The 288,358-nt window shown below is 38.1% G+C and overlaps 5 protein-coding genes across 5 annotated transcripts in view; 3 read left to right on the top strand and 2 right to left on the bottom strand.

Moving 5' to 3' along the window:
* Nucleotides 1-81,463: 81,463 nt before the first annotated feature.
* On the top strand, nucleotides 81,464-164,385 carry MARCHF1 (membrane associated ring-CH-type finger 1; the record flags this gene model as incomplete). Its single annotated transcript, XM_084204229.1, has 6 exons — nucleotides 81,464-81,565; nucleotides 121,420-121,470; nucleotides 133,575-133,654; nucleotides 146,302-146,482; nucleotides 161,695-161,842; nucleotides 164,087-164,385. The coding sequence occupies 6 exons, from the start codon at nucleotides 81,464-81,466 to the stop codon at nucleotides 164,383-164,385; spliced, it is 861 nt and encodes a 286-aa protein (XP_084060355.1).
* An 8,095-nt stretch (nucleotides 164,386-172,480) lies between these two features.
* TMA16 (translation machinery associated 16 homolog) lies at nucleotides 172,481-190,115 on the bottom strand. Its single transcript, XM_084203813.1, has 7 exons — nucleotides 190,097-190,115; nucleotides 188,672-188,784; nucleotides 181,917-181,954; nucleotides 181,042-181,126; nucleotides 180,431-180,579; nucleotides 175,752-175,794; nucleotides 172,481-174,317 (listed from the first exon to the last, which is right to left on the bottom strand). The coding sequence occupies exons 1-7, from the start codon at nucleotides 190,097-190,099 to the stop codon at nucleotides 174,146-174,148; spliced, it is 603 nt and encodes a 200-aa protein (XP_084059939.1). The 5' UTR covers nucleotides 190,100-190,115; the 3' UTR covers nucleotides 172,481-174,145.
* Nucleotides 190,116-215,172: 25,057 nt separating this feature from the next.
* Nucleotides 215,173-216,510, bottom strand: NPY5R (neuropeptide Y receptor Y5; the record flags this gene model as incomplete). Its single annotated transcript, XM_084204358.1, has 1 exon — nucleotides 215,173-216,510. The coding sequence occupies exon 1, from the start codon at nucleotides 216,502-216,504 to the stop codon at nucleotides 215,173-215,175; it is 1,332 nt and encodes a 443-aa protein (XP_084060484.1). The 5' UTR covers nucleotides 216,505-216,510.
* A 15,028-nt stretch (nucleotides 216,511-231,538) lies between these two features.
* On the top strand, nucleotides 231,539-232,825 carry NPY1R (neuropeptide Y receptor Y1; the record flags this gene model as incomplete). Its single annotated transcript, XM_084204347.1, has 2 exons — nucleotides 231,539-232,246; nucleotides 232,367-232,825. The coding sequence occupies exons 1-2, from the start codon at nucleotides 231,548-231,550 to the stop codon at nucleotides 232,823-232,825; spliced, it is 1,158 nt and encodes a 385-aa protein (XP_084060473.1). The 5' UTR covers nucleotides 231,539-231,547.
* A 40,658-nt stretch (nucleotides 232,826-273,483) lies between these two features.
* The window catches only part of NAF1 (nuclear assembly factor 1 ribonucleoprotein), a gene marked incomplete at its 5' end in the record, with an annotated part of 19,917 nt that continues 5,042 nt past the window's right edge, over nucleotides 273,484-288,358 (top strand). The window contains 6 exons of the mRNA XM_084204961.1: nucleotides 273,484-274,163; nucleotides 275,803-275,941; nucleotides 277,830-277,923; nucleotides 280,977-281,059; nucleotides 281,996-282,156; nucleotides 285,756-285,807. Of these exons, the coding sequence (XP_084061087.1) occupies nucleotides 273,484-274,163; nucleotides 275,803-275,941; nucleotides 277,830-277,923; nucleotides 280,977-281,059; nucleotides 281,996-282,156; nucleotides 285,756-285,807 (1,209 nt within the window). The remainder of the gene's footprint in view (nucleotides 274,164-275,802; nucleotides 275,942-277,829; nucleotides 277,924-280,976; nucleotides 281,060-281,995; nucleotides 282,157-285,755; nucleotides 285,808-288,358) is intronic.

The following is a 288,358-nucleotide window of genomic DNA, read 5'->3' on the forward strand; positions in this document are numbered from 1 at the left end:
AAGTGAATAAAATAAAATACTGCTGTGAAGAAGTCTCTTCATCACAAAGGGAGGTCCTTGACTGCAAATAGAAGCAGTAGAAGGATGTAAACTCGGACTGTGCCATAAAATCCAAGCTACCTGCTGGACTAGTGTGCATCAAATTTAATTTTTTGTTGGGTGAGGGAGTTCTCAAGGTACACTAGGTCAAGCATCAGAGGTTTTGGTTTTGTCATGGCACATCAGTCTGTCTAGATTAAAAGAGGAAAATAAGTATTGTCTCTATCCATTCACGTCCTTGGATTTGTCTTGTTTCTTATTGACAGATGTGTTAAGGATTTGCCATTAATGTTCCTTTGTGCATTAAGTGATTTGTAGTGAAAACACCTAGAAACAGTAGTTAGGTTCAACATTACCCAGACTTGTTATTTCTTCCATTTGGTTTTTCATTAGCTTAATTGTTCATTCACCATCTATTTGGTACTCCCAAGATTTTGAGCCCCATGCTTGCTATTCCAGCTGTGTTGGCAATTGGATGGTGACTTGTATTCTGCCAACACCTCGCTACAGTAGTTGGGGATGTTAGCCTGCCTGGTGGCTAGCATCTGTCTGGGGTTTAATTATTGCCTTTTCTTTCCTTAGGGAAGAGGTTTGTGCATGGATTTTTTCTTGTCCTTGATACAGAAGACTTGGGTTTTGGTTTTGCACTGTGGTTACGTGGAAAGGTTTAAGTTCATTAAATGCCTGTGAGAGAGGCATTCTGATGAGCCTAGGTACGTCTGGAGCAAGAGGCTTTTACAACTAGAAAACTTGGGGTTTGCACAAGTAAATATATCCCATGGGGCAGGCAGTTCTACTTCACTTATGGAATGCAGTAGTTCTGTTTTTTTATTCCAGCCTCTTTTACAGCCTTGTAGCTCTCTTTAAGCTAGACAACTCGCTGGTTGCCCAAAGCTGTGGACTGAAACCTGGCACTCAGTAGTATTCTGGAGGGTACAGAGCAGAAGAGACAGAATGTACATTCTTATAGACATCATTTGCCTTAGCGTAAATAGCCATAACATAACCCATCTATGAATCTTGCCTTTGAGTGGTTTTCAATTTTTATATATATATGTATATATAAATTACTCATAAATCAGTAGAAAGTAGAGCAGTAGGAATTTATGTCAGAAGGCCACCTGGGGCTTTCGAATGTGAAGGTATTTATTACTTTTTTCCCTGGTTTATATCTTCTGGTTTCTCTTTAGCAGTGATTTTTGTCAGGGGCTATTGGCAGTAGTGGGGCAGGGGCCCACCAAACTCACTGGGCTTTTTGGGAAGGGCCCACCAGGACATCAGTTGTTGTTATATTAAACTCTTTAAAGCTGTTTAATAGTTACATGCTGTCATTCTTTTTCTGGATTATATGAAAAGAATTTGAGTAATATAAGGATTTTCCTCCTAACAGTCAGAGAGAGACTTTAGAGTTTAAAACAAGATAGCTGGTTGCTGTGAGCAAAAGTGTTTAGGGTTAACTAAAAGACACCTGATGGCAGCTCTGAGATTTAGAAATATTATGATTTGACAAGATCTACCAATCTGATGTTAGGCAAGATGCAGCTGCAGGATCATGAAAGCTATATCGATAAGGACATGACTCCCTGCCATGTTTGCTCATGCTTGCTCTTGTTGATTGGACTCTGTCTTGGAGGGCAGAAGCATGTTTTTGCACACAGACTGCAGAGGCCTTTCTGATTGGCCTTCTGGGTAGCTTTGCTTTAGTGCTAGCTATATTGGTAGGTAGGGGGGTTTTTTGTTGTTTGTTTGCTGGTGGTTTTGTTTGTTTGTTGGTTTTGTTTTCCTTTTCTGGAGGATCTAATTTGTTTTTTCTCTGAGGTTTTACATCTCAGCAGGGACCTGGAAGATGATAGTTTTCTTCTTCAATTTGGTTCCATTTCAAGGGAACTGTAATAGAAGGATGATTTTCAGCCTCTACAGATGACGTGGAAAATGTGCTTGATGATGTATCTTGGGGATATTTACTTATGTGCAGTAAAGTGATTGAGTTTTGAGATGATGAGCTTTGAGTTGCAGAACTTGATGTCTGAAGTAATTAATGACAAAAAAATGGGATCCTGAAGTGTATTTTAGCCAGCATGTAGTGCTTCAGTGAGGCAGGGTGTATTGGAAAAAGATGCGTAAGCAGCAGAGAACAAATGCTGTTTTGATGGCAAAAAGGAATCTACATAAAAATACGTTTCTCATATGAATTTTCCTTCACATCATTCCAAATCTGCACATCTGTAGAGATGTTATCTACCTGATCACTTTAGAATCTGCATAGGTGTGTGATGGTTGCTCTGTGTAGTGTGTTTGCAGTTTATTACCTGCTCTGTATCTGCTTCTACTGAAAGGGACATAGCTAGAGCATGGTAAAAGGGGGCTGCCATCCTTCAGATGCTAAGAGATCTTTTTTGGAAGAAATCATGGTGATGAAGGGGTGACTGTTCCTTGCCAGCAAGCAGCTCCCCATTTTTGCATGGAGAATGGCTCTGTTAGGCTGGGTGGAGCAGGTAGGTTCACTCAGCTGCTGGAAAGGCTAAAAAAAGGCAGTAAGATGGGCTTTGGAGAAGCAGTCTGGCTTCTGCAAATTCAGTTTTTAAAGATGGTTAGAAAGATTATGAAAGACTGAAAAAGAACTGCCTGGAGTTTGTTACAAACCAGACTCTTGCTGGAATTTCAGGCTTGATCTGAGACCAGTACACAGAAACTTGCAGTGCAGGGATGGGGAAGATGACTATGTGCAAAACTTCATGCTGGTTACCCTTTAGAACCAAATTCCTTACTCCAAGATTTCATTTTTCATTCAAACTTATTTGCAAGAAAAAGGTGCTGCAACAATTTATCAGAATTTGCTGTAATTGATGACTTCAGCTGATGGCTAAAGTAGTAGTGCAGATAAATCCACTGAATGGATTTTGGTAAATTTGAGTGACCATTGCAGTGTGCAGAAACTCAGAGAAGAAGCAGAAGCAAATGCCAGCCATTGTTTAAATTACAGAGCTTGCCTTTCTTCTCCTTTTTTCCCCCCCTTAAGATCTTAACACCCTTTTTCAATTCTAGTGAAGCTCCCTTGATCTTCAAAAGTCAGGCACTGGAAAAATTGAGGAACAAACTGATGATGGCATTTTCGTGTTTTCAGTAACTAAATAGTATCTTGAGTTGATGAATTGTAGAATACATCAATTGTAGCAGTGATTGAAATGATGGTATTCTTTGAGTATTTACTAGGAAAAAAGTCTGAGATGATGTACCTTGCTTGTGCATATGTAAAATGGAGCTGGATTTAGTTTGGTTGGTTGGTTTGATTTTGGTTTTGTTTTTTTCCTAAGAAAAGCGAAAATAAAAGTTCTAGCTAAAAAAGCTTTTGGTCCTCTGGCAATTTTTTTAAATAAGATTTTTCTTAACACTCCCAATTCACTTCAGAAATTTGAGGTATACGTGTTGTCTGGAAAAGTATGTTGCACAATTTTTCTAGACCAATTATAGTATTGTGGTTTGGTTTAATTAACGTCAAGGCATAATACTGCACCCTCCCTAGCAGAGAAGAAGTTATGCAGTGGAGAGTTTGTGAATATAGTGTCCAGAATTGTGGATAGAAAGTATTAAGTGAGTGAGGCTGGTACTGGTCAGACAGTGCCTTGAATGTTTCTCCTGTTCCAGAAATTGGATTGCCTGAAGCATGAACTTCAATGTTTTGCTCCAACTTTAGGGCAGCATTTTCATTATATTGCATCTTAGATATGCAGGAGCTGGGGTTGTACTTGCTTTAGCTGTTAAGCAAGACTTTGTTAATTTAGCAGAGAGGCAGTCACCTAAATGCTGCTTCAGGGTGGCACCATCAAGGATAGCAAATCTTATTTTCTCTTTGCAGAAATCATAGTGCAGAAGCAAAAGGCTCTGTTATGACACCTCTCTTACTTCTAAGTCATCCCCAGTGTATTTTATTGTCATGAGGAAGCAAGTACCAGATTCTCTGTGACCTAATGAAGCTTATGCACCCTGTCATGGTTATGTATCCTTCACCTTGTGTTATACTTTCTTTTGGTTTCTGCAGATGTAGATTCATAAACCGTTGCTACTCAGTAATACCTCAAAAATCTGTTTTTTCTTCTGCTTTTACTTCCTTGATTTTAGGAAAAGAGTCATCTTAGCAGCATCCTATTAACTAAGCTTGGAAGACACCTAGGTTTAAATGAACTCAGCATAAAAAAAATAAACTAGTGGTAATTTTAATTGAGGAAAAAATTCTAGCTGGATATGTTGGTGTGAAAAATGGTTTCAGGGAGAAGTAGAATGACTCCCTGTTGCTGTGTTAGCAATGAAGATCTGTAATAGGAGCCAGCATTTGGGGACAGGAAAGTATGTGTAGTACTTCTTCCTCATGACAGCTTGCTGGATATCACTTGACAGCTAAGTACTATAAATTCTGCAATTCATGAACTGAGAGAACTCGGTTTTCTTCAATTAAATATTAATTTAAATGATAGATTAATATTCTATTCACAAAGTGTTGAAACAGGACATAAAAGAAGGTTATGGATGAGTTGACATAACATTTAAATTGTAAAACAGTTGTCTGATAAGTAGGAAATGCAAAATGAGAGATACAGCTCGCTTCATAGAGAATTTCAAACTTTGAGAATTTTTTTCGTATTTTGAGTGATATGCAATGCCTTTTGTATAGTGAATGAGGATGGCAGGGATTTAGATTTATTAATGGCAAAATCCATGAGGACTTGAAAAACAGATGGTACTTTGAAAAATCTACACCATCAAATCCAAGTGTTCACATTATGAAAAAATTATAGTGTAAAGCAATTGAAAAAAATCACAGAACACTCATTCCTGTAAATACTTTTTCCTAGTTTAAGATTTTCTGTTCACAAATAATCAAGCACTAATGTTGCTGATCAATATGAGAATAATTACTTCCAAAGCAAGAGACAGACATAATGTGACTGTAGTGGTTCAGTTCATCATGAAGTTGGCTCTAGACAAGAACACAGCGTGGATCATAACAAAACACTGTGTAGACACTCAGATTCTCAGTGTGGGTGAGAAGCCTCACCTGGGTCCCCTATTTTAAAACCAGACATGTTCATTCTTAATAGACTCAGAATAGTTGAGGTTAGAAGGGACTGCAGGGCTGTATCAAGTCATATTTTGAGCTTATACAAGAATGAAGAATCTGCAATCCACCTTGGAGACATTTTCCAGGCTTTGCCCAGTCTGACAATAAGAAAGGCTTTCCTGATGTTTCACTGCAGTTTCCTGTGTTTCAGTTTGTGTCCTGTTCCCTTTGTCCTGTGACTGGTCACCACTGGCCAATGCCAGTCTCTCTCTTTCTTCTCTTTGTCCCATCCCTGAGATTTCTCTTCACCGTGCTGAGTGCCTTTATCTGTCTCAGCTTCTCGTAAAAAAAAAAGATGATTTTGTCCCTTAATCATCTTTGTTGCCCTTCACTCAACTTCACTGTGCTCTCTTGTACTGGGGAGCTTGAGGCTGGAGTTAGCCCTCCAGATGTTTCTCACTAGTACTGATCAAGGGAAAGAAGCCCCAGTTTTGACCTCCTGGAGAGGCCAAGTTGCTCTGAGCTGTCTTTGATGGGAGGGCACACTGCTGGCTCACGGTCAGCTTGTCTGCCAGGACTGCCAGGTCCCACTTGGCAAAGGTGCTTCCCTGTGATTTGGCCCCCAGCCCACACTGGTGCCTGGTGTTCCTCCTCAGGAACAGGACTTTGCACTTCCTCCTGGTTGCATTTCATGTCTTTTGCTCTTTTCTCAGCCTGTCAAGTTTCCTCTTCATAGCAGCACAGCCCTCTGATGTATCCACTATCTCTGCTTTTGCACTGTCTGTGAACTTGCTGAAGGGGCATTCTGTCTCACCTTGCACGTTACTGATGGAGATAGTAATGATGAAGGGTAGTGGCTCTCCTGTTGACTCCTGAGGTGTGTCCTTGATGACTGGCCTGCAGCTGGACTTGGTGCTTCTGATCCATGGAGCTCTGAGCTCAGCACTGTGGGCAGTTTTCATTGTTGATCACTCTTGATTTTAGATGGAAAATTCGATTAATACTAGCTGTGGATGTGAGCAAGGATTTTCAAATACACATGGAAATGCAGTAGTCTGTGCATAGACACCAAAATATTTTGCAGAAGGTAATCATGTGTTAACATAATTCATCTGAAAAGCCAGTCAATAAGTACAGAAATATATTTTCCTTATTTCTGAGGCTTATGGGAAGCACTGACATCTGCTTCATCTGACTCTAGGTAATCCACTGATCTTCCAGTGTCCTCTCATTTTCATGTCAGGACAGGGTGAAAAGGCAAGAACCCTTCAAGTTGCTCTGTCTGCATGGGGAAACCTGAGATCAGTGGGGTTAGTGTCAGCAGAAGAGAAACTTAAAAAAATTTGGCGACATTATAAGTGAGAAAAATGCCAAATGTACCAAGTGTGGAAATAAATGCATCTATGGCAAGGTGCTGGGCTGTCACAGATGGCTTTTAGTCATTGTTATTCTAAGGTTACAACCAATGCAGAATCTTCAAGTATGTTCATAGAGGAGTGGAGTTCTGAGAGATAAGGAGCAGGGTGATGCTGCTTTGCATATGAAAGATCACAGGATGAATATGGAAATAACCTTCTCTCACATTTGATCCTTAGTGTTAACTGTTGAGCTAGAGATGCTCTGTTGCAGAAAATTCTGATTTACAAGTTTTATGTATGCTAATAAGTGGATGGGTATGATGTTTTCATAATTCCATTTGGTCCCTTTCCCTGTTAGCATCATATTCTTGTAATCCAGATGGGTTCTTTTCATCTCATCGTGTTCTTTTGATTTGGGATGTAGGAAACACACAAGTTGAGTGGCATGTAAGGCATCTGATCTAACAGAATAGAACAAACTGAATGGGATGTAGTTTATTATAATTTATTAAAAGAAAGTATTGCAAGTTATTAAATCTTTACCTTATATTCATTGTGACAGTCACATATTTGGCAGGTAGGACAGTTTCCATAATCATGTGTGTGCTTTTCATCTGCAGGAAAAGGAGGGAGAAGAGTTTTCCTTTGGAAGCTTCTAGCAGGGTCCAAGGTCCAGCACTGCATTTAGTAAGTGTAGATTCATTTCTAGAAATTCTGCTTCTTGGAGAGATGTAATGTGTACCTGAATTTTATTCATTAGTCAGTAGTAATCTCTATCACGTTAAAGGTTTCAAACACAGCACAGAATTCCTCTAAGCAGAGTTCTTTATATTCCCTATTCCTTAAGGGCAAAGCTGTGGAACCTCATGTAGAAATCCAATATATCTGCTTTAGTTTATTATGAGATGCTAGTTAAGTGACTGATCTGTTATGGTCATGACATGGTTTGTTTTTGCCATCTGTCAAGCTCAGGAGAAAGGTTTCTGACTGTGTCTTTTGTGTTCATGATAGCTGTGATGAAAGCATCTATGGAAGGTGAATCCATAAATGCTCTAACTCAGGTCCTGTTTACTAACTTGTGGTTTAGGAATTTTTAAGAATTTTTCTTTGTCATTTTTGGAATTTGGGAAGAGGAAACCTGATTTCACGTGGGTCACCTTCCTTATTTAAAACTGTTTGAATCATAATGAAAATTGCATGTTGAAATTCTTAGAATATATTTAATGACTTTTGCTGTGATTCTGGTTCCTATACCTTCATTCACTTCCTATATTCTTATTGTGGCTGAAAGTTTGCAAGTGAAATATACAGTCTTCTAAAAGAGACATTTTTTTTTTTGTATGTGCCTTGGCACCTGCCAGTGTTTTAGTGAAAATTCATGGCAAAATTTCTGCACAAACCTTGAAATATTTTGCAAACTTTGAGACTTCGGGGATTTATTGAATGTGAGGTCACCACTCACAGTGTGGTCATGCAAAATGGTAACTGTGGCAACAGCAGATACTGGATTGGAGAGTGAGTAGGGAGGTTTATGTGAAAGAAGTTATATCCTTAGAGCGCCTCCTCAGATGAAGATGACGTATGGGCATTTTTATGGTGTCAAGTTCCTTTGTTTTCTAATGCCAAACAAAACTTCCAATGACCAGTTCTCTTCCAAGTTTATTTTAATTGGTGCTTCAGGTTTTAAAGATAGTTTTAGCTTGTATTTCCTCATAACTTAAAACTTGTGGATTATTCTTAGGTCTTGAAAGTTAACTGACTTGAAAGTTAATTAACTCCTTAATTAAATCTAGGAAAAACCAAACTTATGAAAATATGCACCCTAAAATTTTGGTGTCTCTCTTAGTTTAATGAGAAAAAGAAGGAAAAATGGCTTATAAGTTTTGACAAAAAATTTTATGGAGTAATTGTGGGTGAATGTTAAAGTTACCTAAACAGGCATGTACATAGACAATGCTGTGCAGTATTTTGATTTAAAGCCTGTGGGAACAGAAAGTTATTGGTGTTTTTCAAGGCATTCTAAGCTGTGTTACAAAAGCTCTCATTGGATTCTGCAACACTTGCAAGTCTGCTTGGAGCACCTACACCTCATTACACTCTATGAAATCTCCAGCTTTTCTGATTTGTTGTGGTTGCAGTTTTTGTTTGGTTGGGTTTTGGTTTTGTTTTCAGGCTTTTTTGGTAATTTTTTTTTTCTGAATACTATTCAGGGCTGAATTTGATTTCCTATGATTTTTACCATTGGTGCTGCTTCCTGTTACAAATTTTTGCATCAGGAAGACTGGGTGGAAAGGGGAAAGGACCTGTATGTCTTCTAATATTTCAGTTCATAGAGTATTCTGTCAATATATACAGAAATACCTTGTTCTGTAGCTGATTGGATGAAATTGTGCAGTCACTGCTAATGACAGAGGGTCTCTTGTCAAAATGTTCTGTTAAGGACATCCCTGCCTTTCTCAGTATGCTCATAGTGTTTTGAAGTGAAGGTGAGCCTCTGTCTATTCTTCTTTGAAAGGCAGAACCAAGAGTACTTGGAGAGAAGCATTTTGTGCATCTTTCTTTGAGAGTTGTACTCTTAAAAACTGTCAGTGTTGCTTTCTGCTGTGACTTCTGGAAAGTGCTGTTGTTCTGATGTAGATCAGGGCCAAGCTGATGATCACAGAATTGTTGGACAGGCTAGGTGTAGGAGCCATGATGATGTGACTTTGTCCTCTGCTGTAGTGACAGAGAAAACGTGACCTTTAATCCTCTCTGGTGTCATCCTTGTCATTAAATATACATGGGGTGAGATCTTTGTTCTATTTAAATGGCACTTGTGCTGTTAACTTCAGTGAAGTCAGGGCTTTACAAGTTGTGTGTTATAGGGAAAAAGGAGAAAGTTTAGATTCAGGTAACTCATGAAGTTTATTTTTTTTTTTAAATTCTATTGAATGCTAAGAGTTAATTTTGCAATTTTTGTGGTCTCTTAAAAGTAATCCTGCAGTCTTTCTTTACCCTATACAACCACAGTATTGCCATTCTTGTTGCTTGTTACAAGAAGGGCTATGGCAGGATATGGAGCTAGAATGCAGAAATGCAATGCCAGTATGGACAATTTTCTCTTCTTAGGGCATATCCTCCCCTTCCCCAGCCCAAATATGCACTCTTGCCATGGCAGCTATTTTATCTTGGAATCATGTTTGATTCTAACATAATGCAGAAGCAAATGGAATTTGATCAGCAGAGGATGAACTAACAGTAAAAGAGCTGAGGAGGCAATGACAATTTTCAGTTAAGGAGTACAGTATTCAGTACAAGGACTCAAGGAATTTATTTTTAAATTAATGGTTAGTGGAATATATTCCTATACTTTCAAAATCCAGCTGTGGAATATATACCAATTGCTTGCAAAAAATGTGCCTCCTCCTGGCTACCTAGTTTGAGGTAGTAGTTTGTAATTCCTGATGGTAACCTAGTTTTAAAATTAATTTTGAATTTATCTTTTGATGTCCTTTTAATATTTTGGTTTCTTTTGCTGTTACGTATAAAGCATAGATATGCAGAAATTGCTTTTAAAAGAAATGCTTGTCACCAACAATCTTCTTAATCACAATTTTTTTTAATCTTTGGCTTTGATTATGGTAGTATTGAATCCCAGATTGAAACCAGCTAATGGATTTTGCAGAGAAAAAGCATAGTTACTATGGCTACACAGCACCCTGAAAGCTTAAAAGGACAAAGCATAAATGAACACAGTCCCGGCTGCTTAGCCATTTGCAGAATAGATTGTAATAACTAAAGTCTTTATTATAGCCTTCCAGATTTTCTGAAAAAGCAGGATGTTAGTCCTCTAAGAATTTCTATTTTATTTTTAGATTAAATCGTAACTTTTGAAGTAGCATATTTGAAAAATATTTTTCAAAACATGCTCTTCTTGTAGCCAGTTCATCCCAGGCTGTATCCTGTGATGAAATTTACTGTTACAAGTCATTTCATCACTGATGTTTTTACTGTGGCATTTTAAAATGAGTCAAAATTGAATCCTCCTATGGACAGGTAAACACAAAGTATGTGTGGTTTGATGAAAACTTAAAGTAATGTTCTTTTTATACCTTTCACTGTAATTTTGGCTGAAATATTTTTAACTTTGGTTTTCTTACAAACCAAGAAAACCAACCTACATATTTAAGAGAAACACTTTGTATACAGTAAAGAATAATAAAACACATTTATGGTTAGGCTTATACAATTAAGGATTGAATTAGCAGTTTTCAGGATGACACTAGTGAGTGATGGAATCAGTGCTACTACCTGCCTTTGCTTAGAAAATAAAATGCATTAGAACCATAAATGTGGAACTCATAAATCCAAAGGCTTGTTCCAATGGCCTATTAAAAATGCAGAATAAAAGTTTTTAGAGTGGAATGATAAAATGCATCTCTTGTTCGTGTCTGTACACAGATAATTATAGGCAGTGTACTTTGGCTGATGGGTAGTAAACCACAGGAAAGGTAGCAGCTGAGCATACAGGTGGTTTTGTAAAGGCATGTTTACCTGCTCTTATTTGCAGGCAGAGGGCTCTTGTATTTGTATTTTGGTTTATCCCTCCAGCAGTATTTGTGTATATTCACGAAGTGGGCTGACTTGCTGCATACACAACGACCAGCTGAGTTGTACTCCTGTTGTAGATTTGCCCTGTCCTCTGTAGAAATGCCACATTTTTGCTTCCTTAGTCCATGGTGTCATTTATGTCTAAAACATGTAAAGAAGCCTTTCTAACTAAAAATTGCAGAACCATTGTACAGAATTTCACCATAGAGACCAGAAATCTAGGCTAATCTGCAAAACATGTTTGGGCCAAATTCCAAGGTGAGCAGATGAGTGTGCCTGGGAAAACCCAAGAATAACCCAAGGAACTTATAGGGAAACATAGGGTGGTTTCATTCCAGTTGGCAACTGAGTGCCAGGCAGCCACTCACCCACTCCCTACCTCTACCCTCCAGTGGGGAGGAGAATCAGAAAAAAAGTAGTGTTTATGGATTAAGGGTTTGTGGGTTTAATAATTGAAAGAAAACAAAAAATAAATATTCCTAATTATACTATTAGTAATTAAAAGGAGGGAGAGGACTGATTTTATGTTTAAACCCAAGAGAAAGAAGTAATGCACAATACAACTTCTCACCCCCTGCTCATGGATGCCCAGCCCTTCTGAAAATGTAGTGATCATCCCCTTCCAGCCAGCTTCCCCCAGTTTATATACTGGGTGTGGCATTCTGGGGTATGGAATTTCCCTTTGGCCATTTGGGGTCAGCTGTCCCAGCTGTGCTCCCTCACAGGTTCATGTGCACCTCCTCACTGGCAGAGCCCCAGGCAGGGAGAAGTCCTTGATTTGAGCAGCAACCAAAACCAGGAGCGTGTCAGAAACATCATCCCTGTATTGAATCCAAAACACAGTGCTGTGTCAGCTACTAAGGACACTACTAACTTTATCCCAGCCATAACCAGGACAGGAGGGGATGCTGATGGAAGATTATTGTGGGAATTCAATCCTGTTGTTTACTGTGGGTCTGAAATTGCTCGATTGCAGTAGTTCTTGAAGTAGCTCGAGGCTATAAACCACCATAAACTGAAGTGCTGGGGTGTAGGAATGGCCCATAAGGTCTGATTATTTTTCAGATCTCCGCAGGGTTTACTCCTAGCTGATCTTGGTTTTGGTCAGACAAATCTAAAAGAAAAGATACCAGACTTAGACATTCAGAAGGCTAATTTTCCTAAGTCTGAACATTTCTTTCATGTACAGCTTGAACAACACTTTTGTTGCAATTTCACACAGAATCAGTGTGCTCAGGACTAGGGTGATATTTACTGAAGAGTTTGGGATTTTTTGATGCTTACTTTAAGAGAGTTTTTCAGAAGAACTTCACTGTCAAGGGTTGACCCTGGCACAGTGCCAGCGCCCCCATGAAAGGTGGATATCCAAGATGGTTACCGTGAGATGTGACCCAGGAACAGAACAAAACAGGCTCCAACTTGGGAATGGAGGGAAAAAAAACAACATTTTATTAATCTACATAGACACAAAAGGGAAAAGGAAAAAAACTACACACAACAATCCACAATAGAACATCTTCAAAAACACTTCTCCTCCCCCCACCTCTCCAACAAACAAATCCCCTCTAACACATCAATTCTCAATCCAATACCCTCCTTCACACACACTCTCCCCAGTTCATCAGGAGAGAGGAGTCTTCCTCTCACACCATGGGCCTCCCCAGGAAAACACTGCAAAGTCCCCCGTGCTTCCATGTCACACACTGCAGCCGCCCGAAGAAAATCTGTAGCGGTGACCATTCTTCCTTCCATGTCCAGCGCTCTCACCACTGTCCATGGATCCAAACTGCTCCTTAGGTCCTTTTAAGAATGCTTTGCCTAGTTCCAAGAAGTGGCCGCCTCTCACCATTTGGGACACCTGTCCCCCCCATATTATTTCCCCTGGGGCCTGGGGCTCTCAGGAACAGAGATCCTTCCCTGGAGGCAGAGGGCTCCACCACACCCTCCCCCTCAGTCTCTGTTCTCTCCGCTTCTCCTCGCGGCCTTGTCACTCCTGGCTTCTAGCCAACGCCTCCCCCAAGGAGCAGTCTCTGTATTATCAGAAGAACTTGGTTTCGCCCGTGGCTGTGTAAGAGAAAAGTCCAGCCAAAGCCACTCCACTCATCTCCTCCACCTAGGGCACTCTCATCTACAAGCATTTCTTCACCTAATCAAACTTCTTCTTCTTTCCCATCCTCTTTCTCCTCTCACTCCTCAGCTGGGGAGGATCAGTGTTTTTAAAGCTTCCAAAGGTTCAAAAAGGTTACAAGCTCGGCCTGGTCTGCTGACGGCTGGGCACCTTGCCCCCCCCACTTTCTCCTCCTGGCTGTGCTCCCGGCACAAGATAACAAATGTCCAGCCTGCACAGTCTCTATCATCCTCTCTCCCAGGGGGCTGCCCAAACCATCCCAGGACTCCTCCACCCCTGCACCTTGCCGGGGTTCCGGCCTTCCTCCTCAGGCTGCATGGCCTCCCCTCCCCCGCCCAGACGCCGCTGGGCAGGGGAGAGGTCAGAGCAACTCACCGGCCGGACTCCAAAGAGGAAGGTCTTCTCTAAATCCTCTGCTTTTTAACCCACTGAGTGTGTTCTCGGAGGCGTACCCAAATCCTCAGTGGCCACACCAAATGCCAATTTCACATCTGGCCACTGATTGGTTTGACCATAACTTTCCAAAAAAAAACTCTCTTCCGGGTCAAACCATGACAATCCACCTCTCGCCTCCGAGAACACACATTTCACTCCAACATATTAACAAAACTACATCCAAGACATTTCTGCTTACAACAGTGACATACACCAAACCTCCATCCCTACATTTTATAATCAATCTATTTACATGCTTTGCTCTTATTCCTTTTGATCCATCTCACAGTTTCCATCTTCTCCATTCGATTCCCGGTCAGGGAACCAAAAATGTCAAGGGTTGACCCTGGCACAGTGCCAGCGCCCCCATGAAAGGTGGATATCCAAGATGGTTACCGTGAGATGTGACCCAGGAACAGAACAAAACAGGCTCCAACTTGGGAATGGAGGGAAAAAAAACAACATTTTATTAATCTACATAGACACAAAAGGGAAAAGGAAAAAAACTACACACAACAATCCACAATAGAACATCTTCAAAAACACTTCTCCTCCCCCCACCTCTCCAACAAACAAATCCCCTCTAACACATCAATTCTCAATCCAATACCCTCCTTCACACACACTCTCCCCAGTTCATCAGGAGAGAGGAGTCTTCCTCTCACACCATGGGCCTCCCCAGGAAAACACTGCAAAGTCCCCCGTGCTTCCATGTCACACACTGCAGCCGCCCGAAGAAAATCTGTAGCGGTGACCATTCTTCCTTCCATGTCCAGCGCTCTCACCACTGTCCATGGATCCAAACTGCTCCTTAGGTCCTTTTAAGAATGCTTTGCCTAGTTCCAAGAAGTGGCCGCCTCTCACCATTTGGGACACCTGTCCCCCCCATATTATTTCCCCTGGGGCCTGGGGCTCTCAGGAACAGAGATCCTTCCCTGGAGGCAGAGGGCTCCACCACACCCTCCCCCTCAGTCTCTGTTCTCTCCGCTTCTCCTCGCGGCCTTGTCACTCCTGGCTTCTAGCCAACGCCTCCCCCAAGGAGCAGTCTCTGTATTATCAGAAGAACTTGGTTTCGCCCGTGGCTGTGTAAGAGAAAAGTCCAGCCAAAGCCACTCCACTCATCTCCTCCACCTAGGGCACTCTCATCTACAAGCATTTCTTCACCTAATCAAACTTCTTCTTCTTTCCCATCCTCTTTCTCCTCTCACTCCTCAGCTGGGGAGGATCAGTGTTTTTAAAGCTTCCAAAGGTTCAAAAAGGTTACAAGCTCGGCCTGGTCTGCTGACGGCTGGGCACCTTGCCCCCCCCACTTTCTCCTCCTGGCTGTGCTCCCGGCACAAGATAACAAATGTCCAGCCTGCACAGTCTCTATCATCCTCTCTCCCAGGGGGCTGCCCAAACCATCCCAGGACTCCTCCACCCCTGCACCTTGCCGGGGTTCCGGCCTTCCTCCTCAGGCTGCATGGCCTCCCCTCCCCCGCCCAGACGCCGCTGGGCAGGGGAGAGGTCAGAGCAACTCACCGGCCGGACTCCAAAGAGGAAGGTCTTCTCTAAATCCTCTGCTTTTTAACCCACTGAGTGTGTTCTCGGAGGCGTACCCAAATCCTCAGTGGCCACACCAAATGCCAATTTCACATCTGGCCACTGATTGGTTTGACCATAACTTTCCAAAAAAAAACTCTCTTCCGGGTCAAACCATGACATTCACTTAAAATGTATGTTTCTTCCATGTCTTAATTCAGGGAGAGTAAGCTCTCAAGATAGGATCTCGGGTAAAATAGGAGTTACTTTCATGAAATCACTGTTATCGGTTTATCTTGAATGAAAATGTATTGAGAAATTTTTCTCTTATTTACTTTCTTATAAATAGGAGACTGTAAAAATTAGAGGGGCTGATTAGTAATAATTTGTAGTGATGATTGTCTATCAGAAGTTGTCCTGCAGTCAGCAGCCGTTGTGGTCTTTTAGTTCCAAAAATTGCATTTCAACATATTATTTCTTTATTCTTTAAAAATTTTGCACAATTTGTTTCGCTACATGCAACATAATGATTTTGAATTTTTAATCAAGTAAAGACTACCATCATATTGGCAGGGTTTTAAATAACCTGTGTTCTCCCACCTTGCTTTAGATGATTTAAATGCAATGCTCTTGAAACATGAAATTATTAAAACAGTAAAATAAAAAACGCCTGAAGAGAGGAGCTTATTCATGGGTGTTTGTTTCATTCATGTGGATTTTTTTTTTTTTCTTGAAGAAATACTCCATTTATTGTTTACTTAAATACTGCAGAAGAAGATTCTGTTTGAAATTCAGGAGTGGATCAGTTAGAAGGGCTCTGACAGAACACTGAGACTGTGATATTTGGTGTTGCCATGGGAAACTGCTTTGCAAGAACATTTGCAGAGCAGATGGACCAAGATAAATAAAACAGATACAGGTATTGAATAGAGATTGTTTAATGCTCTGTGAAAAAAATAGGAAAACAGGAACTTAAATCTATATAACATTGTTCTTTGATTTGCCCTTTTTTTAGTGGATATGCTGTTTGATGTGAGTAGTTCCACAGTGAAAGTTTCCTATAAATTTTGTTTCCAAGAAATCAAAGAAAATGCCAGGTTTATCTGCCTCATCTTCTGTATAATGCAAAATCCGTGGTGTCCTTACTTTATGCCATAATCTACTGCCGTTTTGGGCTAGTCTCTGAAGTTCCATTTAAGTACACAAACACTATGAAATGAAAAATCTTTGTATTTAAGATGTTATAATTTTGTTAGCTTCACATGCTCTTGGCTACTGGCAGCTCTTCTATAACATTATAACCCAGCTTTTATCCTTGATTTAAGAAATAAAAAAAAGATAAGACTCATACTCTGTTTAAGAGCTAGAATGTCTCTGTAATCATGTTTGATTGCACACAAGTTTGTTTCCATAGCAACATGAACACAAAAGATGCCCATGTGACTGTCTACATATAGCCTGCCTTTGTATGAGTACCTGGCTGCAGAAATACACTGTATTTCTGTTTAACTTGTATTCTTTGTTTTGCCTGGCAACAAATAAAATAGGCACATGCTGTTTACTTTTTCTCTAAGGAAATAGGTCATTAGAAAATTATAATTTGTAGTCATATCTTTTCAACAACTCAAATTCAAACTTGCAGAAAGAAAAAGCTTATGGAAAAAGAAAAGCCTTATCTGATCCTCTGAAGATGTATGATTTCAACTGCTGAAGGTGTTTTTTTTCCTCTAAGTAATATGTTGATTATAAAATATTTCTTCAGCTTTTCTACGGTCTAATTGTTCTTCTGTTCTTTGTGACTTATAAAACTTATTCCACAGGTTGATGTCTTCATATGAGTGGAACAATTCTATGGGAGGTGCTGTCATAAACCTATTAATGCTTACATAAGCATTGGTGTTTGCATTTAGTATAAAATGCCATGAAATTCTATTCCACTGAACACCATGCAGGTGATTCACATTGTTAGAGGGCATGTTAGCCAACTGTTTTGAGTGGTCAGAGCAAAGTTGGTTTGCTTTTCTGTTGATCTTTCCATTAGGAAAGGAAATGCATTTGATGCATTTGTTATTAATCAATTTTAAATATCAGGTGTGGATACCTACCTGAAGTTCTATGTTTATTTATGTTATGCTTTCTTATGGGAAACTAGGAGTGTTAGCAGCAGGAAATATTGGGGAAAATTTTTCTCTTTCACAATGACAGAATCACAGAATTGTTAGGGTTGAAAGCAACCTCTGGAGATCATCTGGTCCAACCCCTGTGCCAGGCAGAGTCATTTAGAGCAGCTTACACAGGAACATGTTCAGCTGGGCTTTGAATATCTGCAGAGAGAGAGAGAGAATTAATTGGATCAGAGTATCTGAATTTCTCCTGTTGCTTTTAATCTATGGTTTTAAAATCCTGCCATCAACATCCAGGAGTCCAGAAGACATGTTGACATTCATTAGTGTCAGGGTTCCTATATATTTCTGGCTTTCAGCTATAACCTTTTTAAGCCTTTTATGCTAGCTGTACTGTACTAGTATTGTAGCACAGCTAGTGTATTTACACTAGCTGATTGTACATTTTTGTCCCCCATGCATTGTGGAGAAGAGATTTCATGGGTGATTAATTTAACCTCTTTGCAATTTATTTTAAGCAGAGACCAGTTCAATAAATCGCTTTCCAGAATCACAGAATTGTTGTGTTTGGAAGAGACCTCTGGAGGCTGGCTAGCCCTTGGGTCAGAGCAGGGTCATGGGGTCACCTAGCACACATTGCCCAGGACTGTGCCCAGTGGGGTTTTGAATATCTGCAAGGATGGAGATGCATCTTGGGCCACCTGTGCCATTGGTTGACCACCCCCACAGAAAAAAAAAAATCATTATATTTAAATGGGATATCTTGTGTTCAGTTTGTGCCTGTTGCCTCTTGTCCTTTCATTTGATACCACTGAGAAAAGTTCTGCCTTCCTTATTCTGCCACAGATGTCTGTAAGCACGGGACAGATCCCATAGAGCCTTCTCTTCTCAGGGCTGCCACTTCTCACAGCCTCTCCTCATACAAAAAGTGCTCCAATCCTTTACTTACCTCCATAAACTTTAGCTGTCCTTGCTGCAGTTATTCTGTCTCCCTTGGGCCCACTGCAGCATTCAGGATGGCTCGCAGTGCTGTGCAGAGAGGAGGGATGACCTGGTGATGCTCCTCCTCGTGCAGCGAGCATTGCTGTGGAGCTTCTTTGCTGCAAGGGCACACTGCTGGCTCACAGCCAGCTTGTTGTCCCTCGGGTCCTTTTCTGCCAACATGCGTGGGGGTATTCCTGCCCAGTGCAGCTCCTCACCTTTTCCCTGTATTGAACTTCATGAGTTCTACTGTTGGCCCATTTCTCAGCCTGTCAAGGTTTTTCTGAATACCAGGGCAACCCTCTGACATATCAACTACTCCTAGTTTTGTAGGATCTGTGCATTCTCTCTCAACTTGTGAGCTGTTGATGAGTTGCTGAGCAACTCATGAGTTAGTGGGCAGTATTGGCTTTTGTATTGATGCTTGGTGTGTGCCTTTGATGACTACTCTCTAGTGAACTTGGTGCTGCTGATCCACAACCTTTTCTTTGGCCAGCAGTTTTGTCACTTTTCTGTTTGCCTTACTCTCCATGCATTTGTTTTGTGTTTCATCAGTTTTTCAGGGGGAAGACAATGCAAGGCTGTGACAGAAACATTATTAAAGTCAAGATAAGCAATGCTCAGTGTTTTGTTCTTGTCCACTGGTTCAGCCTGCTCATTGTGAAAGGCTATCAAGTTGGTCAGGCACAATTTCCCCTCCATGTATTCCTGGTTACTATGTCCAAATACTTTCTTATCCCTCCTCTGTTTGGCATTGGCTTTCAGGTTTATTTTCTCCATTCCTTTCCTACAAGTTGAGGTGAGGCTGGGACTGAATTTCTTAAAAGTAGAGGTGATATTTATTCTCTTTCAGTCCTCAGAGTTTCCTCCCCTCACCTTGATCTCTGTTATCTGTTTTGATCTTTTAATGACTGAGTGCTCTCATCAGCCAACCCTCGATATGTGTGGTGCATCTCATTATGGCCTATGGATCTGTGTGTATCCAGTTTGCTTAAATGCTTCCTAACCTGTCTCTCCTCCACTGAGAGGAAGTCTGCCTTGCTCCTGTGGTTTTCAGGGACCAGAGATAGCTGGGATGGCTTTATCAGTGAAGAGTTGAAGAGGGCATTCAGTGTATTGGCATTCTTCATATCTTTTGTGACAGGTCTCCATTAGGAGATATTTTTTTGTTCATATCTTGTGACAGGGATACCATTTTCCATAGCCTTCCTTATGCTGCACAGCACCAGCAGAAACTTTTCATGTTTATATGAGCTGTCTGCCCTTGTCTGTGATCCCAGTGAAGCTGAAATTCTCCAACTGCATGCAGACCTCTTAATTTGTCCTGTTTCCTCTGCTGTGTGCATTAGCAAACAGGCTGCTTGAGGAGGCACAAAAGCATGCTTTTTTCCCAGAAAAGACAGAATACCTTTACCATAATTCTGCCTGGAAAGCGTTTCCCTATCTACATGTACACAGTTGGGGTGGAACCCCTACAGCCCTGGTTTTTTGCTTACCAATTTCTTCCTGTTGATATTAAACCATACTCTTTGCTTGCCAGCCTGGTCCTTTACTTCCTCTCTTGATTACTGGTCGTGCTCTCCTACTCATGTTACTTCTAGTTTGAATTCTCATTACTGGATTGGCCAGCCTGTTGACAAAATGTTTTTCTCCACTTATGTGGACAGCATCTCTGCTAAACCATCCTCTGTCCTCGTAGACTGTCCTGTGATCATTTAAAATCCAAAACCCTGTAGCCCACACCAACTGTGAAACCCTTTCTGGAAGAATTGAGGTGTTGGGAAGGATGAAGGTTTGACAAGAAAGTCTCACAGATATGTATGCTTAGCAGAAAGATTTTTGAATGTAGAGTCTGATGAAGGAATAGAGATGGAAGCAAGTTTTGTTATAGAAGAAAAGAATTGTTGAGCCAGTCTTACTGGATAACCAAGGAGGCAAAGGGTGTGTTAGTTAGAAGGGGTTTTTATGACTTAGAGCAAAGGATAAACCCACCTCAAACAAGATGATGTTTTTACCAAGCAGAAAAATATCACAGGCAAACAAGTCGGCAAATGTTGCAAGTAAAAGAAAGGTCTCAGAACTTTCCACTGCAAGAAAACTGAAAAACGACTTGTAGCTTAAACTGTAATGTGCTTAACTTTTAGTGATTGGAGATTAGTAACAGGAATATGGTAATTATAGTAGTTATGATAGGCTATAGATAAAAGTTAAAGCACAGTTGGGTTCTACTGTATTAAGATGCTCAGCAAAGAAAAGTATATTATGCAATGTAACCAAAACCAAAGGGTCTCCAGGCCTGCCTGCAGCTGGAGCTGACAGCTGCAGGCACAGCTCTGTCACCCTGGACTGCTGTGATGTCTGGGATACAATAAAACTGCACTTTGGAGAGCCACCTGGAGTCCCTCATCCCGCATTTCGGCTCTTAAATTGAGGAGAAAACTGCCTGGGGTCTCCGTGGACTTCACCCCTAACCCTGCATAATCAGCAGCATCATCAATGCTCTGTGCTGTCTTCATTGCCTCTGGAGTCATCTTTGGTGCTGGAATGGAAGAGCAGCAGAGGGTCATAGTCTGCAGCTGCCTTTTGCTATGGCCTGACCTGAGTCTCCAGCAGGCTGCAGACATCCCCAGGCAGCAGCTGTGGGATTCTCTGCCCCCAGCACAGAGCTTCCTGCTGCCAGTGCCCACCACAGCTGCCTGTGCACCTCATTCTTTTGATGGCTCTAGTCCCTTGCAGAGCTTAAATTTGCTATTCTTATGGGACAACTATTTCAGTTAAGTGTTTTATGTATTATGCTCTGTTTTGTGAACAAATATGTATAAAAACATTGCTGGAGAACTAATTACATATTTTGGTGGGGGTTTTTTGTTTGTTTGTTTTATTAAGCTTTGTTTATTTTTGAATGTTATCCTGCCAATGCCATATGGGTTAGCTGGCTATGCAAAGGCTTTTTGTACCAGTGTGATTAACAGAGGGAAGATCATGTATGGCTTTCTTGTGCTCAGGAAGGTCAAGGAGTAATCTCAAATCAGACTGCAAGTCTACAGAAAGACAATGGTACAGGATTTGATGAAAATTACTTAAGATTACCTTTCAAGTCCAGAATTTTTGCTTTAGGTTATGCCTTTTGGAAGACACCAGCCTAAAAAGTTTTCCTAAACCTTGCTTTGCAACCTGCTTTAAGGCAATGAAATAGATGCTATTTTAGCATTGCAACTGGTTTCACGTGTGTCTTGTTTCTGTTTTTTCTAGGAAATGACCCTAGGAAATAATGTGGAAAGTCATGTGAAGCTCTGTCATAGAAGAAATTTTCTAAAAGATTGCTTTACCTGTAAGTTGTTCTTCTCTGTTTCTAAATGTTATACTGTGGTGGGGAAAAAAGACCTTATTTTGGCATTTTGACTTGCAGCTTAATTGTGAAGAAAACCTTTCCTAGTGCATTATGTGGTAACATGTGCTATTATTCACTTTGTGTATTTTAGTAAAGCCCAAACAAACATTTTTCCTCTAAGTAAATAACTAAATCTCACATTTTCCATAAAATCTGTTAAGGTTTTGAATCCAATGAGCAAGATTTTCATGCTGTTTTGTTAGAGATTATACATCCACTGTGATGCATTCTAAATTGACAATTATTTGTTTTTCAGAAATTATTTTTAAAGTAAAGGATAAAAATTATTCAAACCTGTATGAGAGTGTGAAACTACCACTAAAAGCTCTTTGCAACGATTTCATGTGTGGGTGCCTGCTGTGACTGAGACATCTTTGGGATTCAGAGTTATTAAATTATATGATAGTGCCCTTTACATTTGTGTCACTTGTGGCAAAGAATTTTCTTCAAGCTAAAATGAACTCATTTAATTTTGTATATATCTCACAATAAACTCCACCTACGAATTTCAACTGTGGCTTTCATCTTGAGTCTAATTGTCTACATCAAAATACTTAAATTGGGAGATATGAACTTGCTCTCTTAGCAAAATTGTAAGAAAAATCTTAAAAGATCCATTTTACACAAGGAGCCAAAGCCATTGCGCTTGATTTTGGCAGATTCACGTGGGTGGTGGCAGAGCTTAGAACAGAATACAGAAGTTCTTAGTCCCTGTCAAAAGATACAATTTGAAAATATGTAAATATGCCAAAAAAGTGTACCCTGAAGGAGATTGGGAGTTTGCAAGCTACAATTTCAGCAATATGTTAATTTTTTCCCTTTTGTATGTAATTATCATAGTTGAACTATGCATCACCTAGATAGCAAGTTCTTGAAAATTGGAAGGGGGAAAGCACTACTGAAAAATGTTTTAAAACTGATAGTAGGTGTTTAATCCTTTAAAAATAAAATAATAATTTCAGAGTTTTCTGTTAGTTAGCACTCTATTTTAAAGTAGCAGCAACGCCAGTACATGGGCAGCATAGGTAATTTAGTTTGACATAAAATCTTCAACCAAATAAAAACTTGCAGACAATAGCCCTCCACATTTCAAGCTCCTTATGAAGGCTCAGAAAACCTGCTGATGTTTGATTTTCTTCGAAATGGGCTTCTTTGTCTCAGTATTTCTTTACTGCTCTGGTGTAACTTGAGACAGCCATAAAGTAAATACCAATACAAGCAAATCTGTTAGAAATTAAAATCTTAATTCTGCACTTTGAGTTGTGAAGTAGAAGCAGAATGTTATTGTCTTTATTAGATAAATACTCTCAAAGTACTGGTGCAGCTTCAGTGTTATCCTAAGTGCATTAAATTATTCCAACATTGGAGCACTTCTTTAGGTTTTGTCCGGGAATTCGGATGGGCTATTTCAGGATAATTGAAGGAGGCTTTTATAATTAGTCAAGGAAGAGAGAAGAAAAAGTGCTCCTCTGATAATGCTGTCTTAATAACTGAATTGGTCAGATTTTCAGTATTATTTGAGAGGTTTAATTACTGAGCAGTAGTCAGGTGGATTTCCAGTATCATAACAGTAGCCTTAAAAGGACACAACTAATAAGAGGTAAGACTGAGGTAGAATAGGCTAATTTATTTCAATTTTGTCTTCTCTTTTAATTGATTTATCTTATTTTCTTCATATCTCCCTGAGAAATCCTAGGGGTTTTTTTGTGTGCACATGTATTTGTATGCACGTGGGTGGGTGTTTATCCATTAGAGATATTTATGTTCAGTGAAAATAAGACAGCAGTTGGGACAAAAGTACTTGGAAGTGACTTGGAAAAATCATAGGTGAGAACATGGAGAAAAGTCCCTGACAGGATGCAAATGCTGAGTGTTATATTGCACACTGAACAATAAAGTGCATTTTTACAGCTTCCCAGACAACAAATTCATTGTTTGGAATCCTGCAAACATGCTGATTTTAATAGTGTGACTGCATTTGAGGACAAAATAGCAGAAAAATATTGGTTTTCCTGACCTAAAATATTTGAAACATTGTCTCTTGCTATATATAGACAATTCTGAAGTCTGGTTAAAGAGCTGGCAATATCCAATAATATTTCTTACTGTAGACTGTAATTGATTTTTTAAATTCACATACTCAACCGTTGTGTTGGTGTAAACAGAAAAAACAGCATAGGGAGGAAAAGGATGTTGTTCTTATTATAATTGTTTTATAAGTACAGGTTGCTACAAGAGAGAGAAAGCTAGCATTTTTAACCATTACATAGTTCTAACTTATTTGTCTTTTTGCTTGAAATAATTCCATACTGCTAATTTTTATATTGATTAAAAGCATTTCTGTTATACATTTAATGAACCTGCCACTATTCTGAATTAATTAGTAAGTATTATGAGACTGGCTGTCATGATACACAGACAAGCAACAGCACAACCCATTGAGATTTGTAGATTTTGACAGAAATTAATTATGATCAGTTTTGTAATTGTTATATTTTTCTTCCCAAAGGAGTTTCCATGTATTATTTCTTTTAATATTAGCTGGCTTAATGAATCATAGCATCATAAAATAGTTCGGGTTGGAAGAGACCATAAAGATTATCTCATTCCAGCTTCCCTGCCAGGGACAGCTTCCACTGCTCCAGGTTTCTCAGTCCCACCCAACCTGGGCTTGAACACCTCCAGGGATGGGGCATCCACAGCTTCTCTATGCAACCTGTTCCAGTGCCTTCCTAGCTCTGAATCAAGAATTTCTTCCTAACATCCAATCTACATCTCCCCTCTTTCAGTTTAGAACTCTTCCCACTTGTCTTATCATTGCCCACTTGTGTAAAAAGTTACTCTCACTGTCTTCTATAAGTACTGAAAACCCTTTAAGTACTGAAAAGCCACAAATAAGAAAATAAGAATATTTTTCTACCTCCCCCCCGCCCCCCACAGTTGGTTGTTCTATGTTCAGCTAGTCACTATCAAAGTATTTCATTCCTGTGCTTATAAAAGATCAAAATTATGCCCATCATAATATGTTCTATGTAAAATAAGGAGTAGCACGAAGTCTACTGCCATATGTTTATAAAAGAACCAGTTTTATAAAAGTTCTTAATATGATAGCCATTCACCTTGACAGAATTTTAAGAGTAGAAATGTTCTGTTTGCACAATGAATTATTGCCATTTAGGAAAGGCATGTTTGTTGATGCACAGCAATGAGTATTCCTCATTTTCTTTGAGTAATTCCCTTTCTGGATCTTCAAGAACTTAGCTTTTTCTCCTATTCTTCTCATGCCCTCTGGGAAAAAAAATATATTTGGAATACCTTCTCTTGATTCACAGCTACAGGGTTGGGTCAATTTGGAGATTTGGTGAGAGTCCAGTGGAAGTGCAGCAAAAGGAAAGACTAAAAAAAACCCCAAAGCACACTACCAAAATCAGTAGTAAGAATTGATGTACTATCTATGGAGGCTGGTGAACACTAACACAGACTCTTTTGCTGTAGAAAATTGCAATACCCTAAGAGCACATTAATTTTCAAGGAGTGTCATGCACAGCTCTAATTAAGGTTTCACTGATCACCAGGGAGTGAATCTTCCACTGCTCTCCCCATGCCTGCCTCTTGTCTTTCTGAACTGAACTTAGATTTGAAATTTAATATCAGGTGTTACCTGGCATATGTTCTTGTGTCAGCTTCTGCAACTATATTCAGGGAAATACAAGTTTTAATTGTAGCATTTCTGCATTTTCTAAGCATCTTCCTAGCGATAAGCCTGTACAAACCTAAAGTGCAGAGTAAGGAAAATAGAATTATTGCAAAGGTCTTTCATGTTTTGCTTCATTACTTATTATGTAGATTTTTTTTTAATAAGGGTTATACTGAGGAATATAAATAGATATATCTGAAATGATGGCAACAAGAAATACAACAGCTGTCCCTGTTGTTGCTTGTTAATTTGCTGTGCTGAGGTGTAATTTCATGCTTTGTTAAAATCAGACCCATTAACTATGATTTGCTGAAGGTGAAATAAGGGGACAGGCTCCATGAAATTTCTTTATTTTAAAAAGTATGTGGTACCTAATATTCACTGAAAGTAGTGGTCGGGGAAAAGTGTCCTGTAAATTAAATATGTTGACACAGTAAAGAGCATCAATTAAACTAAACCAGATTATATTCTTTACAGCCAGTATGCAGTTAATATATTCTCTAGGCATAAACGTCCTAAATCTCAGGTCACAATGCATAGATATCAAGATGGTGCTGTAGATATCAACTGTAGGTGCACAGACAGCATTCAGAGTCCACCAGGCATGGCTTCGTTAGCTGCTGAACTTAAGGAAAGCTGGAGAATTCTGTGAGATGCCTTAAAAATTAAGAGTTTAATGGCTCCTCATGACCAAAGTAGTGCTAAAGTTGAAAAAGAGATGATGGGGAAAAAAAGACACAAGCAAAAGATAAGTATTGGAAAGAATTCTCAGGGACAGAAGGTAAGATGCTCTGTTTCAATGAATGAAAATAAAAAATTGAGGTCTAGTGCATGAGAAGAAAGAGAATGATACAAGATGTGAGTACCTCTGAGCAATAGTTATTTTTGATTGGTCTGAAGTTTTTCAAATTCACTAGAAGAAACGTCTTAGTTTATTTGCAGTGTTGTGAAAATGTACATTAATTCTATATATTTTATCATTAATAAGTCTCTGGTTAATTATGTGTCTGTTTAGAGAATGTATGGGTAAAGTTACAAATGTTTTGATTCCCTCATTTGGCACAGTGTGGGTGCAGTCTATGTTTCCAAATAGTGCAACAAGATTTGGCTTCACAGCCTCTCTCAAGACTGAATTTGCATCTGTTCCTCTTGACTGACTTGACCATGCCACAGAAGTAGCTTGGGAGGGAAGGAATGAGCTTTGGTGTGTAGTCTGTCAGTTTTACTTCACCTGCTTTTTGCACTCATTAGATATTACTCCACAGTTAGTCCATTGACAGGAAAGGTTACCTGGGATTAAGAGGCAGTGATTTTTTTTTTTCCTGAGTCTCTTTGCACATAATTGTTTGTTCTTCAAAGAATAATTCGCAGTGAGATTCATAATGATACTAGAAAAAGAACAAAGAAAATTCTTTATGGTCTAATTCAAACCCTTCAAGAAATACACCAATTGCTGGTGAGGTGTGATATTGTGTTGTATGTCTACATCTCATATTATCTGGCTTCAAGCAGAAAACTTTGTTTCGGCTTCCCAGCAGACAAAAGGTTTGGCTCCAGTGCTGATAATTTACAGTGTGGAAGGATTGTGTTGTCATAGAGGTGCAAGGGGGCCCACACAAGCATACTTCTCTCTAGGGAGCTCCTGAGAGCTCCTTTGGACCCACTGAAAGCACAGCACTCCTGAGAAACCTCACATTGGCAGAGAAGCAACTCCCTTTTTTTTCCTTTGTGTTGCCTAGAAGTTGATGGCAACAACACTGAGTGTTGTCTCCCTCCTCTGAAGGCAGGTTTTAGGTGACTGTCTCAGGAAATGTCATTCTGCAGGATTATTCTTGTTTTAGTCTACTGATAGAGTTGGAAGGGCTGTCATGATTGTGGCCTTCTTGTGCCTTCCACAGAGCTGAAGAGGATGATTATTGATTAATGTATTGAACCAAAGACAGCACTGTTTTTATGGGCTGATTCATGTGAGAATGGTTTAAGGATTCACCTTTTCCTGGGAAAAAATGTGTAAGCTCTTGCCTCTAAACTTGAATGGGAGAGGCAAATTCATACTTCTGTAATTACTTTGATTGCAGTTTCTTGTTGTAGTCTATTTCAGGTAAACCTACGCTGCATGAATCATAAGAAATTGCTAGCTAGAAAACAGTTAGAATGTCAAGAGGTGCTTTTGCTCCTCAATTAACTAGTTTAGCATTAATGTCAGGTCTGTGTAGCTGCAAGATTGAGGTTGTTTTTATTTCCTTTTTAAAATCATGTGTGCATTGTGAGAGCATTGACTTTCAGCTGTGCAGTAATCTCTGATAGCTTGTTTGTATTTTTTAGGTTTTATGACTTTTATACCCCTCACACTTCAAGATACCCTCTTTGTACAACTCTTGGTTTGTGGCTGTGACTATTAGCAGAAAGTTTATTTAACAGAAGGCAACCTGAAGAGTGACATTAGAAACTCCTGTCAAACAGACAGGAAGGCAGTAGGAATACTGATGTGTTTCTGCTTTTGTGATCAATCAGTGAAAGAAGTCTATATTCTAAAAGTAAATAAACAAGCAAAACTTGTCTGCTTGTGCTGCTGTGTGCAGCTTTCTGTTAGCTAGGAGCTGGGAGGTATCAGCAGCTTGTGGGGTTTTTGGTTGAATAGCCCAGCAGTGTACATAGTTTACATCATACAGAGCTGGGCAGAAGATCTTGAGAAAACAAGGTTTTGTGCACTATTGCCACCTCTCATGACTAGCGTTGCAGAAGTGTTGCAATCCTTGGCCTCTCCATGTTCAATTGTCTTGTTATTAGTGGTAAAATTGGAAGAATAGTCCTGATAGGTGGTAGTTTTTGTGTTTTACAAACCATAGTTGTAACTGTAGTTACAGCTAGAATTTCTTAGCAGGTACACTGCAACATGTCCTGGTCCCCTTGTTAGAGGTTGGAGACATGGCTGGGCTAGAGGTGTGTGTTGATTCCTTGTGATTTCCTGCTGAGCCACCTGGCACTGCACGGGTCAGAGAGGAAAGATGAGTATTAATGTTGTATTCATTTGGAAGATATCGTTCCTGGAATGTTTTGCAGAAATCATTTAAGAATTCCTGCTAAAGTGAAAACTTCCTTTGATAAACTCATTTTGTCAAGTGTTCAGAAAGTTAATTCCTGAGGCTGTTAGCACTGACAGCACTGATTTTCTCTGTTGATTTCAGAGCATGAAATTCATCCAGACATCTGGCTTTGCAGAGGAGAGTTGTTGCTTTGGAAGGCAGACTGTACACACTTGATGTGGCTAAGGGTTAAATTGTGTATATACACTGTTTCCCCAGCGTATATCCATCAAAGAAACAGGATAGCAACAACTTCCATTTTGAAATAAACTCGGCTCTCATGTTGAAGTGACCTCTGGAAGAGGTGAGAGCAGTGTGCATGTTAAAGAAGTAGATTAATTATCTATAATGACTCACTTTGGCTGGGTTGACAGCAGGCAGGAAGATCCTGGAGTGACCCTTGCAGCCTGGGTTTCCTGGGTGCTCCCAGCCGGAGTGTCTCCTGGTTCCACCAGCTCAGTAACGGGCTGGCTTCCACCTGCTCACACCTGGAGAGCTGAGCCTTCTCCTGGGGGGGAGAAGGAGCCTGCCTGAGGCTGAGGAGGGCTCTGCCCTCACCTGTACTGACCTGGCAGTGGCAGCATTCCTGTGTCAGGCTGGAGCTGCCTTTGTGCGAGGTGATATAATGAAGACATTTCCTGAGAGCTGACAAAATGTGACTGCATTGCTCACAAAGGGAGATGGAAAGCTGATGCTCAGATCTCGGGAAAGCAAAATCACAGCAATTCTTTTCGGAGCAGAGACTGAGATTTTTTGTTTTGGAAGAGATTGAGTGTCTTTTCAATTACATTGCCTTTTTTTTTTCCCCCCTAAGTAAATCACACTGTATTTTAATGGAGCTAAATATACAAAATAGAGAAGACCTATGTTGCAGAATCATAAGACAAAAAGATATAAAAGGAAACAATTATTCTTTTTTACCTGGAAGATATCTCTAAATTGCAATGTTTTTGATAGTGCACATAAATAAATTTTCAAAGATGTCACCATTAATAAAATTTGTTATATTTGATAAATGCATTTAAGTACAGCTATGCTACTACTACTACTATTGTTATTATTAAGTGAATGATAGTCTGTTGAACACTTTGAAGCAGGCAGATGTGAACTCACCTGGAGAGATGTATTCTTAACAAATAACTAAAAATTACCTTATTAGCTCTTATAAATCAAATCTGAGACCTAAATTTGGATTTTACTAATTTATACTTTAAACAATTCCATGAACAGTGTCTAAGCATCTTTTGATTCTTAATGTAATTATGACTTTAACTAAAGCTTGTAAATGAATTATTTAGGTTGATTTTAGGCTATGAGAATGCCAGCCTTTTACGTTTTATGAAATTTATTCCTTACAATTTCATTTCATAGGCTCTTGCTTCCTGTTTCTGACCTACATCTTCTGTGCATCTTTCATTACTTTATTCACTTTGTTTTTCATCATTCATCTCCTCCAGCTGGATGATCTGTCCTCTTCATCAGTATTTCTGCAGGTGGAAGTTTTGTAGATTTCATACTGTTTAAGTGAACCTGATGGGGTGGGAGTGTCACAGCACTGTTAGGCTGCCCCTATATAAGCACGTATTTCTTCTTACTTGATGTTAGAATAATTCAGAGCAGTAGTCTCCTTTGTTTGTTGCAAGAAAAGTACCCCAATACCCATGCTTAGGTGTTTTCAGAATTGTAGTCCCTGCATTGAAGAAAAGATGGTGTTTACAGACATAGGTTGAGCGCTGTTAATATTGCAAGGAGTGTGAGGTGGGAAGGGTTGCAATCATTCTTTGAAATGGGAGAGTTTTTATCCTTTCTGTTGTTTTTAACAAATGTAATTTTATGTTAATATATATTGAAAGTTCTAATTTTAGTTAGGCTGGGTTTCACATGGCACACATATAAAGAAATATTTTTTTCCTGTGGGAGTGCCTAACATCTAAATATACAAAACATGTGGGTTGAAAATAGAGATTTACACTAGTAGCTTTTTTCTTCAAACATAGCTGAGTAGTTCCGTCCTTTATTCCCTATTTTCTGGTTGAGAGAAAGTTGCTTGTCAAGAAGCTTACAATGAAAGTCACTTAAAGCAAACAAACAAAAACAAACAAAAGAGGAGTGTGTGTGAAATGGAGAAGTTGCCCCCATAGCTGAGCAGACAGCGTGGAAGGCAGATGCTCCTCCTGTGTGCGTCATGCTCGTAGTCATCCTCTGCCTTGAGCAAACTGGGCTCTGCAATTCAGAGGAGGGCAGCTCTCAGCTTTTTGTTACTCATGTCCTACCAGGGGCTCGTGCTCAGGCAACAGTGGGAAATTTCAACACTTTTCTAAAGCAAACAGTTCCAAAAATTGCAACTGTAGGGCACTTGATCTAAAAACGGATTTGTACCTGCTATTAATTGGAGCCAGGGTGGGCTGCACAGCGTGCAGCAGCAAGGGAAAATTTTTCCTTTGCGTCACAAATGCAATGAAACTCTTGACCCAGTGCCACTAATAGCTGTGGCTTAGTTGACACAATCTTGTAGCTTTTTTTAAGCTAGTGGGACTGCAACAGCTCAGGGCTGTGGGAAGTATTTCATTCTTAGCTGAGTAATAGGAGAGAACAAAACTGCTTCATTCATTGCTTTGTGTCTTACAGACAGCAGCCTTTTAGTCTTTCTGGTAAATGCATGTTGCAGTATTGTAATTATAGGTCTTATTCTGTTTTGTGTCACTTCAGTTTTCCTTACTGCCAGCGAGGGAAAATCATCTAGCAAGGGGTCATTTTTAACTGCGTTTTCTATCTGAAATGAGAATTTCGCTGAGATAAGAAAGCTCTGGTTTTTCGATTAAGTTGGTTTAAGTTTACTGCTTAAGCTGGAAAAGTCCAGTGGGATGAGATTTAGGTGATAAAATACCTTGTCAGACAGCTGAAGAATATTGGAGGGAGGGGGCAAGAGCCAAGTAGGAAGAAATTCTACACTCTGTTTATGAGATAGAATATTGTTATAAGGTAAATTATTCTTAAAATACTAGTATCTACAAATGATTGATGTTAGAATAGAGTGCCTCAATAGTTTGTGTGAATATTTTCATGTTCAGACTTTGTTTGAGGTGCTTTGAGACTCATCCTTCTGGGAAACATGGAAATGTTACCTTTGCAAGCTTTCCTAAAGGAATTTTTTAAAATCTCCCCCCAGATTTGTTTGGTTGAAATGGAGATTTTGCTAACTTCAGAAAATACTCAGTTTCTGCTTCAAAAATATTTTCTGTTTCTAGTCTTCTCTTATTTTAATCTGAACTAGTTCATTAATGTCATGAAGAATGTTTGATATCCAGTGTGTCTTTTTTCTGGTGAGACTCACATTTCACTAAATTCTCTGTGAAGAAAACAAAGGACAGATCAAGAAAATTTTCCAGAGATATTCAGTGCAGATTAAATTGCTCACTAGAGTGAAAAGGATAGTTTTTTATTCTGATCATAGTAGATTTTCTGGCTGTGATTTTGCTCCTGTTTTTAATGGCTGCTTTTAAATCCCAGAAGCAGATTGGGGGAGTGGTTTCACATCTTGGAGGTGTTACAGTGTAATGCTGATTTTCAGACCTGGGATATTTTTGCTGCTTAGAGAATAGGAGATGAAGACTTACTTTCATAAAGCTTAGCTTTGTGAAATTGGGTTTTCCCAATTATATGGGAAATAAATGGCATGGGAACTGTTGCTAGTGTTTGGAAGTCATGTCTAGAGAGTCTTAACCTCTTGTGCTACAAAAACATGGGTGACAATTGATAATGTAATGGTAATCAGTAAGATGCTCAAGAGTACAAAGTAAACTTCTAATCAGTATGTGATGTGAAGAAACTGCATCTATTTGTAGCGCAAGGGGGATGTGTAGTAAATCTTATTCCAATCCTGAAAATGAATTTATTAGCTGTTTTAAGTCAGGAGATTGACAAATCTGACCCTTTGTTAATTTAGACTGTTATTAACTACTTCTGACTCTTTTAAAAAATGCAGCTTTTCAGTGAGAAAAGCAAGAAAAAACTTACTTGTATCTGAAATTATTCCTGGAAAAGGTGACTTCAGAAGGTGTACTAGAGAGCAATTGTAATTTTTTCCCTGATTGTTTTTGATTGCTATGGGCAAATGATGAAAAATCATGCTCACCAAAGGTGAAATAGCTGTGTGGAGGAGGTGGGCACTCTGAAGTGCTTAGTGGAACTTAAAAGAACTGTAACTGGTAACGGGTCTTCTTAGGCTGGATTTTCTTCCAGTGGTTAAGCAGGAGTGTGATTACAGAACAAGTGCTTTCTGTGGAAGCCTCACATTGCTTGGGAGTTAACTCCAAAAAGTGCTACTTTTATGTGGTATTGGTAAAAATTCAGTTTTTTATTGAAGCCTGAAAGAAGAGATAAATGAAATAGCACATTACATTTAATCTTATCTTCCAAAGCCAAGCATGCAGGCAGAGGTAAGATAAAAGTACGATCAAATTAATCTTGCGGTGTTTAGGAAGCATGTAATGGGGGTAACACAAAGATATAATTAAATATGTGGAAGAGGTGTGTTTATTTGGAATGAATATTTGAGACCCATAGTCTTCAGGAATGCATAGGGAGAGTTGCAATGATAAGCCTGGGATTTTGAGTTGGAGGGTGCATTTCCTTTAGGAAATAATTTTATTGTCCTTTTTCCCCTGCGTGTGCTCTGCCAAATTACCAGTTAGATGTTAAGTTCCATGGAAAAGTAACAGACAAAATAACCTTCTGCCAGACTCTTGATTCCTTGATCAGGAAGCAACATGCAAAAATCTGAATAAGTTTTATTTCAGTATTGCTTTTCAAAAAATGTTCACAAATTTGAAAGTAGCCATTGGATCCTTCAGAACAGGAGCTCGAGGGATTTGTTTTCTCAACTGCTACAATTTAAAATGAGAGACCTGTATTGTGATGATAAACTCTAAGATAATATGGCAGTGTCCATCTAAGTGTAATAACTGATTACTGAAGTAGGCAAGCATCATAATGCCAAACTGTATTTGATTAGAAATTAATATCTTTCAACTAGTTATGGGACTCTGCTTTTGGTATGCTTTCACAATTTTAAGATTCAATTACAAAGTTAATCCTTTTTTTTTTTTTGTCTTTAGTTTAATAAGACTTTGTAGTTCTTATCTGGATAAAACAAAGATGGATGAATAAAAGTCTTGGCTTGTTTAGAAGAATGCTGTATCACAGATTTCTAAACTTAATTACCTTCATTTAATCTGAAATGCATTCCATGTCTGTTAAAGAAATAACTTTTTCTGATTTCATTAGCTTCTCAGGCATGCAGAGTCTCAGCCAGGGGATGTGCTTTGTTTTGAACTCAGCCAGTGACCCCTGTAAAAATGTTTAATTAACTTTTGCCAATGTCGATATAGTTCTGTTGTACTCAGCAGGCTGGATGAGCTCCCTCTGGTGGCTCATTTACATTGAGGTTCTGTTCTTCACATCCGTTTGCTCAGGCAAACAAAGCTGCTGACCCCAGGTATCAGTCAGGCATCAGTTCCTTCTGGGCTTGCACTTTAATTGAAAAACATCAATAATTTCCTTACAGAATGAAATAAAAGCATTTAAATGCACAGGAGGCTCAATTCATTAGCAAAATAAATAAAGAGCTACTGGGTAGCAAAATAAGCAAATGCAACCAAGTTACTTCCTTCTAAGTCAAAATCACACAATAGGTGGATGGCAGTTATTTAGCAGTGTCACCCACTTAAAATAGTGCTTATACTTAAACTTAGGAAATATTTGCATATTAAAGCAAAATATTTGGACCTTGGCCATGGAATTGTGGAGTTTAATACGAGCAAAGAGGAACTAGGGTGGAAAGCAAGATTGCAAATTTTGGCCTCTCAAAGGATATTCTTGGAAGAACCCCATGGGAACAGGCTCTGCAGGGAAGAGTCTGGCAGAGTTGGTTGAATTCAAAGATCACTTCTTCTAGGCTCAAGAATGATGCATCCCAGTGAGCTGTAAATTGGGCATAGACAGCAAGAGATCTGTATGGATGGATAAGTCCTGTTATTCAACTGGAGGTAAATAAACAGAGATGGTGAAGGGACTGGAGCATCTCTCTTAAGAGGAAAAGCTGAGGGAGCTGGGCCTGTAAAGCCTCAAAAAGAGACAGCTGAGAGGGGATCTCATCAATGTCTGTCAGTATCTGCAGGGAGGGTGCCAAGAGAGCGGAGCCAGCCTCTGCTCAGTGGTGCTGAACCACAGGACAAGAGGCAACGGGCAGAAACTGAGGCACAGAAAGTTCCATCTGAACACAGGGAAGAACTTCTTTACTGTGTGAGTGACCAGAACACATTGCCCAGAGAAGGTGTAGAGTCTCTCTCACTGAAGATACTCAAGAACTGTCTGGACTCATGTTGATGAGCCTGCTTGAGCAGAGAGGTTGGGCCAGATGACCCACCGTGGTTCCTTCCAACCTTCCCATTCTGTGACACTGTAAAGAAAAGGATCCAAGAATGTCAAATCTGTGGTTTTAAAGTGAGTTAATCCTGTAGATGAACTATGAGATAAAAGGAATCTGGGTATCAGAATTCATTAAAGCTATGTCATAGCATTAAAGAGAAGCATAATCTCACTTTTTATAGTCTTTTTAAAATTAAGAAGCCAGGGGAATTTCTGGGTCAAAACCACCAGCAAATTTAAAATGAATTTTCCACCTCTGTAACGTTAGTTTCTACAGATACTTTCTAATTTCATGCTGTTGTAATTTAATGACATCCTTATACTGGCATTGATACCTCCTCCTCTCTATGAAGCAGTGAGAGAAGTTTTGAAGCCAGACAAGGTGCAAATTGGACATAAGGTTAAATATTTGTTCAATATAGAAGTTTTTAAAAATTAAGTTATTATCAATAAAGCAGGTTGCAGAATAAAATACTCAAAAATCAAGAGAAATTATAGTTTGTGAAATATGAGTATTTAGACAAAGGTAAAATTTTGCTTGGAGAAGGAGAAGGGGGTCACAGCAAATGAGATTAGGAGAGAAATAGCAGTGTTTAGGAGATCAGATAGTCGTGTGAAATAAAGGGAAAAATAGAGTATAATCAACAACAGACACCTTTAGGAAGTTGAGAAGAAATATCTTTTAAAAAGTGGTTTGAACTAATATTCATTTGCATGTTTAAATTATGTCTTAACATTTTTTTTATATGCCTTAAACATTCTAGCAGCTGAGGTTCACAAAACAAATAACCAAGCATGGCTTATCAGGCATGGCAAACCTCTCAATTGAAAGTCTGTACACTTTCAATATTGGCACAAATGGACTTCTTATTTTTTGATTGCAAATTGTTCATCTGTCTTCATCAAATAACAACTGAGAACACAGTTCATAGCATAATACTGTGTACCTGAATATCTGCATTAAAACAAACAATCCTGGACTTACAGTATAATTATATGTGACTAGTAACAGAAGCAGGTGGGTTAGCAAATAATTTTCTTTTATGCAGGTTTTTTAGAGCAGTTTCCCACTGTGTTCAAGTTCAGGATCTCTTTGATGTTGGTAATGAGACTATGAGAAAAAAGAAAAAGTCTATTATTTGAGTTCTGTACTTTTTCAGGACTAAGAAGAATTGGCAATAATTTAGTTGGTGCACCCTGGGACAATGTTTGTTTTTGCTGATGCTAACTAGCATTTTTCAGTCATCCTTTCTTAAAGGAATACGCTGATCCAGACTGATCTTTAAATCAGTTTGTGCTCCTGGCTGCTGCCCAATTTGTTTTTCCTGTTCTACCAGTGCTGTAACTGGGTTGCTTGTGCTATTGAACTTCATCCCGTTTCTCATGCTCTCATCTAGAAGGTTGTCCAAGTCTTCCAGGATTGTGCCCCCATCCTCCTGTGTTGACTGGCAGCTTTGAAAGCTGGCCAAGACCTTGAGTCCGTTCTTACTAAGCAGTGCTGGAACTCTTTAAGATTAATGTATTCAAGTTTGTTGCATTTAACCCAAAACTGAGCAGGTGGATTCCACTGCTTGCTAAATTTTGATGCCTCTGTCATAAAGCTGTTTAAATACCTTTTTTGTGTATGTCTTTTAGAAGTGGGAAATAATACTTTGTGGTAGTATTTTTGTTTACCTTTTACTCAGAAGAGACATTTGGCCAACACCATTTAAATTTTCTGTGCTGGTAGAAATGAGCAGCTAGGCAGCCTGGCGTGCAGATTACTTCCACTGCTATGAATGCAGGAACATCATTTTATGTATTATAAATACATATATCGACATATATTGTTATGAAATGATACTGCCTTTACATTGCTAAAGGTCAGCAACATTTGTAAGCAGAGGGGTGCGTGAAAGTTCATTTTGAAGGTAGATGTTCCTCACACCTGAACTACAGAGGTAATAGGGCCTCCTAGTACATGTGGGCATTCACACAGTTTGGGTATTGAAAATTAGAATAAGCATAATAGAAGTCCTGTCTGTGTAGTGAGTAGCTAAGTGTCACTATACAATAAATAATTTCTTCAGTGGACATTTTAACAACATAATTTCAGTTCTTTTTTGTGTAAATTGGTTAAATACATAGTCCGGCTGTTCTGCCTAAAAGTTGGTAATTTACTTTTTCTGATTGTTTTTATAAGCTTTAGTTACATTTAAACAAAAATTCTAAATTCTAAATGAGCTGTTCAAGTTACTGGCAGGTTCTAGAACTTTACAAGTCTTCCCTTGTTCCCTATTTCATGGGGACACTAGTGTGATGAGGGAATAGTATGCTTGGTTTAATGTAAATAAAGTAAGCTTAATGCAAACACTACACTGATGGTATCCATGAAGGTCTTTGTGTTTGGCAGTGAATATCAGCTGGTTTTAATTCTCTTTGCTCAGAGATAACGAAGATAATTGGTTTTAATAGCAGGGGGCAGCATTTTATCTGATTTATCACCATTCTGTTGTTTCATATCTCACTTTCATCAATCTAAGTTTTGGCTGGGTAAACTTTTATTTGAGGTACCAGTCATATTTTAATCCAGTCTCAGCTATTAGTTTTTGATTTTTTACTTGCTTTTTGACTTGTATCATTCCATGACCTTGGATTTTCAGATGTTCTAGAAACGTTCTAAGATGTTCCACGTAGGTAATATAGGTGCACTGAATATACAAGTGGCAAAAAGATTCCTCTGTGTTTGAGTTCTGTTAGTCTCTCAGTGGAGGGGAAGATTACCTGTGCTTAGTGATGCTGTTGATGAAGTGATGTGTAATAACGTACAATATCCTGTGAATGGCAACGTAGGAAAAATATTCAAAGACATTAGTTTGAAATTTTCAGTTGATTGCCTCCTTAATACCTTTAATACACCTCTATTGCTCTAATGCCCCATATTACATTACGTGGTACTTCTCAGCAGTTAAGTCAATCGCAAAGCTGAAGGAGGGAAGGAAAAAAGCTGCCAAAACCTCCCCAAGGATCTAGTAACGTGATGGCTGCATTCCAGTCTATACCAACTTCATGGGGCATTTAAAAGGCAACTTCTAATATGGTATCTCACAGCCATTCATTCTTATTTGTGAAGAATGCAAATTCTATTCAAGTTTTTAAAATAACTTTTAAATTTTGCTTCTGCTGAGGACTTACTTGAGCATGAGTTCTGCTGAGAACTTGCATTCCTGGTGCTCCTCCATTTGAAGCCAGCCCACAGTGCAGGACGGTATTTAGGACATACTCATTCAGATAGCAGAGAACAACAAGTTTTCCCAGTCCCATCTGGAATTTGCTGCTTTGGAATATTTGTGTGAGGCTAAAGGTGTCTCTCATATTTGCCCTAATTACATGGCTAATTTTGTGCTCCTGTAGGCTTAAGGCTTGGGAGAAAATCTAAAGGAATTTTTCATTTTTATCTTTATTTGGTTCTAGTGTCAGCTTCAGGATGCTGTGGAAGCCCAAAGGATTTGTTTACAACAGTCCTGTTTGGTCTGCATTAGACTACTGCTCGTTGCACTTTTAATTTAGGTGTTAGAAGCTTCTGCTAGGTAAAGTGACTGTACTCATGCCAGTTGATTGCCTAGTAGTATCCATCTGCTTCCACAGCTGCTGTAGAGTTCAGACTTTTGTCTCTGTACCTAAGTTGTGATTACAGGAGAAGCAATCCCTGTTGGTAAAGGGAGCATACCCTGCACGGTGTTGGTAACTCTTCTGTTTAATTTTTGGGGAAGGTGAAAGTAATTTTTAAATCTCAGGACTATGAACTGTATGTCTATACCTTTTTGTATATTGTGTATTCATAGTCAGTGTGTCTTTTTGACAAATAATGTGGAGTCCAAACAACCAACTTGTGTTTTATGTCCACAATTATTTTTTTTAAACTTCAATATAGCTTTTTGCTGAAATATCATATAAAAGCTGCAGTACATCTTATCTAAAGATGATTTTGTGTGAATAAAAAGGAGCTAGAATTACCTGTTTCTGATAGTGTTATTTATGCAGGTAAATTTATTATGTTTTTTTTCAATTCAAGAGTCTGGTACAAATTTTTCTGGAAGTGATGGCAGGGCTATTATATACAAGCAGAGCTATTATATATAAGCAGCCAGTGACCTGCCAGTACGCTGTACATTGTTTCCTTGCAATTGTGTTACAAAAGAATTGTATTGCTGTCTTTCATTCTCTCGTTGGCCCTTGCATCACCATGGCTGGACCATTAACCATAGCTGATCAGATGTCTTCGTAGTTCAAAGCAGTAGTCTTGTGGAAATGGGTGTGCTGAGAAGATGATGTGCTCCTTGTTAAATTAAACTAAGAACATAGTGTGTGTGTGTATGTAGGGTTATAATTCTGGTCCCTTTTTGCTGTTAGATTCTTATGGAAGTGGCTCTAGGGATGTTTTGTGTAGGGAAGCTATGGGGCCTGAGTACCAAGGGGAATGTTTTGGGCGACCGAAAATCAAGATTTGGATTCCTTGGGTTATCTGAGTTGGGATTAGTTGGGTTTTGAGCACTAAGCAAGAGGAGGGAGGGGTGGTACTTCTCTTTGCTGTAGTTACTTGCTTCAAGACCCATGAATTATATTAATGAAAATCAATTACCAATGCACACCCAAGATGTGCTCCTTTTCTCTGCCAATGTCATTTTCACCTGCTTCAGGTGCTTTCACCTGCTTTTGTTATTGTTGCCCTCCTGAGATTGAAACCCTATCATGCTGCTTTGCACAGCAGCTTCATACTTCACTGAGCAGCTGTCACACTGTCCTTCAGGTGAGGCATGGCTCTGAAATTACGACTCTTTGGGTGGTACATTTGGCAAAATTAGCGTTCTTTAAATAGGACACCACAGCCTGTTCACCGTGCAGGATGAGTGGGAGTAAATACATTTTCTAACAAGAAGGGTTGTCTGTGTATATATAAAATTACTTTGTTTATAACTTAGGGGCTCTGGGAGCTAAAAACACACTGTAAATTGAAATCAATAGTTTTGTTTAAGATGTGCTCTGGTGTTCTGAGATCATAGGTGTATTAACGCCTGTGCAAAAGTTTTGTTTTATAATTCTATCATAGTAAACTTGAAAAAGCAAAGAAGGAAAACTAAACCTAATTCTAATGAAAAATGATCCCAGCCACACCTCTGTCACTGACTTGTACAATATGCATCTGGATACATCCTGTATTTTCTAACAGCTTCCTTACCATGGAGCTGTGATGATCTCTGTATTTCTAGGTATAGCAGCGTGAGGCTTGGTTTTTCTGCCACTTGTTTTAGCACTTAGGCTGAGAGGAGCCATGTTCAGCATATGCACAGGGAAGGCAGTTGCACATGAATTTGAAGTCTCCACATGATGAAGAAATGTAATTAGTGAAATAGTTAAGCAGAATGCAAGCATGGCCCTACCTAATGTTAAAATACAGCCCTTGTTTGGAACCAGGGGGTTTTGTTATATATGGATTGATGTCATAGGTTCGGGGGGGGGGGGGGGGGGGGAAGGGGCAGTGCATCATTTTAGAAAGAACTAAGTACATCACGCCCTGTAAGGTCTTTATTCTGGCTAAAACAGACATAGATGGGATTAAAGAGATTACTGGTTAACCCAGAGATCTCAATTTAAATCTCAAGTTCATATGATTTCAAATGCAGAATTATTGGCGCAGTATCAAAAGGCAGGTTGACTTTTTTAAGCTTTACTAGACATGAAAGCACATTCACTGGAAGGTTCCATTATAATACCACAAACCCTCTGCTTTTCTATCCATATTTTTATCAAAGAGGTGAGTGATTATCATGACAAAACAGAGTCAGGTTTAGGAATTCTTAATCTGGTTGTGCCTCAGAGGAAGGAAAAGATTTTTTTCTATAGCTTTAAAACATTCATTGGACTAAAAAGGAATTACCTTTACATTATAATCAAGTTTAATCTTAAAGTTAAACTTTACTAGCCTGGTATATAACATTTCTTGTCTTCGAATATTTTTGGAATAAATTTTTGATTTACCGCTGTCTTGGTGGAGCTAGAGCTTGTCTTTTTTTCCTTTATTTATATTCAAAATCTCCCAGTGTACCTTAGAAGTTATTTAAACTTACATTCAGACTGATTTTGGAATATTGGAAATTAAAAATGGAATTAGCATGTAAAACATAACTAAAAACATCTGAAAGGAACCGTGTAAATTGCAATAGACTTAATTTTATTCTTTGTAAATCTTTTCCATGACTTTAGATATGTAGAATATCTATGTTATCAAGCTGTGCACATATACTCCAGTCTTGCAGCATCTCTAAACTCCTAGCCCAGATTATGTTTCTTTAATGCATTGATAAACTCTTCTCTTAGAGCCAGTCAATATACCTTGGTTCAAATCAGTGATGTAAAACCAGGATGGCAGCCTGAACCAGATCTCAATTTATCTTAGGCTAGTCCCTTGTAAGCTCTATTAACTCAGACTGAGAAATAGTAACTAAAGTAGTGGAGTAGTGAATCAACAGTATTTTAAATCCTCCCCACTGGCTTTGTAAGAGAATCCAAGCTGTTTATAATGCTATTATTTCTTGTCAGAATTCTAAGTGCTGTTCTGTACAGCTGGAAATAAAGATGATGTATTTCAGGGCTTGGGTAATATTTTTTTCTTTAATTGACAGCATATTAAAACATTGTTGGTGCCTGGTGGGGGATTTTTTTTTCTTTTATTCCTGCATTATTTATACAGAATAATTTATATAGCTAAGAACCTGGCTTCTGATCTAATAATTTCTTTACTATTTCTAATCAAAACCAGTTTTGCTGCCATTCCTAATACTTATGAAGAATAACGATTTTTTTAGAGAAGTAGAAATGATATGAGTTTCCTTTCTTCATATCCATTTTTGTAATACAACATACAACACCTGGGACTTTGTTGTGTTGTTTTGCATTTTAAGGGGAGGGGAAGTGCTGAAACATTTTTCCTGGGTGTTTTGCTCTGTGGTGACTGAGAGCAGTGAAGCTGTTGGGAGGGAGAAGCTCACCCCAGTGACATTCTCGGGGTGTGTGTGACTGCTGTAAAGGCACGTGTGTGTCTGCCTCTGGCTCATCCTGCTGAGCTGGCTTCTGGGCAAGTCTCGGGAAGAGAGGAGCTCGGCAAAGGGTTAACTTTTTACTATCAACCTCAGAAAGGCACATTTGCAATCCCTCCCAGTCTTGTCTTCGTTTTTACACCTCGCTTGCTCGCCGCTACTCCTCACTTCAAGGCAGATCCCTTGACCTAAGCAGATTATTGTAGACGCATGAAGGACACAGCAAGCTCTCCTGTGCTTTTAAAGGAGGAGATTTTGCCTCCAAAATAGGACACTAAGCTTTTCAGCCTTCTGCTGCCGCACCTAGCGGGCGCCAGGCGGTGTCTGGGGGTGCTGGGTGGGCTCCAGTGGAATCGGATGGGAGACAAAAGCACAAGTGGCAGCTGCTGCAGATGTGGGAGCCGGTGCCGTGAGCGGGAAGCGATTGCTAATAAGGGCCTGTGAGACCTGGGTTTCCTTGGTTTCCATGACAGTTATTAGGTAACACAGAAATTGAATTGTCTCCCACAGTGCTCTTGGGGGATAGGGGTATGGCAGGGTGCTCCAGGGACACAGACTTGCAGCAACTCATCACTCCAAGCATGTGAAACTCCCTGGATTGTTGTGCCTTACTTCTTTGTTTGCTGTCTCTCGCCTGTGTTTGCAATTTGCTCTGCTTTGTTGATTTTTTCTTTTTCTTTTGATGGAAGACCCTGGCTACACCGTTTCTCAAATAATATTTTCCCCTTTTTATTTAGAGCTGAGCTTGGCAAAGAGAGGATATGAACAATTATACAGGTGGGCTACTCGGGGGGAGTGAAGATATAAGGCATCCAAACAGGTACTGGCAACCTGCAGCTCTGTAAGAATGCCACTCCAGCAGATTTCTGTAGTGCCAGCGCGGGAGACTGCCAGCAATGGGAGAAGTTCCATGGGCACAAACAAAGAGAAGAGCAAGGAGGTGGAGGTAAGAGGAAGGTTTCAGTTTGCTGGGACAGGGTGATGTGCCTGTGGTAGGCAGTGGGTTTGGCTGCAGAGTGGCTGTAGCACACTGCAGGGGATGCTGTGAGAGCAGCACCTCAGCCTGGCAGGGAGCCTGCTGCAAAAGTCAAATAAATAACTGAAGGAAGTTGCAAACTGTATCAGGGGGTTTTAAGGTGTTCATTTAAATGAGTGCAGCCTGCTCGTACAGGCATTGTTCCCTGTAAGCTGTCAAGCAGCAGTTTCCTTACAATAGGTTGAATGGAAAAGTAGTTTTAGTAAAATTCCTGTCTTTGTTTAAAACCAACAAAAATACCATACTAAAGCCTGTCTTTCTAATGTGAGTGTCCTATAGGCATAAGCTTAGTCTTTTTACCATTTAAAAGGCATCAGTGTTTATCTCTTGACTTTCTTTGATTTATAAACATACAGAAGTGTTTCATCAGTAAAAACTGTATCCTGTCTCCTAGTTAAGAAGAAATTGTAGGTTCATATTACATTAATGGTTATTGTAAAAAGAAATACAGAAAATCTGTGCAATTTTAATGGTATTTTTACCTGTAGGAATCTCTTTTGCAATGTATAGATTAAATATGTATTGTGCAAGACCAAAAAAAAAAAAAATACACGTTCCTTACAAACCCAAAACATAAAGAGTCTGTTGATAGACATAGCAGTAAATGTATGTAACATAGACATCTGCTTTTTACAGACATGTTTCTTGTCTCTGTGCTTTTCTTTTCCTCTTGCTGTGTGGAAACCAAGGAACTATTGGGAAAACAAACATGATGTCTTTTAAGTATTGTCTGAGAGACTGTGACAAACTGTATCCCTGAAAGCAGTCTTTCTTCTGGTGGGTTGTGTGACATAGTTTTCCAGGAATTGTTAAGTTCAACAGATGGTTGATATTTGTAAGAGGTCTTTGTGACTGTGGAAGAGTATTGTTTGCAGGGGTTTTTTTAATTTTAAAATTTAAGATCATATTTTTGCTCAATATTTGGCTATGACAAGTTCACTGAAAATGATTATTCTGTTTTCTGTTTGAACACTTTGGTATAAGTAGCATCCTTCCCTGGAAGTAGTCTCCAGTTGTTAACTGGTAGCACAGTCATAAGAATCATAATATTTTGGGATTTCTGTCCTGAAGTGGACAACTTTGGTTTGGTTTTATTCTTCCATTAATTGTTTAAAGGTGAAGGTTCATGTGAAAACCATTCCTTGTGTTAAGGCTCAAGGTGTGAAAAGCAAAAAGATATCATGTTACTTGGCTGAAATTGTCCTCTGACATTCTTGCTTTAATTTGATCATTAGAGTTAACTGAAGAATGTGTGCAGTATTCACACAGGAGTCAGATAAATATGAGACTTAACTCTAGAGGGGAGGGGGAATTGTGAAGGTTCTGAGTTGTGAGAATCATCTCATGCACTGTTCTGTTTTGTTGTTTGTTTTTTTTTTCCTGTGAGGGCTGGGTTGAGTCGTTTCAGCAAGACTCCAGTGTCTCAGAAAACAGTTTCTTCTTGAATGTTGTGGAAGTTTTGTATCAGAAAAGAGCAAAATGACACGTATAACTAAGTTCAATAAAGTTCTCTTCTAAATTTAATATAAAAAGTACCAAACACCAACCCTACAAAACTCCAAACAAACTTAAATACACGGTACTCACTGAAATGTATTTGCCCAACTCCTCTCTGCTGGTCAGAGCCTAATCATTCTGCTTGAACTTCTGCTTATGGCAGGAATTCATACAGTGTAAAAACTCCCTGGTGCTATTAATGGAGATAGTCACCCAAGCCCTGAAGACTGCTTTCCCCATAATATCTACTTATGTAAATTATGATGATGTTCAGGTTTGTTCTGTGGATGTAATTTGGGAGTAGTGAACCAGCTTTTTTATTGTCTAGACAGAACTCAGGCTTATGCAGATGGTGGTCTACCCCTGCATGGTAGGGTTCTCACAATGGGAAACTCAACCTAGCTGGTCCTCAGTGTTTGTGTTGGTGAGGGTCTTCTGGGTTCATGGTATTCTGGTATTGTTTCTGCAAGTACCTGCTTCCTCTGCCTTTCCATTAGCAGGCTTTTTCAGATGGAAGCTAAGTAAAGTAGTTCAATGGGCTTCTAGCTGAGAGCATCAAGCTTGTTCAGGTTCAGAGAGAGATGGAAAAAAGAAATGTCCAAAAGGTCTTCCAGTTGCTAGGGTTAACTACTGTTAGGATTGTATGTCAGATCCTGTTATTGCTGAAGAATTTTATGTTATGTTCATACAACAGCATTAAAATTTATTAAGAAGAATTCATCTTCTGTCTAATTGCAGAGCTGGATACAGTGGCCTGTTTCCAAGTTTATGGTGAATTCGTAAATCTGCCTTAGTCATACACACCTGAGGTTCTTAATGATATGACTCATTCTAGAATGCTTTTCTGTGATTTTCAGATGCTCATACACATGCTGTATCTGAAGGTTTTAATATATGTCTTAACACTTAGAGGTGATTGCCTAACACTGATCTATCATTACGGATGTTGACTGCAGTATCACTTTAGTGCCCATAGTGGACCTCTGGCCAATACTGGGAGTAGAGGTGTGATAGCAATGGCTACAGGGAGTGTTTATAGGCAATTCTTCTGTGTAGTGTCCTTTGTGGGAGTAAAAACTTAGTGCAGGCCATTCCTGCAATCCTTCAGTGATTTGCCTCGATAATTAGCAGAAATTGCTGCTAACAGTCGAATTTACATCAAATTTAGCTATAGAGCCTCTTTGAATGTCGCCTAGAAATGAAGTAGGTTTTTTCCATAATGAAGAAGTGAAGATGCTTAGAAGTTGAATAGCCTGTTGCAGCAGCTGTACACTACATTTCCATACACAGTTGTAATCTTCTGCTAGTTTGTTTCTCTGATTTTAGGAAAGCTCACCAGTCATTAATGCTGCTGGCTTTGCCCTAAACATTTAGGTGTACAAGCTGTCTTTCTTACTTTTTTAGTAATGCAGTTGGAAAAGTTTGTTGCAGAAATGAAGACTGAAGTATAAAGTGCATTCACAACATCATGTGGGCTTTTTTTTTTGTTTTGTTTTTTATTAAATAGTTAATTCAGATTTCTTTGATATTTGAGAAATATCTTAAGTTTATAGTGAAGTGTGGAACTGGGCTTCTGTGACAGAGAAAAACCCTGGGGTGTCTGTTTTCAGAAGAGTTTACTAATAGAACTGTTCAAAGTGAATTAAGTCAGTAACCTAAAGATCAAATTATGCCATTAGGACTCCAAATTTACCTAGGTTTTTTTTTTTAATACATAGGCTTCAGTGCCTTGGGACCAATGTCATGGTAACCTATGACCCCCATTTTATATGTATATAATATTTCAACAGGTACTTTGAACTTCTGGTTGGTCTTCTCTGCTGTAATAAAAAATGCAAAAGAAATGTGTATGATTCTTGAAGAACATGGTTGAGGAAATGCCTGCTCTGGCTCATAATTTTATTGCTTAGTCGTGAACATACACTGTGAGGTTCATAAAGTAGCCTCAGTTTACATTGGCTTTTGTACAGGCATGAATTATTCTAAAATAAGTACAGAAAGAAAACTTCATCCAGTGAGAGAATTGGAAAGGCCAAGTGAGTGAAAACACCCACACTAACAAGGAGTTTGCAAGGGTCATTGGATAAACTTCCATGAGTACTGTGGAAAGCCAGACTTGAATGCTGTACACTTAGAGTGGTAGGAGCAGGTTTGTAAGAGTCAAAAATTGTCATGGTATGGTAGAGATGACACTCCCTGATGCCAAGCTAAATGTGTAGATACTGCACCTCTTCAGCCTAAGCAGTTTTCAATACATGGTACTGGAAAATTTGTGTTACCTGCAGGTAAAAATTTCAGAGTAGAAAATAACCTTAATGAAGAAAGCAGTGGCAGATATCAGTCAGTTTTGGTTTGGTTACTTTGCAGGACTTTGATTTAAAGAAAAGAACCCCGGCCAAATACCCTTTGTAATATGGTTTTTGGACACATTCATATGCTAGTATAACTTTCTTGATAGATCAAGATAGAGAGATGAGTTTTACTCTGTTGCCCCAAAACATAACCCAATATCCTAAAGATGTTACAAAATTTGATATTCTGTGGTTAACAAGTAACAAATTAGCCACGTTATTGTTGCTTCATTTTTAGTTTTGCTTCTTTGCTCATAACTGGTAAATGGTTTTCTTCTTATGCCTACTGTGTTTCTCAGATTGTAATATTCTGGCAGATGTGATGATGACTACTAGTTTCCTTCACAGAAGTTGACAGAATGCAATAAATTGCAGGGAGTCCTCACTCTACTGTGTGTTGTACTTTGGTATGAAGTTTAGTTCTGCACCCTGCACAGTTCTGTGCTGTGAAGGAAATTTGGGACCTCTCTGCTCTTCAGCAGTTTTCAAGTTCTGCCTTCTCAGAAGCAATAAGACAGAACGAGACCTGTTACTTTGGAGGCTTTAAATGCTACCTGGGAAATACTTGGCATTTACGAAGGAGTACAGTAATTGAATTTGAACTTGGTTTTTCTGTACAGTTTATATCTTAAAGGGAAAAAAAAATATTTTGCTTGAAATTATCTACGCTCATTTATGTTCTAGAGCACACATTTTTTGGCAGGGAGATCTTCAAGTCAGAATTGAGACCGAAACCTAAGGGATCTTGTGAATGGCACTTCTGAGTAACTGCTAATGTTTATTTTAAGCACTAGACTAGAGTAACTGCTAATGTTTGCCTTAAAGCTTGTAAGTAGTTTAGCAGAAATTGACATGTTTTTTAAAGGAGGAAGCAGTAGCTAAATGTTATTGATGGGAATTAATTGTTTTACTTTTATCTGTGTTACCTCACTTATTACCCACTTGATTTTAAATAGATGTAATGATAGATGAAATGTTTTAAAGGTTTAGACTTCCTATATGCTACAAAGAAAGTGCTTTTACGTTTCTGTTAAATGATTTTCATGGCAGCTGTGAAGTACATAGAGAGATTTTTGATACTTGAAACATGTCTGTAATTAAGGAAAAAGGGAAAAGGCTTTACATGTTGATGTTGTTTTATTGCCTTACAACCTTAAGTCAAACGATGTATTGGGTTTTGTTGTGGGTTTTTTTTGGTCTGGTTGTTCTGTTTTTGGGATTGTGTGTGTGTTTTGTTTGGGTTTGGTTTTTGCTTTTACATAGGGAAGCATAGTGTTTAGTGTTGTTAAATTTGTTGGTGGCTTTGGTCACTTTGGCTGAGAATAGTGCAACTCCTAATATGTGACAATTTCACTTATACCAGTGCAAATAAAATAGCTTAAGGCATGTAATGCAAGGAATAAAAGTCTTAGAATGGGAGGATATTGGTGAATAATTCATAAGCCAGATAGATGGTTTTGGTTTTGTGGCTGATTATGTCACATTCTAAAAATTTCCTAGGTATAACTTAACAGATAAATAGAGATGGTCATTCATTACCTAAAATACACCGTGATTTTTTTTCTATGGGAAGGGTAGGGATGTTTTTTTTCAATGACAGCTGCCTGGGAGGAGTCATGTAATTACAGTCTTTTTAGGAGGTAGGATTTTTTATTCAGCAGGAGATGTGGGGGTGGGAGAATGGGGAGGGGAAGCTCTAGCATATGAGTCAGATTACTGATGTGTTCTGACATGTATTGCTTTCCTTCCCAGTTCTTCTTAATGTAAAGCTTATGTTGAATATGATGTCATACACAGTTTATGACAAAATCTCTAATCCTGTTTATCATCAATATTATATGGTATTTCTTCTTTTCTTGACATGACCATTGTTTGGACTTCAATGCTATGTTTGCATGGAAATCCAACTGCATCTGTAGTTGAAGACACTTCCTAGTGAAATTTTTCTGTATTTTTGTGGTGATAGATTGCTCCTGTGATCAATGGTTGAAGTCTCCCAAAGTACACCCATAAATCAGCCTGTGGCATGCTTAGTTATCTTTAGGATGCTTTAGAAAATTAAGTTCTTTATCAGTAAGTCTTCTGGTCCCTGTTTGGGAACTGTTTTTCTTTTCGTCTGCCACGTGACGCTTATGACAAGCAATTTCATGATAGTGAGAGAAATGGGAAATGTTAACATGCTGGGTTTGTTATAATTATTTTGAGACATGGTTTCTTTTTGATATTTCTGTGACTAAAAAACATTTCTGTGCTACCAGTAAGAAAATAAGAGATTCCTTGCTGTGCTTTTATTAGCATGCTTTGGGATAATGCAATTCTTTATAGGCTGCTTTTCCTGATAAGATTATGCAAAGGCTACTGGCTGCACGGTAATTTTTCTTTTTGATCAGGCTTGTTATGAAAAGTCCATAAAAGCATATTTCTCCAAGTTGCTGGGTATTGGCTAAGCATCCAATACTAGTATTGATTTTAAAATTGATCTTTTCACTGATAAAGGATTTGAAGCTCAAGATTCCATATTGGAGTAGCCTTCTGCCTCTTTATGTTTGCAGTCTGTGCTTACAATCTGCTGGCACGTGTCTTTTGTTGCTGCTGAAGTCTGACTACAAGTCTCATGAATTCCCTGTTCAAATAAATTGAATTGGGCTTGTGTGTCTAGTTTCTCCACCCTAATCTAAAATGCCTCTGAGTATAAAATATTAGGCTTCAGATTTAATTTATTTGGTTTTCTCTCAAAATTAATCTGATGTTTTACAGAGGAAGAGTTTCCATATTAAAATTCATTGTAGAATTTTCCTGCTAAATGGTGTTTTTTAAAAATAAATGCAAAACCCCAACAATCCAAAACCATGAACACAAAAGTTTTCCATTTTTAATTGATGGCTGTTTTGTCTTTAGCTGTAAGCTTCTATACTTTATTTTAATGACTGTATTGGGTCCTGATTTATATTGAAGCAATGTCTGTAATTGAGACAGTTTGCAGAATGTGTTGTAGTGTCTCAACCTGGTAGCTGAATAGGGTACTAGGAACTGGATACAGTTCAGGAAGCTGGAAAGCAGATTATTTTCTCTAGATACCTTTCACACACAGTTCTGTGAGCTGTTTGCCCTGGTGGAGGTGCTTTTCTTCTGGAGGGTTGGCATGTTGAAAATTAAGTTCAAGTACAAGTTACTGAAGGCAGAGCTTTGTTGTCAGCAGAGTCTGTGTCCCAAGAATCCTTTTAGAGAACTTTTTTTGAATGTAGTCAGCATTTTCAAAAATAGCTTCCATGGTCACATATACCTCAGCATATTTTGTTCTGTTTAAAGATGACTCTCAGGCATTGAAATGTGGTTGTTGGCAACTATTTGATTAGTTAACAAACAATATAATAGAGGCTCAAATTGCTTGAATATATTGCTGGCATTGCAAAACTGATGCTAGCCTGATAGGTTTCTCCAGTTTCGTCTGAATTTAGCTGTCTGAACAAGAAATTTTAAAATTCTGTGTGTTCAGACATATAGAAGTCTATAAAATTATTACTATTAATAGTAAAATCATTATTATTGACAGTAATATTTAGGTCTTCCTAACCATGAACAAAATAATGCTGAGTTTGGTATGACTTTTTTTTCTAAGGCAGAGAACACTGGCCCAACTTGAGGGTCTTTCTCAAATACACAGCAAATGTTCCTCAGTCTTGCCATCAAAGGGAAAGAATATTTTCTGTCTAGTGGGGACGACGCTTTCAGCTCCTATCATCAGCTCTGGAAGCTTCCTGGCTTCAGAGAAGAGTCATAAGCATATTAGAAATACTATTCTAGTTTCTGCAGTGTGCACGTGTGTAAACCACTCAAATTGCATGAGGCTTGTTGATTCTTGTCCTTTCAAGTGAGGTGGTTATTGCAGATCTGCTGAATTCTGTACTTAGCGATGAGGGCATTGTTCCACCGCAGCAGAGATCACCCAGGGTCTGTCACAGCCCCTGGCCTTCCCTCTGCTGCAAAGGCTTTTCTTGTGTCTAGAAACAATTTTCATAAAACACTCACATCTCTTAGCTCCTATTTATGTGTGCATTTGTAACTTTATGATTTTGAGGTTTTATTCTTTGTCTTTTTTTCCTGTTTTGGTTTTGTTTTCAATAAAAAGGCAAAATTTTGTATTGGAGAGTGTAATTTGACAGTGTAACCTTGCTTTTAATGGGAATACCAACATCAGCTGTTTTACATTTCAGGGTGGAATAATTTGACTTTAATAAGAATGTGGAGGATGGCTCTCAGCCTACTTTGGAGTATCAGTAGATCTTTCAACCCTTGTCGTGGACTTTGAATATGTGAGATTCAGGACTTCATTTCTGTATCACTGCTGCCTTTTAAAATTGTGGCAGCAGGAACAGTGTGTGTAGACAGTGGAAGCATTTCCTTCTTCAGAGTGTTTTTTAGGATTATCCGTGTTGTGGAATGAAATTTCTCAGTAGTTAGCATGCCTATACCTTAATTTATCTCAGTTATTAGCCAAGTGGGTCCAGCTATGCAGTCATAGGCTTATGTGAATATTAAAGGTTGAATTATTCTAGCGTCAATAATAAGAAAATCCTGGAGCAATTAGGTGTATGCCTTAACCCCCTGACATGTGATCCTAAAGAAACCCTTTTAGTTTACTCACTAGATATATTTGAGATTACAGCTGGTTTTACACTACCATCATGCTGAAAATGTTCAGAGTAGTTACAGAGATGTCTCACAGACAGAGTACAACAGACTTACAACTACAACAGAGTAGTTACAGAGTTTTTAAGGGATCGCTTGTCTTATTAGAGAGATTTTTTGTCTTATGGCAGCCCAAACACAAAACCTCTACACTGTAATTTCTCTTAAAATAATCATGCTTGTAGATGCTTGAAGGGAGGCTTTTCCATCCCGTGCTCTACCATTACTGCAGCAGCCTGTTGCAATGGCTTTGTTGTCTTGAGGGATATAGATGCAGCAAGCACTTCACCCTCTTAGTACTCCCTGTGCTTCTGGGCAAGAAATCAGGAACCTTAATTTCAGTATAGGATGCAAATGTCAAGTATTCAGCACAAGAGCAAAATGAAGTGAGGGTAAGAGTCAGACAGCAGTGCTGTGTTAGTATTTCTAAGTTTTAGCCATTCCTTCCCTTTACTTCAGACCCTCTTTCTTTGAGAGGAGAACAAAATCCTTCTGATCACTTGACTTTTCCAGGGGTAGGCAAGACATTGCCACAGGGCAAACGGCTCGTTGGTCAAACCCTGTGAAAGCAGTGTGCTGTGTTGGGGAAATACACGTTTGCCTTTTTGGCAGTGACCCCTGCAATGCTGGTGAGTGGGCACCAGGCTGAGTGTGCTGTGTCACATGCTGGGTGCAGCCAGAGTGCTGTGGTTTGGCAGTGTGCATGGCCCAGAGAGGAGTCAGGTTGGTGACTGTGAACACTGTGTGCATGGAGTGACACTGAATCTGCAATTTTCTAACCACTGCCAGACTTCTGCTCTGAGTACAAGAGCTCAGACACAGGTGGGAATGGGAATTGGTTTTCCTGAACTGTCTGGCAGTGCTGTCTCACTGTCACAGGTGGGCAGTGACAGGGATGCCTGTTAAGACCCTCTAATGCTGCTGCAGTCTCCTCCAGTGAGGAAAGGAGGTCACAGCATGCACAGGGCAGTGTGCTGTCAGCTCAGCCTATCCACATGCTGTGCCTGAAATCTGTCTCAAGTCTCATTAGTGAGGAATGGCTGCTGTAGCCCCTGTCTGCAGGTAGTGTGCAGGTTTGGCCCTCCTGAGCCACTGAATGCTGGTTTGCTGACGGTCCTCTGCACAGGATCCATGGGCAGCCATTCAGTGCATGAAAATAGTGTGATTTTTGATGGAAGTTTTTCTTCTGTATTTCTTCCTTTATCATCTATGAATGCTGTTCTTTGACAATTTGATGGACTACATTTGATGGACACCTTACAGTGCTCTGACTTCGGTTCTAATTCCAGATGTAATTTTCTGTGCTTTCATTTTTCTCCTCTGAAGTAAGTGTGGCACTGCTCCTTCTGCTTTCACAGAAATTATGAAATCCCCCAGTGAAGTCCATTTTCTCAGGGATGTGGATGTGTTGTGTTGTTTCCTGTGGGTGGATCCTGTAGGTAAAAAGTTTCCATGGAAACAATAAGCCCTTACACTTTTACTGTTCCCACGTAATCATGGAAGTCCTGTGCATACAGTACAGTTTGGATCAATCTATTTCTTATGTGGAGGCTCCATGGTTTTTTACATTTTAAGCTTTGTTTTAAAACACAAATGTTAGTCACTTATCTCTTGTGCATGTGTTGACTGTGGTTGAGAATTTGGACTACTTGTTTCACTGTCTATTTAAAATTTCTGAATATTAACACATACGAACAAAAATCATAAATTATAAAAAAATGGAAGACTAATAGTAGATAAAGACAAAGTTAAAAGGTGATACCAAATGTGCAAGGAGCTAAAAAGAATCACCTTTTAAAAAGTTGATGGGCTGAAAGATCATCATTCAGAATTGCCTGCTTCAGAACATTTCAAACGAAAGAAAAAGCCAAACCATTCAGAATGCATTTTGCATATTTTCACAAATTGTATTATCAAACTTTTTCTCTGCAATCTTAAATGCAAGGCAATGGCTTGGAAGAGAGATTAGGCATTCTTGCTTAATAATACAACTCTAAGAATGTGCATTGCTTTTTTTACTTCCAGAGGTTTCATGGTTTCAGCATCTGCCGCCAGCTAACCTGGGCAGAACTTGAGTTCATTTAAGATCTTAATATAGAACTCTCTGCTTTGGAATTGCTGCTGTCCAGATGTTTTAGGAGAAATATGCCAGAATCAGTTTTCTCTCTGAAGCTAATGTAACCTTTATTGTCAAACAGCTAAGCTTAAACAAATAGATGATGGCATGGCTGGGAATAGCTGCTCTGCTGCCACACTTCACAGTGCTGCCGTAGCACAAGTGACCAACCTGCTCTTTAAAACTTTGAGGTATCACTTTTGTGTCTGTTCTAAAAAAATGGTTAGCCTCCAGCATTTTGCTAAACTCAATTTATCCTGAATTGGGGAAAAATTTAAACATCTCATGATTGGGTTGTTGATCCATATAATGTTTTTTGCTGAAATGATTACTCCAATTAATATAGATGTCTCTGTGGGGTAACTTAATGTACAGATAGGATGAGTGCAGGTGAAGTGTGTCTGACTGATGTTAAACTAAGCTCTTCAATGTGACATCTGCTTTGTTTGTGTTTTTTTTCCCTTTGAAAACCTACATTAAGACTTGATAGTTTCTGGTGTGCAGAAGCATATTCTGTTTGCCATTCACTTTCTGACAGAACAGTGTTTGGCACTGAGTAGAATCAGAAGGGTGGAAGGTTTAAGATACAAATGCTGTACCTCTACTACTAGTGGACTCTGTTCAAAATAAAAGCGACCAAAGCCCACTGATGTTCTAGCTCTTCTATTGAGTAATTCATCGAAGTAGACCTAGCCTTGAAATCCAACATTTTGGTTGCAAAATAGGTTTTATGTCTCCTTACATTACTGATAATGAAAATTTTACTGAAAATAATAATGTAATATTATGTGTCACATAAGTTTAAGTGGTATTCTAAGACATAATAGCGTGTCTGAGTTCTCACATCTGCAGTGCAAATCCTAATTTTATGCTACTTCAGTTTAATGAGAGAAAAACTAAATGGTATTTCTTTGGTCTTTACTCTGCCTGAATTACTGCTAAAATATTTAATGGTGAACTACCATTCAGATGTAATTTGTAGAAGCAGATTCACTTACTGTCCTTCCCATGAAGAAGAAGAAGAAAACGACTTTTATCACTATTCATCTGTGTATTTTCTTTCATTGTTTGCTTTGCCTGTTGGTCTGTGTGCTGGGGGCTTCTCACTTGTTAATTGTGCTGTCTTTTATGGTCTAGGTTGGCTGCTGAAGCTATGTTCAATATATTATCTCAATAATTAGCCATTTTTAAACCAAGATTTTTTGGGGGAGGGTCGTGTGGTATTTGGGGTTTTTTGTTTGTTTTGGTTGGTTTGGTTTTAATTTTTTTTTTCTTTTTCACATAATGGGCTTTGGCCGTTTTACGTCATTGGCAACTTTGCTTTATCTAATGGGCTTGTTTATTTCTGCTTATCAATTACTGTATGTAGGAGTCATTTGGGTTAAAAAACTGGTTCTATAAGGAATGTTAAATCTGTTCCATGCCAGGGGTTCTACGCCAGTGTATGGATTGTTTTTGTCTCTTCCAGCAATTTGTAGGGTGTTGTTTTTCATGGCAGTTCCAAAGAGGGTTTTTTATGCCTCATGTGGTATAATTTCTCTAAAATTGTAACAAATTGAGGCCGTCAGATATGGGCTAAAAGTGTCCTTAAGATAATCGTGAAAAGTATTTACTTGTGATTGACAGGGAATTAAGTTTTGAAAAACTTGAACCTTGGGCAAAGACTTGCCCAAATTTACTCCTTTTTTGATGAAAAAAGTTGGTTTTGGAAAACGTGGAGGGAGGGTGGCAGTTTCAGGGTAAAGAACACATCTGTTTTATGCACAAAGCAACAGGGAACCTTTAGCAGGTGTCCTCATAAAGTCAGTTACACTTGGTATGATGTTAGAGCCACCAAAAACCAAGTTATAAAACATTGGCATTCACTTCTGCGCCTGAAAATACATGTGTGAATAGCAATTATTTGTCATGCATGTAAAATTGTGGATATAAAAACAGCAGAGCATGTCACTAGGAAAATCAGTTCTGAACACTTTGCACACTGAGGAGATGCTCCATAAAACTTATCTTACACAAAAAGAAATAAATGCATGGGCTGTAAAGAAACTGTGCAGCACAAATACCAACTGTAATTGTGTGGATTTTTTTTCTGTGTAAGAACTAAAGGTTTAAAGGAAAAAAGCTATCCAAAAATCCCCACTTCACTGGGCTGAGCAGCTGGTAGAAGGTGCCTCTTGACAAAGCTAGCCACACTGATCCTGTTATTACTATGAATTTGTACAATTCTCATGACTGCTGGAGAGCAGCAGTCTGCAACTGGAAGATGCCAGGTGGATGTGCCTGCAAGTCTGTGGTCTGACTTCTGTGTGCAGGAGTCTGGCATGCTTCAGAGGATGTAGTAGTTCTCTGACAAAATTACTTTTCCCCAGTGCAAAGGGCATCTGAAACTATTTCTGTAATTACATTTGAACTTTTTCTGGGTTTTGTTTGTTTTAGTAGGAAACTTTATTGAAGAAAGGCTGAAATTATGCATAAAAGAAGCAGCAATAACTCATTAAATAATTATAGATGGATTGAAAACTCCAATTTCAAACAGAAAAAAATGTTGAAGCTCGTGATCAAGCATTTATAATACCTGTATTATTTTTACCTAGTGTTTGTGGAATTGATGAGTGGGAAATTGTTTTCAAATATTTCTGAACATCAATAATTAATCTTTGTGCTTTCTCCTTAAGTATTGTTTGTGACTGCATAAAGTCAATACCTCTTTTCCTATATGACATTTAGAAATAAAGCCTAATGATACATATTGTTTTCTTAGCTTTCAAATTTTGGACTAGTTGTTAAATACAGAGTTGTATTACAGCATGAGGTGTTTGCAGTATTTTCAGTTAATACTACATACCACCTAATCAGTGTTAGATATGTTTTAATCTGCACAACTTTAAATATGAAACATATTTTTTTAATTTATTAAAACATGTTGTAATATTTGATGATCCAGTAGTTCCCACCTCTCATTAATATATTTAAAATGTGGTGATGGCAAAATGATTTAACCTGAGTGATTTTTGAAGTACGTGTTATTGTATTTTGAGGTTGCCCAGAGTGCAAATTCAATTGTTATTTTTTAGTGGTATTATTGTGGATTTAATGTGAGAAAGTTCTTCACATAAAATAGAAGCTTCTAGAGGGAAAAAAAGTGTTTTCCTAGAGGAATATAGGTTGGTACCTGCAAGGACAGGAGTGTAGCATAGCATAGAAGTATTTGGTAAAAAAATACAGACTAAATTGCGAACCAGAATGATAGAGTGGGTTGGCAGCAATTTCTGTTGTAAGACTTGTTTTCTGTGAAATTGGCAGGTGCTGTAAGGACGCACACTCTGACCAAGTCTCCTGCCCCTTGGTCCAGCTGAGGTTGGGGGCAGAGGGCAGTTGCTCCAAAGGGCCCATGTGCTCCATCCTGGCTTGCAGCTGGCTTTTTTGAGTAGCCAGCTGTTCCACATCAGACTCAGCCTTCTACATGGTTTGTGGCACCCAGACAGGGCATCTCATTGTCAGGCACCTTTCTCCATTTTTTGTTAGTTCCTGACGTGGGTGCTCACATTGATGCCAATTCTTTCATTGCTGTATGGCCCAGCTAATCTTTGATTTTTTTTTTTTCCCATGCCTCTGAGGGCAATTCGTGGTTGCCTCCTGGGTTTCTGTGACTCTCTGGCCTGATAAGACATGAAGACATTAAATGGCATGAAGGCATTAAAACAACATGAAGTTGTGTGTCTGCCTCATTTTCTTTCTTTGCATAGCTGGGAAACAAGATAGAACTTCTCATTTGGAAGAGATTTGGGTCAGCCTTCCCCATGACATTTGCCTGTCTTTTCAGGGAGAACTATCATTATTTTTCAAATTATCTGGTTAGTGGGCACAACCTATGGTTCAGACCCTTTTTTATCTGAGTGATGCCTTCAAGTAAGCTTTACCTCATGACACACTCATATGTGTGTGTATGTACGAGTGTTTTTTCAGACAGCTTGCTAAGATAACAAATTGGCAGAATTCAGTTCACGTTGTTCAACATTTTTCATTGTGGAGGTGTTTTTTTGTGCTAAAAGTCTTGCTGAACTTGAACTCTTTGGCCCAAATGCTCTGTGCTGTCTCTCAGTTGAAAAGGTTCAGAAGAGATGGAGCAGGTATGTCCGTGAATAAAACTAGGAAAATTACTTGCTTTGATGATGTTTAAGATGTAAAATGAAAGCATAATTGAAGTTCCTAATCTTTGCTTACCTTTTGTTGATAGTATTTGCTAAGTAAACCTGCTAAAACAACAACAAAAAATTGCTGCAATAAAAAAAAAGTTACTGGCTCCCCCTCTGAAAGTGTTAATTTAAAAAACCCCCACAATTCAGAATACCTTAAGAATACACTCTAATTATGGCTTAACTTTGAATTTTTTTTTTCGTTTCATCATACAGTGGCAAAAAAATTCATTTTGAAATTAATTATAATGTGATTTTTCTTGTGGTTTGAAGTTTCCTAAATAGGAAATAGGCAGGATGAATTTACATAGTAAGCAGCTCAAGGTGTATTTTCTTAACTTTTTTTTTTTCAGTATGATTCCTGCAACTTTTGATGTTGTTCGTCTTTTTGATTCTTTTGTCAAACATTCAACTTTGGTAATTGTATTTTTGCCATAATTTAACACTGAAATAAGTTGGGTTTGACATTTGACATGTAGTGACTGACAGCTGTTAGGATAATACTGTTGTTTAAATTGTTGCATGAGCTACAAACTGTTGAGTGATTTATGTGCTGTCCCTTTACTCCCTTCCATTTAACTGTAATAAGTCATGTACCAAAATTTGGTCTCTGAAAGTTTGTGTCTCTTCAGTTCCTGCTTTAATTTCAGTGTATTGGCTGTTCTGATCGTGCAGGTAGTGCTGCTAAGTCAAAATGATATTTACTGTGTGAAGTATATATTACTGGTTCATACAGCAACATCTATCTACCTGTAATTGGTTTATGGAAAGATATTATTTGTGTAAACTTGCTGGCATAGGTCTCTCATTTGAAGTGCTCTTCTACCCATCTGTAGTTTCACAGCTTTTGTTTCTGCAGTGAGGCCCTTCATTCTCTGGTTTGTCTAATGATACAGTTTAATGCTGATTGCTAACACAGAGCAGATTTAGAATTTGTCTGACCAAATAACACAAGAGCATTAGTTTAATTGAATTTTGGGGGTTGGTACTTCAAACTTCCATCATCTGGGAGATGTAAAAGATATTGAACTAGCATAAATTGTATCTAATTCCCCTATCCTTTCTCTTCTTTCTCCTTTTAGAAGAGGCTGTAACAGAAGGCTAAAAGCCAGCTAACATTTGGTGTTATACACATTTTATTTCTTTTTTTTTTCCTAAGGAAAATAAGATGAAGATGTAGTACATCCAGCCCATTAAAATTCCAAGTGTGCAGATCATTGCACAGGTTTTGTTTTTGCTTCAGCAGACACCGTGTTGTTTTACACAAAAGTGTACAGTATTTTATATTCTTGGATAGTCATGTGGAAATACTGTACGAGTTTAAATTTGAGCAGACTCCTGTCTTGCTCTCTGCAGTTTATTTGAAGACTTTCAACATCATCTGCTTCCAAAATGCAACAGACCATGATGCCATTTAAGAGGGAACAATAAAAGTATAGTTGGGCTGGTAAACCAGCAAAATTTACAGCCCTAATAAACCACGACACATTTGAGAAGCTGATACAGATTTTTATTGTTGTGCACTAGTAATCTAATGCTGTAATCCTTACAGCAGTTCCTTACCATGAATCAGAATTGCAGTAAATGAAGACAGAATACAGTTTGGGTAGTTTTGAGTGCGTTTGAATATTATTTGAAAAAAACCAAAACTAGTTCTCTAGAAAGCTTTAAGTCTTTAAACTAGACAGTAATAAACTTTCTGCTCATCTGCACAAAGAGTATGATTTCTGAGATCCCTTGAGTCCTTTTTCCATATATCCAGTAACAAATATGGTAATGTTGATCCTACGAACATTTTCACTGTATTCCTTTTTTCTTAATCACTTTTCATAACTGCAGTGGCACAAAGATAAATATAAACAGGTCTTGCTCAGAAACAGAGAGAAAATTAATGAAGAATTAGGGAAAAGAAGTACAGCAACTATAAAAAAAAAATTTGGAGACAGTGGATCCATTACTGCAGGCCAATTTTGCAATTTCATATATCTTCATTTTAGAAAGATCTGTTATTTCTTCTTACATGTGAATGTGTATTTATATGACGACAATCCAAAGTCTCTGTACTAAGCAGAAGCTTAGTGAGTTTGTTTCTTGTACCTCCTCTTTATAAGGAGTTTTATTTTCTATTAAAAATTCAAGTGCTCTTCTGCATCAAGGTGTAAGTCAAGCCATGTTGCTACTAAAACATTCAGTTACTTACTTACTGTCTTAATTAAAAGGATTAAAACCATACAAGTTCACTGTTTGTTAAAATAATGTTTCAGCTGAGAAAAGCAACGGTTTCAAGTTCAAGAATATTGTGTTTCTTCACAAAAGGTTGAAGTCCTGTTGCGAAATAATTGTTAAAAAAGGGATATCATAATCAGCGCTTTTAAAAAGTGGCAAATCCTGAAATAATTTGCAAGATTCCTTTCTTTTCCCCTGCACATGAAGGAGTAAGTTTATTGATCAATGTCCTTGGGAAGCAGATGAAGGGAATATTCGCTAATTCCTGAAGTATCAGTGTAAGCAATCAGCAGAAATCAGGAAAAAAACATTTCTTAATTTTTGTTGTTGCTGCTGTTCGGGTTTAGTTAGTTTTCATTTTGAGTTGGTAGTTTTAATACACAGTAATTTCTTTTCTCGTTAATATCTTCAGTAAATACTGATTAAAACATAGCAATTGCTATGTTACTGTTACATTAAATATAGCAAGTATGACAGATTTTTAACAGCTCTGTTATTGTGCCTTGAGCATTCCTGCTTATAAAGTGCACTTTTACCCATGTTTCATCCTTCATGGGACTGTACTCGTGATTTGTTGTTGCTTCTAATGTGCCTGTGAAAGCAGCTCATTTTTTCCACTCAAAATGAAGTGTGTGGCTCTTTATGATGGTGTGAACGTGGAGCCCACATGGAATGAAGTAACAGAGAAGAAAAATGCTTGCCCAACCAGTACAGAATGAGAATGCAACTTCTATGGCCTCACCAGGATCACCCAAGTCCAGGCCTGGAAAATCTGAAGTTTGGGCCAGAGTTGTGACAGTTCTTTTGCCATTTTGTATCCAGGATGTGATGTGATCCCAAAATCTAGAACCAGGTTAAGGTAATATAATGACACAAAAATAAGAGGAGTAAATAGGACCTGCACTAGTGTAGATGAAAGGGTGTAATGTGAATGTGCACTGCTAAGTTAAGTCAATGCACCTAATTGTCAGGAGCTGATGAGGGTTAAGCTCAAATGAGCCAAATATTTTTGGTGCCAAAATTATTTAGGTACTAAATTATTTAGGTAGTAAATCCCTTTCAAAATCTGAGGTTTTGGCATAGTGAGAATTATTTTGAGATTTTAAAATTATTAATTATTATTTAAATTTTAAAATTATTTTTACATTATTATTTTAATAATTATTATTGTTTCATGAAGGCATGAATTGTAGTTTTGTTTTCTTTCCCTTTTTAGAAAGTAATGAACTGAATTCAGCAGATAAATTCTCCAAGCCTAACAGCGCTCAAGATATACTTCTTTTCCTTTTTGCTAGAATTTAACAACCAGAAAGTGTTAACAGAGTGAATAATTAAGGAAAGAGTAATACTTAAAAGGATATTAAGTTCTCCATTTCTACGTTACTCTGAAATACATTTGCTTCTTTGTTGAAGAAGTAGTTAAGAGTGTGGATTGTATATTAAAGGGATTTTTTGTGTAAGCAGGAAAACCAGCAAAAATCTACTCTAATTGGTCTGTGGTAGTATATTTCCAAGAAACTAGATTAGATATAATTATCTTGGGAGGTTAGGCAACCCTCTTATCCCCATTAGTGTACTTACATAATGTATGTTTTAATACCATCTCACATTAAGGCTACTGGTAAACCATAGGAGATATGCAGATTTGCTTTTCTTTCTCAAAGGCACAGAACAGATTCCTGGAGATATGGTTTTCTTTCTTGTCCCCTTTTGGATATAGCTCATTGTGGGCATTTTTCATTTTCCAGCAAGCTTGGCCATGAGTGTGTTTGTTCTAAAGGAAAGAAAAAGGTGATTGTGAACAGCTGAGTGTTTCTCCCTTCCTTGGAAGGGGATGTGCAGCTGATGACACCTGGTTGATTTGATGGTAGAAATCAGCAGTAGGAGAAGAATCCTGATTTTCTACGCTTTTTTCTGCTTGTGAAGGAAGGGGAACTGCTGTGCAAAACCTGATGTACCTGGGAGTGGTATTGAATGTGTCATGTTCCATGCTAATTGCAAAATTTTTGTGTGACATTACCATTGTAAGGGCATAAATATTGTTATTGATGTAAACATATTAGTAAAAGAGCCCATTAAGTTTTAGGATTCAAGAAACCCCTCCTTAAATCCTATAAGTGCAGGTCTTACTAGTTGTTTTAAAAAGGAAAACATTTTCTCCATGCCCCTGTGCATGGAGAAACACTGTCAGAAATGTGTGAACTTCTTGAAATAGCTTTCAGTGGCTCAGTGGAAGATTTTTCTTCTATTTTTATTTCTCTGTGGTTGAACACTGTCAGTTTTAGTGATTTGACAAACACGAGGGCTTTGCGAGTGCTGTCTCCCTTTGTTTCAGCTTTCTTGCTAGGATATAACCTATTTAGAAGCTTCTGTTTCAGTTTTTGTTTGCTTTTTTTGTCTTGGCTTTTGGTTTATTTTCATGTTCGAATAATGAATTAAATTTCTTGTATAAAATAAAAGTATAAAAACCGATACCCACCATTGGCATTCAGGTTTAGAATGTCTTTGTTTCTTGTATGCATTTGAGATTGAATATTTTCCTGTAAGGTATACACTTACTGATATGGCCAATGGCCAAAATAGTGATAAAGAGGCCATTAGGATGTTGCTCTGATGAGGGCTGGCTAAGAAAATCAGTTTTGATTTAAAAAACAGCAGCAACAACACCCACAACAACAACAACAAAAACAAACAAGCATTAACAAAAAAAAGCTATGCTTTCTGTTGACACATTTTGCACTAAATTTGCACTAAATTTCTGTTGATACATTTTGCACTAATTCAACACCACTTTTGGGCATCTATTTGAAAAGCAATTGTTGGACATGCAGCCTTCTGTGACGGGTACTTCCAGTAGGTTCTTACTCATCTTAGAGAAGGTTTTCTCCCCTACCGAGCTCTGTGTGAGCTGAAGTTATTTTGAGCAGTCTGGATTGGCACAAGGTAAATCATTAATATTAATGCCTTTACAACTTTTGCATTTACAACTTCATGGATCCTTCTGGGGAGAAGGGCTGAAATCCAAGATGTTGATTTTACCATGATAATCTTGAGCTTTGCATTCATTACAGATTGTGTGTGCTTATTTAGGAAGTAGGAAAATTCTTGCAGAGTTGGACTGAACTTTTAAAACCATCTTGCTTTCTGAACTTCTCTGATAGGTCATAGGATAGACATATTCTAGTGATAGCAACAGCTGTTGGCGGTACTAGAAATTACAGGAGGATTGTTTCACATCACTAACTTTTCCAAGAAGGATTGCCCTCTTTAGATGCACAGAACTGTGCCAGAGTTAACCAAAGATGCTGCAAATCAACAAAAATAATCCTCAAAGGGGATTGCATATTTTCTCAGTTTGTCTAATGTCAGTCTAAGGCCTGTGGAACCTTTTGTTCCACAAACCCCTGGATTTTGCATTGAATTCCAAGTTGTGGCTTTATAAAATAACACTTTCTTTTTTTTAAAACCAGATATCCAGGTATTAGTGGAGCAAGTGTTCTGTGTTTGGAGCTATTGCATTCAGTGCTTCAGAATACAGTTGTGTTTCTGTGTGTATAGTTGCAGCTCTCAGAGGACCTTCCAAATAAAACATTTGGTGCACTGCTGCAAAGGTCTTACGTGAACATTGCTTCCCTTGGCTTCAGTACTTGCTTTGTTTTTAAAACATTAAAAAAAAAATCATTAACAGTGTAGGATGTGATCTTAAGGAAATAAATCATTCACCAATGCATCTGTTTTTTGAAGGTTTGGCGTTTTATAAAGGGCAGGATGGAGTTAAAAAAATGTGTTAGGTGATTTAAGTAGTACTTTTGGTAGTTTTCAATAATGGTGAGATGATTAGAATAAGCATAGAATCACAGAGTAGCCTGGGTTGGACGGGATCGTAGAGATCATCTTGTTCCAACCCCCCTGCCATGGCAGGGACACCTTCCACTAAACCAGGTTGTCCAGAGCCCCCTCCAACCTGGGCTTGAGCACCTCCAGGGATGAGGAGTCCACAGCTTCCTTGGGTTACCTGTGCCAGTGCTTCACCCTTCTCACAGGAAATAATTTCTTCCTAATACCTGATCTAAACCCACTCCTTTTCACTCCCCCTTGTCCTGTCACAGCAAACAATCTCTCTCCATCTCTTCTGTAGACTGCAGGTACTGGAAGGCTGCAGTTAGGTCACCCTGAAGCCTTCTTTTTGCCTGAACAATCCCAATTGTCCTAGACTTTCACCCTACAATTTCTAGTGGACTAGATTTTGAGAAGAGGGGGAAGATACTATGTGAAAGGCTAATATGATCCAAAGAATTTTGGAATAACTTTATGAAGAATTTATTTGCAGCTGTAGGTTTTGCTTTTTGTTTGGATGAATAAGCTGTAGGGCAGTTGTGATGGTGATAATTTTATCTCTGTGTTTTCGTCACCTTTAATTGGTGTTCATCCCTTCATTGGTATTCATCACTGTGGGGAAGGAATGTAGAATCATCCTTTTGTAAATAGAGAACATACAAAAGAACCTACACAAATATGTGATTATTTGACTCTAAATAGTTAAAGTACTGTAGTACTTTTAGTAAAGTAAAACAGTTCACAGTACTTGCTGTGCCTCTCAGCCAATTGCTTATCTTTCCCTGTGAGGCCAGTATGGATAGGAGCAGCTTTGCAGGTGCACAGGTCAGCTGCACAGCTCACCTACAGTCGTTCCTACATGTATAGGGATGACTGCATTTGTAGGTTTTCCAGGCTGTACTTGACTTCACCCTTACCTGTTACCCCTGATGCAACCATCTATCACACAATCATTTATTGTTATTCACAGATCTCTCATTTCAGCCCCAATTGTTGTTTATTGGACTGAGTTTTGCACTTAGACCCAAGTTACTTAATTTTTATTCATGTCTAATTACTTTCAATTGCACAGTAAAAAGGAGATGGTGCAAACGAGTAGGCTGGATTCTGGTTTTAGTGTGCAATTAATGTTTCTTTATTAAGTTCCAAACACTTTTATCTGTGGGGAAAAGAGTGGAATTGCAAAGATACGAAGAGAGAGCATTCTGTAATGTGCTGTGTATTTTTGGATAAGGCATGAAATGGCAGGAGTTTCTCTTCAAAGCTTAGACTGACTTGTCAACATCTGCATTTGGAAAATGTATGTAGTATTCAACACTTCACAGCAAACACTGAAAAAGAAGTGCTTTACCTGCAGCACCATTTCTATTGCCTCTAATCAGAGACAAGTTGCAGTATAACTGAACTTTGTGCTGTGTTTGTTTAGTCATATGTAACTACCAACTTGCCATCTGAATGCTTTCAGTAGTGAACTGTCTCGAGGGGAGGGTTCAATAGTGAGCTATCTCAAGTATGAGATTTTTAAAAAGTCAGTTTTGCTATGGGATGGGCTTGCTGCTGTCAGCATGCCAAATGTGAAGCCAGATTGAAAGTTGTGAGTGTGTTACAGATCCTATTTTCAGCAATCTTCATCTACTGCTGAGAAAACATGAAATAAATCCTGTATACAAAGTGATAGAGGAACACCATGGAAGGCATCCACTAAATTGAACACCTGGTGGAAAAGTACACACCTCTACATTTTTGGACAAGTTTTGTCACTTCCCTCCTCAGTTTAATCTGACTCTATTCTCTACAAAATGCTTGCTAACACTTGATTCATTTGTAAATCCCTGAAGTACTAAACTGTATTTATAATTCCAGTATTTATAAAAATTTTCCTCACAGAAGTGAGTATCTTATTGCTAAATGTGCTTGGGAAACAGGGTTCTCTTTTAGCCCCAGTTATTTTTTTCTTACTTCAAACTCTTACCTGTCACGGTGCACCCACAGAAATGTTACATTTTTTTTCCCCTTTGCCACTGTGATGTGCCCACCCAGAAAACTTAGTTTCTTCCTTCCTACCATATATGTGGACATAGTCATGACTTAAAGGAAGGACATAGCTTATGCAAAAGGGAGAAATAGGTCTGATCATACATACTATTCTTGACTGTTCTTTGTTCTTTTACAGCTAGGCCAGCTGGCAAAGTATTTATTTTCCAGGCCAGATTTCAACTTGTTTTTCATTTCTAACCTAAGTTTGCCCTCACCAAAGATGTGCTTTCCTGCAGAATTGCACCCTCCCTCCACTGGTTTTGAATTTAAAAAATAGACCTCAAGGAGCTGTATTTCATTACTTTAGGGGTTTAAAACTTGAGTTAAAGGATTTCAAGAGAATGATGGGTAGGTGTTGAGTATCAGCACAAAAGCTACATGTTTCAAAATAACCAACACTGCCTTAAAAAAGAGAGACATTTACAATTAATTGCTGTCTGAATTACAGCTTTAGCTAATAATTTTGTTATGATCTTGTCTGCATTATTCCACAAGAAGTGTTGTATTTTAGGTAGTTTGTTGATTTCCCATCTTTCACGTTTCAGAGACTTTGTGTCCACAGTAGTGTGGCCAGCAGGACCAGGGCAGCCACTGCCCCTCCTCAAATCCTCTGTTCAGTTCTGGGCCAGTCACTACAGCAAAGACACTGAGGTGTGCTGGAGCCTGTGATGGGGCTGGAGCACAAATTTTGGGAGGAGGGAGTGGGGGGTGTCTCATCTGGAGTAAAGGAGGCTCGGGGGCAGCCTGGGAAGAAGTTGTAATGAGGTGAAGGTCGGTCTCCTCTCCCAGGTAACTCGTGACAGAACCAGTGGAAATGGCCTCAAGCTGCTCCAGGGGATGTTTAGATTGGATATTAGGAAAAAACTTCTTTTCTGAAAGGCTGATCAAACACAGGAACAGGCTGCCCAACAGAGGGGCTGAGTCACCCTCCCTGCAGGTGTTTAAAGGAGGGACGTGCAGATGTGGTGCTCGGGGATCTGATTTAGTGCTGGACTTCACAGTGCTGGGTTAATGGCTGGACTTGATGATCTCAGAGGGTTTTCCAACCTAAACAATTCTGTTATTCTGTCAAGCAACATCACAGCTCATGAGACTGATGATTCTTCTAATATTTAGAATGCTATGCCTTCTACTGCATGTTTGCTTCCAGTCCTTTTATAGAGAGAGGTTTAACGTGCATCAGGCAAACTGGTCTTGCTGAGTCCTGTGGTTATAGCAAATAGAATATCAAATTGCTTGCTCAAAAGTGTGATCAGGCAAGAAATTTAGTGATCCCTTGTGATACAAGCTCCTTCCCATTCTTTAACATACATTATATAAATTCAATTATTTATTCTGTTAAAATTTGTGATTCGTCAAATGTCATTGAAATGAGGCAAGGGAGCTCTCAATTGCCATTATGGCAGAGAGGCCAAGTGACTTTTAAAAATCAGCATTAGCTATTTTTGATATTTGAAATAAAGAAGGTAAGTCAAATGCGAGGCTATCAAGCTGACCCATTCATGGCTAAAAGATGAGTAGAAATACCAATTCACACAAAATTATGAATGCAATCCTTTGCCCCTAAAAAGATTTAGTGACTGAAAATATTTTTTTAAATGAGCTGAAATTGAGTGTAATGACAGGAGAAGGTTTATATGGGTGTTTTAGTCAGCTTATGATAAAGTGATGGTCTCAGAAGATTATAATATGTATATATTGTCTTGGAAACCAGTGTTTCTTTGAGTCTTCTGTGGGATTTTTTTTTTAATTTCAATACAGAACAGTAAACTTTCTTAAAAATTACTGGATATTGCTTGTCTTTAAAATTACTGATGCTAAAGATTATTCAGATTTGTTACTGTCTTCATTTCTCCTGCTAAACTGAGAAAAATCTTGATCTACTCTACTGTGGGGATTTTTTTCCTTTCTTTCTTTTTTAATTTCTGGAGCAGATGTTTGTCTTCTATGTGAGACATAAATTGTAGAATGTGGTAAAGGTGATGAAGTTTACACTTTTCATTGCCTTCAAAAGTTGCTGTAAAATCACCAGCTGTGTTCCCATGGGTTTTTCAGTCAATTGCCCTACTCATGCAATCCTTGAAATATAGGGAATGACAGATTTCACTGAGTCAGTTCTTGAAACAAATAATTTATTTTTGCTTAATTAGGTGAAAACTAATTGTGAAATATGCGATGACTGTTTTTTCCAAACTCTTAGAAATCCTTAAATAATTAAGCCCATATGTTCCTTACTCTGTGCAAAACTGTTAAGGTAGAACAAAGCCAGTTAAAAATTCAGGGATCTAGGCAACTAGATAGCTGAGGAAGATACATAATGTTAAGGGTTTTCACCAAGTTTTCCACTTAGAATTAGGGATTAACAGGATTTGAAAGCCACAAAACCTTAGATTGTTACTGGTGAATGAAGGATTCCTGACAGCTTGGGTCAGATCTTCTAATGGCACATTGTACATTGGCAAGGGCAAAGCTGTTGGCACATAGAACTTCATGTCTATCAGCCCTCTTAAGATCTGTAAATTATGTACAGCACTGCCTTAGCCTCTGGTTATGGTAGGATTGGGAAGATATGAATGGTTATTGTGAGACAGGTTTTATTCTCCTTCCTTGTAATGTAAAATACCATGTGTTGCAGAGGTGAAAAACAAAGCCACATATCTATGAAAGACCTCACAAATTAAGTTTATGGATGTCACAAGTTTAAAATGAGTGCTTAACATTAATGAAAAAGTCATAAAAGAATAAATGTCAGTATATTTTTTTTCCAGTAAAAGAGCCAAAGAGGGAGAATACTTCAGGGAGGAAATCTTCCCTCCTAATTCTCATTCCATCCAGTCCCAGTAAAGGTTGCTCATAGCATAAATCCTGAAGAAGTAATTATTAGGAGCATTTCTCCTTAAAAGGTGTACAGGTAGGCACCTGTATTTCATGAGAATCAGAACAATAGGAGAAGCTTAATTCTGAGTTGTCACCTAAATGATTTCTGTGAAGTTTTACAACTAATGTATGCGAACTTGGACAGGAAGCAATCAGTTTTTCATTGGAATAAAAACACAGATACAGGACTGTTTGGGCATCCTTTGACAAAATCTTCTGGTGCCTTAAGTTTCAGATATGTTTTGCTCAGGTGCAGTGTGGCCCCAGCTGTCTTCACATGTTCTTGCTGTGGCTTTGCTGACAGCCTTCACAGGCTGTGGCTCCTGAGCAGGGCAATGCTCCTGTGGCTTTCCAGAAACCAGCTTGTGTGTGGTGTTAGTTAATAACCACTTCACACCTAAACTGCTTCCAGCCTTGAAATTATGTCTGCAGTCCTATCAGACCAGGCTGTCTGTCTGTGACTGTGTCAGAGGCACACGTAATATGCAACTTGTATGGTGGGGCACATGTGGGTAAAGGAGACTTTTCTGGGTGTTTATTAATGCCATACTAAAACCTGTGAGGAAATCATCTTTTGAAGAAGAACCTGGACAGTGTAGTAAACATGGTTTCATGTTATGGGTTCTTTTCCTGCTCTCTGTGAAGTGATTATTTTCCATTTGAGTACGAAGTAATGCAAGGAAAAGCGGCATGTGATCCTGTCAATGAAGTTATGGTGCGTGTATAATAATCTAATTTTGATCTTTTTCTCTACTTATTTGCTTTGTCTGCTTCAGCAACTTTCCTCAAGCAAGAATTCCTAATGCTTAAAACAGGAAAACCCTGGAGTAAAACCTTGAACACCTCTTCTCTTCACAACAGAAATAGCTCGTATATTCCTGTTTCAGCCTATTGTTGCTCAACAGACAGACATTTTTGTCTGACACAGACCTTTGCATAATGCCTATGATTACTTACTTAAATATCTTTTTCAGGAAGGTATGACCTGAAGTTCTTTGAGAGTCCAGGTAAATAGTAATTTCTGTTCCTGTTTCATTATACTGTTGACTTTCCACCAAGAACTGGAAGGGATCAAAGAAGCAGGATTTACCTTATTAGTATTCTGCCCATACATTCCTATTACCTTATGGTTATCTGTTTCATTTTAGATTTAGCTCATTCAGAAGGTGCCTGGCTTAATTATTCTGAAGACCATTAATGCTGTTTTTTCTAAAGGTAGTGACAGCACGAATTGCTTAGGCCACCTTCATTTCTTGTGTGAAGCCAAAGAGTCGAGGCCAGGTTTCATCTCTGTGTGAGTTCTAACTGATCAAACCCCTGTGATGCAATAGGCCAGAATAAATTAAAATTTACTTGTAGCTTTTGTTCATGGTGATTATAGTTATGCCTCACTATTAGCAAGCAGTACTGTCAAGCAAAACTACTTTAAATGTTCAAAGTGAAACCAATCTTCTGTTAATCTGAGATTCCCCATTATAAACAGTCAGCAGAGTTTATTGATAATATCAATAAACCTGTTAAAAACTAGAATTTTGCAACATAAATATTTAGATATACAGTATATCTTCAGATATGTTTGAAATACAAATCTGTGACAACAATAGGTCTGTGATGACTCATTATGCAATATTTTTATTTTAATTACTTTGTTAGAATTATGTAGTTGAGGAATTCTTGATATGAAGTTCAAGAAGCGTTTGGTCAATACTCTCAGGCACATGGTGTGAGTTGGGGATGTTCCTGTGCAGGGCTGGAGTTGAACTCAGTGATCCTTGTGGGTCCCTTCCAACTCAGCAGATTCTGTGATATGATCAGTGCAAAACCTACTGGACAGGTTTTTAGTGATAACAATGTATTACTGCTGTAATTAGCTCAGAAATGTCTAAAAGATTCTGTTTGATCTCTCTCCAATAACTATTGTTTTTAGCCAAACAGTCACAAAAAAGTAGAACAGAGAAATGGCAAAAAAAAGTCAGTGGGGCTGAGAATAAGGATCCTAGTATTGTGCTTGTCACCTAGCAGGCAGTCTTAGTTTGGTTTTACCAGTCTATAAATATGAAAAGTGTATATTCTGGTAGTCCAGCATGGGAGCACTTCAGTGGCAAATGAAAAAAGAGAGTGTATTTTTCACACTTTTGATACCATGCCTCTTGACAGCTGTACTGAGCTTACATGAAGTAAAATGTGTTTTAATTCCCAGTATTGTTTCTGTTCCAGGACTTCTTTGGTACTCTTGTAAATTTAAGGACTGTGGGGTTCTTTCTGTAAAACTGTATGGAAATTCTTCTGTAGTAAAACTTCTGCTCTGCTGAAAAGCAATATTGATCTGGCACCATCATTCTGTATTCTATACTGCAGTCATGGGCTTTTACTGGCTGGGAAAAATTCTTTTTGGGATGAAATTTTACCTAGATGATAACAGAAAGATGTATTTCTTTCTGTCTAATGATAGAACTTATATGTAAATGTCCTTTTTAAAGAGAAGCAAAAAATTGAAACTGTATGTTTTACTTGCTAGTGTGATCTTAGACACCAGCTAGAGGTAAATTTTTTGTGAAAATATATTTTTTGTTACAGTGCAGGAAACATAAGGCATTAAAACGCATGATGTTTGTACTAGCAACAACTGATAATTCTCTATGCAAACTGGAGTCCCATGGGTTGCCAGTAAAGACTTAAGTAAATACTTGTGCAGGGAATTAATATATTTTGTGTCTGAGAATAGCCTGCCCCACCCTGACCACACCATATCGTAGTGCTTTGTGCTGGCACAGAGAAATGGATTGTCATTGTGAACATGCCAGTGCCTCTCCTCTGATGGTCTGGGGACATCCTGATGCTTCAAAATGTGGCATAGCTTCAGCATGGGCTTGAGATGAGCAAGACTGTCCTTCACCAACTGCGTGCTGGGCTGCAAGATTCCTGAGGTGCTTTGCTTTATTGCATGCTCGGTGCATGTTTTGTTTTCCCAGTTTTCACATCACACATGGGTGTGTCTGACCCCACTGTTTGAGTATCTTGTTGGCACTTTTCTATTTATCTTTTGCTTCTTCCCACTGACTTCTACCCAATTATGAGGGGCCTGACCTGGATTTTTTATATCCCAGATATTGCCTAAGGGAGAGGGAGGTTGGGCTCTTCCTTTTGTGCTTGGAGACTCTTAAAATGAGTACTTCAGTAGCAACAACAGTAGTCTGTATGTAATAATTTTCACCAGTACATTTCTTTTCCCCTTAAGAACTTCTTGAAATGCTCCCTGGTTTGTGAGTGGCTGGCCTGTGGTTAAATACAGTTTTTACTTTAAAAGTTAGTTTTTCTCTGCTTAGCTTTCTAATTAAGTGTTCAAGTTGAATGTAGGCCACCTACCTGCATGTGCTTTTGCATTCATCTCTCTTTACCATTATTTTGTGTTTCCTGAAGCATGCTTATTTTCTGTAGAGCTGTATATAGGGAAAGGGTCCTTAATAAAATCTTATCCACTGAGTTAGTGCTTGCTAAGTGTGTGTTCTCAATCTCAAGAGAGTGGAATGGCTTTGGGAACTCCAGCTAGCTTGTTGAGCTTTTCAGCATGGCATCTATTTCAAAATTGTAAACAAGTCCTGTGATAATGTGGTGAAAATTATTTGTTCAAGATGTATGATTTTGTAGATGTGCTTTTCTAAATGCTTAATTACTTGCGTAAGTGTGTTGGTTCTACTACCTTGTTAGAAGTTTATTGGTGAAATTTTTATTTATTAACTCTTTAAAAAAATATTTCTAGTTTATTTATTTTTCTGAAGATAATAAAAAACCAAGCACTAGAATGGAAGGTTACTTGCTTGTTCAAATGAGAAAGATTAATATAAAAACACTGATTAGAGACACAGATATATATGAAAATGAATGGTAAAACAGAGAGCTAAGTGTCAAAATAACAAAAACTTTAATAGAACCTTAAAGAAAAAAAAATCTGAATTCAGTGTAAGACATCTAAATTTCTAAATAAATAAAATTTGAAATTCAAAGAACTGAGAAGCCAAAGAAAGAAGGTATAGGCTATGTACCAGCTCAATAAGCTATTTTATATTGGAGAAATGCTATATATTCAAATGATTTAAACAAAACGTACACATTGATAAGTGCCAAAGGCAGAACAAGCCAGAGTTGGTAAATGAAAAGAGAAATTTTCAGAAAACAGGGAGAATAATTGTGCACTGGGAGGGGTGAGAAAGTTGAAAAAACAACCAAAACAGCCAGCCAGGGCAAATACTTATGCACAAGGTAGATTCTGTGTCAGTGAATTACATCCAGGCCATGGAAGGCTTTGATTCCAGATCTTGTTAATTCAAAAACATGGTTACCCTTGAGGAGGCATTTAGTACAAGTCACAGAATCCCAGAATGCTCTGGGTTGGAAGGGACCTTAAAGATCACCTACTGCCAGCCTCCCTGCCACAGGCAGGAAATATTCCTCTGGACCAGGTTACTCAGAGCCTCATCCAGGCTGGCCTTCAGCACTCCCAGAGACAGAACATCACAACCTCTCTGGACATCACAACCTCTCTGGACAGCTGGTTCCTGTGCCTCACCATCCCCACAGCAGTGAATTTTTTTTCCAATGTCTAATCTAAACCTTCCTTCCTTCAGCTTAATTCCATTACTGTTTGTCATATCTTTTAAAAAAAGTTCCTTTCCGGGAACTCTTTTAGAAAGTTCCTTTCCAGCTCTCTGGTAGGCTCCCATTAGGTTCTGGAAGGTTGCTCCAAGATCTCCTTTGAGGCTTCTCCAGGCTGAACTGCCCCAGCTCTCTCAGCCTGTCTTCATGGGAGAGGTGCTCCAGCCCTATGAGTTTGTTCTAGCAGGCGCACATCTTTCCTGTCTGGGAGCCCCCGAGCTGGGTGCAGCCCTCCAGGTGGGTCTCACCAGGGCAGAGCAGAGGGGCAGAATCCCCTCCCATGGCCTGCTGGCCATGCTGATCCAGATACAGCCCAGGATGGGGTTGCTTTCTGGGCTACCAGTGCGTTTTACCAGGTTGTGTTAAGCTTTTTGTCCACCAGCATCCCCAAGCCCTTTTCTCTAGGGCTTCTCTCAATCCATTCTCTGCCCAGCCTGTGTTTTTGCTTGGGATTGTCCCAGCAGAGGTGCAGGACCTTGCACTTGGCCGTGTTGGACGTGAGGTTTCCATACCTCAAGCCTGACGAGGTCCCTCTGGATGGCATCCCTTCCCAGCAGGGTGTTGCCAGAACAACCTTGGTGGGGTTGGCAAACTCGCTGAGGTCGCCCTCAATCCCAGTGTCCATGTCTGGGCTACGTGTTGGAATTGCATTGTCATCAGTGCTGTAAGGTATCTTAGGAAAACTAAAGCTTGTTGCTGTTCTACCCCAGCTGTAGAAGGGACAGTTAATTGGAAGGTGTCATGGCTTAGCCATGGAGCTGCTCTTCAGTACAGCAGCTGGACAGGTTTTGGAGCAGGGCCCTTGCACGGGACTGCATGAACAGCTGCTGCACAGCTGTGCCAGGCCACGCTGCACATCTGCATGGGCACCTCTGTGCCGTGCTGTGCTGCCTGCTCTTGGCTCAGTGACAGCACCAGGGTTCAGTGTAGCCTGGTAGGAAGCAGTGTGAGTGGTAGCAAAGTCAGGGGAGGGCTGTCAGGGGTAGAGATCAAATCTTCAGGATGAGACTCGGCTGCCTGAGCTGCTGCACCACAGCCACCCCAGAGTTAGGAATCTTTGTGTTCACCCAGTCTCTAAAGGGAGCCAGGGAGCAATGCTCTGCCATCGAGCATTGTGTTTGTTTTCTGCTCTGCACTCAAGGTTTCTGTTTTATAACTTTTTATGTTGTCAGTAATCTTGCCAATGCCGTCTTCCTTCGAGGTTCTTTGGAAAGACTTGTGAGAGGGTGAATACTTACAGTGTGCTTAGAGAAACTGATGCCGTGTCTAGTTTTACACTTTAATTAGCAAGCACAACAAATTCAACATCTTTAATATTTTAAAATTTGTTTGTGAGGAGTGGCATATTATAGCTGTGATGTGCATATGGGCTGTGTGAATTTTAGCTCGCTGACAGCTGTGTGAGTTATGATTTGAACTGCATGTACTGCATTGTTTTCATCTTACAAAGAGGCACACCCCAATTTTCTCTATGGAAAATAAATAGTAAACCATTATGGTCTGGCATTGTAATAAATTAGGTTCAGGCTTAATTTGAAACTATTGGAAGACACTTTTGAGAATCCCACTAATTTAAGTTTAGAGGGCCATACTGGTATTCATCCAATCTTCTTGCACCTCTCCAGATTTATTAGCTCTTCAGCAAAACTTTTCTGTGTATTTCCCAACTACAAACATAAAAACTAGAAGGACTGCATAATTCTTCAACTTTTTTTTTCCCTACTCAATTTCTCCAGGTTATTTTTTGGCAGCAACCAGAGCAACAAGAATAATTGCTTACAATAATTATGCCACCATTATTATTGTCTAATGAGAAGCCCATTTAAAAAAGAAGTCATCTCTTTGAGTCATACTTTTGTTTCCATGCATTCTTTTCTAAGTCCTACGTCTGTATTTGTTTTCTGGAAATTTTGGTCCAAAATTATCGAAGTAATATGTTATTCAAATGCTTATTCACATAATTATTAGCTTTTAGGTTACTGTAATCTTTACTTATGTAAGGAACTAGTTATTTAAGCTGTTACCAGTAACTGCAGTATTAGGCCAGTAGGCCAGTAATTATTTATAACTTAAATCTGTTTATCCTGAAGAAACCCTGAATAGGCCATCTGTCATGGCTTTCTACTAGCAGAGGTCAGATCATAAGTCATGGTCACAATATCCACTAGAAGGGGGTGGTGTATTTCAGTATATTTCAGTTAGTTTAGGGGTGAACAGTTACTTAATGGCCTTATTTAATCTTTATTAAAAAGGATTCCTAATCTTCTCCTTTAGTAAATCTGTCACAAATTTTCCTAACACATGTGGCTCTTCTGTCAGCTTATAAGGTGGTATACCCTTGATGGCAACAAAAGTCTTCTTCAAGATATTTAGCAGAATATTCTTGATTATAATGCATACAACTTAACTTCAGTAAGTGTTCTAAATACCTTCCAACAGAATATCAATTTTTACCTTCTAACTAATTACAATTCAGGTCTTTAGTTTTTAGAAGAAAATAGCAGCACTTCAGTTTACAGAGGTGACCCTGAATTTTCTACCAGCTAGCATTCAGATTAGCTATTTCATGATATTGATCAGTCAGAGAACACCTCGTATTGGTGGATATGTCTGCAATGCTCACTAGTTACAGAATGTTTTTTTATAAAATGGTGTTTTATAAAATTATATAGTAGAGTATGAGAGCAAATGACTGATGCTAATGATGGCTGAAGTTACCCTAAAAGAGATTCTGAAAACAATCTGAGGTGAGGTAAGAAAAATTGAGGAGACCAGCAAAGATAAAGTAGCACGGGCATGTCCTGCCCTGGAATTCTTACGGATTGTGTTACAAAGGGCCATGATACCTAAACCAGAGGATAAGCCCTTCTTTCCAGCAGTGATTACCACTGTCTAGTGTGGGTTCTGTGTCACTGACCTCTCACAGGAGCAGTATCTGGACTGCTCACAAGCAAGAGCTTTCTGTGTTTAGTATTGTCAGAAGATTGTTTATAGCTGCCAAGAATTTTCTATTTGACACAAAAGCTTCTGTTAAAAATGCTTCTCTGTCAAAAAGGGGAGATACTTGTTCTGTTTGACCAAGCACGGCCTTAAGAACTTTTTGGTGTGTATACTTCTGGTATTGCAATGAAATCTGATTTTCTCTTTTTTCTTAAAAGTTAACTTAAATTCAGCATTAATGATCTGTCCTTTGATGCAGTGGTGTTTAATGGTTAAATGATGTCTTTCAGGTATTTAACCTTTATTGGGCTTTTTTTAAAAAAAAAGTTCTCTCTTTGTCTTCTTCTTGTACTTCATTAGTGAGCTCTGCCTGATGCAAAGTGGATTTGATTTTACAGCGTAAATATACCCTTCTTCTTCTGTAAATAAATCATATAAGAATGGGAAGAAACCTTGAGAAATAACTTCTAATTTTTCATAAGCAGAACAAAGTCCATTAAAGACTTAATGTAACTTCTTATGCCCTGTTCATTTGGGTAATTGCATGGATAACTGCATGAGATAGTTAATGCTTTAGCTTCATGTGGATTTTTGCATTTTAACATTTTCTCCTATTTCTGTATCTTCCCTGAAGAGTTTTCATCTGCCAAGTGCTGGGTATGGTTTATCAGGTGTATTTACCAGTCATGTCTTTACTGTTGGTTGAAGCTTTGATTTAAGCTGCTTGGCAGTCATGTATGGCTAAATATTTGCAAACTCACAAAGCAAAAACATGTCCTTTGATCTTGTTCTCAACTCTTTGTTCATATCAAGGCTGTTGTCCTTCCTACTTGGGAGTTTGATGCATTTAAAATTTACATGGAAGGTCCTGAGGGGGGTTAGGCACCCTTTCACTGCTCACCTGTAGCAGTAGCACATGCAGTTGCACTGCTTTTTGAAGGTCTAAGGAAAATTCAAGAGAGATGTTTAACCTTGGGTGAGCAAAGCATTCCCATGAAGAGTAGCTGTGATATTGACAGCAAGAACCTTTTAGACAGCAAAGTCACACTTGAGGATGGAATAGATGTTGCTTATGAAAGTAGTTCAAAAACTGCATCAGCAAATAGAGATGTTTATGCAGAATCTAAATGTATAAAAGGTGGGGGTTTCTTAAACATTAAATCAATTGCCATAACATATACATTTTTCAACATTTTCTTCTTGAAGTCTGCACAAAATGGCAAAATTACAATGCAAAATTTTATAATGGGGAAAAAACCCTTTTGGGGTTTTTCTAAAGAGCTGTGAGTGATTTAAAATTGCTTTCTGCTTTACAAAAGAGATACTCTTCCTTGTGGGGGGAAAAAGCGAGTATGACTATGAAGGCAAATATACCCACAAAATTTAAATCAGTAGTAGTCCAAAAGACTATTTTCTTTGAAAACATTTAGAGCTTTCTTGTCATGCTTTGAGCATAGTAGTTATGGAGTGGTAAAACAAAGCAGCAGGTGCAATAATTTTTGTACCAGTCATCTTAAATTTATTTCTTTTCAGTGATGGAATTGTTTGAATTAATAAGTGAAATTTGCATCCTTAGTTGGAACAGAAAAGAATCAAAGTCTTAAAGGACTAAGGACAACTTAAAAAAAATATTTGGAGTATAAGAGAAAAGAACAAATCAACGAAGGCTGGATTTAGTTAGAAGTAATTATGGTACATGGATAATTATGGTACATGACCATAAAAGTAATTTCTGAAAATTGATTAGATAATATAGGTATTAATTTAAGAATATGCTGTAGTTGGCAGTTTGCAAACTTAAACCAACTATAAGTTCTAGAAAACTTGGTTGTAATATAATGTCTAATACTCTGGAGAGGGGTGCTGATTCTGCAGCAATGTTTTGAAAGAGCTGCATAGCTAAGTTAAATGACAACTCTATTTTGCCTTAACAGGTAGGGAAAGGCATTTAGATGTGCATAATTGGGTTTACTCTTCCAGTAGTGCCCTAGAAGCACTTCTGAAAACAGTCATTAATAAACATGACATGTTTGAATTTAGAATCTCGCACACACTTAATGTAGAGGTGTCTGATTGTGTGTATCCAGTAGCTATTCAAGAAAGCTGGTACCATTATAGTCTTGATTGGTGCCATCACTCTAGGTGTCAACTTAATGATTCTTGTGCATGTGTACTTGTTTTCTGTTGGTTTCTGCATTGTTTGTAATGAGGCTAGAACATTAGGCATTTTATTGGGTATTATAGAGGTACTTTAGGGTTGCTGCAGATATCAGTCAGGAAGATAAGACTTCTCTAGCCTGGTGGCCTTTGGTGCTATTTTAATTCGATGCTGGACTCAAAAAATTACTACTCTGTTTGGAGGGGCAGAAGGTCCTCAGCACTTCTGATTATATAAATTTTTACAGGTAATTATCACGTTTGTACGTGGAAAGTAATTTTTTCCCCCCCCTGAATTAAAAGAACCACTGGTGAATCACCACAGCACTGAGGTATTACACTGAAAATAAAAACCAGTACTTTTACAGCTGTTGACACAATCACTTATATTATAATATGAATTTATTTATTTTTTAATATAGAAGCAATTTTAAAACCTGAGGTTGAGCTTCTTATTGGTAGAAAGTTTAAGTGTCATTATGTTGTTATGCTGTAGCTGCACTGAATTGTCCCTGTGAAACACAGCAGTCATAGGATAATAACTGGCTGGTTAAGAGAAGCCAGTGGCTTCCTTGTGACACAGAAATAGCAGAAGCTGTCAGAGATTTCTATTGCATCCAGCCCTTCAATTAATAGTTTTATTCAAATTAGAATAATTGATTAGAAGTCACAGCTTGGTAAGACTCAGACGAGCAATGCATAATGAATACCAGTGACTGTATTTACCTTAGCAGAGCTCAGCAGTGGAGGCTGTTTGTATTTCTGTACTCCTGTAGCTCTGCTCCTGGAATATTTGATGGTCTGCCAAATCATGCAGCTGGACAAATACCATCACTTTGATTACTGTTGGGAATCCTTGAACACAGAGAATAAAACTTAGCTTAGATAAAGAACAGTGTGTTTTGTGTTCAATTTCCTGCTGTTCTGTGATAGCGGTTAGATTCTGGTAAGGACTGAAAATCATAACTTTTGTTACCTGAATCTGACTGTGCTCCTGAATTAAGCATGTAATTTCTTTTCTCTTGCTAGATTTGTGACTGTCTTAGCAATATTATGCTTTTATTTCAAACAAGTAGCTAATTTTTAATACATCATCCTTAACCCCCCCCCTTTTTTTTAGCACTGATGTTGTAAAAGATGAACAATAATTGTGTGTCTCTTTGCTTGGCTAACTTGAAAGTAAAAATTTTCTCACCTTAAAAATATGAATAAAGTAATTATTCTACTTTTTTCACAAATCTAGAGATGATGAATTTAGACTGTTTTCAGGAGATTTGTGATGGTTCTTCAGGTGTGTGAGCAAGAGCAAAATCCTTCTTTCAGTTATGATCTAGACAGTGGCAGTCATTTTGATTGCTCAGGGCAAAAAAAGGAAGAATTGCAAATCTTCCAAAGGGTTCTGCACACCAAGGAGGCCAGAATAGAAGTGTACTTATATTCAAATGATTTCTTGTCTTCATGGGTACAGGCAGTATAGAAAGGATTGATTGATCTCTTACTGAGCATGATTTTGTATCTCACATTTAGATTCCAAGGAACCAAAAAATTGAAAAAAAAAAATCATTTAATCTGTTGTCCCACTCACCTAGTCATCTCCAGTGCAATAAAGCTAAGGCTGATTTCTACTTATTTCTTTCAGTTCCATGAGGTTGTGTGGGGAATACAGCTTTGTGCATTTCATACTTTGAAAACTATATATTAATGGTTAAGTGTGGAAATGGTAGAGCTGTCATTATTCAGAAAGGGGTTGTAGTTTGTCAGACTCAGAACCTGGAAAGATAAAATCTGCTGTAAATATATGCATAATTTATGTCCTGCATGGAGATATATTGCTGAAAAAATAAACTTAAGTTACAAGTGCATAGTATTCTATGATGCTGCATAGTGCCATGGTAGGTCTTCAGCATTATTGTATTTATTTTTCCATTATTTTCCAGTTTTATTCAGTCTAGTGCTACCCTTATTTGGAGTACTAGGCACTCAGTCTGGTAGGTTAATCTTCCTGTTTATTATGTTTCATGTTTCAGAAATAACAGAATAGCACATTTTAAATTGCAATATGTTATAAACAACCAGATTAGAAATTGCTTCAGATGTTGAGAATAAAATTGTTCAAAGTTGTTTTTTGTAATTAATTAGCAAAGTTTTGTACTGAATACCTCCATTGCCAACTTCAGTTGGGAAGAAACAGATTGTGAGATTTTACACATACTTATGAAGGTTGCTTACACTTAATAGCATGCTGTACTAGAATGTGGTAGTGTTACTTACATGGTATTTTGTTATTGTTTCAAACTAAAAGTAAATTCAGAGGCAATTTGGGTTTGGCACAGAGCATTTATTTCTGGTGTGCCTGCATTAGTTTTTGCTATTTACAACACATCCTAGCATAGCACTTCAAGATGAGCCAGGTATTCTGGAGTGTCTGAGCATGGGTACACAGAGGTTTGTGTCATTTCACACTGTTTATTTGTGTCTAGTATCTGCTACTGCTTTAGGGCTGTTTCTCCTTGTGTCACTGAATGTGGGGTTTGTATCCAAATGCTCTATAGTTTTTGGGATGGTGCTAGTCTCGGAGGTATTCCGTAATAAAATCCCTTTAAAATAATACTTTTTAATTTAAGTTACAACTTGAGGAAGATTTAACATGGAGAGAAGGCTCTGTATTTGCTGACACTAAAATAGTATTAATGCATGTAAGGTGCTCTGAAAATGCATGACTCTTTTCTAACCTTTATGGCTTAGCACTTTGGAATAATTTAGAAAAACATGTTATTTCAAAAATATGTTTATTAGCTTGTTCAGATATAACTTAAAAAGCTATTTTTAAAGGCATGCATCCAGAGACATGCACACAATGAATTCCAAGTGTCAATGTTTCAGGGAATCTAAATTATTTTCAGAATTTCAGAAATTGAGAAGGGATAAGTGGAAGGAGAAAATGTTGGGCTGGTGCCAAGCGATAGCTCGTAACCCTCACAGACTTCCAAACAGCACAAGAACACCCGAGGTCTCAGGTGATGCTTCACATAACTCTACTTTGGTGAGTGAAAAGTTGCATTTCGTGACGGTGGCATGCTCAGAACTTGAGAGGTGTTAAATTTATTTTTTAAATTGTGCTGTTTGCCATTGCTTGCATTTCTTCTGTGCGTGAAACCCTTTGATATAACACCTGTTTGCTCTTTCAGTTTGCTTTTTTTTGTCTCTTATGTTATGCATGGTTTGTTCTGACTTGCATGCTGTGTCCATAAATCAGTATTGATGTTTTGTGAATGGTGAAGTCTTTAAGCAGGAGGTGACCGAGTATGGATCACTCACATTCTTGTGATCCTAATCAGTGCAATGGCGTCTGGTCTCTGAAGAATACAGCTGGACATTATCTAAAGGCACATCTTTGTTCCTGTTCCATGAAGTATCATGTGTCTAAACTTGTGTCAGACAGCTGGATTTTAAAATTATCTCATATATTAAACGTGCTGTTGCAAGAGATGGTTGAGTTTCTGCATGCAAAGCTATTGATAGTAGATGTTCAGGCAATGTAAAGTTGACAGTTTACATGGTGGAGTTAAAATGTATTATGTGAAACTGAATCAAGTTACTCATTGATAAGAATTTTAATCCTGCAGTTTTTGTTCATTGAAATAAAGCCCCTTTCATCAGTAGACCTGGCCAGGTGAGTAAGAACTGGTAGTTGTATGCAAAGGTTTCCAACTGCCCTGTCTCTAAGAACAAAAATTGTCTGCTTGTTTTAATTCAACTGACACTTTCAGGCTACAGCAAGACTGAATATTTGAAATATATCCAGTTCAATATGCCTTTCATTGATGAGGGTTAAATAGGCACTGTATTTCCCTATCCTAAGAAACAGGAGTGATCAGGAAATTCTGCCCTGCAGTTCTTGAAACATGGACAGGGTGACATCTAAGCTAAAAGGTGGATAATTGTTCCTAACCACTGAAGACATGTGGTAGTCCAAATGAAGAGACAATGGTCTGCTTGAAAGCTGTTGAAGCTTTGGTGACATAAAGTCCCTAATTAACGTGGCAAAAATATCGTGTTCAGTGGTAAATTATATGGAATGTAAGTTTCCCTATAGAAGAGAACACAAAAAGACAGCATTAAAAGCTGCAAATTTAATAGTTTCTAATGTATATCATAGAATATTGTTATATCTCACTTTCCTCTAGAATACTGTACTTTCAGAGAAATAAAAGGAAATGAAAAACCATTGATTCTATGAAAAGAGATGCCAAGTATATTATCCCCACATTTAATTACTGTTGCTATTTTATTTTTAAACTTTATTTAATTGCTTTTACTCTTTAGCTATTAATAGTAATAGGAGGTAGCTATTAAGGAATTGGGATATGTAGAAATTTGCATGTTTTGATTTCTGCTTGACTGCTATTCAACATTTAATTTGGTTTGATATTCATGAGATAAGCATTCCAATCTACCAGATGGGATTTAGAAATTATGAACTGAAAATACAGTTCAGAACTGGTGAGTCCATAGACTTAGCATCTTTTAGCCCTATTAATATTAAAACTTGCTCAAAAATAAGTTTGCATCGAGACTGCTGCTCTAGTTGATGAAGTGTGTAAGAAAGCCAGAAAAATAAACTACTGGGGATGATACTGTGTGTCATTTAATATCGTGATTGGCTGTAGAACAATAATCTTCACAACAGGAAATAAAGCAGTAATGTCTCTTGAGGGCTGCCAAGCTTTCCTTTTCATTTTCTTTGCTTCCCACTCTCTTAACCATGATGTTTTCTATCCCTCACATCTGAAGAAAATTATATTCAGTATAAGCTTTTGCTAGCAAAGTCTTTCCAACTTGCTAGATGTTGACTGAAAATTGTTATTTCACTTGTGAACATTTTTAATCTGAAATGTTTGAAATTAATTTTGGTTTTGTTTAGTAGTTGTTGCCTTTTCAATACTGAAAAATTTTCTGTCTGGTCTTGAGTGAAGATACAGAGTTTAGCACTGGAAACTGAAAAATGAAACAGCAGAAAAAGAACAATTTGCTATATTCTTCAAAGTGTACAAAGCCACTTCCAACGAGCTATTCAAGCCCCTTTCTGAATCAAACTTCATTTTTCAGTGCATTGCAGCTCCTGTGTGGAGCTGATTCCCTCAGTATGGGTTTATTTGGTGAGTCTTGTGCTGATGTGAGTCTGTGTCATGAAGACCCAGCTCTTTGCTTCCTTATTCTGTAGGTGACCCATCTGGGTTTGGAAGGAAGCCAAGTGGAATGTAGACTGGATCTTTTTTTTTAACCTCTGCCATATGTTTTTTGTACACTTCTGATTCAGCAGAATGTCATCTTTATGTCAGAGCTTCAGCCAAGGCATTGAAAAATATTTTCCATTTAAAACTAAACCCCAAAGTGGCCATTTCACAATGCCACTTTTCCGAAGGAAATTGATCTGAAAATGGCAAGCAACTCTCATTAATTTTTTCACAGAATCATAGAATACCAGGATGGAAGGAATCTCAAGGATCATCTGGTCCTTTCTTGTCATAAGCACCATGTAGACAAGATGGCACAGCACCCTGTCCTGCTCAGTCTTAAAAATATCCAGAGTTGTGGAATCCAGCACCTTTCCTTTGGGGATTATTATTTTCCTCATGTGTCTAGTCAGAGTGTGCCCAACTTGTACCCGTTACTTGTCTTCTGCTTCTAACTCCTTCTAAAAGGGAGTCTTCATCTTCTTTGTAGCCACCCTTGAAATCCTGGAATGTGATGATAATGTTTATCTCCCCTGAGTTTTCCTTTCTCAAGGCTGAACAAACCCAGCTTTCTCAGCCTTTCCTCATGTGGCTGGCTTCCCAGTCCATTTTTATGGAAAGAAATATTTTTCTCTCTGTGAAAAACAGAAGGGAGCTTGCAGGGCAGGAAGCAGGTTATGATCATTAAGAAATTGCTTTTTTCATTAAGCAAGTAAATGGAACACTGAACAGCAGTGGAGAAAAATACAGAAGAATTAAGCTCATGAAAACACTGGAATGTATTTAAAGAGTTTAATAAAAGCAGTTGCACCATTTCATTTTATTTGATGTTAAGATGTTCTAGCTTCATCCAAATCAAATAAATTCTGAAATATTTTAGCAGAATTCAACTAAGGAGTCTTGGAAACATTTTTTCTGATATTGTTGTCAATTTAATTATAATAACATCCCCAAGCTTTGTCATCTTAGTCTACTTCATTTGAAGATTAAAACCTTGTGTTCAGTTTTAGATGGCACTCTAGCTTCTTGGTTCTGAGCATGCCTTGAAAATTTTGAATCATTCTGCCATCAAAGGAGGCGTAAGTTCTCAGAAAATACTGTTTAATATTGTAGTTTATTGGATTTGGGGGTTTGTATTGATAGTTGTAGATTCATAGTGACTAAATATTTTTTTTTAAACTTAAAACAGTTTCATATAGTCAGTTAACTTGGTGTAGTAGAACATAAACCTGGAATTGTCTTTGCTTCTCTGATAGCTAGAGATCATCTCTTTATCAAGCTGAATTTATCAGTTTGTTTCTGTATTCATCGTTTCTAAACTTAGAAGATCCATCCTTTCTAATGTTCATCACATTTTGAGAGACCTGTAATACAACTTTCCCTTTTTGTCATAGTTTCCATATTCCCATGAGTATCTTAAAAGGTCTTGTCTATTCCTGCTCCAGTTTGAACAGGAATGACCAGTTTTGCACAGTATTCCAGATCAAGCTTTCTGTTCCTAATAATTTTAGTATTCTTGCCTGTCCAGTAGCACATTTATCATACTGCATAGATTTAGCAATCACTTTATTGATACTTTTTTGTAGCTGCTATTTTAGTTTTGAGACCAAACCTCTAGGCTATGTTGGCTTTTAATACAGGAAGACTGTATCAATTCAAATTATTAATGCTTTTCTGTCCTTTTCCTATTCACCAGGCAATATGCAAATTCATCTCTTTTTCATTTTTCCCTTTCTTATTTTTCCCTTTATCTGATATTTTCCAGAACTGGGGAGAGAATAATAATGTTTTTTTCCTTTACTTGATAAGAATCTTGATCTTGAAAGCTCATAATTTTATGCAATAGTATTTGCAGGGTTTTTGTCTTCTGGAAAGATAATGGATATAATTGAAAATAAGAAATTTAAAATTATTTCATCAGTCTGTGCTGACAGAATCTATTTGTACTGTGATTCTGTAAGCATATGTATATGTGGTGGGTTCAAATGATTTTGATGGGAATACGTAAATATGTATTAACATTGATTAAGCAATTTGTCTAGAAGCAGTTCTGTGTCTGACTATTTTGCAGAGTGTTTAGTGTTTCTCTGGGTCCTAGTTCATAACCTGAGTATTATTGTAATCTGTGTTCCCAGTTGTTATTTGCAGCCTTTTCTGCATAGAGCATGGGCTGGTCCTTAATTCAGTACATCATGTGAAACACATGGAGCTAATGGCACAGGAGCACGTACTTAGTGCTGAATTGTAGCCATTAGTATGAACCACTTTTCCTTGTTGTATTCCCAACCAGAATTACAGGTGAAAAAATGTGGAGCTATAGTCAGGTGAGTAACTGGGTAATTTGTGTTTCTATATGCAAATGAAACTTAGAAGTCATGACAAATGATCAAATGTCTGATTTAACTCTATGGAAGGATTTCTTTTTAGGTGAGCAAATGATGCCATCTGCTTCTCCAAGAGAAAGTAAAATATGATTGTAAATGATCTGTTTGACATAGGTAGATCCCATGTTGCCACATCTGATTGTGACTGAGCAGGCTAGTAGTAGTCAAAAGTCATTCTGATATATAATTAAACAAGGAAAAGTGGGGGTTTTTTTGGTTTTTTTTTTTTTTTTTTGCTGTTCACCCTGACAGCTCAGCTCCCCACAGTTGCTTTCTCACTTGATTAGTGGGATGGGGAAGAGAAGCAGAGGGGATAGGTGAGAAAGATAAGAGGGTTGAGATAAAGACAGTTTAATAGGCAAGGCAAAAGCCACACATGAAAGCAAAGTAAGGAATTTATCTATTCCCTGCTTCCCATGGGCAGTCAGGTGTTCAGCCATCTCTGGGAAAGCTGGGCTCTGTCATGTGTAACAGTTATTTGGGAAGAAAAATGCCAATCTGAATGTTTCTGCTTCCTCCTCCTTTCAGATTTATGTGCTGAGCATGACACCACAGAACATGATTTGTCCCTTTGGTCAGTTGGGATCAGCTCACCTGGCTGTGTCCCCTCCCAACTCCTTGTGCAGCCGCAGTCTCCTCGCTGGTGGGGTGAGGAGCAGAAATGTTCTTGGGTGTAAGCCTTGCTTAGCAAAAACTGCAACAACCCGGAGTTATTAACACTGTTTTCTGCAAAACTTGAAAACATAGCCACATGCAAGCTGTGATGATGAAATTTAACTCCATTCTAGCCAAAACCAGTACAGGCTTTCCTCCAGTGATGACAAAATGAGTATCTGGGATTTAACTGTAATATTTGTTAACTGTGTGAGATTCTAATAGTGTAAGAATGATTTATCACTGGATGATCTTTAAAGGTCCCATCTAACCCTAACTATTCTTTAAATCTGGGATCTTTATCTAAACACCCAAACTTAATTTCAGAATAAGAAAGAGTTCTTCATCTGAGTTTGAAGTGTTTAGCTGCCTGATTTTCATCACGATAATGTAATTCATTGAAAATCTTTGAAATAGGGTACATCTACATTTCCTTTTATACTGCAAGCCTTGAACTGTTAATCTGACAGGGAGTGATGGGATATTTAAGATCTGTATTTTAATTTACTTTAAGAAAACCACATAATTTAAAACTCAAAAACTAGATGTGAGAAAAGAGTAATTATCTAAGAATAGGGAGTTGCTTTCTTCTGAATTATCATCTTATTTCTGTAATTATTAAGTAGATTTTATGAATAAGACTGCAGAACCAGCTAGGAAATCTGCAATACCATACCTACAAAGGTCTCTGTAAACTGATTTAAAAAATATAGTAGTAACATTAATAGCCAAACAATGTGTACATGTCAGTAAAGCTATGGAAGAGAGATTATGCAGAGAAATGTAATTTTAAAAGGTTCACCAGTAAATGTAATTTTAAAAGAATTGTTCACCAGTATAATAAATGATATGATTTTCCCTAAGTATCTGTTCATGGGAAATTTATGAAAACTCCTTGTACTGTAGGTGTTGCACATCCTTCTGCACAGTGCAGCACGCTGCCCAACAGGGCAATTGTTTTAACAATGCATTGCTTTACAATTTACAGGATCAGCCTAAGCTGGCAGTGGCCTCAGGAGCCATGCCACCCCAGGCCAATCTTGTTGATTTTCCTTCTATTTAAAGCCAATTAGCAGTTGTAACCTTGGTTACCATCACCCTCTACGTTCTCACCATGAATGTGATAGTGAGCATGTAAAGTTGTTAAGAGCTCATTTATGCTCCTTTTCTATGCATACATAAACAATTAGAGCAGGGTACGTGTAGGCAAAAGCTTTTTGGGTAAGTCTCCCCCAGTGTCACCTAGTTATGAGTGACAAAGATATGGTCAAGTTTTTACATATTTGACCAGTGATTTCAGTTAGACTTCCCCTATGGCAGGCTTAAAATGACAATCTTCACTTTAAGAGTTTTCATTTTGCTTTTTCTAACAAAAAAAATCGAGGCTACATAGAAAATTAATAGTACTTTGGATTTGTATGCACAAAAATAACTTTCATATGGGAGGAAAAAAGAAGAGCTTATCTGAATGCTGGATTCAGTAAGGCAGTAAGGTTGTAATATTGTCATTATCATTTTTAATATTATTGTTATTCTACTGCTATGTTTTATTTAGCTTTATAACTCAAATTATATTTCAGGTTTTTTAGCTGTTAGGTTTCTGCATTTATTATCAGTGAAATTTGCAATAGAATATTTTTCTCTAGATAAAATTACTATAAAAAGACATTGACACAAAATGTGTTAAATGCCTGTGTAACTGTTTGAATGGGTTGTATTCAACTCTTTATTTTCCCCAGAATATTTTGTGCATCTAGTGTCTCACAGCAACATGTGCTCACAAAATTGCTTCAAATCTATTTCATATAAATTATTCATAGTTTGTTTCCTTTTTGTATAATTAAATCTGTCATTAATCTTTCACTTAGGGAAAAGGAGCATAATCTCAATGTAGGATTTAACACCTATTAATTTTTTAGCTTTGAGGATGAGAACTATGACTGCATTAGACTGTTTCACATAACTTTTAAATGAAAGTTCAGTAAATTATTTTTTTAGAAATTTTTCATATGTTCATAAAAATCTTATATTTTAAAGTATGTAAAACTCCAGGTTATGTGATGTAGCGTTACAGATCCTGAAATAAGAGGGAATTGCCACATCACCATTTAGTTTCTATCTGGTGAATGAGTTCTTGAAAATGAGAAAATCAGACTGGGCCAAGTAATTAACCTAAGCTTTTTATAAGGTGAAATTGAGTTATTCTCATTCTAGCTCAGTGAAGCCTTCAGTCCCATCATTAAGTGAACACATACACCGTAGTGGGGAAGTCAAGATGATGGGAAGCATCAGAGTTATTGCCATTATTGCCAGAGTAATACCAGCAAGGAAAGCTATGAAAGCATATCATGTTAGGAAAAAAAATGAAAAAAGGTGGTGGTGGAAGATGATGATGCACTATATCTTGTTAAAAATCTCAAGGTAATACTAAATGTTCAAGTTAAATTGCAAGTTTATTTATATTCCCATTCCTCAGATTCCCTAGTATTTGTATGGTATTTTGCTGTCCCATACCACTTGAATTACAAGATTCAGCAGCAGCTTAAGGATAAGCTCTCTACTGTGCTGACAACTGCAGTTTGTGTAACTCGGTACTTTAAACAGAAATATGTATGCATAATTTGTTTAAATAGTCTATACTGATGCCATTTGCATGCTTGCAAATATGTGAATATGTGCAATGTAAGTTTGTGTAGTGTCTATATGTATGTGTGTGCATTTCAACCCTGCTTGTTGAAATTTTACCTAATCATCTAAGTTTCTGCAATAGGATTCATTCCCACTCTGAAGTGGTTTGCAAAGTAATGATTGCTGCAAAAAATATTCCCAAGTATTTCTTAAGAGGAAAATAGGGTTGTATGTGCACACCTAGAAGCCATTTCATGCATCTATATCAGTACATAAGTTTTGTTACAGACAGGGGTGGAAGAAGAAGAAAGTTGCACAGCTACAGGGAGCTGTGTATCTCCCTAGATGCATCCCTGATGTGTTCTTCTGCTTTGCTCTCCTCAGTAAAAGTCCTCCCAGCACTGAATTGGCTTGGTGCTGGTTTTGTGTCCCAGAGGCTACGCAGTGCAGCACGTCTCTGCAGCTGTGCTTCCCCTGCACTGCTGTGCCAGAGCATCCTGGATCCATTTCAGCACACATCCAGCTCCGTGTTCCAGCCAGGCTGGGGGCTGGCTCTCCTACAGATCATGAGCCTGCACATATCAGGGCTGTCATGTGAGTGCCTAGCCTGGGTAGGGACAGCCTGAGTACTCATGGCAGCTCTCTGTCGTTCTTCCTTTTATCCCATAGAGGCATCCGTAGCGTAGAAGATTAAGTAGGGCCCCTTGAAATCTGCAACATGTGTGATTTCCCTTTCTTTGGGATTTTGATGGAGAACTGAGGTGTGGAATAGGGTCTGGGGAGATATCATACCTTCAAATAAAATATAACCATTATATGCAGATTCTTCCAAAAATATGGTCTGGGAAGTCTCTGAAATCGAAATGTCCCTGTTTTGTATTGCCATTGTCATGGAACGCTTGCTGTTGCAGATGGAATTGTGGTGTTCCCAAAAAACGGCAACAGAAAGTGCAGGAGCGGAAAAGGAATCATCATCATTGTGTTGTTAAAGCACTGATTTTTTTTGTATGTAACTTCCATGTAACTTTGTGAAAGTAATTTCTACTATATTATTTCAGCCTCATTAATATGAACTAATGAACATTTCACTTAAAATAGTAAGGTGCTTCAGTCCTCTAGAGACAAAGGTGTTAGACTTATCCTGGTCGATAGTGGAAGGATTTAATAACTTTGGATAATTAATACAAGGAAGGAGGAAAGGATATCGCAAAGACTTAGCTTTTTTTCCTCAAGATGAATGAACAGACAGGCTGCAGTTTAGTGTTTGATCCACAGGCGATGGAGATGACTGGATGAACCAGGCACCCTGCTGCAATTTCAGAGGTGTTCAAATATTTGTCTTAGAAATGCCAGTCCTATCAATTTCATAACATGGGTGTGTGGTCAGAGACAGCCACATGTGGATGCTGACCGTAATCGCTTGTGTTGACTCTGCTGACTGAGAAAGAAAACTGCTTGTGACCTTGTTAGGCTAATTACCTCTGGGGTTAATCTGTTATTCCCTCCCCCTGGCCCTTGCATAAAGTATGAGATGGGAGTAATAGGATAAGGTTAAGAAGGGGAAATTTAAACTGAAGGTGAAGAGCGTAGTCTTGCCAATAACGTGACTTAGGCTACTGTGTGATTTTATGTTGGGGGTTACATAAATCCCATGTCTGTGGTACCTGATATGTGGAATGGAAATGGAAATATTTGCTATGATATTTTTGTTAGCTTTTTTCTGTCTCTGATTTTCTGTCCATGTAGGGTTTTTTTCCTCTTTCTAAAGGAAATATTTACTAGGATACTAAACAGGAGTCCTGAAAAGACTTTGGTTTTGTTTGTTTTAAGATTAGGATTCTAAACTGTGTGTGAAAAAAACACATTAAAATGTCTTTCTTGAAAAGTTAATTTGCTATAAAATATCTGAATTGAAAATGAAAGATTGTCTCTTTTATATGAACTTTTATTCCTTTCACAGAAATTATTTTGGTAGCTTGTAGAACTTTTGCCTCCCTTTCTTTCCTGTGTTAAAGAAAGGAAAAAAAAAAATCAAAAATTTGAAGGAAAAAATACTGAGAGAAAAAATAAAATTGAAGGACTTAGAAGATTGCATTAATTCCATGCAATCCCATTTTACTCTTCCTGGATACTATGTGGCTCCTCACATTGGATTAAGTCCCGGAGAAGAATCTGTTGTAGGGCTGTCTCTACTGTCAGTCAGTCCATAATTGGCATTTTCAGTATAGCCATTGGAATAAATATGTAATAGAAATATGTAAATAAGGGGGAAAGGTGTATTGTGGGATAAAAAGTGCTTGTAGATAAAGTTCATTTCCTGTACAAGCCATTAATTTGGACTTGTGTTCTCCTTAGACAAAGAACCTCCCAAACAAGCAAACAAAAGGAAAACCCCCCAAAACTGAGATATCTGCAGGCTTGTTACCTTTTGTAGTTCATAGAGAAGCTCCTGAGTACAGGCTCTGTCTTGAGTAAATTTGAAGGCAGGCAGAATGAACTTATATGTAGTGAAATTTAGAGGTCATTGAGCAGAGGTGCATTGATGCTGCTCCATTTAATTACAAACTCACAGTAGAGGAGGACAACAGCCCCAGTGCAGGTGCTTCTGAGAGCTCCCAGGGTGCACTGTCAGTAGTGGGGTGCATCAAAACTGTATCTATATTATATATATATAAAATATATTACCTATTTGATGCTGAAATAATTGAATTAATTTTTGTATTATGGAAACTTGTGTTTATTGAATTTTGTTTGATGTTTGTTTTCTCTGGGTAATAATATTCCAGAATATGTTAATTGCTTCATGTAATCTTTGTAATCTATAAATATTAATGCTTATGAAATGTTAATAACAGCTGATAAAAACAAAATGCAGAAAAATGAGCTATTCAATTAATCAATTTAAATTATAATTGCATGAATAATTGCTAAATTGTCAAAACATCAATAATTATGTGTTGAACTACAGGAGTATGGGATAGGTTGAGTATTTTATCTAGACTAAGTATGATTTCCCTTCAGTTTTGTTGCTGTTGTGGGTTAAGCTCGTTTTGTTTAGAACTGAGATTATAAAATGCTGAAGGTCTCATCTTATGAATAGCCAGTTCAAGATACTCATGTGATTTTTAAAGAAATGCTTATGTCCCAGTAGCATGATTGACTAATGGTGCTCCCTATCTGAAAATCCTGGTCTGTAACCTAAAGGGGTGTTTTCAAAGGGGTGAATATAAATTCTGGGTTTAAGTCATTGTTTTGGGATTTCAATAAAAATGGTCGTCCTTGCAGGAAAGCAACAGAAGTTATATGTTTAGAATATGTGAAGTGATGCATCTCAGAGTTGATGTTACTGATATCAAGGTCCTACAATGGAATTTTTTAAAATAATGAATGGATGATTTAGACAGGATTTTAAATTATTATTATGTAATGAGAGAGGAAATGGAATGAGGAAGATAATGGAGGAAAAAAAGGGAAAAAAGTGAATCCTGTATTGTGGATACTGACAGATGCCAACTCCATTTTGATAAGTATCTTGTACAACTCTGACTTCACTTGTTCTCTAAAAGAAGTTTGCTTTCTTCCAAATGCTTTATTCTTCATATTCACAGTTCACCTTGGCTTCTGTAGTAAGCAGTATCAATTAGCTGAATATTCACTGTGTTGACACTTCCAGCTAAGTGCAATTTTAATGTTCTGTGGGTGCCTACACTCTTGGCATGCAAATATGTTTAAAATACAGTGTAAAAATTTTTTTGAGATGTTTATCACTAATCTGTTGTGTTTGAAGGTCTGTTCCAAGGAAACAGAGTTTTTATGTGCACCATCATTGACATGAATCACAAACAGTCATCTTGCTGTACTTTAGTCATTGGAACATTAATTGTTCCTGCTGAATCTTATATGTTGATCATGTTTCTCAAAATAGACTTACAGAACATACAGGATGACATAATGAATGTAAATGTGCTTTTTGGAAACTTTTTCCCATGGATGCAAAAAGTGATTAAAATACAAAGAATTCTGCCAAGTGGAACATTAAAGCTTTCTTTTAATTCTGTAAGTGACCTAAAGGTTTTTTGTTTAACATAGACAAAAAGTTTTCAAGTAATAAATCTTCATTTATAGGGTTGAATCAAGACATTTTAACTACACTATCATTGTGAAAGTATGGTCTCTTTTTCTTTAAAAGAAAAAAAAATCATCTTTTTATATGAGTTTTTTAGTGAGGTCAGATATGAAAGATTTTTCAACTCAGTGTTCAGAGTTTGAGGGACCATTTGCAAAGAGATAGGTTTTTAACAATGTGGGTTACAGTAACACAAGTTAATGCTTTAGTCAGTCAGTGCCTGACATGGAAAATGCACTGCTCATCAGATGCATAAGGTATGCAATTTCTGTAGAAATTTTTCATATTTATTCTCAATTCAACGTGGTTGGTAAGGCAGTTTGTTTCTTTCAGGTAAAAATAAATAACTGAAAGCAAGTTAGCTTTGTTAAATGTGAAAATTGTACATGGTTTTTGGCTGTGTGTGTATTTTTGGGAGGCAATTAACTACATAAAGGCAAGCCAGAATGGGGTCTGTGCATACCTGTGCATCCATGCATTCCAGAGTGACTAGCAAATTGTCTGCATTCAAATGTGGTTTGGAGTCCAGCATGTACCTTAATTAAAGAGCAACCAGAAAAAATTCCCTACAAGGAAAGAGCCTCTTTCATTTTTCGGATCTTTTATTTTTTTGTCATCTAGAGATCATATCATTAGGAATTATGTTTCTAGGGGCCATTGTCTGGAGGTTTTGTGTTCCATTTTTAATTTTTTTTAATCGCGCAGCACAGATAAACCCTTCCTTTATCAAAATACATAAAAAAGGTAGATGGATATCTGAGAATTTTGTTTTTCCTTAGCTCATAGGGAATCAGACCAAGTCCACTAGTGACTTTTTCACATTTGAAACAATGTAGTGGTTGTAGTGAGACCTGACCTGTGTGCTCTTTGTTCTAAATTGAGAGGTTGAATTTTTCTGATTGCAAGTTTTTATTTTGCTTTAATACAGATTGCCTCCTGCAGAGAAATAAGCTAAAAAGCATTCTGACATGCTTGCAGACTTGCAGCAATAACTCTCTGGTAAAGTAAATATAATTTTTAACTTCAACTGTTAGAACTTCTCTTAAAAACCTTATGTATTTACTTGAATTACTTGAATTTACTTGAATGAGGTAATGCACCTTTGAATATTATTATGCATTATTTTATTAGATTCAGTTTAAAGGCAAAGATCAATGGAATAGACTTCATGGGATAAACTCTATTGGAGCTGTATAAAATAATTAGCAAAATATATTTATTTTAATTCATTATTGCTATAAACAAAGCAAGGCAGCTCTCCACTGCAGCTTAGTAGCTTCTGGTTTTCACTGCAGGTAGGAGAGTGTCTACTTTGATTCGCAGTATTTATTTTTTTTTTTTTTATTACTACTGCTAGTATTACTGTTGTTATTGCTATTGTAATTATTTACTTGAAGCAAGAAATCAGAACATTCACATTATTTTATCAATAATATAAAATTTATAAATACTTTGGGAAAGGATGAATATTTCCATATCAGACATGAGAATTAAATTACTGCTAAGTTTTGTGTGCCATGAAAAAGAATGAGGAGGAAAAAATACGTTTTACTGGGTTTTTTTCCTAAATGGGGTGTGTGAGGAGAATTACATATGTGATAGTGCAAACCAGGGGGTTTACATGTTCATTCCTTTCCCCTTCAGACCCAATATTAAATGAAGCCCAAGACTAAGAAATGACAGCTTTTAAAATACATTATTTAGAAAGCCGAGAGTGAAAATTTAATCTATTCCCATGCATTTGACCTGTAGGTTATCTTTAAAACAATATTAAAAAATTAGATTCAGCAGGATGTCTGTGAATAACATGTCTGCTCAAGAAAGCTTATTAGTTTTCTCTAATAGCCTTCCAGTCTCTGCCTCTGGATTTGGATGTCCTGAGATTGTTATATTAATGGAAACAGTGTAGTTGAAACTGCTTTATAATCCTCACTAAAACCTACGCCATCAAGAGATATCTGTGGTGAAACTTTCCATAATCATGAAGCTGTTTTTGACATTCATGCAAATGCTTTTTTCTTGAAACATATATTTTTGTATTGTGTTCTGTAAAGCTCACCTTTTGAACAAAACCATGACTTTTGCTTTATGTTGTAAGGAGTAAATTTATTTTTAATAGAAGACGAGTCATTGTTGAGTTCCTTTGCTTAGATAAGTTTTAAAAACATTAGTTGAAGTCCAGGTTTAATTTGAGTTTTCAGAATTGTTCTAAGTTCTTCTTTGAAATAGTAAAAAATAAAACCTTTCCAACACTTTGAACTTGAAAATCACATTCAGGATATTCTACATTGCCGTTCTTGATTTCCCGTTGTTCCCCATCCCATAATTTCCCACCCACTCTCAGCTGTGCACCTCTGTCTTCCCCAGATCTCAAGGTCTTTTCAGTTAGGAGGGAATTATTGTCGGATTTGCTTTTTCAAATTTCAAAGCCTCAGTAATGGACAGCACAGATATCTTTGAGGGAAGAGGGGAAGATTTTGAGTACAATTTTTTACCATTTTATCTTTTATTTTTCAATAAATTTAAAGTCAAAGCTTAAACACTAATCATAAGAAATATTTTTGTTCTGATTTGAAAAATCTTGTCTAATTTTTAGATTAGAATAGATTTGGGCAAAACCAGTTTCGTGCCTGAAAATCCACTGTAGAAGGTTCAGTAATTAAAGATATATGACTGATTTTGATAGAACACCCAGCTCTTTCTGCCTGAGTAGCCTCTTGGTTGCAAGATGGTAATCATATTAGTACTTGGTGAGCTGCAATAAGAAATCTAACCAAATGTTCATTTTATTGCTGTAGAAGGGCACCTTTTTCTATGGATAACATATGTATACATGTTCATAACAATACTCCTTAGCCATGTTTTGTTTAAAGTGTGTCTCTAAAATATATATGTGCATGTGAACTGAGGGATGAGAAAAGCTAAATACACTTGGACTTGCTGGAAGTACTTTAATCCTATTTTTTTTTTAATTCCTTTTCCATTTGTCTCGCTCCATGCAGTAGCAATGAGCACATTAACAAAGGAAATTAACCTTTCATACTGCCATGAGCTGTGATCTTGTCAGATCTTGTGGAATAAGCCAACCTGGGACTAATCAGTATTTTAGAAATCTGCAAGAAGCAAAAATGTAGGTTTGCAAAATGGATTGCTCCTCTGTTGTTAAAATTTCTTTTTTCCTAGGAAAATTTTATTCTTGTGTAGTTTTTAATTTATCTTTTTCAGGTGCCTTGTTTTGAGAATGCAAATCATGAGACTTCACCATTCATCACTTGATTCCTGGACAGCAGTGACTTTGCTTTACCTCTTGTTATACTGAGTAGTTTATAGAGCTTTCAAATGAACACATCAGAGTATAAAATATGAAGTAGCATACAAATATGTTTGCAATTCATAATAAGTTAAATTCTTGCTGTAGCTACAAGTGTAATAATTTCATAGGAGGCTGAGTAGGATACAAAATAAGGCATACATTGTATTTTGATTTTAAAAGATGCTTCAATATCTCAGAGGTTGTTGACATTATTCCCTGTGCTCCTAAAAGTGAAATATTGTGCTGCTATTGGAATTGTTGTGTGTTGTTCTGTTTTGTCCAGGTGTTGAACAATGAGAAGGCAATAATGAAACTCCTTTACATCTTGCTCCATATAAAAAAGGTGGACATAAAAATAGTCATGTCTCCTTCAAAAGGATCTGATGTCTTTAGAGGAATACAAATCTCAGCATTTCGGTGACATGCTTCCCAAAACTGAAGAGGGGATAACACAGGGCATTTAACAGCCCATGATAAAAGTAATTAATTTCATTAGTTGCATTCCTTTTAATATCTATAGAACATTAAATTTTAAAATTTACCAATTTCTTTGGCAGAATTCCAGGTTTAATTACTGGATGGTGTGAAGAACTACTGCTTGTTATTGTTAATGAAATCCCTGAGCTCCTACTGAGATGCATATTGAAATAAATTGTCAAATCTTACATGGATTTAGAAAGAGTGCCCTTTGTGCCTCTTTCATAGGCCATATGCAAGAGTCCCTGATGCCTAGCATGTCTTTGCTGTTTCTGTACAATTTTGAGAGTGCTGTGTAATTTTTTCAAAGGAAAACTTCATTGTCACTTACTGATACTATCTCCAAAGTTATGCATTCTACCCCTTTGACAGTAAAAATTAAAGAAATTAAACTCAGAGTCTTTGAAACACCTAGGTTGGGGTTTTTTTTGGAAAGAATGTGAAATACCTTCAAAAGAATTTCAAGCAGAGTGCTGCTCCTAATTTCAGGTTTCCCTGCAGTGGATTCCCAAATAACCAGAGCAGGTTGAAATCTGTCAGCAAATTCATGGGTGCTGAAAATCCAGTTGAATGGAAGGGTAGAAGGTGACATGAACTGGTCCATTTCAACAGATCCCACTGTTCACTGCAGCCTTCGTGCCGTGCCTGGTCACTTCAGGAATGAGAGGCCAGGACATGATGAATAGATAGCTCATCTGGGATTCCCACCCAGATGTGTGTGTTTGACCTGCTCAGAGGTCGTGCTTGTGTCACTTCCACCATTCTTTGCAAAAGGGAAGAGAACAGCAGCTTTTCCTGGGCTTCTGACTTGATGGTTGCAGGATTTGAGGAAGGAGATGGAAGTTCAGTGTAAATAAAAACTGCTGACTTGTTTTTTTCCCCTTTAATTTTTTTAGTATCAAAGTACTGAATGAGTTTGGGGGATGATTTTGGATTAAAATTTAACCAAAAATTTTTGGTTTTGAAAATGCTTACGCAGAAAGGTTCTTGGAATTAAGATCTCTGGAAGGGAGCCTTTGTCCTTGATTATCACTTCTTGTAAACCTTTCTCTGAACACATGCAGGAAGAAGTCAAATTAATAATTTTGTTCCTAGGCTTGTTCTTGGTACTTCGGCAGTAGAGTCTCACATCAGGCATAATCAAAGGTGAAGCTAAAAGGTTCATGATTCTATTTGAAGGCACCACGAAAAGCATCACTAAAAGACTTATCCTGTCATCTTGTATCTGTAAATTCAGCAGGGCAGAATAGTCATATGTGTTTCCAAAGTAATTGATGTGCCTCACATAACCTGATTTTGAGATGCATGAGCATTGTGTATTGCTTACAGAGTGCTAGATTCTTTGGCATTGCCTGGAACACTTAGCTAGAAATCAGATTTTTAGTTTGGTATGGAACAGAATAATTTATGCAGACTCTTTGCAATATCTGTGTACTGTAACACTGTAAGTTGCTGGGAATTTAACTTCCCTAAGTCTGATCTAAATCTTAGGTTGATTTCAAAGTAGTTATTTTTATACCTTACATATTTATATGGGAAGTAGTCTTTCAATTTTCTTCATGATTTAGGCAAACAGGTGATTTAGCATGCAAACATGGAAAAGGTTTTATATTCAACAGCTTTACTGGAGTCACGTGTTGTCATTGAAAGCTCTCTCACTGGAAAACAATAATTAACATTTTTTATGTGATTTTAATGTGATGAAAAGCTGAAAGTGTGGTGATCATGATGTGCAGCTGTGCAAGGAGAAAGGACTGAATGCAGGCTCTATGTGAAAGCAGCAGAGTATTGTCAGACTTCTTCTGAATTCAGGGCTGCAGGTGACCTCTTTAGTCTACATACTTTTTAACTAATAGAGGCATGACTTTTTTTTCTTGTTTGCTAAACTTGCATAGGCAATTAATATAATATCACAGGGAAGAGTTTTTCTATGATTCCATGTTTTATGTTGGTTTTTTTTTCCTGCCTCTTCTTACTTGTGGAGTCCATTAATTAGTACTTGCACTTAAAAGTGCATTTTTCATTTATGCCTTCCATAAGTTATACGAATATTATTTTGATGTCTTTTAGTAGCAGCCTCAGAATATTTTAAAGCTAAGGGTTTTAATTGGTATAATAGCAATGAGATGCTCAGGTTTTGTGATCAAGCACTTTTGAAACAATCAAACTCTTTTTGGAATATCTTGGGACTTGATAGATTAGGAGGAACATTAAATGTGCTTTCTGCTGTTCTCTGTCACACAGCCACTAGGATGTATAAATGCAAGTACTTAATTTAACAAAATTGTTTTTCAATAATTTTATACTTCTGTGATAAATTCTTGTTTTGTTTAATGTTTCCTATGCCAAAGTATGTTAGGTTTCATAAATTTCAAGTTAAGATGTCAAGGTTCTTGTTAAGCATAATTAACTTCTTTCAGGTATGCACTAAGAGTTTATAAAAACCCTATTAATTCCAGTAATTTAGTGAGCTAAAAAAAGACTTTAAGTTCCTGATAGATTGCTAAATATGAACATATGCTGTGTTGTTTGTGTATGTTAAAATGTCAGCACTGAATTACAAGTAATACCACATCCAGCCATATGATCAAATACTTGAAGTTAATGTGACACTTTAAAGGTTTAAAAATAACACTGTAAATAAACTACTTAGGTATACATTGCTTCTCTTTTGCCCTACTCAAGTAGTTGAAAACAAGCTAAGATGCAAATTTTACATTGCTTACATGTAGTGGGAAATTTGCAATTCTCCCGTGGCACTAGCAAGATTATCTATCCCAAATTCCCAGATTTATCCATGAATATAAGAAATAATTTTGCCATTTTTGCCTGCTTTTTACAGTTCAGTCAGCACAGAAATTCAAGTGCAGAGTGATTTAAGTGCATTTTTGAAAAAAGGAAATTTTGAAAAAGAAAAATTATGGTTTTGCATGAAGGTAGACAAAACCTTATAGGAAAAAAAAACCCAGGAAAAGATAAAGATTCAATTTTCTAGGGAAATGAAAACTGACTTTTAATAACTTTAGTTTAATAACTTTAGTTTAGTAGCTCTAAGCATTCTTAGACTGTTAAGGTAGGGGTTAGGGTATGTTCAGTGTCACTATTTTTTTTTTTTTTTTCTTAAAAAGAGATCTCAGAGTTTTCAGGTTGTGTTCCAGCCTTCTGACAGTGGGCTGGTACAGGACTCACTATGAGCACTGGTAGCAGCATTCACCAGGAGCATGAGTGTATCATCAGGCACTCTCTATTATTTTGTGTCTTTCCAGTATTCCAATGGCTTCATAACAATTTTGTAGCTGTCTAGCCCTGCCCACATCCCAGGGTTCAGTTTACTAGTGAAATAAAAGAAACCAGCGATAAGCAATTCACATCATTGAAGCTGAAGCTTTACACTCCACGTGTAGATTTGCATTAAAGCCTTTGATGTTGTTACCAAATTGAGTGGAAATTTTAGATGTTATTTTCTGTATTGTAAATCAAGCCTGAATGAATCACCGGTGGCACCGTTGCATTTGGTTGATAAGATAAGCAGAATGCTGAGCACAGAGAGGAGATAATGCACTAATGGACGAATCTTCACGTGTCCTGCATTGCAATCTGCACCATAGCAAGGCAGTGTGTATCAGCAGAGTCAATTCCAGAGCTGCAGATGTGTAACCAAGAGCCTCTTAAAAGAGACAAAAAATGTCAGCCTTTCTGGATCCCCTTCATTTAGGGAAGAACAAAATAGTTGGTTTTTTGGGTTTTTTTCAATTTCTTACCTCATCACATATTGCAGAGTCATTGCAACCTCACATCAGCTGCAGCTATTGAAACACATGTCATTAGCTGAACTTGTTTATTTGTCAAAGACTGTGATTTTGGAATTCTGCTGGATTAAAGGAGTGCTGTGATGTGTTGGCCACTGGACATGGTTTGGAAAGCAAAATTAAGTTTGATGCCTGTAACATTGCGCTGGTGTCACAAGTTAAGCGAGTTTCTCATTTCATTTCTGTCTTAGGTTGGGGGCAATCAGACTTCTAACAGCGTGGCAGATTTCAGTTTTTTTAATTGAGTGCTCAACATTGAACCCAAATCAAATGGGGAAATCCAATGTTATATACTATTACCAGAGCTGAATAGAATAAGCAGAGGTGAGAGTTTAGATGTTCACCAGTACCCTAAGGTACAGGGTTTATGGTATAGCTTGCCACTTAGTATGTTTTATATCAATATGCTAGTGAAATACATGGTGTTACAAAATCAAAGCTGATGTGTTTTGATGTTTGCCTTGTTTATGAAATTTGAATATGAAGTGGTGCAGACTTTGGAACAGTTTGTGTTTATAATTTCATGTCAACTGAGCTGACAGTTGAGGAATCATCTTTGAAGTACAGAAATGCTGCAGGGGAAGAAGAAACTTTTTCCCATAAATAAAATACATATTTTTTTATTAATGAATGAATGTGCTCTAGTGAAGTCTCCTTTTCAGTTTTTCTGCCTAATTTCTCCTATGGGTTGAATAGAAAATTGTGCACCTTCAAAGTATCAAAGCAAGATGCCCAATTCACTACAAAAAATTGGTAGTCAGTCCGCTTGGCTATATTTGCTCAAATGGTGGTATTTTAAAAAGAGCAGGCCAGAATTTAGCTTATTTTTATACCTTTTAATAATAGCTTCTGAAAGTAAGATTTAAATAATGGAATTAGCTGTCACTTTCAAAAGAAGAGAGAATCAAGGATTCATAGAGTTATAAAATTTTAATGGAAACGTCTTGCATGGTTGTATCATTGCTGGGGATAATAGTTGGTTGGCATAGAAAATATTTTGGATAAAAATGTTTATCTGTATAAGAATAGTTTTGCTGGCATTTATTCTAAAGAAAAAATGACAAAATGTGTATTTATTACAAATACTAGTAATTAGTTTTAAAATTTAACAGGAAATTGCTGTACAAGGCAATAAATATTTAGCTAGCTAAAGTAGCTAAACTCTCAATGTTCATTTGAGTAGATATTCAGAAATACAATAGTTTGTTGGAGTGTTTAGTGTGTGAAAGGCAGAATGAAAGTCACAAATGTGTTTGAGAAAGAAAAGGTAACAATGAATGGAAAAAACCTTTGGATGAACAAAGGGAAATGCCAGATTAGAGAAACCCAAATCCTTTCTGTGGCTAATAAGGTTCTTGAGTGGTTTTGAAAACACCGAGGAGATGCAGAGTCAAGGATTATGTGTTTGTTAATTATTTGGAAACGGGCTAACTAAAAAAAGGGCTAAGTTCTGTTGATCCTAAAGGATTATTCAGTGGAGAGGAAATCATAAATTATGAAAGAATTGACTATTAATCTTAGGTTTGATTTAGTACTAGATTTCCAACTTGAATACAGTATGTAGTTTTGCATCATGTTCCTGAAGAATGCTCTTAGCAAAATACCTAGGGTTAAAAAATGTGTGTTTCTTGCTGAAAATTGAGCTCTTCTGCCCAGTTAAACAAAAAAACAGGTATCTAAGCTTTCAGTTGAAAATTGAGCTGTGTTTGAAACAGGGGAATGTAGAGCCAAGTTTTTGATACTCATGTTAGCTACCACAACTGCCTTACTTGTACTGTATTTTGCATGTTACAGCCACAAAATCTTTAATAAGCTGTCCTTTTAAATCCTGTCGTTTGAGCTCTGAGAGGTCATACTTACACAGCTGCTTGAGGGCAGTAAAGTGCTTGTGCCATTTTGTGCTTCATATGAATTTCAAACCCAAAACCTGGGTCATTTCTGCATTGGAAGCATTGCTCAGGCCATTCATTGTTCTACATATTGGCCAAGTTTTAAACAAAAATTTATGTTTTGTGGATGTTAATAATTTGAAGTTTTAAAAAATTGTATTTCTAGTGGAAAGCAGATTGTTAGAATAATTTCCTACTAAGCAGCAGTTGTGGTGAAAATGAATCGCTCTCTCTAATGAAAGATACAAAACATTCTTTCCAAAATAAAATATATGTTTAGGGGTGACTTACTCCATCATGGATTCCAGTTGTGTGCTGTTATAATTTTCATGTTATTCTTTAATTTATTGTTAACAGTTGTATTTTTTGGTCCTTTTACTGGAAAATTGTGCTTCTAGCAATTAAAATTATTCTGTGTCCTACCTAAATTTACTCTGTGAATATTTTAAAATCATTTATTTTGTGCAAACTGTGGCTTACGTTAAATTGTCCTACCCCCAGTTACCTGTTGCAGCTATACCTTTGTACGTGTCAGCTGTCTCATTTTGGACACAATTTTGGTATCTAAACCAGTCAAACCCTTTAAGCCTTTCTAGGAGTGTTGGCCTTCTCTAGTGATGATACTGCATTTATACCCCCAGTCCAGTTTCAATTAATCTTTCTTATGTTTATGTCCTTGCATGTGCTATTATAGATGTGATCCCTTCAATGCCTAGCACAATGATAACGTTTCCCTGATAGTTTTCAGAAATTTCTTTTAGTGTCAGTTAATGAAAGGCTTATAAAGGAACCTGTTATTGAAGAATTTGGATTCAAAATTGTTATATATGAAATATTGTGCTAAACCAAATGTGTCATGTTATAAGAATAGCAATTACCATTTTAATTTTTGAAAAGAAGGAATTGTTCAAACAAGTAAAGAACTTAAGTTTTCAGCTAGAAATTAGTTGCTTTTGAAGATACTGAACTTGAAAATTCAGGAAGGACCTTTTATGAGCATTACACGATATAAAAAACTTTACATGATACAAAAAATAAAAAGAAAACTAGTACAGAGCTAGTTAGGTTTTTGTTTGTTTCTTTATTTTGTTTTACCACTGCAAATATTGAAAGTTAGATATGGTAATTTAAAATAGGTTTTATAGCATCCAAAATAAACACTTTCAGAAAAATGGTTGGTGTGCTGTTATGTATTCCTTAGGAGAATCTTCTGCAGGAAAGAATCTATATTCTTCAAAACTGTAAGTGTGAGAACTGATAAATATGAGAGTAAATCACAGGAATGAGGCCATGTAAATCAGTATTAAGGCCTGGACAAAAGTTCTGGAACAGTGTACATTTGTCTAGATTTCAGAAATTCCAACTCAGAAAGATTTAGATTATATCTTGAGGCATGAGCCTAAGTGTCAAGGCCTGGGGGAAAAAAAAAAGAAAAAGTAGCAAAATGGGAAATAGCATTCAGCTGAAGGAAAGATAAGTTTGGATTGCTGAGCAGCAAGGGAGGACCATGCACATACTGGATGTCACAGCAAACTGGTTTAGGAATATTATAACTTTCTCATAATGCAGGATTTTCTGTTATGATCTGATAACCAATGTCAAGATATTACTCAGCTGGGGTAAGGATGGAAAAACTTAAGAGTTCTAGAAAGGAAAAGTTGATTAATGAGCTATAATTCAGTTCCCAGAAGAACAAGTTGTGAGGTACTGTATGCAGTGCATGGTTTAATTTTATGGTTGGGTTGAATTATCATTTTGTCAGTATCAAAATGTGAAGATCTTTCCTTGCTTTATGTGGAGTTAATCTTCTCTTTCTTTCCCACAAACAAAGTTAAACTTGGGGGCAAGAGGCTGAAAAGACAATTAATACTGTCCATATTGTTGATAGTTTCCTTTCTTTTCCCAAAGCCCCTGAGACTGTATATCCTTCCTTAAATGTTTCCTCTGAAATCTCTTTTCATCTTAAGGGCTTGTGGGGCTATGAATTAAGTTTCTAGGACCAAGAGAGGTCTTTAGGATTAATAAATATCAGCTTTTTCTTTTATTTGCATTTTATCTTGTTCTTCTTGCTCATTCATTCCGTTCCTTCCAGTTTTCTGTACAATACTGAGTGTAGTGTCTAATGAAATTTTATAGCACCAATCTTCTCATCAGGGTTTTCAGCATAATTATTCTCTGGAGTCACAATATGAGGCATGCACAGCATAACTATTCTCCCTTTCCCCTCCATCCCTCTTTGCTGGCATCATGTAAAATTATATTCCCACATTGCTATTTAGCATCTGGCTTCATTTATCAAAGTGTATCTGGAAATCTTTACTAAGTTTACCAAGTTGTTTTTATTTTTTTTTTTTTTAAGAAGCTGAAGTATTTAAAAAAACTTTCCTGAAACTTTTGTAAGGTGAGTTAAGGACATGAAGAAAGGAAGGAGTTACTAGTGTGCTACACAATACTTTTCTCTATGGCCTATTAAATGAGAATGAGAAGGAGAACTACTATTCTTGATTATCCTGCCAATTAGCAAGGTACTCACTAAGTGGATATAGTTTCTGATGATGATTCTCCTTAATCTCATGCAGAAGTGATTTCTAAATTCAGGTTTGTTCAGAACTATATTGGAGTGTTCAGCAAAATTTTTCAAAGCATACAATGATGAGAAAAACTTGCTCACCTCCAACGACAACAAAAATAAATCTGTTCAGAATGGGATGAAACTAGAATTTTTAAAATTAGCTTAATTGATAAACTATTTCACAGGAAGCTTACAGCATAATAGAGAAAAAGGCAATGGATGGTTAATGGTAAGCAAGAAAATAGTTTTTCATGGTGGCTAGGATGAATTTGTGAAGGTAAGACTAAGGGAAAGGCAAAGAAGGTGCTTTTCCTTTGAGGGGAAAGCACCTTTTTTGCTTTTTTTAAATTTTTGTCTAAGTAAAAGATATGTTGTATTGTGGAATTTCTGTACAGCAGTTGTTACAGCAGAGCTGACAGATTACAGTACCTTTTAAGTGTATATTTAATAAATATGAATTTTTTAATAATTAATTCATTGAATTAACTGAAAAACATTTTAATGGCAGTTTTGTGTTGTTTTCATCACTAAAAATATAATTATTTGTGATTATTTACTCTTTATGCTTTTTTAAAGCATTACCTAGGAGTAAGAGAGGAGGGTGAGTTGACCTTAATTTACCTGAGTTTTTTTAGTTGCCAAATATACAATTTGTTGTCATGGAGATCAGTGCACAGCTCAGATGCCTGATTCAGTGCCAGGAAAAGGGGCACCTCAGTGGATGATCAGGTCAATGTTTGGCTCCATTAAATAGGAAAATAAGTTGCAGGTATTGGAACACATTTATTTTAGGATGCAGGGGAAGTTGCTAATATCCCAATATCTAGTCTCAAATTCCAGTGAGTATTTGTAGAAACACAGCTTAGCATTCACTGCTCCAGTTCTGTGTCACAGATTCTTAGCACCATGAAAGAACTTGTACCACCTGTAGCCCTTGGAGAAGTGCACAGTAAAACCTGAACTGAGAGGCTGATGTAAATATGAGCTAAAAGCTGCATCCAGAGGGCACTCAGAGAGCAGGAGTGCATTGCAGAAGTGATCTGGAGTGGTATAAAAGTATCTGTTCTTTATATGTCTGAAGTGGAACAATAGATTCTTGGTGCTGACTGAGCATCTCAGGGCAGGATGAGGATTTCTTCCTTGGGTCTTTCACATCCTGTAGCTGATTCAGGCTCCTGTGCTAATTTTTGCCATGACAGCACTGAGGGACTGACAACAAGGCCATGTTAAGTGGTTTTTTTTTTACTGGAAGTATTCCCTAACATTTCTGCAGTTAGGAGCCAAACTCACTTGCTCTGTCCTTACACTGTGGAGATTCTTACTGAGCAGCTCAAGTACAGGCTTGAGAAGGGAAGCAGATCCAGCTGCACTATTTCTTCTTTCCAGTCACTTGCAGAGGCAGTTGAACCATGTGAACATACCATAGTCAGAGAGTGACCCCCAGGAGATGGTGTTACCTGCTCTTTGAGAAGAGCTGGGGCATTTACACAACTTCTCTCCCACATGGATCTCCTTACACAAAGAGCTGTTATTCTTTCCCTTATAGATCCTTTACATCACAGGGGCTTAACATATTTTACCTGTGTAGCACTTAATCTTCTGCTTTTATCTGAGCCTTCTGAGCACATTTTAATCCAATTTCCCTGAAGCATAATGCAGGGAAGGAAGTGATCTCACTTCATGCTCGCTGTGAGTAGTGCAGGCTGAGAGAATTTAGTTCATATTCACAGGGACTGTCCTTGTGACTGTCTTTTTGCAAATAATGGGAAGGGGCTTCCACTGTCCTGGCCAACTAAATCATGTGTGCATTACTTTTATATCAGAGCTGTTATTGGGGATTATATATTCATCTTTTATCACTAGTGAAGTTTCTCCATGTAATCACAGTGTGAGGTTATATTCATCATCCTGCTAATTGGCACCATTTTCAGAAGTCCTGTCAGTTTGTCCTTATCTTTCCTCCTTAGTTTGTCTCTAATATGGATGAGTAAGCTGAGTTATGTGCTGTAGTGCTTGCATGTATCACAGTTCAGTGGTTTTAGCACATCTATTTTCTTTGAATGCAAAAGGTTAATTTCATTTCAGTGTAGGTTCAATCTGGATACTGACCTTTACAACTGGAAAAACAGATAGAATCATAGTTTAATTAACCTTCCAACTAGGACACATATTTGAAGCATACTAAAGAAGCTCTATGTTTTAAATACTACTGGGAGTCACATTGGAGGAGTGGATCATTGGTATCCAGAAACATTATCACTGTCCTGAGTTAGACAAAAGGAGAAGTTTATTACTGAAGTGGTGGAGCACACAGCTGAGCTTGGAAAGAACTAAGGTAAACTGAAAACAGACTATTGAAAGTATGCCTTCATACTTTATTGTGAAATAGGAACAGCAAAGAAGATACTGAAACTGTCTGATTGTCTATTGATAGTTTCTGTAACCTGTCCTCTTTTCCAGCTCATTATTGTAGTTTTCCATGGCCCTTCTAAGTTAAAAGACAAACATGTTTTTTGGAATTAGGTTTTGTTGCTATTTTTAAAGAAACTGAACTCTGGAAGCAAGTAAAGAAAAAGAGATATAGGTTTAATCCTTTTACTTTGTTTTCTGGTTGATCATTTCTAATCAGTTAAGTGCTTAATAAAAATATCAGGACCTAAAACTAAATCCTTAATCCTTCCTCTGAGGTTCTTCTCTTATAATACTTTCTTCTCTAGAATCTCACATTGTGAAAGCCTTGTTTTGCTTGTTTGTAGTAATAATTGGCAAGATTACTCCTTCCATATAAGGAAAAAAGTTTATTTGGAGCTAAAGATGGTTTTTTTAGACCTAAAAGAGAATCACCTGAATGCCATCTACATTTTTATATTTGTATAAGCCGATGTTTGCCAGCGTTGGGAGGTGAGGTTTCCAACCATCTGAAAGGTTACACAGTGCTGAGGTCGTTGTATGAGCATCAGATTGCAGATTGTGGACCACTACCTGAGATGAATGAGCCACATCTTCAGTGGAGAAGTCTCCACTTGACCCTGAGTAAGTCAGCAGTTAAATATCTGCTTCAGATACACGTGGCAGAATATTGTACATTTTCTTAAAATGGTATAACTGGGCTTGAGCACAGACTGCTGGAAATCTGTACTGAAGATTGAAAATGTATTACAGCGAGAGCTATTGAAATGTGAGAAAATATGGTATTTTATTATTATTATTATTATATTTAGAAAATTATGCTAGAGATCTGGCTGTAATGTTATTTCATTTAGTAGTGACTAAGCAAGGCAGGATTCTTTGGTGAGAAAGCACTGAAAAGAATAGAATGAAATCACACATGCTTCGTTATTGCTTGCAGTAATGGAAAAAATGAAGAGCATAAGGTAGTAATTAAAATGTTTCATGAATAAGAGACTGGATAATTTCAGTTGCGGTTTTAGCAGCTACAGCCCTGAAGACAAACACACATAAATGCATAGAATATTGTGGGCAAATACTCAAGTCAATTACAGTGTCAGGATGTTACTCCCAACACATTAGTCTAAATTCTGTGTGGTAATTAACAGATATTAATAAAATAAATGTAGTCTATTCCATATTCTGGTAAGTAGTTATTCATAGCCGCCCTGGGAAAGTTTGAATTATTGTCTGTCCTAATTGTGCCAGGGACTTTTTCATTAGGCATGAAGGTCTGACTGGGAGGGATTAATAACTGCCTGCAAAGTCTCTGTATTGCAGTTTATCAGATATCTTAGAAGCAGAGCTGCTTCTTATATTTTGGTCTTATTTTTCTGTTTGTTCATTTGTCACATCTAGAATCAGAAATTGTGCTCTCAACAGTAAAATCTTTTGCTAGTGTAACATTTTGTCTACACCAGAACAGTGTCATTATCATCTGTTTTCCCCAACCTTCCTCCTCCTTATCCCCTTGGTGTTCCTCTTTATATCTGAGAGATTTCTGTTTATAACACAAAATGTGCTAAGAAGGAGCAATCAGTAAATGCTGTGCTCTACGTGCCCATCTCTCAGCACATCTTTGAGTCTGAATGTAGGTCACGTCTGTCTGTAGAAACCTCCTCTCATGAATATGTATCACTTGCTTGGCAAGTTTGCTAACAACAGGTGGGTTCTGTGTTTCTCACTTTTTTTTTTTTACTTGCATTATTTTATGTGGAAAATAGAACCAACTTTTTCAGCCTTTTAATTAAACATTAAGGTGGCTATAAAGGAAAAGAACCAAAAAAATCTTTTGTGTAATAGTTTCCTTCCATCCCCTGACTGAATAAATGAATATATAGTATTAGTTAGGGCTTGTGAGTTCTAAGAATAAACCCAACTTAATTGTAATTTCCACAGCATCCTTTCATTGATGAATATAATAAATATTTCAGAAAGCAGAGGGGGGAAAAAATGCCATCCTAAAATATTCTAGAGGTAACTGAAGCAAGGATCAAGCATTGGGACAGGCTGTCCAGGGAAGTGTTTGAGTCACCATCCCTGGAGTTATTTAAAAGGCATGTGGGTGTGGTGCTTCTGGATGTGGTTTAGGGGTAGATCTGGCCGTGCTGGGTTAACTTGGTGAATTTAGAGGTCTTTTCAAACAATTCTATGATTCTGTGTTTTATGAAGGATGGACTGAACTACATAGAAGATTTGAGTTAACTTCAGTGTTAGTTCTAAAGCAGAGGAGTGGCCGTAGAGACATATTTTAACTATGTCACTCCAGGAGCTTTCATGTAGAGCTTTGTTGAGAATAATTGTATAGAAATTTTGTCATTTTATCATAAAGTTGAGATTTTGCTTTGGCGGTTAAAGAAACATGAATTACAATGTTCACATTTGTGTTGAAAATTGCAAACTACATAATAACTAATTTGATTATATTAAATGATAAGCCAAAATCTGCTTAATTATTTATTAAACTGACCTCTCATTAAGATGAATTTAGGGATTTCCAGAAGAAATAGGAAAGTTGCTAATGATGATATCTATGGAATCTATGTACATCTTGGATTTAGCTGGCATAAAATTTCTTCAGGTTCTTACATTTTTATTTTCAGCTTATGATTGTAAAGTTTCAAACATGCTAAGCCCATAGCACCAAGATTTACAGGGCTTGCTAGTACAAAATAAATTACTCAGCTGGTGACATTTATGATTTTTTGTCCACGTTCAGAAGTGGAAGTCCTGGCTGCCACTGTGTAACATCAAGACATAAAACTTTAATTAGATAGCAGATATGAAAGGGGTTATATTGGACATACAAAACATAAACAAGTAATGTTTTATAGCTGTATTGTAATTGAGGCCCTTTGACTTTGTGTACTTAATTAAACTTTTATCCTTTGATAAACACTTGGCTGTTAGAAAACTACTTGACCACCCAGAGGCTTTCATCTCTGCTTCTAATTGATTGGAATCCAGGAGGTCACAAAAACACAGACTGCAAAGTCAGCCCTCAATTCCAGCTTCTGAAATGTGTTAGTTGGTCTTTTCAGTTTAAAAATGAGCATATTTTCATGCTTAACAAAGATAAATTGGAACACGTACCATCCTATGAAATAAAATCAAATTACATGGTCCATGCACCACATCTACTTTCTTGTAAAGAACCTAAAAACTCTTGGCTGAAATTTATACTGACCATCAGGAGTGTTCTTACAGTAGAGAACTGCAGAGAGCAGATGTTTGGGAGCATTCAGACTGATAATGGAACAAACATCATCAGTTCAGTGTGGCAATGAAAAGCCTTCTCTTCAGATTCACTGATCTTATGGAGAAGCAAAGTTGCATCTTGTACTGGGAGGTTAGGAAAATAAATTCAGTGCCTACTGTATTGAAGGAGACCAGAGGAACAGTTGATTGGCTCAAAACAACAAGGTGGGAAGTGCCTTATTCCATAAGAATGGTCTAAAGTTTGCAAGAAAAAGTTGTTTTGAACCTCCTGAGAATGCTGTTGTTTTTTCCTGCATAATTTCCACAGTAAATCCAACCACTTCCCACTAAATCCACTGAGCAGATTGGGGATTACAGTGTCCTGAAATACTGTCATGTTGTATGAGATAGAATGAAAAGACAGATCTTTATTGATTAAGGATGGAAATGCCTAAATACATCATCTGTAAATGCTAGTAATGTGTAAATAACAGACCCATTTGATTTAAGAGTGCTACCTACAGTGAAATTCATTGTGTTGCATTTCTGCTCATCCCAGAGAGAAACAAAATGATAGCTTTATGTCCAAATGAGGAGGATTCTATTTCGCTTTCTTGTTCCATATGTCAAACCCATTAAAAAAGGGTAATATGGTGTGAAAATAAGTGATAATTAAGGAAATTAAGGAGTTGCTTTATTTCATGTCTGAAACCAAGATATGTACAGTGACACATCTTGGTTGATATACAGTGACCCCACACCTGTCCAGAAGTAATAAAACTTAAGCTGGACTGCTTGTCTTACATTAGAAAAACAGATTGACAGACTAAAGCCTGCAGGATGTTAATTGCATTGTATTTTAGAGGGGGAAAAAAAGAGGGCATGGTGTTTTTCTTTATTTTCTATAGCTGAGAAATGTCAAGAAAAAGAAGTATAAAACATTTTCAGTTTTTCAAGGTAAGGTATCTTTATCAACACCACCCAACCACGAAACCCCCATAGCATGTTTCCAGTATTAAATAAATGTAAATCAAGTGTTTGTGCAATCATGCAGGTTGTTGCCAGGTAATTTAAAAATGAGCAAACAAGTAGCAGAAAAGATGTGGAAATCTATCTCAAATTATATGGCTTACCTGTTTTAGCAAAAGTGCTCTGATTAGAAATAGTGAGATGGTGGAAATTAAACAGGGTATAGTTAGACATAGACACAATAATAATTAAAAGTGCTGTGTTTTTGCTGAAGAGAATTAACTTGGCAAACAGCAGGGGAAAAGAAAAACATTAATAAGATGTTTGGAGGCCAAGCTGTGTTTCTAAATGTGACAAGTAAATCTACAGACACTATGTGTCAGAGAAGTTGGAGCCTTGTGTTGAGTGTCAGTAAGTGCACGGTTCTCTGCTGAAAAACTTCACAGTGATGAATTCATGTAATTGCTCACCCTCCCCGTACATCTCTCTTTTGTATTTAAGAGCAAGCTTTTTAAAATGCCTTTGTGCATAGATAAAACATTTATAAGAGAAGTAGAGAAAACTCTTTATAGGGTTCCATATTTTGACAAAACAGGGGAAACATTTTTTCATGTTTATTTTTTAGTCCATCTCTTTTCCCTTATATTTGCCTTTTTCTTTTTTTTTTAAATTTATTTATTTTCATATTTTCTTCAGTTATAATTAATATTATCCCTCTGCACTTTTTATTTAGTACCCTTTGTGAATAGTATTCTATCCCTCTTGGTAATGCCAGGGTGTATCATTAGAGTGCTGACTAGCAGTTTATTGATTTTTAAGTTATAGTCTTCCTTGCTTTTTCTCTGAGAAATTTTAATAAAAAAATAATGGCAAGCTTCACTTTTCCAGTATCTGTCTTAGCAGATTTTAATTTTTAGCTATGTGGTCAGCTTTGGATAAAACAGGCAACAGGCAGCCAAGGTATAATCAGAAGAGCACGGACAGCTAATTTTACTAGATTTTTCATGCAGTGCTATGCTTAATGCATGGTGTTCACCACACAGTTCCTGAGTCATCAAGGGCAGATACTATTTTAGATGTGTCTTTTTGCATGCTAAGTATTTTAGAATGCCTTATCATAGAGAACAGCCTTGGGTCAGATACTTGTGATTTTTCTTAAGGTTAAAGTATTGTCAGTCAGTGATGGATTCAGTGAGTGAAGCTAGCGCTGTATGAAAATTTGACATCTAATTAAAGAATGAAAACAATCATGTGAAACTAGGGGGGGTTTAGAGTATGTTAACCAAGGAAGTGGTTAGGATATTGTTGTCCATAGTCTCTGATAGATGGTGTCATTGGGAAGTGAGCTGGGTGCTATGAGATGTTTTTTTTTTTTGAAATGAGGAGTGCCACAAACGTCTCTGTCAGTAGGTTCAGTCTGATGTATTGCCCTGGGCCAAGGAAGCAGAATGCTCCACTGTGACCAGGTGTTGCCACTCAGCAGTGTACTGCTTATTGCCCAAGTCTGACCTTAGCAACACAGAGTTTCACCTCCTGGTGGAGCTAAGCGGAGACATTTGTCAGATTGGGATGCACTGTATTGAACAATGCAAATAATGATACTTCTTGTTGGCACTTGTTTCTATGACCAACCGAAATCTGCCTGAATTATCAACACAGTTTCCAGCACAGTCCAAAGCACAGTCCCATACCAGCTACTGTGAAGAAAATTATCCCAGCCAAAATGAGCACTAACCTCATTCTCATTTGTAGTAGGAACTGCCAAAAATGATTTTCTAATAAAAGCCTCTGACTCAATTCTTACCTCTTGATCAGTCAAGGGCAGCTACGTGACACACATTGTCTGTTAACTGATTTGTGTTGAACAAATTCCCAGCTTCGGGGTTATTTAATTTCTAATTTTGGCGAGGATTTCTAGGAACTTTTCATTTTTGCTAGGTGTGGCAGGACAAATTAAAATCTGGTCCTTTTTGTGATCTGAGGAAGGGATTTCACTTAGATCAGGTGAGTGCTCAGCATAGTGTTTTCTGACTGCATTCTGTGCCTGCCTGTGCCTTGTTTCAAGGTTGATTCAATGCTGCATTTTTCCTTTTTTATTTGTAATGGTGCATTTGTTCCCGTTTGAAAACAGCTTTGACCTTGGATATCTGTGCAGCATAGAGAAAGTAACTGAATGCTGAAACATGGAAGATATGCTTGTAATTGCAGGTAAAAGCATCACTGTGAAAGCCTTAACAGGAAGCATGCTACTGACTCATCTTGGCCTGTGATGGAAAGTGCCCTGAGCCTCATTAAAGTGTGATTAGCATTTTCAACTCAAAAGGATGGTGGATCAGATTCTGATGTATTTATCATGCTTATTAGCAGCTTACCCTGGAAAAAACCCTGACACACTGAGACTGATGTGGAGATAGAAATCTAGCACACTAGAGATAACAGGGCAAGGAGCAGCCATAAGTAACACAGCAATATGTCTGTGCCATGCAGTTGGTGGCATTGTAAATTTTTGTTTAGAGAATGAAATGCTGAAAAAGAGGATAACTTCCTAAAAGGTTTAACTCCAAACCTTATTACAGTGGAAGTACCAATGTAAAATTTTTATGGTCTTGTGTGCAAATCTGGCAACAGGGGTTTCCTAGTTGCACAGGGCCTAAGGCAAGTAAAGCACCTGTACATTATTCTGAAGTAAATTTGCCCAGTAGGCCATCAAGAGATAGGTTCCTTGATCATTGCTATGTACTCTCCTGCCCATATATAAATGTGGCAAATATACAACTTCTAAGGTAATTAAACTAATTTTTTTTATGTCACACTGGAATATGTAGTCTGTTTCCACAGATGACAGTCAGAATGGCATTTTGAAATGCTTCAGCATCCTCAGAACCCTTTTTGTGTTAATTAGCTGGTTTTGCACAGTTGTGCTTTACAACAGAGACCTTCAGTCTGTTTAGATTCATCTTCTCCTTCTGCCTTTCCCCTAGTGACTTTGTAGGTGATTTGGCATTGATGTTGAACTTCTTAGTGAAGTTAAAATGTCTTAGAATAAGCTAGTAATTTGTTTACAAAGAAGGGAGATCTTCTTACATTTTCAAATATAGATTTGACTACCAATAATTTTATACTTGGTTATTTAGTGGTATGATTCATTTATAAGAGGAATTATATGTCTGAGTGTTGAGTATTTGAAAATATGAAAAAATAGATAAAATATATAGCAGCACAGAGAATAATTGCATGAAAAATAAAAGGTAACTGTCAGCTGATGATAGGCTTTTTTCTCAGTATTATTTTAGAGCTAAAATCTGTTTTGACTTCCTTTCAGAACATAAACTCCCCACATCAAGCCTGTTTAGGAATTGCCAGTTACTCTGAATTAGTCAGGATGTTATCACCAGCAGCTGATTCCCCCCCTCTTCTTTCCCATGGAGAAAGGCTGTCCAAGTCCATGCTGACCAAGAGGCAGGGTAAATGCTCTGTCTGTAGTAATATTGCCATTACCTCCTTGGCATAAATAATTTTAAAGGAACAGTATTGTGCTTGTATTTGTTTTAAAAACACAGACCTCAACACGAGAAACTGAAGTAGTTTTTTAGTAATGTAGCAATAGCCACCCCATGGGAGACAGTGTTATCCTGGCTCTGGGTGTTTGCACTAGCAGAGGACTAGTAGACTGTAAATACATTTACACATCCATTCATACAAATAGATCAAGAAGTAGTTATTTCTTTTTAGATGTTTTATTTATATATATATGTGATGCAGTATATATGAATAATACAAATGGTAATACTCTGTGTATTTTGTTGATTTTTATTAATAGTTACTGTTGTCCGTACTTTGTTCTTTTAATTAAAGGTTGCACCTGTAGCACAGTCTTTAATATTCACAGTGAGCTTTTTTCCCTGTCACTTGGCACTTTGAATCTAGCTGTTCTGTCATATTGAAAAAATTCAGTAAAATTATGCATGATGCCCAGTAATTAGAGTGTGTTTATGTTTTAGATAATTATGGGCATTGGCATTTTTAACAGTTAAAGCAGATGTTGCCTGGTTTGTGATTTTTTTTCTTTTCCTTTTCATGTTGAGGTACTGAAATAAGTGTATCCAGTCCATACATCAGTTTTAATAATGTCAGCTCCTGCTCTTTCAGCAACTGGCATTCCTGCTTAAGCTCATCTACATACGGGATAGCTCAGGCCATAAAGGGAAAGCAGTTTCTATTCAGAGTTCATGAAGTGAAAAGGTGCTGAGAGGAGGCTCTGTGCAGGTCCAGTGAGGGGCTGCCACATGGGAAGGCACTTCTGGCGAGCCAAACTGTGTTTGTTTGGCCTCTGTTGTGCTTACCTTTAGGAGGCATTTATTTTTGTGGCATGTTGTGACATGACTTACAGATGGAGATCTGTCATGTGTGGAGCTCCAAGGCTGAGGGCTGTGTTCAGATGTGTCAAGCAGCACGTGGCACCGCTGGCATGCAAAGATTAGAGTCCACAAAAAAGAAAACTAAGACAAAATATTTTGTAAAAGGGGTTGTATTTGTGTGAGAAGAGCTGTTGCTTAAGGTTCTCCTGTGAGCTGAGATCTTCTGATTAATTCTTGATGCTTTTGTGCTCACTTCAGGGAATGAAGTGCAATTCATTAGCAAGGTGCTTGGGTCAGCCCCAGTGATGCTCATAGCCAGAGCAAAACAAGGGGCAGCTGAGGAAAGAAAGCAGGCAAATGGATTAGTTTAAAATGTGCTGTGCTGCCCAGCAAGACTTAAAATCATTAAGTGTGCATATGAATATTTATATATGGGCCAGAAAGCAACTAGCTAATTTCCTACTTTCCTCTTTATAATGAGAGCCTGGACTGTTCACAGCAGTATTTTAGAAATTTGTTATTACTAACCTCTTCCTCTGCCCAGTCAGGGGGTTATTCTCTTCCTTTAAAAACAAAAATGTGTTTGTAAGCAGTGCAAGTCACATTTGCAAATTAAAAAAAAGAAAAAGAAGAAGAAGAAGCTGTATCTAAGTATTAGAAAGTTTAATGGGTTTAGATTTAAGAAGGTCCCTGAAAATAATGTCACTTCAAAACCCCAGTTTTGGGCTGAAATGAAGTTTGGGGAGGTTGTTTACTATCATAAAAAAAAACCAGATTTTGCATTTTTTTAAAAATTATTTTAATTACTATTTGCATGCATATTTTTTTTGGTTTTGTATGGTGGGACAAGTACATGGAAAATTCCTCCCAAAGCATTTTCATGAACATGTCATAATCTGAAATTTTGTGGTATTATTTCTCCTTTGCCTTCCTGCCAGAATTTATATGGAAGGCTGAATTACATTTTCAATTATTCCCTTAGAAGTGATCTTGGTAAAACCGAATTCTTAGGAAATTTACAAACACAAACTGATATTTCTTGATATCCAAGTAGAATAGTTCGAGGAACTTAGTTTTCAGCCAAAACATTTTACAAAAGACACCTGACAAGTGTTTGCAGGCTGTAGCCTAGGGTAGAACAGATGAGATATTGGTGGTACAGGACATCTGATAATAAGGAGAGGCATTTCAGTGTGGTCTTCATATATAAGACAACCCAAAAATCTCGTGCCTGTCCAGGAGGAGTCTTGGGAGGAGCTGTTTTGCTATTTTGTTGACTGGATGAAAACGCAGTTTAAGAATTTTATTGAGAGATAGCTCTGAATATCTTGTTTTCACTTTGCTCAAGGGCGAGGAATGTGTGTGTGTGAATTTGGAAAACTCAGTCACAGAAGTCAAAAATGCTCTTTTACAGACATCACATAATTCCTGCTGAGAAATGTAATTCTAAAAGGTGAAATGCTATTTTCTTTGAAATAATCTCATTTGAAGATTAAGGAAATGGAATCTGATTTCCTTGATGTACAAAAATATGTATAAATACTTGAATATATATGTCTTTGGTTAAAACCTTTGGTTATGTCTTTACTCTGCAGTGCTGTGGCCTCGCCTTGAGTCCTGTGTGCAGTTTTGGGGACTACAGTATAAAAAAAGATATTAAGGTGTTAGAGAGTGTCCAAAGCAGGGCCACAAGGATGGTGCAGGGTCTCGAGGAGAAGCATATGAGGAGTGCCTGAGGTCACTTGGTCTGCTCAGCCTGGGGAAGAGCAAACTGAGGGGAGATCTCACTGCAGTTACAACTTTCTCGTGGGAGGAAGAGGAGGGGCAGGCAGTGATCTCTGCCCTGTGGTGGCAGTGACAGGACCCGAGAGAATGGCCTGGTGCTGTCAGGAGACATTTAGGTTCAATATCAGGAAAAGATTCCTCATCCAGAGGGTGGCTGGGCACTGGAACATCTCCCCAGGGCAGTGGTCACAGCTCCAGCCTGACAGAGTTCCAGGAGTGTTTAGACAGGCTCTCAGGCTCATGGTGTGACTCTTGGGATGTCCTGTGCAGGTCCAGGAGGTGGGCTTGATGATCCCTGTGGGTCCCTTCCAACTCAGCATATTCTGTGTTTCATTGTTAGCTTCTAAAATGTAAATTAGTATTGAATCTTTGCAAAAAAAAAATCTTTCTGTTTAACAAGCTTGTAGGGAAAGCATTCTGCACTTATTCTTCACTTAGTTATAACAAAAATCAATTATTCTTAACAATGTGAGTTCTTTGTAAGCATAAATCATTAAGACAGAAGCACACAGACACTCTTTAATGACACATTTCAAAAGTGATTTTGCTATAACTTTCCTATTGTTGCACAAGGAATAGGGACTTCAGTGAGGAATTCTGTATTTGATTTATGTACTGTAATTTAGTGCAACACTTCTTGTTCTATTTATGTTGGTTTTCATGATAAATCACCTGAAATGCCTGATGATTAAATTTATTTCTTTGTTTTTTCCTAAAAACTGTTGAGACAGCACTCTTGGTCTCAGTTTAGACGGTTCAGTGTATGAGCAGTGCTTTGCAGACTGTGGATGCTGTGAATTTTCAGTTGGAGAGTCAGAATCTTGATGTAACCCAAGTGAAGGAGATAATGTGCCAGAGAGAAGAATTAATCATGTAAAAAGCCTGGAAAGCTGTAGTCAAGAAACAGATTTTGAAAGTGAATCATGAATGATGGATTGTCGAAAGAAAAGAAGTTGGAGTTCCAGGGTTCATTATGCTGTCAGAAAATACGATGTATTTTTTAGTCCAAGGGATGGACAATAAAGGCTGCATGCTTTTAGTAGGGAGTTTCTCAGCTGTGATCCCTGTTCATAGTTTCTAACCACAAAATGGGAACTAATTTCATGGGTCCATAATTTCTATTATTTTGAGGTCAAAGCAGAGCTACTCTGGATGATGTACCCAGACTATCCAAAGTGTATTTTCTATGGATATAAATGCGGACATTCAAAGCTGTATGTATTTAACATCATTGAGAAAGGATAAGCAATTATGAATTTATTACCAAAGCTACAGTGGATAATATACCACAGAAGTAATATTTGAATGATAGGACGCTTCAGGTCAGAAAGGATCATCTACTCCACATCCCTGTTCAAAGTGGGTCCAGCCTCAAGGACAAAATATAAAAAATGAATGCATAACTTGAAGAATTTAATTTTTCTAAGTCGTTCTTGAAAAAAAATAAAGTATGACAAACAAACCTTGTTTGTTAAGTCCTGAGGTTTAGTTTCTATGATAGAATAAAATGTAGAGTGCTTTGTGGTCAGGAAACTCAGCGATGCTTGGTTTTGATGACAAGTGCCCGTTGTGCTACTTAGTGCTGGTGAAGATAAAGTAGAAAGAGAGATAATTCAGGATATTTATGTTTGCAGTACCAAAAAAAATGATGGCACTGAGGGATGGAACCAAAACATAAGCCATCTACAGTCTGGAGGAAGAAAGATACATAAGTATATGAAACAAGTAGTTTTAAAACTTTTTTCATATGGATGGGCTTACTGGGGTTGAGAGCAAAGTGGCTTTTTTAGTACCGAAGTGACAAGTAAAAGTGGGTTTTTTTGTTCTGAATGTTTGCTGACAAGTTGCCTGATGTTTCTTTTTGGTCATTTTTGCCAATACAAAACTGTTCTGTGCCACAAAGTACTGGGGAAATACTTTGCATTAATGGAGGAGGAAATTTAGTCTTTGGCTGGCACCTTCTGTATTTTTCTGTAGTTTAATTGAGTAAATGTTGAGGAGAGATGGGTCACAGTCAAGTTGAAAGCCTTTTGTGGACGTGTGTGCATGTATGTGTTTGCATGATGCATGAATTGCAAATAAAGCTACAGAAGTGAAAGTTCTGCTTTGGGTTTTGACACCCTACCCTGTTCCTCCAAGCAGGTTATCCAACAGACTTACACATATGATACCTAGTTCAATTCATTCTAGGCAAAAATCAGGCTTGATGATGTGAATGTTTCACTTGAGTGCTTGAACCTACATCCTTAAGTGCTGAGAAAAATATTTTCATGATTCTCTTAAGATACATGGATTTACAAAGGGGATGAGCCCTGTTTCTGAAATATCTTACCTTTCCAGTGTAAATGAAGCTGAATCAATTGCCAGGAGAGTGTAAAAACTGAAGAAATTTTTGAACCCCTTCTCCATTCCCTCCTTTGGATTGCTAGGAAAAAAACCCCACAACCACCATGTGCTGTGGGAATGTAGTAGCTCTTTGACATACATTTTACTAATGTCCTTCAGCCTGTGGCATTGGTTTGTGCTGTTTGCAAGAGTGAGAGGGGATGGAGGAGTGGATTTAAACTGAACTGCATCTTTTCATGGTCACTGTTTTTTTTTTCTCAGAACATATCTGTCCAGGAAGTCATCTAGTGCTGCTAATTTACCTAGAGGATGAATTCTACTTTTTTTTCAAGAAGGAGTATGTTCAGTGTAACTGGGAAATTTTTGTCATTGCACATTTGTTTTCATACCTGAGTACCAGTTTACATGAGAAGCTCTGATGATTCCTTGAGCCTTGACTCGAAATATTTTTTCTGAAAAACTGCAAAATAAACCAACAGTAATTAAATGCTAGCATTAATTTCTTGCAGAAATTTTAAAAAAAACTTTTAATCATGTAATTTACAAGACTACTGTGATGGTTTATTTCTTGAACTGTCTTCCATTGTGCAGTCAGTAACCAAACTGAAGAAAAAGAGAGGAAGAGAACCTCTGTGCAGTCACAAACACAGAAAAGATAGGTAAAATACAAATTACATAATTTTTTTTTACCTTTTGTTTTCCAGAATGACAAATCCCCAGGGCGTTCCACAAGTCGATCAAGTAATATTTCAAAGGTATGTGAAATCTATTTTCTTTTTCTGGAATTTAAAGAAAACTCGGTAATTAAACATAAAACAGTACTTTAGTCCATTATATTCTTCATGTAGTATTTTACTTATAAGAATCAGATATTAAAGTTTTGCTGCTGAACATTATGGTTACCCTGTAAACTCCATCATACAATTAGTCATTACTGTAAAATGTGTAATAAAAATACTAAGCAAATAACACATGCCCTTTTTTCACCTCTTTTCCCCAAGTGTTTAATGTTACCTTAGCACTTCAGCTTAAGATAGAATTGCTATTTGATTTTTCTCCTCCAAATAATAACAAGTGTAATGTGCAAAGCTATAAATCTGTGTTCGTATCAGGCTGAATTCTGAATTCCTTTTACAGGGATATATGGTTCACTGAAGCCAGGACTTCACATCTAGATCATTTTTGGTTTTTAGGAAAGAGAAGGGAAACTTTCGGAAAGGCAAAATGGGATTTTTTTTACTGAAGAACTTTGGTTTTAAGCCCCCTTTTTTTGTACTTTTGGTTCCGATTTGGCTTAAATTTATGCCAAAAAGCCAGGATGTACAGGAGGCAAAAGATAAAACTCTTTTTTTTTTTTTTTTTTTAATCCAGGCCTAAACATCTGCCATGTATTATGTTTGGTTGTAAATGTTTTGCATTTAGGGCAAGCACTGTATCCTTAAACCTCTTCGCAAAATATTTTTGTCTTTGGGGTACCCACTGTAAAACTTTTTCTTCTCAGACCATCAAACAAAAAAATGACAGCAAACCTCAGCTGTGATTTTAAGTTAAAATACTAGTTCCATGTTAGGTTCTGCTCTCTTTTGTTTAGAAGGGAAAAAGAAAGGCAGGGGAAAAGATGAAGAATATATCCAGCCTGCTGTAGGATATGGCTGAAACTCTTCTAGGCTAACTGCCTATCCTTAGAAATCATATAGACAAACTTGATCACCAGGAATTGTGTTAATTTCTTTAATTAATTATTTATTAATAAACTAACAATTAATAATAATACTAATTAATAAATAATAATTACTACTATTTTAAATGCACATATCAAGCAATAGTTACTGTAAATCTATTATGAATTTGATATTATTTTCTCTGCTTTTTTTTTAAGGCAAATGGGTTGCACTGTGACAAAGCATAAATGTTTTCACTGACATGAAAAACATGCCAGTGACTAACATTTATTTTGAAGTGATTTCTGCAGAAATCGGTGTAGTTGCTTATTAGAAAGGGATATTTGCACTGGTTTTAGTTGCAAACTAAAATCCCAATTTTTCAGTCATGGACTTCATCTTTTTCTGATGTATAGCCTCATGCATTGTTTTGGATCACTTTTTTTTCTGACACTACCTGCCAGTGAAGTTTTTCAAATGCTGAAAGGCATTTGATTGGAATTCCAGTTTTGTTTGTTGTCTGACTTAAAATGCTTTTTTTCTAAAGCAGGTTTTTATATGTGTGTGTATACACAGAAAAGCAAACACCTGACTTTGCAGGTTAATATTGCATGGCAGAAAGTGATAGTAAAAAATACTCCCCCTCAAAACAAGACTGAAAGCTTGCAGGCCAGATAAACTGCATGCCAAAAGCAAGATCTGTGTTCTGTGCAATGTCAGATCCTGCACAAAACAAAAATTTCAATGGGCAGAAAAATTAGGTAGTCTTTATGTAAAGCTATGAATTAGTGTCATCAAAACATGGTCTTTCACTGTTTTCATTTGCCTGTATGTGTAAGTTAAAAAGGGTCAAATGGAATTATATTTTAACAGTGACCATGTTTTGTGTATTCCACCCTTGGCTGGATGTAGAGCTCCTGCTCCAGAGCAGATACCACTGCATTTTGTACCAACCTATTTGTGAAATGAAATACAGCATAGATTCTGTAAATGCAGATTCATATTTCATAATGCTCTTAAATTGTTTATTTGGAGAGGACTCCTGAGGTTAGCAGTGTGTGCTTGGGCAATTTTGCATGCTAGGTACATGAATTTTAGGTCTGAGTGTTGTGGTGTTACAGATTAAACTGGATTGTTGAACACTGAAGATGTCTTATCTAGTTATAATGAGAAGGAATGGTTTTGATTTGGTATTTTACAGATACTGGTCAGTATATATCTATTCAGTCTAGAGATTTTACAGTCAAACATTCCCAAGACAGGTGGATGTGTGTGTGTGTTTGGAAATCAACACCTCAATTTTACCATTCACTTTTGCAGTCTGTTGAGAGTGTAGAAGTTTAGCATGTTGCAAGGACTTTTCTCATTGTATGTAATTTTCTGGCAAGGATTTCAGTGACAGACTATTTAAGGCAAATGAAAGAACAAAACTTTAGATATTTGACTGACAGCTGTGGCTCTCTTCAGTGGGAATTCTTTTATTCACCCCAGCCTTTTATTTATTTATATCAGAAAAACTGCCTTGAGTTCCAAAAGCAACTTCTTCTGTTAGTTTCCCAATCAGAGACAATTAGGAAAATGTATTAGTGCCTGATTTTTGCTGCACTTCTGGTAATAACCTAGATTTTTTCCTGTGCAATCAATAAATAAATAAACAATCTTTTTGTGTGTTCTGCCCTGCTAGCACTTAATTAGATATGATTAATAATTTAATAACTAGGTTATTAAGTCATATTTGGGACTGATCAGTATTTCACATTATCTTGTATTGACAAAGGGTAGCCCTAGTTAGTAGTTATGGCTTTCAAAACCTATCTACATAAAGAAACCTATCCACATAAAGAAAAATCTGAAACACTTGGAAATGTGAATTATGAACCAGCCTTGATGTTTTAAAATTATTACTGTATTTTTAAGCATTAGACCTTTTTTCCCACCTATTTCCTATGTTGCTGGCAGCAGAAGAAACTTAATTATTCTTTTTAAGAGATAGTATTGTGCAGCGTTCTGGATTTCAGAGTTGATGTTATCCTATCTGCATGTGTTTAAAATCTAAGTAAATGAGAAACTTGACCTTGAACATTACCTATTTGCCATTGCTTAGTTTTCTGTGCACTGTAACTTCTTTCATTAAAATTCTTATGTCTTCCTAAATAGATGTATAATTTAAGAGGAAGGTTAGTCAGAGAAGGATCTGGTGGATTCATTGTTTTCTTTTGTGGTTAACCAGTGGAACAAATTTTGTGTCTGAATTACAGTCTGTAGACTTTATGCTCTATATGTATTTCTGAGGCTGCCTGGCTATGTTAAAATGCTTTCTGGAAGAAATGTTTCTAAAACACTGTAATTATCTTTCTGTATGTTAATTATGATTCAAGAGCTCATTAGAGAAGGATGCTATCTCAGGAGCAAGATCTAAAATTCTCTGATGGGAACCTTGGGCTTATTTTTCAGTGCAGAGAAAATCAGGCTTGGAGCAAATTGCCTGAATTTTGATTTGCCTCAATTACTTCTCAAAAGCCTGGAGCAGGTGTTAGAACACTTTTTATTTACAAGTCTCTGAAACTTCCATCTAATAAAACTCTGTCGAGTTATATGAGGAAGTAAGGTGCTTGTTTTGGAATATTCTGTGTGATAATATTCACATGTCTAATTTAGAATATGAATAGCAATAGGGGAAAGAAAGAAGGAAATAATTGTTTTTACTCTATGTTAGAAATTTCTGATTTCTTGTGTCAGGTGGGGCTCCTCTCAATAATACAAAAATGAAAACCAGAATGCGATCTAGATGAAAAATTTATTGTTTCCAATGTATTGATCATTGATTTGAATCACTCAGTTTGTGAATCTGAAAGAAATTTCACAAACTGGTCATCAAATTCTGTAATAAGTAATACAATATTTATCATAATAATAGCAATAGTATAATAGTAATGAGTAATACAATATTTATAATAGTTATAAATTACCATTTAATCTCTTCCATTTAAATTGAATAATTTAAATGGGTTATGATATTCTCAAGTATTTTATCCTCTCTGTGTATGAGGTGATTGTATGAAGAGTCCTGTATTGCAATTTTGATGGTTTACCCAGCTTGAAGCAGAGCTCACACACTGTAAGTGTTTGTAATGGCCAAACACCACCATGTCCAAGGCAGTGACACCAACAGAGAGCACATAATATCTCCTGGTAGGTTTCATGGTGAAAAAATCCAAATCCACTTAAGTGCTCTTTCAAAAGAAGTTCTTCCCATGGACTTTGTTTGCCAGAACCAAGAATGCAGCATTTCCAAGATAATCTGTTTCCTAAATACCAGTTGTGTGACCCCTTGTGTTTTGCTACAGGCAGCTACAATACTCCAAGTCGATCCATGGTTCTTACTGTTCTTTGCCAATTTCATGCTAATCACAAGTAAAAATTCTCTTCCACATTGGTGGCTGCTTTTTTTCAAGGAACCACAAAGCTCCATCCCTTCCAAGTGTAGGTTTTAAATTATTGTAGTGAGTAACTGAGGGAAAACTTTGGGCTTTCAAAAAAGAAAACAAATCCAGGAAAAAAAAGGTCCTCGCTCTTGTAAAGCCTAAAATGTCAGCCTTCATAAATGCTTTTACAGTAGATAATATGATGTATACAAAACCGGCATTAAAATATGAGTATAAATGTTACATTAGTCATCAAATCATTCTTCTTGCTCATAAACAGAATAATTTTTATGAAAGCTGGATACTAACGTAGCACTTAGCTCTCATTTACTGAAAACAACAGTGCAAAGTAAACAAGTTAGTGAGAAGATTTTCTTCATCAGAACAGAATTCATTTTGAACACAAAAAAAAAGGCTGAAAACCAGAAACTAGAAGTAGATCCATTGCATCTGCACTTCTTAAAACTCCTAGATATGAAAGTTTGATTTCTATGTATAGAGAATGCCTTGTGGTTCATCTATACAATTTATTCTTTGTTTACAATAAGCTTAACAAAAGGCATGGCAGCAGAGTTTACCTAAGTCTGCCCAAAAATTGAACTGAATAAAATTGCATTAATATGTTATGATATTGAATACATGGGGACAGCTATCAGAAAATAATTCAATTTCAGTTTACTCTTCAATACACCTTTTTTTTTGGACCTTTTATAAACTGTTGTTCTAATGAGAGGGAATACATAAAAATGTGTGATTGTATGTCTACAAGAATGCATATGATTTTACTGATCCTGATTTATTCAGTCACAGTTCTTACCAATTATTCTGAGTGTACCTAAAGGTGTCACATTGACACATCCAGAAAAAAACTGTGTATATGTGTGCAATGTGCTGTGCCACAAGTTTTGTGTTTTTATACAAGCTCACTCAGTGTGTAGTGCCTGTATATAATTTTAATTTCTGTTATCACAGAATTCAGTCCTATCCTGTGATGGCCAATATCATACAGAAGCAGCTTTGATTTGTTCTCAGGAATGGAGCATGCAAGTTACTACATATGCTTATTATATGTAATTTTATTTCCATAATTATAAATAGTAATTATGATCTATAACATACCTGTTACATATATACTCTGGAAATCTTTGCATGGCATTTGTTTTTTCACCATGGCGCTTGGAAGCACATTTCACGTATTTGTCCTAAAAACAAATTCAATTAAGCAAACTTTGTTTCTACAGTGGTAAAAAACTGGGGGGGGGTGTCATGCTGTTTTGTGTTTACTGCACCTCATAAAAATACAATATCTCATGTTTTTCACAATGATGCATTCTCAGGGTTTCACTTCTTTTGGTTTAGTCATTTCAATATTCTTACTACAACTCTTTTGCTTGGGCACATTGAGGCTTCTCTCTTCTTTAGGGCTGGAATAAATAGGCATCAAATACACCCCAGAATGGGGTTATTCAAACATAGGAATGGTATCCTCACAGATGGGGTTTTACCCAATCTGTCTCCTGCACAGTCCACCAGACCCAAGGAAGAGCACGGTGGGTGTGTGCTCCCACGAGCACTTGTGAGAGCATGGCAGGAGTGTCATCTGAGTGAAAGCTGTTCAGGATATAGCAATGTTTTGAGGGTTTCAGTCTTGCAGATAGAGGGATGTGTGAAAACAGATGCCCTCTTTGGAACAGAAATTCTAAATGGCTCTCTGAGTACTGCCTACCTTTAGAAATACAGTAGTAACAAAATCCAGTTACAAAGAAAATGCAGGTTTTGAGCTTCACCTTTCCTATAGGCTAAATTTACATTTAGCTCTCTCCAGACAATCAAAAGCTGCTGGTCTCATGGCTCTGCACCTTTTGTATAAAACCTGGCACATCCTTTCTTCCAATTGCCTACTTTTTTTTAAAGTATGAAGCATTTTTATTAAGGAAGTGATAGTGACTAGAAAGATGCATCCTTGAAGAGAATCATGAATGAAAAATACTGTCTTGCTGCCATACAAAGACTCTTGCACACTATAGTCCATCTGATAATTCCAAGCTTAGCTAGCAGTGCTTCTATGCCTATAGAAAATGTGGATTTTTTTAGTCAAACCTGTACCTTGAAAATAAAGATTAACATAGATTAGTAAGGCAGGAGAAAACAACTTAAACAAGCTGATTGAATTTACAAGTTAAAGCTGTAATTACTTGTTTCTTCATTTTTTAAATGATAGTATGGATTTGCCATTTGCAATTTTGATTTTAAATTTCTAATCACTTTAGAACATGATCATACTGACTTTTAAAGGTGCTGAATGGTGTTGTTTGGCAGAATCCTAAGGATTTTTCTGCTCCTTCCTTGTGTGTTACTTTTTCATTAATTCCTTCTCTTCAGAGGCAGGTGAAAGGAGGGGAAGGAAGAAAGGAGAGAAAGAAAATCTTTGGAGAAGAGTTGTGCAAGGAATAATTTACAGAAAAAGAAAATCTGTGAAAGATAATTTAACAGAAATTCAGTTACCAATTAAGGTAACAGTTGCTGTAAAGACATCAATCAGATTAAAACAACTTTGAAATCTGAGCACAAAGCAGGAACTCTATCATGAAGAAAATAATAAAGAAAAGAAAAACATAACAGCCAAACAAATCAAAACAAGAAACCCCCACTTCCAAACTCAGGCATACAAATTTCAGCTGCCATCAAGACCGAGCTTGTAAAATAACACCCACCTTGGGTCACCTTCACCACCTTTTGAAACTTTTTAGACCTGAGATGTCCACATAACAAGTTCATGAAGGTGGATGTTTTCTGCAGAATGTTGCATTGTTTACAAAGCAAAAATTTTCAGATTAAAATACACAGACTGGGTCTCCTGCTGAGCTTATAGCCAGACAAACTGCTCTAATCTTCTAAGAGATCCATTCCTTTGTGTGCTGCTTTTCCAATAGGATAGAGTTTCAGCTTTTTCACTAAAATGGCTGGTGGGATCTGGAGCATTCTGTGATGCATCACTGCTACTAGAGCAAACTCAGCAGGGGAATAAAAGCATTAGACATGTTCCCTGTCTGCCCTATCACCCGTCAATTGTCTGCAGCTTTCTTCTTCAGCAGCGTTCTAAGTTGACCAGCTTTTGGAAACACCTCTGTTCAGAACAGAGACAGGAGGGGATTCATTAGCCTTTCTGGTGATAGCTGTGAGGCCATTTTATATAAGCTGTCCATTGCATCATCTGGTTTGTCAATTTAAAGCTTCACTCCCCTACTATGTGATTCTTTGCACTTCTGGAATCTGCTTTTACTCAGCTTTTCTGCTAAGCCGAAGCAGATCCCTTCTTTGTTCTTAGGAAGAGCACAACTTGACTCATGATCTTGCACTAGTTTCAACATGCAGGTTAAGCAATAGATGGCCTCTAAGGACTTTTTCTCCCTTTTTTTAAAAATTTATTTATATATTTTTTGTATTTATTTATTTTATTTTAATCTGGAAACTTCTATCAGATCCTGAACACTTAAGTAAAGGTCGTCTTGATTTGAAATTCTTACTGTTTTCATCAGTTGTACTTATTTCTGTACCCCATTTCTGTCTTTGCTGGTTTTCTAACACATGTGTGTGATGCTCAAGTCCCCTTGTGTTGGGTAAGTGATTATCATCTCACTTGTCCTGAAAGCTCTGTATTTATCAGTATTCTGCTTGAAAAGCACACTGCCAGCATACTCAAAATAATTATGGATGAGTGCCCTGTCATGTCTGTTAATTGAATTGCATTTCCTTGACAAGAGAGTTCATCTAAACTGGCCAAGGCAGCAGAAGGTGGTGACTGGGGAATCTCTCTCTCCTAAGAATCTTTTTGAAATGCCAAACCTGATCAGCTGGAGTTGGCATTATCCCTTAGACCTCTTCCTTGTGCTGATGGCATAGAGAAATGAGTTGCCTTGCTTATAAATTAATTGTGAGACAGCTTTATTTTGAATTACCACATTTAATTCTGCTACTGATGTAATTTGTTAGGATAAAATTAGTACAGTGCTTGTTTAGCTTTCCCATTCCAGTGAACTGTACAATAAACCTGTCTGAAGAAGACATTCATTCAAGGAATACTATTAGAAATAAATTTTGTTATTCAGCCTCACAGGTGGAACTGGAGTCCTCAGCATCAGTCTGATCCCTCTATTCACTAAATACAGTATCTCAAAATATTCAGTGTGCTCTATAGCAAAATAGCAATGGGATGGCGATTACAGCAATAAGATCTGTCTGCTTGAGACTGTTTCCAACATCTGCTGCAGATACATTCCCAAAAGAGCTGGACTGATAAGACATGAGCAGAATATATTCAAATTATTATGTTCTGGTTTGTCAGATACGCCTTGAAAATACACAGTTCTCTCTGTAAACACACTACCCAAGTAAATGCCCTTTTAGATACCTTTGCTCTCAGATGGGATTTAAGAGATATTATTATTTAAATTTTTAAAATTAGTTTGGGATGTATGGCTTGTAAAAGAGATGGCAAAGAGGCATTATTGCCAAAAGAATTGGGGTAAACCTAGAGGAGGTGCTGGTAGCAGAAATCAGATATAATTACTGCTGTCAGAACAGGGTAGGATGAAAAAGTAAAGGTGTTTGGGGATAGAGGTCCAGACTAGGCAGCCAGATGAGTTGAAATTTACAGGTTCTTAAAAACAGCTCATCTAGCTGTGAATTATTATATTCATGTGACATGTGGTAGCAAGGACAGACCTGACATTAGCAGGTCCTTCCACTCCTATTTAATTTACCAAGACTGGACCTATTTACAAAATAAGGGCCTGCTTTTCCTGTGAGAGACACAAATCAGCATCAGAAAATTAATATCAGAAACACTAACCTTTTTGGGTTTAGAAATCACTCCATCAGTTCATTTTTTTTCCCCATGACAACACTCTTAAGATTCAGCTGGATGGGGTGATGGGATATGTCCACACTGTGCTTTTGCCAAGAAAGTTTGGGCTGGGTGATCTTTGAGGTTCTATCCAACCTGGAATTCTATGAATCTATGATTTTACTATGAAAAGGTAATTTAATGTAGATAAATGCATATAAATTTAGATAACGTGGATTAAAAATTGTGTTACCGAGTTGTAGAAATCAAATTAATTCTATTTGATCACAGGTAAGAATCTGAATTATCTTCTATATAACTTGTTGTGCTTTGTTTTTGAAGACTTAAATGGTGCATTGGCTTTTTGCCTGCCAGTTGTCATGTTTGCTCTAATAGGGCTTAGACAAATAAGCAAAAAGCATTCATTTTGTAAAAGATATTTTTGTAAATTGGTTTTGAAGGAAATAGACTTTCCTATGAGTTATGTACAACTTAACATAGCATCATGCCTGCACAGGGGAACTAGAAAGTAAGTTTGAGCTGGGCTGAAACAGTCCAGACCTCTTGACAGTTGAAAGTGAAATGTAAGATTTAAGTAGTCAAACTGATAATGTAATTTTTATCTTAAAATAATTCAATTTCTGCTGGTCTGCAGTTCCAAATCGTAAGTGTAAAAGCTTTTCAAGGAGCTTGTTTGGTTTTGGCTTTATATCAGCTCTTTTAAGAACTGTCTAGCTAGCTTCCTGCTTTAATAGCTGCTGAAAGTGTCCTGAACTTGTGCAGACCAACTGTACGGTTGCTGTGCCAGCTTAGCCAATCTCCTTATCCCTTCAAAGGGTACTGCTTGTGGCAAGGTGATGTAAAAATTCCTTTTACTGCATGGAGTTGACCTGACCACCATTTAAGACCAGGCCAAACCCCTGTAGGACAGAGATCCCAAAAGAAGCAATGATAACAGTCCTGGAGCTGTGAGGGGAAGAAAGCAATGAGCTCGTCATGAGGCATGAATTCAGGATTCCACCCTCGACTCTGGGGCTGGGTTTCTTCAGCAGTCTTTCCACTGGGGCTTAGTCTGGAGGGATGTTTCTTCATCACGTGCTGCAGCAGCACGTAACCCCATAACATTAGTTATTGGTGCTGATGTCTGCATCTTTCCTCGTTAAGTAGCTTAAGACATGCCTAATTACTTAATGCTAATCTCAGAGGCTGAGATGGAAGGAGATTATATACCAAACCATGCATCTAACATATGTTTCCAATATGTATGTAAGAAACACTCATGCTCTGTCACAAGGCATACAATTGAAATACTGCTTCTGTAGAAGAGGAAATGTGGAATACAGTTTGTCTCACAGATACTTGTCCTTTTGTTCCACCTATACACACTAACGTTCCTCCTTTGATGGTGAATCCAGACATGGCAAAAATGTACAACACAAGGATTGTGTCAATTTATCAATTTAATTGCTCATTTTGGCTTAGTTGTTGTACCTCTGATTTTCATTCGTGGAACTAGAAGTAAAGAATTAATAACATTGTTAGGGGGTTTGGTGTACTTTTGCGATATTAATCAACAGGTAAAAATGGTTACTTGAATTCCAGGAGCTAGAAGAATGTTTTCATGCAAAAGCACTATTCTTAAGTCTCAGGTGGCACCCGTATAAAAGCAAAAATCCACATAGTGGTGACTGATGTTTCCAAAAGATGTATGCATTAAATAGAATGGATATTGAGAACTTTGGCTAAAAGTGAAATGTTGGCAGGTACTTGCTGTTTATAATTATTTTTGGTTGTACTGCTAATTTTCCAACACCTTTTTAATGCCACAAAAATGTCTGTGGAAGTTGAGCTAGAAATTTCGATGATCTGACTGAATTTGGTTTGCTAGTACAAAAGGTTTGGATAACAGGCTTTACATCTTAGTATGATATGTGCTTTTTACTCTTGCTTAATAGCCATCATTCCCTTGCATCTGGTGCTCCATCTTGTGGAATCCTGAGGCTTTCAGGATTTTGTCTGCATTTGGAAGTGGTGATGACCATGGGGTGGATAGGGTTGCATACTAAAAGCTGATACCCCTGATCAGCTACAGGAAGGTCATAGCCTTAAGAGTGATTTTATTGAACCCACTTCCCACAATACCATGTCTTGTGAGCGATCCTGAAGAATCACCATGCCTTGGATTTACGTTTGGATTCCATACAGTTCTGCTGCCAGTAGATAGCAAGGCAGATTGAAATGGTTTGCTGTTACAGCCATCAAAATATGTTTTCAGTGAAAGCATTGGGTAACTGAATCTGCAATTTGTAGCAACAACCTTATGAGCAAAATGTCACATACTAAACATGTTTTATATCTCTTCTGCTGTTTGAGAATGTGATCAGCTCGGTAGAGATGCAGCCTGCAATTTGAATTTTTCTGGCTCATCTCAGTTTAACATTTTCAGCTCTTCTAGAAGATCTGATTGCCTTGAAAACCTTTTAAAACACACTCTATTTTCCTTCTGCTTCATCAGTCTACTCAACCTAAGTTAGCTTTGGGTTCTTCATCACTCAATGTATCGCAGATGCACTTCACGTGATTTGGAAAGGCACCATCATGGTTGGTTGACTGCACAAAAGAAAACCAGACCTTTTCCCTTAGACATTTACAGTAGAGCCAGATGAAAATTCAAATGCTGAAAGCTGCTTCCTCAAACAGTGACAAAAAGTAGTCATGAGCAAATGAGAGTTTAAAGTACTTAGTTCCACAAATTGGTTTCACTTTTGTTCAAGCTTCCTGTATTTTGCCAGCTTCTGTGCATTCAACAGCGCGCTATGAACAGCAGAAACAGTTATTTTAATTTTGTGATCATGTGGCAAAGCAGTAAAATATCTGCAATGTATTTCATGGACAAAGATTCCAAACTGTCTAACTTATTTCAACAGGCAAGCAGTCCTACAACAGGAACAGCTCCCAGGAGTCAATCTCGATTGTCTGTCTGCCCCTCCACTCAGGACATTTGTAGGTATGTGCTGAGAAAAATATACTCTCATCTGGCTGATACTTGTTACTTGCTTTTATTAAATGTTATGTAGCTCTTGCTTCTGCTTAACTCTATTCATAATTGACATAGACTTCAGTTTTCTTTTGATCTCTCTTTGTTTTGGTTTTGTTTTTGTGTTTTAGTCTCATGTTTTTCTATTAAAATTCATGTTCTCATTCTCATCTTTTTTTTTGTTTTTGTTTTGTGTGCGATTTCTCTTTCCACCCACCCTTACCATTTCCATCCCTTTCCTTTGCTTACTGCTTTGTCTAGATCTACTACCTTGCATGATTTGTCAGAAGATGAGCTTGAACATGCAACCCCTGTCATGGTGCTGGCCCCTTGTAATAGGGAGCCTGGTGGTAAGAAACTCATAAAACGAAGGTTTAGGCGGAAAAGAGAGACTGGAGACAATGGTGAGCACACAGAAAAGCAAGGAAAGGGGAGAAACTGTAAATTGCATCCTGAGCCTCCGAGATCCAGCTGGAACGCATCTGATTCATCATCATCTTCGGATGAGAGTCAGTGGGCTCAGGCTAGGAGGAGAGCAAGAGAAAAGGCCAGGATGGCCAGGAGAGGGAGAAGAAACAATAGATCATGCAGTAACCAGGATGGGTCCTCAAACAATAACGCTGTTGAACTTGTCACCTTGGGGACAATGGGAAAAGAGAAACAAGAGGTGTCTGACCCTGAGAACCCTACTTTAAATCACCGCCGAAGGATTCCGCGGCATAAGGAATCACAGTCTTCAGCATCATCTCAGGAAGCAAGGATTTCCTCAAGAAAATGTGGGAAAAGCAAAGGGAAAAGCTACCACAGAGACCGGCAGCCTGCAGCTTTCCTTAGACACGCCAAGGAGTCCTTTGCAGAGGCAGGCTCTGGCAGCGATGCTCTGGCAGCCCCAGATCGTGGAGCACCTGCTGGGGCAGGGCACACGGTGCCTCATGCTGCTCAGAAGCCTCCAGTGTTGTATGATGACTGGTCTGATGATTTAGAAGTATGCAGGTTAGTCCCTAATAAGAAGGATTTGGCATTCTTAGGAGGAGTTTCTGCCTGCCACGGTCTGAGTGCCTTTCCCTTGACTGCTTTCTGTCACTATTTCTCAGTAATGCTAGGCAGGCCACAGGAGATAACAGAGAACCTTTGCTACAGAGAAGTTAGCATATCTCAATGTGAAGAGATACTTCCCTAATTTAAAAAGAGTAACCTTACAAAGTAATCAAATGTTTGTCTTTGCTCCATGAAGGTGGACCCACTCTGTCCTCTGGCAGAGTATTGGTTTTTTTAAATCTCCACCCAGAGGCAGAGAATGAAGCAGGATGCCAGATAGCTCAAAACAATGGGATATGGAGCTTTTCCTCCTTAAGTGATCAGTTCAAATCCAGCTTTGGTGCCCCTGTGTAATCTTCCAGTGACTTATAGGAAATAAATTTATGGTCTTAGAGTTGCCATTATCTCAAGAAGTCAGTGGATGGTGCCTGGAGATCATTGTCTCTAGTAGGGCATAATTTGTCTGTGATTTTGCACTGCCAAACACCTCCACACTGTGCATGTGTATGGGCTGTTAGTTCAGTCACCCTTCTCAAGAACTGGAATGATACAAAAGGGTGATTGGGCAAAATAAGCATTAAAAAAGTTTGGGGAAAGAAAAAGCAACACCAAGAATTCTCTTTAGTTCAGAAGCTCAGGCCTCTGACAGTCTGATGCCCTGGTGTGAAGCATGCAAGCAGAAGGTGAGCATTTTACCCTGGAAATGAGATGAAGCTAGCCACTTCTGGACTAACATCCAAATTTGGAGTACTCAGCTGGGAACACTTGAGTTATTTAGTACAGTGGTAAATGAAAATGCACCATCCCGTAAGTCTAACAGAACTGAAACAAGTATTTCCTTTTTTCTCCCTCACCAAACTTGTGAGCCAGCATTGGCTCTCATCTACAAAGTGGCAATCAGGCTTAGTTTCTTCATATGGTAACCCAAAACTTCTCACTTTTTTTGCTGGGAAGAATTTGCGTGGAAATGTAAGCAGAGGATGAGGAAGTTCATGATGCCACATCATGCAGTCTCACAGTGTGCTTTAACTTAGTGAAACACTGTGAAGATCTTATTTCTGAAAAGAAAAAAGGTAATATGCAGGTATTTTGTGGGGTTTTTTTGCAGCAGAAGACATAAGCCATTGCTAACACAGCTAGGGCTATGCACTCCTTTTTATATTTACCAAGCAAAACCACGCATTCCCACTGTCTGTCCATTGTCTGTCTTAATAATTGAAAGTTCTTCAAAGTCCAGCTGTGTTTGTGCATGAGTTTATGCATTAGGCTTGGGTTCTCTCTGCCTTGTGGAAATGCAAAGAAACAGCAACAGTGGTAATCCATGTTATTGAAATTTATCTACAGGGCATGATGCAGAGGTGCACACAGGCAACTACCACAGCTTCAGTGTTGTCTTCTATTTCTCAGATTGAAGAGCCAGTGTAGTACATGCAGTACATACATAGCATTTGATCATCTGATAATTGTTAAGAGTATGAGCTACCCAACACCTGAAAAAAACCACTTCAGCATGGGTCTTCATATGGGCTTCATTATACTGTAGTAAAAATTACACAAATAAATAAAGGTGTGTGTGGGTACATAGATACACACACACACACTATATATATATATATGTATATATAAAAATAGAGTTCTGTAAATGCATTACATAGATTAGTCCTAGTTGTTGCCCAAGTCACCAGACTTAGAATTTGCTTCCAGATGAAAAGTGAATCCCAATCTTTTATTTGTCTTCTCAACCCACTGAATTTTATTATAATTTTTCAGGCACTTTTTGCAAGACTTGGAGCTCAGTTCAAGGATGGACCTTTTGGATGTGCATGCAGACTTTTCAGTCAGGCTCTTATTTAGTTGAGGAAAGTTGAAAAATTGTGATAGGTTGTGCCCTTAGGCTCAGTATCAGTGGAGATGTTCTTTGAACAACCAGCATTAAACTTAATATGGTTGATGATGAGACCTGTTCTGCAAAATTTTTAAAGGCAGTCAGAAATGCATTTTTCTATGTCAGGGATAATGCTATTTTTTTTGTTGTTGTCATTATCAGATGTATCATAATGACTGTACTACATCTAGGAAAAACATAGCAAAATCAAAGGCCTGTTAATTTTTTATAGCTGATAAGTTGTCTTACTTAATCAGTTTGTAGACAGCTGAAGAAAAACGAAGACATGTTTTACTACCAGTTCAGAACACACTGCAGTTTCTATTTCTCAGGACATGTCCAAGCACTTCATTGATTTGTGAAAACCCAAATAAATAATTGGATGTCAGTGTAGATATGTACATATACTCCCTATTTTTCTGCATGAGAAATGGAAAAAAGAGGGTGATTTTTTCATCTTTATGCTAAGACTGGGTTAGCATAGCTGGCCACCATGATGTGGAAAGTTTCCTTTCCTGGGGGGTTTCTTCAAGCTTTTAATCCTAGCTATTCATGTCTTTTAGTTGATAGAGGAATGGCCCTCACCTAAATGGTATTGGGTGGAAATAGCAGAGGAACAGGGATCATAAATATCCCATGGAAACAGTTATTTGTCTTTAGTTTCTGGGTAGGCAACTTTTTTCCTTCATTTCCTCATGGATTGCTGACAATTTCTTCATTCTGCATTTATCAGCATGAGCTGGAATGTGACAGTGCACGCTCAATTCCACTATGAGCACATTAGTCAGATAAAGTACAGTACATTGTGCAATATGTTCTTCAGCTAGTCTAAGGGGAACCTCTTGGTTACTTCAGGGCATTGTTTGCCCTTCTAGTGTCACTGATTCTTTCCAAACTGCTGAAAAAATGTCATGGCGTCAATCCTGACCTTTACAGTCTCTTCCCTGGACAACTACTTTCTCCTGAAGTCCATTAGCAGGCAAGGTTTCTTCTTCTGAGGTACAACTTAAGTTCTGGCTGTGCTGAGTTGTTTTGGCACCTCAATAAATTTTTTTTTTTTTTTAAGGATTCACAGGATAGGCTTTCTATATCATACAGTTAGGTACCCCTTTTCCTAAGTTGCCCTGTGCCTGAGATTTTCTTCCTATATATTTTATCCAGGAATTTGCCATGTCCTGGGGCACAGCCTCAGAAGTAGCTTTCTTTGGTCTACATGTGGATAATCTCCCCAGAGGGAACAGCTGTGTATTGGATATGCCAAAGTGAATGGATTGTGAGAAGTTAGTCACATGGATTTTCACATGGAAATCACTAAGAAAAGAAAATTGAGTAGTTGATGTTACCACTAGTGGATCATAAGTGCTTTGTGTCTTGATTCCAAGTATATATTGTGGTGTTGTTATTATTGATGATATAGTTGAAAGATATTTTCTGTTTAACTAGTTAGGGTTTTGGTGTGCAATCTTTTTGGACTGCTGATTCAGTCATTTCAGCAAAAACACTTGCACTTAAAAAAAGTGGAGTTCCTCACTTTGAAAAAAAGAGCCTTACTGGAAATCAAATTTTGATTTTGTTGAATGAACTCTGAATGACTCTTTCTGCAGTCAGGTATAATGGCAGGACCTTATTTGAGGTGTAGGGCACAACAGTAGGGAAGGGGAGAAGTAAAGGAGATGATGAGGTTGAACTCATGAGATCTGCAGAGTATATTTCAAGCATAATTTTTAAAAAACAGTTTTCAAAATCTAGTTAATCTAGATTACAATCTAATTAAAAGGCCATTAAAAACTTAGGAAAAGACTAATATGGGCATTTTTCTGTGTTAGCACAATTATGTATGGGAAGAAATAGTATATACTGCACCTGACAAGAGGCAATATGATTATGTAGTTTTCTCTTGTGAAATCAAGTGTTTCAGCAGGGTTTTCTTTTCTTAATATTGTTTAGTAGGAGATGCAAAAAATGTATTTTTCATGAAATTACTTACATTCTGAAATATTCAGGTAGAAGAGTGCTCATCAGATCAGAAGACAGAAAGGTGGTTTGTAGGAAATAAGTCCTTGAGCAAGAAAAAACAAAAAGTTGAACAGAAGATAGATATATCGGTTCAAATTCTACCACTGTTTTTAACACTCATTCTAAACACTTATGCTGAAACCTTGATGTTGGACCCAGTGAAGAAACTGTAATGCAGAACATGGAGACTTGAAATACCACCCAGAGCCTTCTAAAATCACCATAAAATGGAAGATCCTCTCCTTCCAGACTGTGGTGTTTTGCTGGAGGGTTCTTAACCTGTTTCTCCCTGGGATGTTAGTGTGTACCTTGTGGTCTCAGGATGTTAGGAGCCAAGTCTCTGAATCTTGTCCTGCATGTTGATTCCTCACTCCTTTCTCAAAAAGAACTGTGGCTGCTGCTTACTTTCCTGTTCAGAGCTTTATTTTTTGCAAAGTGGCTTTTTGATAGGGGTCTCCTGCTTTTTGAGGAGTCTCCTCTTCTGCTTGATGGTCTGGTGGTTCATCAGTCTTTGAAGCAGTATGAAATTCTGGTTAATTCTATTATCTGCCTGATGGTTCAAATCCCCATCTGTCACCTCTTCAGCCATCTGGTTATGCAGTCTCTTTTGGAAGCTCTCCATGATTCACAAGGATGCAAGGAGAGCCAAAGTAAGGCAAGTATGCCTTTGTTGTGATTGTGCTCACTTGTCTGGGGAAGAAGAACCAAGTCCTCCTTTCTGCTTGTTTCTTTCAGAACTTATTATTATTTTTAATGGAAATAAGTGAAATGGCACAGCCTCCTGTTATAAAGTTACCCTTAGTTTAAGGGTCCCATTGTTGAATACTTAAAGCTTGCCTATTTTGTGGATGGAGTTCAGTTCCATAAAGCTTTGACTTTTACTGGGTGGGTGGGAGGAAATCTGTATCCTGTTTTGAGTTGCAGTCCCGAGTTCTTTCAACTTGTTCGGTGCAGTAAATCTTGTCAGACATGTATCTTGCACTAACCATGCACCTGAGGCAGCAATTACTTGTAACTCTTTAGATAGCCTATTTATCACCTATAAAGAAAGATTAATAGAAAGACAAGAAGTGTCGACAAAATAAAATATTTATGTGTTTTCGCTAATGTTGTTTGCTCTTGGGGCTCTTATAAATTCTCATCACTTCTGCAGAAATGAACAGAAAGCTTTATGAGCTAGGCCCTTATGAAATTCCACTAGTGTGGTGCAACACTTTAAAAATGGTTTTTCCTCTAGTCAGGTAAAGACAGCTGACTGTATAGCATAATGGGAGGGCAGAAGTGACAGGGAAGAGGTATACAAATGGAATACATTTGGTGTGGAGAATTAATGTGCCTCATTCGCACCATGTTTAAATGCAGAGGAAGACCAATTTGTCATTTAGATTGCTTTGTGATTTAAAAGTAGAAAGAATGGAAATGAGATTTAAAAAAAGAAAAGCCTGTTAAGTGAAAGCAAGAGAAACGTGGCACTCTGTAGCCTATTGCAAGGTAACATATTCAGTGAACTTAATTTTTTTTTTCCAAGTGATGAACCATGCATAAGCAGAGTTCCATATTTTTGTGGATTTTTTTTATAAATGACAGTTACTTGCTGTGAGTTATTCATAAAGCTGTTTAATTTTCAATTCTAACTATCTAAAAGCACTGTAAGGTATTTATAAATTGGCAAAAGAGAAAATGACCTTTTTTGGATAGAATAGTTTTCCTAAGAAAAAATCAAATAGTAGCGGCAGCGATTTTGTGCATCCTTTTGCAATTCTGGGAAATTGGATCCTTTTGGTCCAATTAAGATAACCTGGGAGCTCATGACATTTCATGCTGGCAGCTAATAATCCCCACAGCCAAAAATCAAATCCAGGGATTCACTTGCTCCAACATTTTTCAGCTCTGCTGTTTCCTCCTGACTAAGCTCCCTTTAGCAACAGTGAGATACAGTGATGAGATGTACCCATCAAACAGAGTAAAAATTTTTCTTTGCATGACCATTATGAGTTCATATGTGCCTTCCAGTGAAGGGCAAGATTTTCAGTAATTTCTCATCAAAAATATTTCTGGAATAGGTATTATCTTTCTTGAGCATATTTATATGGAGAAAATATTTCTCTCTTTTATTAAGGAAATCTGTTAAAAGTTCCAAAGTATTTCTCTTATACTGGTGTTCTTCCATCTTCAAGAAAATGACAGTGTGGTTATTAAGCATCTATGTTAATTTAGTTCAGTTTGCCTATAAATTGCATCACAGTTGGTGTAGACATGCCACAGTCACAAGGCTGTATGTAGCTCCTCCTTATTTGGTGAGTAAAGGGGCCTCCATTAGTTCAGATGAGGAGCCTGCTTTTGAGGCACATCTGATCAACCTTACTTTTGCCTTGGTTTAGACCACACTGAGAATTAGTCTCAGAGTGTATTCCTAGTCCAGTCTAAAATCAATTTCAAATCAAAGAAACACCCACCAGGATGGGTCTGGTGTAGATACCCCAGCTTTTAGCACTAGCTGTTTTTTTTCCAAGAGATTTGTTACAATTTCACTGTAATGCTTGTTAGCATGGACATAGCTGTACAGCACCCAGAACGTTAAGGAGCAATACAGGTTTTATGTAATTGCATCATTTATAGCCCTTAAGCATTACATCATTATCAGTATGCCTCCATATACATTTCTATTTTTTAAAAGCCTCAGAGGCATTCCCCTACATTTTAAATTTGTTAATGAGGATAAAATTTGACCTGGTGTATTTTCAAGGAAGTCTATAAAAGTTTCTGTAGCTAAACCTTTGGTCTAAGTGTAATGGCCAAAAAACCTTCACAGTTCTACCAGGTACTGAGATAGGGAGGGCAACTGCAGATAGGGGGTCCAGAGAAAGCGTTCTGGGTGATGCAGAATTACTGCAAACACTTTCCCTCCAGCACTGCTCCTGGTGACAAGGTTCTTGGTGTGGTTTGCAGCAAAAGCAGGGACGTGCTGAATGATTCTTCTTCTTCATCCCTTCCTTTTGGCAGTGGTCACCCATGGGAATCAGCTGGGTAGATGCTGTCCCAGAGGAGCACTTGCTGGCAGGGTAGGAGTGGAGCACTAAATCCCACAGGATTCCTGCAGAATAACTGTGTTTTCCACTTCACTACAGAGGCACAGGGATCAGCCTATTTTCTTAATTTCCAAGGAGTCAGGTGGATTAGTGGGTGACAGGTTAGGGAAACTGCTGGGTTTCCAGTGAGGATGGAGACTGGCAGCTCATCTCTTTAATGAGAGTAAAACTGTTAACTGCATATGAAGAAAAAGCTACACATCTGTTGGAATCTGCCTGTATCTCCTGCAATAAGCAGCTTAGATGCTAACCATCTAGATTGCAATTTCAATTGCCATGATTTTGCCGGAATAACTAACTGTTGGGAAAACCTGAAAGCTTTCCAACTGATTTCCTTGTTCCATACTGATTTTAGACCCTTTAAACTGAGATTATGTTTGTCTGTAGGGGAAATGGAAATGTTTGTCTGTATAGATGACAAAAAGTCTTTATTTGATGACAAATGAAGGTTAGGTATCCAAGATAACTCTTGCTGATTTTCTGAAAATCAGCCAAAATTCAATGACCTTAGGAATGCCTGCAAGTTGTAGGCTGGTTTCATACTTCCCTTTCTGCATTTTATCTTTTGCAATGAACAGGACCAGTCATGGAATATAAGACAGTATGACAACACTAAATTCTGTAGATGCCTCACTTCTGAGTGCTTTCTTTAGCTGCATCTCATCATTTTGACCTGATAAGAAATTCCTTTTGTTTATTTAGATGTGGTGGCAATATGTTTTGTAAGGAACATACAAGAGCTCTGCAACAGTTTTTATGAATTTTGAAAAATCTTTCACAAATACTGATATTTTCAGTTTTAAAATTATGGGATTTTTTTTCTGAAACGTATTTTTTCTTAATTTGTTTCATTATATATGTAAACCTGATGTTTAAGAACATCTTCAAAGAATTTTTGTGCTTTTTGGTTTTCATCTCATGTATGCACAGTGTTAGCATTACTTTCTGTGTTTGGTACATCTGTTTGCTGAAGGATATAGAAACAAGTTTGTGCTAGAAAAATACGTGCTGGGTAATTAAAATAATGACATATAAACCAAAAATTTATGCATAACGGTGACAGCACTGTCAGAGTATTGTTTCATAAGGATTCCCAGTGGGGTTTATTGAAAGAAATACAGATATTCTCTGATCTCAGTGTGTAGGGATGTGTTTGTAGGTGTATACAAATACACACACAAAACTTTGTATATCTGAATCAGAAGATCATCTGATGGCTTATAGATCTCTGGTGTCCACATGATTCATAGAGCAAAAGCTCCTTTGGACTCTTGTGCTCATCTTTTCCCTGCAAAAGAAAGGTCCTGTCCATAGAGAGGAATCCTTAAAGCACTAAGCTGTCAAAAAGTCAAAGATATTTCTCTATAATAAAGGCCATTTATCTACTAAAGCACTAAAAAGTTGAGAAAAGTTGAGTATGTAAATTCTGTAGGTGTGTCTGAGCAGCTAAAACTGCAGCTATTAACAATGATCACTGCTGTACTACAACTTGTAAATAAATCAGTATAGATTTAGCAAATGATATATATTTTCCTTCATCATAGTGTTTTTGAGGTTTTTTTCCATTAATTTAATTTCTAAAGTGTGCAAACGAATTTTACTCTCAGAACAAGTTCAGCCAGCTAAATAATCAATCTGATGCATGAAAAGTTCAAACAGTTGTGATCATTGACAACAGGAAACTAGAATGAAAATTCACCACCTCCAGCTTGGTTCAGACATGGTTCAGGTATGTCTGTGCTTTGTATCCATACCTCCATTCTTCTACAGCAAACTTTTCAAAACCATCATTAACAATTAACTTTCTCTGGTTTGTGATAATTGTGATGTACATCATAGATGGACACATCAAAGAACAAAGACGCACAAAATTGAGATTTAATTCTAATGGTTGAGGAAGACAGAGCAAGTTACCTGCTCCAAGTCTTTAAAAGATGTTTCAGCATTTAGCCAACAGTCTGTTACCACAGGTGCTGGGCACCAAAATTCTTTATACTGTCACTATGAGTTTAGGTACACCATCATTTTTTAAGCTAATTTCTTCTGGTTAAACAAATAACAAATAATTAAATGGCACCGAAGAGACCAAAGAACCTAATGAAAGCCGTGCCTTTGGTCATTTTCTCTGGACTTCATTTCCTACTGAAGTTTGTTTTAATTCTCTTGACACATTTCATGGTTATAAAGCTAGAAGAGGCCATTAGAATATTTAGTTTGAGCTTTATTCATACTCTAAGTTCTTAGTGTCACCCTGCTGTTTGTACAATTGGTTTGTGACTTATGTACAAGGAAGGCCCAAATAGCATGTATAATGCATATAGAGTTTTTCTGTAGAAGTATTTCTACTAAGGATTACTTCTATTCATTTCAAATATGCAGTGTCACTTTTTTTGAAGATCCCAGTGGAAATTTAGGCTTGTATTTTAGCTCTGAAAATAATTTTAAACAATCTTGGCAGTAGTAGGAAAAAAAAGCTATTGAGTCCATAGCTTAGTTGTCTAATTTCTAAATAGTTTAAATGCTAAGGCTGTAAAATAAATTATGTATGGCTTGAATTTAAATGAACAAAGAATGCTGGTCTTCCTTTGGGGAATAGCTTTAATTTAAAAAGAGAATGATGTTTTTTATGTAACTCTCAGTTGGGAATGTTAGAAAATAACTATTCAGTGTTTTCAAAATATAGTTCTGTTTAAGCTAGAGGCTCAGTAAGAAATCACCATATAGGCAATTCCCATCTAAGAACTAAAATACTGATGCACCTAACTCAGCTGGATTAGTAAGGACAAGGCTGTAAATTGAGTTCCTGTAAAATGTGTCTCAGAAAAGGAACATGTGCAAGAAGGAAGTTGTGGGTAATTTGTTCTCCTCTTCACTGCTGTGGGGCTTGAAATCCTGTACTAGCACCACTGCAGAAATTGAAACCTGGCTTTTATGGACCAGGCATTCAGAGCTTCATTTATCTGTTGCAATTTTTTGATCTCTTTATTTCTGTCCAGCAAAGCAGCTTTGTTCTGATTTCCCATTATCATAGATAGATTTTTCTCATGGCTCTGGGCTACACTGTGGAAGAATAGTGGAGCTGCCAGTTGTGATCTGTAGCTCTTTCCTGTAGAGACGTTGGAATTTCCTGCTCCCCTGCTCATAGGCTTGGCAGCCTCAGAGCTGTGCAGTAGCCAGTCTTCCCTGGGATGGCTTTGTCAGGTTGCCTCCTGACATACATCAGGAGCTCCTGCTCTAGAAAGGTCACCCATCTTCCCAGGAGGAAGACACCCTTATCCTGAAGCTCTCCTACCCCAGAGGTGCTGCAGTTGCAGTTTTCTCTGTAAAAGGGTGAGTTATTCCTCAGGTGTGTTCAGACACTTCTGCATCTGGGCTGTCTGAGGGTGCCATTCCTAAGTTTCTAAGGCCCAAGTTTTATTTGTGTGACAGGAGGATCTGTGCTGTTATTCTCAGGCTTCAGATTTTTTTTGTTTTTTTTCACTTGCATGCCAGCTTGACTCTTCAGACACTCATTAGACCTTGGGTGCTTTGTTGTGTTTTTCTAGGCTGGGGATGGGAGGGAATTACTCTTCATTGAGGGGAACCTCCTGATCTTCAGGTGTTTGGTTAAGCCTTCTGCTCTCTGTAAAGCTTTCTCTGCCTTCAAAGAGATGCTTGCCAGTAAATCTGACATTGTTTGTAATGGGTGAATATTTTCCTGATATGATCATGAGATTGTTTGGAAGAGGGGAAAATCAGCAGGACATCTGGACATGTGTCACAGAAGAAGCCCTTTAGATGATGATGTTAGAACACTGATCACTTTATGCAAAACCACAGCATGGAAAGCTCTATATCCCATCATACGCTAAAACAGTTCTGGGACCAGCCTCTGTCTTAGGATTTGCTTACAGAGTAGTTTTCATTTTCCCAGATAATGCAGCTGTCTGCCTAAAAGAGACAGTGAGGAATAAAAAAAATGACCATGACTTTTCAATACCTGCCTCCTAAAAAGTGTGCATGTATGTACGCGCTGTGCCATGTGCATGACTCCAGAATACTCAAAACTGCTCTCAGATTCTTTAACTGTGTAACTCCAAAGAGATATCCTAGGAACTTCTTGTGATTCACATGCTGGGGATTTTCAGCTTGGGTTAGATTTCTCTACCTTTGGTGATTCACATGCTGGGTATTTTCAGCTTGGGTTAGATTCCTCTACCTTTGGTGATTCACATGCTGGGTATTTTCAGCTTGGGTTAGATTTCTCTACCTTTGAGGGTTTTATTGGCGTTGCTTACAGACCAAGGACTATTCTGCTCTGGTATTTGTCTTAAAGGTTTTGCCATGCATAAAAGGGAAAAGCTGTTATTTCTATCGATTCACCTTCAGGAAAGTAGCCCATTCAAAGAGAAATAACTAAGCGAAGAAGCTGCTAAATGGCAGAAGGGAACAAGGAGTATGTTCCCGTGCCTCCATCTGAAAGGTCATATACCTGCCACCTTTTGAATGCCAAGCCTGGCGATGAGAAGGCAGTGTAAATAAATAAGCCAGTGCCTCTGCACTGCTGGTTGTCAGGTGGGCTCACTCGCTCTTGCTGTCCTTCCCGCCAGGATCTGTCACTGCGAGGGAGACGATGAGAGCCCCCTCATCACGCCGTGCCGCTGCACGGGCACGCTGCGCTTTGTTCACCAGGCCTGCCTGCACCAGTGGATCAAGAGCTCGGACACGCGCTGCTGCGAGCTCTGCAAATACGACTTCATCATGGAGACCAAGCTCAAGCCGCTCCGCAAGGTAGGCTGCTCCGGGGTCAGCCAGCCTCGGGATGGCTGTGCGGATTGCCAGCACGGCCAGGGAAACACCTGAACAGAATGGCTTGGTGTTTGCTGGTGGTAATCAGTGATTTCATCCTTACACGTAACCTGGTTAATTTTCAGCAGCAGAGAATTTGGCTAAAGACTCGCTTTCTTCACAAATATATTGCGTATTCCACACACAATGTAAATGCACCAATAATAGTCTTCTGGTTTAGACTTTCTGTCTCCAGCATTTTGTTATGAGTTCATCTGCGAATTTTTAAGCCAGAAAGAAATCTTTTCATGCTTTGCTCCTGAGTGACACGGTCCGGTTCACCCAGCAATTTTTACGTGAAGCCCATAACTTCTGGTTGAGAGCGATGCTGGTACCCATGTGGAGACAGCAGTTATGAAGGAACACAGTCAATTTAGCTGCATCTGTTGTAGCTGTGCCACTCATGGGCAAATTAATCACTTCTGCTTTAAAATTAGTTAATGGAATTTAAAAGACAGGGTGACTTTGCGTCCTGAATGTCAAATGTGTGTTATCTGCACTCATCTGTTTTCTAAGACAAATCAATAAAACCCTACAGAGATTGTCAGTATAGGGAAGGGGAAGACTTTATTAAGCATATGTGGGTTCTGTTTTCTTTGGAGTGGATAATTTCCCTTGAAATTTTTATTTTAAAATGCTCCTATCCTTCTGGAGTCTTGTTGAATCTTTGAAGTTTGAGCCAATCTGGAGCTAGGCAAGTTTTGATTTAAAATTAATTTCTACATGAAAAACATGTAGCAACTATTGTTTGGCCTAACATATGCCTATATAGTAGTGTTCTAAAGGCAAAAGGCATTTTTTGTTTTTGTTGGCCTTACACAGGTAGCAGTAGTTCAGAGAAAGGAGAATCAATGGAATTTCTTTACGCTTCCCATTCAGAGGAATTTTCTGTGAAGTCCATGGTGATAAACCACTTCTGAAGAGAGAATTTGGGCTAATTTGGAAAGAAAACTTGTGGTAGGGAAAGACAAAATTCTCAAATGCCAGGTAGATCTGGCCCTTGTACACTAGAAATTGAAACAAAAGAAAAGATGGCTAAAAACTTAACTAAATCGACTTCAGTTTTGGTAATTGCAGATAAATTTTACCTTATGTGACAGGATGAGATAATTGTATAAAAAAACCCTGCCTGTTGCATATCTTTGGGGTTTTTTTCAGTTTATATGTTTCTATTTTCAAACCAAATTGCTTTAACATCTAACATCTAGCAAGTACTCTCACAACAGTTACTTTTCTCAAGAGAATATACAGATATTGGTATTTTTAACAAAAGCCTTTTCCTGGTTTTGTTAAATAAAATAGCATCTTTTGTTACAGGGAAACAAAATTTATAGAAACCAAGGAGAAAAGGAGTCAAAAATGTGCATAACTTGTTATCAGAAGTAGGCACTTTGAACTCTGTGTGTGCTCAGTGCCACATCTCCTCCCCCTTTTAGAGTGATAATATAATTCCTACAAATCTGCAATTCCTTAATTGAATGATTGCCACCTTATCATTGGTTCTCAGGTATGGTTTAGTTTTCTGACACAGAAAAGATTCACCTCTTCTTTCAGGCAGGACATTTTTGTTTCTGCTCCAAGCACTACTCAAAAGCAGTTTATCTGCCTGGCAGTCTGTGCTGGCAACATTGCTCCCTTCAAATGCAATGCTAACAAATATTTGTCTGTGTAGAATGGACCCAGCACCTAACTATAGATCCTTTCTTGTAAGTCACGCCCATTTCAGAAACCAAAGCTCCCAAAGATTTCAAAGTTTAAATTAGTTGTCCTTTGGGATTTGCAGCATTCAACTGTGACACCCTTCACGTGTTACTTTTAATTAAACGTGTGATCCTCACTAAGTGTGAGCGCTATCATCACCAACATTCATAAGTTCCTGAAGCACTAAACAGTTTATGAGAAGCTGTTTTGCAAACCAAGTATTTTGACAGCTGTAGCAAAGCCAAGGTAAGTGAGGAAAAAGTGATCATGAGACCTGCCACATGAGTAGAGCTGACTGGTAAATTTCCACCCAAACATCCTTTATAAAAATCACTGAAACTGTTTTGTTTAGGATTTTTTTTTTGTCAGAACTTACATATTTTGCAGAAGTGGAAAGTCCCAATGAAACACTGTCAAATTTCTTGCCAGCTTTTATGAAGCCCAAAATCTCAGTTTTGGGGCGTTCCTTGGGAGTCCATGTTTTCAAAAGACTGGCACAAAGGGTGGTGACCAGAGTACTGTGGGACAGGCAGCTCCTAACACCAAAGCTCTCCACAATCCTGTCTCCTTGATGCAGGATCTGAAAAACACTGCTGGCTCTGGGATTCCCAGACCTTGAAAGCTTTGGGTTTTGCTAAAGCTTGGTTCTCTACTAGACCTCAAGAGCCTTCAGTCCCCTAAATCTGGGCTGTCAGCAGTGAATCAAAATTTCCAAACTTCTGAAATTCTCTTGGCATGATGGCAGGGACATTATGTATCTGAAAACAACACAATTCTTGTCAACTTTGTTGGATGCCGACTGGAACAGCAAAATTGACCCCAAAAAAGTTAATAACTTTGCTAATAAACCTTGAGGAATTCTGAAAACAGATTTCTTTTCCATGCTTCCTAAACAGAAGACCATATATTTTCTTTCAAGAAAGGAGTGCCTATTCAACTCCATAAGAAACTAATTTATTAAAAAAACAAAGGAAATTATTTCCTCTGAAGTGAGCTTCTCTCCAGCTCCAGATGATGCAATTTCCATGGCCATTAGACCTGGATTTGAAGTGACATTCTACAAGTGGAAGGGTCACATCTCTTTACCAGTTCTGATTTTTTATTTTTTAATCTCTCTCATCACTTATTATACAGCATTCTAAAATTTGGTTCCTGACTGGGCATTGTTTCATTATGATGAATTTTGTTGTAATGTCTTTGTAAAATTCCTACTGCTGGTCCCCTGAAGGGAAAAAATTACAGACTACCAAACTTAATTACAGCAATCTATAGTTTTGCATTCTGCAGAATCACAAAAGCATGATTTAAATATAAAGCAAACTATTTAATTCAAAAATGAATTACCACCTTTATTTATGCCTCAGCCCTTCATGCACCTTCAATATTTCGTAACAGATTTTCTATCAAAGTCTAAGGTTTTATAACACAATCATTTTGGAATATCATGCCATATCTGTTAGCACCCATAAGTGACAATATAGAACACACAAAGTTAACATAAATTAAGATAATCAGTGCCAATGTGTGACAGTTATTTAATTAGAGAATCCCTGAAAGCACCAGACGTCAAATAAAACTCAGTTTAATCATTTTAGTGAGTCTTTGCATTGAGGTAATCCTTTTAAGCATTGATCAACAGACATTGCAAGTGTTTCATATATTTGGACAGGTCTAATTACTTCAGCTCAAGATAAATATAGAAATTAAATATTAAGCATTGCTCAGTGTTTCTGGTTTATTTCTCATGGACTCTGTTACATCTGTCTGTCATTATAAATAATACAGTTACATTTGTAGCTTTGCCTCTCAGCATCTGCAATCCACCATGCAGAATTTAAAAGGTGACTTTATCACAGAAGGAATTAGAAAATGGTGAGAAGCTTGTATGAGTTCCTTAATGGGCTCTATCAGGTAATAGCTTATACCTGAGAAAAACACTTCTTCTTTAAAAAAGATGCAATCCTAGATATTAACACCTGCATTTCATATCTCTGGAATTTGGTGTTTGAAGACTAGTAGAAGTGGGAATTGAATGAAAATACAGTGATAATGAAATGGATTAAAGGGTCACATTAAAAGGAGCTTTAAACACAAAAATGTCTTTAAATGGAGATTCTCAACAGTGTCTTGCTATACTTCAAAATACTTATCATATTTAAATTTTGCTATCTATTTAACATGTCTAGTATCTGACGAGATGTCTTACTTTGCTGCATCATCCCAACAGGTTATTGTGTGGTGTCAGAGATGCCTATTTTCTCTCCTAATTCTATTTTTGAAATGATTTACAAATAAATCATTATTTATGTGAGGCATGAGCAATATTGCTCACTGTTACCATGTGTTTGCTATTGGTCAATAAGGAAGCACAAGTCCATTTTTTTTGTTTAAAGAAGCATTATGTAGCAGTTGAGGTTAATTTTCTTATAGAAAGAGTATCTGAATTTATGCCTTTTTAAAAATAGAGGACTGGGAATGCTCTTTTAGTACAGAGTGATATGTTTCTATTAAATTAAACAGAAGCAAAGAAAATGCTGATCATGAAATAAACTTGGTCTTACTTATTTTGAATGTGTACATATATCTTCTAAGTGTTTATCCCTCTTGTATTCTGTATTTTCTTATATGCTGATATAGAAAAACTCATAGCATGCCTAAAACATTCACTGATGGCAAAATGTGTTAAGGATGTTTTTTACTTTTGATTCACTGGTGATCACTGTCAAAAGTCTTAGAACCTGCAGTGAAATTTCTGTGATATTCTACTCTGAAATCAAAAGTGCTGGCCTTTAGAAACTATTTTTGCCGGAGTAAACTCTCACATCCAGACGTGAGCAGAAGAGTCTGACAAGAAAAAGCCCCAAACTTTTGGGCAGTCATTACCATACTGCTTGCTGTTCAATTCTTACTGCCCTGTGCTGTGAGGGATGAAGCACCTGCCTTTGTCGGTGGTTTTCTAATAATGCTCATGATAAGAAGTGGAATCAAATATTGCACAGGACTTGCTGTGGGACTAGTTCCCTTTTCACCCAGTTTGATGAATATTTTGTCAGTCCTCAACACAGAAGGAGCTCCTGCATTTTTCTTTGATTTCTGGTGCAGCTACATAGTGTCGTCAAGGCAACCTGCTCCAGTGTTATCTTTCTTCCAGTGAACTGTCTCAAAACATCAGTAGCCTCAAATAATTGCCTGCAATATGTGGGGTCAGACACTTCACCAGTATGCACAAAGGCACAAAGCTATTACTTTCTTGTTGGCTATCATGTCATTATAGCAAATAACTTTGGGCTCGAGGGACAATGTGTATATTAAAGCTTGTAAAGTAAAAATGATTCTATAGCATTTATATCCTATTGTGTTGCCTTGGGGATGCAAGGGACTACTTTGTTCAGACAGTTTATTCCTAATTTTTAAGGATAATAGAGCATTACTGCTAATTTATCTGTATACAGACAGCATGCTGCAGTTCACAGAATAATGCTGTCTTGCATTTTCTGCCACAGGAACAAACTGGAGCTTAGCTTTCTTATGGTGGCAGAATTTCTGCTAGCCTGCCATTTCCATATGTCTTTCTCTTCCATTCAGTTTTATTCACACAGCTGTCCCAGTCCTCTCAGATTTCTGACAAAAGATTCTTTTGCCTCTTACCTTGAAACCATCACATACCCTGGGCTTGCTAAAAGCCAACTTACAACTTTGCTGGGACACCCCCATGTGCAGCATCCTTCCTGGAGGCAGAGCAAGATGCTTGTATGGTTATTGTGCTGAACTTGCATTCTTTTAAGAAGCAAATGAAAAATATTACAGCAGAAAATTAAATGAAAATGGTGTCCTCTGCTAATTAAATGGCAGTAACCAAACTGGCTACTTTGCTGCTCAGCAGCATTTGCAAAGGCAAAGGGAATTTGGGAGATTGCTCAGCTCTGGGTATTAGTAGTGTTATCCACTATTGCACAGACCTATGAACATGAGCTCTGGGAGGTACAAATCTTCTGTGCTTTCTGAGTCTGAAACAAACAGTTTGATCTGAGTTGTTTTACAGATGCAACTTGCATCAAAAGATTCCATTCCCATTTTAGTTAGAGAGCTCTACTCAATCCTGCAGTTCATCAGCCTCTCTCTTATTTTTTAAGAACTTGGGGCCTCCTTTTCATTTTTTTTTATTTCAGCCCTTTCAGTGTTTTGTTTTACAGCTTGACTTCATCAATAGTTATAACCAAGGAAGGACTGGGTGGCTGGAGCATTGAAAATAATTAAGAGAATCTCTGGCTTTACAAATAAAGGAAGTGGAAATGGAATGCTGACACTAAATGTATAGCTAGTAATATGAAATTAAAAGAGCATAATCAATCCAAGCATTGACCTAAACCAGTCATTGTGATTCATGGAGTTTTTTTAAAAAGGCCATTTTTACGCTTTTATTTTGAAGTTAGGAACTTTACCATCTCCCATGGGAGAGGCCTGCTATTCATGATCTGATTAATGCAGGTAATTATCTGTCACATAATTAACATGTACAATTTTATAGTTTTTACCTGCCTCAGATTTATTTTGCCTGGGACCTATTGATGTAAGAATGCTCTGTTCACAGGCTGATGCTTGCTTGTTGGTGGAATGCATGCTAAAATGGGTTTTCTTTTGAAAAATGATGATGTGATGTTCTTTTGAACACAGAAATTCCAGTAGTGGATCTAAATTATGACCAAATGGGATAACTTCTACTTTAATCAGGTTTGGTGGTTTTTGTTAACTTAATTTTATTCCTGTAGCATTTTATTAAAATTATTGGGGAAAAAATTAGAATTCCCTCTTTTTTTCCCCAGAATGAATAGCTTCCCTCAGCTCTTTATTAGAGCACTAGGCAGTAGTTTTATTTTAATTACTATAGCTTTCCTCAGCACAACTTTCCTCTATTTTATTTTTATTTAATTGGATTAAAAGAATCTCTCTTCTGGGAAAATTAAAAGACAGAGAAGGCAGCTGTGGCTCTTCATTGGAAAGTCAGTATCCTTCCTAAAGCCGTCTTTATAATTAAATAATTAAAAGCATCAGCTCCTTTTTAAAATCTTTGGAAATTCAGACATATGTGTAGATAATGTGTAGATAGCTGCAAAAAAAGGATTTGTTGTGTATGTGTCTAAGTTGTTGGAGGACTGGACTGTGATTTAAAGGTCTTTGCTGTGTAGTGACTGGAGCAATCTCACGTCTTCAATTAGATATGCTGCTCTTTTGGAAATAGGGAGTGGACAGAGGCAGGAGTCCACAACTGCAGAGAGAACAAGAGTTACAAACTAGATCCTTGGATAGAATGATGATGGAAATACTGTAGGGAGAACAGCCCACAGTAGCATCTGTTTCTGTTCTTGTCTAACTGTGATAAAAGTTAATGGAGACATAGATTCTACCCCTTTTATCCCTGTTTCTTTATGGGTTACCAACATGTAGCTTCTTTTTTGTTTTTTGATTAATAAAGTCATGTTAGAGCCCAGATACATGAAGTAAATATTTTCTGGAGTTCTAGATGTGTCTCTCTTGTTCGTAGTAGCAGACACTCCCCATAGTTTGACAGCAGGGTGGTCGTTCACTCCTGATCAGTGGTTAAGTGTTTTGTCTGCAGTTTCTCTGCCAGGATTATTTTTTAGATAAGGTAGCTGAAGTGTACTGTGCTTGGAGATAGTGATCTTTTCCTTAAAGGTCTAACAAAGCAAGAAAAGAAAAAGTAATTGTGAATGAGGAGTTCATGATAGCACTGAAGGCTCTATTGAACAAAAGATTGGTTAATGTCTTTTCAGCTTTCGAAGAAAATGCTTGGAAAGTAAACACCTGGTCACGTACTTTTGCATTCTGTGTATTGATGTAAAGCAAATTCCAGCAGATGGGAGCTAGAAAGAGGCTCCCAGTATGGAGAGATTATGCTGGAATTACTTCCCACGGGGTTTCTTGTACGTCTCTCCAAAGCGTCTGGTGTTGGCCTCTGTCCGAGACAGAGCACTGGATGAGAGGGGCACAAGGTCCTGTATTTCCAAAACATGGGTGTTGTGTTTTGTTTTGTGGTTTTGGGGGTTTTTTTAGTTTGCTTTGGTTTGGTTTTGGTTTGGTTTTGGGTTTTTATTGAGTTTTTTTTTTTTGTTGGTCTGTGTTAGGATGATTAGGATGCAGGTACTGTAGTTCTTTTAGCAGGTAAGTCACAAGTATTCTCAATACCACTTTCATACTGCAAAAACAGCTACTTCATTTTAGAAATTATATTCTTGAATTACTTAATTTCTTTACTTCTCTTACATTTTTTAAGGGTTTGCTAATTGATGTCATACACAGCCAAACATTGCATAAGCTTGTGAAGAGTGCATACTGATTATATCACTAAAGTGTTCTAATTGTCACAAAAAAGAAACAAGGTGCCATCTTGGTTATGATAAAACTGAATTATTAGTTCTTTGCAGATGATAATCTTAAGGTGTTCATCAAAGTGAGATTTTTCATTATGCATTTGTTTTATTAGTCTAGGTTTGCATATCATACAAAAGTGAAGTAAGTGTGTTTGTCTTTAGAAATGCACCCATTTCTGGTTAAGTTGCAAATTTTTAATAGGTGTTTTAAATACACCACAGACATTCTTTTGAATTCCAGACAGGTTTGTTTAGTATCTCCTAAGGGACAGAAATAGATTTTGAGCAAAATTGAGACAGATTTGCCAGACGATGATCTCTACTAGAGCATCCCATGAGATAACTAAATGGAGGTAAGCTTGTGCATAGATAGGGCCATATGACCCACCAGATGACATGGGATTTTAAAAATTCATTTCACTTCCCTGTTCAGCAATTGACATAGCAGGGGTCTAATTATGGTCTTCTATTCTTTATCCTTACAAGAGTTTCTTCTCTGGGATACATCTTTTGAAAAAAGGTGATGACAAATGTTTTCTGTATTTTCCTGCTCAGTTCTTCCTACTCTCTGGATGTGTTTGTGGAAAAGAACACAGTGTAGGTGTTTTCATGGCCCAAACCCTTCTCTTCTCAGCTGTCAGGCCTGGCTCATTCTCTTGGGCTGTCTGAGGGGCACTTCTCACATTGGAGCAGGATGTGGGGACACATGCCTTGTCCTTTAAGGCACTGTCTCTGTGGTACAGGCTGTATCCACATGTTTTTTTAGGTGGCACAGAGAGGCACAGAAAGGTTTTATTCAAATAACAAGGTTTGAAAGTCTCATCTCTTAGAAACACTTCCAATTTCTGCAAGGCTATTTTGTTCTCCCAACGTGAGTGGAGCCCTGTTGTCCTTTATTACTATTATTTCTTCCTCTTCCCCCCACTGCACAAATTCCATTCTGAAAACTACCATGGCAGCTGCTTTCCTCCAGCTGGTAGGTTGATAGTAGTGAACAGCTCACTGTGGAGCCTGAGCCAATTAGTACTGCAACAAGTGACCAGAAAACCCTCCCTAATATAAGTAACTCTGAGCTACATGTTCTCACTGTTGACATATCTTCACTGCTTGGCTCACTTCAGCATACTCCAAACCAGTTCTTTTTCAAAAGTGCTGGCTAAATCCTTTGGGTTGATTTTCAGATAAGAAAGACCTTTTTCTGGCTGTTTTTTAGTCTGTGTGCAGAGTGCAGTTTCTACAACAGCCTCTAGTAAGTAATTTTAGCCGTTATTTTGCAGGCATAATTATTTTAAGGTAAAGGTTGGCTGAAAGTATTTCTTCAGACTGTAAAAAGAATTCAGAAAATATTGCATCATGACTTTAGGTGTAGGTGAGAGCAGAAATCCTTCCAGCTGTGGTTGTTGTTTACATTGTACATAGGCTTTTTTTTTTTTTGCTAAATAATGGATGAGGAGAAAAATGTCACGAAAAATGTTTAATATTAGCAATATTCCCCCCATAGCAGCTTCCCCTGTCAGACCTCCTTACATGCAATTTTTAAAATTCTTGAAAATACCCAGGGGTTAAAAAGTCCAGGCATTCATCATATGTTGCAAAGCAGCCCATTAACTTCACCTTCAATATTTGGCATCCTCATTGCTGAGCCCCTGCAGCAGAGAGACCTTCAGCTGTAGAGGGGTGAATCTGCAAACCTGCAGCAGAAGTAGGACTGCAGTTGCCTCGGGACATGGGTGTAGACAAAAATCTGTGGTGTGACAGAATATTAGCATGGACAGGAGGCAACAGTGGGCACAGAGTGGTGGATGGGAGCAGGCAGGCAGCAGTGCAGAGGTGGGGAAAGGAAACCCAGGCAGCAGAGTTTGCTCAGTGCCACTGTGAGGTGTGGAGGCAGCTTTTGTGTGAGCAGTGGGGAGCTCTCAGTTCTGCATTGGCCATAACGAAACCGCTTCGCAGAAAGTGTAATGTATGGGAGGGAATTAAAATTGCAGATTTGCTTCTGGTAAGCAGAGAGGCTGCATTGATATGTAGGACATGAAGCAGCATCCCCCCACTCACAAGGAGTGTTTTTAGAAGATAATAAAGAAAATATCTGTAATTACTTGTTGCATATTGATTAATCAAGCTTTTATTAGAAGAGGCATACAGGGAGGCAGATTTTTGTCCTTTAAAATAAATATTTTCTCAAACTACTTTACAGGAAAGGGAAGTGGTTGGCTACACATGATTTAAAGTTCCCTGTGTGTTTTAGGGTTTAGTGGGGTTTTAAATTTTTTTTTTAATTTCCCCAGAAGACTCATGACTACATTTCGTAATTACAAGAGTGGGATTTGAAATCAGTAACCATTCTCTTGGAGTTTCTAAGTGAAATTTTCTTTAGGAAACAAAAGCAAAACACAAGGTAGAAACCTAGACAAGGTACAGGTTTACAGCTGCCAGTTTAAAGATCATTCCAAACCTCTCTGGCAGTAAAGCACAGGAATTCCAGCTGAGATGCACGTTGTGTCTTAGAAGCAGCTGTAAGCAGTAGCTGGGGTGGGACGAGTGTTTCTGATCACGTTCACAATCCAGCTTCTTTCCATTCTTGGTGGGAACCTGTGAGTCAGGCAGTCTCCTACCACCCTCCAGTGGTTTTCAGAGCACAGTGCAAGCGACATGCTTGGAAAGCTTATTCAGATAATAAAAAGGGGACTGGGGATATCCCAAGCTTTCTGCTGGGGACACTTTTGGATTTTTTTTACGCTTTGGATTTATTTGGTGACTCGTTTAAAAGATCTTTTGGTTCCAGTTAGATGTTACAAAGTGTTCTGGCACACCTGTTCTCTGAACCATTATGATATTTGTGCGGTTGCTTGCACTTGCAGGACATTAAACCATCTGCATTTGTGATGATTTCCAGTCTGTGTTTGTATTGCTGCCAGGATTACAGAATCTGTGGGTGTGACAGTCGGATGTACAACAGTGAAGGGGTGTTTTTTAGGGGGCTGGGCAAAAGCTACAGGTTTTTCTATTAATTTAGTGACTCAATAATTTGCAAGTCATTATAGATGTCTCCTCTGGCTGTTACCATTTCTTCCTGTCATTACGGTATCTAAAGCACCTTAGGAGCATTAAGATCTAAATTTCCAAAGAAAATTGCATCTGTGTACTTAATTCTGCGCTGTTTTTCTGTTCTTGGTAGCATCTGATATTCTATCCATGGCATGTCACAGCGTCATCAACCTAATGGCTGTATTTTCTTGGAGATCACTGATGAAGATAACAAAACATGACACAACTTATTTTTATCTTTCTATTATGAATGTGGAAAGCCAGGAAAACTGCAGGAGCTTCAAAACACAGCAGGGATGAATTTATCAGAGGTTAAGGAGGCATTAATGTGCTGTGTGACATAAAAGGCAGCGCCTGCCAAAATTCCCCACATGACTTTAGGCTGTATCAAGTCCTGGACTATCAAGCACAAGTAAAAGGGGCTGATGCTTTCATTGCTCATTACATTGCTGTCTCACCCTTTGTTACAGATTTTCAAGAAATTTTTATTTCACATAACTGTGCTTTTGTCCAAGCAAGTCTGTGCTAAAACTAACAGTTCATCTTTTGATACATGCCTATCGCAAAAATCCTAAAATAGGGAATTGCACTTCTCTGCTCCAGGAAGACATAAATTGCTGGCTCATCTACTAACATCACTCATCCAGTAGAGCCTGACTCATCTAGTCACAAAGTACTCTCTGTTCAGCCAACCTGAAATATGTGAGTAGGATGGGGAAGTTACATCAGCTACCACTGGGATCACCAGAAGCACGGCACAAAGTTTAATTGCTTTTTTTCTCCTGAGTTCAGCTCATCATCACCATAGTTGAGAGAATTATGACTGCAGCAAGGGCAGGGCAAAGCAAAAGAGCAGCTTTGGAGCAAACTAAGAGCTGTAAAATGCTCCCAGGTATGTGTCCCTGTCAGATGGAGTCTCTCCTTGGACCTTATTCCTTTCCTGTACCCCAAACTGGGAGTATGAGATATTCTGCAGTCTCCCAGTCCCATAATCACCTGTGCCCTGGTGACCTCTCCCAGTGTCTTGGCAGCCAGCTTCTGTCAGGTGTGGTAACGTGTGTGGATAGAATAGACAGACAGGGCAGGCAGTCTCGTGAGAGAAAAAGGAGGGCCAGCTGGAGGAAGCAGAGTCCAGTATGCCCTGGCTTGCCTTCTGGCTGGGTTTGATGCAATGTTACCAAAAAGACCTGATTCAGCCAATTTCTGCTGGCTTCCTCTCCTGAGATACCTTTCTTGTAAATCTCAGCAGAACTCTGTGAGCTGGAACCTTTATTTACCTATCCTGCCTGTTGGTTAGTTGATTTTGTCTGGGTTTTTTCCCTGGTTTTTTCCCACCTACAAAATGTTTGGATTTAGACTAATGGGATCAGCATTTGTCTTTGACTGGGTATTAAGATCTATACGAAGGCTTTTACATGTGTTAGGGAGTAAGATGGCCATAAAGAGACTGCACATATACATGACAATGAAAATTTTGCAGAGTCTTCTCTCCAACAGACCAAATGGTGTAGCATCAAAGTTGAGATAACAGACAAAATCTGTTAAGAACAAATCATTCTTCGTTATGTTCTATGTTATCTCTCACAAAGCGTCCACAGGTAAGTGAAGGGTTAAGGTAAAACCCTTTCTTCCATCTGGACAAAGACAAGGTTTCTTTCTTTGGACAGAAAGTCTGTTAGAAGACTTAAATTGAATTTTCACTGCAAAAAAAATGAAAATCTCCAGGTCAAAGGCTGTGTAACCTGATGCTTGTAATGATATAAGACTGTGATAATGCCACATACTGTCTGACCACTGAACATTATCTACATAAACCATAATGAATATAAAGTCTGGGAGGTTATTACTTAAAAGAAAACCAAAACAAACCTTTTTTTAAATCTCCCATTTTCCAGACTGCCATACAAAACCCAGCAAGCTTACTTTTCACTCAAAAGTAGATGTATCAGAAACTGAAATGGAGTCTCAGATGATAAATAAGCTGATGGCTCTGACTCTTTGCACATCACTCAGGAAACATTTACATTTTTCTAAACAATTATTTATGCTTTGTGTTCATGAAGTGTTGGAGAAGTGATTCTTGACAGACCCCACCAGGACTGCTGCATCCAGCTCTGGGGTGCCCACTGAGGTCATGTTGGAGAGAGTCCAGAAGAGCCACAAAAAATGATCAGAAGGCTGGAGCACCTCTCCTGTGAGGAAGAGCTGACAGTTGGGGTTGTTCAGCCTGGAGAAAAGGCTTTGACACCTCATTGTGGCCTTCCAGTACCTAAATGGGGCCTGTAGGAAAGATGGAGCAAACTTTTTAGCAGGGCGTGTTACAGTAGTAGAAGGGATAAGGATTTTAAGCTAAACAACAAAAAAAAAGGGTGTATCTAGACTACATTTAGAAGAAACTTCTTATGATGAGAATGGTGAAACAGTGGAACAGGTTGCCCAGGGAAGTGGTAGATGCTCCATCCTGGGAAACATTATGGTCAGGTTGGATGGGGCTCTGAGCAGGCTGGTCTAATTGCAGATGTGCCTGCTCGTTGCAGGGGGGTTGGACAGGACAGGATGAACCTTAAGTTCCCTTCCAATCCAAAATACTCTGTGATTCATAGAATGTTGACAAGGGCTAGAAAATGGTCTAGAGATTGTGTTTTGAGACAACAGCTCTGAAACATGCAAGATTTAACTGCCATTAAAGACTGAAGTTTGTTTGGCCTGGTGTGTCCTGCTCTACAAGCAGGAAGAATCATTTCTGAGAGTTATTCCCCTTGGTGACACAGCACTGACCCTCCTCAGGTTTTACTGCAGTTGTGCTTCTTCAAAACATAACATGACTGCGGAGAGTGTCCAGAGTAGAATGGCTCTGTTGGTTCAGGTTAAAGGCTAAACATCTAGCTTGGATGGCATCTCCAGCCCTAGCCTTAAGGAATTTAGAAAAATTTGTCATTGCCCGGAAACAAAATTTAAAAAAAAATCCCAAGCAGTGAAAAGAGCTAATAAAAACAAAACAATCAAAAAACCTAAACAGGGAAAACCAAGACAAAGTCAGAGCTTGGCAGTAAATGTGCAGCATGGCAGTGCTCTGGGGAGGCTGTGGTTACTGTCCTAGCTGTAGCAGGTGGCAGCAGTGCTGTGGCACCGAGCTGAGTGCAGCTCAGTCCAGTGTTCACAGAGCCACAGGGAGGTGGCACTCGCATCTCATGCTTTGTACTGCTTTCCTTCCTCAGCTGCCTGTCAAGATTATCCAGCAGAATTGAGGCATTTTGCTTTTAAGTGCTCTATTCTTTTATCTTTTACAAAGCCAAATGTTTTAGGAGGGAAGAGTTTTGTTTTGAAGAAGTGCTGCGAAAAAAAACCATGTCACAAGTGAGATTTTAAAAAATCGCCTCAAGAGCTGCATTGTTCAATTGCAGAGAATAGCCTATTTCATCTTAAAATAGCCTTAAGCCAGGATTTAGCACCATAATTCACAAACACGTGCCTGGAAGATCCTCCTTGCATTACTGAGGTTATTTGGCTGCTATCATATATTATCATTTCCATGTTATCATCTTTTTGAGTTTATTGAATTTAATCCTCAATGCAGTTGCATTTCCTGTGCTTTTATTTTATGGGAAGACTGTTACATAGCTGCATTCCTATAATTTTATAACATATTACAAACAGATGTTTGGGTTTTTTCTTCTCTCACCACCAGAAATGCAAATTTTAAGTAAATATTAATAATTTTATCTGTCTATTAATATGTTATGGCTGTACTGTAATGAAATGACTTAAGATATCATTCCCAAGCAGACAGAAGAAGAACAGCATTCTTCATTCCCCTGAATCTGTGAAAATGAGATCATTGTGAATTTAACAGGGACAATGCACACACTCTGTAATGCATATTACCAAAACTAAAGGATTTTTTAATTTTATTACTGCTCGTGTTTTTGGTAGAAAGAGCCACTATGGCCTAATCAGTTTAATGTAAAATTTTACAAGTCAGATTTTTTAAAATTACTTCTTTTTTTTCTATTTCAGTGGGAGAAATTACAGATGACAACAAGTGAGAGGAGAAAAATTGTGTGTTCAGTCACATTCCATATAATTGCAATTACCTGTGTTGTTTGGTCATTGTATGTTTTAATTGACAGAACCGCTGAAGAAATTAAACAAGGCAATGATAACGGTAAGCATCTTTTATCTTCTTCAGTGCTGCTGATAATGCAGTGCCTGCCTTTGAAAGGCAGCTCTGTAACCAGTCACATTCTGTTCTTAAATAACAGCTCACATGCCTACACCAGAGGCTTTAATGCAGAAGTTCTGAATGCATCAGCATGAAAATCTTACCTAATGCCCCAGCAGAGAGAACTCTACTTTGTGTAATCATTGCAACAGCTTAACTGGCCTGCCGGTTCTTCCTGGGTTAATCTCCCATTATCTAGGTAATTCTAAAGCTCAGGCAAAAAGATGAGTCAAGTTCAAACAGCTCAGTGCAAGTTCAGGTCCTTAAATAGCAATTTATTTATATTAATCCCTTGAACCTTGATAGGAAGTAAATTATGATAGAGCCGCTTCATTAACAACCTTCCCTAATACGAGCTTCCAAGAGACTGTTTTCCAGTTGTGTTAGTCCTTCATGTGGGATTTGAGTAGCATGGAAAGACATTACTGTGTCCTTTCAAAGAGAATTTCACTGTCAACGTCCATGTTCAGCTGTATTTATTGGTCATGCACTGGAATAGAGGAGTCATGGAGTCTCCATCTACAGAGATACTGAAAATCCAACTGGACATGTGTAACAAAATGCATGCTTAACTGCATGCTTAATATGGCTCAGTAGGAGCCATTTGTGGAAAATATATTATAAATTTAACTACTGTTTTCCATTTCAAATCTTAGTTTGCTCTTAAATTCAGTCTTAAATGTGATCATGATGATAAAAAGCTTTTGAGTTTTGATCTGAATTGAATGTAAGCACCCTAGGGGAACAAAGGTCTCTAGCTTTGTGTTATATTCCAAAGTTAACATGGAAAACAAAACAGGTGGAGCTTTGTGCCTTGCTAGTTAGATAAATATTTGATGATACTCCTGATGCTTGCCTTTCTTGCCTTAGAGAGGAAAATAAGCAACAAGCCTCAGTAAGTCACAGATGAATACACACTACAAAGTCTTGTTTTGCATTCTTTTGAAATAGGTAACCTTGTTTTTTATCTCAAAAAACCTGGCCCAGAGGACAGGACTAGGGATGGCTTTGAATTTCTGTTTATGAGTGCAACTACATCACCCTACTCATTACAAGGGGGAAGCTATTTCTGTAGATTAGCTGAATTTACATAACAAAACAGCTAACAGGGATTTTTGTTGTTACACACAATGCATAAGAATCATGTTAATTATTCCTGGTAGGCTCAAAGAGTATTTATGATTTGTATAGCATTCAGGATTTGCCAAATGTAATGGTTGATTCTTTACACTAAAAAATGGACAAAGAGATGCCCTGGAGCTACTTACAACACGCAGAAGTGTGAAGAGGATGCTTTTGGGCCAAAATTTGCTTGTTGCGGGGGAGAGTACTTTTACAAAAGTGAACATATATTTGTGGGGAACAAGGACATACATGTAGTTTGCTTTCTTCCCCATTTTCTCTCTTTAAATGGGAATTGCCAAGACAAGTAAGCACTGGAGAAAAGACACTTTATAAACATATTTTGAGAAGGAGAAAAATTGAAACCCTGAATAAAACTAGTATTGATGTAATGTTCTAGTTTAAAAATCCCATTTTAAATGGATATCTCAAATTATTGAAGGGGTGGGGGTGTTTTTTCTCTTTAGGAAAGTATATGATGCAAACCCTTTAATTGCTAAACCTGACACTGGTTTATAGAAAAGCAGATTTAAAATATATTTAAAATATTCTAGACTTTTTATGGCACCAGTGGTAAGGAATCAAGTTTCACATAAATTTATTCTGCTTGAAGAAGCAGGTGTAGGTTCAGCTGACCTTTCTCCTAAGAAAGCTCAAGTCTGAAAACATGGTAATCCTGGAAAAAAATTATGTACAAAACTCTCTGTCCCATACCAGTTAATAAAAAAAGATGCTTCCTGTATTACCGCAGCAGCAGCGGTGGCCTATCTTTAATGATAAAAGGTGGAAGAAATCCTGAAAGAAAGATTTGGAGAGTGGCATTGATTTTTTGATTGATTTATTTGACCAAATGGTGATCAAATCAGTTAAAAGTAGGAAGCAGTTTTCTATTCCAGGGGCAGTTTCTTGGCCGGCCTATGGAATAGGCCAATCTATTTTCTAGAGCTACAAGTGCACAATAGCGTGCACATACCCGGGCATTCTTAGCCAGTGGCTTCTTTTCAGTATACATTACTGAAACAGTGCTTGATATTCAATGAATAACATAAACTTTTTATTTCAAAGGTGTCCTCGAATGGCCGTTCTGGACAAAACTCGTTGTGGTGGCCATTGGATTCACAGGAGGCCTGGTCTTCATGTATGTGCAGTGTAAGGTTTACGTCCAGCTGTGGCGCCGGTTGAAAGCCTACAACAGAGTGATCTTTGTTCAGAACTGCCCAGACACCATCAAAAAACTGGAGGAGAAAAGCTCTCCGTGCACTCAGCCCTCGGAGGCGAAGGACGCGGTGGTGGTGCCAGTAGCACAGACAGGTACAAACTCTCAGCCGGCGGAGGAGGCGACGTCGGAGGTCATGCCAGTTTGACACGGACAGCGTTGCTTCTTCCTTGCAGAGTAAGCCGTAGTGTCTGCTACACTACAAATGCTACAAGAAAGTAGAAATGACTGTGCATTTTTTCAGTTAAAGAAGACCCCCAACCAAACGACAAAAAAAATACCCCATACAAAAACCAAAACCGTACAAGGAAAATGGATCCAGCAAAGCAACTTGTTACTGTATGGAGTGTGACCGTTCGTGATGTAGTTTCGCAACTAGTCAGCAAAGTGTAGTGAAAGTGGAAGTGTAGAAAGTGCAATAGAGAACAGGTTTAACAGACAATGCCAAACCTATGTAACAATGTACTTTTGTTTTTTGGGTTTTTTTTCCTAACTGGGCTGGCTGGGAAAGTAGAAAACAGAAGTGATACAATGATTTTGTTTACAGAAGACACAAAACCTTTCATCTGTTTACTACTAGAAGTTGTATTTGCTATTTACCTTTTCAAAGATACACTTCAAAGGGTACCAGTCCAAGTAATAGGCATTAACAGAATCCAAGTACAGAGAGCTGTATTGCAGCACTCCCTCTCTAAGCCTCGTACGGTAACACCTTCATGTGACTGTAGTGGAGCCTGAATGTTTGGGCAGCTGTGTCAACTATGGATATTTGAACCAGTTGTTTTTAACTATGGCTGGATTTTTTAAAACTAAGCAGTTCCAACCAATATAAACTCACGTCTCCATAAGCTGCAGATAGTTTTTTTTTAAATGTCAGGGAAGTAAGGAAGGAGACAATATGTAGATATGCATTTAGAAGAGCAGCTCCGCTGTTTATTTTACTTTATAGGAGGAGTGAATTAGGCATAAATTGGATATACAAAGTATTGAGACAGAATTGTAAATGAAAAAAAAAAGCAGTTTCCTGCAGAATTACACAGAAGTAAATTGTCTGTTATCAAAGGTCTGAAAAAGGATGACATACTGAAGATGGAAGCTACTTTTGGTTTTATTTTTTAAGATTCATGATACAGAAAAGTAGATGTAATAGAACATACCTACCTACATATCTTCAGAAAACATTAGTTTTTATCTCCTTGTTCTAAAAAGCTAGTTTTTATCTTCCTGACTGAAAAAAAACCAGATCAATGGTTTCCTTCTGTACAGGTAAACTTAAGGTGTTAGAGGTTCAACAGTTCAGTTGTTAATTTCGTGTTTTGAGCACTGGCATATAAAAATGAAGTGTGAATAGCATTAAAAGGTGCAATAGATAAATGAATGTAGACATAATCCTGTGTCCAACAGGATGAATTATGTATAAGGAACCAATTTTGTGATTCACTTTGCAAAACTGTGGTGTTTACTATAAGGAAACAAGAGTAAGTATTGACTCAGAATAGTTATGTACTGGTGTGCACAAGTCTGGGGCCTGAACATAATGTGTATTTTAAAAAGAAGTTGAAAGTTCTTTTTTTAATCTTGTATTTACTAAAGGAGGAAAAGCAAAAAAGGAAGTAAAGAACCAGAGTAATGAGGACAGGAGAGTAGAGATTCACTCAAAGGGGGGGTATCTGCCACAATTACAAGCGAACAAGAGTTCTACAGAAGCCTTGAAGTTTCTATTGGTAAATTTTCTCTTTGTACACTCAAATATTTACAGTGAAATAACAGACTCATCCCATTCTTGCAAATACCCAGGCTTTAGGGCCTAAGATGTATTGGAATTTATATACTAGGTATTCCTTTGTGAATGTTTACTGGCTTAAGGCTCAGGGAATACTAGAAGTAGCAGTGTTAGCAAGAAATGTGTCTTTAATCAGATCATTATATTCTTTTGTATTGGAATTGCTCTTGTAATTTGGCTGTTACTAAGTGATGGTTATCTGGCTAGACAGGACACAAAATCTTGGTGCTTTAATGGGTCCTTAATATATGTCAATATTTGCTGTCAGTTACTCCAGGTGAGTTGGATTAATGTTGAAGTTTTTTCATGTAATGGCACACACTTTTTATATAAAATAATTTCCCAACTATACAACTGCAACTTCCAATTGTAGCAGCTTCTTATTTGAAATGACATACAAGAGAAGCCAAATAATTTCTCCATTTAAAATGGTGGAGGAGATTTCAGAAAGTCTTCAGAGCATGATGACATGACTAAGGAATGTCTAGTAACTGCACATGCTTAAGATAGTCTGCAATGGCATGGTTTTCAAAAAGCTACTCGTTAAATGGTAACTCTCATGATATCTGACATCAGACGTGTAAAATTACTAACTGCATCTGAATGTTTGGAAGGATGTTTACAATAAACCTCAGCAAAATTTACTGACAAGGAACATTATTATGAAAGATAATTAAGAGCTTTCTGAAATAATAGTTTCTTACTAAGTGAAAGTAACCCTGCTTCTTTAGCCAGCTTGTTCTTTGACTGCAGTAGCATCATGACCCATTGAAAGTACTTTATCCCATATTTTGTCAGCTTACTGGAGAGTAATTTGCACCGGGGTTTTTTCTTGAACAAGTATAAAATTCACCTAAAGAAGAAAATACCTGAAGATTCTGAAAGCAGAACTGTAGCATCCAACAAGATTTTACATTTTTAAAAAACATACTGAAGAGTCAGCAACAGAAAAGACAATGTGAAAACTTTTATACCAATGCCTTCAACTTTAAACACTGTTCTGGCACTCAACCATATATGCAACTGAGTTTACAGTTAATTAAATAAAAGAAAGCTGAAAGACTTCAGTTGAAATTCCTCCTCTCCCTTGGAAATACTGAATGTGGACAGCAGGAAAAGGACTAAAATGGGACACTGTCTGCTGAGATGGACAACGAGACAAGTCACCAGCAAGGGAGATTTCAGCTGGCTTGAAGCAGCCTTTAACCTTTTAAAGCATTACAGTGTTAGCCTGTGCATCCCTTTCTCTTCTTAGATGCACTGGATTTTCTAGAGCTTTCAGGAATTTCATGCAGGATTGGAATTAGTTTCTGAAGCAGGGTGCAACCTCTTCAAGAGGGCAAGGAGCTATTCACACCACCATGCCTTGGATTCTGGTCTTCAGTAATAAGGAAAGTACATGGATAGAGAAACTAGACAGATAGTTATCAACCAATACTTTTTCATTCCCAAAGTACAATTTTCTGTATTAATTTATTAACCACAGTATTCTATCCTGGAAAAAAAACCACCAAAACCATACAACTAAACAGAACAGTATACTGAAGGTTTTAAGATGAAGTCTAAAGACTTTTTAAATGAAGATACCATCTCAAATAAAGAACCATATCAAACTCCTGTGTAGCCACAGTGCAGCTCTGGCAAATATGCTGACAGTGGAATTTGGCCTGGCTAAACCCACAAGGGCAGAACCTGGCTCTGAGCTGCCATTAGCAAGAACAGCTTATTCAACCTAAGTTTTAATAAAGGTAGGTAGAAGTAATTTGGTGTCAGGTCAGATCTGGAAGTTTGATCACGATATTTCTGTATTCACTCCTGTGAACACGCACATTTCTTTTCCTGTGTTTAAGTTACAAACATTATAATGTTTGATTCAAACTGGCATAAACATACACCACTTTTGACTATCAGTAGCATTACAAAGATTCTTTACTAGTCCAACTGTGCCATTCACACACTGCTCTATCTGAAGGTAGTGTTTATTTTTGTTGTGTAGAAAAAGTAATTCCCCATCTCCAGAACAAACAGTTTATAATTTCCAGTAATGCAATGAAACTTACTCTGATGAAAGTATTTTACTGTGTATAATATTCGGTTCGGAACTACAAGTTTGTGTTATTTGTTTAACTCCCTCTCTTTTGCAAAAGAAAAAGTGTATGTTTTTGTGGGTGAATGTGTACTGGAAGACAGAAGGTAAGGGAAACAAAAGTAATGTATCTGCTTAATGTTGTGAAAAAATGTATTTGTATTAAACAAATTACTCAAAGTACTACAGTATTCTATATTTGTCACCTTGTTACCTAGAGCATCACATGCTGAACCTGGATTGGCAAGACCACACTCTTGCAAGAAAGGTGAACAATATAACTTAATTGCTTGCTTAATAGTGATGAACCTGCTAAGGTGCAAGGGGCTACTTCTGGGTACCCCGCCTTGGCAGAATGCTCAGGAAAATACCTCATAGTACAAAAGCACTTGAAAAGACTTATAGTTGCTTAACTTGCAGATTTCAACCCTGTAAAGAAGCCTAGAAAGCAACTTATTTTGCATCCACAGAATAATGGACAACTAGTACTGGGTTTCAGCTCCAGGGAGGTAAGAGGACAAAAGCTGCCTAAGGAAAGCAGTGCCTTGGTACAAACTGTTACCATGATTTTGGAATGTCCAACACATGAAAGCTTTAAATATGGACTGGAAAGGTAAATACTTTAAATCTAATCCCAGATTGTCAGCATGGATCCTGTTCCTTTTTGTATTATTTTATACATTGATTTGGTGACGTTTTCTCCTTTTTGAAAATCCTAAAGGCAATTTTTTTTAATGAAAAGGAATATTGCATGTTTGCATTATAAAAAAAGCCTATGCATTTTGTGAAGTGTAAAACCAAAGAAAATATCTTACGTTGATTAAAACAGAATGTTCCAACCAAGCTCCAAATTTAGTTTTCTACAGATCCACCTACTTTGTCATATCTTTCTCGTAGATGATCAGCTGGGGAGAGAGTGAGCTAAGTTTCAAAATACTACAATTCTAGCTGGAATCATATGGCTGATGATTGGTAAGCATATATGTTCAAAACACAGAACTAATGTCCTAACAAATTTCATTCTAGCCACTTGTTCATTTTCTTAAAGCTGCTCTAACAAGCTCACTATGTAAATACAAATGGATTCACAAATCCTTGCAAGATACAGAAGAAACACCATAAACAAAGAAGTTACAGTAATAAAGATATATTAATTTCCATTTATTAGCATATGGAAAAGTAGAGCCAATTTTGGTTTCATAATTAAGAGAGTAGAGCTATGGGTCCCTTAGCCTTTTTGCTTTGCACACAAGAGTTTGAATCTCTTGATGAAAGGCACCGTTAGAACACAAAGCATGTTTCTGTTTAGTTTGATGTCTGTATACACACATCCCAGCCAATAAAATATTAAGGCTCTTCTGCCTGAGCTTTCCTAAAAGTCAAAGAAATTGTCAAAGAACTTGCCAAAAACACTGGTGTACACACTTCCACTACCTATGACACACAGCTCAGAAAATAACCTTGACTGATAAGAGAATGATTCCAGTCTGCTGGAGAATGTGGACCCTGGGACAAACTTTCACTTTTGCTACTTACAAATACCTTTAACTGATATTAACTGAATTACAGGACTTTTTTTTTTTAACACACAGAATATATATGAAAATAAAGTAATCAGCACTATTTCAAATAAAGAAGCTACGTCACAGTAATTTTTAAATGTGTTAAGTAAATCACTATAATTTGAGAAGATAATTCTGTAATGAAACATGGACCATTACATCTGTGTATGCACATGCCTGGAAACATGGTGAACAACAAGATGAACAAATTTTAAAAATGGCTCACAAACAGCACAGAAGTGACAAGCAAAGTAGCAGGATTAAGATGGGGTCATAACCCAGATAAGGACAAACCCAAATGTTAATGGCTCACAGAAGAAAGACTGCTACTTACAGAAGCCCAGAAGATACAGTCAAAAAAACAAATCAGTCTACAAGTTCAGGCAAAGGCTTTAATGAATCTTCAAGTGCCACTTATCTCTAGGTTTGCTACCAAATTTTGAGAGCTGAGGAAAAAGAATATTTCATTAAAAAGTGTGGATGAGATTTTTTGAGCACTTTGTAACTTAGCAATGGGCATCATCCCTTATCAGTTTTCAAATCAGGATGGTACTGTCTTGGTTAATTGTGTTAACTTGAATAAGAGCTGACATTAGTAGGATGCTTCAATTTTTATTTAGCAATATTGTTATTGCTAAATTTATTGTTTAGCAAGTCTGTTTTTAAAGTAATGCTGTCATTTTAGTCTAAAAATTTGATTAGTTTTATTTTTCCTTTTGAACAGGTAACTAGTTACATATTAAACTCTCAATTTTAATAAAAGTGGACAGTCAAGGCTTAGAGAACTTGATTACAGCACCATTATGGTAAGTGTCTCACCATCAGCTTATTTTCAGTTTCATTAGAGGAACTCTGCACAGGACCTTGGCAGGTGATTTTAAGACAGCAGCTTAAACTGCAGAGCATAAATCACAACACCTCATTAGCAAAGTCTCTGACCTTCATGAAACTTACTTCTGTTGGGGAAGTCTGGAAATCAACTATAATGAATTTTTGCTCTTGAAAGAGCTAGAAGATAGAAAGATAATTTATGCATTGGATCATCCTGAGACTGACCAAACAAGCCAATTTAATATAAATCTGCACTGCAAGCATTTTATTGCCCTTTATTAGAAAACTAACCTGGAAGGTTCCTTAAGCAGAGAACTTTTTCTGCTGAGAAAAAGAAAGGGTTTTTTGTACTAACCTTTCATATCTGCCAGTTATAAAAAAAGTTAAATTCCAATATACACAGTTTTGGTCCCAGACTTTGTCCTCACATGTGGCAGTGTCATCACAGAGATAAGTAAATGTTATTGCATTGAAAGACAAACTAACAAACGGAATTGTTATACTCTATAAGTTTATCCCCTTACAAATGGCTTGTTTCCAATACTAAGGAATTGTAAATTAGTTTACGTTTACTGTATACAAGCAGCTTTGAGAACATCACTATCTTCTGTTTGGTTTTGTCTTTTTTTTTTAATGACATTTGCTTTGTTTACATGAAAGAAAAAGAAATCATAATTTCTACTGGACTTAAAGTCAGCTGGTTCTTCCAGCTGCCACCATCAATAGGGTATGTTTCACAAGTAACAAGTCAGCTGCTACTGAAAGTCTGAATGTAATTCAGCCACTTCCTCAGAGAAGCCTTAGCTCTCCAATGCTGGATGAAGTAAAAGCATAAAGTAGTAAGAACATTGCAACAAACTGGAAAGTACACTAAAAAACCCCAAAGTTCTTATATGAAAGTGACTTTATGTGTAAAAATATTATTTTTTGTTTGAAATGTATCTTTGAGCCATCATAATTAATGAAATAATAATCTTAACTATTACAGCTTTTAGTTGAAAACTAAAAAACACAGGAACATTGCAAAACAGTACTTGACAAATTAGAATGGAAGAAATCTTCCCTAAAGTTAATCCTTTATCAGAAAAATGCCCTGTAAATTACAGCAAATATGAACAGAGCATTTAGCATTAAAATCTGAAATCCTTGGCTACAAAAGAACAAATTCAAGGTATTCTCCACAGCAAGTTTGTAAGAACAGAGAACATCACTCTTACCAGCATCTACTTTCTGTATTTTAAAGAAACAGAATAACAATTCAGAACTCCCAAGAGCATTAGTCTTTTTTTCACCTGTAGGAAAGAAACTCATTAACATACAACACTCTAATAGCTGGTTATAAAGCATGATTGGATTATGAAATAAATTAACTGAAAAGATTCCAGAAGCTTGTCTCAGTACATGTGAGGCAAAAAACTCTCTCTACATCCCCCCGCCCACTGCAGGCCTGTCAGGACAAAAAACTCTCCGCAGAGAAATTATAAATAAATAAATACGTGGCTTTGGGGGTTTTTGTTGTTTTTCCCACTGCCACATAAATTATTTAGCTGATAAATTCATCTGATAAACTGGTCTTGCACATCATCAGTTTAAGCTAGATTATTTTAAATTCAAATATGAATACCTGACAGCTACACATGATTTTTTCTGATAATTCAATGTAAAAAGTTCACATGCGGACACTGTTCTTTTTTTATTACTTGTGCAGTAGTTTAACAAGACAGTTTTGAAAAGCCAGCTAAACAAGCAATGACTATATGGACTTCAAGGAAGAAAATTCAAAAAGTCAGTAAGATAATAAGATCTGATCTATAATCATGTTGTAGTCTGATTAAAAAATGTTTAAAAAAAACTTAATTTCACACATAACCAGATTTTTATAATCTTATTACTGAATTGTTTCAAGGAATATAGAACATCTCATTCTTCATAACTGCATGACAATCTTTTTGAAGCACTCAACAGGATGCCAGCCTAATATACTGTAATTACTATGACACCTTCCAGTTATCGAGTTATCTGCTTATTTTCCTTCCATATTTTACACAGTGTCATAGGAAAGTGACTCAATGTTTCTAGTTGCAATTTCAAACCACAGACTTTGTATACAAGCAAAAATTCAAAATGAATTTCCAAAAGGTAAAATCTAAGTACTGAAACAACCACATACAAAAGTTTAGTTCAGTCGAATTACTCTGGCTCAGCTTCTACCACAGGTTACCATCTCAAATTTTATAAAACAAAACAACATAAATTCCACCACACTCAATTTAACAAAGCTCAATTTAACAAAGATTTAAAAATACCAAAGGCCTGCCATGAACTTCAGCGCACCGATCTCTCAAACACAAAGCAGTGATGTGATGGCCTGGAGATGTGGCTGGTGTCAGAGGCCAAGACCTCTAGCCAGGTTTAAGACTTGCAGTCCACGAGAAGATGAATTACATTACCCACCCATGCTCCAAGTCTATTAAAAGTTATTCAGGTTTCTTCTTTAGAATCATTTAAGGAGGACAGCTGTTAGTTCTATATAACCTAAACAGATTGGTTTCCTATAACATGAAAGGATAGCACAAGCCTATTTGTAAAGAGGGGAGAACCTAATATACACATTAACAGATTCAACACTCATCATTAACTCTTGCTGCACAGCTATGAAAATACACACCCGGGTGTCTGTAAAAGAATTCTATGAAACCCATATAACTATTTAATATGACAAAAACTTGATTATTTAGCACACAGAAGTGTACTAAGGATCATGTACTAGAAAGATCATACTCCAGGAATATTTCCACATAATTAACAGGCATTTGAGCTGTGCCCACTACCATGTGTGCAAACAGTTCAGCTGAACTGTGACTTCTGTGCCCAGACAACCTAATATGCACTGAAATGTCCTACTTAATGCCTGCTGTGAAATTATCCCTAGTTCTGCCCTTGCCCTTTTTCCTTCTTTTATTCATTTCACAGCTTTTAAAGTGATAATCTGCTAAGAACTTTCCTGAAAGACACATTTAAAAGCATCTAAAGAGTTGCTTCATAAAGCAAACCTACTATTGAAAAGTCCTGAGCAGCTTCAATTTAATTCTCAACAAAAGGGTTAGAGAAAAAATATGGACTAGGATATATTTAAAAACAGACTGCAGGGACTTTGGCTTTGGACTTTTATCTGAATTCTGAAATACAGATTGCTGAAGACAGTTAAGTCTTTAAAATTCTCTTGACAAAACATAAAATACTCAGTATCTTATTGAAGTATTTCCAGAGCTCTATGATCCTGACAGAGATTCTCAAAGAAAAAGTACGAAGAGAAGAGTTCCCCATGTTTAACAAATTATTGCAATTACCACAAAAAGGTAAGGATTTCTGACCACAAAGTATTTCAGTCTGAATTTAGACAGAAAAGGTACTTAGCTAATCAGGGGATTTCAAGACATAAACTTACATGATTAAGGTTTAAAGTATTTATGTATAGTAAAAAAAAATTATCCAGTAATATACAGCATTACCCACTAACATTGTTTACTCTTCACTGTAGGTAAACAGATAATAAAAAAGCAGCTAACAAAGCCTTTAGAAATATAGTTAAATTTTATTTTTGTTTCCAGTGAAAATTAAAATAAATTTCTTACAATTCCCTTCACTATTTCAGCTCTTGAATCAGCTGGTGCTCATCAGGGCCCACCTCTTCTTCTTCATTCAAGTCTTCTTTTGCTTCTGCATCTGTCACCTCAGGGTGACTGCAAGCAGCATCCCTAGCAGAGAGTTTTTTCATTTTGATGTTTGGCAGTTTCCTCAGATCACCATCCCATTCTCTTAAAGAGAAAAAATAGGTAATGAAAACCAGTTACCAACAGAAAGGAAGGAATGGCAGAGTTAATTCACATTTCCTCAGAAGATGCTAACTCAAGTGAGACTACTTTTCTAAGTTATCCTCCCACTGAGGTATGAATCCTCTGTCCAGCTGTGGTATTCTGTGGTATGAATATGCAACAAAGATTCCACCTGATTTTGTACACTATGTAATTTCTCAGTGAAGAAATAAGTACTTTCAGATGTGATATTCTGAAACAAAAATATATTATTCACTTTATTCCCACTGACTTATTCTACCCTCAGTTACTTTTGGCCACCTGCTTTTAGGTTTGTCTCATTCAGCTTGCAGTCTGGTAATCAACAGAAAAACAGGACAGAAGAGTTTCTTCATCTGGACGCTTGATGTGTATATACGACATCAAATGTACGTAAGTTCCTGGTGATTTATGATAAATGTTACCTTGTATGACTGACTTCAAGAGAACACAAAGGGTTAGTAAACATTAATGCACATGGTGAGTGTATTATTTCAAAAGGCTGCATGAAGGAGAACGGGTTGTTTTAAATATAAGTCAAACCCAGTACTCACTTAATAGCATGCTTTCTTGATTATACTAAGTGCACTTCATGGATAATTTTTCTCAAGGCCAAAGACAGTATTTGCCAATTATAAGATATGTTTTTCCTTTACCAAGGCAATACAACAACTATCTGATGTCCCTGTTTAAGAAGTCAATTGCATATTTATAAATACAGCAGTCTCTCTTCTTTGGACTTACAAGGTGTTACAATAAAGCCAGAAAGTATGACTTTTGGCTACATACCATCCCTACGAGTCAGTGATATAGCATTCCTTGCAACATAAGCATTCCTAAGTTGTTGGGTTTTTTCCTTCCTTCAAAGTATTTCACTTGATAGAGCTATCAGCAAAAATGCTCACTCAATCTACTACCAGGACATACCAACATGCTGGCCCAGATGAGCCAGCAGCAAATTTCACAGCTCCCAGATCTTTTAACTGGATGCAAGTTGTAAATTCATTTAAGATTTTCAACTAGTATATACACACATACCAACACTACTGTGAACAGCTGAAGTCAGAATTTTAGATAAAATATTATCTAAGAATATTTATAATAATAAAATATTATCTAAGAATATTATCTAAGAAAAAAATTTAAGTTACAGAAATGGCATTCTAACTGTTGAATCTAAATCTTCCAATGTTCTAATTAATAACTGGCACAGGTGGTCAGCTTGTAACAACTAAGAAATGCCAAAATAGCAGTGCCATACCTACTCTACTCTTTCAAATGACAAATTCCTTCACAGTTTTGCATAAGTTCCTTTTTTTATGAAAAAGACATAAAACAGGTGAACTTCAGAAATGGTATTTTGCATAAACAGATTATTAGTGATAATAAAAAACCTACCTGAAAAATTTAAGATGCTTTCGGTTCATAATGTCTGGGATTTCTAATAGGAAAGAAATTAAATTCTGTTAGATGTGTTACATTATTCAAGTGAGTCTCATTTCAAAGAAAGAAATGTGAGCTAAATGGCCTCTAACCCAAAAGGCTACATACCTCCTTTCCATTGCAACCAAACTGTTCTAAAAGAAACGTGCCATACATATATACAAATAAATAAAAATAATAATACAAAGAACTAAAACAATAATACATATCTGTATTACTTTTGCTAGTAAAAAGGAAGGCAAATGTTTTGTATTGAGACCTGTGGAACAGACCATTTTGCTTTTTTTCCTTCCGGAGTAGGCAAAATCTTCCTACTAGAGTGTAATTTATAGATTTAGGCAGATTTTTACATAGGACGCCAAAGCTCTTTTGCCTCCTTTCTGTGTCATTCTTTTCTTGGTCAGTCTTGCAATTTTACAAGCAGCCTGTGTTTAACATTACCACTAATTTATGGAGATTTATACCTTAGGAGCCTTCCCTCATAAAACACCTCATTACTGTCTATGAACTGTACGATTTCACAGCCAGCAGGCTTCTCAACAAGATAGATGTTTTCTACTGCTCTAACATTAAATCCACTTTATTTTAGCTCTTAAAATTGTGGCATTTCAGCAACTTCTATATTATCCTTGAACAAATAGTTCTCCTTTTGTTCATCTATCAATTTCCTCACGTTTTACAGTAACAAATAAAATCATGCTATCAATGCAGGATTATGGATGATTTTGCTACTATAAAACATAGAATGATGATACCTGTGCCATTTATCTTTGTGGCCAGACAGTCCTTACTATTCAGAAAACTATTCCTTCCTTTCACACTTGGTTATGAAGTTACCAACTGAAGGACAATAATATATGTGAAATGTTTTGATAACAATTACAGTGATTTCTGCAGACTGCTCCTCAGTAAACTGATGAGGTGATACTGCTCACAGCTGACCAAGGCAAGGCAAAGAAACATTTACCTAATGCTTTTTTGGTCTGCTGATTAACCTTGGTTCCATGCCACGTTAGGTCCATCCTTCCCAATAAAGCCTTGAAACAAAGCCATGGTTGCTCTTGCTTTCTTTGCAGTCCCATGAACTGCACTCATGGCAGCACAGTGCCAAACGCTGGAACATCCCAGCTCCCACAAGGGAAAGAAGTTCTTCCCTTCTCCCAGGGATTTAACAAGGAGCAATCAGTGCTACACCATTTGCCCCTAGCAATGCATGTAGTGATGTAAACAGTGAGTTTGGCAGAAGTGGCACCATGCTGAGATTTGTATTTTTTCCTTTGATAAAAGCACTGATTGAACATACAGTTCAGTGTTCTTGTCAGACAAACCAGGACTACATGACAAGACTTTCAAATTAAGCCCTTTCATTTGTCTTCCTTTTTTGGAAAATATATGGGTTTAAGTTATGCAGACCTTTTCCAAAGAGAATATTCTAACAGTTTTATCTAGCCTCTCATTCAGGGCTCACCAACATCATGAGAAAGCAGGCATTCTGAGAGAAAATTCTGTGTCAAATCAAGATTTGGCACTGAATTCATCTTTACTGCTATGGTAGTGGCAAAATTTTTTAGCTACAGTTACATGTGTGTTTACAATATGTTACACAATAAAAACTGCTGAGTTGCAAGATTAAGAATAGAGCTGTGTGTAGAAATGAAGTAATTATATACCACACAGTAACTGATTTTCTAAATTATGCTGGGTTAGTAACACTTGTCTAACTCAGCTGCATCTCCTTAGCATGCACCAATGTAATGGTTTTTGGTGCTGCTTGTGAACTCCTTCATTTGCTTTAAAATGTTAAGTCATAGGAGCATGTTTTTCTGAACTAAAGGCAGAAAAAAATGTAAGAGAGAAATATAGAACAAGAGTTAGTGGGAAAGAAATGAAGACATTTTGGGGAGTAGTTTATTGTCTGGCATTTCTAAGACAAAGTATTCAACAATTTATGCATTTAGCAAAACAGCAGTGAAAGATGTTAAGCAAACATTTTTTTAATGTTTCTGACCCTTTCAGATTGTTCATCCTCAAAAGAAAAGTAAAACTAACAGCCTGTTGACAAGAAGGAAACAGTAGATGCTCTTTAGGCAAAAGATTATTCACTTACACAATAATGATCACTACAGCTAACAAATAGTAGAGAAGTTAAATTAGCAGATAACTGGAAATGATACAGCCTTCATCTGAATTAAATTATATCCTTGTAATGTGAAGCCTGCAGAACTAATTAATAAAACTAGTGTATTTAGTTTTAAAAGCCACTTTCCCCCAAGATTAGCATTACACATCTGAGAGAACATGCAAGGTAATTAGAAGCGAATTATCAAAAATGGATGGTGTTCGAATGAAATCATTACGATGCTTTTCCACTGAAAGCATACTAACTCTGGGTTACAAATAAATAAATAAGTATCTAGCATTGCCTTTCATTAGCTTTGCTATAAACATCTAAGACCAGATTAAACAGAAAACCCAAATACACAAAAATGAGAACAAGAGGAAGAAAACTGCAGTAAAACTCCTGTAGGTGTATTTAAGGAGTAAGTGACAAGGAGCTGCCATACCTCAACAACATCATTTTAATGTTCCCTGTATAGCTACTGTTTGTTTAAAAAAAGACTACAATTTACTATATTTTGGGATGTCTACCACTTTTGTAAAGAAATTCTTACATTTTGTAAAGGGTTAGTTTTTAATTTACATAGATCCTTGAGAGGACAAGAGGAAATGCCCTCAAGCTACACCCAGGGAAGGTTCATGTTGGATGTCAGGACAGATGTTTTTTCACTGAAAGGGTGGGTAAGTATTGGAATGAGCTGCCCAAGGAAGTGGTGGAGGAATCAGCAGCCGGGGAAATGTTCAAGAAATGACTGAATGTGGCACTTAGTGCTATGGTCTAGTTGACATGGTAGTGTTTGGTCAAAGGTTGGATTTAATGATCTTGGAAGTCTTTTCCAACTTAATTGATTCTATGATATAAATAAACTGTATCAAAGTTTAGTAGACTTCCCTAAATGACAAGAATACATACTATGCAGTCTCTTCACAGCAAATGCACATACATACAAGAAATAACTGAGTTCAAGAACAGGGGGGGAAAAAACCCAACAAGTCTAAGTCAGTAATAAACGCTCCGCTCACTAAAGCTTCTAGGATTAATAATGAGCTAGAGGCATAAAAGCACTGTTTCCAGCTGATTTCCATTTATGCCCAATCTCTAATTACAGTATTTAGTTGCTATAGTACTTAGCAGCAACTATTTTCTCTGAATGAACACTGTCCTAGACAGAGAGCAAAACCTGCAGCAGCTGTGATAACAAATAATGAATGATTTGAAAGTGTATTTAATATGTGAAGTTGCACTGTGCTCTCTGAATGCTTTACTTACTAATTCTATAATAACCTCAAATTTTGCCTACAATATTTCCAGCTTCTTCATGATTTTTATGTTGTGCTTGTGTATTTGACATCTTTTTCTCTAGCCTTACTGTGTTTTTCTGTCAGCTTTTCACAAAGCAGTAAGGACAAAAAGAACTAAAATTCAAAAGCAAAAACCAAAAAGAATACATTCTACAATTAGGCTGTTTGATGACAATCACAGAATCGAGTTTCCTATGACTTCCCCCCCCCCCCGCCTTCTAAGACATCAAAGATGATGCATGAAGTCATACAGATATTCTTAAATTCCTCTGCCAGCTGCCCTGGCAAAATTTTAAAGTCATTAATTTTCTTGGTTTGTACAAAACATATCAGGGTGTGCTGACTTTGGCCAGGGTAGAGTTAATTTTCTTCACAGTAGTTAGTACAGGGCTGCAATTTGGATTAGCTGGAAATGGTATTGATGAAAATGGGATGTTTTCATTATTCCTGAGCTAGGCTTGCACAGATAAGACTCTTTCTGCTCCTCACCCAGCCTACCAGTGAGGAGGCTGAGGATGCAGAAGGAGCTGGGAGGGAACACAGCTGGAACAGCTGACCAGGAAATATGACACACAACCCAAACCGTGCTGTGCTTTGAATCCTAACTACAGAATAACGTAGATTTTTCATCTGTTCCACAACACATTTTACTATTAGAAAGATCAATTATGTCTGGATAATACTTTAGCATTAAAGCCAAGTTTACCACTCAGTTTCAACCTGTACATTATTGGCTGAAGCAAAATACAAATACTTCACTGCTTATCTTGACTATCTCCAAACAACTCTTTGCTTTTTGCATTTTCATTATCTCTTTGTCTTTCTTTCTTATTTCACCAAACTATTGCTGCTTCCCTTCAGCCTAGTTCCAGCCATCAAATGAAGGTCCAACCAGCTGCTGTACAGAATTGAAGGCTGGTGCATTAAAAGTTCACTTTAATTTGAAAAATAGGTTATATATGCCTGCACTGAAAAGACAGTACTAGCAAAGATGCACAAAGAAAGGCAAAAGTAGAATATATGAGTCAGATCTTCACCATCTTTTTTTCTCCTTTTCTTCACCGTGGCCCTCCTCCCAAATAACTCTGCAAGGCACAAGCACCTAGCACTTAGGTAATTTCTTTAAAGACAAAAAATAAGGACAAGGCCTATAAAGTTTGCTTAGATTCTGGCCTTGTGAGCAGGTGTGAAGACTTTCTAATACTTTTACATACCTATTCCATAGCCCTCATAGAGTTGTCTTTCACGTTCTATTGTCTGCTTGATGACAGTTTCCCGTGAACCATGCTGTCTTCCTTGTCTGCCTTTAATACTGTTTTGTAATTCAATCTGCTCCAATTCAGCATTGAATCGACACATATAACTGAAAGAAATAAAATGCATAAAAGCTAGATGCAGTCATACAAAAAAACTGCAAAACAGAATTACTCTGATAAATGATTTTACTAATTGTATTTATTTTCTAATTTATTTTATTTATTGGAGACTCAAGGAGTAAGTATTATGAAATCTGCATGTTCAGGTGTCACAGAATAGCCCAACAAGCAAATGCATGTGATTACTACTGTCCAAATCATTTAAAATCCTCCACACACTACAAAACAAGGGATATACTTCAATAATTTAAAAAAAAAGAAACTACAAAAAGACTTACTTGAATAATTCTAGTATGACTATAGACATCTCTCAATATTTGTCACTGGCAACAAAATCAACTACTTGATATTATAATTAGCAATATATAAAAGTCCTCCTCTGAGTCATCATCACATTATTTTTAAAGACAAGTCAAGATTTTTAATCGTGTTTTAAACAACAGTCTTACTTTTCAATTAGTTCACCAGCTTCCTTCTTCGTGTACTCGATTTTACTGGGATCAAGGTGACTTTGAAACCATTGCAGTTTTTCTCCTACAAGAATAAACTTAATATTAATGGTTACACCACCACTGTAGCATCAACACATATTAAAGTTTCTCAAAGTTTTTAAATCCCCCCGCATTGTTCAAGATTTTGAATGGTATCAGACTCTAAGACTGTGGGTACCAAGTATGAAGGCAGCTGTAATAGAAACATTTCCACATCATTTCAGAATTATTTTATACCTCCCTTACATTAAAAAAAAAAGTTAGGCTTTGTTTTACTGGAAACTAACTAAAATATCAATTACTTAGGAAGGAAATTTAGAAAGGGGGAAAAAAACCAATACAGTGGCTGAGTAAGAGTTCTGATCATCACATCTGTTTTTAAACAGATTAAATTGAAAAGCTGCAGGATCAATCATATGGAAGAGAAAAATATTCCAGGTTGTGTCTCAAAGTTTTGAATTTACTTGCTAACACAATGTGTCTTTTAAGATACATATATCATCTTCTTTTACAAGATATTATAAAAAGTTTGAAAAGCTTGGAGACCAAATACCATAAATATGTGTACAGATGTACAAAACACTCATTTGGTCTATACTGCCCTGCTGTTGTGTACACTGACTAAAGATTAGCCATGCTCAGCCCCAAATTCAGTCCTGTATATATTAAGTGGACATGTCAGGTATTTCAGTATTTCAACCAAGTCTATTTGAAGATTGCAGAATCAGATTATAGAAAACTAAGCTCTAACTGGATGTCTAAAAAGCTGATAAAACTTCAAATCTGTACCAAGAAATTGAATACTGTACTCAGGAATAGAAGTTTCTGCTTACCAATAATACTTAAACGCAAAGCTTTGTCAGTCTTCAACCTAGCAGAGAAAAACCAGATGTGTTAGCCAGGAAAGAGTACCATATAAACAAGGACCTTAATTTTATTCTCAAAAAGTTGGGGTTTTTTTTTAGTCACAATGAAAGTCAAGGTATAATTTCAAATAGAAATATCTGACAAATTCAATTTAGAAATTATAATAAATGTCAAATAGAAATATGTGACAAATTCAGTATAGAACTTATTATAAAATCAAATAGAAATATTTGACAAATTTCAAATAATGTACAACTTTTTCTGTTTCATCCAAAAGATTTACTTTCTGGTAAAATTACTAGCTGAAATTTGTCCAGTTTACCTATTAAGCTAAAAAATTTCTTGGAAGAAAAAAACCCACATTTTTCTCAGAGTGCAACAAAAGGAATTACACCAAAGAGCTGTATTGTCACAATTTTCTTAAGTATTTCTGATATTCTTCTGGTATGTTTAATGAGTTGAGAGATTTCACTGCACTGCATTCTTGCCAATCAAGCATGCAGTGTGAAAAATACCATTCTGTTACCTTAAAGCTTGTAATAATTAAAGTTTGTGCTTAGTGAACAGTAAGTTAGTATGATAAGAAACCAAAATTAACAACTTCATTAAAGAACTCCCCAACTCTTTTTCACAGTACTTTTTAAGTCCACTTGAATCTCTGTCAGGATACTCAAAAGCCTTCTGTACTCTATGAGATGTGGGTATACAGTTCTATTTGGGATTAATTTTCATCCTAATTAGGAGTTCTCAAAAAAGAGAAGCTCTCTAGCAGGAAATCCCAAGCCTCATACTCTTTTGTCCTGAAGGTGTCAGATTCAATCTGCATCAAAGGCTGTTGCAGTGTTCTGTTGTATCCAGAAAGGAAAACAAGAAATTATTGGGATAAGTATGAAATTTGTCACTGGAAAAAATATCCTAGCCATGAATATTCAGTTTATATATTCAAGGACCTCTGACAAAATTGACTTTTGATTATTATTATTATTATTAAATAGGAAAATTTGTAATGGATTAAGTAAATCATAAAAGTCACAACTAACAAATAATAATGCTAAAATTCATCACAGTACTCATTTATTAAATTCCTTTTACTCTGTAAAATTTAATGAGCATTTTAGAGCTAACTGAAGTAACTCAGAGGACAGAAGTCTGTCACCTACCACAAAAACTGGGATCAAAAGATAAACCTTTACTTTCCAGAGACAAACACACTTGTGTCACTTGTCCACAAACCTACATTATTAAATAATTATTAGATTTTTCAGTAAGTGTTTTATCCTCTGAAGACTCTCTAAAAGCCATGTACAAGCAAATGCACAGCATGTGTGAACTGCTAAGAATTCCACTAACACATTAAAGAAATTTTTACTTCTATGGATACCCCAGCATGTGTAGAAGAAGGCTTCAATAAAAGCTGGGCAGGCTTTTATCCTCAGAGGGCTTACAGCAGGGGAGCTCTAAGGATGGTAACAGCATCCAAGAAAAGGACACATACTTCCTTCAGTGGAACTCCACACCAGAAATCCATGCTGGGAACTCTGCAAGGCAACACTGCCAGATGAGCCTGTCTGCAGATCTTTGCCATGGAGAAAATGGCAATGGCATCTAGGAAAGCTGCCTAAACAGGATAATTTCATACATCTACATTCTAAAACACTACAAACTGCCATTTGCACCTGTGAAGGGCCACTAAATCATTTATTTATCAAAGCAGCGAAGTACAGAACCACCATTTTCTTCTGGACAAAAAACCTTCAGTCTCCTGGTGCACACAACTAATTTCAGTATGAGAAATAATGAATGATAGGCTCGGATGTTGCCTTATTGTACTTTTTATAAAAACCTCACCTCAGTGACTGCTAGAAGACAATAGCATTAGCAGGGAGGCTAATCAAATCAGGTGAGTCAAAGAAACTTCCTCTCCTCTCCTTCCACACAATGAGTAATAGCTTTTGCTCAGGGAAGGAGAGGTAAGGCCAGGGACACACTCCTGTGGCAGGCTGTTGTTTCTTGATGATTTTCTTCTTCACCCACCTTCCAGAAATCCTCTGCTTAGGCAATGATTATTAGTAAGAATGATTAGTTGTTTTCTTGATATTCACTAGGTACTCTAAAAGTAAATTCTACATGTTCCTTTAGCAGCTCTTTATCTCAGATATTATATTCAACTGTTCTACTCTAAATACTAACAAGGAATAAGTATTTTCCAAATCAGATTATGAACTCAGTATTTTTCCCTGGTAATATCCACAAATACAAATGCCTTCTATGGATCTGAAAATGAAGATAAGCTTTTCAAAAGAAATAATTTTAAAAGCTAACAGCTTTTCAGTTCCTCATGAAGAATTTGCAAGAGTATGTCTCAAAGCATCACTGCCACAAGCAATGCAAGTAGAAGCACAGTGGGTTAAGAGAGATTAGGAGGTTAGACAGGGGAAAACCTCAGAAAAAGCACACACAGAGTTCTACCAGGACACATTTTACGATTGCTTATTACTCCCAAAGGGTCACTTCATGCCCCATCACTGTAGAAACTCCTTAGATGTCATATTTTAGAGCATGTCAGCATTAGACTGGCTTATCTGTAATGAAAATGCACTGACTACTAAGAAATTTATTGTGCATGCACAATAGAAAGGATCTATTTTGACTCAGGAGGGAAAACAACAGAAAAAAAATATGCACAGCTAGATTAGCTTTAGCTACCAAAACCAATAGGTATTTCTGCAGCTGCAGGAAAACATGACTGGTGTTCGTACATCACTACTACAAAAGTTTCATTAATTTCCCACTATGATCAGGTTTCCTAAAGTGTAGAAAAGCCAGTATTCTACTACTGCCAGTGAAGCAGCTATTGCTGTCTCATAAAAACATTCATATAATTATTTAACAGAGCAAACAAGCTGCCTAAAGGAATAAGAATTCACATGTATATTAAGAGAGAATAAACTGGTAGTAATACACTGGAAGTTGTTGCTGCTCATTAGACCTTGAAGAGAATTGAGAGGAGATGGATACAGGCAAGAAAAAGGTGTAATTGAAGTGAACAAGATGATTTAAGATTGTAGGCAATTTTCTAAAAGCAATTGGTCTGTCTCCTCTTATTATGGTTAAGATTGGTTTTGTGTAGTGCAGTCACAGTTTCTGGACAGTAAACTTATAACTGCCGTCATATTTTGTTACGAATGCTTACAGTGAAAAGTGGACAATGGAGCCCACAAAAGACTTTTGCAACTTAATGCAGAATTTCTCCCTCCTTTTTCCCAATGTTGCATTTTAAATATTCAAATTCCCTGCAGATAATGTCTACCCTTTTTTACTATCTCGTTTGGGCAAAAGATACTGCAATATGCATCTCATAACTCAATGCAATTTTCCTTTCTGTATAACTTAAACAGGAACATTGACACTACTTATTTCCTTCCCTCCATCCTATAGGAAAGTTAATAAGCAAATAGAAACCTAAACTGTCTCCAGTCCTAAATTCTGTCTCCAGACAAGCACCAAAGGAAAAAAACAAAACCCAACCAAAACAATCAAAACAAAATAAACAAACCACACAAACCCAAAAACATTGACTGATACTTCTATAAAAGATATTCTCACCCTCCAGTAACATACCATTCAAGAGTTTCCTACACCCTACACCTTTGTGCTAAATAGTAATCAACAGATAAAATGTACGTATGTTCAAAAAGTATTACTGCACAAATTTAGCCAGCCACAATACAGCATCCTCTGGCAAGGAAATCCACAGCTTAATAAAAATTGTACAATGACCTCTATGGACTTCCTACATTCACTGAATACTGTAATTCAGTTTTTCCATTCTGCAGAAGTGCACTAACCTGTACAGAAAAATTATCCCCTTTACTCAGACCTAGTGAGATCACATTGAGAATTCCATTTCTAGTTTTGTGTCCTATTCATACTTCAGACAACTTCTACACAATAATAAGCATGGTCAAAAAAATGCCAGATTTGTAGATGGGACTAAGGAAGAAAATTCTGTAGAGATTACAAGGCAGCTTCTATTTACCACCAAATGATGTACTAACCTTCCACCAGAGAACAGGGCTGTCATTCAATAGAAGCAATTTGGAAAATTGTTTAAAGACATTTAATAGACCTGCAGAAGCAATGCAGAAGAATAAAACTGGTGTGAGCTATTTCTTTTTCCCAAGAGTGTAGGAGTGGAAAGCTTTCGTCCATTCACAGCATCAGAAATTTGCCTTGTCTTTTTCAGAGCTATGCAAAATGAATCCAAGCCCCACCATTATATTACAGAAACTGAAAGCTAAGTAATTACAATAAAAAGTTCAATGTGTATTTAATTCCCAATATTAAAAAAAAAAACTGAGAATTTACCAAGTTGATAGTCTGGATAGAGATTCAAAAGAAACTGGAATCCTTAACAAGTCTTTTAAAAACACTAAGGGGAAAAAAAACATTAACATTATTCATGTCTTTCAAATTAAATTGCTCTTCAAGCCAAGACAATACAGAAAATAGAACATCGAGAATTGGAGGATGTTTTTAGTGCAACTCATTTGTAGAACACCACAACAAAAATGATCTATCTACAAAGTAATAATGTTAGTTAACTGTTCAGGACCCAGAAGCATAAGATGTAGAAATCTTATTTATAAGATATAAAGATACAAAATATAAGATCATTTTGCTATCACAATATGCTGTGGATGGTCAAAACTGACATCCTATTCTTAGTGGAATTGTTTCCCTATGCAAAATATAAGGTTACATCTTTTACAATCAGCCTAGATTGAAATAGCAAGGATAGGGCTTCTTCAAACACATCAGTGACCAAAGGAAAACGAAGGCTAATGTAGGCCTCTAACCAAATTGAGGGAGACCCTGGCAACAGAGGAGAGAAATACCAAATGCCTTCTTTGAAGGGGCCTTCACTGCCAAGAGCAGCCCTCAGGGATCTCTGACCAGGGTTAAGGAATGTCAGAAAGGAAGACTTTCCCTTGGCCAAGAAGGACTGGGCTAGAGAACACCCAGGCAAGGTTGACACCCACAAAGCCATGGGTCCCGAGGGATGCATCTATGAGTGCCAAGGAAGCTGGCAGACACCGTGGCTAAACTTCTCACAATTATCTTTGAAAGGCTGTGGAGATGAGGAGAGGAGCCTGAGGACTGGAAGAAAACAAATGTCACCCTGGTCTTCCAGGATGGCAAGGAGAAGAACCCAGGGAACTACAGGCCAGTCAGCCCCACTTGAATCACTGCAGAGGCAATAAAGCACCTCATTCTGGAGGCCATCTCCGTCCACATGCATAGAGGAGTATGTGGAGTAGTCAGCATGGATTTACTAAAGGTAAGTCATGTTTGACCAACCTGATAGCCTTCTATGATGAAACAACTGCCTGGATGGATGAGGGGAAAGCAGTGGATCTCAATTGTTGATCTCAATTTCAGCAGGGCTTTTGAACTTTTTGCTGTTGCAAGATGAAGAAAAAGCAGCACTCCAAGAAGAAACATCAGCACTGTTGTCCATATCAGCGTAACTCTAACCACACCAGACCGTAAGTATTGCTCCCTCACTAAGTTTTCTTGTGCATGTTTTTCTGTATGGTGAAGTCACAAATGCAAGCACTCAGAATCAAGTAAGATGAAGTCATCTTTTGTGATTAACAGCTGTGAGCAGTTTTTATGACACAAGGTGAGAGAGCTAAAGGACAAAGTGGTCAATTTAGCAGTAGGAAAAGAACCTGCAATAAAAATTTACTATCAATAGTCAGAGAGCACAGAAAAAATATGAAACAGCAGAGAAAACCTTTCTCACATTAAGAAACTGCCTAATCAACACATGCTGCTTGTGAATTCTTGCAGCAGCCCTGCTGGAGGCTACATGACCCCAACTGTGGGAGCAAAGGCCCCCCTTCTAGGGAAAGCAACAGTGCAACTGCTGTGCATAAGGTTGTACATCAATCCCAACAATAAAACTGCACAGTCTCTGGTGCAGGAGTTTCCAATTTAACAGCTTCAGACAAATGAGTATTTGGGCTCAGCTCATATGGTCCATCCAGACACTACAATTTATACAGCATTATATAGTTTAGGTAGTGCTATACTATACTTAGACTGAAAATGCTTTAAGTAACTTCCTAAATAAACATATTTATGTATAACAACAAGCAAGCTGAGACAATATAATTTAAAGGCCAGTCTTCACCAGCTGTCTTTTCCCTCTGTAGGAGGAGCAGCTAAAAGCAGAAAAACAAACTTGCCATGAAACGGCACAAAACCACCAAAGAGGAGTTAACTATACAGTTTTATTCAAAAGTCTGTTTTCTGCAGGATGGTTTCTGGGTTTTCTTTTCTATTAACTCAGCATTTTAGCAGAAGCAGCTGGACCCTAAGCAGGATTCTTACTGAACTTGAAGTAAAGCCAAACTAGGTGATTCACCTTCATGTGAAATCACCAGCATCGTGCTATCCAGATTATCAAAGGCAAGAAATCTAACTTGTAAGGACAACACCCAAAGTAAAGCAGCAGAACTACACACTTGGTATAACTTGATTTAATGCATGTAAACCTGTCACTTCACATGGCCCAGCAGCAGTGTTAAGTTATACAGGCCTTTCTGTTTTCTTGCGGTTATATCAGCATAACAGTCCATGTCCACTGCCACAAAAATAGTGTCATTTGTGCTGTTATTCTTTGATCTGTACAGAGGTTTTGCAGTCAACTTACTTTTCTTTCTTTTCCTGTTTGTGCACTTCCCTTGCAAGCTGTGCAGCTTTTCTGCTGTAGGGATGGATAACTTTTTTCTCTTGCTTCCCTCCTTGAGATTTTCGTAACTTTGGCTGAAAAGACATCAAAGATACCATGCACTATCAAGGCAGAGTAAAACATCAAAGGGAAGACAAAAGCACACACCAGGGAAAAGACTGAAAAGGTCATGCACTGATATCTAAGAAAGCCCTTAACTTTCAGTAACATGTTATCAATTTCACCCACTTCAATAACAGAATTACTTTAAGCCAGTACATGCTGTAACAAAACCACTAGAGCACAGGAAATGCTGTAAGAAATCTTAAGTAGTGACTAGTCAGAGTACCTGCTTTAGAACTCTGCAGCTAGGAAACTAATATTAGCTCTCTGTACCTCTGCAGGAAAATGTCCCCATTCAAGCTCCTATCTGGGTTTTTGACAAGAGTCTCATGTAATTTGTACAATGTAATAAAAGCAATTTTCTTGTTCCTCCCAACAGATCATTGAATGCTTCACACCAGGGAGCAGCCACAGGCTTTCCTTCTCTATCTCTTCATACTGCACAGAGAGGGAATACAGCTCACCAATTTCCAGAGTATGGTAATACTACTCTAAGTTATGCTACTGTCTGGTAAGAAAATGTTTGAACAGAACTGAATGGCTTTATGAAATAATATGCTATTTAACTGCACCCAAAGAAACACCTTAAAGCACGAGGGCTTTCCTGCATCACAATAAATGTCCGTCACTAAACGGAAACTATAGTACATCCAATAACATCAGTGCTTAGGGCTGCGAAAAAAAAAAATGGTGTCAAAGACACAACTACTCTGAACACCTCGGGAAATCTCAGGAGGGGGCACCTCCCACCTGCTCCCAGGCGGACCGGGCCTCCCCCGCCCCGCGGCCGCCCTGCCGGGATCGGCCCAGAAGGACGCGGACCCCCGGGAGGAAATGCAGCAGTTCCTGTGTACAGGGTCGGCTCACCGCCGGGATGGGCCCAGAAGGACGCGGACCCCCGGGAGGAAATGCAGCAGTTCCTATGTGCAGGGTGGGCTCACCGCCGGGATCGGCCCAGAAGGACGCGGACCCCCCGGAGGAAATGCAGCAGTTCCTATGTGCAATGTCGGATCACGGCCGGGATGGGCCCAGAAGGACGCGGACCCCCCGGAGGAAATGCAGCAGTTCCTATGTGCAGGGTCGGATCACCGCCGGGATCGGCCCACAGGGCCAGCCCGCCAGCGGGCTCGCCTCTCCAAGGACGCGGTGGGGCCGCTCTCGGAGGGAATGAAGGGGCCGGGAGCACCGCGTCCCCAGAAGAGCAGGCTGCGGGAGCCGCACCCCTACTCCTATTCCTGTCCCTGTTCCCGACCCCATCCCCATCCCCATCCCCGGCACACGAACCATGGCGAGCGAGCCTCCTTCCGGCGCCGCGGTGCAGCAGCCTCAGCGCTCCGGGCGGGCGCACGGCGGGCGTTCCGCGGCTGCCCCGTTCCGCGGCACCCCCCGCGCCGCCGGCCCCGGGCGGGCCGGGCCGGGCCCGGGGCTCCGAACTCCCGGTGTGACCGTGAAGGAGCGGCCACACAGCACGGCGGAGGGCACGCCGGAGTGAGACCTGATCGAGTGCTGGGTAATATCTTGGCAGCAGCTAAGGTGATTGTTTGGTAGCTGAAATTAATGGGGCTGCTGCTGCTACCCGTGAGGTTGAGATAAAAGAAAAAGTATAAATAGTCCGAGAACCTGGTGATCAATATGATGGAGAAATTCCAGAACTGGAATTCCTTTGCCTATGCAAAGGAGGAGCCTTGCTGAGCTGAAGAAAACGGAACAAAGTCAAGAAAAGGCTGACATCCTGTGTGAGGAAACCAAGCAACAAGCTCTGGAATGTCCAAAATCAAAACTTAAAGTTACCGGGGAGTGTAACTCCCAGACATCACCAAAACAGAAAAAAACCCCATCTCTGGCAGCAACGGTCCTGGGACACCTCCAAGCAGATCAGCACCTACGCCAATGGGCCTGTGGAAAAGTGCTTGTGACTGTTCAGCTCCAGGAATCACAGGCTCAAAGGAAAAGCCATCTTTAGGTCTCAGTACTTCTTGCTCTTCAGACACTGATAAATCTTATAATATATAAAGAAACATGTTAATTTTAAAGATCGTCCCTAAACAGCAAGCCCACAGATATTTTAAATATTTTACATATATATATATATATAAGGAAAGTAGGTTTATCTAAAGTAAAGTCTTCGTTCAGCTTGTATTGGAACATTATCTGTTTGTGCACTTGCAATAAAACTGTTTCATAGATTTACAGAACTGCTACAGGTGGCAGTGACAGTAGCAATTTTGGATTTTAATTAATAATTTAGCACGTAGCAGTCACAGACAGGAAACTGACCATGGAATTTTAAATAGTCCGTTCAGGTAAATAGGTTTAGAGTCGTGCTGTCAAAATCACAGGAATCATAGTAGCAAACTGGGGAATAGCTCTGTTTTAATACTGTTCAAATCTGCTTGGGACAGCAGCTCACATTTAACTGAGGGATGCTGAAGGAAGTCAGGCAATAAGATAAAATGGCAGTGAAAACAATTTGACTATGGAGCCCACTCATGAATACAAATGCAAGATGAAAACAGTAATTTGTACATTCTTTCTTCATTTGGATGAACAGTTTGGAGGCTTTAGAGCATGCATGCCTGGGAATGTCAATAGGTAGATTTTGATGGCCCTCCCATCAAAATCCCACAGAAAAACTGTTGTGCTCTCCATCTAGCTTTCATTTCACAGAGAAATGCTAGGTGGGAAGCAGATGTACAGCTGGTTTCACTTCTGAGCTGCAGGACATGGTTGGGGCAGCAGTTGGAGCTGAAAGGCACCCACAGTAAGTTTTTAATGGGAACTGTAAGAAAGAAACACAGACTCTGCAGACGCTTAAATTTAATGGGCAGCTCTGAGGGGCCTTTCAGCTGGTCTTCTGCCACTGACTGTAATGAGGCCTCTGGGTGATGATGCATTTAATCTGATCACCTAGTTACCAACCAAATAGTGTTCCATTAAATGTGCATGCTTTCTAGTCTGGTCTTGTTCTTTGAATAGTTTGTAATCTGGAAAATCTTTTCCTTGCTTTTTAGTGCTTCACTGAATCCGTCTACAAAGGATCTTTTGCAAAATGTCTTGACAGCTGTGTGGAGTAATTGCTGTGTAAGTTCTCCTAAGTAATGTATTTATCCTGTGGGGGAGGCTGTAGATACAGACACAAGAATCCAAGTTTAGCATGTTAATAACTGGATCTTAATTTGCATTTTTTGCTTTAATTTTACTGATGTTATTACAAGTGCATTAATTAAAATAAAGGGATATCTGCCTGTGACTGTCTTTCTTACAGTGTTCAGTAATAAACAATAAAGTAGCAAAATAAAGTAGGTTTATCAAATACAGTTTAATTCTTTCAACCTGGAACTGATTTGCTATTAAATTCCAGTTACTACTGAATGTTATTATGTTAAATATTATAAAGCAGTGACTACAGTATGGTACTTAGGATACAGTAGAAATACGGTTCTAAGAAGGAGGCTCCATTATAATGACAATAGCATGTATCAGCTTTTCAGAAATTCTGGCATTTCTATGTCGTGAATTGGACCAATTGGCATAAGACTTAGACTGATTTCTGAATATTCTTTAAAATATCATTTACAGTGTTATAACTGCATTAATAAGAATGGAATTTAAAATTGTGTTCAGCTTAGTTGTATTAAAATACAAATTTCCTGAGTTCAAGGGAATCAGCTAAAGGTTAAAGCAATTAACAGCTGCATTTAGAAACAAGAAAAAACAAGTAATGAGCAAGGAAAACTGTATCAGTGAGGGGACAGTGGGCAGTCAGTCTCAGGATCTGCCAAAGTCTGAATGCATTTGTAGTAATGCATTTAGTGGAGAGACACATGTAGAGTTTCTGAGTATATTACATGTTATCAATAAGACCTAGCAGTACAGTAGAAATGGAAAATTGCAGTTATGCATGTAGTTGTTTAGTGTATTTTTTAAGCTAATATCTCTTAAATAGGTGATTTTTGCATATGCTATTATCTTAATGAATAAAGGATATAGCTCCCTGGTTCCCTTAATGTATATTTTTTTGCAAACTTCCTCATTAATTATATGTTACTAGGAATTCCAGTCTCTTTCTACGTGTGCAGAGGTCAGATCTTCCCAAGTAGTGGTGGTATGAAGGAAACTGTTGTTTAAATAGAAATAAATTGGGTAAGTACTGAAAATGATACATGATCTGTGTTATTTTTAAATCAACCTTTAGGAAAATAATTGAGCTCATTGTTGTCACAGGTGGCTGCCTGTGCTTCAGCAAATCTGAGAATGCCTTCATTGGTTTAAAGACAGACCTCAATATTTGCTGTATCCTGAGTTCATAAATAGGATGCCATTTGCTTTTAATTTAGTCAGGCTTATGCTTTGGCATTAAATTCCCATCAATTCAATTGTGCCATTGTTTATGTCCACAGTTTACAGACTGTGAACGTGAGTGGCTGAGGTAATATTTCTACAAATTCAACCTAAATTACTCAAGAAAGCTTTAAATAAAGCCAAGTTTTAAAACCTGTGTTCCAGACTTTCTAGCATTTGTCTGAAATTTTCTTTACATTTCTTATATGTACTAAATTTAGGTTTACTTATGCCATTGATACTGATGCATTTTGCTCTGATATCTTAATTTTTCTGCTGACAAACTGGGAAAAGGTGTGATAGAAGTACCTATTTATATAACTCACTCTTTCCTATCTGGTTTACAATAATTTTTAATCTATATTGCACAAGAAACTGCTAAAAACACCTACTCTATGCTCCTCTGATTATTTCTGCACTACCTATTTTTTCTAAATGCTTTTACTGTTGTATTCTTTTAATCTCTCCATTCTAATTACACTTAAGCTCTTCCTAATGGATTCCTGCTGCTAATCAGAACATCAGAAGACCACTTTGTCTTTTTGACAGAGCCTCCTTTTACCTGTCTCTTTAACCTTTTAAAATGAGAGCTCTGGCTGCATCATTTGTTTAGATTTTGCAGAGGCTCTCTTACAGTGCTTCACCTTTTGCAAGTCCGTGGTAAAACGGGAGCTATGTAGCATACTCTGCAAGTTTCCAGCTTCAAGACATCAACTGTAGAAGTGTCTACCCTTAAAAATTTCTAGAGAAAAGAACCAGAAATGGACCTACAGAGTAGCAGTATAACATACTGTCACTGTATAGCATGGCAGCTTCAGCAAAAAAAGGAAAATATTTTGTACTAGATCCTTTAGATGCTCTGTTTTGCAGACACCTTTCTGGACCAAATTATTCCAGTCAGGGTGCATGCAGGTGTGCCAATACACAAAGATTTTCAAGAGATTCTCTGGAACCCACAGTTTCCCTGGAGCCCATGGTATGCCTAGTGGCCTAATGCTCAGATAAAATGATCAAAAGTTTAGTATGGGGCAGCTATGTCTGGGCAACCTGCCAGAAGCTTAGAGAATAAACTTTTCTGTCTCTGCCTAGACTTTTGTTTAGCCTGTCTGGGCATCCATTTGAAGAATTCCTCCTTATAACCATTCAAATATACCCATTTGTGAAGCTGCAACCAAAATTCAGGATTTTTTCTGCAACTTTTTTCTTCGATAGTGAATTGAATCTAGTCTGTGGTAAATTCATCAGACCCTTGATATATCAGGATATTTTCACTATACATACACTAAGAATAGAAAAATAAAGATGAAATTCTCCAGCAATACAAAGATGGTTACTGAGTTAGCCTAAAAAAAAAAAATCATAGTACTGTGTGAAACAGAAAAATGTGAAAAGATTGAAATCTCAATGCTTTCATTAAAATTTGAGTGACAGCATATAATTTTTTAATCTATCTGTCTCGTTTGAGCGGTCTCTTTCCTTCTTGTCCTTTTCAATCTTCAGGCCTTGTAGCTGCAGCAGTTGAGGCTATTACATGAACATATTATATAATATTTTAGATGAGCTGACTCCAGAAATTCAATCTTGTCTGGGATTTTGTCAGATCTCAGGAGGTTTTCCTCAGCTCCTCTAGCAGGCATATTGTGTTGTCAGGTGCCTACAAATAATCAGGCGAGGCTACAAATAATTTCTGATTTTGTTGCTCATACTAATTTTTAATTCTTTTGTATTTCAAACTCAGAACAGACTCTCTCATTACTGCTGGAAAAACATGTCACAGTGTTAGTTATGCAAAGTTTAAATGTACATGTATACAACTCTCCGATATTTTCAGTTTAAAAGCATGCAATCCTCATAAATTCTGTAGCAGCATAGCATGTTTCACCTCTCCTACAATGTTTTTGGGCTTTTTTCAGTAGATATTCTGCATACTTCTGAGTTTCAAACTGAGTCTGCAAGAGTCATCTGGGCATAGTCTAGATAAACATATTCAGGGTTACTGCTTTATACCTGTATCCAAAACGACATTATTTTAAATTTGGTTTGACTTATTTGTCTGATTGCCTAGCTTTCCTCATTAAGTAAATATAACTTCTCCTTGTAAACCTTCTACAATCCTAATAATTCCAATTATCTCCTTAGTCCCTTTAATGTTTTCTATTTTAATTCCTATGATTTCATTAGTGCCTATTTAAAGGAATTAACCTTTAAGAAAAAGAGGAAAATAAGGATGAGCTTGGTTGTTAGTTTTTGGTGTGTGTAATTGGTAGAGTTTGGATCATTTCATACTCTGCAAACTGTAAAAAAATCTCTAAAATCCCTTAGACTGAGAAATACCTCAACCCATATTCAATAGTGTGTTTATTCCTTAAAAAAAATCATACCCTAATAAATAGTAATATTTCTTTTTGGCAGGGGAGCCTCAATCATGAAAATGGGGGACTAGTAGCTCCTAATTAATAATATTCAGAAAATAAAAAATTATCATATTATTATTGGATATATTCTAAGAACCACTGGGAGCACAGACTTAACAATTAGTGTGATCTAAATCATTACTGAATGCTATCAGTGTAAAAGCCATCACCGTGTGCCATAGTGACTGCTGTGTAATGAAATTTCTGTTTCAGTTTCTGTTGTGTGAAACTGAGACTGTCTCAAGGCAAAGACCTTCAGTGACCTCTGTGTAATTTAATGGCATAGAATCATGGTGATGAAGTCCTGTAAAACTCTGCTTCCATGTTCAGAGCTGTTCCTGAGTAGCTCTGAAGTGGTATAACTGCACCCATCCACCAAAGGCAATTTTCCCACTGGCTGTTATCTGACACAGCAAATGTGATGACATCTTTTGCAAGGTGGGTACCATACTCTTTGGATATTAGGAATTACTTTGGGGGGAAAAAGCCCTCAGTGGACTTAAAATTGTTGTGTAGCTTCTGGTATTTAAAACAGGATAAAAAGAAATTATATTTGAGTATAAACACTTTCACAGTATTACAAGGCTGGTGTACTGAATGAAATGCCTAATAGGCTATGGCTCTGATCTTTGGTGTTGTTATTAATCATTAGTTCCCCTCCCTGTGAAATTATGAATCTCAAACCAAAACAAAAAGTTTCTGGAATAAAAAGTAGGAAAAGATACTTCTATACAAAATAAAGGAACTTATTTATAAAAACAATTTTGAAATTATTTTAACTCATTTTAACTCACAGAAGGTCTTTATATTAAATAACATTACATTCTAGAAAATCAGACTCTGATGCTCGTCACTCAAATCAGGTCTCGGAGTCCTCTTGCTCACTGCTGCAGAGACTTGGAAACTATTTCAGAGGGATTCTGGAAAAACCATGTTCCCTGCCCCAGAGTCCCTGTTGTAGTGCTCATGAGCAATTGTGTCTCCAGCATGTATTTCCTGCCATGGTAAGTAAAAGTTTACTTATTTGGTGGTTTGGTGTTAATTTTTTCTGGCTAAATGGCCTTCTAGGCTGCAAGCTCAGATGCATTCACATCAGTATTGAATTCCACATTATACCAGTTGTAATCTGCATGGCCAGGCCAGGAACCCAGAAGTTCTTGGTTTATCACTGGTGGGAGAAAGGCAAAACATGGCAACAGAAAGTCTGTTCCAAAAAGCTCTCCAGCCAGACTTTCAGCTTTTATAAGCTGGAGCTTCCATGTGTGGAATAAGATTTAACATTACTTTTCCTTAGGGACAGCATTCATTCAAGCCAGTCTTTCAAGTTACAGCTCTTGAGGATTCAGGTATTTATTATTTGTCATGTAATATGGCATGCATGGGAAATATAATTCTGCTGCTTGGGCTAAAGCAAAATGAAAACCCCCATTATTTTTAAAATTAAGTACTGCTGCATAAAACTGTACTGAAATAATTAAATAATTTCTGCATTTTCTAGTGATTAAAAATGTCTTGAGTTTTAAACAAACTAAAGGCAGCTACTGTTGACAGTATTTCCTGAGGGAATATAATTATGGTTTCAAGATGCTAGTTTCTCTACCTTGCTTTTTGCTTTTGAATGAGGGGAGAGGGAAAAATCATTAAAACTGGGGTTAAGAAGCAGCTAAAACAACATTAACTGAAGTGACCATAACTGAAATAGCATGATAGGCACTTATATGTCTAGAGTACAGAACCATTTTTGCATGTCATAGTCACTGGCAGAGCACAGGAAACTGAAAATCTTTGACTTAAAGTAAGCACTACTTAGCAACAACTGAACACCAGTGTGTCCTCAATATTCTTCTCATAGGAAATATAAAACGCAGACTGTATCAGCTGCTAGGACGAAAATGAACTCTATCCTTGACAAATCCAGGACAGTATCTACTCCTTATTCCAAACCATTTGCATCCTGCCCATATCCCACACTTCCCAATACATCCCAGTTAACCACCATCATCTTTCTGGTCATTTGAGATTATCTATCTATCTGTCTGTCTGTCTATCTATCTGTCTGTCTATCTATCTATCTATCTATCTATCTATCTATCTATCTATCTATCTATCTATCTCTATCTCAACATATATATAAATGTATAGAGATGTCATGCCCTTAGTCTATGGACCATCCCTGTAAAAGTCCATTGACTTTGTTCTGTCCATGACTCTGAGTTCCATCTTCCATTACAGTATTCCAGGGCAGAAAAGCTGGTGTGTGGTGTTGAATTGTTGCATGCTGAGGCCATTTCTGGTTCCAACCCTGCTGTGCTTGTGCAGTTGCACCAAAATTCATTCTTCAGGGTCACTGTGATGTGAATTTGTGAAATTGAATGATGTCTTTTGGAGCTGTGCAAAAATATTACTGACAATTGCTGCATTGTATCATGGTGTATCATGGATACAAGTGGGAATTACAGACGGTTATGTAGTGCTGAAGCTGGAGTCCCCTTTCACAAAACTCCTTGTCCTTCCCATACAAAAAATCCTGACCCCAACAATATTTAAAACCCATTCATGCATAGGTGTTTCCCAGCGTTTGGATCACAGAGAGCTGGTTTGTATAACTGACAGAGTGCTGTCTATTAACAACATATATGGAAATAAAGGGCTATGGGGAACTGAAAGAGTCAAGTTCATCCCATTCTGAAATCTTAATGCCCCCCCATAGCAATAGATAACCTCTAATCTCTTTTAAATATGACCATGTGTCTTCATGAGGTTGAAATATAACAATTATCTAAGTTAAAGCTGTAGCACAAGTCTGGCTTGAAACTTTGTCAGCTTTGAAATTCATCCCAAGGTTGTGAACAACATACCCATCTTGGAGTGTCCATCATTCAATGACTGAGGTGTATAGTCACTTAGCTGTACTCTTGTCCCCAAGAAATCCTGAAATACTTCATCATGCTGGGCATCATCATTTTATTTGCTTTACTGATAAATGAACAGAGGCAGTAGTCTTCAATTAATTATTCACAGCATCAATTTACACCATGTTAAGAATAAAATTCAGAGCTCCTGAGAAAGAGAAGCATTTATTGTGAAATCTGCATGGTATGTCTGAATGTCTCCCAAACACAAGTTTGTTGTGAAATATACTAATTGCATAACTCTTGGTGATTTTTCATGAAAATAACTAGATCTGGTAGTTTGACTCAGTGTTCCGTGTCTGCTTAGGTATATGAAGTGCACAATCTACTCAAGTCATGCTAATTATTAAATATTGTTGTTAAATAATGAATTGTGTGGGCAAGTGTAGACATACATAGATGAATTTCTTTTTTTTTCTCCCTGATTAGTAAGGCCAGTTACCTTGGCTGACCCTTCCCTCCTTTTACTATTACTGTTACTATTACATTAGGATCTATTACTCCTAATGAGCTTCTGGAAATAATTTAATTTGTATAGGCAGAAAAGTAAACCAGATAAATTACTCAGACTGTACATTTGGTATCACAAAAAAATGAGAAGAATAAGCAGTTAATCTGATTTTTTTTTCAATTTTTTTTCCAGAGATAATTGGAAGAGTTTCAAAATTACATGTGCCATTCTGTAGTCTCAATTAGTTTATAGTGAAACAATGCCAGAGCAGGAAGATACAGTTTTATTGCATGACATCATGTGGAATCTAGGAGCTAAATTATTTGCTATTCTTGTTTCTAATGATTAAAAAAAAAATAAAATTACAACACAATAGGATTTGAGTGACTTCAAAAGGAGTGTTTCTTTGCTTTCTGATACTTCAGTGTTAAATCCTATTGCGTGCATTTCTCTTCTCTGTGCCTGAGAAGGTCATGGAACAGATCCTTCTAGAAGCTCTGTTAATGCCCATGGAAGACAGGGAGGTGATTCGAGGCATCCAGCGTGGCTTGTCAGGCTTTCAACTTGATTCTGCTTTCACCCTCAGCTACTCCTAACTTAGCACCTGCCAAAAAGGAATAATCAATACGGAGGACTCATGCTGAAGTGCGCGGACATTACTGTTGTACATGTCAGCAGAATGTCCTGTGGACTTTGTGACTTTGTGTGGCTCCTGGCTTTTGAAGAGTCACAACAGCCAATAGGAAGTGTTCAGAGAGGCTTTTCTCTGCATTTAGCTCCCATGGTCATAGTGGTCATTAGATTTTGCATTTATATTATTGGAAAAGGTATTTATGCATACATTTCTCTAGCAGATGGTCAGGAGAAGCATTTTCTTACATCATGAAAACCACGTTTCTAAGAAAACAGGGAGGTCACATCTCTGCAGGCAGAGCTGTTAGAAGTAGATAGACAAAAGCTTTTTTTTTTTTAATAACAGAGGAATACCCTTTAAAAATCAAGGCTAACTAGAAAGAGAAGTTTTGCCCTATTTGTAAAGGGAAGTTGGTAATATTTTGTTGCATCTGTTAAATAAAATCCTGTTGAAACAACTCATCAGCTTAATTTCAGGAGTTTCTGCTGATAATAATGAGCATAAAAGTATTGCAGGTGTTTTACTCTAAACAGAGAGAAATCATAACTTTATCATCTTAGAAAAGAATTTCCCTAATGTTTCATACAATGTTATGCAAGTTCAATAATTGCCTAATAGTTTTTTGATTTTTCATATTTTGTCTTCTTTCAAAAATCTATATTGCAAAAATAAGGATATTTGGGAAGGTGTTGGTTTTATTATCTTTGATAGATCACAATGTTTTCATTTTCAGACTTCACAAAGAAAGTCTGTTCCTAAATGTGACAATTTCTATCAAGAAGTACTGGTTTAGTTTGGAAAAGTCTGATATATTGAAAAGCAACATGAGCATTTGCTGCTTTCACTATGATATTTTTCTTTCTGTTCGTCTGACACTTCAAATAATAACCCATTTATCCACAGCTATTGCCATCAACTATTGCAAAAGAAAAATTTAAGAAGGGTTATGTAATAAGGATGGGGCAAAAGTAGACACTTTAAAAGAAAAGCTTGGATGCATGCTATGAGCCACATTTTACGGTTGCAGTTTTTGTGAACTAATAGCAAACAGATTTTGAACAATTAGAATATGGCCAAAATCAGAGGTGGTAGAGGGGAAGTCTGCAAGTCCATGATAAAGTGGATTTTTAAAATGAGTACTAGCCTAACTAGGAACATGAGAGGGGGGTAGCATTGCCATATGTAACCTGAAAGGTCCCAGAGGTGTGAGAAGGAGAGAGCAAGCTGGACTTTTGGGCAAGGCTGGTGTTGCGGCATACTGGTGAGTGCAAGGAGGCAGGAGAGCTTTATGGCTTCCTTGAATCACCAAGGAATACCTGTCACAATAAATTTTAAATGAAAAGGTATTTCCATTCCCGCTATGACATGCCTCAGCTTGCTTCTTGATGCTCTGTTGAGCAATTCAGTTAGACAGATGCATTGCTAACCAGGTAGATGCATTTCACTGAGGGGAATGTGAAGACAAGCTGAAGCTCTCTGATGCTACTTGATGCTTTTCACTGGGGTACTGTAATTGGAAGAATCAGTTTGAAATGCCTGTTCACTGAGAAGTGAAGGTCTTGGTATAAAGAAAAACATCTCCTGCAAGAGGCTCACTCTTTGAAAAGCTGTTTGTGCTATTTTTCTTCTGTAATGAAGCAATTTTGTAGAAACATTGAGCTGTCTTGTCTCATACACAGCTGATTGCTTTTGTGTGAACTTTCAAAACTATGTTTTAGCCGGATCTTTGGTAAGGATTTTTTTTTCCTCTCCACTTCCATGTAGCTTTAATTTATTTAAGATTTTTAATGGTTAGTGACAGATCTAAAACTTCTTCAAAAATATCCAAGGGATCTATTCATGTTATCCCTATTTGAAAGTCTGGGTTACAGTGCCTAATGCTTCCTAAAACAGAAGTACTGGACATCTGACTTCAAATGTTTTATATTAGAAGGGCAATACCTCAAACTAATCCAGAAATAGATTGATGATAGAAATGAGAATTTTTTAATAAATTCCTTTAGCCAGTTCTTGCATTGGCATCTAGTTATACTGGTTTCTACAAGAAAATATGCTCTTAATGATATACTTTTGCGCCCTATTTTTACTCTAGAACAAGAATCATTTTAGTGAGTTAAATTTTAAATCCTTGGGGAGACCTTGTTAGGCAGGTACCACGAGCAGCATAGCTGTTTGTTTATGACAGCATCTGCCTAATTGTTATCTTCAGTTAATTTGTTCAGAACTGGTAAATGCACATAGAAATAATTCGTTATCACCACTACAGTTTTTGTTTTGATCATTCGTCATTAGCTTTCTGTAAACATTGTATCAGAAAGTATTAGCCTTGGTGGGGGATTTTCGTAACATGTGTTGTCTTAAAACTTCAGCTGTTTCACGTGGAATTTTGTAGCCATTTATAAATGGATCAGACCAGGGACTGGTGTGGCTTAGAACCTCCAAGTGGCAGTCAGAGAATATTTTTTCCATGCATTGATTTTTTTCCAACTAATTTACAAACTGAGTCTGTGATCTCATGATTAAGTACTTTTATCACTTAGCAGGTATAAAAAGGACTTTGTGTAAAAGTGCTTTTGTGTTCTCATTAAGTGATGCAGTTCATAAAGATTTTGACCTTTGCAGTACTTTTGACAATACATTTACAGATAAATTATGCATTGTATTAATAGTGTCCCTTTACAGTCTGCAGTTTCTGTTTATGTAAGAGCCCATTTCTGTAGGTATTATTCAAACATTTAACTTTTCATTAACACTGTCTTTTTATGCAGTTCACCAACTTACCTTTTTTTTTGTTAGAAATGTATTTATTAATTAGAGATCATCTTCTCTTCTGCTGTGTATAAATAGAGATGATCAGCATGATCCATGTGAGTGTAGATGAAAGCATACCATTAATTTAAAGGACTACATGACACAATATTTGCCACATCTTAATTGATTAAAAATAATCATCTCATATGATCCCTTCTAAAATAGCACACCACATTAGTTTACTGAATGAGACAGTTATGAGTTAACTGAATTAGAAAAGGAACTAAGTCACTTCTTTTTCCTCTACCTAGGTGAAAAAAATTGAAGTTAACATGTGCTCTCTGCTTTACCTGCTTGTGAAGCATCTGAATCAAGAGTGTAAGAGCAGCTCCAAAAAAGCAAGTGGCAGCCAGCAGAGCCCTCCTCTTTCTTCTCAACTCCTGAATGGAGGTCAGCAAGAAACATGTTTGCTTTTTGAGGTTTTTCTATGGTTTCTTTTGCCCTGAGTACAGGGGTGTCTGCAGAGCATTTAGCACTTCTGAAAACTTGCACCAACTTAGGTGTATTTATTTAGGGTCCTCATGGCTCCCATGCTAATTTGGGAATTATTCAGTATTATCAGTGATCTGTCTGTTACTTTTTTGATACAGCAAGGCTGGTCAATGGCTGAGAGCAAGTTCTTGCATTCTCTCACTTAGTGATGTAAGTCCTCAGACTGATCTTTTTAGCTTTGCACAACACATGTGCCAGTTTCCATTTTAGACTACAAATGCTCTGAGGTGGTTTGCTTTGTACAGCATTTCACTGCAATTATTCAGTTCCAGACAAGCAATGAGCCCTCTACCTACTGGTGTCATTTGCACTTACCCTTAATAACACAGAATTTCAGAGACCAAAATATATTTGTTTATTTAAGCAAAAGACTAGGGCAGGAAAAAAAGAGAAAAAAAAAAGGGCAGTGAAAAACAAAACCAAAAAAGTCATCTTGAAGTTGTTTCATACAAAAAGTGTTTTCCTAGCTGTCAGTTTGAATCTTTACAGAACATTTCAGCCATAGCAGCCTAGGAATCAATTTTGCCAGCACTACTCTGCCTCCAAACATTAGTTCTCCCAGTTGACATTTATGTCTTGTTGCTACAGTGGATTCTAGCTTCTAGCTGAAGCTAGAAATAACAGGGTTAATGTGCTTTGTTGCTCTTAATGAAATGGAAGAGATGAGATCTTGCATTAGAAATGGGAACCCAAGCTGCATATTTATATAAAAGTATGTCCTTTTAATAAGGAAGCCTTACTGTATTTCAGCTCTTTGACATCTACAAGAGATAGCAGTACTAGTGCATCTGAACTGGGAGTGTTTGTCTCTGAAATCATGGAAGGCTCTTCCACATAACTCACTGCTCATGTTTTCCTTCTTGCTGAGGAAAACAACTGTGTGCTAAGAGAATTAGAATTAGAACTTCCCTTTTCAAGCAGAAAAATTTACACTGTGAAACACTTGTTTTTATAACTGATTGAAAATTGCCTGTCATAAAAGTTATCCAGTGTGTAACAGTTTCAGTGTATACAGCTTTTCTGACTCGCTGCACTGACTACACACCACACCTTAACCAGCCGTATGTCAACATTAAGAGCAAAGTACGTGAATTAAACTCCTTCTTTTCTGAACGTTTCTTCCACTAGCAGTTGCTACACAGCCAACCTCTGCCATCTCCATGCAAACTCTTCAGATAAGGCAACACAATTTATGCTAGTGCACAGAAAAACAGGCCCATAAACCTCACTGGGTTGCTTTCAATCTGGATAAAGCTTGGCTTTCAGCTGAGATGACTTTGATGCAAATGATCAGTGAGTTCATTTTAGGCTGCCTGGGCCATCCTTGCTCCCCAGAAGAACACTTGTGAAACTGCTGTGTGGAGTCCTCTGCTCCCCAAGGCACGGAGGTGTGATCACAGCTCTAATGCTTCACTCCCACAGCAATGGAAAGGTGTTTGTTGCCTCTCTGTATTCTGAAGCTTGAAGGTCTCAAAGCTCCTAAGCTTTGCTTTAAGTATGTATGCATTCTTATTGTGTCAACATTACTTAAACTGTCTTTGCAGCCTACTGAGATGCTATCTAGACAGAAACTGGACCCAAGCATGTCTGGTAGTTTCTTGACTTAGTCTGATTTAAACTTAAAATATTTTTAACTTAAAATTCTTCTCAGGCCTCAAAAGTCATGGAATAGAGAGACTCAGCGTCCTTAAAATTAATACAGTAAATCAGACTAAGAAGATAAACAGAAGTGCAAGTGAAAGAGACAGTGTTTCAACCTAAATTGAGTGCTTGCTACAGGGAAAGGGGAGAGCACGGCAGTAGAATAAGCCAAATTCATGTTACCAGTATAGGTGTTAAGGAAAGTGCTAAATATAATAACAGCAACCATAGTCAAGGAATGGATTTTGTGTTTAATATATCCTCCTCCCTTTTCTGAATAATGAGGGCAGGCTACCTCATACATGTACTAGGAGTGAAGGGGAATGCCTAGAAAAAGATTCAGTTTTGGCAGCATGAAAGAATAACTTGTGCACCCAGCATGGGCTGTCTCTGGTTGATTACACAGGAGAAAAGAAATGTGCTCCTGCCTAGAGCCTTTCTCTCCACTCCCATCACAGAGGATTGCAGGGCTCCCTTTAGATGCCTCAGGGTCTTCAGACTTTGCTGGCTCATTCATTCCCTGTCTGAGGAGTGACTCTATGCACACAACTTTCCCAATACCTATCACTAACAAACAAATATTTAAAGTTTTATTTAAAACATATCAGATGGGTGTCAGCCTTAGCCGTACAAAATTTGTACTGGTGTGAAAGTATATTGAAGGTAGTATTTCTTTGCAGATAGAAGTTTTTTGAGAAGCATTTTCCTCGACTTTCTGCTTCACTTTATAAGGCGGTATTTGGAAAATAAAGTCTTTGTTTTGTGACTTTTTAAACTTAAGAAAAGTATTAATAAATAAAAAACCTTGGGAGTACATTATAAGTGTTATCTTCTTTTACAGCTGGAGTATCTGTCTCAGAATCTCTGGTTGGCAAGCAGCAGCTGGAGGGAGATAAATTTTGTTCACCAGGAGAGGGCTCTCACAGTCTTCTGTTATTACTGAACTTGGGAGCAGAAAGACCAGAAGGTGAAGCTACAGAAAAAGTCATGCAAGACCTGCTTAAATCAGGTTAAGTCCACCTGTGTACTTTAGATACTATAAATGTTAATTTTAAATGAATAAAGCAAATTTTACTTGTGCTTAAAAAAAGAAAAAGAAGGATGCTGTTGCAGCTCAGCTCTATTTTTTCCTTAGTATGGCTGTTGTTAAATTGCACTAAAATATTATAGAAATCAACTCTCTGTACAGCACCACCAAAATGCAGATTAACACTACTGTTGGCTTTGCCAAGGAAATCCCACAGATGTGTGAAGACCCTTCCTGTTGGGCTGTTTAGTGTGGTTTAAACACTGTTATGAAAATAGAAGTTAGTGTTTCAGAGGGGAAAAAAGATTTTTTTTTTCATATTGTTTATTACTTTTTTGCCATCCTTCAAATATCATTATGTATCATGAAGAGTAAATTTATAAAGTGATACAAACATAGAATCAGCCTGGCTGTGTCTTCTCTTACTATACCTCTTATTTGTTAAAAATGAATGTGTAAAATCTTTATAAAAATGCTATTGTGTAAACAGGGTAATACAGATGCTGTCTTTATTTCTGCTGTAAAGAATCAACAGCAAGGTTATTTGCATTTCTAGCAATAGTTGAATGAGCTCTGCTTTTTAGTTCTTGTTTAACATCATAAATTATGGGTTTACTGTAAGCATTATCTCATGAAATCCATGCATGGAAAGGAGAAATCAGTTTGCTATAGTGCTTGAGGTAAGCACTATAACCAAAGAAAATAAACCATTATCAATTTATTTTGTGTTCTTTACATGAAAACCTTTTCCAGTCTGGGTTGTTTGGGGTTTTTCTGGGTGTTTTTGTTTGGTTTTGGGTTTTTTTTGGTGTTTTTTTTTTTTTTGGGGGGGGGTTGTTTGTGCATTTGGGGTTTTTTTTTCTGAATTTTGGGGATTTTTTGTGTCTTGTTTTTGTTGGTCATTAAATTCTTAGTATAACTTTGTCTTTTGTTGATGTTCCTACTTAAGGACAGTCTGGAAGTGTTATTTCAGCAAAAACAACCACCAAAGTATGGAAAACAAACCTTTACCTTTCAGGTATTTGAACAAGTACCAATAAGTTGCAGTATTCCCATAGCTTTGAGGGATATCTTGATCTAATCAACCTCTCATTTTGACAGATGTAAAGAATTTTTTCTATTTCTGTTCTCTTGAAACATTTTCATGGTAGTAATTCAACAGAATCTTTAATCAGGATCAGACCTGTTGTGCTGTGTAATGGGATGTACTGGTTTTGGCTGGGGTAGAGCCAATTTTCTTCCCAGTGGCTGATATGGGGCTGTGTTTTGGATTTGTACTGGACAAAGTTGATGACATAGAGATGTTCTTGTTATTGCTGAGCAGGGATTGCACAGAGCCAAAGCCTTTTCCACTTTTTGTACTGCCACACTGGTGAGGAGACTGGGTGTGCATGGGAGGCTGGGAGGAGACACAGCCAGGACAGGTGACCCCAGCTGACCAAAGGGACATTCCAGACCAAATGACAGCATGCTCAGTGTATAAAGGGGGGAAAGGAGGAAGGAGGGAATATTTGGAGTGATGGTGCGTGCCCTTCCAAATCACCAACACATGTGATGGCGCCCTGCTCTCATCTCTGGAGATGGCTGAACACCTGCCTGCCATGGGAAGCAGTTGATTCCTTTATTTGCTTTGCCTGTGTGTGTGGCTTTTGTTTTCCTATTTAAAGGTCCTCGTCTCTGCCTGTGGGTCTTACCCTTCTGATTTTCTCCCCAGTTCCACTGGTGTGGCAGTGAGCAGCAGCTGTGTGGTACTTGGCTGCTGGCTGGGGTTAAACCTCTACATGGAACAACAAAAATGGAGTAAATAGCTTAAAAGCAAAGGGTAGTTTGGTGCTGGAGCTGTGTTACAAGGTGAAGTTACTTCAGTCAGAGCACATATCAGGTATGTATTTATGATATATAAGACTCCAAGGATTTACAATAGATTTATCTTAATCAAAACTGCATATCCAAATATCTACTTTTTTATTATTAATATTTTCCCATACAGACTCTAGGATCCTGGATGTGTTTAATGAAGTAATTATCTAGTCCTGCATACAGATTTCTTCATTGCACTTCATGAGAAATGATTCCTTGTTCCCTCTCTAGCAGTCTCATGCAGGTGTCTTCCACAACTTTCAGGAAGGTCTCCAATTTTAGACTATTTCAGATCAAGAGGAAAAACAAGTACCACAGAGTTTTCAGTCTCATTCACTGTTTTTTTCATCCATCTCTCCTGTGAAAGGAACAACATTTGAGGGCCCCTGCTGACTGCAGGTGTGATGATGTGCGAGGGGGAGATTGGTGTTACATGCTCCTGAGAGCTCCTGGGAAATAACTAATTTTTCTGACATAAAGGGCCTTGCAGCAGCTTTTCTGAGGAACAGAATCCCACAAAACCAGTAAGATACAAGCTGTGCCCTGAATAAGCTTCAGTCCCTGAATGGTCTTAAGGAGCAATCTCAAGTAGAGCATATTGCAATTTAGTTCTGCAGAAGGAATGAGGTTCTGAATTTCACCCATTCTGCAGTGTGGATCAGATGAGGCAATGCTATCTGAAATGTGTCCTCATACTCCAGGATATTAATTGAGAGAATGTATCATCGAGGCTTCAGACAATTACCTTTATGAGATGTGCCTTGGAACTGATGGAGTCTTAAAAAATACATAATTGCTTTGCCTGGTTTTGGTCCCAGTAGTTACATAAAAATAAGTTTAATTTTCCTGCAGTAAACAACTTGAACTTTTCCCAGTTGTGCTAACATCACAAAAAGGACAAGAAAAAAAACCCAAAACCAAAACAAACAAGAAAAAAAAAAAAAAAACCCACAACAAACCAACACAAAACCAGCAGAAAGTAAAAGTTTAGCGTATATTCTGACCTCTTGTGCAGCTTCTTAATCCTTTGGCCAAGAAGTCAAAATCCTTATGAATGCTAAGTGAACCCCAATTTGGTGGAAAAACTCATTAGTCCAAGGAAATTACTAGGAGTTAAAACTGATTATGATTACTACCTTCTTCAACATAAGAAAATCTGGATGAAAATGAGACAAAAATCTGGTAGAAAGAGGCACTAAAATTACTTGTTGTAGGGATGTTTTTATTTGTATCCTCGTTTATCTATTTTTCTCTCAAAAAAAAAAGAAACATTTATAGTTAAACTTATAATTAACAGTCTTGTTGTCTGTCATAAAGTGGGGTTTGTGTCTTTGTGGTTCCAGCTGGGTCTGAAGAGATGAACAACTGCTTGAGTATCACAAAGTTACTTCTCTGGAGAAATTTTACACCAGAAGTGTCTTTAAAATAATTTTGTCACAGGGACAGTAATAAATGTTTCCTGCTTGAAAAATGTCCAATTAATCTCCAAGTGATGCAGATACGATCCTTTTCCTGCTATGACAAAGGCAGTATTTGAAGAATTGGATGTAAGAGCAGGGCCAATGTACTTTAGTCTCAAATGTCAAATCACGATTCTAATAACTTCCCAGAGGATTACTTTTAAGCCTTGTTATTAAAAGGATCACCTTAATGTGACTACAAGGGCAAAATGAAGCATTCAGACTTGTTCAAATAAGCCAAATTTGGATTGTAGCAATATTTTGTTTTACAATATTTCCCAAGATTAGCATGTAATAAAGTAATTTAATACCTTTAAAAATGTTCACAATAGTTTCTCTTCAAAAGGAAACAAGATAGTTCTATTAGTTTCATAACAGTGGTGCCAGTTGTGATCTTAATTCATTGCTCAGCTCTTAAAAACACAATGTGACTACATCTTCGTGCCTGCAGTTATAGTCTTGCTGGGGAAATCAGGATTTAAGACATTTTACCAAGGACAAGCTGTATCAGGTTTTTTTTTTTCTTTTAACTGAGCTGAAGTCTAATAAGGGGGCCAGGAAATCATGGTAACCTGGTAGAGCACATATTTCTAGTATCCCTGGGCTTGAGAGATTTAAAAATAGTTGCTGTGGTAAGATTCACTGGCCCAAGTGTATGCTCTAGTATGATGACACAGATTATCTTAATGGCACAGCATGATGCACTCTGAGTGATCTCAGCCAACCTATCTTTGTCAAATGGTTGGGAAGAAAATGCTTTGGTGTTAAAGGAAAATTTTGAGAGGAGTCATTTTGAAGGCATTTAAACCCATACTTACTTATTAGCTGTTACTTCCTGAGACTCAAAAATTTACAATAGCCTTCTGGGTCACCTGTGGGATTAATAATGTTCAGTGGTACTGTCACACACTCACTGTTCATGGCAGGTGCTTGAGAAGGGTCTGGCTTTGATGCATTCCTTTGTCACTGGCAGAGTGTGAGTAAGTAATGTTAGTGTGGATCTGCTTCTAGTTCTCTTTCTCTCTTTTGCTTCTCTTCCTGGAAAAGTTACTTCAACTGAATATGAACATTAACAACAGCTCTACCTACTCTCAGTGTAAGGGCAACCTTCAAGCAATATATCTTTGAGAAAAGTGTATATATTTTTGGATCAAAACAAAGCAACTGCAGGAGTCTTCATTACATATTGCATGTAAAAGGCTCTAGAAAAAAAAAAAAAAATGAGAGGTATTCAACTGTATATGAAAAAAAACCCCATGAAATAAAAGAACAAGAAACCTGACCCCAGAGACCAGATATGGTCAAAAATTTACTTAATCATCTTTAAAATCATGAGGCTTGTGATTTTATACCATTATTCGAGTCATGTGGGGAAAAAAGTAAGTGACATGTCTAGGACAAGAGTCCTGTCACTGCCCTAAGACAGTTCCAGACTGTATTAATGTATTTTCTGGCAAGGACTTAAAAATGCAAATAGTATGGACATAATTTAGCTTTCAGCAAAATAAAAGGTTAAATTCCTGAACCCAACAGTATTTATGAAAGCCATCTTTCTGGAGACTGTGATGTTTAATACTGTTTGTCTTGTATGCTGCAGAGAGAGATTGAGACTACTGTGAAAATCTATTGATATATAATTTTTTTTTCCAAAAGTGCAATAATAGCTGACTGACCCCTATGGATAACAGAAGGTTTTTTTAATTTGTTATTACTTTTGCACAGCAGAACTGGATCCTATCTCAGCATGATTGGAAGTGAGTACTTTTCTTCCTGTCTATGCTCCTCGGTTTTTACACATCTGCAGATCAATGGATTATTTTTTCCCCTTTTCTCAGGTGTTCATATTTCAGAGAAGGAAACATTTGGTCATGAGAGCTTCCAGGGTCCAGGAACAGGACAACCAGCTGCTGTGGTTTTCCTGTCCTACTGACCTGCTTGGGACAGAGTTCCCCCCAAAAGGATTCTGTGCTGCCTGCTGGGGCTGGGGCTGCTCTGGGCCCATGGCAGCCATGCCCAGCTCTCCCAGACTCTGTGCCATGGCACTGTGGGGAACCACAGGGGCTCCAACCCCTTCACCACAGCCTCACTAAATACACTCCGGTGTCAGCCCGTGCAGACCTCCTCTCAGCCATGGTCACTGCCCTGGCTGGCTCAGGAGTGGCCTGGACGTGCCAGGGCATCTGTTTCTTCTCCACTGAAAGAGGAGGGGCAAAGGTGAATTTTAATCTTTGACATTTGCAAAAAGTCAACTTTGTAAGTGATATTTTGTAGAACTAAAAAAACCAATTTATGTTATGTGAGTCTTCCTAAGAATTTAAACATTCATCATACACAAAGGCCATCTGACTGAAAGTCTTTTTTTTTTTTTTTAATTAATAGAGAGGAATTACTCTACCATTACAATCCAATCTTCTAACTCCAATGGATACATGGCTGTGCAGCTGCTGTTTCCCGATCGCATTTAGCGGATGCTATCAAAGCAAAGCTCCTATCTTCCCATTTATTTAGATTTTTAGTTATAGAAGGGGTAGACCATAGCTAACCAAAGGACTTGGTTATATGTGCTACTTGAAAATCCATTTTAATGTTCTTGTCTTCTAGGAAGTGCGCATTATCTATATCTGTATCTGCACATATTCCTGTCTACATACAAGAATGATAAAATGTCATTGGATATTGAGGTGAGATAAAATTTTCCCAACACATATTGGAAACAACACAACACTGCCAGTTACTGTTGGGTATGAAGCTACAGGAGCATTTACTGCAGCTCAGACCAGATGAGGCCTAGTAGAGAAACAGGGGAGAAATATCCTTGTGTATAGAATTTTTTTTTTTTTTAATGTTCAGGACTGGGAAAATATTAAGTTCAGTTGGTTCTTATCCCTTTCATAGAAGGGATAAGAACCCTTCTATGGGAATTGCCTAATGCCTGATTTCACTTGCTGCTGCTCCTGTCATCTTCCTAGGTATTCCTTGCTGCTACTGGGATCAAGCTACACTGGCTGTTGAAGTAAAGTGGAAGGTAGACAAGTTGTTTAATTTTTATTTAACATTTCAGAGGAAAGACAGGGATATTTTAGAAATTTCCAAATAGAATGCTAATGATTGCTTTATAAGTAAAAAGAAAACACACATTCTCCCACTATTGCTTTAAAAAAAGATGACACATTTATATGGCACAGGACTAAAGAAGTTCAATAGCTGTCTTGATTTAATTCTCTATTGCCAAATTGCAATTTGTTGTGCTTTGATCAATGTAAAGAGTAGGGAGCACAATTATTGACTTAATCCAGGCGAATAGATATAAATCTAAAATCTCCAGTGTACAGACTAATCTTTGTGCAACTCAGAAACTAGGCATTGTTACTGTCCTAGCATGATTTTGTTTGCCATACAGAGTGAGTAGAATTTTCTCTGGAAAGAGTAATAACTAAATAAACATTTAATTTATATATAAATAACAATTGGCAATGTAAGAGTTAAATTAAGTTAAAATTCTGAAAGAATGGAAGGAATAGAAAATAAACAGCAAATAGGAAGGAAGATAACAGTAAATTGAAAAAAATTAAGTTAGAAGGAATATTTCAAGCTGAAGCAATGTGACTGCTTTCTTTTCCTTTTATACTATTTGGCTAAATCACATGGTATAAATAAGATTACATATTACAATGATGCAAAAATTTGTGGACAGAAAGAGGGCAAAAGCTACAGTAACTTCTTTAGGACTACATAATTGTGTTCTGATTGTAGATTTAGTTAACTTTTTCCTAAGTTTATATACTAAGATTAGTCATAAATATTTTTAAAGTATTTAAACCATTTAAAAAGCTATTTTAATATCTATTGTTCCAGCAGTATCTATTCTGTACCATTTGTACTCTATTAAGTGACATATCATAGGGTTTTAGAAGATAATAATCTGCAAAATGCAATAGTCAATGCCCAGGAAAAAACTATTAAAGTATATCACTATTGAAAACAAAGAACAAAGGGTTACTGGGAACTAAAGGTTAGAAAAATTCTTTAAGGAGAGAAGCTGTTACCCACTGGCATGTAATAAACTCCTTAGCAGATAATGGCTTGGGGAGGAAAGGTCTCAGAATTATAACACTGTAATAAAAAATACGCTGATGATTCTTCAAAACAAAAGAACTGCTTTCACTTTAAAGATTGCCTGGAAAGAACATATCTTGAGGGAAATAAAAAAATGCACAATGACTGTTTCCAACCATCCATTTATAAAAATAATAACTTTGTCTTTCAGTCTGTAGAAGCTATATACAAAAGGCTATTGGATAAAAAAATCTTAGTGGAGAAAAGGAAATAATCACCAGCTATAATTGGGGAGAGGTGTTACAGCTTAAAACTCAAAGCAAAGGCTTTGTATACTTACTGAATCCTGAGAGCAGAGATGGATTATTAAATTAATCTGGGGCAGGCAAGTATATATAAATATACACTTTGCATTTGTGCTGTGAAATATAATATGACTTAAGGACGATACCTGTGATTTAAATTTGGAAGCAAAATTACTAGTCTGGTTAAAAAGGAGAAAAGGAGAGAGAGGAGATGCAGAAAATGTGTGTGTGTGTGTGTGTAGAACACAGTGTGTCACATCTGATCCAGCCTCCCTGCTCAAGCAGGGTCATCCCAAGGCACAAGGCACAGGATTGCATCCAGACAGTTCTTGAATATCTCCAGTGTGGGAGACTCCACACCCTCTCTGGGTGACCTGTTCCAGGGTGTGGTCACCCACACAGTAAAGTTCTTTCTTATGTTCAAGTAGAACTTTCTGTGCATCAGTTTCTGCCCATTGCCTCTTGCGCTACTGTTCTGCACCACCAAGCAGAGCCTTGAAACATCCCTGTAGCACCCTGCTTTTAGACACTGACAAGCCTTGATGAGTTCCTATCTCAGCTGGTTTTTTTTGAGTCTGAAGAGGCCCAGCTCCCTCAGCCTGTCCTCATAAGAGAGATGCTCCAGTCTGGTCATCATTTTTGTTGTGCTCATGTCACAAAACAAGCTCCATGTCTATTTTGTCCTGAGGAGCCCAGAATTAGACACAGCACTCCAGATGTGGCCTCACCAGGGCTGAGCAGAGGGGCAGGATCACCTCCCTTGACCAGCTGGAATGTTCTTCCTAATGCACCCCAGGACACTGTTGGCCTCTTGGCCACAAGGGCACTGCTGGCTCATGGACAGCTTGGTGTCCACCAGGATTCCCAGGTCCTTCTCTGCAGAGCTGCTTTTCAGCAGGTCACCCCCAGCCTGTCCTGGTGCAGGGACAGGTTATTCCTCCCAAGGAACAGGACCCTGCATTTGCCTTTGTTGAATTTAAAAGTAATCCACTCTGTCCCTCCCCACCATTTGTCAAGGCACACATGCACATGTTTATTTGAAAGCTGTTACACCTTTCCAAAGCAAGTGGGTCAGTTATAATGAAGTGTGGTGAGTTTTTGCATTTCGGTAAAGGAAGAGAAAAATTCCTGATGTCTTTCCATTTTCTTTTTCTTTCCACTATCATTTGCTTAGATAATGAAGGCTTACTCTGATCAGAAATGTGTTGTATGTTCAGGGGTGTCATCACTGTGAGAATAAAGACATAACTATAGATAAATTCAGGCTGGATGAAAATGACATAAAATGACAACCCAGAGTGAAAATTGTCTGAGGAAATCAGAGATAGGTTGTATTGGATAAATACAGTGAGATGGAAACAATCTAGGCAAGAACAACGACCCTCAAACCCATTCCAGGGAATAAGGCAACCTAGGAATAAGCAGCAAAGCATCTTGCAAAGATATTGCAAACTATGAGTCAAAGAGCTAAGGAAAAATATTTTCCTAATAACATCCAGAGAGACTTAATTATATTAGAAAACAATTAAAGTTGGCACTGAAATAATCTCAACAATAATTATTTAGTAAATGATATGTATTTTATTATAGTTTTATGACAGTTAATACTGATATGTCTAAGTAGTCTGTCTCACATTTATTACTCATTATATATTCTGTATAATTCCAAAGTACAGGTTGCCAACAATTTGGGTAATGAAAATGGTATCCTGGTTTTGTACACTGGGATGATTTCCTACATGTAACAGATAAAAGAATATTATAACATATGCATATATTTCTGTCCAATGCAAGAAATACATGCAGCCATAGAACTATCCATCCACAAAAAAAATGCTACTAATCACAACCAACTCTCACGAACTAAACTAAACTAATTTATCTTTTACAGCTACACACACCACTAGGCTTGAAAGCCATACTTGTTTGTTTTACTTTATCTTGGGGCACATAAAATCATGGTATTTGGCAGCACGAAATAAGGGACATTAAATCAGCTTTTATGCTGTTGTTAAGAAACCCATAGAGAATGGGATTCAAGCAGCAGGACATCATACCCAACAAATGGCATATGCAATACACTAATTTAAAGTGTCTGTTGGAAATGAGAGTGGCATTAAAATCTGTGACAATGTGGAAAAGGTGAAGAGGCATCCAGCTGAAGCCAAAAACTAGTATTAGCACTGTCAGTCTGCAAAAAACCCTCCTCGATCTTGTCTTAATTCTGATGATGGACTGGGATACTGTAATCATGTTCTGGATCTCTGCATTTTCTTCTGGTTTCATTTCAAAACAGATAGGGATCCCAGGGATGAATTTACTGGAGGAAAAGAGCTGGCTTTTTTCTGTGTCAGAGGTTTCTGGGAGATCTCTGGAATGAGTATCCTGATGATGCCTTGAAATAGCTGGCATCACACTTGAAGTCTTTCTACTGTATCTTCTGTGGTGCCTTCTGCCAAAGGCACAGCTCCACCTGGAATATCTGGAGGGTTGAACCTGCGTGCCAGCGCTCTTAGAGGGATGAAGAGTTAGGTTTATCATCTCCTTTTCTTCAAACTTGTTTTCCTTGTTTGACAGCCTAGCCCCTATGCTCCTGCAGACGCTGGTGTGGCTGGCGGTCAGGCACGCCAGCGGCAGGATGTACTGCATGAACAGCAAGGCTATCGTGAAGGCGATCCTGTAGGAATCAGAAGGCCATGACTCGATGCACAGCAGCCTGTTCTCCAGTCCCTCTAAATTCAGAGTTTTGCTGAGGTCCACAGTTTTATGGAAAACTGGCAGAGGGGAGCAAATTGTGAAGCCAAAGGCCCAAATGATCACTATTAAGAAATAGCCTTGTTTTGATGTGAGATTGCTGGAGAGGGGATACTTTATCATACGGTACCTGACTGCAGCAATAGATATTAACATCAAAGTTGACACTAGGACTGAGGCACACTGGAGGAAGGGCATTACATGGCACATGACAGTGCCAAACATCCATTGGTCAAGCAGGACAGATGTCAGCGTGAAAGGTGAACAAAACAGCACAACCAAGATGTCAGAAAAGGCCAAGTTTCCAATGAGAATGTTTATTACTGTCTTCTGCTTGCACTTTAGTAGGGCCATTAGTATAAGCAGATTTCCCACAAAGCCAGCCAGACTTATAAGTGTGTACAGCCCAATAAGAAAGTACTGCATGTCATCAACACTACTCTTATAGTCTTCCCAGGCAGAAAAATTCTTTGTTGCAGCAGAGGTGTTCTTGGTATGTGTGCTGTTGTTACGGTCTTTGAATTCTAAATCCATTTTACAGTCCTGCTTAGAACGAGAAAGGCATTAATTAGCATCTGAAGAAATTATGATATTGCTGTTAATCAGAATGTAAAAATACATTACTTTACCTTTTACCTCAATGCAAATAAATTACTATTGATGTTAGTCTACTGTGAGGCAGATAACTTCAGGTCAATATCAATTAGCTAAGTAGGTTTTATCATTTGGTGTTCAGCACTCCTAGGCCTCCTACCTAGATGCTCACGTGGGAGAATGGCAATTTACAGGTCTGCATTATGATGCTGCCTTTTAACTGTGTTTTGCTGAAGAACATATTGTCAGGCTTTCCATGAGGGAACAGTTAGCTACAAAAGCAATACACCTCGAATCGGTGAGATTACTCATGTGAATAACAGCCCATTGATATGAGTAAGGAAATTACAGTCACCATCTGGGCTGATGGCTAATCATTATATCATTGCAAATTATAAAGAAGGCACCTGAAAATGCATATGCTAACAACTGCAGTAATATTTCTTACCTTGCTAGTAGACAACTAACACAAAATAGGTGAGAGCTTTCAAAAAGAATCAGGAAATCCACTGTCAGTAATCCAAGATGGAATTCCTGATGTGGTGTGTGTAGAAAACATCTTCTCCTAAGTGCTGAATATAGTTTAACAGTGCTCAAGCAGAAAGGAAAACTAAACAACACCTAAAGTAATTGCATGTAATATAGAGAGGACAGTGTTATCTGGAAGCAAACTCCACACAGACATTTGAAAAATCAGTGAACTGCTACTTATTCAGCACAGAATCATCTAGTGTTATACCTAGCTCAGCACAAAGTTATTCTGCCTACTGAATCTTCATTAGAACAAACAGAAAGACATGAGAATTCAGTTCAAACCTCCATTTATCTTAAACACTTGCATGTACTAGAGTTTCAAAGTCAAAATTCCCCAGTGTGCCAATGTCCTGTACAAAAGTGCTTAATGTTTAGAAATCTTGCATAAGAGAAAACAAAAAAGATCTACAAACCCAAAGCATATGTCAGTAGAGCAGAAGGCTATATCTGTCACCTAAAAAAGGCAGGGCTTTTTGACACTGTAGCAATCCTCAGTGAGCTGTACCATGCTGACATTTTCAAAGTGCAATAATATTATTTGGCTCCCTCCACGCATGCAGATGTGCTCCTTCCTTCACATCATGTGTGTTCCTATTGTTATGGTTTGAGCCAAAGGGAAGCTCAAGCCATAAAACAACCTGAGAATGTTCACTAACTGTATTGTGATGTGAAGGTCCTCCAAGTAAGAGTAGAAATATGCATATGCATGCATATATATATATATATATATATATATATATGTAAAAAGATCTTGCAGGCAATATGTTGGAAAGAGGTGAAAAGAAGTCAGCCTTCCTAATTTGCCTCAATATTAAAGTGTTTTTTAACAGCTAAAACAGAATTAAGAACTAAATCCATGAAATTAGATAACCTAAATATTATAAATGTGTGTATATGAGCAGAGAGGCATTAATGCATATTGTTTCTGTTCAGTTTCTTCTAGTCTTTAATGGAATGGTAGAAAACCATATAATAGACAAGCAGTGCTATCTGAGACTACATTTGCCACTTGACCAACTTTAAAGGAGCAGACAAGAGATTTTGTAAGTGAACTAATCTCTAATCTCTCTATTTCTACATTGCTACAATCAGCTTTCATTTTGGTGGATTTCTCTTTATACGACTCTAAGCTCATGAAGTAAATAGTTTTTTACTTAATTTTTGTAAGCTAATTTCTGAGTTGCTAGTAACCAACTGAAAATGGTATGTGCACCACAGTGACTTTCCAAATCTGCTGAAATTTCTTTCTGTTTCCTAAATGTAACACTACATAACTTTTCCTGCATAACCTTGGCCCTGGATAAGGTAATATAATGCTAAGAATAAGACCAAGGAACAAAATGTTATGTAGTGTTATGTTGTAACGTGTTTAAGAAATTAATGTTTACTAAATTCTTCTTGAAGGTTTAAGTGAAATATTGTTGCCAGGTTCTGTGGATTTCCACACCTCCACATAAAGCTCTTGCAGTATGGATTTAGCAGAAGGTTCATTGTGTTTTTAATACAAATTGTGTCTTTAAAAACAAAAAGCAGATATGCTGGTTTTCTGAAGCAGACATATTTTGTTGAGATGCATCAGTACTGAAGAAGCTTTGCAGGAGTGCCTCTGAAGTCCAGCATGGGCTTACCAGCTCTGTTCCTTCTGTGCTATGGCTGCCTTCTGACTCAGGTGAGAGACAAACTCTTCCCTACCACGTGTCCTTATTTCCATGAGGAGAAGCACTGGAAAAAGTCACACCAAGATCTCTTCAGACCCTGGCTGGATGCCCAGGGCCCAAAAAAGTCTGTGAAGCATAGAAACCCTTTCTGCACCATCTTCCTATAGTCACAATTTCAGAGTGACAGCAAGACAGAGAGGGAAGGACTAACAGTAAAATCTACTGATTTCAACAGACAACTGCTGTGCTGACACAAGTTCCCTTTGCAAAATGCCCATAGAGAATTTTATTTTAATTTTGAACATGTAAAAAGAAAGCAGACTTTCCCCCCTAATTTCAAAACATGCCAAGTAAATCTCTTGCTCTCTGAGCTTTTTCTCCTGAAAAAGAAACCAGTTGCTGTCAGTCTGAGTGCCAGCAGCAGTAAAGATGCAAACAGAAGTTTTCCTCCCATGTCATTGATCTCTAGTCCCCAAACTCATCTTAGCATGCCACTGATTTCACAGGGCTGTGTGCACTTATTGGCATTTATCTTCCTGCTTTGTTTTAACAGCTGCTTCTCTTCTCAGAGATTTGCTCCCCCTCCCTCATGTTGGTTGGTCAATCCCAGTGCAGCACGTGGCTGTAACTTTCAGGGATATGGAAATTTCTGAAAATCCCATTGTGGAAAACAGAATTAAGTAATACAGCTCCTTTTCAAAACCTTCACCTTATATTTGAAGTGTATTTCTAAACTAACTGCACAATAGTGCCAGGGTGGCTTGCACCTGTTTTCAAAGCTCAGATTTAGTCAATCTGAAGGTACCTGCTGGAGGTTTTCTGGCTGTCAGCTCCAAACATTGGATCCCTTTCACCTCCTGCATCTATCAGTCAAGCCAATGAGGTCCCTGTTCTGCAATGCCGGTCTGCACACCGCACATTCCTGACTGTGCTCAGCCACACCTGCGGGAGCTCCTACCCATGAGCTCTGTGTGGGCTTGCCTAGGTCTCCTGTAGTTTCAGTGGGATGCTTGGGGCAGGAGGCTAGGCTGCTCAAGGCAGTAGAGACTGCATTTTTGTGGCAGGATCCAAGGTAGATTTGAATATTTACTGTAAGAGTCAAATGATTGCAGTTAGCATATAGCTGAGTTAGAGGCACCAGATAACCTGTGCTAATTTAACATGGTTAACGTCTTATACTTAACATCATTTTTTCATTTAAAGCTATGACTTATATTACAAAATCCCTAAATCATAATTTAGGACAGTTAATAGGTTGGATATTTCTATTTCTCTATATATTCAATGGGAAATTTTCAAGAACGCAGAAGTTAGGCAGGCAACCATCATCCTCTAAAGGCAATTGCTTTTTCCGGAAATGTTCCTTCAATTAGATGAGATACTTATATTAAGGTTTATTCATGGATAAGAGCTTATATCCCACAATATTAATACCTATTAAGTTATCTCTGACTGGCTGGTCCTTGTACAGTCATCAGTTTAATCCTTGCAACAGGGCAATTAACCTTTATAGCTGTGAACAATTTACAGTCTTGGATGACCTTTCTCTATGTTAAAAGAAGAAAAAAACAGCCAAAATAACCCCACAAAAAATCCCAAAAAACAAAAACAATCCCACCTTCCCCCCCTCCCCCAAACCCCATGGTGAAAAACATACAGGGAGGAAGCACATTGTGGAAATTTGTAAGTACAACCTTTCTGCCCTCATAATACTGGAGAAATATCAAGACTGCCCAGAAAAAGTCAGAGAAGGTTTTTAAGCCTCTACACAGATGTAAATAGTTAATATGAGTGGCTGTTACTGCACGACCACCAAAGCTTTAGGGAAGCACTGACCTGTGTTGTTACAACCTGAAAAATAATACCCTCACATCAATACAGACTGAGATAACATCTGAGGCAAAATCTGAAACCACTGAAGTGTTGCATTCACTACGCAAGCTAAGGATGAAAAGCTGCTGATTCTCATGTTCTAGTTCATAATGTGCAACAGCAAAAACTAGGCTGAGAACCTGGAAGAATTCAACAGATTGAAATTACTTCAGAAGTCCAAAAACCCCGATTTTTGTACACATTATTGGTATGCCTATTTATCTGAATCACCAAAAGAACTGCAACATTATCCCGGAAAACAAGAGTACAACTTCCCAAATTATACCAAAGCCAGTTAATGAGATTGTATGTCCAGCTCCAAGGAAATGCTATGGAACATAAGGCTATTCGCTGGCCAGAACAGAAAACTTGAAACGCCCGGTTACGTTTTTTTTGCAGGGAGCACAGCAACTCCTGGCTCGCAAAAGCACCAAGCCACCCAAAAACTGGAACGACTGATATTTTTGCCCTTCCACGCCTCCCTTGAGGACCACTCTGCATTCCCCCGCGCCTGAAACCGCGCTCCTGTTCTCAGCCCGAACCCCGGGCGCCCCGCGGCCGCCGCGACTCCGCCACCCCCGGCAGGGCCAGTGCGCTCCCCCATCCCCGCGACTCCGCCACCCCCGGCAGGGCCAGTGCGCTCCCCCATCCCCGAGACTCCGCCACCCCCGGCAGGGCCGGTGCGCTCCCCCATCCCCGCGCACTTGGTGCCAGGGCGGGGCCCCGCGCAAACTTGCGCGGCCGCCCCGCGAGGGGAGGGGAGCTGAGCTGCGCCGAGCTGAGCAGAACCGACCTGAGCTGAGCTGAGCTGAGCCGAGCCGAGCCGAGCCCAGCCCAGCCCGCCGTGGCGGCTCCGCGCCCGCCGCGCGTTACCTGCGCGCGTGTCCCGCTGCGGGCGCCCCGCGGCGAGGAGGGCGGCGGGGGCGGCGCGGCGGTGGCTCCGGTCCGCGCTCACGGCTCCGGCACGGGCGGGCGGAGCGCGGCTCCGGGGAAGCGGAGGGAGGCGCGCAGCCCCCGGGGCTGGCGGCGCATCTTACGGGGGTGCTGCGGCGGCGCCGGGGCTCGCCCGCGGCGGAGGGCCGAGCCCCGGGGCTGGGGATGCCGCCGTCGGTGCCGCACCCGCCGCCCGCTCGGCTGAGCTGGAGCTGGGTTGGGGCTGCAGCGGGGGTGCATTTCGGGAGGCCCCTCCGGGCAGCCCTGGAGCCCGGTATTTCAGCGCGGCACGGTGTGACAATCAGAGTTTCCATGGAAATACAGCGAGACGGTAAATACACCTCGCGCTCGCCGGTGCTTAGGGGATGCTCTCAGTGCCTCACACGGCACTCAGGGCGCGGCGTTCCGCGAAGGTGAAACGCGCTGCGAGTCTCGGGACACAGCGAGGTGCGAGCGCAGACAGGCAATCACAGAACGCTGATCAGAGCTCCCCTCGCTTCGGCTGGAGCAGAGCTCCGGAGGTTTTTATCCCTGCTGCTAAAATACCCTTTAATTTCTATTTTAGAACAGGTGGAAGGCAATGATTTTCCCCCAAATAGTTTTTCTCTCTGAGCTGAGTTCAGTTCTTATATAGCAAAATATCTGAAGGGTGATTTTAATTTTATCTGTACAATCAGTAAGAAAGCAAGGCATTTTCTTATGTAAGCAATATTTTAAGGCCTAAAAACTGTTGGGTGTGTCATAGTACAAAGCATGAAAAGACAAACTCTGCTACTCTCACCAGCTGTTATCTTCTAGCACAAGAAGAATCATTGATCATAGTCCTATTACAGAGCTACAGCAGAACTCAGTGACACGCAGGTCCCTGGGAGCACAAGTGGCAGAATCTGACACAGAAATGTAATGACTTTCCCATTTGCTAAGGTGCTACTTTGACAGTTGATATTAACACAGCACTGCAGAAATGCTGTCCCTATAATTAGCCCGTGAAAGACTGTACCACACAAAGACAAAACAACTGGATCAATCATATTGTAAAATAACCTTTGAAAAGTCCAGGTATGTTCCTTATTTAACTTGGGTATTGTGAAAATACTCATTGGGCCATCCAGGAGCAAATAATCTTCATCTTCAGCAGATGAGCTCAGGATGGTAAAGAAGATTTCATCCTATCTTCTTTTGAAGATTTCATCCCATCTTCTTTTGCCGGCTTCTGCATAATTCACCACCCACTGCTGGTGAATCACTGCATGTGCAAGTGGAGCACAGGGAGCTGCCAGGTGGAAGTGACGTGCCAATCCATCTCATCCTATTAACACAACTCTCCTGTTAGTCACAACGGAGAACAGACTTAATCCTTTTTAGGCTTGAGTAGCTGTTCTTGGCATTTTTGACCATCTTCCCACCTAACACTGATGGTTTTGAAGCCTTTCATGCAAAGTTTTGACCTATAGATAGAAACCCACTATGGCTCTAACACATGATGGGCACGATTAACACTTTCCTTGCTTCTCTTGTTCCAGGAGAGCTTCCCACACTGCTGGCCCCACTGCTTGAAGTGGAAGGTCTCTCCTGAAAAAAGTGAAGTTTTAAAGACATTACATCTTTCTGTGGAAACTGCTGGCTACAGCAGACTGATAGTGTGTTTTACAAGTAGTCTGAATTTGCTGGCTGAGCCCAGTGGGAAATTAAAGTTTCTTATATTGCACAAGTGTGATTTATGTGGGATGCCATTGTACCTTCATAAAGGTACAAACAGCCTACCATCATATTAAGCCATTTCTAAGGTCACCTAGTACAGTTTCCCAAGGAGCCTCCAGAAAATATGTGCTTCTTAGCAGGAGTAGTCAGTAAGACAAGTATTCCTTCCTCAAAGCAATTCTCTCTAAGAAGAAAATATTCTACTTTTTTTTTTATTGTCTTATTTTAAGAGGGTTCATCAGCGAGTAATGTATTGGCAGGTGGGAGATTATTTGTATTATTCCCCACAGACCTGTAAATAACACCACATACTGATACTTGTGCACACCAGAGACAATTACTATTCAGATCATTATAATTTTTTCCTTTCCTCTGTTTGTGTACCTCTGTCTTGCCAGTAATACTACTGAATAATGAAATCAATAATCTAGAGATAGAAAAGGTATGGCCATTAGCGATATCACATGTCAGGAGTGACAGCAGATCATAGTACAGGTTCCCTAGAAACCAGCTACCATATGATTGTTGAAACCACAATGGAGTTCTCAAGGAATGAGAGACAGTGATGATAAAAGGTACCTCCTCTGGAGGAGCTGGGGAAAAAATGGTGCGTCAGAGAGAGAAGGCTGGGATTCCTGAGTCAGAAGAATACAACAGAAAATACAGGAGAAAACTCTGTGTCTATATGAATTCAAATTAGTATTGTCCTGTATCTTACTACAGTCCCAAATATATCTTTCTTTTGGGAGAATCATTCCAATATCTTAGAAAATTTTGCCTCTAAAGACAAACTGTGGAAGGTAGGAAGACTCAAAGCTCTAATGGAAATCCATGAGAACTGAAAAATGCCACAAAACCAAAGGTCTAAAGCACCTAATATCCAATTCTGCAGCATGAGTCAATCATCCAAGTCAAAGTTTGCCATGAGACAAAGTCTAATGTTATTGTAAAATCTGCTACCAATGGAGCACATATCCATGGGCAGAACAGTGTAAGTGGTAAGACATAGCTGCTACAGAATTTGAGACATCTTGTGAGATATATACAAAGCATTTGTGTTGGTTAAAATTCTTCACCCAAACACTTTATGCCCAGAAAAATTCTAATAAAACACTATTAAAAATACCACTAACGTCTGGCTCCTGTATGGTCCATCCCTTCCACAGATTCTTAGTTTGCATAAAGCAGCAAGCCTTGGACTTCTGAGGAGGTGGCAATGGTTGAGATGTCTGTGCAACGAAATGCAGGACACCTGAGGATTAGCTAATAAAATACTTCCAGGAGTGAGCCTGTAATTAGTAAGTTTTGTTTCCTAACGTGTCATCACATTTTTTGGCTGGTGTTATACACCTTGACCTATCTGGATGTTCATGTGTGGGGCCCATTTCTGCTTCATCTGAAGCCAGATGAGAGCTTTTGTATGGATGTATAGAAGTTTGAATCTGGAATGGACACCGTGGGCTGCCCATAGCAGAAAACATGACTTAGTATTTTAGCCAGGTGGATATAATTTAGGTGATAGCTCAAACAGCCTTTAAGCAATATTTCATGTGATCAGGATAGGTTTTCATTAGTCATCTTGGCTGTACTGTTGAAAATGGAACTGTAGCAGCAAGACTGTCAGCAGAGATGGACCACATAATCATTCATGCAGCTTTTTTCAGTTTGTGACATTAGCATTCAAATGAAGTATTGTTATGTTTGGTGTCAGATGCAGTTATGTCAGAATAAACATGTTCTTAGCCAAAGAGAGAATTTGCTGCAATTGAAATTACACTCAAATGCAAAAGGCCTATTCAGTCTACTGATGACAGACTTTTGCCCCAAGGACCGTGAGTTCCCTTATCTTTGAACAGAGTAGTGTGAAATGCAAGTATTTCAATGGCACTGATGTTCATTATTAGAATATAAACCAATAAAAATAAAGTTAAAAAAACCCTTCAGAGAGTGTTTCCATTTATTTCCAATAGTTGTGACTTCAGTTTGTTTTATACAGAAGAGAAGATACAAATGACCCTCCTGGTGTTCTTTCACTTACTGGGTTTTAAATTTTAGGGAGGGATTGCATTGCCTGAGCACACAAAGATACATTGCAATTAAAGTGACAGCCCCATTTTATGAAATCTTTTCTATTTTTGAGTTTTGCAGTGAGAAAGAATTTTAATGGATTTACATCTTCATCTATTATTCTATATTCTTTTTAAAAAAACATCTTGTTACCTTCTCAATGGTTTTGCTTCAAAGCATTTATGTATTCTTTTACTCAAGCTGTTCTATTTCCTTAATTGAAATACTTGTGTTCTGTTTATTGTACTTACTCTCTTTTTGCAATGTCACGCCTTCACACAAACAAACACATGCACACAAACAAAGTCATGCAATCCAGGGTGCCTTTGATGTACTGAAGAATTTATTCCCTGGAAGAGGATAATCTTTAACATAATGGTTATCTTACTACCCCAGTGTTCTCATGTTCTGACAGTCATCATCCATAAAATAAGAGTTATGAGGAATTATTTGACATCTTTGTGAGCTTGGAGCTCCAGATGGAGACCATCAGCTTGGTGTTGAGACTGGAGATGCACAGAATAGCCAGGACCTGCAAATGCCAGATTTTCCTATGGAGCATATCCGATGCACAAAATGTATTTTATACAGCTATAATGGAAAGTTTGAAAAGAATCAGTATCTGTTTATTAATTTAGAATGATTATTTTTTTAGTGTTCACATGTATTAGTGCTCACATGTATGTGAAATGCTTCAGAGAAGACTAATATAGCTCCAACTGATTTAGTCATCTGGAGTGAACACACAAGAGTATGGTGAAGCAGAAACTTGTAGAAAGGCTGGAGTTATAGCATGTGTGCACATATATATATATGTGCGTGTGTGTGTGTGTGTGTGTGTGTGTGTGTATTTCTGTATATACACTTACATGTAGCACACGTTTGAGAGACTCAGGGACCGAGGCAGTGTTTTCCACTGCTCTACACACACACACTGTTCAAAGCCTGACCTTGCATCTCTCTGCAGTGTGAATAATCCTATGGATATTTGTTATCACTGTGAGTTCAGATCACTGAGTAACATGTAGGCTCTATTTTTGATCTTTTATAGGTAATTATTGTATTTGCATGGTATAACAGAGGCATTGTGAGGTTTGCTTTGCCCATGTTTATGCAATGTTTGAAATTCAAATCTGTATTAACCATTAAAAAGTGAAGTATTATGAATGGAGATCCTCATGATTAATGACAAAATGGAGGAGAAAGAAGATCATATGTATCTGAAAATTCAGACATTTCTGAAAAATTGGCATTTAGTAAATGAATGGCTCTGTGGTACATTATTTAAATCTAAATCTAGAATAGGATGGTGAGAAACAAAGGCAAAATTTACAACTCCCTACATCCCTGTCTTCCCAAGCTCAACATCACTCTTGTCTCCCAACTGCTCTATATTCCCACCCCTCTGAGTGGTGCAGGGGGACAGGCAATGGGAGTTCTGGTCAGTTCAGCACCCTTTTCCTCTGCTACTCCTCCCTCCTTATGATGTTCCCCTGCTCCAGCACGGGTCCTTCCCATGGGTTTCAGTCCTTTGGAACAGACTCTTCCTGTGTGGACTCCTCTCCATGGACCACAGCATGCATATCTGCTCCTACCATGGTCTTGCATGAGCTGCCAGGGAGCAACTTTTGTCACCGTGGTTGTCACCACAGGCAGTGGGGGGGAGGAATCTCTGCTCTGGCCAGCTGTGGGTGCATTTTGGAGTCAGATGAAAATGGTTCTGGTCAACGAGGGTTTACTATTCTCACAAAAGCCACCCCTGCAACTCCCCAGCTTGCCATGTAAACTCAGGTCTCTTATTCTGAACTGGTCTTAAAAATGTATCTCTGCCTTGGATACCTTGGCAGAGTACAACAATTTTGTATCACAGAACGCTTATTTTAATTTTTAAATAGCCGTCTTGACCATATGGGTAAGAACATTACAGGGAAGTAGTGGGAACATTCTGGCATTAAAAAAAAAAAACAACAAAGCTTTTACTCTGCCTAGCAATACATCTATTGCCCTTAAAAATATCTTTATTGGACAGTGTGGATATATCATTCCACATCCAAAGCAATGAGGGGTTCAGCTGTGCATGTCCAAGAGTGTCACTGCTTCAGACAGAAATATGCTCTTTATGAGCCCTTCAGCTCAGATCCCTGCCTGAGTGTACCTACTTTTGCTCTGCTCAAAGGCACGCATGCTAATGACCTACATAGGACTGAAGTTCTTGAGAGGCATTATATACAGCCTGCACTTCCCTTCTGGCTGCTGCTCTTAAAATGTCAGCAGCACCACGGCTACTGCTTTACAGCAGCCTTGCAGTGTGCCTGCAGTTGTCTTTTTTACATCGAGGACTGCAATTACAATGCAGTTGAGCCGAGCTCCTGTAAATACAGTGCAAACATCAGCCTTATTCTGGGTTCTGAAATCTTCCTGTGCAGCTTCTTCTACAAAAAATGTCACAATCATTCACACTGTGCAACCTGGTTTTTTAGCTATAATTAGCCTGGTTTCTCAATTGAGAGTTATTCATGACACAAGAGTGTTGCCATATAATAGATGCATGCCTGTGGGTAAGAATGTGAGAGCATTCAACTCCTTACACAGGAAAATTCAGTCTGGGACCATGGACGAATCAGGGAACTTCTGTTTTCCAAGAAATACAAACTCCTATTACAGTCTGCACGTTTTGTCAAGGCATTTTTAAAGCGTTTCTTACGTTTATCTGGGTAACTTCTCACAGACTTCCCAATTTACTGTGTCTTTTATGCCCATTGAAGTAGATCAGGGCAGTGCTTTTTGTGAGTGAGACAGCAAGATGTTTCAGGAACTTGACATTTCTTATTGGTCCATCTATTGCTATGCACGATAAATGCAGAGCAGAAGCTAGCTGTACTGGTTTAAAAAGCCAAACCCAAACTTTGTAACTTTCTCCTTATGCTGAAAATCGCTTTCTCGTCCCTTTTCTGACAGTTTCTATTTCCATCTTTATTTTGGCCACAAGATGGCAATAACTTGCAGACAAAATGAACCAGGCAGACCGATTTGAAACTGTCTCCCTTCCTGAGCTTTTCCCAGCGCTCTGCCCCCAGCCCCCCTCTTTTGTTTAAATATTTAATTGCATTTCTTTCGGAATTACTAGGCAACCCACCCCCAGATGTGCAGTTTAAAGGTGATGTGCTTGCAATGTGGTTTTCAGGATCTACTCCGTAGAGCACCATCATGTGATACAGGGGTAAGGTGGAGTTCAGCTTTAAGGGGGAGTCTCCAGCCTTCCTCACCAATCTTTAGGATCTGACTGGAGAAATACCAAAGGATCCTTCTCCTTTCCCTGCTCCTTCTCCATCCAGCCTCCTGGGCCAGCCCCTGAGCAGACCAAAGACGGGCAGAGCAGTTGCAAGGTGAGTTTCCCCATGGTTGCTTTTCCATGGCTCTGGGTGCTCGTGTGCCAGTTAGGCTGGTGTTTGCTTGCTGTCTGAGGTGCAAGTGACAAAATCCAGGGGAGGATTAGGTTCCAGGTACTTCCGAGCAGCTGGGTGAACCTTCAGCTTGAGCTGACAACATTTTGCTCTTGTTTTTGAACAGCTCTGATAGTTTTACTGTACATTTCCATTCACCTCGCAGCACATTATTTCACCCTTTTTGCCTGCTGGTGCTAAACTTTTGACCAAAATCCCTCATGGAGAGTCAGGAGGGTGTGCTTGTGTGTGACTGTGCAATCACCCAGAGGGGTCTGCAGGGCTATGGGTTTTCCCCACACCAAGCCATCACTCAGAATGGGGAGGGATCTCCTTCCTGACTAAGGAGACAAGGAACAGCGCAGCTGTGTGGGAGGTTGAACTTTATGCCCCTCTGTTGTCTGGTACATTTTGCAGCAGGACAGGAAAGAAGGACTCCTCCTCACTTGGCAGCAGTGGGCTGGTTCCTGGATACACTCTTGCCCACATCAGAGAGGTTGCATCTCTGCCGAGAGAAAGATGAGGGGAGAAGGAGCAGTAGCATGTTCTGGTTTTGAGTTTGATATTTCATAAATAAGCAAGAGCAGAGCTTGGCTAAGGGAGTAGAAAAACAAAGAGCATTAAACCCCAGACACCTTACTGCTGGGGGCAGTTTGGTCCTGGCTGGTGAAAGAACCTGCCCAGTTCCCTCCTTGCAGGACATGGCTCCTGCCTGCTCTTGTCATCATTCTATCAAGTCACAGGGCTGGAGTGCCCACCTTGTGCCACACAAGTGATGATGGGGCTCATTATTAAATCCAGGTGTCGATTTTCAGGCTCTGATAAAGTTACACTGGGAATTAAGGAGCTCTGGCTCTCCACATCAGCCACACACTTTCCATTTGGGTAAAGCACTTACTTCTGGCTGTGACAGAAGTGATGCTTCAAGGGACCTTGGGGTGGAAATTTCTTTATTAGACCCTAAACCAGGTTTGGTGGACTAGGAAGTTTGATCAATTTAGTTAGCAGAAGGTCTGAGAGGTAATACTCAGGTGCATACCTAGATAGCTTGAAAATCAGAGTAGTCAAACAGACAAAGCAGCCTTTTGTCTGAAATCACTGCTGTTAACTCTCACACTAAAATGTCACTCAGAGCAAGCCTGTCACAGTTTCATGTAGCCTTGTGCTGACTGAAAGAGCCAGAAGAGCCAGCAGGGTTAGCTCCTGACAGCAGGACAGGGCATGGCATCGGCTTGGTCACCCTTTGGCTGACCCTCGGGAGGAGCTGCAGCTGCAAGCCCAGCCCTCACACATTGCCCTAGGGAGGAGGCAGCCCCAGCTGTGGTGCCCAGCATGTGGCTGGTTAAAAGGCTGTCTGCCACCAGTAAGAGACAAAGACAATTCTTCTCCAGAGACTTACATAGTACAGAGATTTATATTGGGTACCGTTTAGGAACAAAAACTCAACTATTCAGGGTAACTTCTATTGAATTATGTTTTAGTGGGCAATGTTTTTACAGCTTTTCTGATAAATGCCATATGAAGACCCATTTGAAACCCACTTATGTGAATTTTAAGTGGCATTACTTCCATTACCATAACTTAAGGTTAAGTGAGCAATACATTTAGCTCACAGGAGTGGGCAGAGAGAAAGTTCCAGACTCAGTGTGGAATGCAAGCCACTAATGATGCCCAGATTCAGCGGCACTAATGGCAAGTTGAAGTAAAGGTGTGTCAGGTTACCAATTAATTGGTTTTTTAATTGTTTATAAATTAATTTGATTTTATTTTTTAATTTGCCTTCTGAACACACATGCTTGATTTTTAGGTTATAAAAAGCCAAGGCCTTGCAAAGGGGTGGTTATTTAAGCATGCCTATTTCCTTTGCATGGCTAAAGAAATTTTCTGGGTTGTTTAAAATTTGCCGAGTTTTGTCTTTTGTCTTGTATACTTCTTTGCTGCACAGCCCTGCTAGCTAAGGTTAAGGTGTTCAGAGTTCCTGATTTACCTTTGACTCAGTGCCAGTGCTGCTGAGGGCACTTAGCCGCTCAACATCAAGTGTATGTGTTTTGGAAAAAAAAAAAAAAAGCAGCAATTGAGTCATTTTTCCACCCGTCACATTAGTCAGATGGGCTTTCCCCTCCTCCTCATGTGATGCCTGGATATAATTTCATTTAGAGCACTTTAAGAAAGCAGACGTTTGCAGTTTAAACTTGCGAAAAGGAGATGTAAAACATAAAGTGGAGGCTGCGCTGGTGGCAAGGCTGAAATTGCTTCCCGGCTCGCTATTTCGTGCGACTTGTGCCGGCGGGAACGGGCCGGGCAGGGCTCGTGTCCCCGCTGGCAGTCCTGCGCCCGGCTCCTGCCCGCTGCCTCCTTGCGCAGCCCCGCGGAGCGGAGCGCCGGGAGCCCGGCGGGGAGCGGAGGGACCGGAGGGAGCCCGGCGGGGAGCGGCGGGAGCCCGGCGGGGAGCGGAGGGGGAGCGGAGGGACCGGAGAGAGCCCGGCGGGGAGCGGATGGAGCGGCGGGCGCGGGCGGCTCCGCTGCCGCGGGACACGGGCGCACCGCGCTCCGCCCGGGGCAGGCGCGGCGGCCGGCGGTGACCGGCCCTGCTGCTGGCGGTGACCGGCCCTGCTGCTTCCCTTCTCCCCAGGTGCTGCGAGGGAGATGCGGCACTGACTGAGCAGCGGGCTCGGCCCGGGCTCCGCTGCGGGGCCGGCGGGCGCGTTCGGAGCTCGGAGCGCTCCGGATGAACGCGGCGGCGGCGGCGAAGGTCGGCGGCGAGTTGGAAACAACATGAATACCTCGGGTCTCGCCCCACTGGGAAATATTTCCGGTCACCTGAATTTTTCGGAGATGAACTCGCAGATCTTGCAGTTTGAGGACGAAGATTGCCACGTGCCTTTGGCCATGGTCTTCACTTTGGCCTTGGCTTATGGGACTGTGATAATTCTGGGAGTCTCTGGGAATCTGGCCTTGATTGTCATTATTTTAAAACAAAAGGAGATGCGCAACGTTACCAACATCCTCATTGTCAACCTGTCCTTTTCTGATCTCCTAGTGACCATCATGTGTCTTCCCTTTACCTTTGTGTACACTTTAATGGACCACTGGATTTTTGGGGAGGCCATGTGCAAGCTGAACCCCTTTGTGCAATGTGCCTCCATCACCGTCTCGGTCTTTTCTTTAGTCCTCATTGCTATTGAGCGCCATCAGCTGATCATCAATCCCCGCGGCTGGAGGCCGAACAACAGACATGCCTACATGGGGATTGCTGCCATATGGATTTTAGCCACAGCTTCCTCCTTGCCTTTCCTCATCTACCACGTATTGACAGATGAGCCCTTCAGAAATGTAACATTTGACGAATATAAGGACAAATATGTGTGCTTGGACCTGTTCCCCTGGGACACTGCCAGGCTTTCTTATACCACAACGCTTTTGGTGATTCAGTACTTTGGACCGCTTTGTTTTATATTTATTTGCTACCTGAAGGTAAGATAGAATCCTCTTGCAATATGTACGTTGTTCTACCTGATGTTTGTTTATTCTTGCAAAGGTGACAGTGGTAGGTTAATTTATTCCATGTGTTTCTCCTTGTTGAATTTCTTGCAGATATACATACGGTTAAAAAAAAGGAACAACATGATGGACAAGATGAGAGACAGTAAGTACAGATCCTCTGAAACCAAAAGAATCAACATCATGCTGATATCGATAGTGGTCGCATTTGCAGTTTGCTGGCTGCCTCTCACCATCTTCAATATCGTGTTTGATTGGAATCATGAAATTCTGCCTGTTGCTACCTGCAGCCACAACCTGTTGTTCCTGATCTGCCACCTCACTGCCATGATCTCCACCTGTGTGAATCCCATCTTCTACGGGTTTCTCAATAAGAACTTCCAAAGGGACCTGCAGTTTTTTTTTCATTTTTGTCACTTCAACTCCCGTGAGGAGGATTATGAGACTATAGCCATGTCCACCATGCACACAGATGTTTCAAAAACCTCTTTAAGGCAGGCCAGCCCTATCACATTTAAAAAAATAAATAGTGATGACGATGAAAAAATATAAAGAAGTAATAGAAATTCTACACCAAACTGCAAGAAGTGTGATTGCAGGTGAAATGTGTCCAAGGACAAGCACAATTACATAACAAGTACAAAAAGAATAATGTTTTTCTTCCTTTTCCAAGGAACTTTGATTGTTGTCCCTTTGAAATTATGCACTCTGCATTTTTGCCCCTTTTACTGCTTTAATGTTCACAGAAGTTATATCTGAATTTTATTTTAAGACATAGTCAGACCTGTTACTACCTATGGTTTTCATCAGCTGTTTTTGTTCTGTTTTCTTTGTACAGTTCTGTGCTTCAGCACAAAGGTTTGCTTATTGATTTTTTTTCAAAGAAGTAGTTTTGAGGACTGTCCATTTAATCCCATTAGAAACAATATGAAACACAGGGGCACTGTCATTACAGAGGATATCCACCAAAGAATAAAATTAGGAAATTCTGATTTGAAGAGGACTTTTTTTTAATTAATCTTTTGATCAACATTAAAATCCTGTAAAATCAGTGTAGGTTTGCATAAAAAAAAAAGAATTCTTTGAAACCTATAGAATATGTTTAAATGGGGACATACAGTTGTCTCATTCAAAGAGGCAATTTGGGCTGTAATCACTTAGTTTCAAAGACAGGATTAAGAAAGAAATTCTGTTCTCATTTACAAGAATAAAACCCTACAGTAATTCCACAGAGCACAATGGGATAACTGATGCTTCAGTACAGCAAATGAAAACACAAATGGGGCTTCAGTCCCAAATGATTACAGCTGGTTTTAATAACACAGGCTTTTTAATTTAAAAAATCCAAACCCCATTTTTATCTGGCATCAGTGACAGGAATTACTGTTGCTGGGATGAAATGCACCATCTGTTCCAAGCCTGTGAACCATGTAAATTCTCCTTGAGACATACATAAGAGGGAGATGGGACTGTTTGCTGTCTGGACAAGGTGCAATTCCATCCTCACAGGTGACAGAGAAATTCAGGTCTGGTTAAAAAAGTAAGATTGAGCTATCTGAGTATTTTCATATTAATTGGTGTTGATCTATATAAATTATGTATAGCCTCATAATACTTTGTGTTCAGGTGCAATGGCACAAACCTGGACAATCTCCAAGGGTAAGGATGGTTTAATCAAGACCTGCCAAATTTAAAAGAAGGGTATGAATATAGGTTGGATATAATTGGTATGTTTAGCTTCCAAACTTACAGTTCCCACTGTTGGTTGAAGTGTGGAAACATTTGCCAAATATACACAATAGACCTCTGTTACTGCTTAAAATATATATCCTCTAATTAAACAAAATAATTGTGACTAGATCCCAGTTGAGGGAATCCATAACTTGACTGGTGTAAATGAAATTACAACAATAACAGCCAGCTGAGGTTCTGTGTCATACAGTGTACTTTGCTATATCATCAATGTCTTTTTGAATAATCAGCTTTTAAAAATACAATATAGACCCTACTTTCCTTCAGCAAGGTCAATTTAAATCATTCTGGCATACAAGATGGTCTTTAAAATGGATATAAATGTAAATGCAACATAAATGGAAATCTGATGTGATATGTTTCTAAGCTAAAATATCTCAGGATGTTATGGTGAATTTCATATGTTCTAAATCTGACATAGATAAATGCCTAAGAAATTAAAATTATTGGGGTTGCCAGTATTTAAAAGTGAAACACCGTGCCTTGTGCTGTCTTATAAATAGTGTAGAATATTAAAGTAGCAATGTGTTCTTGTGCATTACAATTCCATGTATTTCTCTACTGGAAGATAATTTAATTTAGAAGGAGTTTTCTGTGCTTGAGAACAGAGGCAGAATGTAGAAAATTAATTATAAGACAGAAGGTTCTTTCAGAGCTTTGGCCTTTTGAATTTTATGAGATTTCCTTTTTCTTTGTGCTTCTCCATGGAATGTGTTGGTAATAACTTGACAGGAGTTTCCCAAAATTATTTTTCTCTCACTTTGCAACAATTTTCATGTTTCAAAGGAGGTGTATTTTCACAATGAGATACAATGTACAAAAACAGCCATGGGGTTTTTTTTTATTAAGATTGTCACAGTGGGTTTTTCCCATTACAAAATGCCAATGTGAATTTTATGGCTTTTTTCCTCCTTTTTTTTTTTTTTAAATGCCCTTTCTTCCAATGTAGTGCAAAAAGAAAATTCACTCAGTTGAGAAACTTTCCAGTTACTTTGCTGGAAATTTTTGACTAAGCTGAAGTAGGTGTTTATACAGAGTAGGTGTAGAGGAACTTTAGAGGAGCCTGCTGGTGCTCAGGGACCAGGTGTGTCCTAAGATTTGGAGATCTCCAGTGGGATAGCAACGTAATTCTTCCTATGTCAACATTTCTCCTGCTTGAGGTACAGCCTTAAATCATGCAGCCCATCTGACAGTGTGTCATTCTGTCTCCTGAGAATGCCTGTCAGGTGTTTTTTACCCCCAGCACCTGATCAACAGGGTGAACTGTAAATGGGAGCATTCTGCCTGCTCATCCTTGTTAAGCTCAGGAGCCGTTTTCCCTCTGCACCGCTGTCCTGGGATCATGCTTCTTATGTTTCTTCACTTCCCTGCAAGAAGCCTTTCTGAGCCTCTGCTGAGCACTCAGGTTAGTGTTTTGTCACACAAACAGCACAGGGCACACTGCCTGTAATGACAGTGGAAATGAGCACAATTTAAGGGCTGTTCTGCAGGAAAATGCATTTGGAGAATTTCAGAGGCAAAATCATGGCTCTTCTGAAGAATTTGTTATGAGGACAGAGATAAAAGTAGTCTCTCTGAGGTGCTGACCTAACATCTGCAGGGTGTAGCTCAGATCTACCAAAAGCAGTATATTTGTCTTTGGTTTCATGACTTGATGCTGGAGTTCTCCAAAGCTTTCCCCTCCCAACAGCCAGCTACTGTACTGATCCTCTTTTTCATTTTCAGAGCTCCAGCATGGCTTCTCCCTCTATATGCTAAATTTCTTTACAGGATAAGCTGACAGGTTTTGTGTTTCACTATAATTTTTCAATCATTCTGGGCTGATATTTATTTCTTCTACGTGCTGTTTTGCCAAACGTCCCACACTTCAGCACGTGTTGATTCCTGTCTCAAAAGCCTGAAGATCCCTTTTATTCTTTCAGACTTGTAGAAAAGTTTTACTGACAGAAAAACAGAACAGTGAGTGATCTATAATGTATCTTATTATTTATGTGTCATACATTTCATGTCAAATCTCCAGCCTTAAATGACAAATGTAACTATTTAATAAGCATCAGTATTTGCTTCATTTGTCAGTTATTTTAGCATCTTAAACGTCACTTTGACCGACCACAAACATTTCTGCATAATCTAAATAAACCAGCATATTTGTATACCATGTTAATAAATATGTCTGTGTTCCCATTTTGCTTTTTTTTTTCCAAAAAATAGTTGTGTCATTATTACTATGTACAATAATTCATGACTTTCACATCAACATTAAAAAAGGATAATAAGAAAGGAAGTGATTAATTGACAATAAAACCTGCCTTTGGTAGGCTAAGAGAGGACTGGAAATTTAAAAATCTATGTCTATATGTATATAATCCACCCTGTCATTATGACCACATAAAGAGAAAAGATTTAAAGCAGGAAAAGAAATCAACATGACAGAACCCCCAAGGGACTTTAGCTGATGCTGACTGCATCTCATCACTGATGAAGGTGTGAATGGCTAAGGGCTCATATATTCTGACTCTGTGGTCTTGCACTACAGTACCAGCTATTATTAATGGATCCTAAAGGGAAAATTTTATGCTGATTCATATTCAGATTGTAAATCAGTTTATGTTTCAATTCAGGCCTGCATATCAAATCCTCATTTAGACCTCAGAGTAATGCTCTCAGATCAATGAAACTGAGAACTTAACCATTTGCCTAAATGGTTACTACTAAATAATACTGCATTGCTGGCTGGAAGCTCGCACTCTTTCCTAAAAATAAGATTTTGGATATTAGCTTTTTACAGAAATAACTTAATGACATATAGATGTTTGTTTGTTTGTTTGTTTGTTTGTTTTGGATTCTTCTCTGGATTTTTTTTCTGAGCCTCATAGTGCATCAGTTTAAAGCTTTCCTTCCTACTTCTTTGTATCAAAGAATTTACCAATGCAGTGCATAGAGAATGAAGACAATAAGGAGATTTTCTATCTTCTCTTCTTATTTTTAAAGCATACAAAACAGTAGGAAACACGGGCTTAAATAACATCTCTGTCTGCAACAGATTAAATTAATTCAGTTGAGTGGAAAGGAGAGAGGAATAATAACTATAACCAATGATAAATTTTATTGACAGTCATTTCCCAGTTGAAGGATATATACAGCTCCAAGACCTACCATGCCCTCTTCGTTCTTGTGTTCTTTAATATGTGGTATCTGCTTCCCTGAGTTATTGCTAAATAGCCAAGTCATTACTAAAGTTGACGTGAAAGAAAATTCTTCTATACAGGTTTTGCAGAATTTCAAATGCTTGAGTATAACATGCAAGATTAAAAAATGTGATCAGCTTTGGCTCTTGCACTTAATTAACCTGTGATCAGAAATCCCTTCTATTCAGTATTTCTGCCCATGCATAACAGCGTTAATGGTCTGATTGAAGTCGATATTTCAAATATTTGGGAGTGCATTCACAAGGACTAACTCCAGCTTTCTTTCCTAGTCTCCAAGGCACTCACACCTACACTACTCTTGTGCTATGCATCACCAAAATGTCTTTCCCTCAGTTATCCATACAGCTGCTAAGTGGCAGGACTTCCATCTTCCAGGGCAGCACTGGGCCTGATGACTGCTGCCTCCCTTCCTCCATCTTCCATGGAGCTTCTGCCCTCACTTTGTATTTCATCCCCCTGCTAGCTGCTTTCTGAGGAAGCTGTAGAAATTTGTACTCTGATTTTGTAAAGTGCCTGAGTATATGATAAAATTCAGTTCTATTCAGGACAGTGCTTTAAATAGTTTCTTTCATTAAAATTATCTTCCGGCAAGTGTTTCATAGGCAAGTTTCTCAGAATTTAGAAGTATATAATTTACAAAGCCTGTGTGGGAAGTATGTCCATGCACAACATCCAGCTCATTGCAGCAAAACTGCCAGCACACGCTGTCTTGTGTTTTCCAAATAGCTGAATTGATGATCTGGTTATTTATCATAGGTCAGACTTAGTTGCAAGAATTTGCCCCAGGTTTGAAAGTGCTGCACAGGAGATGCTCTGCATGGTTAACTAGCTTGCTACAAATTATGCAAAATTTCAGATATACAGGGAAATAGAGTTTAGAAGAGAGACAAAAAGCAGAAGACGTAGATGAAGTCTCGATGCCTTCTGTCAGGCACAAAAAGACTCAAAGGGAGAATCAAGTATTTGTTATTTTGGGGGGCCAACCGACTGAGAGGAAAATGGTTTTTTTGAGCAAAGTGGTGATTAAAGAAGTATCCATGATAAACAGGTTCTCTGCTCCCATTTCCAGAAAAAGAGTATGGACCTTTATATATGACTCTGAAGATATATTTTTTAATACTCTTTACCATGGATTAATCTAAATTGCTTTTTGAAACAAAGGAAATGGTTTTGGCACAATCGAAAAATAACAGCTTTTCATTGCACCCACCTACTGCACATGAATCCATTTGCTTCTTCTTCTGCACAGCATGGAGAAGGTTTGTTTATGACAGCAGGAGTAACCTGATCAACAAAGCCCTCCTTGTCTCTCTTGGCTCATATCCACACTGATTGTGTGCTGCTGTTTTTCCCTTTGCAATCTTGCCCCCTGCCCCAGCCTCTCCCAAGCTATGAAACTCTCCCAAGTTTTTATTATGCTGTTTATGTTGTTTCTTAATAAAAGCTGTCTGTGTAAACATGTCCTTGAAAGATCCTATTCAATGTGTGCTTGAACATATGGGTGAGAGGCCATATAGGGCTTGTAGAAATGTGACTGGAAATGTGAAGATGTTTCAGGCAATAGAAAAATTGAAAATGCAGCTATTGCATACTGTTATTCAGCCCTTTTCATTTAAAGCTGTTTTTATAATTATAATTCATGCAATTTAAATGTCAGCTTAGCTTACACATTAAGAATTAACTTTCTCTTGGTGATCAGCCACCACAGATATTCAGCAAGAGGAGACACTGGGCAACACACTTTGTATCCTTACTTAGCCTTACAGCCTCTCACTTGCCTATAAGCTTCTCATTATTTGTACTACACTTGAAGATATGTATGGAAAAGTCTTCGCTTCTTTCTTGAAGACTAGTAAAAATTGTATAATTAAGAGATTTAAGAGACAGGACTGGATTACCTTCTCCGATTTTTATTTCCATTATTATCATGACTGTAAAGTTTGAGTCTCTTCAATTAAGCTCTGACTTATTATCAGTTTGGGCACAGTGGTTGTCACCTGGATGTCAGTCACCATGCTGATCTGCCTGTAGTTAGACAGGTGCTGAAGTAAAAGCCTTAAAGCCTTACCTAAAACACTGGAGGGTTAATGAAAAGCCTCCCATTGACTTAAATCAGCTTTGGGTGAAGTACTTTCAAGTGTTACTAAGGTGCAATGCGTGTCTGAACATCTGCATTTGTCCAAGGGACAAATTAAAAAGTCATCTTCAGCTGCTTCTTACAGTATGGTTATCCTCTTAAGTTCTTCTGTGAGTTTTACTCTGATGTATTTTCTTGACACAATTACAAGTTAAATGTGTCCACTGGGCTGCCTGGCTTACTGATTTAAACCAATTTGCTTCACAGCAAATTGAAGAGGGTACTAGCAATTCATCACTAGCAAAAGTGTGAGCTTTCTTTTGATGATGATGATGATGATGATGATGATGATGATGATTACTACTACTGCTGCTTTTTTCCCCTTATAAAAAAAAACAAAAACCAAAAAAGCTCGCTAACAGCCAGACAGCATAGGTTAGTTTACATTTGAAATTCACTTCAGGCAGTGAGGAATCTCAGCCTGCAGCACGGGCTGTGCATTTACCTGGTAGAGGTGCACCTTAAGCAGGAATATAAGCGGTCATGAATAAAACCACTGCAAGTCATTGCTTAAAAACAAGTGTCTTTAGAATTAGATAAGGGTACATTTAAGTCAACATATAGAAACTTGAATTCAAATATTAATGATTTTTGTAGTGGAATTTATACATTCAGATAACCAAGTGACTTAATGAAATCGTTTCCAGGTTCATGAAGGACAGGAAAGTGATCAGCATGGGTTCTTAAATGGGAAGTCATACTTAACCAACCTAGATGATTATCTTACCAAACAAACTACTAGCTTGGTAGGTGAGGGGAGAGCAGTGGGTATTGTCTGCCTTGACTTCAGTAAGTGCATGTTTAGGTTGAACAGCAGCCCCGCTCTCTGAAAAAGCCTTTTTACTTTGCAAATCTTTCAATACTGACACATTGTCATGTGCTGCTTTTGTTAACCCATTAAGGAAGATCCAAGTAACCTTTCATATAGAAGAATTGCCATTTACTTCACTCTGTTGACCAAATTTGGTGTAATAAGCTTTTAGATAGACCTTTTAAACTACATTTGGGTTGCACAAGCACTGTTAGAAAATCACTGAATATAACAGTAGCTTGGTGCAGTTGTACTCTTGTAAAAGTTTGGGGGAGATAGGTTGGGAGCTATGCAGGTAAAAGCATTTTTATCAATACCCAAGTAGGGAAAATAATGGAAGAGCCAAACTTGCCTGCTACATTTGGCAGCAGCCATCCAGCCACGTTATCAATAGATAGGGCAACAAGTGTGCTCTTATGTCTGAGCTAGGCAGTGCAACTTGGCCCAACAGTTCTGGAGCACAACCAAGAGTTGTGGCCATGCAGTTTTAGTCTCTATGGAAGTATGAGGGGAGAGCTGAGGCAAATTTGCAGGCCAAGAACAGGCCATGGAGACATGGAATCTGAATGTTAATAATTTTGGTATTTAGAATAACCTGTAGTAGGAAATGTAAGACAATTATCAGTTCCCAGGCTAAGCTGTAGTACATGTGTTTGTCAAAGTTTGTGTTTGGGGCATTTTTATTTTTTAAAATAAAACAGAATTATTTGAATAGTAAAATCCAGTTTAGCATGGTTCCTGTGTTAGACAGACAACTTGTTATTGAAAGTGATGATAGTACCAATTATTCTTTTGCAACTCTAGAGTTGGATGAATCTGAAAGTGTTCTGATTGCTCTAAAATACTTTGCTTACTAGGTACGATACATTTTTTTAAAAAAAGATACAGATGAAGCAATGATTCTGATGATGATTTATGCCATGTTACTAGTTTTAAATTAAAGATACAAGTGTTATTCATACATTTTAATTAAATTGGTGCTAGCCCTGTCCCACGGGGTATTACCATTTGATTTCTAGGATGGTTTTCTTAGAAATGTGGTGCTGTTGGTACAATGACTATGATTACAGTTAGGCAAAAAAAAAAAAAAAAAAAAGCCAGAAAAAACCTCTCTGCTCAGAACATGTATTTTTATATGATTTCTTACACCATACCCTCTCTTCTTCAAACACCACTCCAACCTGTGTTTTTAGTTCAGGGTAGCACAGAGACAGTTTTGATGCCTTAAAAATCTCACTGAAGGCTTCAGCCATTACTGACCCAATCTGAAAGCTATGCTGATTTTTCAGTGCTCTCTGGAAGCAGATCCCAGCTAAGAGGAGTATTTAATTATACTTCAGAGTATTCTGCTGCTGTGCCCTATAGTTAGTGAGAATTCAAGACTGCATGAAACTTCTTTGATTAGACAGAAGCTGAGATAAACACATTCTTTATGCAATGCCATCTAAAAACACCTTTTATACAGTGCTGTTTCCAGAACAACAGGAAGACAAGTTCCAAGCAAGCCTGGGTTTAAGAAGCTCAATCTCTGCTTCCTTCAAGTGCTCTGTTTGCAGCTCTTTACACTGACCCTCTGCATTCTCACTGCAAGCAGCCACTGCTGGGACCACTGGAGTGACAACCACACAGAGCTGCTGTAGGTATGGTACAGCACTGAGCAATCCCTCTCCCCACCTTCCTGTCTTCCCACGCCTACGCATCACCAGCACTTGGCAGACTAAAAGGTAAACTAAGCTGTGGCATAGATCCAGCTTAAGAACAATAAACCTAACAATAAAGAAGGGATCTGAATGGGGGAATTGGTCCCATTTGTCAGCTGGTTACACAAACACTTGTTCTGGTGTGAAGGTAGAGGTTGGTGGGAGGAATGAGTGAATGTCCAAAGATGGGAATGCACAGTGCTTGGGCTGGCATGGCCACGTAAATATATTAGTCAAACTGCATCCTAACTTTTTAATAAGGAAAATACTCCTTAATCCATCAGTGTTAGCTCTGACCTGCTATGAGGTCAACTATTTTGGGTGGCCCTCGTTGTGTGAGCCGCTGGTTCTGCCCAACAAAAAGGCTTCGTTGGACTTTGTCTAGATCCTGAGTACTTGCTGTTTAAAGGAGCCTTCTCTTGTCTTAGGATTTAGGCTTTGCATTCTGACCTTTTTGCTTTTCCATATAGAAACACCTTTCATGCACTCTGTGCTGTAGAAGCTGCTAGCTCTTTTCCAAGAAATATAATATTCATGGCAGTATGCATTTTCTAGTAAACTCTACAACCATGTGCAGTGATCTGTGGCGTGAGTCTCTGGATTCCAAAACCTGGTATTTCTGTCGGGTCTTTTTTTTTTTTTTGTTTTCTTCACCTGGAAACTGTGTGGAAGAGACAGATTGTTGCAGGACTGCATCCAATGAGAAAAGAAAGAAAGGTTTGTGCAATTGAGTGAAAACTGAATTCAAGAAACTTCTGTGGTCAACATTCCATTGATTCTGTGTTTCTATGACTAGACTAAGCGATGCCACTAGCTGTGATATTTGAGCTTTCTCCAAGCATATTCTGGCATGCCAGTAGGTTCAAACTGTCTTGCTAAAATCAATCACTTTTACCAGCAATTACTGTGTTGAATCACTGTGAACTTTAATTGTCAACTCACTTTCAAAATTTAAACTTGGAATTGCCTTCATTCAGCTAAGCTTGACTTACGAAATCATATATGACTCAGCCTGTATGCTCCCATATAAAGTGCTCAGAGACTGATATGTGATACTCATAAAATCAGAGAGCTTATTTACTGTGTTCACTGAAGCTCATTTGCGTCAAATATTTAAGTTTGAACAGCAGGATTTTTTGAAAGAAAGAAATAATAACTAAGATCTGAAATGTGAAATTGTTTTTACTAAGATTTTAACTGAGTCCCTAAGATATAGATGTGCACTTTATATTAATATCCAGTCTGGAGATCTTTTAACTGAATGTATTAGCAAACATATGTCTGGTTTCCACATTACAACATTTGCATATAAATGTATAATAAATGCATATAAACCCATTGTTAGACATACTGGAAAGATTACTTTGAATAAAGTGACTGAATTAAAAATCTAGAGGTTTTTAGAATACAGTAACTTCTTGACTTTTCCAAGCTTTCACAGTAAAATATAATTTGATTTTGATATAATGTATTCTGTCACATTCCTAAAAAGAAATGGCTATAGCCTGGTATTTTGACTAATTGTTACAGTGATTGACAAGGGCGTTGGCCAACCAAATATCTCCCAAAGCTGCAGCCACCTCACTGGCCAGGACCTGAAGGGCTCTGGGGTTCAAACCAATGAAAGCACCCAGACCGGGTCTTTCAAATGCCCAATATAAGGGAGGGCTTGGGAAGGAAAAGCTCTTCTAGCCACACAGACATCGGGGTGAGTGCTCTCTGCCTCCTGTGCCTCTGCTCCCACACATGGCCTGACCACTAACAGCCTTTTCCTCAGTAAGTTTGCTTTCAAAAGATGGATATAAAACCTAGGAGATCAAAATGGAGTTCCTCTCTGGGTTCTCTATGAAGTTTGCCGGGGGAAAGGGGAGTAGGAGGTGCTGTTTTTCCTTCGTGTTCCAGGCCTATTGGTGTTTTGCTAACACTGGTGTTCTCTTGGGTGTTGTCATTTTATTCGTGGAGTTTTGTTTCATGATTTTCCTTCTGCTCTGTTCCTTTTTAAAAAATATATTACTCTTTCTGGCCAGCCTTTCAGATGATCTTACCAGCTCTCTCACTTAATACATGCAAAGAATTTGATGGCCACTTTTCTAAAATCTAAGATTTTTGTTGCAGTCATGGAAGGTAACTGTGTCTGACTCATACAGTATATGAAATGAACCCAACATACTATAACATAACTTTTCAATAGTAGAAGTTGATTGTCATCACTAGCCATTCATATCACAGTCTTAGGTTTTACCCTGCTGATCACCTTTGGCAGCTTCTTAGAATTGCTTTGAATTTATAATTTGAGATGCTGGGAGTTTTAAATGTAATACAACGTTATATTTGATAGACTCAGTATTAAATATCAGGGCCCTGCTGTGAAGCCTACAGAAATCCATAGGAAAAAGCTTTCATTGCAATATAATATGTGCATTCTTTACTGCATTGAAGATTCATGGAGTTGCTGTACATGAGCTATGCATTTTCTTGTGTCCTGATTATTTCAGAAAGCCTGCTCAGAATTTTGCTACCCCTTTTCAATGACAATTAGTGCACAGCTCTGCAGATTCCTGGATTGAGGGTTTTGGAAAAAAATCTTCAGCTGCCTTCCCCTAGACAAAACTGCGAAGCTGGGAAGGATGAATCTGCTGGAAAAGATAAGAGCTGATTAAAAAGCTGCTTAAGAGACTTATAGGTCTTTCTAACTTGAAGAATTCTTTATATATATATATATATATATATATATGATGTATGTAATGGACAGAATGTATAGATGTAGTGGACTGTTGTCCAAGGCACAGGGTATATACACAGCCAGCCTGCCTTTGAAGTAATGGCTCTTTTGCAAAATCTTTCTTCATGAACCTGAAAGAAATACTTCTATATCCAAGTAAGGTAAGGTCAATCTGCTAGGGCAAGTGCTTGTAAGCAGAAGTCCCATTACAACAATAGTGTCCAAAAGAAGGCAAAAGAAAATCAAAAGTCAGTGAAGGTGAAAAACAGTAAGAAGCTGGTAGAGAACTGAGGATAAAAAAAGTAGCTTTGGCAACAAGGCTACTGATTTAGTGCCAATGTTCTTTTTGACTATGGGTTAGAGAGAGAAACAACATTTGCAGCTATCTCCCTTCCAGGCACCAGATTACTAAGAGAGGCAACAAAGCTTGCAAATGCTTTGGTAAAGTTCCAGTGTGGTGAATGGAACAGGAAAATGTGTAATAGCTTCACTGAACACTGAAATTGGAGTTGAAATAATAGCATTTTTTTTCCCAAGATCAAAAAGAAAAGTTAATTCAAGGAGATATACATGATTTGGGTTGTATGCGAACACAGTTTTGGACTTTGCAAAAAAAAAAAAATCTACTGTTCAGGTTTATAGTTTTGAAATATTTTTTTCTCATAATCTTGATAAAATTTGCTGTAAAATGCTATTGTGAGATAAGAAAATTACATACTGCCATTAAATGTTCAAAATTATTTGATTCAGCTTTTTCTAATGAAACGTAGCATTTTGATAAGCCTATGAAATTAAGCACTAAGAGGCATCTAAAATCCTCTCCTCCCCTCTAGGAAAAAACCCAGTTTTGGCTGAAAGAAGCCAGATTTTTTGAATTCCATGGTTCCAAATAAATGACATTTTTGGGACTCTGGTACTGTATAAAGTACCACTGATAGAACTTCTCCAGTTCTTACACACTCTCATGACATCCTAGATGTTCCATGTGACTTCACAATAAATTACAACTCTTTTAATGTAGATAAATACCATTTGTCTTCTTCCATAATATTTAAGCTCCCTTTAAATAATTCTATAGAGAATGGGACTGGAGAATTAGAAAAGGATATGGAGTGTCTATAACAACTTTGTACCTTCTCTTCCTAAAGAGGTAGTAACTCAAGTGAAAAACTGCATAACTGGAGGCACTGCAAAGGAAAAATAGTAGGAAAGCTTGGGAACATAACTTTTAGACCAGATTCATTTTAGAAACTGTAATGATGTTTGTTGCTTTAAAAAATAAGTTTGCAAATTGCCTAAGATCAGTATGACTTCAGAAAAAGAAAAGAAATCATATATCTCCACTTTTTAAAAACATAAGATGAATATTAAAGAAATTCATTAATCCCTTGCAACTGATATTTCTCTTTTCAGTAAGTTAACTCCTATCTTCATGCATTTTTCCACATTAGTTCTCACCAAACACAGAGGTCACATTCTTTTCTGTGATTTTTCACAAAAATACTGAGGTACAGTATCTACTGTACTTCTTCTCTGGTACTATGTGTATTAGAATGTTTATTTGAGGAAGAATAAGCAGAGAGATGTGTGGGTGATAGCTTTGTTATTGTAGAAAGACTAAGCTTGAGAAATAAGCAGTAGTCACTATGGCAATGAACTTAAATCACCATGTTCCAATGTAAGGTTTTTAAAATTCAATTTTCTTTTTTTTTCTTTTTTTTTTATTTGATGTAACATACAAACAATGAAGGGAAAAGTGAGTGTTGGTTTAGAGTCCAATTGTTCTAACTACATCAAGCTCAATGCACAGATCCTGGGGTGCTGGAAAATAGAGAAAACCTGAAACAGAAGGGGCAAGAGAAAAAAATGAGAGGGAATAAATTCATAATACTTTATCAGTCTTTCCTGACAGTACTACTGTTAGCTTGGTATAAGCTTTAAATTAATTTTTTTCAGCAGATACTTAACAACTGACTTCACTTTGCAGAAATTAAATGCACTTTTCTACTCATGGCTTAGTTTCAGGCATATGACTGAATGTCATAGCTCATCCACTGAAAGCTGGGACAGTCTGTTTGGGCTCTTCACAGGACTACTGGTAAGCCTTCAGCTATTCCATAAAGTATTCAGTTGGATGAGAGCAACTGACAGGATGTACACAAAACATGCATGTTCTGTCTTTAAAGCTGAGCTATAGTATTAATGAACTTTTAGTGGGACAACAGTATCAATCAGTAGTCAGTAAAATAAAGGTGATTATATGATTTTATGTGTCTTCATATATGCATATGTACAAGTGTGTGGATTTAGACAGAGATTAGATATAGACAGATATATGCACACACACAATGTTATAGGAGGGTTTTTCTTTTACATTAATAACCACAAATGCATAACCCTGTAGTGCAAGGCTGTACACAGATGCTCTCTGATTGATTACCCTGCCACTGTCAAAATTTCCCAAGATCGATTTTCGAACCATAACAATTCTTATCACTTACTCTTTTAGGAAACTGAATGCACTTCAGATCCAAGGCTAGCTTACTGCATCTCATTTAAATTTGACCATACCTACTGCTAGCATTTAGATTTGTTAAACAGTGAAAAAAATTGCAGTATAAGATTCCTAAAAAATGCAGCTTCCCAAGCTGGTGTGCTTTCCTCCTGGCTCTTTTGGGGGTATACAATACTAGAAGAGACCACCTGGGATATCCATTCAAGCCCTCTGCCATAGCAGAGTCGTTCTTTGTTGTACATGTGAGCCTTCCTGTTGATTTTGTAGGAACAAATTTCTGCGTCTGCTACAAATTAAACAGTTCAGTCAAAAGCACTAGAGGTAATCAAAAGTAGCTACGAGATTACAAATTCCTTTTGTATTACTAACAATTTCTGTATGTCAGCTGAAAAGAAAAAAAACCCTAGATTAAGTATTATGAACATTGTGGATCATTCCAACAGGTGACATAAATCCTCAGTTTTACAATACTAGAAGCTCTTCCTTAATTATTTTAATGGAGACAGAGAACCAGACTATGCTGAATATGTATATGTGTGTGGAATTAAATGTAACAGACTGAAGAAAATATGAACTTTTCAGTCCATTCCTGAAATTTTGATGCTGACAAATGGTGATTTGTCTTTGTTCCAAATGCAACTCTTAGAACATTTTGCAAGATCAAGCTCTAATAAAATATAACATGGCAATTAGTAACCACATTGACAGTGAGCTGCTGGAAGGCATTTAGATGCTGCAGTAATGCTATAATCAGCACTCAAAAAGAACAGCTATAAAGAATGTATAATTTAGTTAAATTGAGGAAAGTGCATATTTTTATAGTATATTACTTTCTGCTTAGACTTAAATGATTATTTATAGAATCAAGACTGTCAGTTACTAAAATAAATAAATGTAACCTGTCCTTCATCTCCTTTGTTTCCCTGGCTACTGTGTGTGCAGTGCGTCAGTAAGGACAGTAATATCTGTATGTCCAACCTACTGCCTTCTTCCCTCTTATCTCCTTTATTTGTGGACCCACAGGTGATATTTTCCTTTTTTTCCACGGAACCACTGTTTTCATTATCCTGACAAGATGCCATTAGGTAAGAGGGAAGCTGGTTGCTGAGCGTGGTGAAAACGATTTGTCACAAGTCCATCGGCCCCATTTAGGGAAAAGTGATTTCTCTGCTCATCAGTGCAGAATCCAAGTGGCCGATGTTTAGGCACTAAATTTTGAAAATTGAAAATAAATTATTGATCTGATGATGACCACCAGGAACTTTTCTGAATTAAAACACACCAAGTCAGTATTTTGCATCAGTTCTGAGAGGATGACAGAGTTTTAAAAAATCTAAGTAAAATAGCCATTGCTTTTCTTTTAAGGTTACAATTCCTGTTTCTTGTTATGTACCATAATGACTTAGATGGTTTCCTCACAAATCTTTTATTACCTAAAGGTACCCACACCCACAAAGCCCTTTGAACTGAAAGCAACAAGAGTTCATTGCAGGCTGAGTAACACGAATCCTTTATTGATGATGGTTTTGGGGCAAATAGTTCATAGACTGATATGGGAAGTAGCAAACTGATAGGGAATCGGGGTTTAAAGAAATGTTAAGATTTTGATCTAAAAATTCATACTTTTCCTGTTTTCCCTAATAAAATTAAATTTAATGTAAATTCTAATTGTTTAGAGTACTTGAATGGTAAATCCAAAATCTTAAATTTTTAGATTCATGAATGTATTAACTAACATTCAAATAGTAAAGGTTAGGAAATCATGCTTTCAGAAATATAATGTGAAAAAAACATAACCATCCCCCACTACTTCCACTGGGATTTTTTCCTGCTTTATGACTTTTCTGAAAGCTTGAATAACTCAGAGGAAAGAGCAAAGCAGAATTTATGGAGATAATGTAACTGTCTTACCTGTCTCCTCATAAATAGATTGCATTCATCTTGGCTTCCCTCTCCTTGATTACATTTCATATTTTAAATTATTATTATTATCCTAAATTATTTCCTATTTGAAATACAGATTTTTCAATCCAGTCTGGCTTGCATCTCACTGAGGTGCCTAATTGCCTTTATACTGGAAGAAATTACTTGAAAAACTTGTGTTTTCTAAACCCAGACTGATTCATACATAAGGAAACATCTAGACAAGATTATTTTTCACCGTGCAACACAAGGTATGACAGTGGTACAAGGTCTGAAGACTATGGAAATTAAATCGCTCAGCACCTAAAAACATCCTATTAATCCTGCAGGAAAAGGCCTTAGCATATCAGGATCTATATCTAAGTACTCAATATTTCAGAAGAAAAAGTAAGGATTTTAGGTGCTCAGGCTGCATTTTGCCTGATCACCCCAAGTGGGACTGTAACTGATGCAGCTGAAGAGCCCTCTGGACAACAATCCAAGGAAGAGGCTTCCCTTCCAATGAAAGCAAGCTTTTGGTCTGGGGCTAGAGTATTTTTCAAACATTTAGTTCATTTACCTACATTTACTCTTCATCCTATTGCTGAAAATCAATCACTTTCTACTCAAACCAAATGTTACAGTAAATCTCAGTAGTACTCACTGTCTTTGCTCTTCAGAGTAATTGGTTATAACAGCATAGCCAAATTAAAATATGCAGCACATGCAGCCTTGTCTGTCACACCCCTAGGCTAACATCAGAGCGGGTTAAGGTGCAACATAAATCAGCCCAGAAGTGGAGTTTAGGAAATGTATGCCTCCAAGGCAACTCTTTTCTTGTTTCCATGTGTGGAGGGATGAAAAGAGCAGAAGGAGAACAAGTCTGGAACAGCGCATGTTTGCCTGGCTAAGTCAGCGTGTCTCAGAAAAGGAGCAGGCAGCCTTGACACAGATGCATAAGATTCTTGTGTTCACTTGCAAAGCGTCAGTAGCTCCAAACTCAGTCTTGTGTAAGACCAAGAAAAGTTCTCAGTAATAACTGCCAGGAAAACTCCAGGTTATCTTTAACTCCTAATGGGAGTGGGACCTAAATATTTTATTAAACAGTATGTATTTGTGGAGTCATATGCAACTCCTGATACCTTGCTTAAAAAAAAAAAAAAAAAAATTTTGCATTTTGTTCTCTAAGCATGTTTGAGTTCCATGAATAGGCATTTTTGCTCACTTGGTTCCTTATTAGTGCTTCTGCCATCCTCGTGGAAAAAAAGTCATAAGATTGTTTTCTTATGCTAAGTTAATATACTGGTTTTGTAGACTGGGGGATGTTTTCTCAGCAGGGAAATAATTATTCTGAAAACGATGGATTTTTCTTAATGACATCTAAATCTTCATAAGATACCCAGAGCTTCAAGCCAAACCATCCACAGCATGAGTTTGACTCTCTTCCATCAGTGATTGTGTTGATAACCATTCATTAAAAGTTATCCTTATTCTACTAATGGGCATATAATGTACAATTAGATATATCCAAAAGCTAGCACAGTTAGTGTGCTGAAATAAGCCCTTCATGCACAATGCCCATCTATGTGCTGGTGGACACTGCATTTCTCAGGGAGAAAGGCTGTGTAGTGCTCTGTTCCCTGTTCCAGCAGTTGTCAAGTGTGGCATGGATTAGGGCTGTGCCATCACTTGCACCTTTTTGACTCCATGAGCTGTGCTGTACACCAGCTGATAAAACAAGTCAGAAATTATTATTTTAGGCAACATGCAACATGTAGCAAAGAGGGACTTTCAATTATTTCGCCTCAGTTTTTGTAAGCGCAAATAAATGATGGAAGTCTGTAATGCAGCACTTAGCATTTTCCTGTCTAAGAGCTACTTTTGATTTCAATCCTGCCTCAGTCATTTAGCTTTAGGATGCTTCAATGCCATTAACTGAAATGAAATAGGTTACATTAGGCAAAAAAGATTGCAGCAGTTTTCAGGAAAAAGCATGCTAAAATTCCATTAACTTGCCAGAATTGAACTTCTCTGTTGAACTCTAACTCTTCAAAGCTTCCTCTTGATATGCTTTTATAAATGCAAGACTCTGGCTATGGGGTTTTAAATAATACTCATTTAGAGCTTTAGATTTAGTTTATAAGTATTTTATTTGGAATATTTCCATTTATTAGTCATATATGTTATTGCTTAATATGATTATTTAATGTGACATTTAAGAGATGCTACTGACTATTACTTCTATAAATTCCCTAAATCCAGCTGTTTTCATCACTGCAAAACTTCTGTTATTTTTTTACCTCTGAATTTGACTGCTGTAGCTGCTGGAATTAATGAACAGAAGCAGGAATATTTTAAATCCTAAATTATGACAATCTGTTATTGTAAAAGCATTTTTCTGTGTGAGATAAGTATTGCAGCAATATTTGTTTACTCAGATTGGGAGAGGTCAGGGACTAACTTTGGAGACTGTACTTTGCAAGAAGAAATGACTTAATGTTAAAAATAATTTTAATAACAATTCTTATTTTGTTTCTACTTTAATCTTCTTAAGTAATTCTAATAGGTTAGAATAATGTATTTTTTTCTTTGGGAAAAAAACCCTAAAATAATCTTTAATTATTCTAAAATTTTACTTCAATTTCCTTATTATACAAACTTCTGCCTTCTTCAATCAACTGCTTTTTCAAAGAAAGCTCAGGGGGCTGTAAATCTACAAAAAATATAGCACATGCATATCTCCTCTTATTTTAGAATGCATTTTGTGTAAGACTTTTCTACAAGTAGGTAATTCTTTTCTCAAAAGGGTCTAAAATCAATATTTTGATGTTGATATGTCTTAAATGTACTGATTATTTTATTAAGGAAAAAATAAGAGTGAAATAAATTTATTTTCAGTGCCCTAAGTTGCACAAAAATATCTTATCTCATGTAAAAAATATGTCCCTGAGTACTTTGATTAACAATGCCTAGATAGGAATTGAAGCAGACCAATAGTTTAGTTTAGTTTTATATTATTTTAGTCATGTCAAATTGATAAAAAATACAAATAAATTCCAGATTATTTCTCATTCTTCTATGGTTGTTAAAGTCCACACTTCTCTGATGCAACCAGCACATAGACAGAAGAATATAAATGCATCCAAGTTTTTTTAATCTCTGAGAGCAAGCTGCTGCTTTTAAAAAAGTTTGGCCTCATAGTTTGTGGAAGTCTGGAGTTCATGATTAACATGACTATGTATCTAGTTAGTTTTGCAAAATTATTTTAACACAGGATGGTGTACACTTCTAAGTGGTCAAAAGCAGAAAAGCTTTTAATATTATGTGTAAGATATATCTGGACAAAACTGTTAACTGGACTGTACTGATTGCTGATTTTATTTCTATGAGGGTATTTAAGTATCTGTCATGCATAAAAGTTGTTGGTGCTCTGATGTGTGACTACAGCAAATAAGAATTTTTCAAGACAGTGGAATCATATGCCTTACTCTGCAGTAATTTAATCAAAGGGAATTCACCTTTTAGAGCTGGTCTGAAAAAATTTGTCTGAAGTCATCTGGAATAGTCTAGCAAGTATATATGGCCAAAATACCATAGAAATAGTAATCTCCACACAGAGGAGAACTTTCTGAGCTGCAGTTGTCTCATTTCTTTCTGTTCTTTGGTCCTACAACAGAGATTAAGGTACCTCCATCTGTATTTCTGCCAAAGTGTAAGTTCCAGATCTGGAACTGATTGTTGCTGCTGAAACTGGTATCTGTCATCACGTGCCCCTAGAAAGTCCCCTCTGTGGTTCTTATAATTATGATATAAAGTGCAGTAGAAAAACAATGCCTATAAAATAGAATAACAAATCTTAGTGTTATTGGTAGAAGCCGTGCAATAAGAACTTTCTGAGGGTTGCAAAGTACCCTATAGACACAGCTTGTAGCAATCAACATGATTTATCACACGGATAAGTTCCTCTTTACCCTTCCTGCCTGTTTTCATGTTGTAGATTTTTTCCAAGTTGGGTGTCAGTGTAACATTTGGAAGCATTATTCTCTTTGTATTACTTTAAATGACTGACAGGTATTGATAGATCCTGGCTGGGGAGGGTTTATGTAGATTGAGAGGAGGTTTGTTTGCTTCACTTGGTTTGGTTTGGGTTTTTTTGGTTTTTTTTATTTATGTTTGTTATTTTACAGCAAGGATGCCTCCAGAAGAGCTGATCAGGTATCCATGGGATTGTGGCCATATAAATCACAAGTGTCAATCAATGCAATGCTTTTTCTCTAAACAAAGCAGAAATGTTGCATGTAGAGTATTTTCTCCAAACATATCTCTGGGGAGACTCTCCCAGGCTTTGAGATATTACATCTCAGCAATACTGAATCCTGTCAAGGAGATCCACTGTGAATGCTAATGTTTCAAGTCTTGCTTGTCCTTACAATAAGCCATGCTAGTCCTTACAGCATCAGCAGTGCAGCAGTCATCTTCAGCAATTAAAAAATACCCTTGTGTCTGTCTTATGAATTCCTCAAGCTTAGAAATTAAGAAGCCTTACTCCTTCCTATTCGAAGATTGCCAACAGGCTTCAAATCCTGCTTAATTAATAGATATCACTTCAAATGAGGTATATCATCTGAATAAGAAAAAATATTCTGAGAAGTTATGCAGCTTATGTCTGTCTGAGAAGGGAAACGTTTCTCTCCACTAGACCTTCAAAATGTTTTTCAAGTTTGACGAGTGCCATGTCAAAGCTGCACAAAGATCTCTCCGGGGTGCCGCTGATCCCCCGGGATGATGAGACACACAGCTGGCTGCTGTTTGTAAAGCACTGCTGGCTGCTCCATGCACAGGCTTCTGATAGCCTTATGTGGCCACTGCAGGAAAAACTGATGAACATGGATCCAGTCAGGAATCTAAAGACCTAACTTTTGAGGAAGAACAGCTTTTGTCTACCCTTACGTTCAGAAAGGAATGCTGCTGGCCAAACAACATACTGGTATTTTAGCATGCAGCTATTGGAAATGTATAATGAGTTTCTTTGTTTTGTACTTTGCAGGAATGCCATGGTTTGAACTCAGAAACGGAATGACAGGCATTTAATGATTGCAGTAATATGAGCGTACCTCCGTCTGAAGTGTTATAATGATAAAGGCAGATTGTGTTAAATTTCATGACATACTGCAAACTTTCCATTGTTGATTATGTAAAAGAACAATTAAATAATATGTAGAACAATTTTATTTGTGTAATAAATTGCCATTTTGTCTTTTTAGCATAGCTTTATAGTGATGATAATTTCTATTCAAAGACTAATTGGATCACATTTAGGTGTGGGGGTTTTTTTTGTCCAAGCTCTGTGTAAATAATTTTTTGTCATAAAGACTCCTGCAGCACTGATAGGAAAGTTCACTGATTCTGTGAGAAATGGGATAAGACAAAACATATGTTTTTTCATGCAGAAACCTCAAAACTAGGAACATATATTTTAAGGTTTGGCTTCTCTGATTATTTAATAATGAGAAACAATGGTTTCTGCAGAAGTTCCAATATGTCTACATTTTTGAAAAATTCAGTTTTAGCTCAGTATTTAATTTTCTGAAAAAAATTGGTTCACAAAGTTCTGATATTAATTTTACAACCCTTATGAAGAAATAAAATTTTGCATGAGTATTCTCTCAATTTAGGCCATAATGAAACACAGCTTTCTGTGGCAGTTCATATAATTATTACCAATGAAAAAAACCTCAAAATCTTTTACCTAACTACATTCATTGCAAGCTATTAAAACTGGTTATTTATAAAGTATATTTAAGGGAAAAAACATATGCTGCCTTCAAGTATTTCCAAGGCTACAGAAACAAAAAAGGACAATGGATGACTACATACACCAAATAGTTGCTAAAATACAATAAAACATTTCTCTAAAAAGGGTTTTCCTTAGCTGAAGTGTATGCAGTGTTTCTTATGTAAAAAAAGAGCCCCATCATGCTAAATCCTGACATCCATGGCAATCCACAGTCACTTGTCTTTTCCCAGTATCTCTGGGAGCATCCTACTAGCTAACCTGAATTTTGTATTTTAACCAGAAATAGGACCAGCTGAATAATACAAACTCTGCCACTCTAGTGGAGGCAACAGCCTCCCCCAAGGAGAATGCAGATGAGGAGGACCAGTCTTCATCTTTTTGCAGGTATTTTCACTTAACTATCACATTTCTCTTCTTGATGACAGAAAAAGGTAAAAGGAGGTAGTGAGTATGCCATGATTTTGAGGGGAACGCTGGGAGAGGAAACTTCAAGCCTGTCCTTACTCTTGACTGTTTGAGCTCCACAATAGAGACAAGGCAGACAGAATATGAGAAAAGACAAAAGTCCTCTGTGCTTCTCTCTGACACACTGCTGGAGCAGCCAGAGAATTCCCCATTTGGGTAACCCAGTACATTTTCTTGTCACGAAAGGAGGAGGCAGGTCCACTGCAGTGGCTACCTAGGAATCACCAGCTCAACCCCATTTTGAAAGAAACCTGAAAATCTGAAAAGTCAACTTAATTAAAGCATTATGGAAGTGGCTGCCGAGTTGGCATTTCCTGTTATGTTATCATTAGGATCCAATTTAGTTTATGGGTTATGATACTGTATGCTATATCACAAACTGATACTACAATCAGTCTATATAATATCATATTATTGGATATAATAATTCCCATAAATTTCAGGCTTCACCTGTTTGAAGTAAGACTCCATATCTATGTGTAATTTAGCAATTTTTTATGTCCAGTGTCTTCTGCTGACATGAAATACCAGCGTCATCAATTCTTAGAATAACATATATATTTATGTTTTCAAGGCTTTATTTAGTCATTTGTTTCATTAGAAAACAAATATTCTTTTTTATGAGGCCAAAGATCAGTCCTTTTCTCAAGGGCTTTCCACAAGTCATTCTACTCAGGAATAATTTCTCTGGTATCTAAAATGTCATTCATTTCCTCTTATCCCTGAACTGACCATGAGTAAATGACTACAGACTGTCTGCCCACTGTGCAGTGTTAAATATGTTATCAAAACATTTTTCATCTTGAACAATGTGATTCTCTCAGCCACAGCTCCATCAGCAAGGTCTGTTTATAGCCTCGAGTGCTCGAAATTTCACAATGAGAGGCAAAGGGCAAGGCTCAGGCATATGTTGTGGCAACTGCACGGAAACCATCGGGTTATGCTGTTTCCAGGAGTGAGAGGAAGGATAGGGGATGTTTCAAAACTGTACCAACAGCAAAGGATGATTAGCCCAGAATTAGCTCAGAATTCATGGGACTCTACTTTCTCTTGCACTAATGGAAAACTAGGATGTGAAAACACATAACTGGTGAGGCTTAACTCCTTGAATGCAAGCTGACATACAAGACTGAATTCTAAGTTTCTGTTGATGAGTATTATAGGAACCAAGATATTACTCCCTTTTCATAGTCAAAAGTCCACAGTCTATAGTTCATAGTCTCTCTCTCTTAAATATCTCTAACCTTCCACTTTCCATATTGCTTTAGGCCATTGTATACATCTCTCTTAGCAAATGCACAGCTAAACCAGTGCAAGATGGAAACCTTAGGGCACAAGCATCTACAACTGTTTCAGATTAGACTTTACAGGCAAGCTCACTGTACCTGTTTCAAACACCCTTGTGCACCTCCTCTCTTCCACCACTTTCCAACCACCTCCTCTCTCCCTATTAAATAAATTTTAATATCAGAATAAAGAAAAACATGCACATTTGATTTTTTAAGGACTCGCCCAAAGTCACAAAAGAAACTTTCTGAATCTAAAGCCTCTGTTACATAAAGTTAGGATTTAAGGGATTACAATAACCTTTTCTCAGGTCATGAAAATGAGATGTTTATCCCATTTTCACTGTAGTTATGCAAGAAAAAATGATGAACACCTTGAACAAAACTCGAACAAAATAATCTCTCTGAATTTGGATTAGTTTCAAATAACATAAAAAACCTGAATTTTATTTGCTATTTCACAGTACCTTTTAGTGAAATTAAACCTTTTGACAGTTTGAGAAATAAACAAGTAGCATGTTTATTCCATGCTCTAGTCAAGGGAGAATTTGCATTTTTTAAACAGAAGTTACAGCTCACAGCTGGATTTTTCTACAATTGTGGCACATTTATGAATTCATGTAAATTGAAGCTTGCTTAGGTCTACTGCAATACCTTCAGTTACATGTGGCCCATCTCAGCCCCCCCACCTAGGCAGAGGAAAAAGGGCTGAAATTGCCAGTAAGATGTTAACTGTCTCAGCAACTTTCAAAATTCACCCCTATTAACTTTCCAAATCAGTCAGGTTGCACCATACATCTCAGCTTTGCCCCTATGCTGCTTTTAAGTGTCCTCAACAAAACTGTATGATTTTTACCCATTCACTATAGACTATTTTATCCATTTACTATAGACTTTCCATACTGCAACTGAAAGATGAGCTATTAAAAATCTGATAAAACCCACCACTCTTACAGAAAAAAAAAAAAAAAAATTCAAAGTTGTGCTCAGAAAAAACTACCAACTGGTGATTTCCGAAAGAATACTGAGAAGACAAAGAAACCTCGAGCCTAGAGCAATCAAAAGAAGATAATAGTGGGGACAAATTAAGTGCAAATGTGAAGTGCAGTTTTAATGGCATGAGTTAAAGGAGAGTTGCAAATTGCTTTGCCATTTGCTGAGGAATGAATATTTTTCTTGGAAAAAGGTAGGCACACAGGCCATTTTCCTGTATTTAACATTAATGGCAATCTCTGGTACATGTATTGAATGGGAACTATCTATTGGTTCTTTTAACTTCCAATACTGAAAGAATGAGACAATGTGAACAAGGAATTTCAGTTTCAATTTCTGTCAAGCTGAATGGACTCTGACAAGGACAGACAGCCAGGCTGGCACTACCAGCCTTCCTACCAAGTGAGCAGGAAGAAGTCTGAATGCTTCTTGATGCCAGACAGAAGGCAAGGTTGACCTGCAGGCATGCATGAGGTTTGTATTCCAGGTCTGGGAAGCCAAATCAATCTATACTGCAGTGATTTTATTAAAAAAAAATCAAACAAAAAAACCACAGGCACACCACAGGCAGACTACACTCACAAGTACAAACAAGAAAGGGAATTCCAGAAGACACAGCCCGACCTGGGCAGCCAGAGACATCGGCCCAAGCCTCCCAGACAGGCTGATGGAGGCCAGAGTTCCCAATATACTGTCTCAAGAGGCTGGGATAAGTCCTGATTATGGGCCTGTTATCCTGGGGATGGGACCAGCTGGCAGAAAGCTGACAGGTGAACAGTGCCCTCCTCTATAGGAACAAGGGCTTGGGGTGAGCTCAGATTCTCCCTCAAGTGACAGGAGAGGGACTCTCACCCTCCTTACAGAGCCATCACTCTCCCCACACAGCCAAAGAGGCAAATGGCCCCCACACCTCCGACCTCACCTGGTTTATGTCTACAGGGAGATCCCCCAGGTCTGAGCAAGGAAGAGGACCAACAAGCCCCTCCACAGGGATGCTCATATGGGACTGAAGCCCTATGCCCAGAGCACCTCTCTTCTTCTGCCCTTCCCCACCCTTCTTCCCTCGTTCTCTTCCCACAGTCTTCCCAGTCATTCTTCCTTCTTTTTGCTTCTCCACAGCCTGTGCCTTTCCTCCCTTGCTTCCTGCACTTCCTTCCTTGGCAGTGGCTCTTGCTGCTGGGGCAAGAGACACAGCTCAGGTTAGCAGTCTTGTAACTTGGCTGAGACTCTAGACATATGTTTTAGGGCATGAAAGGGGAAGCCCTGTAAACAGGGACAGGCAGAAGAAGCACCTCTGTGCAGAACTTTGCTCTCAGTAGAAACAAAAGTGTTTTACTATGTAATTGTTTCCCCCACTCAAGAACGTAAATTGGTTTTTTTTTTTCATAGTTCCATTAGGATCTATTTAGTTATCATATACATTATATGTCTTATTCCAACAACCTTTCATTTAAAAAAAAATTGTTTAAAATGTAAAAATCCATGTCCCAAGGACTGTGTGACTATCATTGAATTTTCTTTTCATGACCTGTTCCAAACCTGCATTCATGACTCTCCAGTGACTTGTATGGCAGCTTTTCATGTACAGCAAAAATAATTCCTAAAGCAAAAAGGGTTTTGAAGTTTTCAATTTCCTGCTAAAATAGTAATTTTTTGCTTCTACTTCAGGATATTGTTGCACAAGATTGTTTCCTCACTTACTATAGTATGGAAAGACTCACTGCACTCTCTAGCTCGTTCTTATCTCAGCTTTTCCCACCTAATCTCTAACTCATTCTCAGTTGTACCTTTCTCTGGTCCTCTTGTAGTGAGTCAGTCGGCTTTCCCTATGGAACCCCTGAGGATGAAATTAGTCTTTTTGAAGGCCCTTTCAGGTTTTTTTTTCAGAACACTTACAATTTCCCAGTAAATTCTCACTCTCCTTGCCACAGTAGCCATTTTGGGAACTCAGCTATATCTCAGCTGTTAGTCTACTTCTTTCTTTTTTTTTTTTTTTCTTTAGAGCATATTTACTGCTTCCCAAATCAGATTTTTTTTCTTGCTGGGTGCTACTGTATATGTAATCTCAGGTAGTTCAATGCTTTTCCACAAAGTCCAAGCTAGTTTCCCCTGCTCTTCTCCTCCTCAAGTCTCCTGCTGTTTAGAAACCCTGTCCTTTTCCACCTAAACCCCACTGTTACTGCTTCTAAAGTCCTTGTACCCACCTGACTAAAATGCCCATATGAGTGTAAACCTCTTTTTGCTTCTGAAATCTTCAAAAGTTCATATCTGGGATACCTCAGCCTTTCCAAATAGAAAATTCTGCTGTCCCTCAGATGAACTTTGATGCATCCAGTCTGAGACTTCATTACCTCTCCATGAATTAGCTCATGTTTTACTAGCCAAAACTATCCATTCTTCTTTCTGAGTCATCACTTCTAACCAAATCCTACGCTGTTTCTTCAGGTATTTGTGGATGCTTAGCAGACTCCTAAATTTCACTATCATCATGAGGTATCTCAGTATTTCTTACCCTTGTCCCATTAAAACATCTGGGTGTCCTCTACCCTCAAGAACCTCCAGTGCTCCCTCTGAGATACCTGTTTTTCTCCTAAAAAATGGTCTGTTACCCTGATGTACCTCAGTGTTTCCTGCCAAAACTCTCCACCCCCAGCTCGTTTTGTGCTGGGTTGTGTTGCGTCCCCTCCACGCACCGCTCCTGCTGCAGGAAACTCGCGACAAACCTCACTCAAGGCTTCCATCACCACTGCTTGCTTTTCCTACCCAAATCATTCCCTGGAGTCTCACACCTCTCTCCCAGGCCCTCTGAAGGGCCTCAGTGTTTCCCATGGAACAGTCCCCGCTCTCCCCAGAGACAGTGCAGCCCATCCCACCCACCTGAAGAATCTCAGTGCTGAAGAATCTGAGCGCTCTCTGCCTCTGAGGTGGCTCAGCATTTGTCCTACAATCCAGCACATTTACCCAAATACCTCCTTTGTCCCCCTTGGAAAACTCACACAAAGTGGACTTACTGAATTTTGAATTGTAGAATATTAAGCATTCTGCCTGCGGCACTGCAAAATGAATTCCTGTCAAGGTACCTCCACACACCCTGCCCTGTTGTACCTCAGAGGCATGTTGGAATATCTGTATAAAATACAGCCAAGAGTGGCCACTAGGATTAACTCTAAAACTTGTCTGCATCCTCTGTAAAAAAGCCTCAGGATGGTTGTTCCAGATTGCCAGCTCACCCGCTGCGTGGTCATGGCTGACCCGAAGTCAATTACGTGTAGAGAACTGTTACAGATTCTGAGAAGTGCTGGAGGAAAATGTTCCACTGAAGAAACTTTATCCATAAATTACTCTGCAGGAAAATAGGCCTGCAGATTTGCAAAAACCCAGAACAAAATAAAAACCCCATCTTCTATTATGAAATAGCAAACTGCTTGTTATGATCTGATTATTATGATTGTTAGAGAGACGGCTCCACCAGACTTAAGGTGCAAATTACTCCGTATGCCAAAGTCAACAGTAAATGTGAGGTAGAGAGAGATGTAGAAAGAAATAGAAAAGAGAGGGGGGTGGAGATAAAGAGAGTGAGAGAGTCATCATCCCTGCGGATCCAGGGGTGTCCTGTCAGCTCTCTTATTCTGGAATTCTTGGTGGGGTGGGGGGTCCCTCAAACCACAGAGTTCAATGGATTAATATAGGCTCAGGTATATGTGGGAGCCCTGCGGAGGGAATTTTACACTGTCTTTTGCAACAGACTCTGGATTTATTGCAACACTTGGGGATCACAGCCAGGCCTCAGAAATGAGTCTGAGGGCAGCCTGGGGGGTGTCTGAATAGTTTATGACCCTGAGGGGAACTTGGGGGGTGTTTGAATAGTTTATGACCCTTTGTAAGACATGAAAGCTGCCTCTTATGTGACTGTCCTCTGTAGATGCCACCCTCCAGAGGCAGGGGAGTTTTACAGCTGAGCCAACTGAGTTTGTTGTGTAAGGGAGGATTCTGCACAGGGTCTGTTCCTTATCTGGCCTGTAGCCTCCAGTGATGGGTGTTCACCCCCTCTGTCTTATGCAGACCAGGTTTCACCACCACACACCCAAAAACTCTCCTCCTCCTCTTTTGGGGAGAAGAGCGTGCAAGCCTGACCTCAGCAAATGAGTCTCTGTGCCATGGCCAGCCCCAGCTGGACTCAGCCAGAGATGATTTTCAGCACAGTGGCAAGGTTTGGCTTTCCTTGTGGTGACACTCTTCTCCCCCAGCTTTATTTACTCCTCCTTAGACCTGAGACAATTGGCCTTTATCTTATCTCAAGTTCCCGTATCAGGAAGCATATTCAGGGGGAGGGAGATGGCTTTGCTGGTCACAGAAGAGCAGTTCTTTCTTTGCACCTTTTCTTGCAGTGGACAAAGCCCTTTGGTGACTTTAACAATGTTTGAGCCATTAACCATTTCAGTCTCTCTCACTCCTGAAAGATAAAAAGAGAGATATGGGGTTAAGCAAGTGCCTCTGATGCATATCAACACTTCTGATGGCAAATAGATCAAAAATCTTATTTATGGAAGTCAAGAAGCTGATCACATTCTTTGAGGGCTCAGAATAAAATATTAGAAGTAGATATTAATGTTCTTGGTCTAACCCTGTAGGGGGATACAATATGAGAAAATAAAGGTAGTATAGAAAGTAATCTTACCCCTAAGGATTTGCAGCTGAACCAATTATTAGATTATTAGGAACAGGCCTGACTTTACAGAGCTGTATCCAATAAGAAGAAGGGTGCTATAAAAGAGTGGCTTGGTGGCTTGAGGGGGAACTGGAGTCAGCTGGCTACTGCAAGAAGAAGGAAGAGTCCATGCTTAGAGGAGCTGCCTACGAGAAACATCAAGGAGGTATGAAATTTTAGCAATATGGAACCTTTGCAGTATAATAACAGCATGACCCATTTTCTGTGACATGGCATTGAGGAATATTGAACTTGGAAACAACAAAGGTGAGTTTTCTTACTGTAACACATTGAAAAACCTGGTACAGATGTCAATGAATATAACATTTTACTGATCTGTTTCTGTGGAAATTCCTAGTATTTACTTTTTAGCCTAAGTATGAGTTTTCTGTTGAAAACCAGATCAACCATTAGGATGAATGAATCCCCCCATTCCAGTGTAGAACATTTAGAAGGATTTGGAGCTCCTGTTCATACAAGTGGTCAGGAGACAACTGAATCTCCAGTCCACAACTGATTGAAAACTCCATGCTGGGCTGTGAGCAGACTAAGAATTGCTTGCTAACTTCCTTACACTTGGCCTTTTATTTTCAGCTGAATTCCAGTGGATATGTGACTGAAGTATATATTTTGATTTGAAGGACACTGAGAAGATTTCTCAGCAAGCTTTTGTATCTCTCAAACAAGAAATAAAGTATTAGAAAAATCTGAAAAGTGTATTAATATATAAATCTTCATAAGGTGAATAGCTGGTGAAAATTTAAAAATTGATCTAGGATATATTTAAACTAAATGAAGATCACAAAGTTAAGCACCTTATCTGTGAAAATATTTTAATGAGAACAAATAACTGTAATTGGTGGATTTGTCTTCTGAACATGCTCCAGATAGGACTGTACCATCTGGAGTTACCAGCGCTTTGATGAAATGCCAAATTTCTAGTATTGAATTTGCTGATACTATTGTGACCTATTTGATATATTCTTTATTTTGGATTCATGACTAACATCACAATGTGCTTTTTGCAGAACAAAAACTGCCTAACAAAACCACCTAGCTATTTCTATTTTTGGTGTTCCTGTCTTATAATTATGAAGCATCTAGGAATATCAAGCAGAGAAATATCAAGCATTATCTAAACAAACACTTTTGAAACATGGTATTTTATTAATATTGTTAATGATCCTGGTCAGCATCACAAAGGATACTAGCTCTGAGAATTATGGTTTACTAAATATATAATTCAAAGATACAAAGATAAATCACAGAGTGCGTAACAACAGATGACAAAGAAGGAAGTGAGTGAAGATTATATCAATGTAAAACAAAGTAGTAAAGCAAAGAGAAGGCATGCTTTTGGTTTAGAAGTTGTCCTTCCAAGCACCTTTGTGTTTGATTTTCTTGTTTATGTATAAGCTGCTTAGAGTAAAATAAAAACATATAATATATATGAAATATAGAAATAGATTTTATTTAGATAAAAAAGAAATAAGGACTCAAATGGTCTAGTTCCAAAATTTCTGCTTTTTCTTCTCAGTTCAAATTTACTCAGTCTTGTGAGTAGCTTTGATTTTTTTTTTTTTTAAATTGTCATTGCTATGCGGATCATTACAAATATTCTACTCATTTTCAAATATTCTACTATTCATCATAACCTCCCTAAATACTCTAATATTTCTCTGCTGTTGTATATTATTTTTTCCCAAATAATTTTTTAGGTAGCTAAGTTTGTCCAAAAACTGAGGTTTCATTTGTCATTTTGACATACATCATAATGTGATAGTCTAAATTCCTTTCTCTTTCACAATTACTGCTTCTCTTTCTTCCTTTACCAGTAGCAAGATTTTCCCCCTGTTACCATGGGCACTGTCTTGTTGTGCTGTTTGATGTTCTAGCATCCCAAGTCCAATGGTTTTCTCTATGGAAGTAATTGCCCTTCCATACTTTCCTTTATCTCAGTCATTTTAGGTAGAAGATACAACGAAGCAAGTGAGGAAATGGCTTCATTTATAAACTTCACATTCTGAAGTTTCTCTTCCTTTTCAAATGGAATTAATTTCCTTCATCTACTCTGACACTGAGCAGAGAGGATGGTTACCTATGAAGGCTTAAGATCAGGAGCACACAGCTGCCTTTCTTTTGTGTATTTGGTGTATTTAGCTTTGAGGGAATAAGGAGCTAAATCATTGGCAATAAAGAGGCAGACCCAGATGGCTGGAAAACAACTGAGCACCTGTAGACTGTATTTCCTTTATTGATATTATATTTATGACTATATATAATGTGTATAATATGGTATATTTTTAATCTATACATAGGATATATAGGTGATATTAATATTAATTGAGCTATCCAGTAGGTAAATTCAGTTTTCTCTTCTACCAGAAAGAGCCATGATTGTTGAAAGTTCTACAGCATGACTTTCTGGCCATGGGCTGAAGAAAGTCTTTCTCCCTGCTGCAATTCAACTCTTATTATTTACCAAGGAGTTAATCACAGGGTTTGAAATCATAGGTCCTGTCTCTCTAATGTTTTGCCAATATTTTCTTCCTCTACTCCAACTTCTTTTTTTTTCTTATAAGAGTCTGGTTTTAGATCACCTTTTTTTCCCTCACTTCTTTTTCTTTTTGCCCCCAAAGAAAACAAGGCAAAATAGTCTGATTTCTAACATCTGTCAGAGGATGATCTTGGATAAGAGCAATACACATTGGTTTGCAGTGAACATTTTGCTTTTGAGTGGGAGGGACTGACTGTCTAGTGAAGTTTTGCTTCCTTTTCCACACTCTCCCAGAATTATGTTTCCCATGGAAGTATGCCAGCTCATACAGAAGGTTTTATCCATAAAATAAGGTAATGATAGTATTGACATCCATGTGGAAGGCAAAGTCTTAAAACCTCTACATTCTCAACAGCAGCTTGATAGAAAACAGAATCTGAAATAAAAATTGATGGCCTAACCTTCCAGCAGTAGACTCATTGCAGAGTGAATGAGGATAAATCTGTTCAATTGCAACTTTTGCAGCACATGACCTTTTCTATTAGTTTAATCAATAAAGCAACCAATACTCCAGTTTTCTCTGAATTCATTTCTTAAAAGGAGAATCAATTTTCTATGGCATATCTCCAAAATTCAGAAAGCTTACCTCAGATACCAACTGACAAGTGGAATTTTAATAATTTATTTTTATAATTTAATATATTTTAGAATATTTATTATATACATAATATAAAATATTATAATTATAGATTATATAATAGATATAATTTTATAATATTTATAATTTATAATATAATATCTCTTATAATTTAATAATGATTTAATCTAAGCAATAATAATAAAAATATTATTAAATAGTAATAAAAACCTATTATTAAAGGACAAATTCCTGAAAAAAATTTAAATTCAATCTGAATGTAAAGGATGATCTTGTAGCACACTTTTTTTTTCTTTTGTGAGAATCATCCACTAATTATCACAAAAAATCTAACAGGGAATGCAAATGCTATATTCCTTTTCTCAGTAACAGTGTTTAGTGTTTTAAGTGCCATACTGTCATTGAAATTAGCCTTTTGACTAGAGAAAGTAAATAATTTCTTAAAAGGATTAATTTATTTTTATTGTTGGATAAGATTCCTGTAGGTCTCGGGAAAATTCAGCACATAAAAAAAGAGTAAATACAGCATGCAGCCACATGTATTACATGTCTCTTGGGCAATGTCAAGACAATGGTGCACGCGTTAATAAGCTGACTGAGACATCTCTAAGTGTGCACAGCACCTCAGAGCATCCCTTCTGTATGTCACTTGTGAACCCAAGCAATTCACTAAGCGAGTTCCTCTGCACTAGCCAATACTTCACGAGTCCTATATGTTGGGATGTCTCAGGAGAATCGGGGACTCCTGCACTGAGAGAGCACAAAACCATCTCTATTTAGACAAAGGATGCATTTAGGTGAATAGCCTGTCTGCAGCAAAAGATGACAGTGCTCATGTGAAAGAGGAGTGTAATTAACAAAGCTAGCGTAGGTGCTCCTAGTCTGCAGCAATCTGTGGGCCAGGAATTTTCTGCAGGCAGCAATGTTATCTTTATAATTATTAAAAACTTTGGGTATCCAAAACGTTCTGTGCAGAGAAGTTCCATAGCTCTCTCTTCTATGTTGTGTGAAGGACCATCTTTCTTTTTATTTTTTCGTTTTGACCTGTCACATGAAGGTTTTAATGTTTTAAGCCTCTTGTCATTGCCGAGTGTTGTTCTTATTCATATTCCTCCTAAATCTCTGTGACAGTATACATCTGGATTGTCTTATTGCAGACTGAAGAAGGCTGTCTGTTTAGTACAGAATCTTCCCGACATTTCTTCCAGTTCTGCTGTATCCGTTCTGACATAAGGAGTTGCATACGGTATTCAAGATACAGAAGCATAGTCAATTTATTCTGCAACACAATATTTTTATGTTATGTTCTCTGTTTATTTTTTGTCTTTTTCTTCTTTCTCTTTTTTTTTTTTTTTTTTATTCTTACAGAGCACTCAGCTACTGGTTTCATAAACCTATTATAATTGTCAGGTGTTTTTCAAGATTTGTAGTAAACACCTAAGGATCTGTTTTAGGGTCTGTAAAGCTAGAACTGTTTTGTCTCATATGTTTGATTTTATAAATTTTGTTTCTGAAGTTTTCCTGCCTTCTATCACCCAAGCAGAGTCTTTCAGTGTTCATCTACAATTATTCAGTCACTCATATGTTTAGTACTGTTATTTGTGTAAAGGTTAGCACATTTTGCCACCTTATTGCTTTCCAGATCTCTTGTGAGAATAGCTAAAACAAAGTTTTCATATAAAGTTTGTCCATGTCCATATATGTCTATCCTCATTTGAGCCAAGTAGTATTACAGGCAGATTAAACATGTCAGCTCTTGTACATATTCAAAATTCATTAAAAAAAATTAATCTGCAGATAGACCAGAGGTCTGAATTCAGAAGCTCCCACAGAGTTTCTGGACTCATGGTTCAGGATGAAAAGAATAATAACAATATGGATTACTTTTCACCAGCTAAATAAGTGGGGACTGAATACAGGCATTGCTGATCCCATTTGCACGGTACCTCTGCTGTTGCCTGGTTGAAACTCAGGTAATTTCTGTAACAAATGGCCACTCAGTGGACAGGGAGAAAGGTTTTGATCATTTCATAAGGTCTGTTTTACTTTCTTTCTGAGGCTCTGTAGTAGCATTGCTTTTCATCTTATTGTACAGTTCATCAAACAAAAAGAAATATTTTTCCATTTTGTGATGTGGAGAGTGGACTGGACCAACCATGATTCACATGATTGTCTGAGATTGCAGGAGCCTGAACATAATAAGCCACATCTCTTCCACAGTTGTGCTCCTTGGCTCTCAAAGAGCCGATTAACTACAACAAATTAGTACAAAAGGATTAAGTCAAAGAAGGGAAAGGGGAAAGGAAAGGAGATGGCATGATAAGAGAACCCCTCAGACAGATGGAGGGGCAGCATGAAGCACTACTTCCCTGAGTGGGAAACTGGAATGTAGGAGAAAAAGCAGAGGCAAAGAATTTAGGAAAGCGCTGTGCAATAATAATTTAGTTTATCTCTCCACTTTCTTTAGATCACTTCAGCACTTTGGGCACAACTCATGTACGTGATGTGAAATGTTCTTGCTTTTTCTGATGACTACTTTCAGAATAATCGCTGAGTAAGTGATCTCAACTGTGTTTGTGCCTTAATGGTGATGTTATGAGAAGATTCCATCTACAAGATTTTGTGTTTTGTCTGAAGATATTGACCTCATAGGCACTGTAATTTCTCCCAAGAATAAAATGATATTTCATCAGACAGGTTTTCAGAATTGCTGTTTTCTACAGACGCAATTTTTCATTTTAGGTTTGGAACTGACTTGCAGGTCTCATGAGGGACAGTGCAATGCACATCTTACCTACCAGTGAGGACTCAGTAATGAGAGTGGAGCATCAAGGCAATGTGCTTTCAGTAGCCATTTTTGCTAGGCAGGCATGCTTGCATTTCCTGAAATGTTTTTATTTTTTGTAAGTTTTAGGTGTTGGAAACTTTTTTGTTAATTTGATTTTTTAAGAGTACAGAGAATTATAATTAAGCCAAAAGCTTAATTGATTCTCTCTGGTTCAATCTGAAGGCAATGGAAAGATTAAACCAGTGTATTTTGTGGAAGGAACTCCCTGAGTACCAAATGAAATATGAAGGCCAAATGAGCATGTATAAAAATTCTTGAGGACATAATGATTTCCCAAAAGCCATTCAATGAGTCTAGATATGCAACTTTCTCACCTGCTGATCTCCTATATCTTCTTCTTACCCTATGCTAGTGCTTTCTTCAAACTCCAAAGAAGTGCCTGCTTACGGTTTTCCACGCAAACCAGTCGTTGTTTTAAAAGGGACTTTTTAGAAGCTTTTTGTACTTCTTATCCTGTTTCTTAACACTGATCTTTTGGAAAAAAGAAATCCAACACAAACCAACTAATTCTTCCTCATGAGTATGAGGAGGTAAAACTTTCAGTTTTATTCATGTCTGCAAGGACAGAAAGGCTGGCACAATGAACACTCAGAAAATGGGAACTGGAGAAAAGGTAAAACCACCTGTTTTACTGGCAGTGCCAGGTTATGCTGGATTGAAGTTATATAAATACAATATAAGAAATACAGTCTGAGATGTGAAGTGTGCAGAGATCTACAGCAAAACATGAATAAAGTGACAATTATGACATAAGTGGATTAAAAATTACAATCTTTAATTTGTTCATTGATTTTGTACCTAATGCCTGTCATGTATTGACACTTTAATGAGTGCCTGTCTTCCCAAAACATTATTGCAAGCATGGAAGGAATATCAGGCTGTGCAGACAAGATGAGATGGATTGGTTAAGCATATATCAGGACAGAAAGAGAGGCCTTCCTGGCTCTGGACAGTTGGTAGAGTCATCTGAGAGATACAAAAACTTCATCCAGGGTTGTGGAAGACATGCCTGAACCCTGATAATCAGATAGAAACTCAGTTCACTAAAACTTCTTTTATTTCTTATATAGAAGTCATTATAGGGAAACCACACTCAAATTTGAGTTACTCTATCCAAATGTGAGTCCCTACAAACTCCAATACACTGACTATGCAGACAGTTGAAATTTCTGAGCTGTTTATGCATACCAGAATAAATCACATTTATAGATCCAGTTTTGTAACTAATCAAATTATGGTATATTGGTATAATTCAAAATATTGAAAAAGAATGCAGTAGACTCCAGTGATAAATAGATGTAATTGATAAAGGAAGTGTACAAACTCTTAGACTAATTTGAGGTGAACTTGTCCAATGTTCTGTGAAGGGATTTGGAATGCTGCTGTTGAAATTGGTTGTGGACAGCTCAGTCATGGAAAGATTACTGGCTATATTTAGAAAAAAAGCTAAAAGAAGATGGTAAAAAAAAGGTACTTTTTTCATATTTAAAAATTTATTTTTGGGAAAAAAATCCTTAGAAAAAGGAAATTGATTTTTTCTTTTCATCTAGTTATAAACTGCCCAACTCTTTATATGAAGAAAGAACTAAGAAATTTGTGTCATTTCACTCTGTACAATAATTTTAAACTTTGAAATGAGTAAAACATTCTGTACTGTAGCTATTTTAATCTCACTTCTGTACTAGATATCTTAGCTGTGCAAGCTACAATATTGATTCATCTGGGTGGAATGAAATATGACTAGCAAGAGGGATGCAGAAAATTCTGTTGATCTGATTTCTTTTCCCTGCCACTGTTCCTGACCATGAATACCTCAGCTTCTAATAGTTCAGCTGAAGAGTGAAAAAAAAGGCTCTGGGATTGGAGTAGTAGCTTCAACACTGTTGCAAATTTAAGCCCATAGTTTCCCTATTGTTGGGGTATACAACTCCCTTTCTTCCTCTATGCCACTCTAGAATCTCGCAGCATCACAAAACAACCTGAGTTGGAATGAACCCACAAGGATCATTGAATCCAACTTCTGTCCCTGCACAGGACACTCCAAGAGTCACATATGAGAGCATTGAAAGCTTTATTGATATTGAAAAATATTATATCAATTGGCTTACCAGCTGTTTAGCCTGCCTACAGTACAGTGATACAGTGATGTAGTGATATCACTGTGTATAGTTATGAGCATATGGAAGCATAACATATATAAATTATAAAGATCACAGTGAATAGTGTTTGTTTTCATACTTTAAATATATAAAGAAACATTACTTCCTTTCTTATTCGTACCTTTTCCTCCCAAGACATAATAGGCAGCACACTGAAGTCTCCAATCTATTTTCTACACTCAAGTACAGGAGAGATATTGTGATACTGTATTTTTCAACAGACTCCTTTATTGCATCCAAAGAAATGCAATAAAACTTTGTAATAGTAGTTTGAGTGCCATCACTTTAACTTTAAAAGTGCAATGGGAACAATTGTGTACAACTGTCTTAGCAGCAAGGATGAAGAAATAAATGTAGGAAACAAAACCTCCAGAGAGCTTCATCAAAGATTGGAGGCAGAAAACAGGGCTTGCAGTACCTTTTATCCCAGCCTTGACAGATGACGTCAGGTTCCAGTCCCAGCAGTGACATTTCCTAACTGCTCAGACCTTGAAAACATGCGTTGGAACTGCTGTGATTCAAGCATTCATGTCTGCAATGCTTCTTTTCCTAGAACATCTCTTTGCTCATGCTGTTACGCTGCGGATTATTTACTGCATGCCTTTGCTGAGTGGATGACGATATTTACTCTGCATAGAGCCTTTCACTATCGTTCGAAGAGCAGTGCTACTTTATATGTTAAGGGCTAAGCGGCAGCATTCAGATGAAATAGTGTCTTCCCTGTTTGAAAGACGCTGCCAATTCTGCACAAACACAGAGGAAACTGTCATAACACAATCTATGTGCCAGAGTAAAGCTATAAAACACTTACTAAAATACCTTAAAAAGCAGGAAAGACATAGTTCATAAGACAGTTGAAGAATTTTACTCGCATAAATGCAACATAGAGACTTGAATATATTTTTGCACTTATAAGTGATGTGTGTTTAGCAAATAAAATTAATTTTTGTTTCGTGGAGAAGATGGAGTGCCTAATAACATCCTACATTATGGCATTAATTATTTTACCTTTTATTAGGAAAGATTTTGGCTGATGCAAGGACTTTGTCTGCTTTAGAGAGATTATTCCCTTTCCAGTCCCACTGATCAACTTTTTCACATGAACTCACAGATCTTGTGTTATAGTCTATTTCAGATGCATCTGACAAAACAAATGAATAAATTAAAAAAAAAATCCCAGACTAACAGTAAACTGTCCTTGCTTAGTTTTAAAATGAAACCTGGTTTTGCAGAATTGGATTTTAGCAGCATTCTGCATCTATTCATTGTTTAATTGGATACATATTTCATTTCTGTCACTTAGGGATTAAAATATATTTGCCAGTGAGTTTCAATAGAAAACCAATTTTATAATTGTTCAATATTTCATCTCCCAGCAATTGACAACTAATTGTTGTTGACATTTAATTGCATGATTTTCTAGAGATCTCTTGCTAAAGAGCTCGCAGTGCAGGTCAGTAATATTCAGAACATGCTTCCCACGCACACTCTTCTCAGGATCCCAATGCTGTCACTGAAGGTGGAGATGATTCCTACCCTAGGTGTTCTGAGTAATTGTGCAGTGAGAGTTTACTGCTGCTCTTTACATGTACAGCCCATACAGACTCCTTGCTTATGACAGTGCAAAACTGTCAAATGCCCATAACGTATCTGTTCTGCTTGACCTATATGTAACTGTAGACAACTGAAAAAAAGTACTGATGAATTAAATTTGTATTATATATGAATTTGGATGACTTTCCTACTAAATGAAATTCTGCTGGTTGCATCTGCTCTGTCATAATGGAGAGTGGAACAACCAGAGAATGAATCTTCGGCCATCAGACGCTCCCTTCAGCCTGTGTGGAGTATTAGTGAAGCACTCTTGTGTCAGGGGATTTAATGTAGCCTTGCCATGCTGGGTGAGAATAAAATGTTTTGGGTGCCACTTGAGCTGTGGGACACACAGCTCTCTCAGAGCTGAAGGGGAAGGTGGAAAACATGTTGTTCTCTGCTCTCATCAGATATTCAAGTCCCAGTCCTCTCTGGCACTTCCAGCATTATCACATGCAACTTTTTCAAGTATTTATCTATTTGTATGTTCTTATTCTCCTCAGGCTTATGCTGTACTCTGCTGCTTGGTAACGAAGACCACTTGAAATGCTGTCCAAGGGACAGTGTGATGTGGTTAGGGACACACAGCGTTGGCCCAGGAACACAGTTGTCAAACCACGCTTTGGGTTTAAGGGACTGATCACCCTAACAGGGACCTCCTGATGCTGGGTGTGTTTAGAACATCTTCTGGCATTTCCCATGGATAAATTGTCCTAAAGAGAAAACTGTCTGCTCGTTACCCTCACGAGGAAAAGCTTTATCTGTGTGACACCAAGGACACAGAGTGGTCAGGAGGGACTTGCATCCTTTCTCTCCTATGGGTCAGGGACACCACGTGTGTCACATCCTGGGATGCAGAGTCCTTCCCCATCCCCACAGAGTTGTGTGACATAGACACCACAAAAAACCTCAAGCTCCAAAACCTTAAGTATTTATGGTGAACGCAGAACACAAACAGACATTTATGTTTTGAAGAACTTGGCATTATTATACAATCAGTATAATTATACAGTCACTACATCAGAATACTACAAATTACTATTATTACAGTAATTTGATATTATACAGCTTTTATTTTTTAAATTTATTTTTAGTTTTAATTACATGATTCTGTGTATTATCAGCACATTGATAAAATGGAAAAACTGACCCCTCCCAGCAGGTCCTCAGCAAAAGCAGCCATAAGCTTTAGCTTTGTGTTTCAAGCAGGCCCCACAGACACCAAACCCGGGTCCGGGATTTACCCCATCCGAAGCTGGGCCGGATGCCCAAGCCCTGATGCTCCACGGCCGAGCCCTGGCGCTCCATGGCCGAGCCCTAAGCCGCCACGGCCGGGCCCGGCCGCTCCACGGCCCTCTCCCAACCCCACCTCGCTTCGGCGCACGCGCCCGGGGGAGGCTCGCGGCGGCCGGAAGTGGCGCGCGCCGGGGGCGGTGCTGCGGCCCGCGTGGCGCGGGAATGGAGGGACTGCTGGAGAACCCGGCCGTGGAACCGGGCGGGCAGCGAGAGGTGGCGGAGCAGTTGGAGAATGCGGCTTTGGGGCCGGGCGGGCAGCGGGAAGTGGTGGAGCAGCTGGAAAACCCGGCCGTGGGCCGGGGCGGGCAGCGAGAGCTAGTGGAGGAGCTGGACAGCCTGGCCGTGGGGCCTCGCGGGCAGCGAGAGGTGATAGAGCAGCTGGAGGACCCGGCCGTGGAGCCGGGAGGGCAGCGAGAAGTGATGGAGCAGCTGGAGGACCTGGCCGTGGAGCCGGGCGGGCAGCTGGGGAACCCGGCTTTGGGGCCGGGCGGGCAGCGAGAGGTGATGGACCAGCCGGAGGACCCGGCCGTGGAGCCGAGCGGGCAGAGGGAGCAGCTGGAGAACCTGGCTGTGGAGCCGGGTGGGCAGCGAGAGGTGGTGGAGCAGCTGGAGAACCTAGCCGTGGAGCCGGGTGGGCAGCTGGAAGTGGTGGAGGAGATGGAGAACCTGGCGGTGGAGCCGGGCGGGCAGCGGGCGGCTGACCAGGAGATGGTGCAGAGCCCTGCGGAGGGCTGCGGGGAAGCCCAGGCCCCTCTGCCTTCAGCCGCGGGACCTCGCCGCTCGCCGCCGCCCGCCTGGCCCCGCTCTCCCGCTGCCGCCGTGCCCTCGTCAGACTCGGACAGGTGGGTTCAGCCCCGGCACTCCCCCCGGGTAGTCCCTTGCTCGCCGAGGCCTCGGGCGGCGGCGCTGGCGCTGTGGCTAAGCGCCCGAGAGCCCGGTGTGCCCGCCCGCCGCTTCCCCCCGCCCCGGTGTTTCACCCTCTGGAGCTTGCTCCTTCCCATCAAACGTGTAATTTTCAGTTACATTTTTCCAGGATTAAAATCGCTCTCCTGACCAGTGCTGTAATGGTGTAGGATTTAACGAAAGCATGAGTTAGGTGGTTGTGGCCTGGAGAGCGTGGGCCGCCCCACCGGCTTGAGGTGTTCCTCACAGAATGCACCTGCGGCTCTTGGGGCAGGACAGCCGCGGTGTTACTGCTGAAAAACCTCAATGTAGGACTCAAGGTGGGGAGTCTGCATACCCTACCCCTTCCTCTGATGTTGACATCTCAGTGGAAAAGCTCATTCTCAATTTTCTTTTTTAATGGTTCCATCTTCTACTTGCTGCATCTGCACTTTGATGTTCAGTGTAGTTGGTGAAAGGTAACTGGTTAAATGTGGGCTCTGTTGCAGTGTTAGAAGTCTGCACACTGGTTGTTGCAGTAAGTCTTGTGTTTTCTTATTTGGCTTGTGCAGCAGGATGGCCATGTGCTGCTTTTGACTAGAGAAGGCTAAAATGAAATCTAAGAATCTCCTCTTAAAGGTACAAAGTTTCATTAACAGTTAATTGATTCAAGTTTGACTTCAGAAGTTCTTTTGTTGGTTTAAAGTTTTCCTCAAATATCATGAAGCGATATCATGAAGTGACGGAGAGTGAAATTCCTGACTTCCAGAGGCTTCACCTGTGTCTAGTGTTTTTTAGTTCCAAAATCTGTTGTGCTGATGAACCCTAAAGATGAAATTTTCATAATTTATCTGGCTTGCATGTATCTCTGTCTTTTTTTTTTTTTCTTTAACTCCCTCCACTGATCAGTCTTCTACTCTGACTTTTTTGTCTTTCTGCTTATACTGATGTTGTTCCAGGAAGTCTATATTGGACCTTTTCAAAAGGTTTATTTGGAGAGGTGCTCTTATTTCTTGTCATTACTATTAGCATTTGTTGGAATAAAGAAAGGAGCAATAGAAAGCCATCCATTTACTTGGGAATTAGACTGGTATTACAGGAATCTAGAATGGAATGGGTTTTTTTTTCATCAGGTAAGGTTATTTTGCAGAAGTTTGCTCATCTCAGTGTATTTTTTGTGTAAGGTTTGTATTGTGTGTCTTCAGTTACTAGGATCAATTGCTCCACATTTTTTTCTTCCACCAGCCTTTGAAGAACTTGACTTTTGCTAAAATGAACATGTTGGCATGAATAAGGACTGGTTTCTTACTCCACTCTTTACTTGAAATATTAAGAGTCTAGGACAGTAAACATCTCTTACACATGTGACAGTGAGAAATACTGAATTAGTCTATGAATATTTACCAGGGGATTTGGACAGGGCACGAATTACAAAGCTAATCCATTTTATTTACAAAATATTTCCCCCTTCATTGTGCAAGATGCATTGCTTGGAATAAGTATTTTCTTAACTTTCACTCAGCATTATGCTAATGTTGGGATTTTACAAAAGCAGTGACTGTGTAGTATTGTAACTCCCATGTTTGTTTTTTTATTCAGTGATTCAGATTCAGATTCAGATAGTTCATCAACTTCACTCTTCTCTTCATCTTCAGCAGTATCTGATGAAGATGTTCATCCAAATGAGAAGGATAACAGATCTTACTGTCTTAGGACAAAGGATGAGTTGCCTATTGATGTAAGTACAATGCGGTATTTTTTAAACCCTTTCCTACTAACCCAACTAAAAATTTATATTTTAAGTCAGTCCTCCTGTGTAAAAGTGGAGATAGAATCGGAATAGTAAAAGAGAAACTCCAAGGCTGAGCTAGACACAGTTTATTAGGTAAAGCAAAAGCCACCTACACAAGCAAAGCAAACCCAGAAATCAATTTACCACTTTTCCATGGGTAGGCAGGTGTTCTGCCATCCCCAGCAAAGCTGGGCTCCATATGTGACTGTTGCTTGGGCATACAAACACTATGACTGAAGAAATGTCCCTTGTTCTACTTTTTCACCCAGCTTTGTGTGCTGGGTCTGATGTTAGATGGTATGGAATGCTCCTTTGGTCTGTGTAAGTCACCTGTGCTGGCTGTGCCCCTCCCAACTCCTTTTGCACCTCCTCGCTGATGGGGTGGCATGAGAGGCAGAAAAGACCTTGGTTCTATGTAATCCCTGCTCAGCAATAATAAAAACATCTGTAGGTTGTTAGCAATGTTTCCAGCCCTGATCCAAAACACAACCCCATAACAGCCACTGTGAAGAAAATTGACTTTTGTGCAGTGAAACTCACCACAGTTAATACCATAGAAAGTCATGGGTTTTGGGTATGTGTATTAAGGAGTGTTAATGAAACTGCATCAGAAATCTCTTGCTTTGAAACAAGGATTGGCAGATACTGTATATAGTGTGGTGGAAGGTACTATTTTGAGATACAGGATCAGAATTTTACCTTCCTGCTTGTCTTTAGCCTTTGAATTCTCTTACAAAAGTGACTCAGTTAAATCTTAGCAGTGAACTTGATTTAATGCTGGAAAAATCACTGGCCAGGTGTGGTGTTTTTATCTGAATTCATGTTTGCATTTAATGGTACATCATTTGGGAAAGTCTTGGCCTATTTGATCTTTGCATTGCTCTCTAAGCCTTTGCCAAACACTTTAGAGTGAAGATTATCAGGTGAGATGTTGATAAACCAGGAAAAGATGCTTCTCTTTGTGTGGGATTTTATTTCTAGTTGTGGTCTTTATAAGTGCAGTTCAGTGCTAAGGTTTGAACTCTTAGCATTGACAGGGTGTTGAATTTGAAGGTAATGCTTATTCTAGTTACCTCATATTTCATGAAGTCTTTACTGAATTCATAGTGGCATGGTATATGCATAGAAATCCTACTTTATGGGTAAATTGGAGGTAGATGATGAACTTGGTGTTAATCAGTCTTTGATAGATTTTGCTCCTTATATGGGCAAAAGCCTAATTTGAATATTGTATAGTACTCATTTTTGTTCCTGAAGTTTGGCTTTTTGTGTTCTCTCTGATGTCTAGCACCAAATGCAACTTTCAGTTGCAGTTCTCTTTGTATAGATTATTGTGATGTACACATCTTCTATAATGATCCAAGTCATGATGTAAATGGACAGACTATATTTTGTTAAATCAGATGGTACACATCTGGTGTACTTTATGCTATATTGCCTCTTGCTGTGTACGTTTTCCTTCTAGCATGCATTGAATGTTGTTGCAAGTGGTCTTATTTTTTGATTTCTGATTGTTTAATTATTGTGTTGTATATTGAGCTTGGATGAAATGCCTGTCAGTTGTTGGCATTCTCCATTTAAATAAAACTGGCTTCTGCTGTAGTTGTGATGGAAATACGTAGTGTCTCTGTTAGAGAGATTGCTTCAAAAGTGGTGGTCCCCCAAGATAAGTTCATTTAGGATGATTCTGAAAGAGGCAAATCAAACAAGATTTTCTAAAAATAAATCTTAAAAATGCCAGGGGATTTTTCCAAACTGTCAAATTTCTGCAGTGACAAAGTGGTAAGTGCCTTTGTGCGATATTGTATTCTAAACATTGACTTGATGTTTGCAGAAATTGCCTCCTGTTGAAGACTTATCAATAATTCTTCCAGATAATGTTGAACTGAAGCTTTTTGGGACAGTTTCCAGCGTCGTTGAACAGCTAGGTAGGCATGATATGTTTGCTTTGTTTTTAATTATTATAATTTCTGTACATCTCTGCATGAATTGTGTTCTTAGCTATTCTTTCAGAGTGTCAGTCCTGCAGTGTCCTATTTCTGGGGGTAGCAGGTTGCTGAATTGGAATTCTAACTAACAGATGACGTTTGTGTTGAATTATCTTTTATTTGGCTTACATGCATGTGTTTCTATCTGATTTCCCTGTTTAATTTTTTAAATTAAAACCCCTTTTTTTTTTACTGTGTATTATGGTTTTTATATTGATACTGCCCACAGTTAGTGTGTTGAAGTATTTTAAGAAGATCTTCCAGTCATAGGTGCTATTTTGAATAATCCCTGAATATATAGGAGCTGTATAACTGAAAGCACAGGTGCAGTACAATGCAGTCTCACATGCTTGCTTGTTAATAGATGAGGACAGGAAGAAGACTTTTCTTCAGCAGTGCAATTTCATTTATTTATATCTTTATTCATTCCACTTCTGGCACCTTGAGCAAATGAAAGCTGCCTATTGTCAGTCATCAGAGGATGGTGTGACTAATGTGATTTATAGGTGGAGGGTAAGCTTAATGGGATTGAGATACAGAATGGATGTAAGTTTAACTGCAGGCGTAGAGATTTAGGGATCTTTTTGGATCTGTGTGGGACCTCAGTATTTGATAAATGAAATCAAAGTTTTGCTGAAGCTCATATTACTAAAGCATCCACAGTATGTTTGTATTTAAGCTATTTCAAGTGTTGGTTCTGCTTGAACTGCATTCCAAGTGGTTTGCTTTTGAAAATTAGAAATTAAGTTCAATTTTGAAGTTAAAGTATTTAGGCTGAATGTAATACAATAGAAAGTATGTAACTTTTGCTATTAATTTTTCTTTTAAAAGACTTCAGGTACTAGAGGCAATTCCTCTACATTATTTTATTGTAGTGAGATGTAATTTCATTCATTTGCAGGAAGCTGGGAGGAGGGTGTGGAAAGTAGTAATCTGGTTCTTTTCCACTTTGCCCTGTCTTGCTTATTGATAATAATGGGGACTTCAAGAAGGCTGCCTTCAGCTAAAATGGTAGTTTGAAAACAAGTTTTAAAAACAAGTTGAATCATACTGGCTATTACTCTTGCTTTTGGTTTAAAATGTGAAGGTATGAACAAAACTGTTTTAAAGACGGCAGTTTTGAAAACCATCCTTAATTCTAATCCCCACTAGTGAGTATAATGTTTTCAAATACTAGTTTACTGGTAGGTGAATTCTTCAGGTTGCATCCTACTTCATGTAATGTACATGTATAAACTGTTGAATTAGATTTGTTGGTGAAAGTTAGAAAGCAAGTTAATAATCATAACGAAATAAAGCCATATGAATGGTGTAAACCTCCAGGACATCTGTGATTATTTTCTTGGTTTAACTACCTTGCTTTATTAATTTTCTTTCTCCACATTTTAGTTTCTTTTCAGTTCCTCTGAAAACAGGCATCAATTTCAGTTTGATTTGTGGCTATATTAGGGATGTCAGCTAATTGGAGATTTTTTTTTTTTATTTTTGAACTAAATTGATACCTCTGTATACCAGGTTTGTGTCTAGTCTGAGGGGAGTTGATTTCTCATCTGGAAGCCACCAATATTATTCTGACACAACAGTCAGTATTCTTTTTTTGTCCCTTTGATGTCCCTCAGAATGTCTGCTGTTCTCTGTAGCAAGCTTCCAAGTTTATCAGTGTGCAGTGAGTGAGTGATACTTGTAAGTGGATGTTTCATCCTGTGAGGTAAATTTGAGGCTAGAACAGTGCAGGTTCATGCTGGCTGTGCAGTAGCTGAAAGCAAAATGACAGTACTTTCTGTGAACTTCTGCTCAGCATATCAGAATTTAACAAAACTTGTGCTGTGTTTTGCTTCAAGGTACTTAAAGAGAAGAGAAAAAATCACTGTGTGGGTTGGGACCTGGAAAGTAAAGAGCTTTGGTATGCATGAGAAACTTTCCCTGGGGCTGTACTTTGGGCCCTGTAGGAGAAGGAGCTGATAATTTAGGATGAGTTGGGATAGGGGAAGCTGTAAGACAAATAGGCTGGAGGTGGTACTGTTTCTCCTAAGTTTCATGGAACTGGTGCATTGTACATTTTCAGAGTATATTTTCCTCAGCCTACTGCAGGCTGGGAGCTATGTGTGGTGAATCAAGTTGAGAACATTATCTAAGAGGTCTTGGTGTGTTGTTTTTGTGTACGTTTTTTTTTTGTGTGTGGATTTTTGGGGGTTTTTGTCTGTGGTTTTTTTTTTGGTTTGTTTGTTTTTTGGTTTTTTTTTGCTAAGGTGTATTTCTCATGAGGTTTAAACAACACAGTGTGCACTTTCACTGTATAGTTCATCTTAAAGGTAGGCACAAAAGAAATTGATTTCACAAAATCTCTTGAGATTCAGTGAACAATGTAAGTCTGTGGAATTTTCATTTCCTTGTTTGGCATGTTAAGTTTTTTGCAGATTGCAGTAGTTGCAGTAACTTTTAGTTTGGTGACATGATCATTGCTGAAAGTCGTTTTACGTAAGTTTAGGAGTGAAGATCTTGAGCTTTTTTTGGAGTCTGGACGACACTGTGTACTTGAGTGACTTTATTTGGTGATGGACAGGCATTGAGAATGCTTAATTGCAGGATTCTTGTTGTTTTACAGTTAGAGAAGTTCAGTCATCATTAGGCACAAATATTGTCTGAGACTCCTATGGCATTAAATTGCAGAATGTCTTAACAGATTGGGTATATGCATTTATAAACACTATCTCAGTTACTACTGTGACTGAACTGCCAGAAAGCTTTTGTATTCTGCTGTGATTCTTAGGAGTCTCTCTCTTTACCCCAGAGAATAATAATTCTGTAAGTAATATAAGCATTGGAGAAGGGATGTGTGATTCTAAGTATTTTTACTCCTGCGCAAGAATATTTGGTTGCAGCTCTGCAAACTGAAGTAGACAAGTAGCGGTGTAGTTTGTTAAGTTTTAGTGCAATTAACTACATGCTGTTGAAACATAAAGTTCTAATTTATTTTTTTATTTCTGTTTTAGTAATAATTGAATCACTGAAAGGCCTACCTCCAATAAATGAGGAAAGCATAATTTTTAAAGAAGATCGGCAAGCAGTAGGAAAGGTGAGTGTAAAATAAAAACCTGTTATTCTTAAACAAAATTGGAAGTATTCTTTAGCGCTCCAGAAAGTAGAGTTGAAGTCTACTAAATGAACGAGAATGCTTCTTTGATATATAGTTTTTCTCTGTGCCTTTGACTCTTGATATATTCATCTGTTTTTTTAATCTTAAGAATTACTAAGCTGGAATTAATTGCATCCTTGCAGAATTGCAGTATCTGGTGAGTTTCCAGTGTTTGAGAGGGCTTGTGGAGAGGAAGAGATAGTTTTCAGATGTATGATGTCTTGGAATAACAGGCTGTGTGCTCTGCCAGTTAGGGGCAGTGGTTAGAATGAAGTTTTATGAAAAATGGGGAATGTTTCTTCTGTGCTTTGCTGTTCTGATTTAAGGCCAGTGAAGAATGTTTGCTGAGAGGGTTGCTGTACTGAATCTTCCGTTTTCTGTAGAAGGATAGCCATCATCCACCATGGTTACTGCTGAAGTATGTCTAAATGCTGGGTGTGAGTGGAACAAACTTAGCCTGAATTGCAGATGTTCTGTAAAACATGGCTGAATTCTCTGCTCTCCATGGAATTTGGGAACAAGCAGTAACTGTTGTAAAGGCATCTTGTTAAGATGAACTTGGAGGAAAAAAAATGATCAGGAGATTGTTCCAAGCGTTATGAGACTTGAAAGCGTAACAGATACCGAAAAACAGAGATTTGACAAAAGGAAGGAGTACTAAGGATGTGAGAACTTACTGTTCCACATCATAAAAAACAGTAATTGAGGAAATACACTGTCAAACAAAATTTGATAATAAAAAAAGGGTGAAAAAACCTTTTATTTGACGCTGCTTTTTGAAAATATATTTGACTTCTTAAATATCAGTCTACAATGAAATTAGCTACTACTAACCTACTTGGGTTTACTTAAACATTTTAATTTTATTTCTTTCAGATATTTGAGATATTTGGTCCTGTTTCACATCCTTTTTATGTGATAAGATTTAACAGCTCTGAGCATATCAAAGAGAAGGGTATTAATGTGCAAGAGAGCATGTATTTTGCTCCATCAGTAGAGGACTTCACCCAGTATATATTTGCAGAAAAACTAAAACAGTGAGTGTGATTTATTTTCTAATGGTGTTATAATGTTTTTTTATATAGCTAAGAATGTTGGATTAAAGTTGAGTCTTCAGTGAGAAACTCTAGTACTAAGCTTAACATTTATATTTCCTTGAGATATTCTCAACTATGTTGTAATAACGAGACTGTACTATTTTGCCTTTGAGAACAATGATGAGTAGCTGAAAACTGCAATCCTTTAAAGTGCTGTAATTACTAAAGTTTAGCTTATTCTACTTAATATACTAAGCTTGCTTTCTTTTTATGCTCCTGTTAACTAAAATACCACAACCAGAAAAGTTCATTGATACTTCCTCCATACTCTCTGACACACACATTCAGGAGTAAAAGGAAGTTTTTCAAGATGAACTTTCCAGATTTTGTTGTGCTTTAGATTCCTGTATAGTTTCAGAACTGATAATAAACTTGTTGGCATTCTGAACAAGTTTGTATTAATTTACTATTTTTATTTCATATTATAAGGCTGGAATTGAAATATAATTATCAATAAATCTGTTTCACAATTGGAGGATAACAGTTCTAGATAAAAATTACCCTCTAATTTGCAAGAGAGGAGGGATTTGAGTGACATTGTAGTATGGTGTTCAGAAACTTCTCAGCAGTGTTTGTGTATCCTAGTCTGACTAAGGAAAGTAGCATGCATAAATAGGACTTAATGCCATTTGGAGGAAACTGCACTCAAAGATACAGACTAAGAAATAAAACATAATAAATGACAGCTAGATATTATTGTTCTAATTATTGATGAGCAATCATCTGAAATAACTATAGGTTAGATATCTTTTGTCATACAAGTGACTTAGTTTCTGTTTATTAGGATTAGTTCTCAGGGGTTGGTTAATTGTCTGCATTCATTACAGCTGTGCCAGTATTTATACTGAATAGTTCTTTTCTTCAGTCAGACCTGCAGGAGTCTTTTTTTTTTTTTTTACTTCCTCATTTCTGTGCAAGCAACAAGCATATTTTCTTCCCTTCAGTGAGGACCAAAATAGATCACTTTCTTGCTCTGATGCTTGTTTGTTTTTCTGCAGCATTTTGATGCCAGCTGGTCTTTGATTTGCGCTATTAAACTTTGTTGCTTAGCACAGTAAAGTGCACAGACTCTAATCATCTGCTTGCTGCATCAATAACCGTGTGCTGTGCTCAGCATCTGAGATGGGAGACTTCTGTTTTACTTTGTTTCATGCTTTGGAAATAGTTTGGGAAACCATTTTTCTTTTGGTAGTATTTCATTGTCATAGGTGGTAAAAACCTGAAACCCCTGGGTAAGATAATTGAGACTTCCATGGCTTACCGGCACAGCTGAATAGTGCTTCAGACATTGTTTCTTGTCTTGATTAGGATGAGTAGTGTAACTTAAATTACAGTACACTAAAACAGTAATTTATTTCTGGGTTTTGTCAGTCCAGTTACTTCAGCTTGTGTGAAGTATTTGTGCTATTGATTGAAGCTGCCTTTTCACTAAATAGTTTTCGTTAAAAACGGATGTAGAATTTCTGATTCGTGAATTGTGCTGTAATGCTGTATAAAGATACTTCAATGCTGTAAGAATGTGACATGAAAAGTAGAAAAGTCAAGCTTTGGTCAGTGATCTGCTGGAAGACTTTTGCACCTTAGTAGATGGCAAATTTGATAACCAATAATTTTTATTTTCTGCTTTTTCTTAGTTTGACTGTGTGTAGACCAGATTGTGGAGGCTTAATGTTTCAAAACTGTGATGGTTCTTTGAAAAGGAAAGGAATAAAGATTAAGATCTGAAAGAAACACTGAGTTTAAAGCTTTTTCTGAATTCTGAAATGCAATCTGCTTGCATTGTACGAAGTTGCAGTGCTATGAATAAGCCTTACACTTTATGGAAAAATAAGTGAAAGTGTAGTGTAAAACTTTCTGAATGCAAAATAATTTGTTGCTAAAGATAGCCTTGTGTTGTATTGCCTGAAACCTGCTTCTAAAAAAACTCATGTATTTTCATGATTTCTCTGAATTACCTTTTGTTAGACTTCAAGGTCTTACAGTATGTAACTTCACAAGTCAAAAGAATTACTATATTGTTCTTTGCTGAAGATATTAAATACCTCGGAGCATGAACAGCAGTTTCTGTTTGCTGAAATGAGGAAGGCTGCTTTGGGACTGTGAGATGAGCTGCCTGACCTTGAATGGTTTAAAGTTTGCAGTTAGTGACGTTACATGTTGCTGAAGGACAGTAGGTCTTGGCAATTCTTGTGAGCTCTGGTATTTCTGGCAGGCATGTGTTGCTCAAAAATAACAAGGTGAAAGGAAGAAACAGTTCAGTTCGTGATAATAAGTTTTCTGCAGCTGAGAAATAACTTGTATAGAGTCCTTATGTTCTCCCCTGTAATGTTTTCTTCTCATTGAACTTTCAAATGTCTTCCTTGCCTTCATTTTTACTCATGATCTCCAAAGGACATGTAGAGGTTGAGCTTCAGTTTTATACTTAGGGACTGAGGCACAAGGTAGCTCCGGATGACTTGCCAGTGCTCTCATGGGTGTGACTAAGCACCTCTGAAGTACAGTCTGCTGATGCTGGTGGTTGCGTAGTTTTTAGTAGTTACTGCTGCTTGGTTGTTGCTGACTTGATAAATACATAAACTCTTATTTATTAGAGCAGTGACTGAAGGCATTTTACACTGAACACATGGATGTTCTAGCTGTGTGGTTCCATTTTGCAAGTAAAAATTTTCAGTATTGCACTCTTTTATACAGTTCTTCTGCATAGATAAGGATTGTACCTTGGCATTTCAGACAAAAACACATAAAATTTGAGAGCAGCATGGGAAGAAACCTTCAACAGACTACTGACAACGTAATTTAAATATATTTCACAAATTCTTTGCTAATCAAAGAAATCACTTGATCTTTAGTGAAGGACTTTTCCGTGGGTTAAATAAATTAGACTAATCCAAATTTATTTTGGTGCTTGTCAGGCAAGACAATTGAGTTTTTGTGTCTTTAAATGTCTTTTGGCTTGCAATTTAATTTTATGTTTACAAAAAAATATAAGGTGAAACCTAGTTACCTAGCTAACACTGTCTTAAGATTGTAAGCCAAACACTGGGTCTTTTGGTTCTGAATATACTTTGCTGTAGTTATACTGAAAGCCTGTGTCCCACTGAATGAGTTCATGTGTCCTGCTGAGTGAGTAAGTTCTTTTTAACTGCAGATACATCTTCTGAAACTAGAAGAATAAGAATGCTTGTGATTGTAGGCAACAGTTAGCATTAGAAAGTTGCAGTAAACTACCTCAGTTCAGGTTTAAAGCAATTAAGGTTCAAAAGGGTTTGTTAAGATTATATTGACTAAAACTTAGTGTTAGGATGTTTGACTGAAATGTTCAGTCATCACTTAAAGTAGGAAGATTTTTTCAAGAGTACTAAAGCCCTGAGTTGACCTATGTGTTACTGTTTGCTTATAAACAATATTAAAAACCAAGTAACTCTTTGAAAACAGGAAGCTCATGTTATGGGAGATCTGATACCTTATAGAAGGTGCTAGCCTTCCTTTATATGGATTTTCTAATTTGTGTTTTGTGTTGTTTGTTTCTTTTCTTTCAGGGAAAAAGGTTCAGATGCGTCTTGGAAGAATGACCAAGAACCACCACCTGAAGTAACTATAGAGGGTTTTTTTTTGTTTTGTTTATTGTTTTTACACAAGTCATATGTGGAAAATACTCTGTGCAGAGCAAGTAATTAGCAAGGTTATCTTTTTATGGAGGCAAGACTTGAATGTACCTCTTTCATTGAAAGAAAGGGTCATAGATCTTGGAGAGGTCTCATAATGAGTGTAGAGAATACAACCCATCTCTCTGCTTTTTGCAGTTGGCAAAATGTGTATCTTCAGTTCCTCTAGTCCTTCAAGAACATATTAGACAACCTGAATGTTTAACTTCGGGTAGCGGTGCTTTTACCTTCCCTAATAATTTTGCTTCTGCTAGGGAATTTTTGTCCCTGTCATTCTTTCACTGCAGCCTTGTCTTCAGTTGGCCACAAGCTTAGTATTCTACAAACTATTCAGACATTTAAGCTGTCTGCTCTTCAGAATTAACTTGACATCTCTGTTGCATTCTTTAAATGGCTTCATAGTAAGCTTACTGTACAGTTTGCTGTTATAAAACAAGAGTTCCATGAGAGGACATGGGTTTCTTCCATAAATAAGGCTGTCATACAGGATCATGTAGAATTAGGAGCTCCTTGTGACCATTGATGTCGTTTGCTATAGGATCTCTAAATAGTTCTTCAGTGACTTTCTGTCAGTGGTCCTTAACTCTATTCTAGCTATACATTTTGTGAGTATTCAATAAGAATCACAAGGCTGGTAGTTTTATTGAGTTGTTTTACGTCACAACAGTAGAGGCACTTTTCCTTGCAATTTCTACTTTAAACATAAACAAAGTAGCTGAAATTCCTAGAAGCCTTGTGTCTACCATGGTATTCTAAAGAGATCTGTCTGCTTGTTTTGAATCTTCCAAATACTTGCCTTTTTAGCATAATTCCATGCTATGTAATATATGCTTCTCACTCTATAATTTGGTAGGAAAGGTGTGTTTTGTGGGGTTTGGGATTTTTTTGGTAGGGGGTAGTGGTATTTGTTTGGTTTTGTTTCTCCAGTGTTCTAACTGATTTTTAGGATGGAACAAAATAGACTGTTTCACTTGTAAGGAACCTACAGGAGTCAGGGCTGACAAGTTCAGGGCTGATGCTGAAGCATAAGTTGAAGTGTCTTGTGAAAGCATTGTCCAAATGCCTCTTAAATACTGACAGGCTTAGGGTGTCAGCCACCTCTTGAAGAACTCTTGCAGTGTTTGACAACCCTCTCAGTAAATAATTTCTTTGTTATTTTCAGTCTCAACCTCCCTGGTCCAGCTTTGGACCTTCCTACTCATCCTATTATTGCATAGCGGGTAGAAGAGATCAGCACCTCTCTGTCCCCTTCCTCAGGAAGCTGTAGAGAACAATGAGGTTGCCTCTCAGCCTCCTTTCCACCAAATGAGGCAAGTCCAGGGTCCTTAGCTGCTCTTCACAGGACATGCATTCCAGTTCTGTCCTGTGCTGTTGCCAGCTTTGTTTCCTTCCTCTGGATGCAGCCAACGGCCTAGATATTCTTGACATGTGGGACCCAGAACTGCAGACTCCACTCAGGGTGAGGCCCCCCAAGGTTGCAGTGGGACCTGCAACCAGTCACCTCTGTTAGTTATCTGCTCGTGCTGTGCTTGATGCACCCCAGGATGGGGTTTTGCCCTCTGGGTTCAGGGCACACCCTGCTGACCCACACTGAGCTGCTGCTGACCAGAACCCACAGATCCCTCTTGACAGGGCTGCTCTCCAGCTGCTCCTCTCCCAGTTTAGACTTAGCCTTGTGTTACTTCATCATAGGTGTGCAGTATTTTGACTCATTAGATTTCATCCCATTAATCATTGCCAGGGCTTCAGTCCACCTAGTTCCTTCTGCAAGGCCTCCTGTCCCTCAAGAGAGTCGATGGCAGTTTGGTATCAGCAGACTTCCTCATGCAGCTTCTAAATACTGCTTCCAGATCATAGATAAATACATTAAACAGAACTGGCCCTGGAGCTGAGCCCTGAGGAACTCTGTCCTTCAGGCAGTTCTTCACCCATTGCACCATGAACCTGTTCATCCACTGCTGGATAATTTGTCCAGAAGGATGCTGTTAGGGACAGTATTACATTTTTCATTCACAGTCCTTATCCCAGGATGGTTGTTCTGGCTTGAAGGAGAGATGTTGTGACATGATCTTTTCTGGGCTCAAAGATAGGTCCTGTCAGGATGTATCAGTCTGTCAACTTGGAATGGTGCTTTTTCCACAGTAGTGAGTGAGGATGGTGCATTTTGAAATACAGTTTTTGTTTCCCGTAAATGAAACAGAGCTGTGCGGTGTTAACTTCTCTCAAAGAATGCTTGTCTGTTAGTTCTAACTTCAAATTGCCTTCCTTTCTTGTAGAGACATAATCTCACAGAGAATCATAATCTGAGAATTACAAGTGTTGTATAAGAATTGGACTGTAGGTATGTTTTCTATAGAGCTTTGAAAGACTCTACTTAGAGACTTCTGGTTAGTCTTAACTTGCTTTCTTCAGCAGTTTTCTCAGGGTGATGATACCAAATGGGTTTATTGGCTAATTTTGAGCTCTTCTGTTGTTCA

The sequence above is a fragment of the Fringilla coelebs genome (genome assembly GCF_963513975.1).
Source record: "Fringilla coelebs genome assembly, chromosome: 4".
In the NCBI taxonomy this organism is placed as follows: domain Eukaryota; kingdom Metazoa; phylum Chordata; class Aves; order Passeriformes; family Fringillidae; genus Fringilla; species Fringilla coelebs.

What these genes read in the sequence shown, in the direction of transcription:
- TMA16 (XM_084203813.1), bottom strand. An exon ending in AAACAGGAAAAGAAAGAAAA is followed by an intron (nt 181,955 to 188,671) that starts GTAAGTTGACTG and finishes TTTCTCTGCTAG; the next exon opens with GTTGAAGACTGACAAAGCTT. An exon ending in GCTGGTGAACTAATTGAAAA is followed by an intron (nt 180,580 to 181,041) that starts GTAAGACTGTTG and finishes TATTTCTTTCAG; the next exon opens with TTATATGTGTCGATTCAATG.